Genomic DNA, 288,358 nt, shown 5'->3' on the forward strand with positions numbered 1-288,358 from the left:
CATACAGTAAAAGCTCGTTAATTCGACACTGATGGGACCGCGAAAAATTGTCGAATTATCCGAATGTCGAATTTTCGAATGAACAACAAAAAACAATGTTTGCCGCAACAGGACGTATACCTTTATTTGGCAAGGAAATCTGTAATCACCGTCTGCTTTTTCGAGCGAATTTGAGCGACTACGATAGCTCTAACAGCTGCCAGGTGCTCCGCGGCACACGCGCCGTCAGGGATTTGTTCACAGAAGTCCTCCCGCACAGACAAGGCTTCTGCGGCTCCTTTCACCGTGCACTTCGGCATTTGGGACAACTGCTCACAATCGTAAATCGTCGTCGTTGTCAGCGCCTGTCACTTTAATTATTTCATCCTCAGTCAGCTGACAGGACACAAAGGCGAGGCGCGCAGGCCCTGCGCGCTACCCACCCGAAAGCAGCGCGGGGAGGAGGTGGGGAGGAGGTGAAGGGAGCGCGGCTCCCCGCTTATCTGTTTTTTCAGCCAGCGTTCGCGGGGACGGCGTTGTTGCTGGGACGCGCGTCTTATCTTTTCTCTTTATCTTTCCTCTGATCTTTTAACTCTCCTCTATCTGCACATGGCAGCGGTGGTGGCTCGGCTGAGCCAGTAGGCAATCCCTTGCAATTTCCTTTCACCCTTCTCTCAGTCGCAACAAAACAGCAACAACAAGCAGCGCAGTAAACACGCTGACAAAGCGCGCATTTACCAAAAAAGGCGCCGTAAATAACCGCGATCGTAGCGACTGCTGCGACACAACAAAGCACAAAAAAAGACGCCAGCCGCTTCGGCCGCCGCTAACTCGCTTCCTCGGATGGATGGATGGATGATAATATGACCATACGGATGGCCTATCAGCCGTACAGTAGCGCCGCTCATGGCAGTTTTTTTTTTTCTTTTTGCTCTCGGCAAACCGGCTTGGCGGGCTGCGGAGTGAAGTCGAATTAACCGACGCACGGCAAAATTTGTTCGAATTAACGAGAGTTTCGCCCCATAGACTCCTATGTATAATTGTAGGGACCTCGCGCGCGCGTCGAATTATCCGATTTTCCGAATTAACGGGGGTCGAATTAACGAGCTTTCACTGTATACGCTTGGGAAACCGGCTTCGTTGCGGCCACCTTAAGGTGATTCTTACGCTCGTCATCGAGGCCATCGTCACCGCTCGTGACGCACTGGCTGAGAACTACAATTCGAGTGCGTGCTAAAACAAGCTGCTCGTATTTCGCGGAACAATCTGAACTCGAAAACACAGTTGCTTCTATCGGCTTCCATGTGGGCTCTTGCTCAATTGTGAAAGTACACGCGAGCAAGATGCGGCGAGTGCGAGCCGCTGTTGCATATCAGCTAAAGTGTGACGCAACTATCGGCGTAGTTTCGCAAAGCAGTTGATATCAAAGTTATCCGCTTGTACGGGTCACAGTTAAGCCCTCAGTTTCGTGTAAATCTCCGTCGAGCATGCCCGCGTCAGTCAAAGTAATGCATCGCAGCTGCTCTCAGTCCTACCGCTCACGTCCAACATATCCTTGATATGCACCAGCTTGAGGTACGGTGCATTTCTTTGCCCGTTTTGTCGCAATTAAGAGATTTTAGCTGGCAGCAAACGAAATTTCATTCCGTCAACAGCGTCGTCTGCGCCGTCGTCTGCTCCATCGTCTGCTAGAACATCCGGGGCACCCTGGGTGATGGGATCACAGGATCGCAGCTTCTACAAAAGTATTTAAAAGCGCTTTAATGTTCGCACTTAATAAAAAAATAAATTTAAAACAATTGAAATATTTTTCTTCTGAACATAATTCAAATATTAGTAGTAAAAAAGCGCATTTGAGTTGCAGTTTTTCAACGACGCAAAAACAAGGGCAAAGCCGCTGACGCCGGCGCCATGTCAGTGCGTGCGTTGCCTCACGTTTTGTGTTATTTGGATTTTCATGGCATTGTTTGAGTGCTTGTGCGGCGGACATGTGTGAAGAACAGAAGTGTGTTTTGGAAGCCAACGACGAGTATTACGCCCAGTCAACATCGGTGAGTTTGGACGGGCAAAGCCGTGAAGAAAGGCAGCGCTACGACGTCTTGTCATCTGGAAAGGCAATGAAGACGACGGCGCGGTTTTACTAAGCCTGGATGAGCTGCATGATTGGTGAGTACCGTCACCGCTTCTCTATTACTGATCTGTATTCACACGCGTTATTAGTGTGCGGCTATATAGGGATGGCAGTGGAGGCAGTCTGCGTGCGGTTGCCTCAGCTATAATGCGTTGCCTGAAAAGAACGGACGTATAGCCTGCGTGACAAGTCTTGCTTCATAGTCTGCGTTTAGTACTCAGGTGCCGTGGTAAATAAAAATGCCACCAGAGATCACAGCAGAGTTATGCGGTCGCTTGCTAGCGCTGCGAAAAACTACAATGTTTACTACATTCAACTGGCATGGATTTGTACTGCGTAGAAGACGACGATCAGTGCCGCGGGTGAGAGCGCTTTTGCGTGGACAGCTGAGAACAGGCGAGGGAACTGACAACGGGTGATTTTGCTCGCGGCTGGTACCCATCGGATGGATTTGTGCTATTTAGAAGATTATTATGAGCGGCAGTGCTGCGCGATGAAGCACTCGCGCTAGGCGAACTGCGAACAGACGACGGATGGTTTTGCTCGGTGTTGGTGCTCATCGGATCAGTGCTTACTTCTTAATATTCGTCATGCAAATTATTTTGAAGACAGTGATCGCATTTGGAAGGCTGGCGCATATGTACTAGTCATTTGTAAACTTTTTATCTGTGCTTCCCCATTGGAACAGAATTTGGCAATATTATGTCAGTTAGGTCGTTCTTGTGTCTTCCCTGAACTGTAGGCGTCCATGCTTCCTCTCCTTCAGGGCACTGAACTGTTGGGGATGCAACTGCACACTTATTTGGGATTTCAAGCTTTTTGCTGTATGCCTCGCTTATGCGGCCCGCTTTCAGGTCGTTCGCAATTGGTGATGGTTTGTTATTCATTTTCACTTTCTCTTATTTATTCTTGGTTGACTGCCGGCAGCAGTTCTCCGCGCTCGGAACTGTTCCCAGGCACGGAACCCTACCCACAGACCTCCCTGCACCTCACTCACCAGTGTTCTTCGGTATTTTTTTTTTGCTCTTGCCCCTACTTGCATTACCACTCGACAAATGTTTTGCTGTTTTTATTTGTGTGGAATTTGTTAAATGCACTACTAATTTTCGTATCATGCTCAGTTGTGACGTGAGATATCGGGCTCCTTGGTATTGAATGCATGTCTTTTGCATTTTCTCTTCTCATTTATGCAAGGTAAACTGGTCGACTGGGTGCTATGTTCAATTTAAGAATACATTAGACGCTGGTGCAAGGCACCCTAATAGTAATTAACTAAAGCCTGCGCATGCTATATTCGAATAGTTGGGCTCTTTTCATCATGCATAAGAATAAAGCGGTATTCCAGCCAGCTCATCTTTCAATGTGGTTATGACAGTCATGTAAATGTACTCAAAGAATGTGTATGGGTGTTTCACATACAATCTCCTTATTTATTTTGTCATGGGCCACCTCATTGCTTTTTGTGTTCCTATATTAATACCTCATTTTAGTTTCTGAAGCAGTCGACAGTTTGTTTTGTCGTCATTCATGACATTGTCACTGGCACTGACAGCTGTTGGTTGGGACGTATTTATCTGCAGTTGCCAGCTGCCAGCATCTGCTGGGCCATGCGTGCTTCCTGCCTTCAGCTGTGCCATCCCTCCAAGCCATTCATGGTAATTATCTTTTTCAGTTACGCATACCTTACCTGCCTGTTTTGAAAAATATTTTCAACATAGGCTCACTGCTGTGTTTAAAAATGCATGCAGAACTCTACATGCACTTTACAGCCGTACCTCAGCTTATTACATGAACTGCAAATTTGTACGAAATATAGCCGCACATGTAACTCTTGACACTGCGCTGTTATTATAAAGTTGAGCCTGCTTCAGGTGCAGTGACTATTCCACACCTGTTGCCTTTTATGCATGTGTGTCCTCTAAAAGGGCCAAAATGTTCGTTTATCTTTTAAAAACGTTGTGCTGTACAATAATACTTTAATGGTATTTAGTGCTTGTACATTGAAATGTCAGTCAGTAAAGTAACATTGTATGATGACACCAAATCTTGTGTGGCATAGCATCCTTGCAGCGTACTTGGCAAGCTCCTGTCAGCGCAGATGTATTGCTGGTTTATTGCTGTGGCATGTGGTTATACTGTACAGTTTGTACCTCTACGTTCTTGACAGTATCCTTGAAAAATTTTAAATTGGTTTTTGAGCCAAGGAAGTGACAGAGTAACTGTCTCACATCTTGATAGGCACCTGAACAATGATGCAAGGGAAGGGATAAAGGAGGGAGTTAAAGAAGAAAAGAGGTGCCGTAGCAGAGGGCTGCAGAATAATTTTGGCCACCTGGGGATCTTTATCCTGCACTGACATCAAACAGCATGCAGTTTAGCCTGTGTTCACTTGGGCCTGCATAAAAAAAAACGAGCAGACCTTCTTAGAACTAACATTTCATTGCACCAGCTACTTTGTAGCTTTGACTGCAGTGACCTGAAATCAACTGTTGTTTACTTTGCACAACCCACATACCCTGAACAAGATGTGATGATGCTAGACGAGGTGACCCTCTCTGCATAGCAGCAGGTTGGTTCAGGAAATGCGAAGACTCATGGAGAACCGCTCAGTTATATTTGATTTCATGTTATTGTAGTATTAATGGTGAGTTGTAGTATACGTGATGAATTCTTGCAAATGATTGAGGACATCAATACTCAGTGTGAAAATGAGAGCTAAATCAATACTTAATAATCAGGAAAGAGGCCTTTTTATGAAATGCAGTAAGGTACTGGAAGTCGAAACAGAATACACCTCGGCCAGGTCATGCACAGATATAGAGCATTTGAAAGAAATGGTTGGGAGAATAAGAAAGGGGTTTATTGCCTTAGGCATGCACTCAGAAGTTACGAGCAGCACCTTGCAGTATGCTCAAAAAGAAATTTTAAACTGCCTTGCCTTTGCTAAGCTGTCGGGAAAAGTGGGGTACTTTACAAAGGGCTTAAAATTGAGAACAGTGCGGTGAACCACTCAGGAAAATCATAGGGTTAATGATAAGAGATTGGGAGAGAACTGAGTTGGTTGGAAATAAATGCGAATTAAAATCTGAGCGGGAATCATAAATGGACATAGGCAGGACATACATTTTTTAAAGAAGCTGGCTATCCTTTTGGATAGTGGAGCGGTTACTCACAGCAGGAAATTGTGCTGTTCTTGCTTTCATTTTATGGACATATGCTTTGTGTCTTACATCTCTTGGCCTGCCATAGGCAGCATATGCTCATAATAAATTTTTACCTGTCTAATTATGTGGCACAGGGAGAATTGAACTATATAACCTCATCAATGCACACCCTCTCTGAAGTGAACTTTGTCAGCCCCGTCAGTCACCACATTGATGCATGTCACCCCAAATGGGAGCCGTCATGGTGGCTGAGTGGTTATTGTGCTTGGCTGCTGACCCGGAAGAGGCAGGTTCGATTCCAGCCAGTTTTGATTCCAGCTGTACTAGTCTCATTTCAATGGAGACGAAATGCTAGAGGCCCAGGTACCGTGTGATGTCAGCACACCTAAAGAATTTTCCAGTCCTCTACAATAGCGCCCTGTATAGCCTGCGCCGCTTTGTGGCATTAAACCCTTTAAAACCAAGTAAAGTAATGAATACATCATTTCCAAAAATTGTTTAAATTTATTATTTTCTAAACGTTAACAATTTTCTGCACCTGTTTTCCTTCGTCTTTCCCTCTTATTTCCTCCCTCATGCTGAGTAACAGGTCAGTGATTTTAAGTAAATATTTTGTTCATTTCATTAGCAAAGTTTCTCTGTCTCTCTCTATTGCTTTGCTTTTTGTATCTGCAGTATAGTATTATGCAGAAATATGTCAAGATTAGATCCAAGAGATATGGTCTAGATTTTAAGTTCTATAGTCAACCACACATTACTTATTACGCTATCAAGGCTTTTTTTTGGCATGTGCTACCTGGTACAGAACTGATGTGGCCTACAGCGGTAAATATTGTTTGAATGTGCATAAATTGAATAGGAAGGCAAATTTCCCATTTGACTATGTAAATAGATTGGGCAATCATGTGCTCACAAAGCTCATAAACTTTTCTGTTTCCAAAACTTTCTGTAAAAGGCACTGACTCACTGAAATACACTACAGTTACTTTTGCCTAATCCTGATATTATTTACTGAAGATTGGTTTGAGGGAAAGTCCACTGAGCTCGAATGAGTGCACGGCAGCTTGTCTTTGTCCAAAGTATTTGGAGAATAATGAATTTTGTTACCTGGCAGAGATAAAGCAAGGATGGCAGTGTTTTGTAATGTCCACAGGGCATTCTTCCAAAGCCCAGTATGCATGTAATTCCTTCATTTTGTGCAACATAAAATGTCTTCCCTTTACACTCATGGTTGAAACAAAATGCTATTTGAATACTTCACCACTCAAAAAATGAAGGCCATTGTGCTGCTCTACAAAATATCAGGCTGCAGCGGTTGTTGCGAGGCAAATTCACCAGGTTGTCATCATCATCAGTCTAACACCCAATGCAGGGCAGAGGCCTCTCCCATGTCTCTCCAATTAACCCTGTCCTTCGCCAGTTGTGGCCACCGTATCCCCACAAACTTCTTAATCTCATCCGCCCGCCTAACTTTCTGCTGCCCCCTGCTACGTTTGCCTTCTCTTGGAATCCACTCTATCACTCTTAAGGACCACTGGTTATCTTGCCTTTGCATTACATCTCCTGCCCAAGCCCATTTCTTCCAAATAACCCACGTTTTTTTCACACCTATTTGTCAGGCTCCGCGTTTTTTTCTCACCTATTCGTCAAGCTGCAAGCCACTTGCACGCTCTACAAACCTATTTAAAGTACATTATCCAGCATTGTTGGCATGGAGTGTGTAGTGCTAAAACAAAAAATAATACAATAGCTGATGATCTGCTAGAGCAACAGAATTCCAAGAGTTTGAGAAGGGCAGTGGGAGAACTAGCAAGGCGGGATAGCGAAATTCGACAAGCAGTGGACAGGGATCCTGCAACTTGTAGAGGACAGGCAAATTGGAGACTTGTGGAAGGGGCTGTAGTCTTGAGTGCGCCTAGCCGGCCTTGTGATGCATTGTATAGGGCCCTTTGTTTTTGAGTAAAACTGGTTTCTCCTGATTGTTGCATTCCAGAAAGATTCATCAAGATTGGGTTAAACCCAAGTTTCACGTGCAAATGTGCCTGTAAGAAAGTGTTAGATTGATAATGCATGAAGCTAAAGAACCACTGGAGAGTAGTGGATACGTCTCGTATTTCTTCGTAGCTATATTGTTTAAACAGTGCTGGCTATTTTAATTCCTTTTTAATGCTTATTGCTTGTCGAGTTGCATAAAATTTTAGGATAAATTGAAAACTGCAGGTAGGTTTAATTACAATAATTATACCCGTATTTCTGAAGCTCTGTTCGAAGAGAGGTCCACATTTTGTGTGCATGCTTTGAATTTGATTATTTTCACACTGCAAAATGGAGGACAGGTCTGCTGTGAGAGTTTTTTTGCAATGAAGCGAGAGCAAGTGGTGCGGAATGCTTGTTACTGTGTCGCCCTGCCAATATTTCTAGAACCCCTGGGACCACTGAGCTTGTGAGTATCTATGACTCAAAAGGTCGGAGCTGATTGCCCATTCCGTGGTTGTCTGTATTAACCGGTGCAAGGCCAAGGGCTCATAGCTAACAAGCATATGACACCATAGAACTAGATGCAGTCAGGCTGGGACTGTGCAGTATGTCAGTGTTAACGAGGTCGTGATAAACGAGGTTTACTCTGCGAAGCTAGTGTGAAATAATAATTGTTCTTATGGAAAATATCGTTTTTTCTTAGTCATTGCAGCAATACAAGCATATCAAATCTGATATCTCTCACTCATCCCTCTATGTTTCAGTTTCAAGGGACCAAGAGTTGCGTGGAAGTCGTGCAAGCCACAAAGTTGCGTGCGGCTTGAGCCAGCAATCAGGAGCAGGCTGGGAATTTGCGAATTGCCAGTGGTATTCGCTCAGTCAAGCAGGCTTTACTGTAAGTACAGTGTTTTCGCCATAGCATTTCTTTGAAAAGTACGCATTGAGCTTGAATAGGACAAGCTGTCGGTCTAGTTGGTCTGATCCTTTGTGGTTGACAGAGCTTAGAAACACAGACTGGGGTCAGAAAGAAAAAATGTGAGGGCACAGGTGCTGACTACAGATTTATTCAAGAATCACCGAAACACTGCATGTATAACCAAAACACAGGCGCCAACAGGTGGCAATTTTATGCACTCGTGGCAACAATAAGTGATATGGCCAATAGTGGGAAAACAACACAAACCAGAAACAGAAACCAAGACTATAGAGCAGGGAAGGATGAAACCATAACAAGGTTAAAGGAATAGTTTTAAGCAAGTCATTTTTAAGACCACCAGCACGTGAAACAGTGGAACGGTTTGACCAAAATTTTCAAGTACTGGTCTGATAACACGGAACTAAAACACTACACGCAAACACAGATCAAGGGCAGTGAAATAAAAGTAAAATGGCAAGAAAAAACATGCCGTGAAAAGAAAATGGTGATTGGGCAAGCAAACAAGAATTGGTCTACAAAGGTGAAGTGAGCTAAAAAACTGAAAGAATAAAAGGGGAATAAATGCACATGAGCAACAAAGGTGAAGCCAAGAATTAACATGGCTACAGGAGGAAGATGAGCTACTGTAAAAACGAGAGATAAAATATCAATAAATGAAATGAAATTTAAGCGCACACGAAAAACGCACACAAGAGGAGATACACACAGGACAGGCGCTAACTTCATCTGATTTATTCGCAGGTAAGAGAGCGAAAATATATACATAAAACGAGGCATGCGCAGTAAAGAAACAGATCGTCATATCACAATGCGTGCTCAAGGTATCTGTATTCTGCCTGCAAAAGATTAACTGATGTATCACTCACACAGTCATGCCCCCTCTTCCTGATGTGAAATGCTTCTAATAATTCACGTGCCGTCTTATCACCGCTCCTGCCAAGAATCTTCATCTCCTTCAGCTCTGCAGTTCGCACAATGGTCAGCCAAATGTGTCCCTCCACCCCTTAATGCCCGCAAATGTTCCCCCGCCCGGTCATTGACACACCGCCCAGTCTGGCCTATGTAAGCCCTACCGCAGGTCAAAGGTATCTCGTAAACGACACCGGAACAGCAGTCGACATACTTCTTTGAGTGCTTCTTCCTGCAGCCACTCTTCTTTTTCGTGCATGAAATGCGTGAGCAAAGGTAGGCAAGTTTCTTCGGTGCGGAGAACACCACAGGAACGCCGTGTCGGCTTGCCACCTTCTTCACATGATGGGCAACCTTGTGGATATACGGAACCACTACTGGTTTAAACGAGTTCCTTTCTAGTACGTTCGCTTTGGCGAACATGACCTGCTTGGTTTTTCGAAGAAGGGCCTCGGCCACAGAAACAATGACCGCGCAGGGGAACCCAGCCATAAGTAGCCGGCGTACTTGCTTATTAAAGCTACACTGCATAGCACGCGGGCACGACTTCGAGAGAGCAGACCCCAGGCATAGGCCGGCAATAGACCTCTTAACTGTTTTGGAATGAGCGGAATCAAAAGGTAAAAGCTCTTTCTGTGCCCTCGGAGCGTACTCCCAACAAACATGATCAACTCCTATAGTAAAATTGACATCTAAAAACTGCAACGAACCTTGTAAAGGGAGTTCGTGCGTAAATCTCAATCCCCTCCCGTTCTGCTGAAAGCTCTCCAGGATGCTGCCAACTGCTTCGGTGTAAGAAATGTTGTTTAGTTTTTTCAAAACAATAAGAAAATCGTCTACGTACCTAAAAACTTTCAGCACTCCCTTCCCATTAAAGCTTTGCTCAAGGGCGCGGTCAATAAAAGCTAAAAACAGGTTACAAAGCACAGGGGCTACGCAGGACCCAATGCAGATCCCTTGTCTCTGACGATAAAATTTATTCTCAAAAGAGATAAAAGTGACACCTAAATAAAACTCAAGAACGCGCATAAAATTGTCCACTGTAAGACCGCATGAGTTCTGGAACTCCACCTCTCCGCTTTCTTCTATCGCGCTCCTAACATCACCGAACAAAACATCGTGGGGCACAGAATAAAACAGATCTTCCACATCTACCGAGAACATATACCCAACTGCAGAATTACCCTCGAGAAACTGTACAACCTGCAGCGAGTTTTTTACAGTAAAGGGGTCATGGACCTGTAGAGAGCCTAGGTGTTTCTGCAGGTACCTACTGAGGACGTGCCTATGTACCTATGTCGGCGCGGTCATTGTTTCTGTGGCCGAGGCCCTTCTTCGAAAAACCAAGCAGGTCATGTTCGCCAAAGCGAACGTACTAGAAAGGAACTCGTTTAAACCAGTAGTGGTTCCGTATATCCACAAGGTTGCCCATCATGTGAAGAAGGTGGCAAGCCGACACGGCGTTCCTGTGGTGTTCTCCGCACCGAAGAAACTTGCCCACCTTTGCTCACGCATTTCGTGCACGGAAAAGAAGAGTGGCTGCAGGAAGAAGCACTCAAAGAAGTATGTCGACTGCTGTTCCGGTGTCGTTTACGAGATACCTTTGACCTGCGGTAGGGCTTACATAGGCCAGACTGGGCGGTGTGTCAATGACCGGGCGGGGGAACATTTGCGGGCATTAAGGGGTGGAGGGACACATTTGGCTGACCATTGTGCGAACTGCAGAGCCGAGCCGCAGCTGAAGGAGATAAAGATTCTTGGCAGGAGCGGTGATAAGACGGCACGTGAATTATTAGAAGCATTTCACATCAGGAAGAGGGGGCATGACTGTGTGAGTGATACATCAGTTAATCTTTTGCAGGCAGAATACAGATACCTTGAGCACGCATTGTGATATGACGATCTGTTTCTTTACTGCGCATGCCTCGTTTTATGTATACAGTCGACGACCGATTTTTCGGATTCTCTAGGGGCCGCGAAAACGACCGAAAAATCGGGCAGTCCGGAAAATCAAATTTCACCGAAAAAATCACGAACTTATTACCACTATGCCGGAGAAAGCGGCCAATTGTATTGCACACATTCTAAAGCTCCTCATGACTATATTTCGCCGCGCGAAATACCGTATAAACGCGTATAAGGGCCGCACTTTTTTTTTTCCAGATTCGAAGGCCAATTTTCGGGGTGCGGCCCATACACGCGATATGCGAAAAAAAAAATTTTTTTAAAGTAAAAGCACACCAACCAGGGAATGAGCGACATTTATTCTACGTTCAATCGTCACTCGCGAAGTATTTAGACTCCTGAGCTGGTGCTGCGCTCTGATGCACGCTCATGCCAAAAGAAGCCGCGCAGCATGTCCGCTGTCAACGCGTAGCCGTTGTTCCGAAATTCCATCACATAGAGGAGCAACTCTTCTTCCAGTTCAGGAAACTCGCACGGCTTGACTCGGAAAGCGCGCTTTTTGCAGCTTGTGTTTCTCTTTTGGTTGCACCATCATCGGACGCACTTCTCGGCCACGTCGAATTTCCCGCCCTTCGCACGCTTACCGACCGCGTTCGAGAGCTAACTCCCAGCCGTGTAGCTTAAGGTGCTTGCCCATCGCGCTAAAACTGTGAAGCTCGGCGGCAGCACGCGAAAGCCACTATCACGGCGAACGCGCTAACACGCATGCTGACACGCCACGAAAGGCTGGAGCTGGCGATACTGATGCCGATGTGAACAGCGGAAAATCGCGACCGAGAAAAATGTTGATGATAATGATCACGGCGCCATCCATAGACGGCACTTGGAAGCTCCGGTGCGCGCGCGTGGCCTCCGCGAACGGCGCAGCGCCGGAGCAGATCGCGGCCGCGATAAGATCCGGCGGCGCGATAAGATCCGGCGGCGCGCCGCGCGCTTCGATCGCGGAGGCCACGGCGTGCGCGTAGCCTCCGCGATCGTATTCGCGTTCCGTGTTCGGGACTAAAGACTCGGCATAGATGAGTTCCGTGAACTCAGACTACGGTTCAAGTTCGTGCGGCGGAAGACATTCAAGGACAGTACGAATTCGAAAACACGCGAGCGCAATGTGCCGACTCGCGCAGAATTTCAGCGTCGTAAGTTAAGAGGCTCCCTTTTAGCTTGAATTTCATTTTGTTTGATCAAGTTTTCGATCTCTCCTGCAGTTTGAATTAATGAGGTTCCACTGTACACATTATATGGCGGCTTGGGTACTGGCGGCGAGTGCGAACGAGGTCCGAAAAATCGAGTGGTCAGTTGCGGTGCGTCCGAAATTTCAAGCGCTCTTACACATTGGCTCTATGGGCCATGTCGCGGTGCCGCGAAAAAGTCCGAATAATCAAGCATGTCCGAAAAATCAGGCGTCCGAATTTTCGGTCGTCGACTGTATATTTTCGCTCTCTTACCTGCGAATAAATCAGATGAAGTTAGCGCCTGTCCTGTGTGTATCTCCTCTTGTGTGCGTTTTTCGTGTGCGCTTAAATTTCATTTCATTTATAGCTATGCACCATCTAGCCCAAACAGAAGTTTTGTTAAATTATAAAATATCAAAATGTGAAATTCAATTAGTATTAAAGATAAAAGCAAACAAAAACGCGAAAATAGAGGAGTTGGCAGAAAAGTCAAGGCATGCAAGATGTTTTTAAAACCAGGGGTAGGTCAAACATCCTGAAGAAAGGCAATCTTTTTTTCTGAGGGTGTTCTTGCCCATTAATCCTCGAGCCTCAGAATCCCGGCGGCTCCCACCAGTTCATGTCGGCTTATTCTGGTGCTTTTTTAACACAATGGCACTTTTTCGAACATGGGTGGCATGGCTTTTTTCGGTCACAGTTTTGGCAATGGACTTGCAGATTTAGGACGTGCTTGTAGGCCAGTTGGTTGGAAATCGTTAGAAAAACCGCAAAACAGAATGGGACAAAGGCAGGCAAAACACAAGGCGGTACGACAACTGAACATTTATTGAAGAAATGAGTGCTCATATGGATCAGTTGCGCATGTAATCTGCAAACAATCATTGCAAAAACAACCTAGGGAGGGAAACAAATTCCAATTCTTTCTGAAAAATGGACACAGAAGGCGTGCTATCCCACCTATCTGGCTTCGACCTCAGGATGGCAACAGCCTTGAGAATTTCTTTCCAACTGGCCCTTTATTCATCCAATAATAGTGTGCAGTTCAGTTTAGGTTAAGTCTTTACAACTGGGACAGTGGACAGGCAGGCAAGGTCGTCCGGGCCTACCCAAGGAATGCTAATACTCTTGCAAGGGAGTGTTTCACCATCTACCAATTTGGCCGGTATAAAATCGACCACAGCTGAGAGGAATCGTGTACACCACCCCCGTTGCACATGGCATGAGGCATTCAAAAAGTACCGCCAACGGGCATGTTGTACGAGATTCCCCTCACCTGTGGCCAGTTTTATATCGTCCAAAGTGGTAGATGTTTACACATTTGTTTGCAAGAGTATGCGTGTTCCTTGAGTAGACCCGGAGGCATTTGCCGTCCCACTCACTGTCTCATTGTAGACTGCTATCCCAAACTGAACTGCACACAGATTATTGGATGAAGAAAGAAGCAGTTGGAAAGAGAAATTGTCGAGGCTGTTGCCATCTTGAGGTCAGAGCCAGATAAGTGTGTCAGCACGCCTACTGTGTTCATTTTTCAGGAAAATTAGCGTTTCTGTCTGTGTTTCCCCCGGTTGTTTTTGTTTCGTTTTTGAGCAGGTGATTGTCATATTTGCTCAGCTCTATGGTTGCCATTGAATTTTTTTGCCTCTTTACGATTGTTTGCAGATTACACACGTGACTTGTCTATATAAGCACTGCTGTTCAATAAATTTTCAGTTGTCAGTACGGCCTTGTGTTGTCACCTGCCTCTGTGTGATAGTTTTGTGGTTTTGCTCTTTCCGACTGGCAGATTCCCGAGAAATGTACCCGATAAATCAATCTTATGCTCCCTTATCCTTTCATTGATGCCAATGTATACCTTGCCGCAAGACAAAAGGATTGATTAAATGCCCTCCGCGCATGGCGCTAAGGGTTTTCTGTGCTGCGTGGTGCAGCGTCTTTTTTTTTCATTTAGGATTCCGCAACTGCAATAGGTGCTAGGGGGTCAGAAAAGGCAATGTCTACTCCTGCTTTCTCTCCGATTTTCTTAAGGTTCTGTGAAATTTACCTTTAGAAAATTCGAGAGATAGAGTAGATGCTTTTTTTGCTGCCGCCCCCCCCCCCCCCATCACCTATCACACCTCTCTAGGATCGTCAATGAAAAAGAAAAAAGAAACAGGCTGCACTGCATTGCACAGAAACCCTTAGTGGCATGCACAAGAAGTGCTTTCTCAATCCCTTTTTCTTGCTGCAAGGTATACATTGGCATCAATGGAAGGCTAAGAGAGCATTACACTGATTTATCGGGTACATCTCTTAGGTACCTGCAAGTCCACTGCTGATAATGGGACGCAAAAAAGCCATGCTGCCCAAAGTTCGAGAAAGCCACTGTGTTAATAGAGCCCCGTAATAAGCTGACGCAATGCAATGGTGGAAGCCGCAGAGATTTTCAGGCTCCGGGGTGAATGTAAAGAACACGCTTGGTTTCACTCGGAGGATTGCCTTCTTTGTGGACGTACTTGATCTAGCCCTGGTTCTACATGTGTGTTACATGCCTTGCCTCTTCTGCCAACTTCCCTCTTTTGGTGTTTTTCCTTGATTTTTGCCTTCATACTGGTTATTGAATTTCACTTTTTTATATTTTATCTCTCGGCTTCACTGTACGTCATCTTCCACTTTTAACCATCTTAATTGTTGGCTTCACCTTTGTGGCTCATGCGCGTTTTTATTCCCCTTTTATCCTTTTAATTTTTAGCACACTTCACCTTCGCTTGTTGCTTAATTCTCGTTTGCTTACCCAATCGCCATTTTGCTTCTATTGCGTGTTTTTTCTTGCCATTTCTCCTTCATTTTTTTTTTTCACTGGGCTTGGTCTGTGTTTGTGTATAAGGTTTTTTAGTTCCATTTTATCAGACCAGTTCTTAAATATTCTTTCGGTCAAACCTATCCACTGTTGGCAGTCTTTTAAAAATGACTTGCTTATAAATTTTTCTCTCACCTTGTTCTGGTTTTATCCTGTGCTGTGTCCTCTGGTTTTTGCTTCTAGCTTTTGTTGTTTTTCCACTACTTCTCATACCACTTCTTGTTACCACGAGTGCATAAATCGCTGCGTGTTGGTGCCTGTGGTGTGGGTATTTATGCAGTATGTCGGCAGTTCTGGGAAAAGTTTTAAGTTCAGTGCCTGTGCCATCATCTTTTTTGTTTCTGTCCCTTGTCTGTATGTCTGAGTGCTGTCAACCACAATCGGTGCATTGAGCTGACTGCTCTGCAGCTACCCATGTGTATGCAATGAAGTGGCTTCAAGAATAATGTACACAAAAAAATTGATTCCTTAAAATTTCTGGCATGTTTTTTAGGAAAACATTTGGCATTTAAAGGGCTAAGAGTGCTCTGAAAATCTAAAAATTATGTGCTTCTTGGGGCCTTTCCTCAAATTTCACATCACCTTGTAGCGTGATGCAAGACGTTCAAGTTGTTACCCACAGTTTACTTTTTTGTTGCCCACTTATTGGCTGCCACCTTCTTTGGGAGGCAGTGTCATGGGGTTTGGGAGACAATCTGATTCCTGTGTGTTGGCTGAAGCTGTCTAAGCTTTTGGATGTGGGGAGCAGGTTCACGGTGCCAACTTTTGGCTGTAACTACAGTTTGGCCATGACTGTTAGTCCTTTTCTGTGATGCAGTGTCATTTATGTAATGCATAATTTGATGATGAAGCAGTCTCAGGGGTTGCGGTGCTCAGCTGTTGACTTCAAAGACACAGGATCGATCCTGGCCGCGGCAGTCGCATTCTGATGGAGACAAAATGCTGGAAGCTTGTGTACTGTGCGATGTCAGTGCACGTGAAAGAACCCCATGTGGATGAAATTATCAGAGCCCTTCACTATGGCATCCCTCATAGCCTGAGTCACTTGGGACATTAAACCCCATAAATCCAAACCCATTTTGGTACTTCTCAGCTTCGCCGCTGGCCTGCAGCCTCCCACAAGTTGACGAACGGCAGTTTTTACACCATTCGTAAATGCCTACATAGACGCTACATCATTGGTGGCAAAGGTTGCCAGATGTGCAAGCGTTTCCGGTAGTTTTTCTCTGTTGCTTTCGTCAGGCAGCTTGCAAAAGATGTTTTACTAGGCTAATAAACGGTGAGGTTCTTTGTGTTCTTAAGGTGGTGCAGCGTGATAAAACAGACACATAATAGCCATGCCATGCTTTTTTGTAGCCAAAGGCAATTTTTCGCCTTATTCTCATCATCATTTGCCTTTCATGCTTCCTCGAGGGACGGCAGTTGGAAGAAGGTCTCTAGAGCAGCTCCTTGTCTGAAGAAATGCCGAGTGGCATTCTTCAATCCTAACTGCCCATCAAATGGAAGAGCAGTTGTTTTCTCCACTCCACAGAGTGGAGACGGAGTATCGAGTTGAGGCGCACTTCTGAATTCGGCGGTTAGCCTTTCATAGGCAGCAGATATGCGCAATAAACTTTATTTGCTGTTAATCTTCCAGTTAAACACCAAATCCTCCTCATTCCTCATCAGTGCACACACTGTGTAAGGAACTTTGTCACTCCATTTGTCACCACTTTGATGTATGCCATCCCTAATTCAGGGGCTGTATAATTTTTGAAATTTTGTTGAAATTGCTTGAAAACCTTTGCAATTTCCTGCACCTCTCTTTTTCCCCCAAGTCCCAAACCTACGCAGAGTGCAAGTGGGTTTTTAAACTCCAGCTAAATTTTGTTATTCATCAAAGGGCTTTTCTCTCTACTGCTTTGCTGGATGTATCTGAAGTATAATATTATGCACCAGTGTGTGAAGCTTTGCTCCCAGAGCTATTAGCCCGAGGTAGTAATTTTAGAGCATTGCGTTGCGTTCTCAGCCTGGTTGCGTTTTGAGCCTGAGTTGTGCTGATTCCACGGATAGAACCCAAGTTGGCAGCCTCCAATGCAGCAGTGTATCCCAGTAGTTGCCATGGGAGCCGAGGTGGTTAGATAATGGAATAAAATAATAGCAGGTGGCAGTGTGATGCTCGAGCACCACAGCTCGAAACTAAACTATATCGATCAGTATATGTATATCTGTCTGGCAGGCATTAAAGTCTGGCTGCTTAGTCACGACATTCCTGTAAAATTAGTGGGTGAACCGTTTGGCATGAATGTGCCAGATGGTGTCATACGATTCAGCCTGTCGTGCAGCATAAACTTACTAGTTAAGTTAGAGCCTTTCTTGCAGCACGGATTCGAACTGACAACCTATGTTAGGTGTATTAATGCTCATTATTCGATCCTCTCATTTTTTATATTCAACCACACTAACATTACTTATTACCCCATCTGTGCAGATTCCTTCTGGCACTATTTGAAGTTGAAGGGTTGCTCGGCTGAGGATCTCCAAAAGTACCACAAGAAGGTGACGCGCTACCTGGCACAGAAGTGCTGTGGCCTGCGGCGGTAAATATCTGTTCAAGCCAATAGTCTCTTGTTATATGCATGAATAGATTGGGTAAGCTCATGTGCTTACAAAACTCGTAACTTGACTGTATTTCCTAACTGTCTGTATGGTACACTTAGGCACTGGAATAACCTGCAAATCGCACTGGAATTTGCCTACTATAGTGAGATACTGCTTTACCCAAGTTCTGCTTAAGGATAGTCTGCTACTGAGATGACGCACAGAAGATTATATTTATGAACCAGACTGTTAACAGCACTTATGGACCACATTAGCAGACTGTTCTGAGACCGCACACAGCCAGGCTTTTCAGCGTGGAAGAGGCGGCTTTAGACAAGGCAGGCGAGCGCTCTGTTGCTGCACATTAAGTAGCTGTCGGATGAATCTCGAAAAAATATGAACGACGCGCCAGGAATATGACTACTACAACCCTTCGGAGATGTGCAGTGCACAGTATACGGCCATGCCAGCGACATGTCTTTCTGTTCAAACTTTCTCTAAAACCGCTGTCACTACGCAGAAGCAGGTTGCAGTATCTGTACTAAGAATCTCTTAGTGAAGCAGCGCAACGGCACAAGGCCAAGGGAAGAAGGGGACAAAAACAGCGCTGAACTGACAACAAATGTTTATTCCGGATGCTAACAGCATATATATACTCTTTTGCACCTTAGAAAAAACAAAGAAACAGAGAGCAGCAGAAAGTATCAATCCCAGTCATTATGCGCATGCAGCTGTATCGCGTGTACATCGATCATTTGAAATCGGGAAGTTGTGCTCTTTCACCGAGATGGCAACGGAAGGAGTGCTGATACAATTCACACCCAGCTTCATGATCTCAGATGCCTCAATAATCTCTCGTGTAAGCTTATCCTTGTGTTTGGTAACAACTTGGCTGTTTTTGAATTCTGGGTAACATGAACAGTCACGACAGTGAGTACCTATGTGGCGGGCCGTGTTCTTGACATTGTTTGCGTGCTCTTTAAGTCTTTCATTAAGACACCGGCCAGTTTGGCCGATGTATGACCCACCACACTTCAACGGGACTGAGTACACCACGTTGTCTTGGCATAGCACATACTTCATCCTGTGGTTTTTCTTGCAATTATGACCAGATTCCGATCTTTTATCCGGGCGATTAACTCTCGCACACAAGCCACTCAGTCTGACAGGAGCCGAAAAAACAACATCTACTCCTGCCTTTTTGCCTATTCTCTTCAAATTGTGGGACACAACATGAACATAAGGTATTACTGCCAGATTTTTTTGCTTGGAATGGGGGACAGCTTTGCCCTCCTTCAGCTTTTTCAATATCCCTTCTGCTACTGATGCCAGAATATGAAGGGGGTATTTTGCGTCTGTTAGCCTATCAACCTGATTGGAGAAACTAAATTCAAACTTGTGTGGGCAGGATTTTTGCATGGCATTTTGAAAGCATGACGCCACAATGCCTCTTTTAACAAGCTTCGAATGGGCTGAGCTGTATGGAAGTAAGGGCTTTTTACCCCTAGGATCAAATGCCCAGCATACATGGAAATCAGTAAAATATAAGGTCAGATCAAGGAACTTAAAGCGATCATTCACAGCCACTTCATGCGTAATTTCCAGCGGCGAAAGCACTTCACAGAATATCGCGCACAGGTCATTCACTTCCGCAGCGAAGCTAGCCGGGTCACAATCTAGTAAAATTAGGTAATCATCTACATATCGGAACACTCTTGCAACTGTTGAGCTCATGAGTGATTGTTCGAGTGCCCTGTCAAGCTTAGCAAGGAACATGTCACTTAGCAATGGAGCGATGCAAGATCCTATGCAGATCCCATTCTTTTGAATAAAAACAGTTCAAAAGAATGGGATCTGCATAGGATCTTGCATCGCTCCATTGCTAAGTGACATGTTCCTTGCTAAGCTTGACAGGGCACTCGAACAATCACTCATGAGCTCAACACTTGCAAGAGTGTTCCGATATGTAGATGATTACCTAATTTTACTAGATTGTGACCCGGCTAGCTTCGCTGCGGAAGTGAATGACCTGTGCGCGATATTCTGTGAAGTGCTTTCGCCGCTGGAAATTACGCATGAAGTGGCTGTGAATGATCGCTTTAAGTTCCTTGATCTGACCTTATATTTTACTGATTTCCATGTATGCTGGGCATTTGATCCTAGGGGTAAAAAGCCCTTACTTCCATGCAGCTCAGCCCATTCGAAGCTTGTTAAAAGAGGCATTGTGGCGTCATGCTTTCAAAATGCCATGCAAAAATCCTGCCCACACAAGTTTGAATTTAGTTTCTCCAATCAGGTTGATAGGCTAACAGACGCAAAATACCCCCTTCATATTCTGGCATCAGTAGCAGAAGGGATATTGAAAAAGCTGAAGGAGGGCAAAGCTGTCCCCCATTCCAAGCAAAAAAATCTGGCAGTAATACCTTATGTTCATGTTGTGTCCCACAATTTGAAGAGAATAGGCAAAAAGGCAGGAGTAGATGTTGTTTTTTCGGCTCCTGTCAGACTGAGTGGCTTGTGTGCGAGAGTTAATCGCCCGGATAAAAGATCGGAATCTGGTCATAATTGCAAGAAAAACCACAGGATGAAGTATGTGCCATGCCAAGACAACGTGGTGTACTCAGTCCCGTTGAAGTGTGGTGGGTCATACATCGGCCAAACTGGCCGGTGTCTTAATGAAAAACTTGAAGAGCACGCAAACAATGTCAAGAACGCGGCCCGCCACATAGGTACTCACTGTCGTGACTGTTCATGTTACCCAGAATTCAAAAACAGCCAAGTTGTTACCAAACACAAGGATAAGCTTACACGAGAGATTATTGAGGCATCTGAGATCATGAAGCTGGGTGTGAATTGTATCAGCACTCCTTCCGTTGCCATCTCGGTGAAAGAGCACAACTTCCTGATTTCAAATGATCGATGTACACGCGATACAGCTGCATGCGCACAATGACTGGGATTGATACTTTCTGCTGCTCTCTGTTTCTTTGTTTTTTCTAAGGTGCAAAAGAGTATATATATGCTGTTAGCATCCGGAATAAACATTTGTTGTCAGTTCAGCGCTGTTTGTCCCCTTCTTCCCTTGGCCTTGTGCCGTTGCGCTGCTTCACTAAGACATGTCAGACCAACTCGCCCACCAGTTCATGTTGTACTAAGAATTCGTATCTTAAAGGAAAAAAGAAAGCGCAATGTCCACCTTTGGCACGATTTCTGCAGTGATGTGCGTTCTGCCGGCTGACAGTACACCGCTTGCTTGGTGTTGTAGGCCTAACATGTGCTTTACTCAAGGTGTAGCGAGAAGCGCTTTTGAACTAGCCACCAGCGATCACAGAAATGTCTACTCTTTTTACCGCCTCTACAATAACTTTATGGTGGTATGAACGTGCAGTTTTTATTCCCGCAACGTCTTCGTAAGTGAAGTGCGCGGAAAAACGGGCCAGGCGGACCGCCTCGCACTGATAGATGCGGGTTGCATGCACGGACTCATTCTGAGCCGTTGGCAGAACAGTCATTACAGGCCATGATGCACTTGGTCACACGTTGCATGCACGTCTGCATCTTGATTTCTATCTGGAAACAGCTTGGTTGACGTCACTTCTGTCAGTAAAGTGCTCTGCATGCCAATGTCTCTCCCATTCCGGACGGTTCCCGCCAGCCATCGTATGAAGCGGCGTGTGCATATTCTTCAGTTGTATAATTGAGGCTTTAATGCATTATTCCTATGGGTTTACGTCGGGCCCGTGCCAATTTGATGTTAAATGTGGATCGTTGCATGAAAGGGGAATGCATAATCAAGATTCCACTGTATGACTTTTGTAACATTTGCATGCATTTGTTGTGTATGCATACTATATATATCACTGTTCTTTTTCTTCACCTAGGACAGTCTGAACAAGAGAGACCTGCTGAAGAAAAATTCTGTATATATGTAAATAAATAGTCGATTTGCTCCAAGTGAGGCGTTTTTATACCTGGCTGTACTGCAGGAATGCATCGAATGTTCAGAGTCAGACTGCTGCTCTGTAGCTGCATATTAATTGACAAATAAAGCGTACTTGGTAATGACTACAGGAATACAACACACTACACAAATGCACTACAGAAGGCAGACTACAGAGATACGACACTACAGAATTACGTCACTACAGAAGACAGACTACAGAAATACTACACTACAGAAAGACTACAGAAATACTACACTACAGAAGACAGACTACAGAAATACTACACTACAGAAGACAGACTACAGAAGTACGACACTACAGACTACAGAGGACAGACTACAGAAATACTACATGCCCAAAATACGACAGACTACAGAAGTTTTCTGTCGTAAATTCCTGTAGTGCATTTTGACTGGGTTTGCGTCTGCTGTTTGTATTCATTCAAATTTGCGCCGTTGACCGGAAGTTTTGTTCAGCACGGACTTTCAATTCGTCTGTATTGTTTTTCTTTGACTTGCATTTTGATTGTGGTGCTGTCGCCGGTATGGACAACAGGCTACAAGTCGCATGGGCGTCCGGAAGGGGGGGGGGGGGGGGCGGTCCCCCCCCCCCCCCCCTGGAATTACGGATATTGTTTATGCACTAGTTTCTTTTTGGTGCTAACCTACCGCCGTCTCCATCCCCGGACTTCAGGTGTCCCCCCCCCCTGGATAAAGTTCTGCGGACGCCCTTGACAAGTGCTAAGAGTACGGCTAGTAAACTGAAATGACTTCTGTGTGGCGCTGCTATTTGTTCTTATATATGGGCAAGATGGGGTGACTTTTTGAATTAATATTTCCTTTGTGTGTAAAATGCTAGGACATTTCACAGTGCGGAACGGCCGAGCCAGCACGCATTCACACAAGTGGACAGGTGAATTACATCACCTGTAAAGTAAGTATGCGCCTAAAATTTGGCAAATATGTGCGCCTGCAGGCTGCATGAAAAAGGAGGAATAATTTTATTGAACCAGAGCCGAGAAATCGAGCATTAACCTTTTGGGGCTCTCCATGGGACGCACAACTTTTTGGACATCGCTAGTTGTGGGGACGTTTTTTGGATGTGTTCGGGAAAAATGAGCACCTCCTGGGGAGATTCCAAATGTCCCGATGGGTTATTTTTGGGAGATTTTGAGGAGGTTTTGTGTTTGTTGGGCGTGGATCATGAACAACGATTGAGTCACTGCTGTTGACGAAGCAGTCATCGGGTTTGGTCCGCAGAGTCGACACATCGTGGGAACCGATTATGCAGCTGTATGTCAACTGAATTTTATTGATGTCGCATATAGCAGCATGGACAGTGAAACTGCGTGATAGCGGTTTGCTTTCACGCGTTTACATAAATAATAAACCATTTTTGTGCAATTACCTACGATTGGAAGGTACATCGTGCATGCATTAAATTGCGTGCACTCTCTGTGCACAGACTGATACCTCTGTACTACGTGAATGTTATGCAGAAATGATCACACATGTATTGCGTGAATGATGCACGAAATGATGCACTGAAAATGTCAGCTGCGGCATTTAATATAACACCTCTGGTGACACACATTATCTGCATTGAACGGAATGCTGCAACTTAGACATATAGTGTATTTTGAGAAATATCTCTTTTAGACTGAAAGTATGTGTTTACTTAAGTAAGACATGATGTTGAGCTAGTCGGTTCATGGTTAGAACGAAACAAAACTGCGCGAAGACGACGGGACAAAAGAAAGGCACGAATACACACACGCAAAGCAATGCGCTTTGTGTGTGTGTATTCGTGCCTTTCTTTTGTCCCGTCGTCTTCGCGCAGTTTTGTTTCGCTCTAACCATATGTGTTTAATGGCGCATAAGCTGCTAAGGCTATCATGCGCCAAGAAAGTAACGGGAATGACATAGTGCCAATAAAACCATGAAAAATATGTTCTTTGTTTTCCATACATTGGCCCAGCCCATCGGTTAACCATTGGTGACCAGCAGAGCAGCCAACTTTAACATGCCACAGCAGCAAAGAGGGGCGCATGGCAGCACAAGTAAAGCGCGGCGCGCAGCAGGAGGACAACGATACATCCGCCCACCTCCCACAGCGGGCCCCATTTTGAACCAGTCCGCGCGTGAAGGAGATGCAATGCGAACACCCCCTGCACCCGCGTGTTTCTATCGTCCGTTGTCATGGGGACACCTCGTACACCATTCGCTATGACCGTAACTGCCAGCCTCGTCTGTTGCGTCTTCCAGTTGGTTTGAAGATGAAACGTAACTGAAGGACGAATTGGCGCTATCTGTGATTCGTGGCAGCTGGATGGTCAAGTCCCCCCCCCCCCTCACCCCCGCCGTGTGCGGTTGCGAGAAACTCAGAGGGCACTTTGGCTCTCTAAAGTGCTGCAAGGCGAAAGCTTTTCTTGGCGCACTGTTCGGTTTTTCTATTTATTTCTTATTTTATTTTTGTTTCTTTTAATATTTTTGTTTTGTATTTTATATTTTAAAATTTTTATTTCTTTATTCCTTTTATTTTATTTATGAGACCCATGCATTCACTATAAGATGCGCAGGTGCGCCTTTATTCATGCTCAAACCCTGAGCCTTCGTGGGCGGATTGGTAGCGTCTCCGCATCAAATGTCAAAGGCCCGGTTTCGATTCCCAACCTCAACGCAGTTTCTTTTTAAGTAGTGACGCCGAAACGCGGACAAATCTGCCGACAAATGCGAGTGTATGAATTGTGCGCCGTTTACCGGGCTCGCTCGCGCTGGCAGTCGCTTTCCCGGGCGAACAGTGGTGCGCGCGACCCGAAACTAAACTACCGAACTGTTTGCTGTTCGGCTTGCCGCCAGTCAGCCGGGCTGCACGTTGTTGTTGTGACTGAGAGAAGGATGAAAAGGAAATTGCACGGGCCTGCTACTGGCTCTAGACAAGCCACCACCGCTGCCACGTGCAGATAGAGGAGAGGTAAGAGATCAGAGGAAAGAGAAAAAGGCAAGAAAAGACGCGCGTCGCAGCAACAACTGCGTCCGCCGGAGCGGACGCTGCTAAAAAAATCAAATAAGCGGCCGAAGCCGCGCTCGCCGAAGCGAGGACAGATACTCAAGTCCGGGGTGCACGCGAGCGCGTCGTTTGGCCGCCTTTTAACTCCTTTCACTCACAACGCTGGCTTCGCGATTAATTGTATAAAGGCGAAAGCCTTTAATGGCTGATGCTCGCGGTGTCCGTCCGTGCGCTGGAATCCTGCCAACTCGCTAGGCCGACTGTCAGCTTGTTGGCTGAAAGGTAAAGCACGAACTGACAAGAGAGGTGCGTCAACGCGTCCGTCAGTGCATCTCCGTTGCTTTCGCCGCCCCGCGGTTGCTCGCGTAAGCCCGGGTACAGTGCTCTAGAATATTGGGTAGTGGGGTCAGGGAGCGGCTGCGGGTGAAGCGTCTCATGTCGATGACGAGAGGTGGCGCCACCAGAGCACGGGCTGTATGAAACGCGATGCGCTGTGTGTACTCGGCGTGGAATCGTCTGAGCCATCGACGAATAAACAAGGCTCTGTACGTTAATACATGTCCTAAAATTAGTTACTGCTGTACAGAGGGATAGCCGGGCAACTTAGGAGGCGTAAATGTGATCGCGGCCGGTGGAATCGCCTAGCAAATAGCATGCAATAGCGCGATGGTACGAATGCGCGGGCACGACAGAGTGCACTTCAAATGCTTCGCACGGCAGACTGTGCTCTATTGGCGCTACCACTCCGTGTTTTAACACGTGTACGCGAAATAATTATCGTCACACTAATGAAAGGCTATAGGTAGAGGGACAGGCATAAAAGTGCCATCGATCACGAGACTCTTACGGCAAACCTCAAGCAGCGGGAGAGCAAATGTCAGCCGCATTTATTACAGTTGCGGGCCAACAAGAAATCGCAATGAAGAGACGTTTCTATAAAAGTTCCGCTTGGAAATCGTTCTGCGGAAACTGTTTATCGTAAACTGAAAGCAAGCGTGACTATTGTAAGATTGGCAACTTTTGTAAACGACTGCTCTTTTTTAGTGCTCTCAGGCATGCATTTTTATCAAAACGAGCAGTCTTTTGCCGCCGATCTATTAACACGACTGAATACAAAACAAAAGAGTTTCCCCAAAACAAACCAGTTCTTTATTCGAACGCTGCATGCTGTTCAGCTCATCCTCGAATGTTTGACAGTTCTGTCATGCTTTTTTTGTAGATACAACTTGACACTACGCGCAGCGGCCAATCTTGGCATGAAGCTTCTTCTTTCTGCTTGCTTCTCGCGACTCATTCATACCCCTTACATAAAAGTGCAGCCTTGTCAGCACATAAAACTTCACGATGCTGGCTGTAAGCACATCAGAGTGCTGGCTGCACCCTACACCACATAAAAGCTGAGATTTGCTCAACAGCATAACATCAACTATGCTATTACTGCACAGCTTTTCCTGGCTGAAGAAAGTAGTAAATAAGTCCTCCAGCTTCCTTACTGTCAAAAAAAGCACACGGGACGGGTAGAGCAACCCTCCTTTGTCGCAAATGCCAGTGAACTCACTATCTTCGCTTCTCTCGTTTGGTGCCTGCAAAAGCAAGTTTTTGCACTCTATGCAGTCACTACGCGCAATAAATTTGCGCGCAACATAGCCTGCCATGTAATGAATCAGACGGTCATCACTCTTTTCAATCACATAACCGCTGTGCTCGGCAGAAATGCGACTTAGTTTGGCTTCTGCCAATGACAGGTTTCCAGACTCAATGTATTTGTCAAGGTCAGCCTCTGCAGTGTGAGCATCGCATGCATCCAGCAAGGAACTGACTGGATCGTTACTGTCGGCATTGCCTGAGCTCACTGTGTTTGCCAGATTATAAAACGAGAGGCAATTTACAACTATCAGAAACTGGGTGGGTGTCGGGTGATCATTAGATCCACAGGACTGCCTTACGATGCCAAAGAAGTTCTCCAGTGGATCTTGGCTTAAGCGAGACGTCATCAAATACCTAAAGCCTTGTGTGCTTAGGTAGTCTAACAGTGCGAGGGTGCCAGAAAGTGTGACCTTAAGGCCAACTGCCGTTGACAGACTCAGGAATCCTGCTCCATTTGCATGCGCTTCCCAGCGTGATAGGAGCTGAAGGAAGTCCTTAATTATCTGTGCACTGTTAGAGCCTCGACGCAGTGCTTGTGCAGTGAAACGGGATGTCATGGTCCTGATGAGGCAGTTGACAGTTCTGAAAAAATAAATAAATAAACTTTAGCACACAAATGCACAACGACCAAATTATGTTGCTGTTGCAATGCAGCATCAAAGGAGCAAGGGTGTGAAAAGTAAGAAGTGAACAGAGCAATTCAATATGTCACGCAGCTCTAAACAAAGGCTACTCCTATCGGTGCTATTTCTTAGTGCCCGTCAAGCTAATTATCGAGAAGTAGTTGCTTCTAAATGATGTTTGCCCTACCTGAAGAATGATATAGTAGCGTCAATGTTGCCCCAGGATGATTCCAACTTCTCCTTGTAGAAGTGAAGACCGTTGATCACACGATTCCCAAAAAGTTGGAAAGCAAATGTCACCCTCATTTTTTCAAACCCATTTGGCTGAAGGTGCGCCGATGTCAAGCCAGGCATTGCTTTCAGGGTGAGCTGGCTCGAGTCGAGCTTGAAGGCCTGCCTTACAGGCTGGATGGAAACCTGGAACAGTTAACAATGCGAAGTATATAGGTTGAGAAAGATGCTACAGCTAGAACACCGCTTTCATGAGGTTTGCTGCCACAGGTGCATTTCATGACCGCTGAGCACTTACCATGCCATCTGGGGTGTTCAGAGGACCTTTCAGAAGCGAGTTCCTCAGGCATTTCAATAAATGCGGAAAATCCGACAAGAAAAACAGCCGTCTAGAAGGGTCCACAGGGTGTTCTCGGCTGCACGTTATCTTCCCATTCTTGACGCCAATTCCTAAGATGTTCCACATACGTCGATTCCATGATGCACCGTCGCAAGTGATGAAATCGACGAGAAGTCCACTAGCTTCGGCGAGAATTGTGGCTTCTATAAGTATTTTCGCAAGCACTTCAGCCTTGGCATCGCCACTTGTAGCAAAGGTGCCAATAACCTGCGTCCACTTGGCAGCAAACGGGACAAACATTACCACCATCCCATGGTCACAGGGAACATTCTGCCCTTCAGCTGTAAAAGGGCCCAGGTCAACGAAGCCCTCAATACGGCCTGAAGATGTCACATTCAGGTGCTCGGACAATTTAATCTCGTCAACCAGAAGGCCGCCGCGCAGTTTGAAGCTACTGATGTGTCGCGTCTTTTTCTTCAGTTCACACAGTACTTTGTGGCTGAACCCAAATGAGGTTTTATATGCCCGCAAATAGCGCTTGAGCGTACTCTTGCTTGGTAGGCAAATAATGTTGTGCTTTCGGAGGTGTTCATATAATTTTGCACCCCTCATTTTCATTAAGATGCACTCCAGAATCCAAGCCTTTGTATACACGTTTCCCTTGCTGCTTTTGTTTTTCGCTGCCAAGAAACATTGCCGGACACATTCTTGTTGTTTTGGATTGAGTGCCGAGATCTCTGCCTCAAGTACTTCCATAGGCTTAGAAGCATTTTTTTCTTGCATCTTGCAAAGCTCATCCTTCAGGTTACTCAGTCGTGATGACAGCCTTCGGTTCTTTTGCCGTGCTGAACGCAGTTTCTGTGCTGTACTGAGCAGATTCTTTTCAACTGACCGCTTTACCCTTGCGCATCGAGTCAGCAGGGCCTTCCTGAGGTAGCGGCAGGACACGCATGCTTGTCCTGCAAAGAAGAGCAACACAAAGCAAAAATAAATTGCCACAGTGTCGGTGTCGTTAGCCAATCGTATAGTGCGCGCATAAGTTTGAATAAAATTGGCACAATAACAACATACGTGCAAGAAAACTACATACCTTCTGATGGCTCCTTTCCAGCACACCGTTTGCTAAAGTATGTGCCCTCGTGCACAGTCGACTGCGCTTCGAGTCCTTTCGTCAGGCTGCTTTTTGGCACGCTGCTAGTTGACAGTGCTCCTCTGCACAGGCGATATGAATCTACTTTTCGAAGTAGTTGATTTCCCTCCTCACAGCTGGCGATGCGTCCCGTTTCTATCAAGTGGCCGCAGAGATGCGCGCTGTACGCGACGCCGGGCCCATCGTCTCTTGAAAGCACCACAACCCTCTCCGACTCCACGGTTTGATTTTCTTTCATTCGTAGCTTGCAGTACACAGTCCCACTGTAATCAGGTATGCGATTGCAGCTCCAGTATTCTGAAGGCACATCCAGCCTCGTAAAATCGTCCGGTAAAGACGTCTCGCCGTTTTCACAAGTGTCTGGGTCGTTTGTTAACACGCTGCACGCAGTGCGAACGTCCGTACACCTCGCTTCCTCGTCATCTACGGAATGACAACCTGATCGCTTTTTCGCTTCATCGGGGCAGGCACTTGTGCTTTTCCGCTTCCTCGGGGGCCTCTGTAGCGGCGCTTTCTTCGAAAGGTAGCTGGGCGCGTTTGGAAGCAAAGTTGGCACCGCATTCGGTAACAATTCCGGCTTTCCTCGTGGGATGCGGACTTCTTTGCCATCAATGATATGAATATAGTCCCTCAGAATGCATGCTGGCTCGAAATGTAACTCACAGACGGAGCAGGTTTCGTCTAAAACCTTGTCCTTTCGATGCAGGTTCCGTTCCCATTGCTTCCGTCGGCTTTCATCCTTTGGCACTGCGAAAAGTGACGGCTGCTCGCCTTTTGTCCACTGGTATCCTGTTTTACACCCGGGAGCGAAGCAATGACGTTGACGCCGACGACCCGACATTGCCTCTTGATGCTGACGCGTCAAGACGCGTTGACGCCGACAGGCCTCCGAAAAAAAAAAAACGTCAGGTGCTTCCACGGAAAGTCAGGTCAGGGAGCACAGCAAAGCACGGCGACGCAGCAGCCGAGCAAAGCGAGGAAAGAAGCAGCCGAAAAGGGCGCGCCAGCCAAGCCGTACAGCCCACGCTACAACAGCGCCGCCGCATACATCCGGGACCTGTCGACATTCGCCGCCTCGCGGCACTGCGTGTAGCCCGCCGGCTCCTGAACCCACTACCCAATATTCTAGAGCACTGTAGCCCGGGATACATTCGCCGGGTGGCGCTGCTGCGCCTGATGTGCAGCGCCATCTATGGGAGAAAAGTAAAAACTGGGGCGCTGCTCGCTGCTCGCGCTGCTTTCACCACGCTTCTTTGCACGCGCGCTTTCTTGCACGTGCGCGCGCCCGCGCTGTCGCGATGTGTCGCCTGCATGAGCCACAATAAGATCGTTCAGATTGACGCGCAGTACTGCAATGCAAACTTAATGAAAAGGGGGAATGATTAGTCGCGTCTACTGTGTGGAGCAGACAGTCGACGATGAGGAGGCCCATTTGACTGTAAAATGCGTTTCTCGAGAGAGTATTAACGTCGTACTGTATGACATGTAACTAGAGGTAAGTCCACGGTATAATTATATGCTCGAAATATGCGAAGTACTATCAGCTCTGAGAAATAAAGCGAGACACTTGTTGATCGTAGTTGTCAGTTGTTGCATGCGATGCGCAGGGCGATCCACTTACGTGCGAGTCGAAAGGACATGCGACCAGGCAACAGTTCGTCAACATTCTACTCCACCTTGGGGGAACCCCCTAAACATTTGACCACCATTGTTCACACTTGCAAGTGCGACCTGCGGGTCGCCTTCTTGCTTGAAACGAAAGAGAGGATTCTGGTGTGGGCTAGTTGGTTCATTCTTAATAAACAGATTCACAACAGAGCTACGGAACGAGGACAGATCACAACAGCGCTACGGAACGAGGACAGATCACAACAGCGCTACGGAACGAGGACAGATCACAACAGCGCTACGGAACGAGGACAGAACTGTAGTTGTCGTAGGCTGTAGCTGGGTCATGCACATCTTTGTATCTGTTAGTCCCTTTATCATTAGCTTGGCAATGCTATATTTTGATAATGCATGCACGTTTTATGAGTTCTGTCGAGCTGTGTGATGACTCCCCAAACGTGTGAGGCGTTCCTTCGCTGTGTCCCGTGGCTGACAGCGCATCACGTGGTCCAGGAAATAGTATAAATCTGTGCTGGTTTTTTCACGCAATAAAGAGTTGGTCAGCGCCCGTCCTGTGTTTTTCGTGTTCCTTCTGTCCTCGTTCCGTAGCGCTGTTGTGAATCTGTTTATTGAAACGAAAACTCTCCGGAATAACATTGCTTGCGCGCTTTCGAGAATTTCGTCTGCTTTGACCGCGTCTCCTGCACTCGCGCTCGGTGCGATTCTCAATGCACTACGGTGACCAGGAGGATGTCGTGACGGTATTGATGTGCACCGCAGTCGTATAAGCGTCATGATGACAGCGACAGCGGCGCGCTTCTCAGGGCCGGCCTGCCGACCCGTTTGCCTGCCGCCGCCGTCAGAAAAATACGCTAATATTGTTTGTTCGCGTTCATACCAAACCTAGCTGGAGTAGAGCAACGTCAAAAATGAATCATTTTTGAGGATCGTTGGCCAATACCGAGCTGCTGGTAGAAGCGATAACTGCGATACAAGCATATTTCTTTTCCAAATCCGCTTTGCTGATGCCCAGTGCTGCTCGCCTGTTGTCACCTGGCTCCGCAGTTAAAGGCATCACGGAAATCGATCACGTCTTTGTTTTATTATGTGACGGTGAACATAGTAAAACGGTGACGCGAGTAGCACCTTTATTAAAGCGCTGGCCAGTTCCGAAGTGCCCTCAGCTGCAGCATCGATGCGAAATGATTAGGCTTAGCGACGACTACGGCAGCGAGGGAGCAGCGCAGCTCGTCGCCCGGCGTGGCCGCGGGCGACGTCGTTGCCGAAAGCTCTACTGTCCGCGGACGGCGTCATTGCCAAAAGCTCCACTGTCTCGCCGATTAGTTCAGCGGCTTGCGACTCGCAGTCGCAAGGCTGGAAAATCGAGCAGCGAGCGACTTGCCTGCGCGTCGTCTGCCACTTTTTTCGTGCATGGTAGGGACAGACTCACTGGCTCTCCGAAGAGCGCGGCCGCATACTCGCGTGTTCGCGGTAAGAGTGGATCACCGTGTACATACGCTTTGGTTTTTACATTACGGCCTTCGTACTACCTCCTTTTTGCTTCGCCGAGACCGCGTCTGTCAGCGCGAAGATTGCGCCTCGCGCGACTCTCCCGTCGCACGTGCACACAAAGCTAGCAGGGCGTCTGCTACGGCGCCGCCCCGTTTCCGCTGCTCGCCGCTGCGGCGCTGGCGTCGCGCTCCCAAACTTGAGCTTGGGTTCCCTATTCACGCGCCAGAAAATGTCGTGGCGGCATGACGCCCAGCTGGAGATACACGGAGCGAAGAAGCGGCGGCGCGCCGCCGCGTATCCCTCGACGCGAAAGCAATGGTGATCAACAAGTGGCAAATACCACTGTGCAATTAGATCTATGAGAGCAGCGACGCTGACTCTTCTATTAAAGTAACGAAAGTGTTCACTTCGACACCGAACTACTTGCTTTAGCACGCGTGCATAAGTACTATACAAGAATTTGCGTGCTCGAATGCATGGTGGCGTCGCGTATACCTTTGGACGTCCGCTCAGCCGCGTACACCAGCGGCTGCGGTTGTCTTCGACACATTCGCTTCAGGAAGGAAGCGCAGGCATTTTGATTTAAGATTCGGCCGTGTTCTCCAAAAAGGGCGACATTTCATGTCTGATGTAGCGTTTATTTTTACGACAATAACATTCCCGTGGCAAAATCCCTGCGTAGCTCGTCGGCCATATCGGTGACGGCAGGCCATGCGGCAGGCAGAGACAGCAGCTTCCGGTCTCACCGGAAGCCGCGTGTCAAATATCTGGCGTGTCCAGATCGGCGGCGGCGGGCGTTTTTTCTCGACGCCGGGCGTCAAGTGCGCGCCGTCGGGCGGAAATCCCCGACTTGCAGCCGTAATTAAAACGCTCCTTGTATTCCGCCGCCGACAGCTCGCGCGTCGGGACGCCGGGGAGCGAAGAGTCCGTTTCCTGGGGCAACAACAGCGTTGGCCAAAACGAAAGAGGGAAGAAGAAAGTGCAGCCGCGCTCTCCTCTAGCTCGGCCGCGGTGCCCCCGCCTCTCCTCACCCCATTCGCAGCGGCGTTACGCAAGCCGCGCTATCAGACATCGAATAATGGGGTTTCCTGTAAACATTCTCAAGGTGATTTCACCTACATTTATTTCTTATTTTCGTTTCCGTTCTGCAGTGCCCTTTCGGGTCTTCTCGCAAAAACTGCACGTAACGAAAAATCCAGGACTGTTTTCAGCTTCGTTATATCCAGGTTTAAATGTACATAAGCTTAGCTAGCCGAAGGATTTCACTATACTGCATTGTGATGCTTGTTGCGGATAAGTAACCGTCACACTTGGAAAAATTTGTTGATCTGCTTTAGCCGTCATGAACTTGATAACGTTCAAATAGCGCTAGAATGTAGGAGAAGAGGAACTGGGGCATGCAGCATGAACAGCAAGAACACTTCGACAGACAGCCGCTGCGGCGACTTCCCTGCAGTGCATTGGTGGAAGGGAGCAAAATATCCAAAAACGAGGAAAAAATCGCAGACACTTTCACCTTTGTCGTCAATGGACCAGACGTGTAGCAAGGTTAGGTTACTGCCAAGAACAACGTAAATGTGTACTACATTCTGGGAGCACTCAAAACGGAGCTGTTCAGACCTTGTGCCAAGGAATGCTAATCGTCATTTTTATGAGAAACTGACAACAAACACCTTTGTATCCCACTCAACAGATGTATTTTTCAAAATCAGGCAGCTTGCATTCCACGTATTCCTGGATAATACGTTTTTTCCTCGCATTTTTTAACAACACATATCAAGGACTCACTGTATATAAAGCTGTAACTTGTTAGCACGCACGAACTAGAGAAAAATAAAAATTGTTTATTAAAACTTGTTGCACTCCTCTCAGTTCTTCCATACACGTAGCAAACAGCACACCAAGCAAGGAGCCTATGGGGCCTTGGTTTCCTTCATCTACAGCAAAACAGTGCCGGATGTTTAAAAAAGGTGTCTTTCAAAAGCAAAGGCATAATGTAGTATCAACAACATTTTGATACTGCGGCACAGAGTTTCCCGCAATTACACATATATGAGCCACACTACACAATTTTCGTGAAAGACTTCTAGAACACTGTGGCTGATTCATCAGCAGCAGCCCAGATGAAACATCAGTCATGAACTCCACATACACGCAGATTTGTGCTTTTCATCTCCCTTTCGAGCACAATTAATTTCTCCCCACGACAAAAATGTGCGCTCAGTGATTGTTTCAAACAAATTAACCAACAAGATATTAAAAAGGATTACAGTACAGTTTCACTGCCGATCACAAAAACAACGGTTTCAGGAGCTGGATGATCGCTACTGAGGACAGGATACACATAAGTAAACGCTCATGGGGTAAAAACACAAACGACCTCTGTTAACATGATTTTCAAGACTGACAACACATACAGAAGTAAAAAACTACAAAGCAGTTCACTGATCAGCTTATAAATTGCAAAGGCACAGTCAGTAAAATAGGCTAAAGTTCTAAGAGCACTTGCTGCTGGGCTAGTTGGTTTTGGTTCATAATTAAATAGTTTTAAGGCGCAAAAACAGACAAGACACATAGGTAGGTGACAGCACGAAGCGCCAACTGATTTTACTGCATGCATGAAACGTACTTGCATAGCTTGTCGTCACATGCGCAGGTAGGTCACCTGAAGCTCAGGAACGACATGATAAGGCCAGGAATTTCTTTTCACTGTTATACAATACAATCGATGTGTCGCTTACGCACACGTTGCCTTTCTTTTTGATAAAAAACACTTCTAACAAAAAGAAAGGCCACTTGTGCGTAAGCAACACGTCAATTGTATTGTATAACAGTGAAAAGAAATTCCTGGAACGCGCCTTATCGTGTCGTTCCTGAGCTTTATTTAGGTGACCCACCTGCGCGTGTGACGACAAGCTATACAAGTACGTTTCATGCATGCATGAAAATCAGTTGGAAGTTGGTGCTTCGTCCTGTCACCTACCTATGTGTCTTGTCTGTTTTTTGCGCCTAAAAACTATTTAATTATGAAGCTAAAGTTCACTCGAAGCAAGTACTTTTGCCACCACGTGAAAAGCAGCGCGAGCGGCAGTTTCTCTTACTGTCCCCCCTCTGTGGAGCTCTGACAGTACTAAATGCAGGCTGTTGTTGCTGGAGTTGAGGATCATTCATCGACCATTCTCGTAGCCCGGGAACAGTGCTTGCAGCGCCCTCTGGAGGGACCTGTTGGCCACCAGGGTGAACTTCTGGCCCAGCTCCTGACGGCAGGTGGGGCAGCTGAACACCTCAGCCTTGAAGGACCGCTGCAGACAGCTCTGCAAAAGGGAAAAGCACGGATGGTTTTTTTGGGGGCTGCCACACTGTGAAACTTAAAGGTGCAGTGAAGAGGAATCTGAACTCGTCTTTTTGCTGTGGGAACTCCATCTACACGTTCCCAGCATTCTCAGAAACTTCGACTTATTGCCCTGTGTAGCCGATTTTCCTTTGAATTAACGTCCGGCTCCCACCTTTATTTTTTGAATTCTCCCCGTACGGTGGGCGGAGTCGACCAACGCGTGGAGTGCCTTTCAGGCAGCTCTGTGGAAGCTTTGCTTTCGCTTTATTTTGTTTTTTAGGTTTCCGTGAATAAATAGTTTCATTCGCAGATAACATAGCCGCAAATTAAGCCCGCAGGAATAAAAATACGCGCGGGCTATTTGCTACTACGGATTACTACGTATTACTCCGCCGATGGCAGAGCGGCAAGCCTCCACGGGACTGGGTGAAAGGCACTCCACGCGTTGGTCGACTCCGCCCACCATATGGGGAGAATTAAATAAAAAAAAAGGGCGGGAGCCGGACGTTAATCCCATTTAATTAGGGAAATCGGCCACACAGGGCAATAAATCGAAGTTTCTGAGAATGCTGGGAACGTGTAGATCGAGTTCCCGTGGTAAAAAGACGAGTTCAGATTCCTCTTCACTGCACCTTTAACAGCAGGGGCTTCCTAAATGGACTCCATCGAGTGTTTTACGGGCTTCCCAGGGAATCCACGCATGCGCAGACTCTTCCTTTTACCCACATTATTTAGGGACTAATCGTACCGTAATTACTTATGCAGACTGTTTCACTGTACACCTTGTCATTAATATTGAATTTAGGTATAGTATTTATTGAGTGGAAATGCACCTGCATGGCCCTTTTTGCGTGCGTACTTGGCAGGAGGAGACGGAGGCTAAGATATGCGGGGTCCCCCAGCACTTTTCAGAAACCTTTGGATTTCTCCGAGGCTGAAAAGATACTTGCTCTAAAGCAGAGCATCGAGGCTAACATAAAAGAGTACGATAAAATAGGCATTTCGAACCCTACGCTCAGTTTACACTGTTGCAACAACGAACCAGGCATTGACTAACTTTTTTGAGCAAAATAACTGATTCAACCACAACCTCAAATGACAACCGAGCAAACGGAACAAGGGTCACACAAGACACAAGCCTAACACACTCGAAATATTGTATCATTTGTTAGATGGAGCAGTTGACTGATAACCTCAGGCAGTTCAGCATTAGTGGTGCGGTTTTCCAACAGGACAAGCTGTCACACAGGTCCCAACTCTGCCGATGCCTGGTGTCACCTGGCGACAATTCACACAGCTGATGGCATAAATTTTTGACCTTGCGCTTTAATGGCAGCTTGCACTGTTTTACTTAACAGCTTGATGCATTGTCTTCAGTACAGCATCCGTAAAGGCTGCGTATCTCTCGTTCTACATACACGGTTAGACTTGTGATATTTCAAACTGAAAATTCACACTTTTGGTTCAAAGAGCCAAAGAGCCTTTGAAGTTTGGTTGGCCAGCTATATCTGCAATGCATTTTAAAGCCGCATAATTCGCGACACAGTTTTGATTACTTCTACTTCTTATTTAAGCTCCATGCTCCCACAGCACGACTAATTGAAAAAAGCGGAAAAAAAAACAAACAAACACATAGCTGTTGCCCTCCTCAGCTGATTTCGCAAGAAGAATGCACGCACCGATGCCTTTTTTCGGGCACAGATCTCAGAGGCTATACTACATCACCATTCACTTCAATCAGTGGCAGCCCGTTCTCTTCGTTAAGGACGTCATGAGTTCAAATCGACTAGAGGGAGGATATTTAAATCTCGTTTTCTTGGTGGTAAACATGTCTTTTACTGCCGGAAAAACGTCAGCATACCAGAGAATCAACTTCTAGAGCAGACCTCTTAGGCGACCGTTCCTGCATTCTGCGTCGTAGTCGGCGTAACATGCCACCTGACAGGTAGGAGCAAAGCGAAATGCCACCGGCTGCAGGAAGATCCTCCTAGAGGGTGGCTGGCCGTATAACATGCCACCTGCCAACCACGGCATGAAAATACGTAAAGCGCTATGCTCAAATTTCACATTACTGGCTACCGTAATCGTCTATCAATTCTTCTCCCGAGATAAATAATTGGATCGAGATATCCTCTGTGTGCCTTCAACTCTACATTTTGCGCCTGGAAGTCACAGCTTGTCTATCAGGGGTGCCGAAGTTAACCCATATGTGCTGAAACTTCAGGAATTTGAGAAATGTAAACTATTTTTGGATATAAAATGTTAATTTTCACTTCAGAATTCAGAGTCATCCTTCGATTGATGGAAGTACTTTTGTCAACACTGACTTTTGAGCCATCCTACAGTGTAGGCAAATTCACTGTGGCAAAGCTGTGCAAAAAAGTGCTATCCTACATGTAGGATGCTAGGCACATGTGGGTTAAAGGCTATGGATCAATCTCAAAGCTTCCATTTTGCCTCCTGCACAGCACAGCCACTGCAGCTGGCACTGAGGACTGTCATCAGGGTGTCACAGCCCCTTAAGAAGTCTAGGCTAGACAGAGAAGGCACCATTGGCATTATTACCTTGCACAGAGTGTGGCCGCAAGGTGTGGTCACTGGCTCACAAGCCAGCTCCTGGCAACAGACGCACGTGAAGACCTCCTGGACGCGGTCCAGGAATGCCACCCGGCCCTTGGGCACTGCCGCCAGGCACTCGCTCCAGAGGTGCTCGTTGCACTTGTCGGCCTCGATGGGCTCGCGCACCGACGGCTCCAGGGACCAGGAGGAGCCCGGGCGCCGCTTCTTGTTGGGGCTCACTGCACCATTGCCCAAGCTCGCTGCAAGGCCCAACAACCGTCACGATGAGGTCGACACAGATGGCAAGACAGCCACACTTCGTAGTATCGTGAACAGCACTAGCCATATTAGACTCGTTCCCTCATTTCGCAATGATGTCCATCACCACTGGCCTGTCCACACATTGCATTTTGCAGTGAAAAGATGGCCAACTATGAAATCTTTAACACTACCATCAAACAAATGGCGGCACAGCAGCCTATGACGAAGTGAGGCTGAAACGGGTGGTAAAACGCAGCTGGTCACAAAGAGCATGGCATCTGCTGCAAACTTCTGTTGCTCCACTTTTTCACAGACAAGAATGTTCATTAAACAGCACTAAAAAGAAAATAGCAAACTAAGGAATATGAATCATTTCTCAGAAATGTTGCAAACATCATTCTGGGCAGAAAGATGGCCACATTGCTGAAGAAGTCGCAAATTAAACTTCCAGAACCCTTCCGCACAAAATCCTTGCGACTTTCAGTCATACCTATGTTGTTTTTACGAGTATAATGTAGTTGAGTCTCCGGCTAGCCAGAGCAAGAATGCCAAGCCTGTATCACGTGACGTTTGTTGGCCACGCCTTGCTGCAGTGGCGATGGCAGGCTCAGCTGGGAACCCTCCAACTGAATTTTGGGCTGCATTTTACGCGACAGCGTAAGGGTTCCATTCTTCAGAAAAGGTGGCGTAAGCATTCCTGTTGTTACTGAAAAATCCGGATTGGTAGAAAAAGTGGCTCCCATATACGACACCAGCCACAACAGTGACGCAATGGATCTTCAGCCCCGGGGGGATCGGAGTCCCCGGCTCATGGGTTATTGGATGCCGTCTTCTACCTCACGCTAATATAAACATGCAGCAGAAGATGACTTACGTTACTACAGTAGGATACAATTTAAATCTGCAGGGAAGCTCTGCCCACATTCAGGACAGCTGCACAGAATTCGTACACGACAGAAACGTAGTGGGTTGCTAAAACATTTCTTGTTATCTAAACAAGAAGCTAATGACCAGACGAAATTGTAAGCTCAAGAATTCTAATGCCTCTGGCTTGTTTAACACAGTCAAACATTAAAAAGCTGATGGGTCAGCAGAGCAGACATAACTTCACCAGCGAAAGTACGAGACACCAGGAGAAGAACACAGCACAGCGTTGTCCTGTGTTCTTCTCCTCCTGGTGTCTCATACTTTCGCTGGTGAAGTTATGTCTGATGTACAGGGTCAATCACACTTAGAGAGAACACGGCTCTACGTGGCCACGTACCTGCAGAGTGGCATTGCATCTAACCCGTTCATAAATCTATGCAGAGTGGCGCACCAGGAGAGGAACCTCGACGTGGTGCTTCGTGTCATCTTCCCCTTTGCACGAGTTTGCCACCGGCTTGGTCGCAATAGTGCTCCGCGTGTGCGCAGCCACGCGGAGCACTATTGTGTTCCCTCTAAGTATGATTGACCTTGTACACCAACTAGCCCGCATGGGCACTTTGTCAGCAGAGCAACCCAGGACATCGCGGACCGTGGCCCAGTGTTACCAACGGCTGTATTTTTGGGTTTTATCCTACCACAGCGTCACCTCTCAAGTTGCTACCTTGTAGCCCCTGACCCTTGCGTTGCGAGTCAGACATGCTACCACAGGCCATGCAGACATGCTCGTGCGGCTTGGCTATAGCGGGGCTTTATATGCATGTTGTGCAGTCTTTTACATAAATACTGCGACTGTGGAAAAAGAAACAGTGTCTTCGTGGGCAAGAGGAACCGCTGTCGAGTCATATCCTTAAAGGCGGAGCTTACGTGTCCCCCAATTTATTGTTGCATGCTTAACTCATTTACAGTGGTTTTCCAAGGTGAGGTGTGATCCGCCAACAGTGTAGATTTCGTCATCGATGGATCCGTGCCCCGTGATGTCATCAGGCTGGGCTGGTCTTTTTGACAATGAAAATCGCATACCAAGCGAGCGGACTGATGTGGTGTACAGCAGAGCTTCGATTATACGACTTTCAGGGGACCGCGTGAAACAGTCGTATAATTGAAACACTGGCACAAGTGACGCACTCATGTAATTAACGGTTTTGCTACAGCTTTCAAAAAATAAAGTTCTTTCTCCCGCGCGTTACAAAAGTGCACGTTTTTGTTCTGCGAGAATTATACCTCAGAGTGCGCACAGCCAGGCTTTTCAGCGTTGAAGAGGTGGCTGTAGACGAGGCACGCTGGCACCCCCATGCCTGTGTATTAAGGGGGGAAGAGGGTCTTAAAAATAAATTTTTATTAATGAAGTCACAACTATGAAATCTTAAGAGAACAAGGATTTTTGCATGCTGATTCCAAATATGTAATTTCATTTTATGTACAAGTCCTTGTGCACTTATGCAATATGTTAGGTAACTTTTTCCGAGAGTTTGAACGAAATTCTACTGCAGGGAACTTGTTTGAATGCATGCCAATGGTTTCTCTTGATATCAACGTATGCAATAAGGGTGAAATTAACATCCTCCCTGTCATAAAAGTTGAGTTATAGGATTTTGAAATCATTAGTTTCTTCTCGTTTGTGAAGTGGCGAATTCAAAACCCTGTAACTGAATTTCTATGATAGATAGGATAATAATTTTGCCCTTATTGCACAGTTTGGTGTCAAAACAAGCCAATGGCGTGCGTCCTAGCAAGTTTCCTGCAGCAAAATTTATTCAAAGCTCTCGGCAAAAAAGTTGCATAACATATTATATAAGTGCACAAGGACTTGCCTTAAATAAAATTGATTTACATATTTGGAATCAGCACGCAAAAATGCATGTTTCCTGAAGATTCCATTATTGTGGCTTTATTAACAAAAAAAAGTTTTTTTCTAACACCAGCTTCCCCCTTAAGTAGGTGTCAGAAGTGCCTAGAAAACGATTTGGACGACATGCCAGGAATATAGCTCTCCAACTCTTCAGATGTTTTGTGGCGCGCAGTACAACCGTGTCAGCGTCATGTCTTTCCGTTCAGACTTCCCCTAGAACCGTTGTCATTCCGCAGCAGCAGGCAGCAGAGTGTACTAGGAATTCGTATCGTAAAGGAAGAAAGAAAGGTTCACCTGCGACACGAATGCGCTGCTGGTGTGCTTTCTACAGCAATGTGCGGCCCATTGGGTGACAGTGCACCTGGCTCGCCCGGCATCGCTAGGCCTAACGTGGGCCAGGCGAGCCACCTCCCATCAACAGCTGCGGGTCGCACGTGCAGAGTCCCGAGTCCGAGTTGTCACGCATAACTGTCATTACAGGTCACTGTGTGCTCGATCGCATCGTTGTTGGTTGGTTGGTGAACATTTATTAAAACAGTCAAGGGGCCGAAGGCCCAGATCTGGGGGTCGGCTGAGACTCCTTGGAATCTGGCAGTCTCTAGAGCGCTATGAGTCCCTATGAGCGCTCATTGGTCGCCCAGGGTAGAGCTGCATAGACGAGCCTCCCAGGTATGTTGTGTGGGTGTTGGCATGTGTTGTCGTGGACAAGTCCAGACCATATGAAGGAGGTCTGATGGGATGTTGCAGTGTTTACACATCGGCATATACCGTTCAGGAAATGTATTATGGAATCTTTTTGGGATTGGTGGAAAGTGTCCGTCAGGAGTTGGTGCCATACGACGGCCTCTGTCTTTGTAAGTTCTTGGTGCAGACCTGGATAGAGTTGGCGAGAAAGACGATAGTGCTGGAGCAGATCGCGTGAAGTGATTATGGTGTCCTTCCTGACCAAGGCGGGCATGTTGGGGGGCAGGGTGATAAGCTGCTCGGAAAGTGGGCCCTTGAGCTAGCTCATGTGCTCCCTCATTACCCTTGAGACGTTTGTGCACACATCTCAGTCTTGACTCCGATCTGGAACCAGCTTGGTTGACGTCACGACGTCAGTAAAGTGCTGGGTCAGCGTCTCTCATTCCGGATGGTTCTCACTAGCTGTCGTACGAAGTGCATATTCTTACGTTGCATAACCGAGACATTTAATGCATATTCCTGTGAGAGATTTGCCACGCCCGCGAAAAAAGTGTTTACCGCATGGCCGGGGGTTGCATAATGGGGATTTCACTGTACTGCTATTCCCATGTCAAGGGAAAGCACAGCAATACGTTCAGCATGAACATGTGGAAGCACACTTCTGCAGAATTTTCTTCACAGTCCAGAGCGACTTGCCGAACGGCGGTCGTTGTGATCGACGAATTAGTGCACTGTGACTCTTTGGATCTGCTCCCACTGCTGACAAATTTTTGGAAAATAAAACAATCAAGGTCTATCCTTTCCAATCTGCCAATGTTCTGGACCGATTTCACATCAACGAAGCTTCTGGTGAAATGTTTAGGAGAATCCTCCAAGGTGGAGTAGATTTGTAATAAGCGAGTAATTACACGTTGACACCAACCCAAGCGCAGCCATATGGCTACGAAGGAAAGCTATACAGCTTTCTCAGAAACTTCGTAGTTAAAGAAAAATTCATCCTGGTCCGGGGTTCGTACCAGGAACCACCGCTTCACCGGAGCAGTCGCTTTACCAATTGAGCTAACCGGGACGGCAAGCTTATGGTAGGGTGAGAGTGAATTGATCAATAACTCGTATAGCTTTCCTTTGTACCCGTATGGCTGAGCTTGGGTGGATGTCAATGAGTAATTACTCCCTTATAACGAAGTTTCTGTTTCGGCGAAATTTTTCGAAGGTCCTGTGAATTTTGTTGTGGTAGGATTCGACTGTATTAGGCTTAATTTTTGTATTTATTGAGAGGTGTGTACCCCACCGTAAGTAATATCCATATCAATTTTTTTTAATTCCGAAAGCCCAGCTACTCTTCGCGCTGTGACACAACAAATTTTGCCTACAGTGTGCCAAAATATATGCGCTTTTGAAAAGCTAGCAGGCAAAGCAACCCCTCCAGTGCACGCAACTTGTTGAAATAGCCCAAAATTGTTGGGCCACAGCACCAAGGCTAACTGTTCTTGAAATTCTAAAAACTAATATGGATATCACATATGATGAGCTACATGGCTCTCAATAAATAAAGAGCCAAACATAATAGTTCCACAGTTAACTACTCAATATTACTTAACCAGCCTATAATTAGCATGTCCTAGATGTATTCTGATGAACTACACCACTGACAATAGTATGCTGAAAATAAGCGCTCTTCTAATTCAAAACGCCTATGTTTTAAAAGAACTGCAGAACATCTTAAGTGGAAAACACTCAGCATATGCTCATTAAACTAGTGTTGTGTTCATCTTCCGTCACCTTCTTCAGAGCATACACTGCTTGCTTACACCATGAGAGTTGGCTGCATAAATTATGATGCTGCAAGTCAGGTTCTTGCATGGCTGAAACGCGGAGAGCAGGTTGCCGTACAGAAATGTGAGTTTGCGCTGACTTTACCTCTTGAGCGCTTGCCTTTCCCTTTGGCTGCTGTGGCGTCGTTTTCCGAGCCCGAACCGTTGGCTTCGCCATCTTGAGACTCTACGTAGCCTTCAGGGTACTGCGCACAAAGCAGAGACACCAAGAATGAGCTCTGAGGGCTGCAGACACAGAACAACTTGACACACAAATGCAAGCAGGCATCTCAACTGCCGCAAGTAGGCTGCGGCAAATATCATTCATAGCTGAACTCACCCAACATGCTGCAGAACATGCCGCAACCCTCAGTCTTAAAGTGGGAAGAGCCAGCTGATGTTTGCTCTCTCCACTCGAGGCACCCACAAAGTTCTATGGGATGCGCCTAACAGAGTGAGCCCTCCGAGTCACGGCAGCAGTTTGCACCTGGTGCAAGCATTTGCCACACTGCACCACCTGTCCGGAAGCTTTGCCGACTTGAAAGCATTGTTGCACAACAACAGTCAACAGAAAGTTTGGTTCATTGGTTTGGTTCATGGGGTTTTACGTCCCAAAGCGACTAAGGCTATGAGAGACGCCGTAGTGGAGGGCTCTGGAAATTTCGACCCCCTTGGGTTCCTTAATGTGCATTGACATCGCACAGTACACAGGCCTCTAGAATTCCGCCTCCATCGAAATTCGACCGCCGCGGCCGGGATCAAACCCGCGTCTTTCGGGTCAGCAGCCGAACGCCGTAACTACTGAGTCACCGCGGCAGCCAGTCGACAGAAGGTGCAGCCTTCCAAAAGCGTAATGCCACAAGTGAACCAAGCTTATGAGATTACACTGCTGCAGCCATTTTTACATTGTTTACATTCTGTTCTCCTTACACTACTCCACTCCAGGACGCAAAATAGATTTCTCATGCTCTTAGGGTTGTTGCTTCTCCAGAACAATTTATTACGCAAAGCTAATGAACGAGCTCATCTCAAAATTGTCACCCATAAACCTGGAAGAGCCTTGTTTTTGGCAAGGTCTATGTATTTTACATCCATAAAAGGTAATCTATTGATCTCAGTCCATTTTGTAATGGTGTTTACTGAACCTTTCATGTTTTTGAGCGTTTTATGTACACTTTCAGGATTTGAAAACTACTCAATTGAAAAACACTGCGAATCTAAATTTAACCTGAAACTCTGTTCCAAATCTGCACCTGCATGACTAGTGTGGCAAAATATCAGTACATAAGATTCTATTGGAGCTTCAATGGCAAACAGTTTGGTTTGGTTTATAGGGTTTAACGTCCCAAAGTTACTGAGGCTATGAGGGACACGTAGTGAAGGGCTCCGGAAATTTCGACCACCTGGGGTTCTTTCACGTGCACTGACATCGCAGAGCACACGGGCCTCTAGAATTTCGCCTCCATCGAAATAGGTATTCTTTTTATAATGAAGTTTGAGCGTAATTTAATGCGTATTCTTGATATGTGAAAAAACATACAACAGGCAGAGTGGACAGTATAAATGTATGCCCCACGTGAACATAAGAATTTGGTAAAAGGCCACTCCAACTTGCCAAGTATTGCACTGCATTAGGCTGTGAGCCATGGTTTGAACAACACACCAATCTTTTGTTCCAGAGCTATGACCAGGTAACATGTGAAATCAAAGGAGAAGAAATGGATAAAACAGCGCAACGGAAGATGAGACAAGAGGATAAGCACCAGTGCTGACTAACAACCAAATGGTTTATTGCTACAGGCGAGGCAGCATATAAATGAAATGGCGTGCCTATTCAGTGACGTGCCTATTTTCAGTCAGGTTGTGTGGTCGTGTGATATCTTTTTCTCATGCTTTTTCTTGTGTTTTTACTTGTGCCATTTCATTTATATGCTGCTTCGCCTGTAGCAATAAACCATTTGGTTGTTAGTCAACGCTAGTGTTTGTCCCTCTCTTGTGTCGTCTTCAGTTGCGCTGTTTTACCCAATTCTTCAAACTTGTACCAACCAGCCCGTATTTCACCTCTTCTGGAAATCAAAGGAGCTTGCCATATTTTCGAAAAATGCATCAACCCAGAAACTTCGAAGCAGGGAACATGTGATGGCTCGCCCGGCTTTCACTGGTTATTTGCCATTCTCCAATCTGGCACCAGTGCAGTGTTGGCGCTTTTTTTTTTTTGCTTTGGCAGTCACTGGCTTTGTGGCGCAAATGGGCTTGCCGGCGGCAAAACTTTCGGCACCATCTAAGAGTCCTGAAAAAATGCCTCTTGTGGGCGTGCACCTCTCCAGTGGAGAGGCTTTTTTGTCGGGGCTTGGCTCAGCTAGCCTGGCAGTGTGATCCTCGCCTTCAGTCGCCAGACGATATTAGAGAGGTAAAGTGAAACCTCGATAACTCGAACTCAACTGATTTGAAATCGTGGATAATTTGAAGAACATGATTTCTATTTCTGCGATGGCTCGTGTCACTTTTCCATTTTGCTTTTATACTTGTCTCAACTGCTGATGTGTTGATTTTGTTTTGCCCATCCCTAAAACCAAAAGGTACTGGCTCACTATTTTCTCTTTGATATCCGGATGTCTAGATTCACGGTCTAACAGAACATGTTTGATGTTTTCTAAACTGCTCTCGCATGCTGCTCGAATGTCATCAACTTGTTCACACTTGCTTCTTTTTTTAATGTGACCACATGCCTGCTAGCATAAGGTACAGTAGAACCCCGCTGTTACGTTCCTCACTGCTGCGTTTTCCCGGCTGTTACGTCGTTTTCTTCGGGTCCCGGCATAGCTTCCATAGGATCCAATGTATCGGGAACCCCGCTGTTACGTCGTAGCCGAGGAAACGATCCCGCACGATACGTCGCAACCGGGCTCCCCGAACCCAACCGGGCAATGCGCGCCAACCGGCATTTTGATTTTTGACGAGTCTTGGCCAGGCTTGGCTACGGAACTGGCTGCAAGAAGCCGCACGCGAGTTCGAGAGGCCGCCACTAGATGGCTATCTGCCTCGCGTGCCGAACGCCGCGATCTTTATCGTGGGAGGTGGTGAGGAGGAGGGGCGCGGCTGCAGTCGCTTATCAGCGCGTCTTTTCTTTCACTCTTTCTTTTTATCTTTTAACTCTCCTTTATCTGCAAGTGACAGCGGTGGTGGCTCAGCTGGAGCCAGTCGGCAGGGCCCGTGCAATTTCCTTTTAATCCTTCTCAGTCGCAACAACATCTTTATTGTGCTTTGATGGCGTGATAGCGTTGAGTAAGCCGAAGGGGCTTTCCCTTGAGGAAAAGCTGGACGTACTAAACGCAGTCGACAGGCAGCCAGGGCGGCTTACGCGGCGAGCAGCCTACGAATTTCAGTGCTTGACGCTGTGCACAACGTCGCTTCAGCGTGGACTGCAGTGAGCGCGTGAACTGCACAGCACTGCTGCGTGCGTGCGGTGTGGCCGCACCGCAAAGCGACGCTGACAGCAATGCGGCCTTTGCTATTGAGAAACGCGTTGTTCTTTCCAGCGAGCGAAAGAAACTGCAATCCACCATTCTCGATTTTTTAAAGTCCTAGGGTCAATTTGCGGAAATAAATTGTTTCTAGTCAAAGCTGCACTGTTTTCATTAATTTTTGGTGCATTCCTCACTGTTGCGTTTTCCCGGCTGTTACGTTTTTTTTTCCCGGTCCGGTGAAAAACGTATGAACGGGGTTCTACTGTATTAGCATTAACACACAGAAATGCATGCTGGACTCTCACTTTCCGCTTCTGTATTGCCAGGTTCTGATGCAACTTGATCTGGCCTCAAATATAGGGGCACTGTTTCCTGAATTCGCACACAGCGTTTCCTTTGGTACTTCACTCTTTCAAGCTCTGTATTCACGCGATGATTCCCTGTTCCCATCAGCGACAGATGTGCGCGTGCCTATCGGCCAGCAAGGAATCGAAATGCAAATGCAGGCTGATAATGGTGAGTGTGAGCTTGACTGTGAGCCCAGCAAAATGATGTTGGGGTCTGATGCTCGTGTTGCTGGCACAAGATGTCAGATAAATTAGCATATCAAAGTCGAGGAACCGTAAAAAAGCTTTAGCAAAATAGATAGCATGTCTGATCTACACGTGCCCACAAGAAGTGTACTGGAAAAGGTCGACCGGCCAGTTGTGGATGCTTGTGGAACCCAGTCCACACAAATGGCATGGATCTAGATGCTGGTGCCATTAGGGGGGGACACTGGTCTTAGACCTATTTTCCTTATTTTCAGTCCAATCCTAATGAAACTGTACCACCTTGCTCACTTTTTTGTACTGAATTCAAAAGTGAAATTACCTTCCTCATAAATTAGTCAGTTCCCAAGAAAATTAATTTAATTAGTCATTCATTAGTACTTTGGTCCAAAAGAACTGCTAAAAAAAATCATTTTTAAATTATGGCTACATAGTATGGTGAGTACAGAGTGCAATAATCAAAACCGTTTTTCCATTTTACCGTCATTAGTAATTTTACAGCACTTGGAATATCAATGTTCAAGGTGTGAATGTCATGCATTGATAAACTTTGCAAAATTATAAACTTTCGAAGTGCGATTGAACCAATCTGCTTCGATTATTGCACACACTGTGCCTTCAGCTTCCCTTTGCAAACAGTACGACATCTCTGTCTGTCCTAGATGTTGAGGTATCGACATACTAAGACAGCCAGATGTCCAAAATTTACCTGCGATTAAATTTTTTAATAAACAGCGCGAACGACAACAAGCACAAGAGACAGGAAACGGACGACACAGTGCTGTGTCATCCGTTTCCTTGTCTCTTGTGTTTGTCGTCGTTCGCGCTGTTTATTCAAGATACTTAACCAACTAGCCCGCCAAAACGTGTTAGCGATTAAATTGCCTGCTCCTGCATAAATTCAGCCCACATGATGATGTGAATTTAATATTATGGTCAAAATGCTGATTTCTTGGAAGGAAAAATTGGTACAGTTGGAAAATGACAGCTGTAGATTCCACAAATGTCATTTTTTTAAAACTGATTTTTTGGTCACTTTTTGGTCTCGAAGACCAGTGTGCCCCCTTAACAGCCATCACATTTTGTGCGCATGCTGAGGTCTAGCGTTCAGAGCAACCACACCAGACTCACCTGCATGCAGAGTCCCAACTTCTCGGCGGCCCGCTTCCCGGCTGCTGTCCAGGGTGCAGGGCTCTCGTCGTCCCTCCGCAGCAGGTAGCGCCACACAAGGAAGCCAGACTTGCCCTTCTCCGGCCAGTACTTGACCAGCTGCAAAAGGTGCAACACAGTCACAGCGGTCCTGCACGTAAGCATCACTGTGCAGACTGCCAAGTGCTGTTTCACTATGCACTTGCACTACCCTACACTACAGCAATTACCACCACTGCAATCATGCTGATCTGCACGTAAAAAAAAAAACCAAGCATAGTTATGAGGCCCATTGTTGCAAACTCTAATCGATTCAAAACCCTTCGGGCTTTGTGACCCCCAAGCAATTCATTTTAAAATCCAGTGCACTCACGAATGGCATTCAGAACTTTTACGCTTCTAAGGTACACAGAGCTAGCTTTCACCTTTTCTTCAAAGGCATTAGTACTTGATGCAGGGCTTGTTGGTTCATGCTACAAAATTTTAACGGCAGAAAAAGGCACCCACACAGGAAAAGACAGTGTAGGATGGGGTTGTGGCTGAGCAGAACCTAGGTCGCTTTGCAACGTTCAGCAAAGGTGCAGGCCAAGCGTTCGGGCTGCGAGCGAGCGTCACACCTCAGGATCGTCGTCTTCTTTCACTACTACAGTTCACCACAGTGAGCGAGCACGGCTGCTACACTACAATTACCCCCCGGCGAAAAAGGAGGCATCCTGCCGACTTAGGGCGCACAGATGGTAGGCGGATCGTAGTACGGCTTGAGACGGTCAACGTGCACTGTTTCACGGCCACGACGGCGCGCATCTTGCGGCGGCGAAAGCGGTTCAATGATGTAGTTGACTGGAGAGGTCTGGCAGACGACACGGTACGGGCCTTGGTACTTTGAGATGAGTTTTGTGGAGAGACCGGGACTGGTGGAGGGAACCCAAAGCCACACGATCAAGTCTGGGGTATAGGACGGAAGCGGACTGGTAGGGGCGCGAAGGTGCTTCTGGCGATTCTGATCTTGCGTTGTAAAAGAGCGGGCAAGCTGGCGGCATTCTTCAGCATAGGTCGCTGCTTGAGAAAGGGTAAGAGACTCGGAGATATCAGGGCGATACGGAAGCACGGTATCCATGGTACAGGAAGGCTCGCGGCCGTAAAGAAGAAAGAACGGAGAGAAGCCAGTTGTGCTCTGTGTGGCAGTGTTGTACGCATATGTCACAAATGGGAGAATGCGGTCCCAGTTTGAGTGGTCCGAGGCAACATACTTGGCGATCATGTCGGTCAATGTGCGATTGAAACGTTCAGTAACGCCGTTCGTTTGAGGGTGGTAGGCCGTAGTAGAGCGGTGAACAATGCGGCATTGGCGAAGTAGGGCTTCGACAGTGTCTGAGAGGAAGACACGGCCGCGGTCACTCAGAAGCTCCTTAGGAGAACCATGGCGTAGAACGAGATGATGCAGGATGAAAGACGCAACGTCGGGCGCAGACGCGGATGGCAAAGATGACGTTTCGACGTAGCGGGTAAGGTGATCGACTGCCACTATGACCCAGCGGTGTCCAGCCAGAGTTATGGGAAGGGGCCCGTAGAGATCGATGCCAACGCGGTCGAATGGGCGCATGGGGCAAGGCAAGGGCTGCATCGGAGCGATGGAACGGCGAGAAGGGGTTTTGTGGCGTTGGCATTCCGGGCAGGAGCGAACGTACTGTCGAATGAAACGGTACATTCCCCGCCAGTAGAAGCGGAGTCGAAGGCGCGTGTAGGTCTTCACCACACCGGCGTGAGCGCACTGGGGGTCGGCGTGAAAAGAGGCGCATATGTCGGAACGCAGGTGGCGAGGAATGACAAGGAGCCATTTGCGACCGTCGGGAAGCACCTCCACCAAATGTAGGATGGGGTTGTGGCTGAGCAGAACCTAGGTCGCTTTGCAACGTTCAGCAAAGGTGCAGGCCAAGCGTTCGGGCTGCGAGCGAGCGTCACACCTCAGGATCGTCGTCTTCTTTCACTACTACAGTTCACCACAGTGAGCGAGCACGGCTGCTACACTACAACAGAAACAAATGGACAACAGGAAAACAGCTGTTGTCTTGTTTGGTATATTGTACTGGCGTATAAAAGAAGCTGTTTTCCGCAATAAACTCTGTTGGTGGTTGACGCTCTTACTGTCCATTTCTTTCTGTCTTTTCCTGTGTGTGTGCCTTTTTGCGCCGTTAAAATTTTGTAGCTTCAAAGGCAGCCTAGACTACAGGGCCCAGAACAAATGACCGAGATCCGGCGTGATAAGCGCAGTGTGAGTCACACTTGCGTGCAGCACAATTCTGGCACCTGCTTCCCAGATTAGGCAGCTGCAACTCTCTGCCTTGGGAGTTCCTAACGTCGTGCTGAGTGAGTGTGCAGAGTGGCTGTGGCAACCTTGGTAGACAGCGAACCTATCCCGAAGCTGCAACTTCCTATGTATAAGTACACTAAAGCTCCAGTGTTCGAACTTCAATCACGTGAGTGCCCAGCAGGGAATAGCGAGGAGAGCATCGCCGATAATCATGCCATAATTCTTGTTCCCAAACAGGCCTACGTACAGTCTGCGTCACCCTTGTGTACAGTGCTCAAGCAGTGTGCTTCAAACAATAAGACCTAAAATTAGGAAGCAGCTCATGCTTTCTGAGCACAGTGTCCATGATCGCCTTGCTTGCAAGTCTATGGCGCTTTACTCATCCATAAGCGTTGCCTCTGAACCGTAGAAGCAGTGCTAAGGTGCCAGTTTTTATGAGGGAAAGTGCGCCGCTCAAGCACTCTACACAATGGTGACGCGGACTGCACATGCAAAGAAGGACGCTGTGTGCCCTCATTGGTTCCACCCACCCCTAAAACTGGCGCCGCAGGTACGAAAAGATGTTGCGTGCAACAGAAAATGGGTTCAGGAAATCCGCCAGCAGTACAGAGGACATCACTGATAGAGTCCTACCATTACTCGCAATGTCTCTTTAAAAAGGCCTATCTACACACTAAGGATGGCACAGTGTACCCTGGTTAGTTCTACCAGCATCTGTAAACAGATCCCACAGGCACAAACAATAATTGCCGGGTGTAGCAGAAAATGGCACACCAATGAGGTTAGGAAATTTGCTGGTATAGTAGAGAGCACCACATCACCGATAAAGTAACGCCATAACTCTAAACTTCTTCTCAAAGAGGCCTACGTACACATTAGAACAGTGTAGCGTGCCCTCATTATTTCTACTTGCACCTGTACGTTGTTCTACTCGGGCCGACACACTTGTTACCAGTGGGAGAAGTCCTTCTGCTGAAGCGGACTTCACTCAGTACAGCACATGCTGGTAGCAAGGACTTCAGTGTCATGAGCCAATCCTGTGCTAGCATGCTACAATACAGATCCCTTGCTGCCCATCACTCTCAGCGTGAGGCAAAGGACCTGTGGGAAGAAGCAAGCATCTCTCAATGACCCCCAACACTTTCCTCCATCCCATCCACACCATGGGTCGCAGCATCACCCGAGTCGTGGCAGACGCTGTCACTGTCCCGTTACCACTTGCCCAGCCTCCCATGCTCTTTTCAGGCCACTCAGATGGGAACGAAGAGCAAGCCATTAACTCGAGTGCCATTAACAATGAGGTCAGAAACTGCCTAGCCAGTCTAACCCGCCATTGACACTGCTTATGTTATTGTTTTTTATGTATACCCTCCTCCACTGTAATGCCACTTAGCACTGTGGGTAAATAGATAAACTGAGTCCACTTGAATTCAGAATGGCACCTTCCACAGTGGCAAAGAGTTGGCTGGTTGTGGAAGTGATGCTCACTCGCATCGATGGTAGGTAAAAAAATTTAGCTTCAGGGCTTCACCGAGTTTTGCTGGCATCTATTTTAGTCCGAAAAATCGACCTTTCAAGATTCCGCTCAGTATGAAATACTCGTGAATGCGCATATGTTCCCATGAGGTATATGAAGATTCCTCAATGAGGTCCGACAAATTGGTCAGCCACACACCTTGTAAATTCCGTCATAGCGGTAGCCATCTTCGGGGCAGTACTTGGAGTGCTTTCGGCCCTTGAAGCTCCGGATGACTCGCACCGGCTTGCCCTCTCGCCAATTCTTGGCCACAGCCCCTTCCTGGCTGTTCACCGGTGCTGCACAGTTGCGTGCCAGGGACCTGCACAGGACACCAACAAGGCTCGGCTTGGCACAGCTCTGAGGGCTTGCACTGGACACTTTGCAGCAGTCTTGCGGTCTCCACCCCTGGGCTGTGCCAGCAGAAGCCTTTGGAAGACTGCTCTCTAGATAGGACATGCAGTGAGCTTTAATGCTCCGCATTCAGAATGCACTCTTTTACTAATAAAAGGTTGGTTGGTTTATGGGGTTTAACGTCCCAGAGCGACTAAGGCTATGAGGGACGCCGTAGTGGAGGGCTCCGGAAATTTCAACCACCTGGGGTTCTTTAACGTGCACTGACATCGCACAGCACACGGGCCTCTAGAATTTCGCCTCCATCAAAATTGGACCTCCGGAGCCGGGATCGAACCCGCGTCTTTCGGGTCAGCAGCCGAGCACCATAACCACTGAGCCACCACGGCGGCACTAATAAAAGGATATCCTCCATTAAGCCTTCAACATCTTCAAACCACAGATGCCATTTATAGTCCCATAATCTTTCAACTGCCACAATATCGTTACAATAGTTATGCGCTAGTGGCGACATAACTTCTGTTGTGATTAGCCCAACAATGCATCAATGCCTTCCGTACCATGCGCATTCAAATTATCATTTCGATGAACGGTGCGAAACAGCTCGTTCAACACGTTTCCAGCCATTTCTGGATGTGTAACAATGTGCTGCGTATGGCTTAGAAACTACATTCTAATAATACATTCTTCTACTGAACGGCTTTCCTTTTCTTAAACTTTCCTTGAATGCTCTCATTGTGGTGTGACTGCATCAAGTAGCTTACCATTCTGTGCCAAATGCACTAAAAATGGCACTTACTTCGCGATTCCTGTGCACTGACCACTGGTTTCTTGAATGAAAACGACAGAAATGGGTCTGATGACAACATCCATTTAGCATTTTCTCGATGCAAATGCCCAAGCAGGTTAGCCTCAGTCGATAAGAGAAAATCCTAAGCACAAGCCTCATGGCAGAGAAACATCAAGGCTAAATCCTGAATGCTCACTCAAACTCACATTCACAGATGCCTGGGCTCACTCAAACTCATTAACTCAAATTTATTTAGGCTCACAACTCACTTGGGCTCACTCAGACTTACGTCATCCAGGGTCAACCACTCATAGCAACTCACGTCTCACTCGGACTCATGACTCATCTAGGCTCACTCACTCATTCCAACTCGCGACCCATTTGGACTAACTCATTTTGACTCATGACTCACCTGGACTCACTTACTCATTTTGACTCACTACTCATCTGGACTCGCTCATTCGTTCCCACTCACGACTCACCTGCGCTCACTCATTCGGGCTCACTCGCACAATTCAACTCATGACTCACCTAGGCTCACCTTAACTCAGGACCCTATAAGCTCACACATCTGACAGCTGAATCGTTTTTGCACCGACTGCCCCTAGTTACGTGCCTAAAATGTCAAAGACAAGATGCTAAAAACACAGTGGTGCGACAAGCTCTTAACTGCAGCTAGCCAGTAGACAGGCCTGACTGAGAGGCCTGTAGCTGCTACTCGCAGAACGTAAAGATCTAAGGCCACTGCATGTGTCCAGCGAGCAATTAAAAAACACCGAAAGAATTAGAGCAGCCACGATACAGCAGGCCACAACTAATATCCAACGAGACCAAGCGCGGCGACTAATCAACTTTCCTCGCCTTTTAGTAATGTTCTAGAGTGCTGCAACCTCAAAAATTACATACCACGAAACAATGAAATTGCCCTGCATCATCACGTTGATCAAAAGTGTATTCACTATTACGAGTAGATAGGAAACTAGAATTTTTAAATATGACAAACTTGCGCCCAATTGGCATCATGAATTCATTTGGAATCATCGGATTGTTCAATCTCACATCATGGAATTGTTTGATTTTATAGGCGGACATGCTACCGGACTGACCAGGACTTGAATCACAATCTGAATGTGAGCCCACTCTCATGACGATCAGATCATGATCTGAATATGAGTCTGGACTCACTCATGACTAGGATAATGATCTGAAGTGAGTCCGAGTGAGTCGACTCATGAGAAAGTCCGGCGACCTATGCTGTTTTCAAGTATTAGATAACCACTGGCTAACGTCGTCGCCTTGTAGCCAGGGCCCAAAGCTTTCCTGAAAGACTTTTCAACAAAGAAAGGTGAAATCATTCTGGCTTCCTTTTCTTTTGACTCACTCTGGATTATGCAAAATTTGGCAAAATGTTTTTTCCTTTTTTGAGAAATTCAGATGCTAAATCGGTCTGCCTTTTCTTTTTGTGACGATGGCAATTGTTCTGTGAAGGGGGAGGAGCCATAAAATACGTTTTGTTCGGCCATGGTGCCAGCCGCCCACCATGCAGCCCAACAAGGGGACGGGACAGGAACACTGAAGAATGTCCTGCCACCTAAGCTGTACACCGCCACTATAACCAAATATGATGTAACTTAGTCACCCACACAGGGTTAACCCTTGCCGCCTGGAAAAAGTCAATGAGAGAGGAGAGGACAAGACAGATGTGAGAGAGAAAAGAGAAAGGAAAGGACAGGAAAAGGTGACTGCCGATTTCCAGTGATGTGTTGCCTCCACCGAGGGGGCCTTAAGGGGGGAAACGGGTCTTAGGAAAAAAATTGTTGTTAATGAAGCCACAATAATGCAATCTTCAAGGAACATGTATTTTTGCGTGCTGATTCCAAATATGTAATTTAATTGTATGTAAAGCAAGGCCTTGCGCTCTTATGTAATATATTATGTAACTTTTCGCCAAGAGCTTTCAATAAATTTTGCTGCAGGAATAAGACGCATGCCATTGGCTTGTCTTGACATCAAACTATGCAACAAGGGCAAAATTATTATCCTGCCTATGATAGAAGTCGAGATACAGGGTTTTCGATTTGCTATTTCACAAACGAGAAGAAACTGATTTCAAAATCCTATAACTCACTCTCTATAAGAGGCAGGATGATAATTTCACCCTTATTGCATAGCTTGATGCCAAGAGAAACCAATGGCATGCAGTCTAACAAGTTCCCTGCAGTAGAATTTCGTTCAAACTCTCGGCAAAAGTTACCTAACATATTGCATAGGTGCAAGAGGAGTTGCTGTGCATAAAATTAAATGACACATTTGGAATCAGCATGCAAAAATGCATGTTCCCTGAAGATTTCACAGTTGTGACTTCATTAATACAAATTTATTTCTAAGACCCTCTTCCTTTCTTAAAGGTTGAAATGCTCAGCATCGGCTCAACCACCAGGATCCCCTTTTTCCCTGGACACAGAGCTACCATGCACGGCTAAGCGTGGGTGCTGGAGTCCATGGTGATGCTCTGTTCACCATCATCCCCCTGTGGGGATGTCCCAGCGGATGCTCGGGAACCCGTGGTGTCGCCAGCCACTAACATGTGCATGCTGCAGACACCCCCCTGTGGGGCAGGAGAGGTATGAGGACTCCCAGGGATCTATGAGTATAACGTTGAGAATGACCTCATGCAGATGGTTGCCGCTCACAAATGAAACCTGATGCGGCAGCTGATGGGGGAGGGCGGCACGGGCTGCAGGTGGCAACTGCCTTCACGAAGCTAGCGCGCAGATCAGAAGGGGTGCGGTGGCTATGCAGAGCCATTCCGAGGCAGAATTGCCAGCTGCGTGGCATCGGGTTCTCAAACGCAAGCAGTGTTAAGTGCATCTGCCGACCTTTTTTTTTGCATCTGTTGGTCTACATTCGTGGTTTAATTTTTTTTTTTTTTCACTGGGTAGCATGTAAAGTTGTCCCTCGCCTTCCTGTAAGTACGGTAGGTGTCACCAAAGGGGATGTTTCTGAAAGGAATGTAAGTTGGAGTACGAGCCCTTATGAGAGAGAGAGAGAGAGAGAGAAAAAAAAAAAGAGGAAAAACGACCAGGTGCCCAGCAACATTCATCGCGCAGATGACCTGCAAGTTTCCATGCAGAATTCTTTTTGCCAGAGGGTGGCCGAGCTCAGCTAGGAATAAAGAGGAGAAACGGACAAAGACAGCTTACAGGTTGTAGCGTGTCAGCTTCTGGTCACAGGACTGCTCGGCTGTGCGCTTGTTTCCCGACAGGTCACGGCCACCGCTTCCGGTGTAGAGGAACTCGTCGCCATCGTCCTGCGGGATCGCACAAGCACACCAGGTACTGAATACTGCAACTATTATTTTATTTATTCATCGATTACGGTTGGCTACTACAGCCGAGCCCACTCATAACGAACCTGACAGTCACGAAGATCACGTTCGTTGTATCCAAGGTTTGCAGTAGGTGGATCTGCTCCATTACGGCCCAAAAGCACACTTGCACAAAAGTGGCGTTTACTTATTTAACAAAAACATTGAACCAAGTTTACTTCTTCAAGACAGACTCTAACAAGCCGCTTTCTAAGCTCCGCACCATGGTCATTCATTCTCAAAACAGCGCAGATAAGACAAGGACGACTGAAAGAAGTGTACAACACAGCGCTCGTGTTGTACGCTTCTTTCAGTCATCCTTGTCTTGTCTTCACTGTTTTAGAATGAATACCTACCAACCTGCCCAGGCTTCTACTTTGGCACTTTCCACCGTGGTCTTATGCTGCCGGCCGAGACCATTGCTGCATACAAGAGTGACTGAAGCGTTCATGGCAAATGATTGCAGTAGGATTGCAGTAGGTGCTTCGTTGAATGATTAGACAGTGTTATATATTCTGGAAGTGCAGTGTACTAACCAAATTACGCTTTTCACTTGTTGCTCTGTGTTTAGAATTGTCCTTCAAGTATCTATAAGGGCGCTTGAGTTTTGTTTTTATTTTTGTGTGTCTGCGTGTGCCATATTGTGCTGCATGGATTACATACATGGCTGCTGTTCTGTGTATTCAGTGTTAATTGATGCGTGTAGCCGCACACTTTGCGCGTTACCTTTATTTGATTTGTTGGAATTGCTTTTTTTTCTTCTTTTGTTTGTGGTTTCCACTCCTGTAATGGCCCTTCACAGGGCTGACAGTATCAATAAAGAAGAAAGAAAGGTCGGCATCCTCGTCTTCTTTCCTCCACAAAATTGTAACGATGTAGAGACAGAGCTATCGTTACGCATGTGTGTGTACTGTCTGTAGACTGCTGCATGTGTCGGCGGTGCAGAAGTTTCATTTGCGCAGGCAACGCAGGCCACCTCCCCGGGTGGGCCAGGACGGGCCTTCCTCGATTGGTAGTCAAACGTCTAAAATCGCCGTCAATGGCGGGTCGCCGGCTGCGCGCAGTGGTTTCGCTTTCAATGCTGCCTTTGTGTTGTGCTTATCAGGCTTCTGTTTCCAGTTTAGATGCTTTACCCTGCCAACACGCATGCACACATGATGAGCCTGTCGGTGCGCGCTTGGCTGACAGTTAACTGCAACTTCAATGCCATCTTTTTTTATTGTTCTCTGGACGATCGACACTTTATGTGGAGGGCATCATGAAAGCTGGGAGACGCTCTTCGGTGTCTATGCTGATGGGAAGCATGCAATTTTGACAGTGGGGGTGAGTTTATGGCATCTCCTTGTTCGTTATAACCGAGCAGTGCGGGCACTGTTGTTCGTTTTATCTGACACGCAGTTCCATAGTCCTAATACATATTCTGACGGTAGCTCCAAACTCGTTCATAATAAGAGAAAGTACGTTATCACCATCATCATCATCAGCCTGACTACGCCCACTGCAGGGCAGAGGCCTCTCCCAGGTCTCTCCAACTAACCCTGTCCTTTGCCAGTTGCGGCCACCGTATCCCCGCAAACTTCTTAATCTCATCCCCTGCTACGCTTGCCTTCTCTTGGAATCCCTCCGTTACCCTTGAGGACCAGCGGCTATCTTGCCTTCGCATTACGTTCCCTGCCCAAGCCCACTTCTTCCTCTTGATTTCACCTAAGATGCCATTAACCCGTGTTTGTTTTCTCACCCACTCCGCCCGCGTAAGTTATAACTGCGGCCATTACAGGTAGGCTTGACTGTATTCACGATTGTGTACCATGAGTCTGTGCGACCTAGAGGGGATGCCTCGACTGTCCAACAAGAGCTGCATTTGAGTCAGCTGCTGTTCACTGCACTGCCCGCACCAGTTCATGGTGTGCTGCACTCGAGTCCTCGATTCATGGCGTCCCCAGCACCACCACTCTCGGCTGAGCTAGGTGCCACTGCTGTGGTGCACGGAGATCCAGATAACAAGGAGGTGCAAGAAAGTTGTGCAGGTGCAGAGGACGATGCTGCTAACATCCTGCACCACTGAACTGGGACTGCACCCCTTTTCAGTATTGGTGCCATGAGCCAGCACTGAATCAAATGCAGCCATGGCGATGCTACGGAGGCCTGCTTCTGGGGTCAGCCTCTGTAGAAGCACACTTGTTTTAGTATTTCATGATCAACTTGCACTTGTTCGTCAATACTGGCAGCCTGCTGTGAGCCAAACAGTCTTGTTGTTTCTCGGCCGTGTAGAGGAATAGACTAACAGATAAGGAAGGAATCGCCGTGTGGCATTCGAGACCACCCGGTGTGAAAGTAGAGCACTATACTCCGTTTCATACATAGCAGGCAACGCTGCAGAGGTTGCTGAAGTAGTGCCTCCGGGAAACTATATTACTCCGCCACGTATCATTCGTTCTTCTCGAAACTCCGGTCATTGTTTGGACGAATACAAAGAGCGGTATAAAAGGATGTGGCAGCATTGAAAGTCACGGTCGAAGCTGTGAGACACTCAGTGTTCGCTCTCTCTTGCCATGATTTTCACGGAGTGTGAACTGCTTTTTGGGCGTGGAATTAGGAGAAGCGATTAGCCCTACCAACCGCGTATCATGCCGCCACGTGTACTTTTTGCTTCTCAAAATCTCGACGAGTCCTGTTGTCCGTGTCTTTTTTGCGCTGTTTTAGAATGAACAACCACCAACTCGCACAAGCTTTCACCTTAGTGAATGTTTCTCATTGGCGCCACCAGGGTTTCTGCTCCGATGGTAGGATGCAGGGCTACTGGGTGTGAGTACCCCAGTTTTTCAAGGAGTGGGATCGTAGTGCTAATGCACAACAGAAATAAAAATAAACGCACCTGGTCATCTTCGTAGCCCCCCGAGAGGACAATGGAGTAGGCCCCATCTGACTCCCTCCCGTGGATGCCCCCGACGGGCGGCCGGTGGCAGCCAGACTCTGAGACCTGCACACAGGGGGAGGGGACAGCACAGCAGAGCACCAAGAGATGAGGAGACTTGTCTTTCAACTGACACCAGCACAGACGAATGAAGTTTGCAGCCACTGCTGTCTTTTTATGATCCATGCATAGCATCTGAGGTGCATTCAGAATTCTGCTTTCAGAGCAGAAATCATGTCTATCCTTATGATTCATGCCCTATCCTTCTTGTTGTTTTTGATGCCTTGAGTATATTTACCGATGTGTCAGAGCAATAAATTTTCAGTTGTTAGTCAGCGCCTGTGTCTCGTCACCCCTTTCTGCATCCTTTGTGAAGTTTGCGCTGCCTTCGTTGTGATGGAAAACCAACTAGCTCATGATGTGTTCTTCATGCTTTCAGAGGCACACAGTTGAATCTCATTACAGAGAACAGGCAAAAACATCATCAAATAGTTCAACACAGCCAGAACTTGCAACGTAAGATTCCATCAGAAACACATGCAACAGCAGTGCAGTTAATTCAGTCATGAGATGGTGACTCAGGCAACCGTTCCTATAGAGCACGCAGAATATATTTCTTGAAACACTTGAATGGCCTGTCCTTGTTTGGCGGGCGCTTTGTGGTGAGGTGACAAGAAAGGCTGGGTGGGTGGATTCATGGCGCTACTGGTGAAGTCTTTCCAGCAAATAATGCACTGAGGACTTCTCCCTGCTTTCTGTAAACTCGCACTGAATGCACCATAAAAATAGCAAATACCGCAAAAAAGCAAAAGCCAACTGCAATTCATCACAGTTTTTCAGAAACAAGCTACAGAATACGCATAAACAGACAGCAACCTAGCAGAGCCAGAAGCAGTGCATCACGATGTGCAACAACTAGAAGAAAATGTCATTTCGCAGTCAGACTGCAGGGTATCCTGAACTGGAAGCCAAAGTTGCAGAGTTTGACTGGGAGCTGTGTGCAAAATTGCTGCCCGTGACTTCCGAGAACAACCACACGAAAGCTGTTGAGATCGCACGTGCCTTTAGATTTACGGGGCAACAATTCAAAGGTGGCAATTTATGGGTATTTAAGGGGGGGACATGGGTCTTAGATCATTTTTTTTATTTACAGACCAAATGCAATGAAACTGCACAGACTTATTCAGTTTTTTCTGCTGGTTTCAAATATGCACTTTGTTTATTTCTAGGCCAATTAGTTCCTTAGGTATTATATATATCATGCCATTGTCTGCTGAAACAATAGAAAAGAAATGGGCCACCAGAAATTTAATTTTAATGTGTGGGTAGATACTAGAATGTGTGAGGAATGCAATGCTGGAAGCAGTTTTCAGTTTTTTGTCCATGTGGACAAATGGGCTTAATAGTTAGTTTCATGTGTGTCATGTTTTCTGGCACTGTATGTTTGGTCAACTCACTTGAAAACTAACTATTAAGCCCATTTGTCCACACAGACAAAAAACTGAAAACTGCTTCCAGCGTTGCATTCCTCACACATTGTAGTATCTACCCACACATTAAAATTAAATTTCTGGTGGCCCATTTCTTTTCTATTGTTTCAGCAGACAATGGCATGATATATATAATACCTAAGGAACTAATTGGCCTAGAACTAAACAAATTGCATATTTGAAATCAGCAGAAAAAACTGAATAAGTATGTGCAGTTTCATTGCATTTGGTCTGTAAATAAAAAAAAATGCTCTAAGACCCATGTCCCCCCTTAAGGGAGTGCTTACACATGTCTCTCCCTAAGAATTTATCTTTTCAGCTTCAATTATTAATCGCGTGGTCATGTCCCTACTTTTTGCGACAAAGTAGGGACATGACCACACGATTAATAATTGAAGCTGAAAGGATAAATTCTTAGGGAGAGACATGTGTAAGCACTCCCTCTATCTTTTTATGTGATAAAGAACTCTCTCTTCCCAGGCAACGTTACTGTTAGCACAAGTGATGACGCGTTTTTTGGTGTATAAATATCTTGCATGTGTGAAATAAAACTTGTTGGAAGTTAGCGCTCGTGTTTTCTTGTGTCCTGTCCTACTCTGCGCTATATTCTCTCGCTATGATCATGCACCAAGCTCACAAAGCTATGCTTTTGAACTAAATTTATGAGTGTGGCTTTGCTCTACGACGGCGAACTTCTGTGCACAAGACTCTCTAAAGAGTTTGAAAACAGGCTGGTTGAGTTTCAGTGACATGTGATCTAGCAATGCCACCAATGCGAGGAAACTCAGAAAGCCCTCCAATTATCCCAAGGGCTTCCCGAAGCCCAGTCTGGGAACCTTGTGGGGGGGCCCACGCACCTGCAGACGGAACTTCCAGAGGGAGCCAACGGGCACGTTGGGCAGGGGCCCAAAGTGGTGGGCTGGCACGAGGGTGCATTCGCGGGTGCGTCCCATGCAGGCCATGCCACGGCCCCAGTCCCGCTGGTTCTTGTTGACCACCGATGGCAGCCGCGACTTGCGACGCGACTCCTTCAGGGCTTCCCCGGGCTGCACCACCTCTGAAGGGTCGTGCTTGCAGTCGGGGCAGAACCTGCCCCCAGGCCAAAGAAAACTATTACTACAAAAGGGCAACTAGACAGAGCTAAAGAGAGGAGAAATCAGAAAAAAAAAAAATGCAGGAAAGGTAACAGAAAAAAATGTCAACATGTAAAAGAACCATCCTCTCTGCGTAGTATGATTGTTCATTTGGTTAAATGCTAATACATCAACCCGTTTTATGAATTGCTCTCCACCCTTTTTATTATTTGATGACTGGCCGTCTACTGTGCTGATACCCCTTTTTCGTTGCTGATACCCCCTTTTGATTTCTGTGTATTCTGTTCGGTTATAGACATTGCTTACATTGATGTTTTTATTCATCTGAGACTTAATCTTCAATTTAGTTCCTCGTTTTCTGTCACTGCCGTCTGAACAGGAGAGGAGAACTACGTCAAGCGAATAGCCGCTTTTTTTCTCCCCTCCTCCATCAAAATTGCATTTGATTTGGTGGAAATAAAGTATTATTATTATTATTATTATCCCAGCTGGACGCAAATTATAAGTCACAAGGAAGGCGCTGGCTGAACCTGCAAGAAGCACTGCCTTGTGCTTTGGCCTTTAAACTAAGGGTGCACCAATATTCAAAACTTCAAACAGTTTGTGAACTGTGTTTACTGCGTTCAATTCGATTCACATCACACTTTCACTACTCGAGCCTCCTAAACGTACAGAAATTACAAGTTCCTCGTTAAGCTGTACAAGCGGCAAAACATCACACCATTTGCGCGTAGCAGTATTTTGCGCTTTAGTTATCTCCCCATAAAATCTACAGGTAGCACGCGGTAAAAGCCCGCGCACGGTAATGCTAGGCCTTGCATAAAATCAATGTGCTGATGGTGATTGAGAACCACCACGGCAACACTTGCAGGTCAACAAACGAAGTGCACCACTATGTGGCATATTACTGCGCCTTGCCACAACAAAGTCAACAACTTGCTGTGAATCTTACTGGCAGCGATCCTCTCCTTTTAGATCACTATGATAAGAGATGTCACGGTATGCACAGAAGCACGCCTCCCTTGCAAGTCTGTAAGTCTACAGTGTCCAAGTGAACACAGGATGTTAAAAGCGGCATATGTGGGGCGCACAGGAATTCCCGAGAATCGAGGCAACATGACTGCGAACTGATGTGAAAATGCAAAGTTGGCCCTAGAGGTGACACTGCAAAGAGGAAAACCTGTTGCCGCTCAGCTAAAGTCACCAAATGCTGCTTAGGTGCTCCATGTTGTCTTCCCCTCAGTGATGCTGGCATTGCCAGCACTGGCAAGAAATAGCCAAGCAATGGGGGGTCAATCTGAGCAGTACCACTGCAATAACGGTTAAGAGATCGGAAGAGGGCGGAGTGGGTGAGGGAACATACGCAGGTTACTGACATCCTAGTCGAAATCAAGAGGAAGAAGTGGGTTGGGCAGGGCATGTAATGCGAAGGCAGGATAACCACTGGTCCTCAAGGGTAGCGGAGTGGATTCCAAGAGAGGGCAAGCGTAGCAGGGGGTGGCAGAAAATTAGGTGGGTGGATGAGATTAAGAAGTTTGCGGGGATACAGTGGCCGCAGCTGGCAAAGGACGTATTGAATTGGAGAGACATGGGAAAGGCCTTTGCCCTGCAGTGGGTGTAGTCAGGCTGATGATGATGATGATGACTGCAATAACTCAAGGTGGCAGGTGTGTCACACACTGGAAAGGTGGTGCACTAAGGTGTGAAACAAAGCGGGGGCAGGTGGGAATCAGCTGGAGCTAGAGAGCATTCTGAGTGAATTGCAGTTGTTTTTGTGGTGCTCGCGACAGTCTGGCTGTTCAGTCTGCGAATGAAGCACTTGCTGAGAGGCCCCCACAGAATGCCACGCACCAGTGCTCTTCCTCGGGCAGGGCCTCCAGGGGAGGATCCAGGCAGGCCAGGTGGAAGGCCCGGTCACACTCGTCACACAGCAGCTGCCGGTCGGGGTCCTTCTTGCTGCCACAGCGGCAGCACGCACAGTGGCGGCAACGCCGCTCCGGCCGGTCATTGCAGTGCGTGCAGTCGGGCTGCTGCCGGCCTGCAATACCACCACCAACAAAGACACACGTAAAGAATTTTGAAGATCTCTTCTTAGCCAGTTGATGCAAAGCATACCGACACAGCCTAAACACAGTAGAAGCAGGGTATGTGATACAGATACTCTTAGGTGCAGTACTGTAGTTTATTTTGAAACGAATTCAAGCGCACAACAACACGCACACAAGAGAGGAAAGACACAGGACAGGCGCTAACTTCATCTGATTTATATGCAGGTAAGAGAGCAGATTATATACATAAATGGAGACATGCGCAGTAAAGAAACACATCGTCGGGTTCACAATGCGTGCTCAAGATACCTGCACTCTGCGTGCAAAAGATTAACAGACGTGTCACTCACACAGTCATGCCCCCTCTTCCTGATGTGAAAGGCTTCTAATAGTTCACGTGCCGTCTTATCACCGCCTCTGCCAAGTATCTTTATCTCTTTTAGCCGCGGCTCGCACGCTCTGCAGTTTGCACAATGCTCTGCCAAATGTGTCCCTCCGCCCCTTAACGCCCGCAAATGTTCCCCCGCCCGGTCATTGACACACCGCCCGGTCTGGCCTATGTAAGCCTTCCTATGTAAGCCTATGTAAGCCTATGTAAGCCTATGTAGGCCAGACCGGGCGGTGTGTCAATGACCGGGCGGGGGAACATTTGCGGGCGTTAAGGGGCGGAGGGACACATTTGGCAGAGCATTGTGCAAACTGCAGAGTGTGCGAGCCGCGGCTAAAAAAGATAAAGATACTTGGCAGAGGCGGTGATAACACGGCACGTGAACTATTAGAAGCCTTTCACATCAGGAAGAGGGGGCATGACTGTGTGAGTGACACGTCTGTTAATCTTTTGCACGCAGAGTACAGGTATCTTGAGCACGCATTGTGAACCCGACGATGTGTTTCTTTACTGCGCATGTCTCCATTTATGTATATAATCTGCTCTCTTACCTGCAAATAAATCAGATGAAGTTAGCGCCTGTCCTGTGTCTTTCCTCTCTTGTGTGCGTGTTGTTGTGCGCTTGAATTCGTTTCAAAATAAGCTATGCACCATCTAGCCCAAACAGAAGTTTTGTTAAAGTACTGTAGTTATTGTAGTATTGTAGTGCGGGGCCGTGTGCCTGTATTTCAGGCAGGAAAGGATGGAGGCCAAGGCATGTATTGTTCCTCAGTGCCTTTTGAGAGTTGCTGAAGGTTCCCTAGGACGCATATGTGGGGTTCCGAACTTGCCCAGATTAGCAGCCAGCCTGGCATGCCTAGCAGTTATATCTGGCCAACAGAATGCATCTGCAGTCTCCGGTACTCACGCTTTGCTGGAGACTCTTCCGTGTTTTCTGCACCAGCAGCAGGATGCGGCTCAATTGCAAACAGCTCATCGCAGAACATCAGGCGGCAATTTTCCAACTTCGATGTCCTGCACCAATTCAAAAGGAGCACTCCCGTCACAACCACTGGCCAACAAACAAGACGGTATTTGTAGGGACTTGCCAGGCCCTGTTCTAACAATTCCTGGTAAACTATGGAATTCACTACAATGCTTAAGCCAGTCTGCTTCAAGAGCTAGAATAACAAACAAACAAACAAACAAACAAACAAACAAACAAAAAACCGATACCAGCGGTTATCCAGTAGCGCCCACCTATAATGAACCTGCGGGTCATGAGAATCATGTTTGTTGTATCGGAACTTTGTAATGAGCGGACTTCCCATATCACAGTGAAAAACGCCAAGTCAGTTAAAGGCGGCGTTATTTTTTTAAAAGGTCCGCTACGGATGTATGCTTCTTCATGCCTGAGCTGTAACAGCACTTTCCAAGCTCTACAGAGTGGTCATGTGCTTCTCACCAAAATCGTTTCTACCAACGAGCTGCTCTAGGAAAGCAGTAGTGTACTGTTAATGGTACTACTAACGTTGAAGGCAGTTGCTGGTTGGTCGGCTTCCATGCCTCTGATCCTCGACAAAATTTTACAGATGCAGGAAAGAAGCTAGAGCAACACAAGTGCAGAAAACATATGGTGTAATTCACTTATAATGATGCCAGATTAACGATATACAGCTTATAACAATCAAATTATTTAATTTATCAATTCTTCCAATGTAGTATAAGGATAAAATTATCATCGAAATAAAGGCTACATTGATAGCATTCTGGCCAGCCTGAAGGTATTTGCGAACGAAATGTCAGAAAGTTTGATAAAGAAAAGCCAAATACTTTGAGGCGAATGGCGTGAAAACTCTGCAAACAGGCCGGCATAGCTAAATCCGTGATGGGAACCAAACACTGTCATCGTAGCAATTGCCGGAGGGAGGATCGAAAAGCTTGCTTGACCGCCGCCGCGCAACGCTTTCTCTCTCAAACATTATTTCCGCTGTTTGTACGTTAATGAACAGGGTAAAAATGACGCCAACTAAGAGCAAGGTGATATTTCTGCTCCCTTCCCCTCCTTGAGAATTTACTTCTTTTTTTTTTAAAGCATTATCTTTTCTTAACATGTTCCCCCTCTGTGCTGTGCACGATAACATCACACCATGGCGTATTTGTCTTTAGATGGGAGCTCTGGCGAACTTGGCAGAGCGCCAAGAAGTTGTGCCTCCTTGACAGGAGCACTAATGGTGGTGGCTACATGCATGGGGGAACACTTGGGTGGGTTCTTTTTTTCTTTTTTTTTGCCGGTCCAGATATAACTATAATCGGCTGCAGCGATCTGGTTCTCTCAACATCGCTATAAGTGGATTGCACTGCCTGTTGTATCCACACTGCTTCCACCTGGCACCAGCGCAGAAGTTCGACAGCCGACTGAAGAGTGCACGCCACGTGACCAGTTGTGCCAGAAAAGCATACTACTTGACTGGTAGCCAAAGTTCTCAGATAACTGTAAATTGGTTTATCACTGACCGCATGCACTTGCTTCTCCCTCATGCGCACCACGCTTCTGCTTCAAATCGAGACCAACCGGCACATGTGCATGCGCCGATTGACATTCCAGCCTGTCAGTGCGGCCGCCTGGTCAGCAGTGTCAATGCTGACTTTTCATGGCATTTTTGGGAGGTTGCCATTGCTCTGACAAGGGGGCAGGGATGTCACGGAAGCTAGGAAGTGCTTTCAGGTCTTCATGCTGGCGGGAAGCACGTGTTTTCCGCTACAGGGCTGAATATACAGTAAGCAGGTTCACTTTAACCGAGCTGAGCTGCCACAGTTGTTTGTTGTATCTGGGATGCAGTGCCATTGCTCTCATAGATACTTCCATGGTACCCCCCCCCCCCCCCCATTCGTAATAAGTGAGTGTTCATCATAACTGTGGCGAATATTGACGGGGCTTGACAGTAGTACAGGATTTTTCATGCCTCACGTGATCTAAACACATCTTATGCATCACAGCCATTGTTTAGTGGTTGAAACCGAAAGTGACACAGTGTGAGAGGAAAAATTCAATTATAAATTATTTAGCAGTTGCAGAGGAATACCACAGGATGATCCACATAATGTCTAAAGCATCGTTCGAAATAAATTGCACAAGCAAAAATACGATGTCTACAATCCTTTCAGTGAAACCGCCGCAGTGACTCAGTGACTTTTGGCATTCAGCTGCTGATCTCAAGGTCACGGGATTACTTCCCTGCCGCAGCAGTCACTTTTGTATGGAGGCGTAGTAAAATAAAAATATGCCTGTGCGCTGTGCAATGCCAGGGCACATTAAAGAACCCGAGGTGATCTAGAGGTGGTCTCGCTTAAGGGGGGAGGCAGGTCTTGAAAAGAAAATTTTTATTAATGAAGTCATAGTTAAGAAATATTCAGGGCACATGTATTTTTGTACGCTGATTCGAGATATGTCATTTAATTTCATGTAAAACAATTCCTTGAGCACTTATGCAGTCTTTATGCAAGTATCTTGCGAAGAGTTTTGAAGAAAATTGCTGTGGGAAACTCGCTGAAATATATGCCCTTGGGTTCTCTTGATACCAGGGAATGCAATAAGGGTAAAATTATCACCCTGGCTATCATAGAACGTCAGTTATAGGGTACTGAAGCTGCCACTTTGGAAACAGGAATACACACTATTCGTCTCTCTTCTGAAGCGACAACTTCAAAACCCTATAACTTAAGTTCTATCATAGGCAGGAAGACAATTTTACCCTTATTGCATTCCTCGGTGTCAAGAGAACCCAATGCCTTACATTTCGGCAAGTTTCTCGCAAGAAATTTTTTTCAAAGCTCTACACAAAATACATGCATGAAAATTACACAAGTGCTCAAGGAATTGTTCTACAGGAAATTAAATGACATGTTTAGAATTGGCACACAAAAATACACATTCCCTGAAGATTTCTTAACTGTGGCTTCATTAGTAAAATTTTTTTTTCTCAAGACCAGGCTCCCCCCTTAAAGGCCTCCACTCCGGCATCCCTCAGAGCCCATTTGCTGCTCTGGGAGGTTAAACCCCAACAATTTACGATCCCACTGGAAGCAGGGAGTGGCCCCATGTACTCACCCCATGAACACGGTGGCCCACAGCTCCTGTTTGGTGCGGCCAGACTTCTTGCCGGTCACCTGGCAGTCGTACCAGAAGCCCAGCTGGGAGGGCTGCTCCACGTTGAAGTTGGCCATGAGGCGGTCCCCGACACGCACCTCCTCAAAGGGGACCACCTTGCGGGCACGGGGCCGCACGCAGCTCAGCCTCACCTCGACCACCTCGTCCTCATAGCTGCATGGAAGGGGCAAGTGAAGACTGGTGCACACACTTCCCGCTGGGCTTAAGGGGGGTCTTAAAACTGACCTTTTCCTTTGTGGCTAGAGTCTCGTGAAATTTTGAACACACATGTGTGTTTCTCTTTTGATTCCGAAAATGTAATCACAATTGAGCTGGTGGTCTTGGATCAAAAGTTATCTTGAATTCTAAGTGCCATTAGGTAATTTCTTATGCAGCTTTAATGAACTTTCTCATTGCATTTTGTTGCTTTTATTTACATGAATTGATAGCCAGAGAGTTCCCATACCCGGTGACATTCTCACTTTTTTTTGTTTAGGCTATGTATAAATAGCAATTTACAATTAGTTTAACGAGTTGCACTGCCAAATACTGTGATTCATACAGGTGAACAGCGCAAAAAGGCGGGACAACGACAAGACAAGTGCTGACTATCAACTGGGTTTATTGACTATCAACAGGTCATAACAACTCACCCAGATCTCAGCTTTACCAAATACTGCTACCTTTTCCTCTCGACATAGTATATCAGGATGACATGCCTTCAGAGAAAAACGAAGAATGTCACCGGGTATGGGAACTCTCTGGCTACCAGTTCATGTAAATAAAAGCAACAAAATGTAATGCGAAAGTTCATTAAAGCTGCATAAGATATTACCTAATTACATTCTAGACTTTGTAAGATCTAAGACCATCAGCTCAATTATGATTACATATTTGGAATCTGAAGAGAAAAAATGCATCTGTGAGCAAAATTTCACGAGATTCTAGCCATAAATAAAAAAGTTAGTTTTAAGACCCTCGTCCCCCCCTTAAGTGAAATGCTTCCTTCCATTCCAAGCGATGCCCAAACATCAGTGTTGTGTCCTCAGGCTATTTCAAATCCCCTCCCCATTATGCTTTCTCTTCATTACATCTTACTGTCTTCTAGCACAACAAATTCAGCACGAGAAAGCTGCTTCCACAGCGTGAAACACACAAGGCACTGTGTAACTGAAATTCATACATTAGAGGACATTCATGCTAAAATGATTTCTGTCAGGAGCTATCCACCAAAGTGTCATGCCCTTGCCTAGTTACTAAGACTGTTTTCTGGTCAATACAAATCAGTCCCAAAAAAATAGGGAAAATGTTTTTTTTTCAGCATTCTCTTTTCGAATGGTAATTTTGCACACGACAGTAACATAACACATGTGTAATTTTAGCTTGGGGTTTCACTTATTTCAAACCCAGTGTAATTTCCTTTCTGCTTAACACATATAGTTCTGTTAGTTGCAGTCCAGCTTGGCACAGCATCTGTTGTAGACGCAACAATGACAAAAAAGATGGCCGATTTGCATAGTTAGGCCAAATGCGAGTTAGGTGCGCTAGCAATTCGGCTTGCACTTCTGTTTCGGTGTTCAGATCCAGTGTTCACGAATGGCAGTCGTACGGATACTGATAATGGGTTCATGTCCATATTAGTCACTCTCTCTTTTACATTCACAGATCCCTGGGAGCCCTGGTGCAGTGGTCAAGCCATGCGCCACTGCCACCAAAAAACTTGGCGGAAATTCTTCGCCAAACACTTAAGCTCCTCCTTAAGGGTATGCCGCGATAGTGCTAAAAAGCATTTCTAAGTCTTGCCGAGAGGGAAAGCTGGCGCCACCATCAATGCGAGTTTCTTAAAGGGCACTTCATCCACCGTGGAATGCGGGGAGGACAGCGTGGGCATACTTGGCTTGAGCCCTAAAACTTAACTACGACTGCAGAAATACAATTTTTCCGAAAACATACCCCGCAAGGAAGCGTTGTTTTACAATCAATACGCTCTGTAATAAAGTATGCTTACTGTACATAGCAATAAATAAGCAGAAAAGCAGATAGGCCTAAACGAGCACCGAATTGGCTCATGGCGAGAGATGGATTTATCTACGTGCTGCTCAATGTCGCTAACCGTGGAAAATAATTTCTTTGTTTAACAGATACTGTTTAGAACAAATATTCTTGCAAAAAAGCTAGTGCTTAAAATACTACACTTTAGAAGCTTCCGTTTTCGCATCATGAAAAACAGAAACGTTTCAGTGGTGTAGTCTGCTATCGTAGGACGTGCCCTATGTCCGTGTCATGAGAAACTTATCTGAGCCCTCACTTTTTTATGAGAAATGACGTATAGTTTGCATGCAATAAATGCTGGCTCTCACGATGTCCTGATGCTATGCTTACAGACTTTGCCAAGAAAAAACACAAATTAGGAAGCGGAAACCAGTCCTACCCATAAGTGAAGGCCTTGTTCATGCTGACAAGTGCAACATGCAGGCATTTGCTGAATTAATTCATGAAGTCATTCCTGCATGCAATGCGCGGCCGCAAGTTTTCGAAATGAACCAAACGCAATCCTCTACGTGTACGGTTAATAAAAGTTGCACTTGTCGAAGTACTTCGCGCTTTTAAAAGGTAAGTGCTTCTGAGACTCCTAAGAGGAATGTGCACAGTGGTCATGCCAGCAGACTGCCGAGTTCAGAGTTCACAAAAAACTTTGTTCCCTCCTTTCACCTATCAATGCACAGGTTTCCACTGAGCAAACCCAGCCTGCTACATAAATGGCTCCCAGCGAGGGGGAAAACGGACTTCAGGCCTAGCAGGCACCAGACACTGTGCTAAGCTCACTTTGAGTCAAGTGCCCTCGGATGCTTTGGATCCCACACGAACTACGTGTGTAGCTGCATGGATAACTACACCGCCACAAAGCGCACAAAACACCAGTAAAGACTACAATGGTGAAAATAAAACTGAACAAGCAAAAAAATCCAATCCATGGCACAGTCAACAAATCACCAGTGTACAGAGGGCAAAACGCATGTCCAGCGAACCGTCTGTTCCGCACCTCCCAAAGGCACTGCGCGACCAGGAAGTCTAAAAATGACAACTAAATCCTATAAGTTTTACTGCACATGCTTACATCCAGACCATTTTTAACCAAATGTTATATATAGATATCGCGTGTTCAGCGCGAAAGACGCCCAGAATGTGTTCTAGACAAGTGTTTTACCCTCTGTACAGCAATGAGCCAATGGTTAAGCCTCGAGGTCATTGTGGTGAAACATGGAGCAACTGAATGGGTAGTCCCGGAATTACTACTCTGGAAATACTTTTGTGGCCCCTTTGGCTTCCATTTACGCCCCAAAAATTTATGACAGCCACCACAGCTAAAAGTGAAGTGCACAGATTCTTAACGGCTAAAGTGTTGTCAACTTTTAGAGGGACAAAAAGAACATCAATTTGTCTTATTTCCGCATGCTAATCCAATCTGCACAGTTTCTAGGTATACAAAAAGTACTCACTCGTCGTACCGGACGTGGTACAGCAAGCCATCGTCAGTGACAGCAGGCGTCTCCAACGAAGCACACGGTTCATCAGCCTCAGATTCAACTGGAGAAGGCTCCGACTCTCCGGTCTTGTCCGACCCTGAAGTTGCTGCGCCGTTCTCTTTGGCATGGCCGTTTACAATGCCGTTGCATGAAGGAGGGTTTGTGTATGTCGAACAGGTGTCGCCTGCCTTGGTAATCTTCACTACTTTGGCTTCAAACCAGGCGCCGTGCTTCAAATCTAGGGCGTCCACCACGTCACCCACCTGCATAGATGCATGTTGCCACTGGTGTTGAGTGAGCTCCAAGACTTGTAATTTTAAGGGGGGACCAGGGTCTAAAAACTAACCCTTTTATTTGTGGCTAGAATCTCATGGAATATTGCAAACGGAGGCATTTTTCTCTTCTCATTCCAAAAATGTAGTCATAATTGAGCTGGTGGTCGTAAGATCAAAAGTTATCTTGAATTCTAGAGTGTCATTAGGAGATTTCTTACACAGCTTTAATGCACTTTCTCATTGCATTTTGTTGCTTTTAATTACATGAATTGATAGCCAGCGAATTCCCATACCCGATGACATTCTTACTTTTTTGTTTAGGCCACGTATAAATAGCAATTTATAATTAGCTTAACGAGTTGCTATGTCACATACTGCGACCTTTTACTCTCGACATAGCATCTCAAGATGACATGCCTTTAGAGAAAAATGAAGAATGTCATCAGGTATGGGAACTCTCTGGCTATCAATTCATGTCATTAAAAGCAATGCAATGAGGAAGTTCATTAAAGCTGTGTAAGAAATTACCGAATTACATTCCTGACTTTGTAAGAGTTGAGACCACCAGCTGAATTATGATTACATATTTGGAATCGGGAGAGAAAAACGCATCTGTGTGCAGAATTTCATAAGATTCTAGCCACAAATAAAAAATTTAGTTTTAAGACCCTCGTCCCCCCTTAATGTGAAAGCATTTCTTGTCTCATGAGTAGTGTGTACAAGAACTGTCGGCAGAGCTTGACCGCACGAAAATGACCGTTCGAAAAAAGAAATTCGCCGGCACTGCAGTTCGAACCCATGCCCTCTGTGTGCCAGGCGGGCTTGCAACGCATACACCATGAAGGATCGTCGGTTCAAGCAGGTTAGAGGGGCGCAAATTGAATGCGCTCTGGTGTGTACGATGGTAAAGGGATGTCCATTGATGTTAGACAATGATGAGTCGCAAAAAAGAGTTGCTGATGTGACCCAAGGGCGATGTTATAAGTGTCATGTGACAAAAATGACTAAAAAAAAGAAAAGGTTGCCGATGTCATCCAAGGGCCACATGGTAAGTGTCACATGACAATGACTTGCAAAAAAAAGTTGCTGACATCATCCAAGGGTCATGTGACAAGTGTCACATGACAACGATGACTTGCAAAAAAAATTGCTGACATTCAATCGCATATGCTTTTGCATTTCTCCAATGCAGCAAACTGCAGTGATCTCCATTTTCTGCTAACTGTGCATATAAAAAATTGAAAATCAATCAAAGTATGCCTGAACAACAACAGCAACAACAAAGAAAAAGAGAGAGCTCAGATGTTACCACCATTCAAAGACGCATCTTCAATTTACCTGCCCAACACCTGGGCATGACAGCAGATCAACCTTTCTATAATATAATAAGTAACTGTCACATGAAGCTTGACATTCTCCCACTGAACATGCGCCTTTTTCCCTACCAAAGCTCACCAGAACTGTGACACACACTCAACTGAAGGGCTTAAGGTTGACTTTAAACACTTTGCGTCTTTCCATCATCACAATCAGCCAAATTACATCCACTGCAGGACAACAGCCCAGTCCCCATCCCCCCAGTCAGGCTCCATCAGTGGGAGGAAAACTTTTTAAATGCAATTTTCTCAGCAAAAGATGTGAATCGATGTTCACTGAGAACAAAGGCTGGATGGATCTGCCTCCAACATCCCTTACAAACTGATCTGCCCAACTGTGAGAAACCAGTAAGCACTGGAGAACTCTACATGTGAACTGTGTTGTGTTCAATGGCATATAAGCTGCTAAGGCTATCATGCACCAAGATCAAAGTAAAGGAAAATTTTCTTTTCTGCAGATTTTTGCTAGCATGTGAACAAGCATAGTTAGTTTGTTGGAAAAATTTTTATAAATGGCTACTAGTAAAAGCTTTAAAAAAGGCCAGGCAATCTCAGCAGCCGTCCTCCGCTAGGCAAGGATCTTGAGGTTCCCAACCAATCAAATAAAGACCTCAGCCTTCTTCTCAGGAATGAGAAAGTGGCTGAAGTGTGTCATATACTAAAGTGAAGCAGTGGATAAAAATTTACAGTTTCTCAAGAACAACTGCTTCTTTTAAAAAGCTAAAAACACAAGACGTGCTAACAATGACATTTTCATCTTCACCTAAAAGCAGCGCTGGGTGTAAAGTAATGCATTCATTACAAAACTTATAAAGTGCTTCTTTCTTAGTTCTCCCAGTTCTGAACAACAGAATAAAATATGGTTTATTGTGACCTCGACTCCACATCTTTCGCAAAGAGGTTTGTCTTGTTTTGTCAGTAAGAAATCATGTGTAATGTGTATATGTGCAATGCAGGGACGACATAGAATTACTTCTATAAATCGTTCCTGGTGCCTACAGGTCTTCCATTCACCCAGGACAGGCTTTACAAAGTGCAGCTTGTTGTTAACCTCATTGTCCCATGAAGCCTGCCATTTTGCTCTAAGTTTATTTTGAACTACCTTCAGGCAGTCCGTATGCCGTTATGTTTACTTGTTTTACTTTACCATTACGGGCAAGTGCGGCACATGCGTCAGTGCTACTCCTCATGTAAATGAGCATTCATAAACCCAATTTTTTTACCAAATAAAAAGGTTCAAGTACATGCTTTAAGACTGTTGCGGAACAGAATCTCTTCCCTAAAATATGTTTTAATCAAAGCATTTTGAGAAGGAGCTGAAAGACTAGTTTTATAGCTCCTAAAGTTGCTGTCACGTCGTGCTTTGGTGTTCTGTTTTATAAGTTTTCCTCATTTAATTGTGAAGCCCCTTCTGCATGGGCAAAAGCTATGCCTTGCAGTATGTACAAGTAAAAATTAAAAAAACCCACAGTGGTTTGCTGTTAGATTTCAGCCTCACCGAAGTGCCTTAAATTTTTGAGAATTAGATGACAGAGCAGTACCTGCATTCTTTACCGATAGTCCTTATGCAAACAGTGCCCCGGAAAAAAAAAAAGTGGTAACCAACTCAACACAGTAAGTCGCCCAGCAGCGGATAGCATCATGATTTCGCAACCATAGCCCTTTCAGGCGTTTTGTACACAATTGTGTAAGTGGCAAACTCGCAGCTTTTTCTGCGAAACTGGAGCACTTAACAGTGATTTCATTATTTCAGTGAAATAGAGCACCCTTCTTGTTGCAAATAACTTGCTTCTTTGTGCCATGTAGCGAATGCTGTAAATAATACTTCACTCAACAGTGAGCTAGGTAGCACTTTGTCCACCGTTTTTGTGCAGGCACATTTTGCCACGAGTGAAAACATCGATTGTTTTTGCTTAATTTCAAGCGTAATGTGAATCTTCGGAACACAAAGCAATTCCATGATCCCTAAGGTGTTTATCTGACATACAAGAACATTTCGATGTTATTATTTCAAACAAATCTGACACTTTGTATGGAATTCTGCACATCGTAAGAACTGACCTGCTGGTCTTTCATGTTCGAAAACTAGCAAACTCCCTTTCTTGAGGCCTGAATATACTACTTGAAGTTTGAAGTTTATTTCAGGCAGACGTGATACAAATGTACTGGTCTGTCTAAGAGGCTGACAAAAAGGCACAGATGCCTGACGAGTGTCAGCCTCTCAATACACACAGCACCTCAGCATACGGTGAAGGAAAAGAAAGGAAAATGTGGACATGAAAACGGTTGCAGGCACTGAATTATAGGTGAAAAAACGGAAAAAAAAAAATGCAGCGATACAAAACGTGATGCAAAGGTAAGAAACTAGCACTCAAAAAGCAAGAAATGTACGAAGTCAAGTCCTTTCTAACTATGACATTAAGTAGGCATTCAACTTCTTTTTGAAAACCCCTATGGACGGTGATTGATTTACAATTGTCATGATGGCTGGGTGACGATTTAACAAATCGGGTATAACAAAGGATTGCTTTTGCATGCCATAATTTGTGCGTATTTTACATATGTTGTAAGCTGTGCACCTTGTGTTGTAGCTGTGTTCTTTCAGCAGATATTTTCGGAAAAATTCAGTTTCATTAAGCTTGGCTGCGCGGAATATGGCAATTGCAGTTTTTCTGTTTCCAGGTTTTCGATAGTTAGCACAGTGTTCTTCTTGAAAAGTGGGGCAGAATGAGTCCTGTAAGGTGCATTTTCTATAATGCGTACTATTCGTTTCTGTAATGTATATAACCCATCTAGGTTGGTTTTTGTTGTAGTTCCCCAAACGGATAAACAGTATTGAAGGCGTGAATGCACTAGACTATAATACAGGTGAAGAAATAATAGGTGAAGAAATAATTAATTTCAGTCAAAACAAAAAATGGCGCCTGAAAGCATCTCCTGCAGGTCATGATGAAAAACAAAGAAGTGTGACAACAGGAGGACTTTCCCTCTCCTCTGCCCTGTGGCCGCACCCACCCAAGTTGCTCTCCTGCAAGCATGAGTAGCTGAGAAAAATGTGTTGGGAAGTAGAGCAAATTAATGCCCTGAAGCGGCTCAGGCTGAGAGAGACGTGCAGTGGAGGACTCAGGATAATTTCAACCACCTGTGGTTTTAACGTGCCCTATCACACAGCACATGGGCCTCCAGCATTTTGCCTCTGATTTTATAGGGTTTATCATTCCAAAGTTACTCAGGCTATGAGGGATGCCGTAGTGAGGGGCTCCGGAAATTTCGACCACCTAGGGTTCTTTTAACGTGCACTGACATCGCACAGCACACGGGCCTCTACAATTTTGCCTCCATCAAAATGAAACAGCCACCGCTGGGATCGAACCCGCGTCTTTCGGGTCATCAGCTCAGCACCATAACCACCGCAATGGGTAGTGCAGATGTATTCACCATGCTGCTTCATCAAAACGAACACTGTCTTCTCTTCCCCCCTTTCTTGCACCATCTCATGCACGGAAATTGTTCAGTATGGCACAACATTACATACTTTATCATGCAAGCAACTGCTAACAAGAGTGGTAAGGCGGGGAAAAAAATTCCCTCTTCAAGATTGCATCAGGTAGCCCATGCAGACACTTGATTTCTGCTTCAAAAAAAACAAAGGCAGTCACTGACCTTGTAATACTGGCTGTCGACAGCACATTCAGCAGGACTGCTCTGCTCCTAAAAACGCATTGAAAAGAAAGCCATCTGTCATGATTTTTTTCTGAACTGCGGTAAAGGCATGTTCAGAGTTGCTTCACCGAAATAGTCACCATGAAATGCTGGTCAAAAATAGGTTTTCAAGTAAACCCAATTAATAGAGCAGTATTCAAGAAACACTGCAGCAATCCAGACATAGTAACTCACATGCACCCTCTCCTACCTTTTTCTCGTTGAAAGAAGCTTTCTGCAAGACGGTCCCCACTTTCCATACATTACTAATAATCCCTGACAAGGGCCTCTAGCTAATGTCCAGATTTATTCACACAAATCTTGGCACGTTGGTAGAAATTCGCAGCACATGCGCACGCCTGCTAGATGATAACTCCTAGCAAGAATATCACCGTAAGTATACTTCGGCATTGAAGCACCATCATCATCAGCCTGACTACGCCCACTGCAGGGCAAAGGCCTCTCCCATGTCTCTCTAATTCGCCAGCTGTGGCCACCGCAAATTTCTTAATCTCATATCCGCCCACCTAATTTTCTGCCACCCCCTGCTACGTTTGCCTTCTCTTGGAATCCACTCCGTTACCCTTAAGGACCAGCGGTTATCTTGCCTTCGCATTACATGCCCTGCCCAAGCCCACTTCTTCCTCTTGATTTCGACTAGGATGTCATTGACCCGCTTTTGTTCTCTACCCACTCCGCCCGCTTCTGATCTCTTAACGCTACACCTATCATTTTTCTTTCCATAGATCGCTGCATTGTCCTTAACTTAAGATGAAACCTCTTTGTCAGCCTCCATGTTTCTGCCCCATAGGTGAGTATCGGTAAGATACAGCTGTTGTATACTTTTCTCTTCAGGGATATTGGCATACTGCCATTCATGATCTGAGATAACCTGCCATAAGCGCTCCACCCCGTTCTTATTCTTCCAGTTATTTCCCTCTCATGATCCGGATCAGCTGTCACTACCTGCCCTAAGTAGACATATTCTCTTACTACTTCCAGCACCACCCTATCAACTGTGAACTGCTGTTCTCTTCCTAGACTGTTGAATATTACTTTGGTTTTCTGCATGTAAATTTTTAGCCCCACCGTTCCGCACTGCCTGTCTAACTCATTGATCATGCTTTGAAGTTCTTGTCTTGAGTGACCTAGCAGTGCTATATTAAACTGCAAAGCTGTATAAATTAAGACAGAAATAGTGACATGGATAGGACCAGCACTGCCACCGTAGAGCTTTAAATTCAGCTTAAGCACTGGAGCCTCCCAGTGCCTTGTCTATCTGTTAGTCTGCACGCCCGCAGAATTTTTCTTTCAGATCTGTTTTTGCTTCTCAGAACTGCTGGATCAGTGTAGCAACTTTCTGTCAGATTTTTACCTGCATAAACCATCATGTTTGACCAAAGTTATTTAGAATATTCAAAACAACATTCAGAAGTAAATAATTTAAGATTCTATATGCACAATTTAGCTTTTAATGACCTAAACACAACTGAGGCAAATGCCTGCTTTATTCAGACTCGATATGAACTGCTAAAAATTCTACTATCCAAGTTTTACCGAAAAATTTATCCAATTGAAGATGTGGTCGCGTTCTCAAAATTTTAAGGCAAAAAAATATGGTTTAGGTTTATGGGGGTTTAACGTCCCAATGCGACTCAGGCTATGAGGGACGCCGTAGTGAAGGGCTCCGGAAATTTAGACCACCTGGGGTTCTTTAACGTGCACTGACACCGCACAGTACACGGGCCGCCGCGGCCGGGATCGAACCTGCGTCTTTCAGGACAGCAGCCGAGCGCCGTAACCACTGAGCCACCGCGGTGGCAGGCAGGCAAATGATATAGCGGAAGAAAGGAATGCAGGGCATTAATGAATGAAAGAAAAAAGATGAATGCGGTCACAGTCAATTATCTCTAAGTATTCTCTCTCTCACTTTTTTTCTTGTAATCTATGTGAAAACATAATAAATAAACAAGGGTAAATATTGTAGCTTGACTAACTGAAACAACCCAACATAGTTCAGTTTGATCAGTTAAAATTTAAACCCTGGCTACAGCCATATTATACTGCACCGGTATGCTGTGACCGTGTAGAAAGGTTCAAACACAAACGACTCACCTCTGGCCTCTTCTCAGAAGAAGTAGAACAGCTCGCAGAAGCTGTCGCAGTAGATTCCACCGGGGCAACTCTGACTAGCAGCTGGATAATATCGTTCAATCCAACATCATAATCAAACAACGTGTAGCCATCTTCTAGCTGAAACAAGGATGAACAAGACAACAATCAGCACTACCATCTGCTCTTTCGGGGTCTCTCGTTTATCTTGCTGTGGCCTTCACGCGAATGAAACACCTCCCTACACTCGTTTTATGCTCCGCGCTTCGCTTTCACATGCATACTATGGAACTCGGTTATTTTAGCACTGCTCCAAAATACGGTCCTAAACAAGAAAAAGGCTTTAACGACATAATGGGACGCATTACCACAGAAATATCAGCGCTTAGGTTCGCTTTCAAGGCTAATTTTCACATCGCCGGCATCCTTGTTATCGCACTGTAAGCCACCGGACATTCGCGGCAGAGCGCTACACATGAATGTCAGGCACGACCGCACAGCGACGGCGAAGACACCGCAGCGCATGCTAGGCAGCTTCGTGGAAGCTGGCTACCTACCTGTTTGCCGCGGTAGAAGAGTCTCTGCAACGCTGTCTCGACGTCGAACTCATCACGAATGCGAAGCCGCAGATCTTCCACCTTGGTGATCTTGGAGAGGCCATTGATGCGGACAGATTTGGAGCCGTCCATGGTTCGCACTTGGACCCACATCCTCGGAAGTACTACTGCTCTTCCGAGCGCGAGGCGTCAAAAGAGGCAAAAGGAGAGATAATGGATCCGTCCTCAAAGGAACAGTTCGCGCACAGCACAACACACAGCTAGCCCAGGAGCAAAATCATTCGGCGCCTGCGCTGTCTTTCGCGTTTTGGCGCGAATTTCTGGTCGCCGCTGCTATCAGGGTTACCAGATGCGTTCGAGGACTAACCGCCTGTGCAGCCGGTGTCCGGTAATCTGGTATTCATTATAATTAATAAAAATACAGAAAGGAAGCAGTTAGTATTATAAAAGTTTAATACAAATTTAACTTTGTAGTTGGTTTGCGAAGAAAAAAAAAAGATATTCAAACTGGGCGCTGCAGACAGCGTTCGTTTTGGGAGGAGTCTGCAAACACTGGTGGCAGTTGTCAACCGAATTTAAACTCTGTGCATCTGTCTGCTGCGGTATTATTGCTGTGGTTGTGTCTGCCTTCGCTACTGCTGAGCTCGTGGCATGCTGGTGGCCATCGCGGAGAATTTCCCGTTCTATTGCTTCTGACTGGGCGGCCTTTTCTTCTTCTTCTTGTGGTTGCCGGTGGTGTCGCCTCGGGAAAAGTGATTTGAGTAAGCCAAGCCATCATGGAAGACGACGACTGGGAACAGTCCAAGGAGAACATCCAGCCGTTGAGGCAGGGCCGTGCCATGTCTTCGCTGCACGCAGCGCTAGCCCCCCAGTGCCAGGACGACCTCAGGCGAAAGCGTCGGTGAGCGTCGGCTGTTAACGCTGGCGGCAATCGCCACGCGCCATGTTTTCGCGGGAAATGCCGTTGTATCACAGTATCAGTAGGCAGTGTCGGTGGGCAAGCGTAGCACGCGGTCCCACCTCGAGTTTGGGACTCTTTCCTCGTTGGCTGTTGTGTGCACCTTGTTTGATTTATTCGTAGCGGCGGCTTGGAATTTCTTACAATGTTTGCACTCCTTACTTTGCACCAGAGGGAAATAAATTTGTGTGCAGTTGACCTACTGCTTGCCACAGTCCTAGATGGAATGCACCCAGCTCTCAAAAAGTGTACAGAGAGAATAGTGATGCTGCATCTAGTTTGTTTCATTCCCGCTGCATTTGCTCAAAGCATAAATTAATTTCTTGCCTTTTCCCTCGAATGCCAAATACAACACTTATCCGGCAATTCGTGAACATGGTAACGTTTTCGCGGTATCAGTGCAAGTTCAACGCGGGGGAACCCAAGTCGCCGCTACGAATAATTCAAACAAGGTGCGCAGATCAGTGCAATAGAAACATCCAGTAAACAATCGTGAACGGGAAAATACGACGAATACACTCTCAGAGCGGAGGAGGAGGGGCGGCACTGCGAGGAGGGCTAATGCAACGCCAACGAGGAAAGAGCCGAGTTTGGCGCCTGCAGTGATTTCTTTACACACCCCCTTGTTTTTCTGAAGCACGCCCTTAGTTCGTAACGATTTTTTTTCTTTTAACGCATGACGGGAAATTCTGGTTAATAGCTTCAGAAGAAGTGCATGCACGCGAAGGGACACATGTGGTGGAAGAAAGCATCACTTTACACGAAAGAAAGTAGGCAAATACGACGACAGGGTACAGACTTCTACTTACGCACAGCTACGACCCTCGTCTCTGTTACACCCATTTCATTAGCCTAATTATGCCCGCTTCAGGACAAAGGCCTCTCGCATATCTGTCCAATTAACCCCTTACTGCACAAATTTTTATTTTCTGCTAAAAAATTGCATTGAGTTACATTTGCGGCGAAAGGACCCATGCCAACCTTAATATTCATAAAAACTATCCGGCTGCTGCATTTTAGCAAAATATTGTTGTGTTCAGGAGAGCAAGCTGCCGGGCTAGTTGGTTAAGAGGGCTCACCAGCTACAAGGCAACTCAGATTCGAACTTTTTCTGTCGATAGATGGCAGCACCGGAGTACCCCAAAAAGGAGGGAAGTTCTATTGCCCCTCCAGGTGTGTAAACTACACCGCGACCCTTGACCGCGACACGAAAGTATTCGTTCTTCCGCGTACAAAAAGTAGACCCAGAACTTTCTGTAGGTATGCGGCCAAGGTTCCGGGAACCGAAGCACAAAAAAGTTAACCCAACTCAAGCCATTGAGCACAGAAGGATGGGGGGGTCATACAATGGACCATTTCCCAGTAACCCACCAATTTAGCGTTTCCGGTTCGGGTTGCCTAAGCTTCCTTGAGTCTTTTCTGCGAAAATTCTTTTACAATGGTAGGGTGGGGTTTCTGGTTTCGCCCGAGCAGACAGGTGCGGTCAGTTAAAATGGCGGAAGAGAGGCTTGGTGCATCCGCAGGACATTACCCGGAAAAGGTTCCATTGTGTTGAACACCTATGTAGTCAGTCTCTAAATAAAAGGAAAGAAAGGAGCTCCTAGCACAAGGCCTTATGACTGGTTTTCTTCCCATTCCCGCGTAGCCTTCCTTACATAGCTACAGAAGCGTGTCCTCGGTTGTAGTGACAGCCTGTAGCTTACTTTGCCTAGTCACGAGTGTTCCCAGCGCCGAACACCCATCTTCCGCTTTCTCAGCACCAACAAGGCACCAAGCAAATCATAATTGGATGAAACTTAAAAGGACGAGAAGTGTGGTTTGCAAAAGCACCGAGAGCGTCCTGTAGCTATGCATGGTGACTGAACGCAAACTTTGGCATTGCATAAGCGAGTGCTTGCTTAGCTCTGTTTACATGAACCAGTAATGCCAGGTTGAGTCGGGGGTCGGGCTGAGGGAAGTCAACCCAACTCGACCGACGCGTATTTACATGAACTCGATTTTAGCTAGTCGAGACCGGTTCATAAGCAGTGACACCAAGCGTCGAGCACCGCATTGTGAGCGAGCAGTGGTAGCATCCAAGATTCAGTGTTGTCGGTAACGCGCGCGTTACAAGTAACGGCGTTACCGGTAACGCGCTACTTTTTTCGGTAACTTAGTAACGTACTAGTAATTACCATTTCTGAACTGTAACAGGTCACGTACTTAGGTTAACATTTTTCGGTAACGTGAGGCGCCACGTTACTAGTTGCTTTTTTATTTCAATTGTCCCCCTCCGCCCCTTTTTCAAAACAAAAAAACGCCGAAAATGATGTTGCAAATAAACAAAATGTACCGGTGTTCTCGACGACCATTGTTGCGGCTCGCAGAGAGAGAGAGAGAACAACTTTTATTTAGAAAGCCTGCAGAGTTGGTTAGGCTCCCTCCAAGCAGGGAGGACAAGCTTTTACCGCGACGCGGCCACTACGTCAATCTCGTGCGTTGTGCTCCTTGAGGTCTTGTTACGTCCCTCGCTACTTCCGCGGGTTCCCCCAGGAAGGGGGCGGCGGCCCCCTTCCTGGGGGTGCCGCCCCCCTCTCCTCGGTTTCGCTCGGTCGCTGCCTCTCGAGAGCTGCCGAGACCTGCTGGACGGCCTTGAGTTGTGTCTTATGATCACAGCTCCTCGTTGCAGCCTCTAGCTGCGGCGGGATCGTCGTATTCTCGCTGGCTTCGCGCGGATTTACGCTACAGTCCCAAAGGATGTGAGCCGCGGTGGCTCTCTCCCTCGCGCACAGTCTGCATATGTCGCTCGCGTGCACACTCGGACACACGTGCTTAGCTAGCACCGGGGTGAGCAGGGACCCCGTCTGTAACTGTCTATATAACACTGCCTCCTTCCGGGTAAGCCCCGGGTGAGGTGGCGGCATAGTCTGTCTGTTCAGTCTGTACCATTTCACTATTTCGTTGAAGGTGGTCATCTTGTCCTTGGCACTGCGTCGCGACCAGGACTCCGAGTCGGCCGTACTTTCAGCCGCGCGGTTGGTTAGTCCTCGCGCGGCCGAGTTGGCCGTCTCGTTGTGGTTCACGTTTCCGCGTACCGACACGTCACTGCCCATGTGGGCCGGAAACCACTTGATCACCACAGGACTGTTGCGTCCGATGTCTTCGGCCTTGCGCAGTATGCGCGCGGCCTCACTACATACCCTACCCTTGGCGTAGTTCTTCACTGCCGTTCTAGAGTCACACAACACTGTAGTACATCCGGGGTCGGAAACGGCCAAGGCTCGCATGCACGGCAAAAAACACCTGCCCTTGACGACGCACTCAACTAAAAAAAAAAGCACGAACACGCAGTCACACACTTGTCTTCACCCCCAAACCACTCACATCCACAACTCTCTAAAGAGTGGACGCATGCCGAGCCACCAATGGACCATTTGTAGAAATCTGTAAGTCAGTTTCTGTGTAAGCTTGTTTTCCAGCCAAAAGGTCTCGTTCCCACGCGACACACTCGCATTCCCTCTTCTGAGCAAACTCATGAATGTCCCCACTTTACTTCAAGATGGCCCCAAGAGAGCCGTCGAAAGAGTACAATGGTACAGCACAGAAAAGGGGATTGCAGTGAACCTGCTGTTTCTATCTGCAACTGCGGCTACGTTTCAGGTTATTGAGTTCCTAAGCGAGCGAAGCTGACATTGAACACCTTGACGTAAACACTCGCATTTTTGCGACAATTATGCAGGTTCAAGTAGAAAAAAAATTGTTTATGTGCGCTAATATATTTTTTTCCGGAACTATGACATGTAAGCATTTCTTTATTGCTACACAATTTCCGCGTAATTTCGTAAGCAGAAGCACACCAAAATTACTGTAAATTTGTTGAGTTCAGCTATGTTTTCTTTGTGAAGTTGGAATTAAATAAATTGTGAGCTTTATAAAATTGTTATCTTGAGTTCTTACAGCGAAGACGCACTCAATAAAATTTATTTCCATGGAGTAACGGCAAAGTAACGTGCGATACTTTTTTTCGGTAACGGTAACGCGTTACCTTCTTTTGTGGGTAACGTAGGGCGGTAACGCGTTCTTTTTTTTTCGTGTAACGAGTAACGTATTTAGTTACTTTTTTTCGGTAGCGCACACAACCGCGGCTTCAGAGGTGCGACTGCACAAGTGAAAAACAAGTTTGCAGTTATCCTCTCCCCTCCGTTTTTTCGGCCCGGCAGTGTTTACAAGCACATCGGGGCAGGGTGGAGTTGAGTCAACCTCCGATCCCTTGACTCTCGACTCGGCGCGTTTACGTGAACAAAGTAACCGGTTTTTGACCCGATAACTCGACTCACGTGTGCTTTACTGTGCACAATGCCTTACTGTGTGTGCTGCGGGAGGGGCGGGTGGGGGGTGAGGTGCTTTTGGGTGTGGCCTTGCATCCCGCTTCCTTTTCGCACCACAAGCTCGAGCAAAAAAGAAAAGCAGAATCCTTTCGGAATGCAGCCCAAGCAAGAAAAAAAGGGAAGAAAGAAATCAAGTTCGTCCAGGTTCTAAAAAAAAAAAGTGTGCGCACGAACACAGACAAGCAAGAAGTTGGTGGTAGAGTGTAGTAGTGACAAAATAATTTGTCGCCAGGTGGAGCCACGTCGCACTGGTAAAATTTTAGCGCGAAATTCAAATCCCCGCACAAAATACATACACAACTTTCAGAGCCTGTAAAATACAAACAATAGGTTTGATATGGATAAAAATTGCGGCTTAACAATCAAGAAAGAAAAAGGGAGGAAATGTTGCGGACGAAATTTTGATATTTGGCTTAGTTTTTTCCCAAGATGACATGAAAGTTCGACATATCTAAAAGCACCATTTTTCTGGAAATTTGCGTCTAACTGGTAAAAAAATGAAACTTAAACAATAAAATCTGTCCGCAACATTTCCTCTATTCACTAAAGACGAAAACGCTGCCACAAACCTCATGAAAATCGATCCATGTTTAGACACGGTATAGCTTCTGAAAGTTCCCATGTATTTCCTATGGACACTGCCACTGGTGAACCCTCTTAAGCATGTTATATAGGTTTGGTTTGGTTTATGGGGTTTAACGTCCCAAAGCGACTAAGGCTATGAGAGACGCCGTAGTGGAGGGCTCCGGAATTTTCGACCACCTGGGGTTCTTTAACGTGCACTGACATCGCACAGTACACGGGCCTCTAGAATTTCTCCTCCAAAGAAATTCTAGCCGCCGCGGCCGGGATCGAACCCGCGTCTTTTGGGTCAGCAGCCGAGCACCATAGCCGCTGAGCCACCGCGGCGGCGCATGTTATATAGAATTCAGCGCAAAAAAAAAAAATGGACAAGGGACGTAGTAAGGGACACAGAGACGTTTATGAGCGCTAACTACCAACTGTTTATTCATGCTGAAGTACAGGGGATATATAGGAAGGGAATGGAGAGCATGCGTGTAGAGAGGTACAGATAATACACATCCGTCACGCAAACAAGGTAATCAAAAAACGAATCCAAAAAAGCACATTCAGCAGGGTATATGTGTACAGACGTGTCACTGACACAACGTTCGGACAGCTTTCTGATATAAGATTCTAAAACGAGCCTTGCCTTATCATTGCCACTCTTGCCAAGAGTCGTGGTCTTCTCCAATCCTGCCCTACATTTACACGAAGCAAGGTGCCGCACAAGATTCACATTAATGTCGTTATTTTCTATGTTTTTGGCATGCTCCCGTAGCCGGTCATTAATACAGCAGCCAGTTTGGCCAACGTATGAAGCCCCACATGAGAGGGGAATGCAGTACATACACCGTATATTATACAGGTTTTCAGTTTTGGTAAGATAATAATTGTATGTAGTCTTTGATGTCTCGATGAATCAGATTAGCTATCAGAGTCGCTGTAGTGAAGGTCACACACACACACGCACACATATAGCAAACAAGGGAAGGGGAATGAGGGGCTCGTTATAAATATGAGAGAAGCCAACAGCCACAGAAACCAAGGGGCACAGGGGATTTTTAATTAATTTATTTATTTTGAGGTGTTGATCAATTGATAATATTACTGAATATGTTATCGCTTAAAGCTAATTGATTAGAAAAGTAGAAGAAAAAACAACCACATGCCGCTGGTGGGATCCGAACCTCCGAATTACGCGTCCGGTGCTCTACCTCTGAGCTACGGCGACGGCTGTCAAATCTTATGCTTTTGGGTGTATTTATGTTTACAAATAACCTAACCTTGGAAGTGTTCACCAGCGCCACCCACGTTCTTAAGCGGCTGACGTAGCACGTCCTGAGATACCGCTGATGTGACGTAGAACGTCATCGAACGGCGAGGGTGGAAGCTGTGTGAGAACCCTCTTATGCTTCCTATGGCGTCAAGGCTGCCAGAACTGAGGCCCTCGCTAAGCAATTAAGCAAACAAGGGAAGGGGAATGAGGGGCTCGTTATAAATATGAGAGAAGCCAACAGCCACAGAAACCAAGGGGCACAGGGGATTTTTAATTTATTTATTTTGTGGTGTTGTTGGCGCTGGTGAACACTCCCAAGGTTAGGTTGTTTGTAAGCATAAATACCCCTGAAAGCAGAAGATTTGACAGCCGTCGCCATAGCTCAGCGGTAGAGCACCGGACGCGTAATTCAGAGGTCGTGGGTTCGGATCCCACCAGCGGCATGTGGTTGTTTTTTCTTCTGCTTTTCTAATCAATAAGCTTTAAGCGATAACATATTCAGTAATATTTCAATTGATCTACACCACAAAATAAATAAATATAAATAGCCCCGCCGCGGTAGCTCAGTGGTTACGGCGCTCGGCTGCTGACCTGAAAGACGCGGGTTCGATCCCGGCCGCGGCGGCTGAACTTCTTGAAGGCGAAATTCTAGAGACCCGTGTGCTGTGCAATGTCAGTGCGCGTTAAAGAACCCCAGGTGGTCGAAATTTCCGGAGCCGTTCACTATGGCGTCTCTCATAGCCTCAGTTGCTTTGGGACGTTAAACCCTAATAAACCAAACAAAATATAAATAAAATACCCTGTGCCCCTTGGTTTCTGTGGCTGTTGGCTTCTATATATATATATATATATATATATATATGACCTCGCACTCTGTTCCATCATAAAATGTGCTGGTGTCCTATCACCTCTTTAATTAGAGGGAGTAGCTAGTTAAAAAGGGCACGTAACCTTCTAAATGCGAAAAAGCATGTAATACCACTCGGGAATTTATTTTCTGCACCTGAAATTGACTTCATCGAGTGACAAAATTACCCATAATTGCGTGCTGTATCATATGTGATCCTCAAGTAAATAGCCCTCTCACAACGCAGTCTGATAGATTATTCGGCTGAAGATGCTATAACAGGACAACAAAGAGCTATTTTGTGAGCTAATACTTTTTCAAAACATTAGTTTGAACCTCCAGCTAGAATGTAGAGAGTCTCTTTCGGCTTACCAAATTTCAAGAAATGTTCCGCACTACCTCCACTCACATTTGAGAAGAAAACCTGTAAAGAAATCCTCTGAAAGGTTGAGCTACTGTGGGCATGGGTCCCAGACTTAGGTCGGCACACTCACTCATGAGTGCACTCATGTCGCCTCGCTCATCATCATCATCATCATTTATTGACCCTTAAAGACCCCTGGGTGGTGGGGCATTACATAGGGGGAGGGGGGCGTTACATCACAAGAATACACCAGGTCGCAATCAGTGCCATATACATATACTGGCAGGATGCAAAGAGAAAATGTGCATGAACCCATCAGAGAGTGGCCAAACATATATGAAACGGTAGTTAAACACCAAGAGAAAAATAATCAACATCAGGTTTTTAAGTGTGACAGCAGCAATTGGCGGAACTTACACGGATCGCGTTCGATGACAATGCACTCTGGTAATGAATTCCATTCTTCGATGGCAACAGGTAGAAAAGACTTGTTAAATGCGTTAGTGGAGCCGTGCACGCGCAGAATGCTCATGGAGTTGAAGAGGCGGCGTGAAGTCTACTCACTCACACTCACGCCTTTGAGTGTGAGTGAGTGGACTTGAGTGATTAGTGGATGTGAGTCGATGTGACTGGACGTGAGTGGTGGGTGGACGCGACAGTGAAGTTTGCCACTTGCGTTTCGCGATGATGGTATCCGCTTAGCTATTTTCATGTTGTTGACAACTGAGCCAAGCAAATATTCACATCAGAGCGCTCTCGAGACTGCGTGTGACATCATGCCAGAGTGTTTGGATGCCCAAAGCAGAGGATTCCGCTGGCGCAGGAATAGCAACCTTTACTTGCTGTTTGCCTTACTAGTTCACCGTCGGCATGGGCCGAAGATCTTCCCTGGTTGTTGCCGCTTCAGGTTGTGTCAGATCCTTTGATCGAATTTCGCATTGCCACTGCTACAAAGGTAATGTCTCTTGAGTTTTAATACTTGCTGCTGAAAACATGACTGCCTGCTTCGAGGCCCGCCGCGGTGGCTCAGTGGTTATGGTGCTCGGCTGCTGACCTGAAAGACACGGGGAAAGATCCCGGCCGTGGCGGCCGAATTTCTTTGGGGGAGAAATTCTAGAGACCCGTATGCTGTGCGATGTCAGTGCACGTTAAAGAACCCCAGGTGGTCGAAATTTCCGGAGCCATTCTCTACGGCGTCTCTCATAGGCTTAGTTGCTTTGGGACGTTAAAATCGCAATAAACCAAACGAAAACCAGGTTGAAGTCAAGTAAGAAATCAGCATAGTTCAAATTTTTAGCGAAATGAAGAGATTGAAAGCTGTGAGGACCTGTTTCATTAAAAACAATGTTTTTGGGCTGCAATCGTTTATTCGACTAATTCGACAACGCACAATGTCTTCACTCCTGTACACTTAGTTTCTTCCATGCAGACCCAGCTGTGTGTGTCACGAACAATTCAGAGGATGCTTCTGTTGGCGACTTGGATAGCTGCCACGCTTGCCAAGATGGAATGCCATGGAAGGCGCGCACTGTCATCCACTCTTCCTTTTTTAACTTGAGGAAGGCAACAACTTCGTTCACTTCCAGATCTATGAGATGCACAGCTTTCAGTTTCTTTGATGAAACGCTTACAAAGTCTGCGGCGGCCCGAATTGCGCTTTCAGGGTTTGCTCTCAGGTTGTTCAGCATTGCTTGGTGCTTGACGGGTTCTCGAACACCATCGCACGCGTTCTTCCCTTGTCCGGTTGCTAAGGATATCCATTGGCTATTGAGAGAATCGCTATTTCCAAACTCAAAGCTGCTACCTATTTTTGAAATGTCTGGCGGCTCCATCACTGACATATGTCACCTTGGAGTACACTGGCAGGTTGTCGTCCACCTATTCTCTCTCACTTTCTTTAGAGCCTAGCAGGTGTGCGTGGAGTCGTGGCTCAAATCGTCACTAACAATCGCAAAACTGTTTGTAGATTTTCTAGTTGTGACCACACATGTCAATACTGACACTTATTACTTTTGCCAGTGGTATGCCTGAACCTCATCGGGAAGTTATCGTCAAAATCGAAGTGCAATACAATGCTGCCATGCTCTGTGCATTGCTTTTCCTTGTAGATCGCTTTATCTTGAGTCTTCCTAATGTGGTTGTGCACGATCCGTCTTGCCACTAAAACCCGAAGATGATTAAAGAGTGTCAGCATCCAAAGCCTTTTTCACAAGGTCACGTGACTTCTACTTCGCTAAAAATATTGCTTCGTCTTCTGGGATATGAAGTTCCTCTAATGTCAGAGACCTGCCTTTTACACACTGATTCGACTAAAAGGCACTACGTTGATGACGGAGTGCAAATAAATGCTGGGTGAATGTCATCGGCATCGAGTCTGTGGCCAGTGCCATTGTCAAGAGTGGCGAGACAAAGTTTACATTTGGCACAAATGACACATGCACACATATCATGCTGGGGATTACATTTTACCCATCGAGGTCTCAAGATGTAAAATTCTGATAGGCCAATGCCAGAATCAGGATGATCACCTTTGTATATGCGGAATGCCTCTCTAATTGATCTTGTCATGAAACGCTTTGATATGAATGTTTTTTTGGCCATCTGTCATAATCGGGAAGTAACTGCCCTCACCGAAGGCATTGCGGCAGCTTCACTTTGCATTCTTCTAACTTGACACTTGTCTGGTTTTAAACTTGCGGGGTGGTGGTGGAGGGAATCAGACAGCTCACTGTAGTAGGAAGTGCACCTCACACATAGGTAGGGAGATTTCATTTGTGATGACGGCAAAAATAGGAAAACAGTGACTAAGTGGCTAACGTCACCTGGTTCCCTTTGTGAATTAATTTGTGGCTCTGGCAGCCGTATTTCTCTGACGGAGGTGAAGCAGAAAAAATGCGCTGTGAAATTTCAGTGCATGCTGAGAAGCACCAGGCTGTTGAAATGAATCTGGGCCTCTTCATTCTGATGTGCCATGTAACTGCAGTGTGCTTTGGCATTTGTTGATCATTCAAACAAATTGATGGGGCTGGAACATTGAGGCTAACGAAAATGGTTCAGCTTAAGCTGAGGACAACGCAGCTAGCCATGGAAAGAAAAATGGTAGGCGTGACATTAAGAGATCGGAAGCGGGCAGAGTGGGTGAGAGAACAAATGCGGGTTAATGACATCCTAGTCGAAATGAAGAGGAAGAAGTGGCCTTGGGCAGGGCATGTGATGCGAAGGCAAGATAACCGCTGGTCCTTAAGGGTAACGGAGTGGATTCCAAGAGAAGGCAAGCGTAGCAGGGGGCGGCAGAAAGTTAGGCTAGGTTGCTGCAGCTGTCACAGGACAGGGTTAATTGGAGAGATATGGGAAAGGCCTTTGTCCTGCAGTGGGTGAAGTCTGGATGATGATATCCTGTCAGTTGAGCAGAAGTGGTGATGATTTGCTTGCGAGTATTTTGGTGCACTAGGAAAAATGAAGTTTCTCTTTATTTTTTGCCTCAATGTGCATGTGAAACTGGTTGTGGAACAGGTGGCTAAAGGAATGCCGCATGTGTTTTGCGCCCTGCAGGGAGTTTGAGGAGCTGCTTCGTACTACCTCCGGGGTCGATCTGTTGGACGTGTATCACAGGTAACGTGCTTTGCTTTTTGTCCGTCCGTTGCAGGTGGAGTGGTAAGTGCAAATGAGAGCTTGCTTGGTGAAGGGAGCAGTCTGATTGTTCAGGATTGGTAGGTTAGCAGGATGTCAAAGTGAGGCATTTGTCGCGATTGGACCATAGGTTCCCTTCTTTATCCAAGTGGATGATGCCATTTGTCTGTCTTGACAGTGTGTGCATGTGGCCACACAGTTAGTGCGTCACCGACCTAGCAGATGTGATTCTGCATTGCATTGGACGGTACTGTTGCGTTGGTTGCCATTACAAGCTATACCACAGGGTGATTCCACGTTGTGCCTTGGATGTGTTGTGGGTGAAAGAATTAAGAGTGGCTGGACACATTTGTGGGGTAGCCACTTTCTGAGACATTTGCGGATATCACTGGAGATGACCTTCTCCCACACACTGCACTGGCTGGGCTGCCCCGCTGGAGTCTCTTTGTGGGTGGTTCTGATTCCACTTGTGAGGGCTTTGAAGGATTGCATGGTCATTTGGCAAACCTAGTGGCCTAAAAACTAAAGGGCCATGGGTGCATGTTGCCAAAACTCATTGCTGCTGTGCTGCCATGGATTGTGAGCATGTCTAACTAATCATCAAGTCGGTAGCCAGGGCTTATAGAGTGCTGAAACCGGTGCACGAGAGGTAAGGGGGCTGTGTGTCTTCAAGAACACACTTGGGATGCTTTTGCGTAGTGCCAGGGGTAGGAAACATTTTATATTTGCCATTCTCCAGCCAATCCTGATGTCAGCATTAATTGCTCCCATAGCTGCTGAGAGAACGTGAACTGGAGCGTCCTTTGGTTGCCGTGGCAACGGTATCTAGAAAAAAACGGCATCTGAGTGGGGTTTGGAACCACCATTGGTGAAAACTGAGCACTTAGTTTATCGGTGTCATCACCACAACCTCTCTCGCTGCATGCATGTCCAGAAGTGATTCATGTTTGCACACTGGTTCTCATCCAGTCACCGGGTGCGCTGAACAAATGGAAACCAAAACTGAAGTCGTTTCTGGGCTGTTTTCAGGGAAAAGTTTTTGGCGTATAAATAAAAAGACCTTGGAGATACCAAATCAGGTGTTTTCAAAAATGGTTTATTTCTTTTTCCCAAGATTCAGTTTGATCCCAGTGTCTCTCCCTTTAAGCTGGAAGAGGCTTGGGCTTCCCAGTCGTGGTGCTGCTCTGCTTCCTTTTGTGTTCTGTCAGATTGTTTAGGGGTGTAACGTTAAGAGATTGGAAGCGGGCGGTGTAGGTGAGGGAACAAACGCGCGTTAATGATATCCTGGTTGAAATCAAGAGGAAGAAATGGGCTTGGGCAGGGCATGTAATGCGAAGGCAAGATAACCGCTGGTCCTTAAGGGTAACAGAGTGGATTCCAAGGGAAGGCAAGCGTAGCAGGGGGCGGCAGAAAGTTAGGTGGGCGGATGAGATTAAGAAGTTTGCAGGGATACGGTGGCCGCAGCTGGCGAAGGACAGGGTTGATTGGGGAGACATGGGAGAGGACTTTGCCCTTCAGTGGGCGTAGTCAGGCTGATGATGATGATGTTGAGGGTAGTAGCCTGCTGACAGGTGTCTTCATGTGTGGCAGGTACGTTGTCTGGGTGGAGCAGCACTTCCCAGCGGGCGGCCATGGCGTGAACCTGAGGCAGCTTCTGGAGCAAGCCATCACACAGTTCACCACGAGCGAGGACCTCTTCAACCATGAACACTATGTGGGCATCTGGCTTCGCTACGTGCGTGTCTCTTCTCTTCTCCCGTCTCTTTGCTCGGAGTTTTTAAGCAATCGCGTTAAGTGTCCCCTGCAGTTCTGGTGCAGAAGTGTACTACTGCTGATGTACTAACCCTGAGCAAGAATCTTGTCTTGTGCTCTGAATTAACCTGAGCTTGCCAGAGTTAGCTCGGAGGAGCATTGTGCCAGCTGCAGCGACGGGGGGGGGGGGAAGCTCTGTTAAGAGGCTGCTCGGGAAGAGCAACATCAATTGCACAATCCCTAGCGGTGGCTGTCATAGAAACAGCCACCTGCCAATGCAGTAGTGGTGCATTGCTTAACATCTGCACTGGTGGTGGTATGAGGATTTGCTGCGGTCTGTGAATGTTATGTAGAAAATGACCCATTCTGCATATTATGGGCATTAACCCAATAGAGCAATCACGTTATACTTCCCACTTTCACCGGTTAGAATATGTGCCGCTTGCTTCTCTCGTGCATGTTCATGCATTTTCAGCATGCACTGAAGTCTACATAATTTCACACTAGTACAGTGCACTCAGGACGTGAACTGCAGAGCATGATCAATGAATTAGACAGGCAGAGCAGAACGGTGGGGCTAAAAATTAACATGCAGAAAACCAGAGTAATATTCAACAGTCTACAAGCGAACAGCAGTTCGCAAATGGTAGCGAGATGCTTGAAATAGTAAGAGAATATGTTTATTTAGGGCAGGTAGTGACAGCTGATCTGGATCATGAGAGGGAAATAACTAGAATAAGAATGGGGTGGAGCGCATATGGCAGGTTCTCTCAGATCATGAATGGCAGTTTACCAATATCCCTGAAGAGAAAAGTATACAACAGCTGTATCTTACCGGCACTCACCTATGGGGCAGAAACATGGAGGCTAACAAAGAGGGTTCAGCTTAAGTTAAGGGCAACGCAGCGAGCTATGGAAAGGAAAATGATAGGTGTAACGTTAAGAGATCGGAAGCGGGCGGAGTGGGTGAGGGAACGTACGCGGGTTAATGACATTCTAGCTGAAATCAAGAGGAAGAAGTGGGCTTGGGCAGGGCATGTAATGCGAAGGCAAGATAACCGCTGGTCCTTAAGGGTAACGGAGTGGATTCCAAGAGAAGGCAAGTGTAGCAGGGGGCGGCACAAAGTTAGATGGGCAGATCAGATGAATTGCTTGTGGGGATACGGTGGCCGCAACTGGCCAAGGACAGGTTTAATTTGGAGAGACATGGGAGAGGCCTTTGCCCGCAGTGGGTATAGTCAGGCTGATGATGATGATTCATAATGAAGAGACTTACGGCACGCACAACACACATTGTGCCAAGCATCAGCTGCCAATTCTGCTCAAGCACTTCAGAAAGGCAGTGATATTTGCTGCCGCTGTCAGTGTGCTGCTGGTGTGGCTCTCTGGGATTCCGCGCAGAAGTTCAGTAGAGAAAGATGTCTTACGCTGGTGAAAGGAATAAGCCTGCTGTTTTGCAGTCTGTGTGCCTTTGGGATTTCTTGGCTTGAAGCCTAATTTTGAATTCCAAATGCAGTCAGGCTGATGATGATGATGAGTACAGTGCCGCTCATCACCTGCTGCTCCTCGGCTGCAATGTCGTCACACCGTGTTTTTCCTGCTGCCCCGCAATAGGTCTCCCTCTCGGCCGAGCCCCTGGCTGTCCTCAAGGCCATGTTTGAGTCTGGGGTTGGGGTGCAGTGCGCCCAGTTCTTCCTCACCTGGGCCTACCAGCTGGAGGCGGCCGGGGACAGCCGCAGGGCATCACGCGTCCTCCGGGCGGGCATCGATCGCCGGGCTGAGCCTACCAGCCAGCTCGAAGAAGCACTCAGGTACGCGCCTCGCTATTTGCTGGCAGGGGTCCAGTGATGATGCTGTAATGATGAGACCAGGCCAGTGATGTTGCTGTAGTGTATCTTACCTTAGAGGCATTTATCAACGTTTCTTAAATCGCCTTGCAAACTATCGAAAAATCGCCAGCTACACTGCTGCTGCAGCGTGCAGATATTCAGATGAAGTGGTAAGGACACATACGAAGGGTACGCATTCATTCTCGGTGTTCAGCCGTGGTTGTCATTGGCAAGCTGAGTGCAAGATACAACTGAACTGTGTCTCATCATCGCTGGCCATCGTCAGGCTAGTCAAGTGAAAATGTGCAGATAGATTTCGGGCCCAACTTCCGCAACTGGGTTCTCATGCGGGTTTCCGTCGCACATGTTGCCGGAGCATATGTGTGTGTTCCGCTGGTTGATCAGGACTGGGTGGCCCTGTGGCAGATTCGTTTGCTCTGGCACAGATGCAGCGTCCCGCTATGAATCGATCGGTGGAATCCGCCATAAGACATTGGGGATGCACGGGGGATGAGGCTGTGAACACGGAAAGAAGGCGGTGTGTGCCATTGAGAAAATGCTGAGAGTTGAGTGGAGTAAGGAATGGAAAGAATGGCACAATAGCACAGGACTGGGCTGCGTGAAACATGAAGCAGCAGCGGCACGGTGGTGATGCTGCTTGGAAGAATGCGTGCAGAATCGCGTCGGGGGCTTTGTTACGCGTAATAGCGTCACATGAACTTCCGAAGTGTTGCCTCACAGATAACACTGACGTGTTATTACCTCTATATTTTGGCGGGCTGTCTCTACTTTATAAGCCATTAAAGGCTCATCATTCCGTCCGTTCGTCCGTCCGTCGCACTATAGCCGTCAATCATCATGATGACATCGTCAGGGGTGTAATACGCCGTAACTGAGCCTCGCTGTGCATGGTGGTGGGCCTAGCCTCGTAGCCGGGCCCAACTATACTTCGACAATGACGGCATAAAAGAAGGCCAAATGGCGCAAGCAAAGAGATAGCGCTGTGCTCAGCTGGCAGAGGTGGCGAAGCAGAGGGCAAGCGACTAACAGAGGCATCAGATCGGTGCGGAAAGGCGTTTGTCTTGCGCACTTTAGATTGTCAAAGTGCCCCCCCTGATTTTTTTCCCGGCCCTTGTCTTAAAGGTAGCCTGAAAAGGCTGAGATCGCGTCATGAGTGTAATATTTGAAAAAAAAAAAAATTTGTGAGGTCTCAAACTCCCCTCTTGCGTTATATTTGTTTTTGTTATACAGTAGAACCCCGCTGTTATGTTCCTCACTGCTGCGTTTTCCCGGCTGTTACGTCGTTTTCTTTGGGTCCCGGCATAGCTTCCATAGGATTCAATGTATTGGGAACCCCGCTGTTACGTCGTAGCCGAGGAAACGATTCCGCATGATACGTCGCAACCGGGCTCCCCGAACCCGCCCGGGCAATGCGCGCCAACCGGCATTTTGATTTTTGACGAGTCTTGGCCAGGCTTGGCTACGGAACTGGCTACAAGAAGCCGCACGCGAGTTGGAGAGGCCGCCACTAGATGGCTATCTGCCTCGCGAACGCCGAATGCCGCGATCTTTATCGTGGGAGGTGGTGACGAGGAGGCGTGCGGCTGCGGTCGCTTATCTGTTTTTCTCAGCCAGCGTCCGCTTCGGTGGACGCAGTTGTTGCGACGCGCGTCTTTTCTTTTCTTTCACTCTTTCTTTTTATCTTTTAACTCTCCTCTATCTGCAAGTGACAGCGGTGGTGGCTCGGCTGGAGCCAGTCGGCAGGCCCGTGCAATTTCCTTTTCATCCTTCTCTCAGTCGCAACAACATCTTTATCGTGCTTTGATGGCGTGATAGCGTTGCGTAAGCGGAAGGCGCTTCCCCTTGAAAAAAAAAAACGCAGTCGACAGGCAGTCAGGGCTGCCTACGCGGGGCAGCGCGGCGAGCAGCCTACGAACATTTCAGTGCTTGACGCTGCGCACAACGTCGCTTCAGCGTGGACTGCAGTGAGCGCGTGAACTGCACAGCACTGCTGCGTGCGGTGTGGCCGCACCGCAAAGCGACGCTTACAGCAATGCGGCCTTTGCTATTGAGAAACGCGTTGTTCTTTCCAGCGAGCGAAAGAAACTGCAATCCACCATTCTCGATTTTTTAAAGTCCTAGTTTCAATTTGCGGAAATAAATTGTTTCTAGTCAAAGCTGCACTGTTTTCATTAATTTTCGGTGCTTTCCTCACTGTTGCGTTTTCCCGGCTGTTACGGTTTTTTTTCCCGGTCCGGTGAAAAACGCATGAATGGGGTTCTACTGTATACAGTAATCCCTTGTTATAACGAAATCGCTTTACTCGAAATATCGCTTTATTCGAAATTTCTTCCGGTCCTGACCCAAACGCATGCATTTTAAGCCGCATTACTCGAAGCACACGAAGAGCTTGACCCGCTTAGAGCGAAGTGGCGAGCGGAGGCGTCGCCGAGAGTAGGCATCGCCGCCGTGGCGGCGACCCTTTGCGCATGTAGTGCCAAATTAATACCGCCGACGAATTAGACTCATGCAGGCATAGAACAGGCCACAAAAGTACCAAACCCACGATCGATGACCTGCCTAGTAATGGGCACCAAGAGAGTGCCGAGTGTCCCCTGCTAAGCGGGGCAAAATTCCGTGGTGCAGCACGCCCGAACCGTTAATCTCGGTCGGAAGCGCATTCCTGGTGTTCCCCGTGACACACGAAAATAAAAGTTTTCCTCGCACTTTTGCGATGCCAGAAAACAGCGGTGTCTTGGTTGCGGAAAAGTGGCCGGTCATGCTCGATTCGCGCCATTCGACTAGACAAACGGTCTAAATGTGTGGTAGGGTCAGTGAATTTTGTTGTTACGGTGGGGACACATGTGCGAAAAGCGAGCGCAATTCACCGCGGCGCGACGTTGCGAACGGCGCCGCTCGCTCGCGCGCGTCGAGACCGGCCGTGGCCTGCCAGCCTTGATGCCGGCCGCCGGCATTTGAAAACGCGATAGTATTGTTTGTTCAAGTTCATAGCAAGCCTTGGAGGTAGAGGTGATGACTGCGATGCATTCCTGTTTCTGAAGTGGCAGCTTCAGTACCCGATAACTCAAGTTCTATGATAGCCAGCATGGTAATTTTACCCTTATTGCATTCCTTGGTGTCAAGAGAACCCAATGGCATACATTTCAGCAAGTTTCCCGCAAGAGATTTTCTTCAAAACTCTTTGCAAAATACTTGCATAAAAATTTCATAAGTGCTCAAGGAATTGTTTTACATGAAATTAAATGACATATCTCGAATCAGCTCACAAAAATACATGTGCCCTGAACATTTCATAAGTATGGCTAGATTAAAAATTACGAGGAACTTTAGCGGCTAAAGTGGTGAAAGGTGAAAGCCTGAGTGCTGCATTCTGCTACGCGAATGTTCACTTCACATTGTGTTGGTGCATTAATTAACTGCCAATTAATGACGCTTAATCTTTGCCTTTAGGAGTGGAACGCAACAGCGTGTTATATGGCTGCCAAGGAGTCCGCGCGTTGCCCTTGCCCTTGCTTTTTGAGGAAAGGAAATGGCGCAGTAATTCTGTCATCTCGGTGGACACCATACAGGAAGGGAGGAAGTGGAGTAGGTGGACAAATTTGCTAACATGACTTGGTCACGGCAGTATGAGCGGTTAAAGGCTTTCCCCTTAATAAAAATTTTCTTTTCAAGACCAGGCTCCCCCTTTAAATGGATATGATGTGTGTTTCATCTTCCGAGTTGATCAGTGCCTGTATGGCTGGCACTGGGGTGAGGCCCTGTGTGTCCCCACTCTCTCGTTTCACTTGTGTGATGTCTTGTTGCTGATGCAAGGTGTGTGCTGTGTGCAGGCACCTGGAAGCCCGTGTGAGCCAGCAGGTGGCCCGAGATGTCCTGGAGCACCATCAGTCCCAGGAGCCCCCCGTGGGGGGTGGGAAGGAGGATGTGCGGCCTGCCCTGGCCCCCCTCAAGGCACGGGGCAAACAGGGCACAGCGCCCGTCACCCGCACGGGGCCCCTGGCAAGGCCAGGTGAGGGAGCCTGCATGGAGGGCCCTCGGGAGAGGCACTGGGCTTCAGGGTGGCGACACTGTTGATGCCATTGGCCATCATTCTCGACTCCCACAAGCGCAGACCAAGGCCGTGTCAACACACCGAACTGCTTGAGGCGCCCATTTAGAAACTCTCTGCCCACACCTTGGGTCTGTGCCACGGAGCAAGAAAAGTTTAGGAGTGGAAACTCCACTGTTTGTGGCGACCAGAAAAGGTCACACGCCGGCGGAGCCACTATCATGCTGGCGGCCTGGAAAGAAATTACCGCTGTTTCGGTTGCCAAGGCCGAGCGTGTTGCTCCCGTTCCGCTGCGCGCGCCTGACTTCTATTGAGGGCACTCTCGCCGCGCTTCTTTACCAAATTCCGATGGAGGCCGTACTGTGCGTAGCAGCGCTGTTAGTATTACGGCCCTTGAACAGACACCGACAAGAACTGTTGCTGTTTGACTTAAGGGCGCACAAATACAACGTTACGGCGTGCCCACTGAAGCAAACACCCGTGTCGTCTGCTTCGAGTGCGCCGGAACCGCCTCCGGGTGCTGCATCTTTTTTTTTTTCGCTGCTGCTTCTACGACGTGCCGCATAGTGCCGCCACTGCATACGTCTCCGTCGGAGCATATAATTGTGATCTTATCTGGTCGCCTGTGCTCGCTCGTGCTGATGGGAGTTTCACCTCCTAAATGGTCTTGCTTCGTGGTCTATGCAGCCAGCCTCTGAACCATAATAGTACACTTTAAACTCAAATTAGCCTGTCCCCATCATCAACATCATCAGCCTGACTACGCTCACTACAGGGCAAAGACCTCTCCTATGTCTCTCTCCAATTAACCCTGTCCTTCGCCAGCTGCGGCCACCGTCTCCCTGCAAACTTTTTAAGGGGGGAAGAGGGTCTTAGAAGTTAAATTTTTACTAATGAAGTCACAACCATGAAATCTTCAGGGAACATGCACTTTTACATGCTGATTCCAAACATTTAGTTTAATTTTACGTACTACAAGTCCTTGAACACTTATGCACTATGTTGGGTAACTTTTGCCGAGATTTTGAAAGAAATTCTACTGCAGGGAACTTGTTAGATTGTATGCCATTGGTTTCTCTTGAGATCAAGACATGCAGTAAGGGTAAAATTATCATCCTAGCTGTTATAGAAGAAGAGTTATAGGATTCTGGAAATGATCAGTTTCTTCCCGTTTGTGAAGTGGCAAACTCAAAACCCTGTTACTCAGCTTCTATGATAGGTAGGATGACAATCTTGCCCTTATTGCATAGCTTGATGTCCAAGACAAGCTAATGGCATGCGTCCAGCAAGCTCTTGGAAAAAGTTGCATAACATATTACATAAGTACCGAAGGACTTGCTCTAAATAACATTAAATTGCATATTTGGAATCAGCACGCAAAAACACATGCTCCTTGGAGATTCCATTGTTGTGTCTTTATTAACAAAAATTTTTTTTCTGACACCAGCTTCCCCCCTTAATCTCTCATCCTCCCACCTAAACTTTCTGCCGCACTTCCCTTCCTTTGGAATCCACTCTGTTAGCCTGTATATGAGCTGTGTTCTTGTACACTCCATTTAAAGGCAGGGTATCCTGCCCAAGTGCTGAAGATTTCATAATTGCAACTTCACTGATGGAAATTTTTTTTTAAATTTTAATTTAATTTAATTTTAATTTTTTTTAAAGACCCTCTTCACCACTGCGCAAGGAGTGGTATGAGGATTCGCCATGATCTGTGAATGACCATTAGTAGAGAGGAGGAGGAGGAGGTAGAAGAGGAAAGGCAGGGAGGTTAACCGAAAGAATAATCGGTTTGCTACCCTACACGGGGGGAAGGGGATGAGGGGACCAGTAGTAGAGAATGAACAGTTCCGCATATGAGGCAGAACCCAGGAGACGGGGAAGGAGTAGTACTTGTGTGGGAGGGATTTCTGAGGCTATTATCATTGCACTCTAAGGGTAGGTTAATGGTGGGATGGTGAAAGAACGATCAGTGTCCAGGTCTGGGAAATGATATGCAAAGAGGACCCCGGGTGGAGCTCAAGGGTCCCCTCCAGTTTCTCTTTTTGTTTGCAAACTGCAAGTGTTTTTCCCTGCGTTTCAGCGGAGCAGCAGCAGGCAGGCCTGGCCCTGGTGCGTGCCGGCCAGGCGGCTGGCAACCGGGGCCACACCAAGGTGCGCGTGTGTGCTGACGAGAACGCCCCGCCCTGTGAGGATGCTTCCCTGCTGTGCGTGCCTGCTGCAGCCCCCCTGGCCCCCTGCACCATTGGCCAGGGCAAGGAGAACAGCCGTGCAGCTGGGCAGTGGGCGGGGGTCAAGGTCAGTCTGGCCTTTGTGGGGCCACTGCTCAGTCACTGCATCGTTCTCTCTATAACATAAGAGTAGCACAAAACCTGGACGACGGACAAAAGGGTAGAGAACACACACGCACAACACAGTACACCGTCCATTTCCTTGTCTAAATGAGAGCTGGCTTCCTTGGGTTCAGAAGATCCGTGATCTCCCATTTTTATCGCATCTTTTTTAGATTTATTTTTTCTCTTAGGTCAGCGCATGCGCTACTTTTGCTCAGGTTCCGTTCACTTGGTTGGTTGTGGCTTTCTTCGTCAGTCGGAAGTTAGCGCCTGTGTTGTGGGTGGGTGTGTGTTCTCTCCCCTTTTGTCCGTCATCCTGGTTTTGCGCTACTCTTATGTTATGGATCACTACCGACTTGCCCAAATTTCCACCCCGGTGAATCACTCTCTCATCATGAGCACCTGAAACAAGTAACACTTATGCACTCAGCAGAGTTCTTCAAGGTATTGGTGAGCGCTGTTAAGATATGGAAAAGGGACAAACACACAGGACGAAGCGCTTTCTAACAACTCTTTAATTTCTGAAGAAGCATGACTATATACATGTATTGACATTTCATACACAGAAGAGGGAGGAGTGCGCGACGCTGACAAGAATGAAGGAGAAGGAAAAAAAGGAAAGGGATCATATTTCCTGTTTCTTTTTTCCTGTTTTTTCTCCTTTTTCCCTGTTCCCCCCACCCCCCTTCCTTTTTTTTTTCCTTTTCCTTCGTTCTTGTCTACGCCGTGCGCTCCTCCCTCATCTGTGTATGATATGACGTCAATACATGTATGTAGTCATGCTTCTTCAGGGATTATACAGTTGTTAGAAAGCGCTTCATCCTGTGTGTTCGTCCCTTCTCCGTATTCTGATAGCAGTCGCCAATACCCTCAAGTATGTACTTCCAACTAGCCCCAGTAGTAGCTCTTTTGACACAGCAGAGAACCCACATGCGAAAGTTGGCAAGTCCTTTCCAGCGACCGTTTCAACCATTTCAAAGGCCCCCCCCCCCCCCCCCCCCCCCCCGCCGCCGCCGCCGCCGCCGGGACTTCCCGCGTTCATTGACAATGGGGCCAATGGAGGAGCACTAACCTTTGAGCATGCATGTGATGTGAGCAGAGGCGCAAAGATGCTGGCTACAGATAACTTGGCAAACACTAAGAGTCCCAAGGTCTAATTTGACCCCCAGCTACTAAAAAAAATTGATATTTGACGCCTCTGAAGCACCGAAGTGGCAGTTTCAGAGCAAAATGTGGCAGTAGGTTGTGTCCGTCAGAAGAGAACAGATGTGTGCACTCGAAGATGGCTTTATTCTAGTGGGGCATTGCTTTGATGCCCCCAGAAAACCGGTTGAGGGAAAGGGAGGGGAAAGGTGACAGTTGCCAAGTGCTGCGTGCACGCTGACGTCACGAATGGCAACACTAACTTCTGCAACCGTGTTCCCAGGTGGCGGTGGCCGCAACTTGCATCTTGTTGGAAAGTTGGAGCTGTCCCTTACATCCTGGTATTTACTCACCATTGTGGAAACCTCTTGTGACATCTGCATTCTGCTGTTTTCTAAGGCCTGTGCAATGACCTCCAAATGGCTCATTTGTGCAATTAAGATAAACTACTGCACGTTAATTTGGGCCTCGAGTACAAAAAAAAAATCCTTGTTAAATCTCGTTATAACGAAGTCAGCAGGACAACGAAAAAATTCATTATAAGGATAATTTGATAGAACGGACCGCTCGAAGAAAGCTAAAGCAGTCGAGATTTAATTGTGCCACAACTGCGAGGAAGTCAAAATAGGATGTATTCAGTGAAGCAAAGCTTTATTCAGGCGAAAAGAAGGCAGTGAGTTTTGCCTGTTTCATGTTCATACCGGGCGCGAGCAACCCCTGCCCTAACTTGCCCAAGCATTGCAAGATGCAGTGGTCGCCGCCCGTGCATTCAACCTTATTTTACTGGAGGCATAGGCACTCACATGGCTCTTCGTCCTCGTTGGGACCACCAGCAGTGTCAATTATATCTGCATCCATCGCTGGGGCAACCACAGGAGCAGCTGCGTCAAAACTGGCAGTGAGGGGGCGAGTGAGCGGAGCGACTTGTGTCCAAATGGCCAGCAGACCAAAGAGCGAAAGAGGAGGGAAGAGAAAGAGCATTGAGATGCCAGCTGCGGGAGGAAAGAGGAAGTGACAGGGACTTGCCTACTCAGTCTAGGGGGTGTTGGTCCGCTGGGGGCTGAGCCTCCCACTGCTCGCGTGTTGATAGAAAAGAAGCATGGGGAGGAAAGAGTACTGGAAGAGCAGACATAAATGCGCAGCTGCCTACGTACCTAGCTGTGTCCAGACACATTGAGGGGGGCAGGAGGGAAGGCAGTGACCACTTTTGTAAGGGGGGTGCGGTGCTCATGGAAGAAGACTTCAAGAGGATCGTGCGGAAAGTGCCAGAAATGTTGCTTGAGTTTGAGGTAGCGTTTGTTGCACTAAAGAAAATGATTACGCTGCGTAATCATGAAAAATGAACGGTCTTGCAGTAGGTGCTTTGCATGATCACTGGGCAATTTTTTCCTGAGCTGTGCAGCCTTGAGGTTTTCAAAAGTTTTTGGTGCACCGTTGTCGACGACACTGTGCTAATTCTATGGTTCGAGTGTCGGTGTTCACGTAGCGTCACGTCCGCGCTATTGACAAACTTCTAACAACACAATTCAATGACCCTACCACGCATTTAAACCACTTGTCTAGTCGGATGGCGCAAATCGAGCATCACCGGCCACTTCTCCACATCCAAGACACCGCCGCCGCGGTGGCTCAGTGGCTATGGTGCTCGGCTGCTGACCCAAAAGACGCGGGTTCGATCCCGGCCGCAGCGGCTAGAATTTCTTTGGAGGAGAAATTCTAGAGGCCCGTGTGCTGTGCGATGTGAGTGCATGTTAAAGAAACCCAGGTGGTCGAAATTTCCGGAGCCCTTCACTATGGCGTCCGTCATAGCCGAAGTCTCTTTGGGATGTTAAACCCCAATAAACCGAACCAAACCATCACTTGGTTACATTGCATTTCAACTGTGATGGTGTGGCCCTGCTCGCTGTGATGGCACCATCCAGTTGTGTCCCCTGTGTGGGTGAAAGCAGTCTCTGGTGTGTGTGTGTGTGTGTCCCAGGCTAAGCAGCGGCTCCTGGTTCCTGGCCAGCCCAGCTTCGAGATCCCCGAGGATGAAGGTGGACAGCCTGCCCCCTGGTGAGGAGGCTTCTCCACATTGTTTCTCCCACTTACCTTCATGCTCCTGATGCTAGGAAGTCGGAAAAGATATTGTTACTGGGGGCACCATCTGTTATCAAGAAAATGGCGGTGAATGAGCTACCATGGTCATGAGAAATACTGTATATTGGCGCGTATAAGTCGGCGTTTTTTTTTTAAAAATGTCCTTCCAAAGTTGGGGGGTCGACTTATAATCGGAGTCGACGTATATGCGGAGTCTTAAAGGGAGACTGAAGCACTTTTTTTGAAAATCCGGCTTTCAGCGGCGTCCTATAGTTCTTCATGCTGTATGCTCGAATATCGCATCCAAATAAGGCAGAAACAAGCGCGAATTGCCTTTTTTAGCAGAAATATGCGGCCTGTGCCGCGGAGCACGCCGCGCGGCGCGCCGCCGCCCGTGATTGGTCAAGAGAGGTCGTGACGTCACTTTGAGGACTGGAGAAGCTGCCGATGCGGATCCGGCGCTGCGCTGAGTGCAGATCGCAGCTTTCCGTGGCGTTGTAAAAGCGAATATGGCGACTATTTTTTTACTGACCTCCAAAGAAAAGGATACTACAGTTTGTTCATTCCACGTATCACCTGAAAGCAAAAAAGACAGGAGCAAAAAATTCTACGCCTAGCACAAGCATACGCTAGCGGGAAAGACACGTATGCAGATCATGCGTAAAAGGTGCCAGCACAACCTCGGCTGGTATTCTCGAAAAGGAAGGGGTGCGAACAATACTCAAGTCAATTACCACCACCGGACGCCTCCTGGCTCTCCCGAAACAGCGTCATCCTAAAGAAAAGGCTCAAAGCGCTGTGTAAAAAAAATCCTATTCTCACTACCCGGCGTAGGTTGGGGCAAGAAAGTATTTCAAGGAAACGATGAAGCAGCACAAAGCTGATGTCAAAATTAGCGAAGCGCAGTGGCCAAGCACTGCGAGGCATGTGACCACAGGGTATTGAAGGAATCATTGTGCGCTGGAAACTAAGCTAAATACGCGCACAAGGCTGCTGCTTCACTCGTGGCGTGTTCAGCAAATGCCAGAAAATATTAATCGCTGCCTCGGAAACGTTCGCCCTTCCTAGATTTGCAGTTTAGGTTCAGTGAAGTAGTGGCCAACTATATGTGTGTTTAAAAGCCAAGCTAGCTGCAACTCGTTCGCTGCCACAACTTGAAGAAGAAACCGACTAAGGTTGCGAGACATGGTGTTTTTTTGCAAAAAATTTGGTTGGCATTCATTTCTCTGTTAAATTTGCATCCGAAATCAGAACGTCGAACGCTTTCATTTTAATCGTTTAGATACGATTAAACGAGATGCCGCATATGAAAAGCTTCAATGCTTGCTTGCTTTGCTTTATTGTGTTTTGCTTTGCTTGCTTGCTTGGACACGTCGAACCGAGTATAAAATCACTAACCGAGCCTTGCTGAGCACGCCTCAGGTGGTCTGGCCGCACCTATAAGCTGAGAAGAGCAACACATGCTTGAGCCTCTATTAGGTTTCTGCAGGGGCATGTTTCTGGTGAGCATGTTTCTGCTTTTAGAAGAGGTGCTTCTTCGAAATGGTGACACGCCTCTCATGCGCGAGGAAATGAAAGGAGCTGCGTCATGGTTTAGCCGCGACCGAAATCTCCAGAGATTACATTAGGGACAAGCTCTGCATGTAGCCGGTCTCACGAAAGTGCTTCGAGCAGAGTACGCTTGCTTTGGTCTGCTTGAATTCTTCGTCAAAGCAGCGAGCGCTTGCGCTGCGAGCGTATGATCTTGCGGAAAACAGTGGAAGACGACACAGTCGCGGGCGTAGTTGTTCGTGGACACGAAAGCAGAGTAGTACCTCGTGTTGAATCTGGTTCTCAAGGTCGGCTGACACGCTTTGTATGTCACAACGCACGCAGTACGAGGAACAACGCATGCAGCACGAGAAACAACGCGCGCTGAAAGCTCTCTCGGGTGCGCCGAAGTATCCCCGGCTCCTCAACGTGACGTCACGTTGGCCGACATGGACGAGGTTTCCCTCTCCGCTGTTCTCCTCTCCTGCGGTCGCGCGCGGCGCGGGAGATTTAAACATCGCGTTTTTAATTGGTGATTGCGCCACTGTTTTGGCCAAAATCGAAAAAATAATTTCACAGACGTGATCAGCAATGACACTACTTCAAAACCCTAAAAAATTAGCTGATTCGAAAACCGCCTCAGTCTCCCTTTAAAGTCGGCCTATATGCGGGGTCAAAAGTAATTTCGACCAAGTCGCGGATAATATCATGCCCCGTGCACTTGTAATTCCATAATAGTTGTCAAACATGGTGCGAAAGTGGATCTGCTTAAAAAAAAACTCGAATTTAATTGAGATATGCACCAATGGTTTGTTTTAATACGAAAGCAACTTGTTATCGACAAACCAGCGGCAGCAGTGGTTCATAAGATGACGATCGCAGTTGTGTCTTCACAAGCGATGACGAGTCAGAGATGTCTTTTGAATGAATAAATGTTTTTTTATGACTTTCTGAAAAACTTTTTGGGCGAGCTAGGACTGCAGGGTGTGGTAGCATCGACCTAAATTCGTAGTCTAACTTTTTTTTGCCCAAAGGGGGCTGCGAGTTCGGGGGTCGACTTATAATCGGAGTCGACTTATAATCGGCAATATACGGTACATATGTATTTTTGCGCTAGTTGGTGTGAAAAAAACCCTTTTTACGATTTAAAGAACAGTTAATTCGTCTGAAACAAAGAAATCAGCGCCAGGCACTGCACACTTAGAGCAAAAGGTGAGCTTGCAATGTACAAAGTTTTCTACAAGGCACCTTACAGAGTGAAAGGTTAACTGCAATGTTTTTACGAACATTTTGAGTTGATAATCGCATTACATTCCTTAGTTCTCTCACTCTGCTACACAAAACTTCCTTTTTTTAATTTTTTTTTTTCAAAATATCGTGCAGAAATATTTTACAAGAACCAACAAGAATACTGAAACTGGGTTTCAGCCCAATGATGACATCATGGATCAATCACAAAACTTATTTGTACACATGATTGGCTGAACCGGCAACTGTGGCAGCTTTGGTCATTACCGTGTCAACTCATGTTTGATTATTGTTTACGATAAAAACGAATTCTCTGGCCATTTCTGTGTATGTTCATGGTTGTCCTGCTGCAAGGTAGCGAATTATTGCTGGGGAAATTGTGTTCATATCTTCCCACATTCAAACTTGTGATGTCTACCTTGTGTAAACGAAAGTGCCTAATGCCGTGGCACTCCTTGGCCAAAGTTACCCTTAGTAATTAAAGTTCATCAGTGCTAACTGCAGTGGTGGTCCAGCTGCTCCATTTGCTCCATTTTGATACATTTGCATTTTGCTGCACCAGTCTGCTCCAAAAGTGGCAAATTGATCAATATTGCGCCTTAGCTGCTCCAAAAAGAAGACACGGTCGCAGGAAAGCAACTATATTTAGAGCCATTCAGGATTTCGGTCGACAACCTACTAAAACGTTTTCGCAGTTGGCAACCAAGGGCGTTGGTGGGCTGCCTTGTGGTAGAATTTAGCAGCCAGTTAATATGGAGGAAGGAAGGAACTCGGGAGAGGCTGTTACTTCACATTTTTTGAAGCCGGCTCCTGTAGGGAAAAAAGCTGAGCAGGGAGCGTCCGGTGAAGCCTAGTCATAAAGACAATCGCCGGCCCCATTGAAGCGCGTGTATTTCAGACCTTCATGCAGTGAAGGTGTTGCGGGAGTTGACCTTGATGTAACGAACTGGCTACGCCCTTTATCTGTTAGTGCTGAGCCACTCAAAATTTGTTAGAACCACGCTAAAGTTCCGTGACGATAAAGCACAAACTGACATGAGAGGAACGCCGATCGCATCGAGCCGCTGCAGTTGGCGCATCTCCGGCTCTTTCTCTTTTGGAACGTTATACCACGTGGCGTTACAACTGTTCATGCTCAAAAGCAGCGAAAGATGATAGGGCATAGCAAAGACCCGAGCAGTGCGCGGCCATCACTGCCGCGTAGTTGCTCGCATGATTCCGGTGCCGATAACTTTGGCGTGTCAGGAGCGGGGACGGCAGAGATAGCCGGCGACGCAAGGTGAGGAGTCTGTTTCCTGGGGCTACAGCGAGGGAGCAGCGGGGAAGAACCTCCGCGGTTGGTCTACGGCAGCGGCACGGCCGCATGCGTTCCTCTCCAGCTCGGTCGCGGTGCCCCCGCCTTGCGCGGGTCGCAGCGGAGGTGGCGGCAGCTGCTGCTGCAGTCACACTATCAGCGTGATCGCAAAAAGTTTCTCCACGTTTATGACTTTCGAGTAACTCTGCTTTGTGTAAATGTTTTCAAGGTGATTGCACCTACTTTTATTTCTTATTTCGGTTCCCGTTCTGCAGTGTCCTTTTGACTCACTTCGCGAAACCTACATGTAACGGAAACCTGGATGTAAAGAAAAATCTCAGACTTTTTAAAAATTTCGTTACGACCAGGTTTAACTGTAGAGCCAACATGAAAAAAGAATGATTCTAGTAAACGTGTTCTCTGGACTTTTAGTCAAGCACGCTTGGTTGAACTTGCGTGCAAGGCAGTGTGAGCATTAATAAAATATTTTCTCTGTTTTTGTGATTGTTTTTTTCCTAGCTACGCATGGCTGAACCTTATCTCGTTAGGAACAAACTCTTTGTGACCCCTTTATTCCATTCATGCTGTTCCCATGTTGCTCCAGGGTTATCGTTCTGATACAAATGTGCTCCAGAATGGATATTTTTCTGCTCCAAAAATTGCTCCAGAACTTGAAATGGCTGGAGCACCACTGTAACTGTTTGCAGTTCACAGCTCATGACAGTCAGGGGGCGGGCATGCTTGTGGCAGCAGTCTTGTGACAGCAGTCTAGAAAACTGAGCAGGTGCTGAGCTATAATGACCTGCTGCAGTCTTGTGTGTGTGCCTTGGTGTGCTCGGACAGCTGTTGGCTCGTGCACGGTTTTTACTGTGAGCCCTAACCTTTCTGTGCACATGTCTTTACAGCACCCCGGTGCTGGTTCCAGGCTCTGGCACAGCACTCAGGTGAGCCCCTCAGACGTGTCTGTCGTCAATCATTTTTGCACCCCTGGATGGTGGGTTGGTGTGGTATAACAGTTTGCTCCCAAATTGATTTCTTTAATTCCCCCCCCCCCCCCCCCCCCCTCGCCACTGGCTGAAGTGGCTCCATGCCCTAGGCTTCAGTCAGTAGCCAAGAGCGAATGTGGGGCATGGTGTCGCTTTGCCCACTGAGGAAGGGCGGCAGATTCAAAAAATGGCATGGAATCTGTTTGGAATTTGATATAGTATATCATACAGTCGCCAACCGGCTTACAGTTCGGCCGCACCCTCATCACCCTCACCATCAGCCAGACTACGCCCACTGCAGGGCAAAGGCCTCTCCCATGTCTCTCCCATTAACCCTGTCTTTCGCCAGTTGCGGCCACCAAATATCCCCGCAAACTTCTTAATCTCATCCGCCCACCTGGAGGTCTAAAATGGCCGTGTTTCAATGGGGACATCGTTGGGGAATTGAGAAACATATAATATTGAGGAATTTGCTATATGGAGGTTCGTTTCATATAGGTCTAAATATATATGCAAAAATTCAGGGGGGAGGGGGGGGCACTTTGTTGGCCTAAAGTGCGGTGAGGCGAAAGCCTTTAGCACAGTATTTATGCTTGTGTCATTGAAATGTGGTTAGCGTGTTCTGTCGCCTTCTCTTGTCGTGTGTGTGTGTGAATTTCGCTAGTCAGTATGTGTGAGACCGACTACCAGCTAGCCCCACTTAAAGCATTAGCAGTTCATAGATCCCTGGGCGTTCTTGTACCACTCCTGGTGCAGCGGTTCAGTGATGTGCCACTGCCCTGGCAGGTGGATACAGCCATCATTGTGGAACCGGGGTTGCTCTACCCGAGCAGCCTCTTGCGGCTAATCATTGCTTCGACTGCCTCGTTGGCCGTGTTCGGTTGTGGTGCACCCCCTTCGGTGCACTGATGGGTGTGGTGGTGGCCCAGTGTGCGCAGGGATCCCCCCCTCCAGGAGGGTGGCCGGCTGGACGCCTGGGTGGTGCCCCTGATGCTGTACGAGCCCCCCGACCCCACCCGGCGGCCCATGTATGACAAGGCCAGCGTCTACCGGGGGGCCACCGAGTTCCAGTTTGAGGAGCTGCGGGTGGCTGTCATGCATGCACGGCAACGCCGGCTAGGTGTGTTGTGTCCCCGTTTCTCACCACAGTAGTGGAGCCTCCTTTGTTGCTGCACCTGCTCTCTCAGTGCGTGAACGGAGCATGACAGCACCTAGTTCCCGCCACTGGGCAGGGGCACAGCTATTTGTTTAGTACTTATTCCAAGGCACTCTCGGGTCCAGTAGGCATTGAAGAGGGGATCGGCTACAGCAGAATACAAAGAAAAGCTGGGGTGGGGGGGGGAGCCCTTTTAATCACAATCTCAAAGGAGAAAATTTGACAGCATTTAGGTTGTCTGCTGTGTTGTCTACAATGAGTGTCTAATGTTGTTCTTGTGATTTTCCTGCCAAACCTTTAGTTGGAACTGGTTCCATTGCCCATATATGGAATGCTTGAGTCATCACTTTCCAGAGTGTTCCATTACCTTCTATTGGATGATTGAATGGGATCACAGTGGAGACCACTTATAACGTAACCGCTTATAGTGCGGGACCGGATGTAATGTGGTTTTTGTCGGCCACCGGTCTGCCTCTGATAGAGCTCAATGGAAAGTCATACCGCTTATTATGCGGTTGCGCAAAGCGAAATACCGGTTAGAGTGCGGTTTTGAAATCCGCTCGGTGACGGCACGGAACAGCAAGTGCGCTTTTCTGCGCGGCACAGCACATCGCATCACGTGTTAAAGGGCGCAACACAAGTGCAAGCTCCGTGTGTGCGCGTTCGCTTCCTCCCTCAGCCTCCACGGTCTTGTGCAAGATTACATAACAAGTAGCTGTTCTTTTCCCTTCTTGTGCTTTCCTCCTTTCCATGCATCTGGGCGACTCTCACCATGTCCCCCTTTCCTTCACTTGCACTCACTTCGCTCTTTTCGTAAAAGAGTACTAAGCAGAAACGCTCGTTGTGGTTGTGTCTTTGTTCTTTGTCTGCAATAATTTCAGCGCATTGTTATCAATTCAGAGCGGTCAAACTGGCTAACAACCAGCCTTTGCACCTGTGGTAGTTGGCGTGATTGCAGCGGCTATCGCGACCACTTTTGCAGAACTGGGCATGCGCCGATCAGTGCATATGCAGTATCGTGGTGGCAGTCGCGGTAATTTTCAGGCTTGCACTACATGCCGGTATGCAAAAACTAGTATAAGTGTGCAGTGGTCTTAGTGGGTTGCTTTTTGTTCAGTGAATACAAAAACGTTTGTGAAAGCGAAGCTCCCCATGTAGCGAGTATTTTGACCTGGAAAGGATAATGTTTTGGTTATAGTGCGCTACCGCTTATAGTGCAGACTTTCGCAGTCCCTGTGACCTACGCTATGAGCGGTCTACACTGTACTAATTTGAGCCACTAATTCACTTTCAAGGGTGGCCCTACTTTCAAAATTTTGAGGGCCCCTTGGAATTCTTCAGGGCGGGCCAACTTCCAAATTTTGGGGGTCCTCAGGTTTTCCACAAGGTTGGTTCAGGTTTCGTCTGCCACTGTGTGTGCATGTTGCGATAATGTCACAAGCTTGCGGGGCCTCTCTCAGTCGGCGGAATTTCGTGACAGAGAAGTCGAAGATGTTTTGTGAGACAACCTAAATGCTGTTGCAGTAAAGATGCACTGAAGAGGAATCTGAACTCGTCTTTTTGCCATGGGAACTCGATCTACATGTTCCGAACATTCTTAGAAACTTTGATTTATTGCCCTGTGCGGCTGATTTCCCTAATTAAATCGGATTAACTTCCGGCTCCCGCCTTTTTTTTTTTTAATTCCCCACAAATGGTGGGAGGAGTCGACCAATGCATGGAGTGCCTTTCAGGGAATCGCGTGGCGAATTTGCTTTCGCTTTTATTTTGTTTCTTGTAGGTTTCCGTGAATAAATAGGTCCAGTCAGAGAGTACATAGCTGCAAATTAGGCCCACTGAAATAAAAATGCGCGTGGATTCTTTGCTTTCCGATCACCACGTATCACTCCGCCGACGGCACAATGGCTAGCTGGCACAGGACTGGTTGAAAGGTGGGTTGACTCCTCCCACCGTTTGCAGGGAATAAAAAAAAAAAAAAGGCGGGAGCCTGACGTTAATTGGATTTAAATAAGGGAAATTGGCCACACGGCAATAAGTCGAAGTTCTAAGAATGCTGGGAACGTGTACATGGAGTTCCAGCGGTAAAAATACGAGTTGAGATTCCTCTTCAGTGGACCTTTAAAATGCAGTGAGCGCAATGGTATAGAAAAAAACATTGCCCTAACTCCATTGGGGCTGGTTAGTGGGCTGAAAACGTGTGACCCCCTCGTTTCAGCGGAGGAGCGTCTGAAGCGGGAGCGGGAGCGAGCGGATCTGCTGGAGCTGGAGCAGCTGGCGGAGGTGGAGCGCCTGCGGGCTTTGCGGTGTGAGCGGGAGCTGGCCAGGATGCGCCGGGAAGAAGAGGAGCAGGCTCTTCCAGCGGGTGGCAGCGGCAGCGGCAGCCAGGAGTCCTCCTCCTCCCAGATTGAGCGGCTCCAGGGCGAGGTGCTGCGGCTGCACAAGGAGCTGCAGGAGATGCGGGCACTCCTCGCCAGCACCAGGTGGGGGGGCTGTGTGCGGGCTCTGCTTGTCTGGGGATCCCCACCACACAACCTGCCACAGGGGCTCTTAACTGGGCTTGTTGGGTACTGGATTCAGTCTGACTAACTGGTACGAAAAAGAAAGACACTGACAGTGGAGGTGCGAAAGCAGACACATGCTAGGCTATCGTATTTACACGATTTTACATCGAACTCCCCCTCCCATACCGCATTTCAGGAAAAAAAAATTTGGAGAACTCTTAAGCTTCGCCTGTAAGAGTAGAACGTGACAGTGCTATCGGGCCACTTCTTATCAGGAGACATACCTGCCAAATTTTACAATTTTATTGTAAAGTGCCTAATTTTCAGCGTTTTTTTACGAGTATCGTAATGTCCGCTTTATTTTTACGATTTTTGTTTATTTTTGTCGTTCAGCAGCTGCACATCGTACATTCCGCGCACTTACCACAATGGTGCCGCCCGCGAGCGCGGCAGACGACGATGCTCTGTACTCCCTAGTCGTCGCTAGGCCTAACTTGTTTCGTATCGAAGCCACAGTGGACGGCAGTTTTGAATTGACCAACGCTATAATGAATGGTCTACTTATGGTGCTGCCTTACTCACAACCTCATTGTTTCATATTAAAAGAAATATATACGATCGATTTCAGCTACGCCTTAGCAGCGGAACTGGCGTGCAAGCAGATCGAGTAAACCGCGCTGCAACGGCGGCAGCTGCTACGCGGCTGTGAACGTGAAACTAGCTTGTATTGCAGTTTTTACTCCGACCAGCAACTCGGTACAGGTCAGTGATCCTCAAGGAGGATTCATTTTTGACATTCCTGTACCCAGGGCTTATTATTTACGAGAACAAGAAAGTTTAGCCGGATCACCACGTCACTTCATTGCACCGCAACCCAGGGCGAGACTTGCGACAACGGCGAACCGTGATTCGAGATAACCGCAGTTAAGTTTGGTACCCGCTGTTAAGCATAACTGCGTTTAGACTGCCCGTGTGACCGCAGGTCAACCAACAGGCGGCCGCCACTGCAATGCTGAGAGAGCAAGATGTCATCTGCACGTGCCATCTGTCAGACAGATTGCAAGTACAATCCTCGTTGGCTAGACTCGACATTGTCGACAAATTGCAGCAGCAAGTTCGGGTTGCTATCATTACGCGGGGAATAAAAAAAATTGAATTTTACCAACAAAATTCAGGGGTGCGATCATTACGCGAGGAAATACGGTAACAGACAGTTGGCCTAGTGAGGTCAACCACCGCTAGGCGTTCGTTACATGGAGGTCTCAAGTTACACGCGCTTCAATGGGGTTGGCATTGGGAAATTGGAAAACTTTGTTATATCGAGGAATTCGCTATATGTTGGTTCGTTACATCCAGGTTTAACTGAACGACAAAATCCTCTAATCTAAGCCCACCTATAAACTTTCATATCATGTTTTCAAAAAAAAAAATTTTCGGCCTTGATTCGGACAAATATGCTGAGTAGCGACAAGTTCCTGTTCGCCCAGCCTCCTTTCTTGCGTGGCCCGCATTGTCCGCCATGCTCTTTCCTAATGCGCTTGGGCGATGGGGCTTCATGCATATGAGCAGTGCCCTGGGAGACCTTGCAGAGTGATGTCATGGAAGGTGAAAATTCTGCTAAATGAGCTAGGCACAGAAAAGAAGGGAAAAATTCCGCTATTGCACTCAGTATATGTGATGTTTTGGTGCAATGGTCAGGTGGTGAAAGTGCACGCAGCAGTTTCTGGCGCGCTGTATCCCATGTACACTGCTGTTGAAGCTATTTTCAGTGTCGTAGCTGCACGAAACGCTTCTGAATGGCAAGTAGCCTCGTGCGGCAAAGTAGTGGGCATTTGTAGCCACACAGGCTACATGTCTTAACAGTAAGCACAGAAAACAGGATGAGGGAAGAGACTACACAAGCTCTGCTAACAGCTGGAGGTTTATTGCAAGCAAAGCAATAAAAAGGAAGTGTTGAAAACACATTTCAAAAACAAAGGTGAAGATATCGGAACCAAATGCAGTTTGACTTCAGGTTGCTGTCATCTTGGCAGAGGACCGACATCCAGTCGCAACAAGGAATTTATGACAACTTTCCAGTCATAAGGGGTGTAGGACCAACGAACATAAAAAAAAAGAATGCTATCAAGTTATACGATTACCGTATTTACTCGCATAATAGGCGCACTTCTTTTCCAGAAAATCCGGCTCAAAGTTCGGGGTGCGCCTATTACGCGGGGTAAAATTTCCGGAAATTTTTCTACTCGCAAAATTGAACACACCGCGTAAACGCACTCATGTACGGGCCGCACCCCGTTTTCGCGAAGAAAATGTTAAAAAAAACAAAAGATCCGTGTAAGGGCCGCACCGAAACTTTCCACGACACACGCGGGAATAGCCTTCGGAATGCACGCGCCGAGGCCTCCGCGATCGGCTCCGGCTGCGCGCAACGGGCGCTTGGTCGCGGAGGCCACACACGCGCGCAGGAGCTTCCAGACGCCACCCACGGAGGGCGCCCAAGGCCAAGCTCATCATCATCATCGTTTTCCTCCGCCGCGAGCTTTCGCTATCTATATCGCCATCAGCATCTCCAGCTCGTTTTTTTTGTTTTGTTGTTGCTTTCAAGTGCCCGGATTTGCTGTAGCGCAATAGTTATCGTGGTTTATGGCTTTGCCGCGGAGCGTTGATGTTTTAGCTCGACGGCCAAGCACCTTAACAGCTAGACGGCTGGGAGTTTGCTCTCGAACGCGGCAAGCGTGCGGCAGGTCGGAAAATACGATGTGGCCGAGAAGTGCGGCAGTTGCGACTGCGGCGTCCCTAAATTTTCGTACGCGACTCCAAGTGCCGAGGTTTTCGTGGGCCTAAGTCGGGAACGTTTCCGGCTGGAGATGAAGGTTTCCAAACAGACGTTTAAAGTGAGCATCCCTGAAAACTGTGTGCGGCTGTTCTACGCGATGTCGTTGTACATGCTGTGGGTCCGCAGCAGCTGCGACGGCAGCAGCACTAGTAGGGACTAGTAGTCAGTTCAGCAAAAACTTTGTTAAAATAAAGATTGGGAAGCGGGGGGTGGCGAGACGTCGGCTTGCAATCGTGTAAATACAGTATTGATCACAGTGCCAAGTTCGGGGTGCGCCTATTATGCGCGGAAATAAAAAAATCTGATTTTTCGCGCCCTAACTAGGGGTGCGCCTATTATGCGAGTGCGCCTATTACGCGAGTAAATACAGTATAATGGTTTGACAAACCTGCCCTCAATAGTGACCGGTGCTTATTATAAGCTTTTTTTGCAGTGAGGACACATAAGGATGGTGGCCGTTAGGGTCGTCGTCTCACAACGAGGCACACGGCAGCAAAACCGTGAATAACGAGCTTGCTAGGTTATGCAAACAAGTCAACAGTTCTTATTACAAAAATGCTGCCCAAAGAAACAGGAAACTCGTGAACGATGCCAGGAGGGTGTAGTGTGTGACATTCCGCCCTCGTGCGATGCATTTCATGCAAGTCACCCCTTTTGTTTTCCAATAGGCTTAGTTGCAGCGCGAACAGAAATGTGTACGAAAGAACACACAACGAAAAAGGCACGTAAAAAAAAACCTCTTCTGTTTGAACCACAACACAACGACAGGGCGCACAACTACTTAATAGAATTAACGACGCCCTGCCGAGTTTCTAAAGGTCCAGAAGGTAAACTCTGGCTCAAAAAGGTTGCTTACACTAATGACTATGCAACTAATTAAATGCATGACAAGTAGTTCTTTTAGAAGGAAGGTAGATGTGTTTTTCAGGACCAGCATAGTAACTATCAGCCCTCTTTCACCGGAAGCATTAAGTTAACCATGAACAGCGTTTTAGTAATTGCCACTATGTTGTTTTTGCAGACATGCACATTGCGAGAAACGTTCAGAACACAAGCACAAAAATATCAGAGAGCAGCACCCGCCAGCTAGATTGTAAACAAACCTTTGACTGCCTGATATTAGCATAACTGGGGTGAGAAATAAACAAAAAACCAGCAAATATGAGTCAGTCTCAGTTGTCGTTTCTTACAGAGGAAAGCAAAAAATAACTCGCAAGTTTCACATTTCCCAATGCAACACATGGCATGAATATCTAGCGGAGCACATAGGGGAACATAGTGGATGCTGTCGCATCTCAATACGCATGTTGAAAAATATCCCAGGGTGATCTCGAAGCCACCAGCACTACACATAATCCAGGTACACTAACAGGGTATGCAATTCACACCCTGCTAAGTAGTCTATAAAGGAGAGTTGGAATCTGGGTTAGTTGGTACATATTTATGAAAAAACCAGCCAAAAAGATGGGGACAAAGGAGAGACTAGGCACACACAGCGACTGAGACTAGCAACTGTGCTTCATTGAAAAACAAGCAGTCTCCCAGGAAACCTAACAGAGCATGCGCAGCTCAACAGCAACGCAAAAAACCAGCACAAAAGACCGCGATGCTTGCGAGATAGTCAGGCTGCAGAGTCAATGGGACAGGTAACCTATTTCCTTCTGCATCAGCGTGATAGACGCCGTGCTATCTCCTTGATTACTTATGTGAAATGCTTCGAGGATTTCACGCTCAACCTTACCCTTGCCTCTACTGAGAAAAGTACCCTTGCCTCTACCGAGAAATCCTCCAAGCATATCTCATAAGTAATCAAGGAGATAACTATATTAGCACGGCGTCTATCAGGCTGATGCAGAAGGAAATAGGTTACCTGTCCTGTTCACACTACAGCCTGACTATCTCGCGAGCATCGCGGTCTTTTGTGTTTGTTTTTACCGTTGAGCTGCGCATGCTCTGTTAGGTTTCCTGGGAGACTGACTGTTTTTCAATAAAGCACAGTTGTTACTACAGTCATTGTGTGTGCCTCGTCTCTCCTTTGTCCCCGTCTTTCTGGCTGGCTTTTTCATAAAGAGTCCCTAAACTTTGTTTCCAGCATTCCTGGTGAGTTACGCGGCTGAGGCCAGCCGAGGCCAGTGGGCAGACACCAGCGCAGGCTGTCTCAATCTTTTGACTATCGAGTTCTTGTACTGCGTGGATATTGGTTGCCTGGATGGTGAGGTGCTTGTGTCCTTTACCAGAGAGGTGGGCAATGCACCAGAGCACATACAGTCGAACCCGGATATATCGAATTCAAAGGGGATTGGAAAATAGTTTGATATAGCGAAAATTCAATATACAGATACAGGCTTAAACTGCACTCTCCCGATCGTAACAAATCGTGGCTTACCGTTAGGAACACCCGCGAATCACATAGTATGGGCACGCAATGTGAAAGTGCTTTATTTCGCGGAAAAAAAGTCACTCGTTTTGGGCTGCCTTTTCCTCTGGGAAACGAAGTTCAAAACACTGGTCTCGATCTTCTCGAGACTGTCCAGGTGCGAGAGCCCAGTGCCTTTCATTTCGCCGCAACAGCGCCGAATCAGGCTGAACGCTGACACCAGTTCAGTGGCTGTGCACGGACGCGTTTCTTCGACAACACAGTTGCCCTCGTCGTCGCTGGAATCGGCGTCTAGAACGCCAGCTATTCCGGCCACAATGTCCTCATCAGCGAGGTCGGCTACCGCTTGAACTTCGCTGTTAGCGTTATCAACAGTCACTTCGGATGGAATGGCGCCGGGAAAATTGGACAAGTCGCGAAAGGCGTCGTCCAAGCACTCATCTTCATCTAAATCTTCCGGGCATTCATCTCCGGCCACTTCAAGGCCTGCCTTGCCAAAACAGTTGGCTACTGTGGCCTGATTCACGTCGCGCGTTGAAACACAGGCACACACAAGAAAAACACGCGAGGCGCAGATGGAGCGGTCCGAGCGAAGCCTACGCGAGCGGCAGTCAACGCGGCTGCGAAGGAACGACAGAGGGAAACGAAAGAGGAGGGAGAAAGATCAACGCTCTGGGCTTTGTTTTTTTTTTTTTTAGCTCTCTTCTCCCCAGACCCACGAGCGACCGTTTTCTCTCTCTCCCTTTCCCCAGGAAGCGTGGCTTGGAAATGTCGCCGCGCTTCTCCATGCCGCGCACTCTTCGCTGAGCTCCAATGACCTTGACCAAGCACACGCCGGCGGTGCGGGAGGAGGGGGAAAGCTCGCGCCGGTGGGGCGCAAAAACGGGGAACAACAACAAAAAAAAAGGCCCTGCGCCTGCTGACTGACTGCGGAAATGTTTTCCGCTGAGGCGGCTGAGGACCGGACAGGGATATCTTTGGGGAAAGCGCACCTTCCAGGGGCGCGGCGTGGCGTTCGATATATCCAATGTCCGGCGAAAACGGAATTCGATATACAACGCTACTGTCCTATACTTTTACATAGTACAGTCGACGACCGATTTTTCGGACTCTCTAGGGACCGCGAAAACGACCGAAAAATCGGGCAGTCCGGAAAATCAAATTTCACCGAAAAAATCACGAACTTATTACCACTATGCCGGAGAAAGCGGCCAGTTGTATTGCACACATTCTAAAGCTCCTCATGACTATATTTCGCCGCGCGAAATACCGTATAAACGCGTACCGTATTTACACGATTGTAAGTCGACTCGAATGTAAGTCGACCCCCCAAATCACAATTGTAAAAAAAAAAAAAACTTGAGGTCATTTAAACTTGGCCTTTATTAGTAGAACTAGAACGCGACAGTACTATCATGTGGCCTCCGCTGATCACCAGCCGCTATCGGCTGCCGCACGCGGGAGTGCCCGTGGGCACATTCCAAAACAATGTCTTAGTCACTGGGCTACTCGTCCACACTTGCGCCATCGTCCTCGCTAGTGCTGCCGTCGTCATGTCGTCATCGCTGCTGCAGTCCCACAGCTCGTCGTTCTAACATCGTCATGCAGTGAAATCCTGCACTTCGCAAAAAGCCACATCATGACATCGCGAGGAACAGCTGAAAATTTTGCCTCGTTGTAGCTGCCACTCCTGTATCACTCAGTGCGAAGGTCGAACTTGCGGCCCGGCGCGCAGTTCGTTTCTTCGGCATAAAGAATGACAGACATCTTGAATGTAGCCGCGAATGAGCGCCGGTCGCTTATCAGACCTGGAGCACAAATGACGAATGACGAAGCACTACATTAAAAACTTGTGAAGCGCGGCCGGCAGTAGTCGAATGCGTCAGAGCCAGAGAGAAATTACGCGCGAGTGGCGTCGGCTCTTCCGTCGGCTACCGACACTCCCTGGTGCCGCTGCGGTTCGGAGGGGGGTGCCGCCATGATTGGAACAGCAGCCCTTCCATCAACTACCGACGCTCCCTTCGGCGCCGAGTGCGCGGTTGAAAGTAAAAAAAAAAAAAAAAAGAGTAGACCGCGAAGGCGTTATCGGGCCGCCGCCGCTTATCAGCATAAGCAATCTGCGGCCACGTGTGGGGAGCGGGTTGGTGCTGGTTTGCTGCTTATCGACAGCCACCATCAGCGGGCCGCCTCGCGCGGGGGCGGGGATGCCGGTTCTGCGCGTTGACATATAGCTGCTCAAGGCAAGAACGATGCGACGGAGCCGCGCAGCAAAAAATGCAACCACGCTTGTCTCGTTTGTCTCGCCTTTATTTATAGTGTTATGCTTTGGTTTCGATTGTAAGTCGACCCCCCCACTTCGGATTTTCAAATTTTGAAAAATGGGTCGACTTACAATCGTGTAAATACGGTATAAGGGCCGCACTTTTTGTTCCCAGATTCGAGGGCCAATTTTCGGGGTGCGGCCCATACACGCGATATGCGAAAAAAAAAAATTTTTAAGTAAAAACACACCAACCAGAGAATGAGCGACATTTATTCTACGTTCAATCGTCACTCGCGAAGTATTTAGACTCCTGAGCTGCACGCTCATGCCAAAAGAAGCCGCGCAGCATGTCCGCTGTCAACGCGTAGCCGTTGTTCCGAAATTCCATCACATAGAGGAGCAGCTCTTCTTCCAGTTCAGGAAACTCGCACGGCTTGACTCGGAAAGCGCGCTTTTTGCAGCTTGTGTTTCTCTTTTGGTTGCACCATCATCGGACGCACTTCTCGGCCACGTCGAATTTCCCGCCCGTCGCACGCTTACCGACCGCGTTCGAGAGCTAACTCCCAGCCGTGTAGCTTAAGGTGCTTGCCCATCGCGCCAAAACTGTGAAGCTCGGCGGCAGCACGCGAAAGCCACTATCACGGCGAACGCGCTAACACGCATGCTAACACGCCACGAAAGGCTGGAGCTGACGATACTGATGCCGATGTGAACAGCGGAAAATCGTGACCGAGAAAAATGTTGATAATGATCACGGCGCCATCCATAGACGGCACTTGGAAGCTCCGGTGCGCGCGCGTGGCCTCCGCGAACGGCGCAGCGCCGGAGCAGATCGCGGCCGCGATAAGATCCGGCGGCGCGCCCGAAGCGCGCTTCGATCGCGGCGGCCACGGCGTGCGTGTAGCGCGTATTCGCGTTCCGTGTTCGGGACTAAAGACTCGGCACAGATGAGTTCCGTGAACTCAGACTACGGTTCAAGTTCGTGCGGCGGAAGACATTCAAGGACAGTACGAATTCGAGAACACGCGAGCGCAATGTGCCGACTCGCGCAGAATTTCAGCGTCTCAAGAGGCTCCCTTTAAGCTTGAATTTCGTTTTGTTTGATCAAGTTTTCGATATCTCCTGCAGTCTGAATTAATGAGGTTCCACTGTACACATTATATGGCGGCTTGGGTGCTGGCGGCGAGTGCGAACGAGGTCCAAAAAATCGAGTGGTCAGTTGCGGTGCGTCCGAAATTTCAAGCACTCTTACACATAGGCTCTATGGGCCATGTCGCGGTGCCGCGAAAAAGTCCGAATAATCAAGCATGTCCGAAAAATCAGGCGTCCGAATTTTCGGTCGTCGACTGTATTTTCAAGGGGGTAATCTGTGTGTTCGATATAGCCAATAATTCGAAATATACGGGTTCGATATATCCGGGTTTGACTGTATTCCACTTCATTTCTCCTCTTTCATAGCCGTTCACTTGCAGACAACACCCCACTCCTTCCCTCGGCAATAATGCCTGATCGCTTGCTGTGAGGAAATTCGAGTTGAAATTTTCACACAGGCGGCCTTCTAAGATGAACTGGACAATTATAAGTCGATGACAATACGCACAGTTTTGGTGGACTACATAAAAAGCTTAAAATATGAGAGCTTGCTTGCATGAAATGTCCAGGAGACTTTGAGCTGGACTGCCTCAGGAAAAACGTGGCAGATGGAAGCAGCTCCCGTAACAGAAGGTGGGCGCCGTCCAGTAGTGCGTGTCTGTGGTGCCGCAAACGTTTTCAGTACTTAGCAAATCTTATCTAGGGGCTTCAGGCCTAATGCGTTCCTCATTGAGCTGCAGCGAAGGCGCTTTGGCATAAGAGGTCTAGGGTTGTTACCTGTTACCTCTGACACACTTAACTTCACATTGAAATGAGCATGCAACTGATTTTCGTCCCTTTGCCAGTGAAGTAAGAAAAGCAGGCCAGCCACGAACTGTCTCGTGCCGACGGCCGTGGGTCTCAAGCACGGAGTCTGAGCCGTTGACAAAACCGTTGGAGGCAGTTGGGTGTGAGATTGCATTGCTATGCACACATGCCTGTGCTTTAACCCCTGCTCCACAAGGAATTTCAGTGTCAGCATTGAAAGTGAAAACTGTTTCAGTCACTGTTCTTGGTGAAACCCAACCACACTGCATATTTTGATGCGCAAAAGAAAGCAAAATATTCAAATAATACCCCTGTCAAGCAGGCAAGTTAAGTGCACTTAAGGAGAGTGTACTTCGCTGTAAGTACACTTCGCCACATCTAAACGATGCAAGTGGAGTGTCACTCGCAGAAGAGTGCACTCCGCTGAGAGTGCGTTCACGGACCACACTTTGCTGGTTGAGTGCGTAGCCTCGACGCCAGCGGTTCCAATGTACAAAATTTATAGTGCATAAAAAGTACTTACAACTTTATTTTACGTGCTTACTGCTTTCAGAAAAAAAGTTCCTTGGTTATAGCTACAAGCGAAGCAACAAAACAAGTAAACCTGATCAGATGCAACATTGCTGCCCGCCGCTATCTTGTTTGTTGTCAAAATTCTGGATAGTCTTGGCTGGTCTTTGCTTTTCTTCTATTTTCATTTTTTTCATCGCTAAAAACTGTTGAACCTCGTTTTATTTGCGCTATCACGTTAACCAATCAAATATTATGAGTCTTTTTTTCTTTTCCATCGTCCTGTTCAGAAATTCTGCTCATTTTCTGTCGCCATTTTTTTTTTACTATGAGTGCACTTTGCTTTCCCGTTTAGCACCGCGTAGCCCAAAGTGTCACTCGGGATGCCGAAGCGCACTCCCCGTAAGTGCACTGAACTTGCCCGCTTGACAGGGGTATAAGACTGCTACTAGCTTGCAAAAGCTTCATTGAAGCGGAACATTGCTCTGAAAATTGCTTGAAATAATTGCATTGCTTTATGGGGTTTGCTGATTGGGAACGTGAATACTTGGTTGTGGTAGTAGTTTCAGTGTAGCAGGATTGATCTGTAGTGTAGTTCCAGTTGTAGTTCTCCGTTGCTTTGCTCCTAGCGTTTAGGCTCGGCGAAGAAGGCAGTGTGCTTGTTCTGTTCTTGTTGCATCCTAATAAAAATGGACTGCTCGTAAATTAAAGCGTTTTTCTTTTTTTTGATGATTCACCTCCGTGCATAAAAGTACTGCAGAGGAGCCACTTTGGCATGAGGCTGCCGCTGCATTTTAACTTGTATCGCGAGCCCCATATTTGATCCGCTTGTGTGTTTACACATGTGCGGCTGGTCACTGAACATATTTATGACTAGTATTTGTAGGAATTTTAAACGTAGTAGTAGCCCAGAAATTGTGCTACCCGTGAACATATTAACGGGGGGAAAAATAGTGTACCTCTATGAGATGTATTTAATACAAGCAGTTTTGAGCGTATGAACCGGGAATGTATCAACGAGGCATTGCTTGTGGAGGTAATTTCGTTTTAGCAGAGTTCACCTGTGGTTCCACTTGATTGTGGAGGGACCGATGTGAACCTGCCTCTGCAGGAGTGGCACCCGAGACTACTCCCGGGTAGCTGACCGCATTGAGAACCTGGAGAGGACCATCATTGCCGCTGAGGAGTCCATGGTGGCTGGCCACGATGCCGGTGAGTGCCTTGCAAGGAGAGGCTTGGCGCAGTCAAAGTGGGAAAACTCGCTCCTGCATTGCCTTTCACTCAATTTGCGCAGATTCACTAATTCATTTCAAAATACTGCAGGACAGTGCTTGGCCCAAGCAGCAGTGGAATACAGTAAAACCTCATTGGTATGTTTAAAAAAAAAAATTGGGGGGAAAAGAACGTACTATCCGGGGAAACGTACGATCCAAACCAAGTAATTTTGAAAAGTGTGACTGCTGCATGAGGTACAAACACATTTACTGACAGTTTCACTTCATCACCATCATCATCAGCCTGACTACGCCCACTGCAGGGCAAAGGCCTCTCCCATGTCTCCCCAATTAACCCTGTCCTTCGCCAGTTGCGGCCACCGTATATCCCTGCAAATTTCTTAATCTCATTCGCCCACCTAACTTTCTGCTGCCCCCTGCTACGATTGCCGTCTCTTGAACAGATCTGAACATATTCTTTTCTATTGCTCGCAGAATTCAATCCATGCTTGCACTATCTTAAGCGCGAAAGGAATTTCATTATGCATCTGGTCCGTCGACAGCGATGATAAAGGTAACCAAAATCTGTTCCTCGTCACTTTGATGGTACTTCGCCCCTTTTTACGTAAATAATGCAGGGAAGCTGCGGCGACGGCTGACTTTCTAGCGTTTCTGCTTTTAAGCTGTGTTAAGCTGTAAACTCTGGGCTTGTCACATACCGTAAAAGCCGGAATATAGGTTGGACCGTAATACAGGTCGACCCCCCCAAACTAACCAAGTCTAAAAATTAAAAAAATCTTTTTCAGTGGCAAACGAAAAGACACCCTTACATTGAAACGAATGCGACTCAACCGGCTGCACAATGGTGACAGTATTTATTTTCATTTAGATGCTGCTCGTATGTAGTACACCCGGCCAATTCTTTAACAGTATCGCGCAACGATCGACCCGCTTGCTTGTCAGCGCCTTGTTAACGGCGCTGAGCGGCGAAGCAAGAGAGATATTCACATGTGTACACATGCGCTTACTCTCGCTTCTTTTGCCGCTCCATGCCGTGGTAAGGTGCTCACAAACACGCGGGTCGATGGTCGTGCGATAGTACTGTTAAAGAATTGGCCGGGTGTAGAGTACAGAGAAGGGAACGAAGTGCGCAAGCGTTACTCCGAGTCATCAGAATCGCCCGAACTCGAGTCGGATGACGGTTGCTTCTCGCTGCCCACGTCCCACAGAGCACCATCCTCTGTGCCGTCTAGCGCGTTGCTTATGCCATCAGCTTCCGCTCATTTTGAAACAAAAGTGAAAAAGCAGCCTTTAATCAAAAATAACGGAAACGCAAATGAGCGATGCCACAAGGATGCCACATCGCGCTGCTGCTGATGGCGATGGTGATGGAGGCAGTTGATTTCAGCCACCCATTGTTGCAAGACTTCCGTAGTTTTTCTGCCAGTGACCGGTATATAAGACGGGGGTCGACTTTTCGGCATGGTTTTCTGGAAAAAAAAGTTTGACCTATATTCCGGTTTTTACGGTACCTTGTTTGTGCAGTGAAGCCTCCTCGCACAGTGGTGCCGCTTATGATGGATGTGACGTGATAGCAGTCGCACCGTGATGGATGCAGGAGGCCCTTGTGATTGGGAACAGTTCTTCTTTTCTTGTGCTCCCAGCAGTGTTCGTGCAGTAAAACATTTATGGAAACATGAAAGAGTCATTTGCCGCGCTGCTGTCATGTCCATATTGGGCAGCCACTGTGCAGTCCTTGGCCAAATAAATTTACAGTGACGCAAGCGGGGTTATTCGGAAATTCAAATTAGCGGATTATTCAAACATATTTTCTGTCCTTTGAAGTTCGAATTAACAAGCTTTTACTGTATTATGTTGTCTGTGAACTTTAAATTTTGGTGGTAAAATTGGCTGCAGACCAAATCGTATTGAGTAGTTCAAATTAGGAGGGTGCATTATTGAAATTTTTTTAATATGAATCTAATACGAATATGAAGAAAAATGGCTTCGAATATTGAATCAAAGATATGTTCACCCTGAAAAAATTATTTCGGGCAATGGTATGTTGGCGAATCCTGTGTGCCAACTTACATTTTTCAAAACTGTGCATGTTCTTTGCAGCTGAAATAAACAAAACCCAAACTTACTCAGCACCGCATAAAGAAACAGGATGTGCACAGAAATGCTTTCTGCTTGATTAGACAGCATAACAGTATGCAACCTGTAATGTGATTGCACAAAATGAAATCCATAAAATGACAAATGATGTCAACTAAAAATGACATGATGGCTCGCTAAGCCTCATTAATTCGGGGTTCAAGCGACCAGAAGAAATGCCTGAATTACTTGCAGGTTGACTTTTAAGTTGCCGCGCACCCTCAAAAAAAAGTTGAACCCTTGTAGGAACCCAATCGCACAAACGCCAAAAAGCCAGTGTCGACTGCGCAGTTTCGGCGTGGTGGAAGAACAATGTGGTCTTAAGGAGGGACACTGGTCTTAGACCTATTTTTCTTATTTTTAGTCCAATCTTAATGAAACTGCACCACCTTGCTCAGTTTTTTATGCTGATTTCAACAATGAAGTTACCTTTCTGATAAATTAGTCAGTTAATGAATTTTGATTAGCCACTCATTAGTACCTCGGTGCAAAAAAAAACTGCTCAATAAAAAATCATTTCTAATCCATAGCTGCATAGTATGGTAAGTAAAGAGCGCAATGATCAAAACCATTCTTCTACCCTCATTAGTAATTTCACAACACTTGGAATATCAATGTTCAAGGTGTGAATGTAATGCACTTTGTGAAGTTGTAAATTTTTGAAGTGTGATTGAACAAATCTGCTTCAATTATTGCACACATTTTGCCTTCAGCTTCCCTTACCAAACAATATGACATCTCTATTTGTTCTAGATGTTGAGATATCGACATACTAAGACAGCCGTGTGTCCAAAATTTCCATGCCATGGAATTGTGTATTCCTGCATAAATTCACCCCACACGATGATCTGAATTTAATGTGATGGCCAAAATGCTGATTTTTTGAAGGAAAAAATTGGTACAGTTGGAAAATAATAGCTGTAGATTCGACAAATGTCGTGTCATAGATTCCCAAACTTGCAACTGAACAGTGCCAGAGCTGCTGTTGCGGTAGCAAGGTGGTAATGTTTGCACGAGAAGCGTGCCTGCGGTTGCCTACTTCTGCTGTCTCCTTGGCGTAGTGTGTCGTGTTTGTGCCATCTCAGACCCAATTGATTGATCTAGCCAAGTACCTCTGGTCAAGCATCCGTTGCATATAGCTTTATGCAGTCTGACTCAGTATATTGAACGCCTCACGAGTGCGACACATTGTGCACCATGCCTTGGCACCCAACACCTTGTACGCAGTCCTACACTTGCGCCCTCCTGTGGTAATTCTCACTATACTCCGTTTCATACATAGCAGGCAACGCTGCAGAGGTTGCTGAAGTAGTGCGTCCGGGAAACCATACTACTCCGCCACATATCATTCGTTCTTCTCGAAACTCCGGTCATTGTTTGGACGAATACAAAGAGCGGTATAAAACATGCGGTAGCATTGAAAATCACTGTTGAAGCTGTCAGGTGCTCAGTGTTTGGGCTCTCTGACCATAATTTTCAGTGTGTGAACTACTTTTTGGGCGCGGATTGAATAGGAGCAGTTCGCCCTACCAACCGTGTATCATACTGCTGCGTGTACTTTTAGAGTCTCGAAATCTCGATGAGTCGCAGGACGAAAGTGTGGCAAGAGGCAAGACGGAGTCCAGGATGGGCCAGTCATGGCACTTGAGATTTGTCGCTACGAAATATGCTTGAGTTCGCTTTGATTGCACGGTGGACTCAGCCGGTGCGAACAGGTGCCCTAACTTTAGCAGCGTTTCCTGCTATGTGTGAAATGGAGTGTAGTGCCAGATACTGGGCGCCCTCAACTGGGTGGGCTGTGGCAAACACCTTCGCCACTCCTGACGTGCGTACCACTGAAACTGACTGGTGAGTCGTCTTGCCTTGCAGCCGATGATGTGCAGCTGGGTGAAGAGACCCCGAGTGGCGTCCTGCCGGCGGCGGAGAGTGGCACCACGAGCCCCCCTGGCAGCGCCCAGAGCGGTGGGAGCCTGCGCACCGTGGATGTGTCGCGAGTGGTGCGGGGCCTCTGGAACTGCTCCCTGGCCCAGTCTCAGCTGGAACAGGCACCCCTGTCTCCCCAGCAGGCACCTGCAGGTGGGCTGCTTCTCAATACACCTTCAGTGGCTTGATGAGATGCATTGGTCAGTGACCAGTGCATCTCATCAAGCCATGGTTCCTGACCAGACGGTATGCCATCAAACCCTCGACTGCATCTACAGTGGCATTAGGTTTGGTTTGTAGGGTTTAACGTCCCAAAGCGACTCAGGCTATGAGAGACGCCGTAGTGAACGGCTCCGGAATAATTTCGACCACCTGGGGTTCCTTAACATGCACTGACATCGCACAGCACACGGGCCTCTAGAATTTCGTCTCCGTCGAAATTCGACCGTTGCAGCCGGGATCGAACCCACGTCTTTCGGGCCAGCAGCCGAGTGCCGTAACCACTGAGCCACCACGGCAGCATTCTAAAGTGGCATTACGAGCTCCAGTCGTGACAGCAGCAAAACACCGCTGGTGTGGTTCACACTTGGTAATTCAAACTCAAAGGTGACTGAAAACTGAATGATGCTGCTCTTGAACTGAGGGGAGCCGTTATAATTCGTCGCCACTGTGGCTCAGTGGTGATGGCGCTACGCTGCTGCCCCAAAAGACATGGGCTCGATCCCGGCCACGGCGATTGAGTTTTGATGGAGGCGAAATTCTAGAGGCGCATGTACGGCGTGATGTCAGTGCACGTTAAAGAACCCCAGGTAGGTCGAAATTTCCGGAGACTTTCACTACGGGGTCCCTCACAGCCTAAGTTGCTTTGGGACATTAAACCCCATACAGTAGCTGACCGATTTTTCTGACTCCAATAATTCGGACTAGCACAGATGTGTCGGACTTCGCTGAGGATCCGTCGCGCACCTCTTAGGAATGTGTACATTTTCACGACCGATGTTTCGGACTTTGCGGAGTCTAAAAGTTCGAATTATCGGACTAAAATAGACGCCAACAATATTGTGGTGATCATTTTTCAACCGAAAGCTCGTTATTTCGGCCTAATATACACGCGAGAGGGCATCGCTGTCACTACCAACCCGTTTGCCGCCACCGTGAAAGGTGCCATCTTGGATTTAAATTGAATCTGCTTGGCAGGTGCGATCGGACTGGCTTGGATAGGCTTGGCTATTTGTTCTCCATCATTGCGATTCGAGATAATGAGATGCTCTCCATTGCCATTCAGATGGTCTACAAAGGGCGCGCGATCTCATTGAAAACGGTACAGCGGGACAGCTGCAGCATCCATCGCGGCTTGGACGATGACCCTGCGGTGTGGGGCAGCAAGTGCGGTAGAGAGGGGGAGGGGGGACTGCATTTTGAGGGGTTTGCTTCCGCTCGCGTCTTCCTGTGGGTTACCCATGGGTGACCTCTCGGTCTTTGCGAACGTCATTGCCCCATGCAAACTGACAGTTCTTGCTTCGCGCAGCGAGTGCATTCATTTGCGGCATGACTGTGGCCGCCTCGCACTATCTGGTATCATGATGTGATTAGGTGTGGACATGAAGAAAGCGTGGCTACGACTCAAATAGCGTCTAATATGATCGCTTGTAGGCGGAACTTAGGGAGTGGCGATTTTCGTGATTTTGAAAGCCGGTTTTTTGCAGAAAAGTTTATTTTTTTAAGTTTATGGATTTTTCGGACTGTTCGGTTATTCGGACCGTTTTTCGGGTCCCGCTGATTCCGAAAAGTAATCCTTCTACTCTCAAGGGCACCCAAGTGCTGGCATGTTCACTCAAATGTTCAATCTGAGAGATTTGGTGGCTCAACCCCGATGTGCATCGTGATGATCGGGTAGTATTGGTTCATACTGCTGATGACGGTTGTGAACTTTTATGTCGCAAGGGTGTCTGTGGCCACAGAGCGCTGTGGCACAGGGTGTCTTTCGTCCTCTGAAGGTGGGGGTCAGAGACCCATTTCCCAAGCATTTCACCCTAAATGAGCCGAGCACCAGGCCAGGGGAAGAGAGCTGGTGCCCACTGTGTCACCGGTGGGTACCCGGTGGGGATTGAACCCTGCACCTCCTGCATTCGAGATGGATGCTCAAATCACTAGGGCACTGCTGCAGTATATTGGTTCATGCTAAGCAAGCGTTCATCATAGATGGAGTGTTTATAAGTTCACGTGAGTATTTATTTATCCCTCAGTGCCAGGGTGGTGAAAAAAAAATTGTAATGACATAATAATGGTGTGTTTGCTTACCTTCCTAATTTCGCTACTCTTTTGTAGTCTCCTGCTTGGAGTCTGTTGACAGCATATCAGTAAATCAATGAAATAAAGAAAAAAGTGTACAAAGCTCTAATGCTGTGCTAATTCCCATCATGTTGTATTTTGTGTTAGAACGGCTACTTGGGCTAGTTGGTACAGATTCATTGCTACGAGGCAGCGCACAGAGATGACGAACAAGAAGGCACAGGGTCTGATTGGCATAATGAGCCTATCAGACCCTGTACTCTCCTCTATAGCACACACACACAGCAACCTAACTATCAGCTAAATTTTATTCGGTTGATAGCCTTGCTTTGTTGTGTGTCTTTTCTTGTTCATCGTCTCTGTGCGCTGCCTTGTAGCAATGAATGTTGTATTTTATTACAGGAGAATCTCAGTGATATGAATCTCACGGGGTCGTGATAAAATTCTTATGCAGAAGCATAGAAAATGTATTCATGCAGATCTTTTTATTGCAGAATGGCTTCCAAGAGAAGGCAAGCGTAGCAGGGGGCAGCAGAAAGTTAGGTGGGCAGATGAGATTAAGAAGTTTGCGGGGATATGGTGGCTGCAACTGCCAAAGGACAGGGTTAAGTGGAGAGAGACATGGGGGAGGCCTTTGCCCTGCAGTGGGTGTAGTCAGGCTGCTGATGACGATGATGATGAACTTATCCATGGTCGTGTGGCCGCAGCTTGTTGCTCGCCGTGTGTTCACTGTGACTGGTGATTGCGACATTGACGATATACAGGCAGTGCTTGATACTTAAGATTGTAGTCATGGCTCATCATTTGTATCATCTGAAGTGGCGCAGGAGACTGGAAATATGGGGGGTCAGTCTTCCGCCCAGCACTTCCACTCCGCGGATGCAGCGTTCCCGCTCACTAGCCGCAGAGGGGTTCATGCTCGAGGGACGAAGCGAGGGACAACGAAGCGTGAACACTCATATGCTATTTATTACACTTGCAATGAATACATAGAGCGGTCCGGCTAGCTGCACAACATCAACGGGGCGTTCCTCGAAAATAGAAGGCTAATGTAAGAAGGGATTCCGACTTATCGAGTGGGGCAGGGGCGCTACTTCGGAGGTATCGGCGGCGAATGTTCGTACACGCCGCATTCTTTGGCGAAAAGCCATCCCCGAGCATTTGCTGGGGGAGGTGAGGAGAGCGCGCATCTGCTGCGCTCGCTCTGCTGCCTGGAACCAGAAGTCCAGCGGCAAGTCACGACGGATCTCCGTGCGCCTGCCGTGGAAGATGACGAGAGCGTGTGACTGCAGCCACTCGTGACGCTGGCCGGATCCTGAAGAGAGCCTCGGTGGCTCTGCGGAGCTCCACATAGCCTTCGAGGTGGTGCTCCCGTTGCTGCGTCTGCTTATCCCACGAGGGAGAACTTCCTTCCTCGCCCAGCCGGTGCTGTTATGACGCACGATGATGATGGTCGACGCAGGTGGGGAAACAGGTTTTCCATAAGACAGAGCGGAACATTCGCGGTTCTGCACATTGTGCACAATGCATTCCGGCCAGGGAATTTCACGGATTCCTATCATTGTGAAATTCATATCAGCTGTGTTCATATCACCGAGCTTCTCAATTTCGACTCTCTTCTCTCCGTAGAACCTAAGTTCCATGTACATGAAGGCCCAAATGACAAATGTCGCCATTGCGCAAGTTGTTTTGTCTGTGCTGCTTGCCCTGTCACTTGGTTCTGCATCCACCGGAAATTTTGCTCGTTGCTCTGAAGTGCATAATGAGCCAATCAGACCCTGTACTCTCCTCTAGGCTTCTGGTTTGTCTGCTTCCCCCTCGTGATCGGTCTTTGCCTTCGCAAGTCCACCAGCTCGGTTGTTGCCACATTAGCTGCCATGGAGAAATATTCTTTTTGCCTTGGATGTGAGGCAGGCCTGTAAAATTCAGCTGCATTTACGTGAGCTGTGATATGCGGGGCAGCCCATTTGTGGAGCTTTGCTTGAGGCTCCCTAAGAGGTGTGTCGAGGTGTCACAACAGGGCAGGCAATTGTGTAAAAATCCCGCCTTTTTGCGCAGTGCATTATAAGTCTCACACCTCTTAAAGGGGGGATGTGGTGTTTTTAATTTGTGTGGGGATCAGATTTTAATTCATGTGAGGATCAGATCGCAAAAAATCGTGAAAAAAGTCGATTTTTGAAAATTACACTTTTTTGGCATCTTCAACACCGTTTCTATGTTGTACTGAAATATTACGCCCAAAAATAAACTTTAAGCCGTCCAAATAAATATATTTGTCGGCATCTACACATAGGCAGTGTGTGCTAGCCTAGAACTTTCAGGCTTGTTTTTGTGAAGGTTTGTTTTGAGCTTAATACAGTAATCCCTCGTTATAACGAAATCGCTTTACTCGAAATATCGCTTTATTTGACATTTCTTCCGGCCCCGACCCAAATGCATGCATTTTAAGCCGCATTACTCGAAGTGCACGAAGAGCTTGACCCGCTTAGAGCGAAGTGGCGAGCGGAGGCATCGCCGCCGTTGCAGCGACCCTTTGCGCATGCAGTGTCAAATTAATACCGCGGACGAATTTGACTCATGCAGGCATAGAACAGGCCACAAAAGTACCAAACCCACGACCGATGGCTTGCCTAGTAACGGGTACCAAGCGAGTGCCCCTAGCTCAGCGGGGCCATATTCCTTGGTGCAGCGCGCCCGAACCGTTAATCTCGATGGGAAGCGCATTGCTGGTGCCCCCGGTGATAGAATCCACACGAAGATAAAGTTTTCCTCACGCTTTGTGATGCCAGAAAACCGCGGTGCCTCAAATGTGGAAAAGTGGCTGGTCATGCTCGATTCGCGCCATCTGACTAGACAAACTGTCTAAATGCGTGGTAGGCGTGGACGTGACGCTACACGAACACCAACAAACAGACCGTAGAATAAACTGCACAGCTGCACACCTCGGGAAAAAATTGCTCAGTGGTCATGCAAAGCCCCTACAGCAAAACCGTTCAGTTTTCATGCTCGCGCAGCGTAATTGTTTTCTGAGCGCAACAAACGCTACCTCAGACTCAAGCAACATTTTTCGGCGCTGTTGTTGTGATTGTAAGAAGGATGAAAGGGAAAGTGCACAGGCCTTCCCGCTGGCTCGGGCAGAGCCACACTCGCTGCCTCGTGCAGATAGAGGAGAGTTGAAAGATGTGAGGAAAGATTTTAAGGATAGACGCGCGTCGCAACCGCGTCCGCGACGCCGGTTATAACATACCCCAAGCCCCCGTCCTTTTCCGCGCTTTCCAGCGTGATACTCTTAGCCTGCTGTGACCCGCGCTCGCCCCTACAAAAGTGACCACTGCCTTCCCACCTCCCTCCCTCAATGTCACACTGCTAGGCAGGCAGCTGCGCATTTGTGTCCGCTCTCCCACTACTCTTTCCTCCCCCTTCTTTTCTATCAACACGCAGGCGGTGGGAGGCTCAGCCCCCAGTGGACCAACACCCCCTAGACTGAGTAGACAGGCCCCTGTCACTTCCCCTTCCCCTTCCTTCCTGCAACCCCAACTCTCTTTCTCTTCCCTCCTCCTTTGCTCTTCAGTCTGCTAGCCGTTTGGACACCAGTCCATCCTTTGGACGCAAGCGTGCGCTGGCAAGGAAAGCAAGGTGCCCTGACGACATTTTGAAGCTTCTGCGTCGCCCGCCACGTCTGTTTGGATCCGTGCTGCAGGCCGTGTGATAGCGGGTTATTCGGAGGGCTTCGTTAGGCCTGCCTCGCGTGTGCCTTTGTGGTATGCAGAGACAAATGGCTCCGTCAGTCTCTGGGCGAAAGTGGCCGACTTTTTGGAGCAGAAAGTTTTGCTGATAAAAGAAGCGGAGAAAGGCGGCCGGCAGAAAATCGACATTGCAAAGCAATTCGGCATACCGCCGTCTACTTTATCAACTGTGTTGAAAAACAAGGAAGCTGTGCTGGATGACTTTGAAAAGAGCTTCTCGGTGAAGAGAGTGCAAGTGGAAGGTGCACTTCTACAGTGGCTCAAGAACACCAGAAGTGCAAATCTCCCCGTACATGGGTCTGCACTTATTCCAAAAGCTGAAGCTCTCGCCCTTCTAATGGGCCATCAAGATTTCAAGTGCAGCAATGGCTGGCTGGAACGGTTCAAGAAACGACACGGCGTGACCTCGAAGTCGATCGTCGGCGAAAGCGCAGCCGTGAACACTGTAGACGTATGGCGCCAACATCGGCTCCAAGCTCTACTTGAAAAGTATGCAGACAAGGACGTCTACAACCCAGATGAGGAAGCATTTTTCTACAAGATCGCATGTTTACTGCCCCTGGCGCATCCTCATCCGGAGGAAAACAGAGCAAGGAGCGTGTCACAGTGCTCTTTGGTGGCAGTGCGACAGGGGACAAGCTTCCCTTGTTGATACTGGGGAAGGCAGAGAAGCTGCGGTGCTTCCGAAATGCAGCAATTCCCATGGACTGCATCTACAGGAGCAACAAGCAAGCTTGGATGACTGCAGCTATTTGCAAAGACTATGTGCGCCTTATGGATAGACGGTTCCGCGCAAAGAATCGGCGAGGGCTTTTCTTAATTGACAACTGTCCGAGCCACGGGAAGATTGACAACCTGACGGCAATCACTGTGGAATTTTTGCCAGAAAACACAACTGCGGTACTGCAACCAATGGATCAGGGCATCATTGAGACTGTCTGGAAGCTGTACCGCAAGTTCTTTTGCAGCACATGCTTACAGCATATGATGCCAGCAAGAGCTACAACATTGATTTGCTTGGTGCATTCCATTTGCTAAACTTATCATGGAAAGAACTCGCACCTTCGAAGGTCGCCAACTGCTTTGCGCATGCCAGCTTTTCCTGCGCCGTCGTCAGCGACTCGACGATGACCAGCCTGACGATGAACGGACTTGCGGCAATCTGTACAAGCCTGTTTATAATATTGCTGGCCAAGAGGTAGAAGGAGACTTCAAGTCATTCGCGTTGGATGACGCTGCTGCTCCCGTGGTTGCCCCAGCGACGGTTGCGGATAATTGACACTGTTGGTGGTCCGACGAGGACGAAGAGCCACGTGAAGTGCTAACTATGGTGCAGACGTGCGAGTATCTACGCCTCCTGCGAAATAAGGTTGAATGCACGGGCGGCGACCGCGGCTTCTTGCAATGCTTGGGCAAGTTAGAGCAGGGGTTGCTCGCGCCCAGAATGAGCATGAAGCAGGCAAAACTCGCTGCCTTCTTTTCACCTGAATAAAGCTTTGCTTCACTGAATACATTGTATTTTGACTTTCTTGCAGTTGTGGCGCAATTAAACCTCGACTGTATTAGTTTTTTTTCGAGCGGTCGCTTATATCGAATTATCGCTTATAATGAATTTTTTCGCCGTCCCGCTGACTTCGTTATAACGAGGGATTACTGTACCCTGTTCGTGGAAAGCGTAGCACAGCAATGGGTGCATGGATTTTTACCCCGTTTGTTTTGTTGTGATCACTGAAATGTGGTCTGCATCGAGACAGCCTCAGATTTACCATTTAGGCTCGCATGTTTTTATTACTTGGTAATTAGAGCATGATACATTCTAAACATAAAGAGAAGGTGCATATTGTGTCCTTAAAAAAAAAGCAAAGAAACTTAAAATAAATTAAGAGAGTCTTGATTTACGCCACACTTCTTAGTAAATATTAACAGCATTTACAGACCTGTAGCCTGTTTTTTCATCATGCTAGGCTTTCCACAAGCAAGCAACATGGGGACAACATATAAACAATGATAAAAGGGAACCTACTGAAGCTCTCATTGTGAAAATTTATATCTGATTGTTTGATGCTGTTTTAAGCCAGTCTACCAAATATCATCACTCTAAGTCAAAAAATAGAAAAGTCTCCTTCGATCGCCTCATCCCCCCTTAAATGCGCTCAGTGGCAGACGGGACGATGATAGTGGGGGGTCCCTGTCGCCGGCCAAAAAAAATAGCCTGGCCGTGTAGTTTCAGTTTGAGCTTTACTGCTGGTCCGTGTTTACAGCAGCTGTTGGCTGCGATCGTCTGAACCCAGCTCCGCAGTGTGTCGCTGGTGATATCATTTTTCCTTTTTAGAAGCAGTCTCGGCCTTCCGACACTTGAGGGCTTGACCTTGAGGGCTAACAACTCTTGGAGCTGGGGACAGGCACTGCTAGGCAAGATGCCGGGAGCATCATCGTGTGAATGTGCCAATGAGCGGCGAATAGCTTTGACAATAACTGCAGTAACAGTTACATCGAGAAAGGTGCGCGATCGTATTCTGCGTACATCAAAACTGGCACGACTGGATTCTCGAGTAGCTGGCAGTGACCACAATGAGTCTGAATGGCCCCCCACTGTAGCAGTCGGCAACGGTTGTGAGTGCAATGGTAGCTTTTGAACAATGCTTCTTTTTGTTCTGCTTTAGTTTTGGATAATTGAAAAACCTGCTTAACACAGATTTTTTATGCTGTCCATCAGGCTTTGAATTTGGAAGGTTATAATTCTGCTTTTGTCATCAAATATTTCATAGAAGAGTTTTGCAGTTTTAAATAATGAGGTTGCATTTGAACACATTATATGGCCGCTTAGGCATTGGTGGCGAGTGTGAATGAGGTCCAAAAAATCAGTCAGCTGCAGTGTGTCCAAAAATTCCAGGCAGTCTAATACATTGGCTCTATGGGCCATGTCATGGTGCCGCGAAAAAGTCAGAATAAATTGAGTATGTCCGAAAAATCAGGTGTCCGAATTTTTGATCGTCGACTGTCGTATGCTTAGTATGCTTGGTGTGCTTTCTAGAAGCTGTAGCTACGCGACCAACGTGTTCGGATTTGGTAGAACTGAAGTTAGAGCGAAAACACGACTTAGGCACGGCAGAGGCATAAAGAAACGAACACGCAGCGACATAATCGGCAGCAGTTAGAGATTTTGCATTACTGCACCTAAGCAGACTTATACCCCTGTCACATGGTATTTCTCGAAGGCCTTTCCAGCAAAGGCATCTCTTTTCACCAAAGGAGCAGAGACGCAGCTGCACGGTGCAATCCAAAGGTGAAGCAGTCATTGATGCTTAGCAGCCACTGCTGTGCGTGAGTTGGCTGAAGTGAGTGAGAGTTTTAGAATCAGAGTGGGATATTGTGATCATTCGCTGAGGTCAGGCATTTTTTTATTCTTATTGCTTCCTTTGAAGAACTGCAACAGGTACTCTCATCAGCAGCTGCAGTCTTGTGCATTGCCTTGGCGATCATTTTCTTTCGTTAAAATTTAAGCAGCGCTAACTTTTAGGACGAATACACAGAGGACATGACAGGACGGGTGCTGACTCCAACTATGTTTATTGAACACGTTTTCCATAGAACATACAAGAAAAGGCCATCAGGGGCAGTCGTTGTTGCTGCAGCGCTTCTACTGTCCTGAAAATTTGGGCACAAATTATAAACACCCGTACCGAATGCAAAGCAAGACACCGCTTTTGTATTTTTAAAGAATTTTTTCAGACACTCTTGGCTGCATCTATTTTTTTCATTGCTTTTACTTTTTGATGTTGGGCGGCACTGCGATCGCAGTTTCTCGAAGGCCGTGCCTTTGGGCTTCAAAGGTTTCGGATGGGTGCCTTTGCCTCCAAGGCCTTTGGCGCCAAAGATGTTACATTGGTGCCGTGTAGCTGTGCTCGCTCGTTACGCCTTTGGATATAAGGTCAAATGTTTAGGGGAATCCCCCAAGGTGGAGTAGATTTGTAATAAGGGAGCAATTACTCATTGACATCCACCCGAGCGCAGCCATACGGCTACAAAGGACAGCTACACAGCTTTCTCAGAAACTTCATAGTTAAAGAAAAGTTTGTCCTGGTCCGGGGTTTGAACCCGGGACCACCGCTTCACCAGAGCAGTCGTTCTACCAACTGGGCTAACTGGGACGACAAGCTCATGGCAGGGCGAGAGCGAATTGATCAATAACTCGAAATGGGAAATGTGTTGGTCAAATGTTTTAGGGGAATCCCCCAAGGGGGAGTTGATTTGTAATAAGGGGATATAATACTCCTGTCAAGAGGGCAAGTTAAGTGCACTTACGGAGAGTGTCACTCGCGGTAATCACACTTTGCCACATCTAAACGACGCAAGCAGAGTGTCACTCCCGGAAGAGTGTACTCCGCTAGGAGTGCGTTCACGGACCACACTTTGCTGGCCGAGTGTGTAGCCTCGCCAGCAGCGACCTCAAAGGCAAAACATGTATAGTGCATAAAAAGTACTTACTTTATTTTTACATGCTATAACACTGTTTTCAGAAAAAAATTTGTTCGTTATAGCTACAAGCGAAGGAACAAAACAAGGAAACGAGATCAGATGCAACATCACTGCCCGCCGCCATCTTGTTTGTTGTCAAAATTCTGGATAGTCTTGGCTGGTGTTGGCTATTCTTCTATTTCTATTTTTTTTCATCGCTAAAAACTGTTGAACCTCGTTTTATTTGCGCTATCACATTAAGCAATCAATTATTATGAGTCTTTTTTTCTTTTCCATCGACCTCTTCAGAAATTCGGCTCATTTTCTGACGCCATTTCTTTTTATTATGAGTGCACTTTGCTTTCCCGTTTAGCACCGCGTAGCCCAAAGTGTCACTCGGGATGCCGAAGCGCACTCCCCGCAAGTGCACTTAACTTGTGCGCTTGACAGGGGTATAAGACCTGATTCGCAAAGTTCCTTTGTGGTGGCTGTGTGACGGGGGTATTGAGTGCACCCCTGGAATGCTCTGCTTTCAGTTGGTGGGGTGGATCAAGTGCCAGCCGAGGCTGGACACGATGCCAGCGCAGCTGTTCCCCCCACGACCAGTGCTGCGGCAGCAGCCATGCCCTTTGAGGTATTCTGCGAGCCCACTCAGACGGGAGGGGCTCTGGCCTGCAACACTGGGCTGCCAATGGATGCACCGCCAGCCGATGATGGCAACGATGAGAACAGGTGAGTTCCACTGTGTGTGCATTGCACCTCCCCGTGGCTGTCTCTGTTCCTCTTGAGCCTGCATTATGGGGATGCTTTACCACAGTGCTTGCTGCACCCTCTTTATGGGGGAAGCCTGCTGTTGAAGAGAAAATTTTATTTATCTAGTCATGGTTATGAAGTTTTCAGTGCGCATGTATTTTTGTGCACTGATTCTAGATATGTCACTTAATTTCATGAAGAACAATTCCTTGAGCACTTAAGCAATTTTTATGCAAGTATTTTGCAAACAGTTCTGAAGAAAATTTGCTGCGGGAAACTCGCTGAATTTTATGCCGTTGGGTTCTCTTGACAACCAAGGAATGCATTGAGGGTAAAATTATCATCGTGGCTATCATAGAACTTAAGCTACAGGATACTGAAGCTGCCACTTCAGAAACAGGAGTACACACTTTTCTTCTCATTTCTGAAGCGACATCTTGAAAACCCTATAACTAAAGTTCTGTGATAGGCAGGAAGACAATTTTACGCTTATTGCATTCCTGGGTGTCAACAGAACCCAATGGCATATGTTTCAGCAAGTTTCCCCCAAGAAATTTTTTTTGATGCTCTTCACAAAATACATGCATAAAAAGGACATAAGCGCTCAAGGAATTGTTTTACATGTAATTAAAGGACACATTTAGAATTGGCACAGAAAAATACATATTCCCTGAAGATTTCTTAACTGTGACTTCATTAATAAATTTTTTTTTTTCAAGACCAGGCTCCCTCCTTAAATATGTGTTCACACTGGCGAGTCGCGAAGGCGATGCTACCTTCTCTGGTTGACTCGCCACGGGTGGCGAGTGGCAAAAAGTGTTCACACCGGCCCATCTAGTTTGGTACTCGCTTTGCGAGACGAACGAGAGTTGGTGGGGCAGGAGAGGTGTTGCTTGCATACCTCTCCCCCCTCCAGCTCGCAAATGACCGTGTGAGTGAAAGTAGTGACCGTGCTCAAGCGTAATGCAGCTTTGAAAGACCAGAAAGCCGTAGTGCACCAATGACGAAGCCGGAGGTGGCTTGTGTGTGCCCGAGCTTGCGGTAACGACAAACAGCCAGTCACGTGTGCACTGCAAATGGCACTACCAAAATAGTTTCCTCCTTCTAGCTACCATGACCTGTTCATTTCACCATGTAACATAGTGCCGCGTCTACAACAATAGCCGCTCGGTGGCTGTTCGGCACGCAGCTCGTGCGCCACGCTGTTCGCTGCTGAAGAAGACGAAACTGGACGTTCCATCCTGGCCGTCTCGGTGTGCTGTGGCATCTTCTCGGTGTTGGCGTTCCTCTGCCGTCTAGACGCGGCGCTACCTGTACCAACTGCTGCGTGACACTGGTGGAGGTGCGGGGTAGAGGTGGTGTCATGGGCAGCAAGGTACTCCTCTATTTCGTGGGGTCGCTCACCGAAATGGGGACAGGGAGCATTGCTGCCTTGCTGCCCCGCACCTCCACCAGTGTCACGTAGCAGTTGGTACAGGTAGCGCTGCGTCTAGACGGCAGAGGAACGCCAACACCGAGATGATGCCAGCGCACACCGAGACGACCAGGATGGAACGTCCAGTTTCGTCTTCTTCAGCAGCGAACAGCGTGGCGCACGAGCTGCGTGCCGAACAGCCACCGAGCGGCTATTGTTGCAGACGCGGCATTAGTGTACCTCATACCGTAGATTTGGAGAAAAGGCCAAAGGCACATATGCGTCACCTAACGATGCATAGTGAGAGTAACCTAGTCGTGAAAAAGCATATCGTTAATCATCAACCAGAAAATTGGTCGCAGTAATCATCCCGATGTCACGAAAGGCAGCATGCATGTATATGCACACATGAGCTATTTTCTGTTTAAATGTTCTAGACAGCTCTGATATCTCCACGTTTGTTTTTTCTTCTTTTTAGCGGCACATGAAATGAGGTGCTGCTTAATCATAAGAATGAAAGAAATATTTTAGAACGCTGTTGATTGACTCTGGTGAAAATTTCATGCCAGAGACTCGATCACCTTTCAGATATAGAATAAAAAAAAAAAGCAGCGTGTGCAGGAGATAGTGTAATTAGGCTGCTGAAGCATGTATGTTTGAACACAGATGCCTAGAACGAGCATGCTCGCAAGCGGCTGCCGAGCACTGTGGCTTGAATTCCCTGCCTTAGCAAGGACCCGGATATTGACATCGGATGAGGTGCTGTCATACCTTGCGATGACGACGCTGCTGATTGGTTGTGGAGTTCTGCGACTTGAGATTGCATTGCAAGAAATCAGTCAGTGAGCTACTGCCTCAAAAGGGTCGCTGGTGACTTTTTCGGGGTTCCTCTCTTTGACGAATCGGCTCAATTATGTCGCATGACCTCCGCAACTCTCCAGTGTGGTTGCGCCTGAAGGGCCAACTCAACGATTTTTCGATGCTCACAGATGTCAATAAATGTGTTTCAAGATACAATATTTTTAACGGCTCAAAAAGGCACACACACAGGAAAAGACAAAGAAACGGACAGTAAGAGTGCCAACTACCAACAGAGTTTATTGCGGAAAACAGCTTCTTTTATACGCCAGTACATTATCATGTCAGGAGCAAGACAACAGAAAAACAACATAGTCACAATTTATCTACAGGCCAGTTCATTATCACACCCAGCACAAGTCATAAAATTTCAGAACATGAAAAACCTAATATCCAATATGAAAATCTAGAAATGACCATCTAAAAAATCCAGTTCCCGGGCACTGAGCTTTACCAACTACCAACTCTGTTGGTAGTAAAGACAGAAAGAAACGGACAGTAAGAGCGCCAACTACCAACTCTGTTGGTAGTTGGCGCTCTTACTGTCCGTTTCTTTCTGTCTTTTCCTGTGTGTGTGCCTTTTTGTGCCGTTAAAAATATTGTAACATGAACTAACAAGCCCTGCATCAAGTACTTTTGTGTTTCAAGAGTTTCTTTCGATGTCTAGGTTGTGTGTGCCAACGGCATGCCTAAGAACAGTTTAGTTCTCCCACAAAAGGATTTTAAAACTAGCCTTCCTTCTTCCCAGAAGTGCACGTTGTCGAACAGACGATTTTTACGGCCACCTCTGTGTGCTTGATGACATCTGGCTTTCCACAGCCTGAAGTCACTGCCGGATGTTGCAGAAACTGGTGGCTCTGCCAGCATTGCTTAAGGGGGGAAGCCGGTCTTAGAGAAAGAAAAAAAATTTTGTTAATGAAGTCACAATAATGAAAACTTCGAGAAACAGGTATTTTTGCGTGCTGATTCCAAATATGTACTTTAGTTTTGTGTAAAGCAAGCCCTTGTGCACTTATGCAATATGTCATGCAACTTTTTCCATGAACCTTCAATAAATTTTGCTGCAGGAAACTTGCTAGGATGCATGCCATTGGCTTGTCTTGATGTCAAAGTACGCAGTAAGGGCAAAATTATTATCCTGCCCATCATAGGAGTTGAGTTACAGGGTTTTGAATTTGCCACTTCACAAATGCGAAGAATCTAATTTATTCAAAATGCTATAACTCACCTGCTATAATTTTACCCTTATTTCGTAGCTTGATGTCAAGGGAAACCAATGGCATGCAGTCTAACAAGTTCCCTGGAGTAGGATTTCTTTCAAACTCTCGGCAAAAGTTGCCTAACATATTGCATAAGTGCACAAGGACTTGTTGTACATAAGATTAAATGACATATTTGGAATCTGCATGCAAAAATGCATGTTCCCTGAAGATTTCATGGTTGTGTGACTTCATTATTTGTAAGACCCTCTTCCCCCCTTAATACACAGCACGTGCTAAGCTGCCTGTTTCTTGAGGGGCAGCAGTGAAGAGGAATAGGTTGGCAGTAAGCCTAACAGATTGTCCAGTGTCTTATTTTAATTAACTACCCCTCAGAGTGTAAGTACTGCACTGTACAGAGGGGTGTACCTCAAGGACCTGTGCTGACCTCAGTACTGTATAACATGGCACTTCTTCCATTGGCATGGAAACTGGCTGCCATTCCTTCCGGATATCAATTCCATTGTTCCAGTGTGTTGAAACTGCTCGCTCGGCACGTGGTGTTTATGTGGTGAAGCCTCTACACACGTGACAGTGCCACTTATGATGGGTGTGGAGTGGTAAAACTGCACTGTGTTACGCCTGAACGACGCGAAACGCTGTTGTGACTTTGGAGCAGTGTGATTTCGATGCTCCCGATAATAGGCATTGAATGAAGCACTAATGGAATCGTAAAAATAGTCATTGCTGCTCTGTTCTCATCTCAGAATCGGGCAACCATTGCCAAGTCTGACCAAATAAATTAGCAGTGATGCAAGCATTTCTCGAGTTTTTGCAGGGCCATTTCATAGTTCTAACTTAATTAAGATTTCACTGTGCTAGCTTTGATTTATGAGTGTTCAAGTATTACGATATTTCATATAAAAAAATGATTCTTGGCGGTCTTAGAACTTCGTTGTATCGAGACTTCACTGTACTGATGCGCGCTGCCATGCCGGCTATGGCGCGTGCACACTGTGGGTCATCATTATTGTCATCATCATCATCATCAGCCTGACTACGCCCACTGCAGGGCAAAGGCCTCTCCCATGTCTCTCCAATTAACCCTGTCCTGCGCCAGCCGCGGCCACTGTATCCCCGCAAACTTCTTAATCTCATCCGCCCACCTAACTTTCTGCCGCCCCCTGCTACGCTTGCCTTCTCTTGGAATCCACTCCGTTACCCTTAAGGACCAGCGGTTATCTTGTCTTCTCATTACATGCCCTGCCCAAGCCACCTTCTTCCATAGCTCGCTGCGTTGTCCTTAAAGGTGCACTGAAGAGGAATCTGAACTCGTCTTTTTGCCGCGGGAACTCAATCTGCATGTTCCGAGCATTCTTAGAAACTTCGATTTATTGCCCTGTGTGGCTGATTTGCCAAAAAAATCGAAATTAACGTCCGGCTCCCGCCTTTTTTTTTAATTCTCCCTTGTACGGTGGGCAGAGTCGACCAGCGCGTGGAGTGCCTTTCAGCCAGCTCCGTGGCGGCTCGCCGCTCTGCCATCGGCGGAGTAATACGTAGTAGTCCGTAGTAGCAAACAGTCCACGCGTATTTTTATTTCTGCGGGCTTATTTTGCGGCTATATTATCTGTGAATGAAACTATTTATTCACGGAAACCTAAAAAAACAAAATAAAGCGAAAGCAAAGCCTCCACGGAGCTGGCTGCAAGGCACTCCACGCGTTGGTTGACTCCGCCCACCGTACGAGGGAGAAATAAAAAATAAAGGCGGGAGCCGGACGTTAACTCGATTTAATTAGGAAAATCAGCCACACAGGGCAATAAATCGAAGTTTCTAAGAATGCTCGGAACGTGTAGATTGAGTTCCCGTGGCAAAAAGACGAGTTCAGATTCCTCTTCAGTGCACCTTTAACTTAAGCTGAACCCTCTTTGTTGGCCCCCACGTTTCCGCCCCATAGGTGAGTAGAGGTAAGATGCAGCTGTTGTACACTTTTCTCTTGAGGGATATTGGCAAACTGCCATTCATGATCACTGTGGGTAGCGAGGCTGCAAACACCTGGCAGCTACAGATTTGGGCGCAGCACTTCTACTTGCTCACGTCTGTTGCATGCTCAGACCAGCTCTGGTACACACGCAGGAGCGCAGTCACGCAACGCGGAGTCGGGGCTTCGGTCGCGAGCCCCGTGGTTCCATCGCAGAGAAGGTACGCTTAACCAAAACCACATACAGCAAGAGTTGCAGAAACATTATCCACTCAAGGTGAATACTTGGAGATTTGAAGCGTTATATATTGAGACCACGCCAAATACTTTACTGTTCGACTAAATATTCGAGATTATCGAATACTCGCACATGCCTAAAGCAACCCTAACATTTAGCAACATACGAGGCATATTTTGTTATGTGGTGCATAGTACACCAATAATGGCAAAGTTCACTGTGGTATGTAACTTCAGCTTGATTTGTGCGATTTTTAAGTGCCTGTTTAAAAATGTAAATGCTCATTTCATTGGTACTGAAAGGTCCGATGTTGCCTTTGCCTTTGTGTGGCGAGATGTTTTTAGTCAAATCCCGCGACAATGAAAGTCACGGGACCGCTGAAAAATTTTGTTGAAGCGAGAGCTTCGATGTTGTGAAATTGGCCGGAACAGTGACAGATTAATAAACGTTTATTTTCCAAAACAGTTAGCTTTTCTTGTCTTTCGCTGTTCCGAAATGTTTGCCGTGGCGCGATTTTCTTGGTACTCCTGAAATCTGACATGCGATGCGTGGCATGAACATAGTCACACTGCAGTGCCTGTACTCAGTGCTGGCGTTCACCTGACAGGATAAAAATTTAAGTGTTATCAGAATGCTTGCAACAACTTTAACAACTTTCAACGACGTGATGCCCACCAGCATGCTGGCCGACAGCGGATCATTGTGCACAGCTTGCTCGGCATCGCTAGGCCTAGCGTGCTCCTCAGTGAAGCCTTGGAGAAAGCGCTTTGGAACTCGGCTTATATGAAACATTTAACGGTTTCACTCATTTCCATTGGCACGATGGCATCGTACTGCATCATTAATGCAGAACTAATTTCTGCTGGGTGTTCGTCAGCAAAGCGCACGAAAAAGCAAAGAGCCGCCTTGCAGCAATGGCCGTGATTTGCAGTCGCGCAATCCGAGCTTTCAGCAACACCGTCGCAGACATTTGGGCACTGCCTTGCATCTCTGTGCACAGAAGCTTGCACATTGCTTCAGATTCAGTTGTGAATGTCAGCTGCGCTGTTGGAAGTGCAAACTATCTTCGGCAGCTGTTTTTGGTTGAGCCTGACGAGATACGGGCGGATGCGCGAAAAAACAAAATTGCGGGCTTACTTGGAAAAAATTTATTGAAGTGGAACCTCGCTCTGAAAATAGTTCGCCGTGGGAGGAAATAATTTCATTGCCGTGTATGACTCGCTGATGAGGAACCTGAGATACTTCAAAGGAATAGAAAAGCCAGCAAAACAGGACGCGTTCACACGGCAAAGAACTGTCCATGTGTTCCAGCACTGTCCATGTGTATTTCTTGGCCGAGTGAACGCGTCCTGTTTTGCTGGCTTTTCTATTCCTTTGTAACATGCACCAACTGGCCCAACAGGCTACGCCTCTTCAATAGTGAGGTACTTCGTTGTGGCGGAAATTTCACTGTAATGGCTGAGTGGGGTTTGGCTGCATTTCCAGCATAACCTTGCAACCTGTTGTGGTCAGCTGTTGGTCCCTCGATAACAAGGTCCTGCTGGGCTGTTCCTTTATCTGGGTCTGCGGCCACTACAGGCTTCTTCCCTTCAAAAGCAAAGGCCGATTGAAAGCTGGTGCCTGCCTTGTGTTGCCTCTGCCGTGTGCACTGAAGAGTTCGGTCATTCAGGTGGTGATGCAGCAGGGGAGTTGACTGAACTTAAAGGGAAACTGCATAGGTTTTAGAAATGAACGAGCTTCAGAGGGTCGAATGTGTGGAACTTGCAGGTAAAGCATGCTAAGTCTTTTTGGGCTGGCGTTTGAAATAGTGAAGTAGTCGCCGGTTAAAATCTGGATGCCCTTCAAGCTTCTCCGCAGCGCACAACGTCAAGTGGGGGGCGCATGGTGACTTCATCGAAGGTATCGGTATACATTTCCAACGTGCAGACGCCTGCTTTGAAGGAAGAAAACCACCGCCACCGAAGGCAAACCCTGCCGAGAGTTGTTTGGCAGCGTCTAACGAGTGAGGGCAGGGTGTGGCTGACGACAGCGGTAATTTGAAATCATACCTTGTGTGACGTCACGCTGAGTTTCCCTGCACTCCTCTGGTGCATGGACGAGAAGCGCAAAATTCAATCGTCGATTACGTCTCTATTTTGAATGCTAGTGCAAAAACACTAGGCATGCTTTACCTACAGCCTATTTAGATTTGAATCCTTGAATATCGCAAAATTCTCAAAAAAGTGCTGCAGCTGCCCTTTAATGCTAGGAGATGGCATCATGTCTGTAAACTGCACGCTGTGGAGAAGCCCTTAGAGAATTTCTAGCTGGAGGAATGGTCCGTGCCCACAATGATGCCATTGCTGTCTGTGTGTTCTGCAGGCCTCCCACCAACTATGGCCCGCCGGAGTTGCCGCTTCGAACGAAGCCGCCCCAGGAGAGGACGCCCTTTGCCGAACTGCAGCCTGAGGTGAGTTCTCCAGTCACCACCATCGCTGATTGGGCCCTTACTGGTGGGTATTGACTCAAGGGAGAGTGGAATAGGTGGCCGTAGGGGAAGCAGTAGGGGATGTTCAAAATTCCCCAAGTTCACTTCCCTGCATAGCAATGTTGCCCTAGACAAGATGGCTGACCGTGCGTTTCCAGCTGAAACAAAGCATGAAGGACTAGTTTTTGTGTTCTTTTTTTCTTCCAAAATGTGTTTCTTACATTCTGTCCACACCCTTAGCACCTGTCCCTTCCCGCTTGCTGTTTTTTTTATAGAGATGTCTGCCATCTTGCCTTTGGCAACATAGTTATGTGGGAAAGCGCACTTGTGGAATTTTTAATACCCCCTGTTAATAATCGATCAGAGGTGCCTAGCCAGCTGGCTACAGTTCAGATCAAAGGAAGAAGCTGCAACTAGGGGTGTGCGAATACTCTGGTAACTGAATGAGAATTGAACAGCAAGTTCTCAGATTACACTCGAGCCTCGATATAATGACTGTCAATGAAACGAACTTTGCGACGCAACAAACCTTTTTCTTTTGTTCCTGACTTCCATTGAAATGCATGTGTTTTTTTTCTTCGATTCAACATGGTAGTTTCACGCTACAGTTTAAGTACAACAGTCATTGCGAGCACAAAAAGAAAATTTGGGCAGATTCCATCACTTTGTAAAATTAAAAAATTTCTGCTTGTAGAAACAGGGAAGGTTGCTACTGCCACCAGCAAACAAGCAGCAGTAGCTCCACATAACGCCTATGCTCTTGAGCGAATGTCAATGCAAGAATAAGACTTTGTGAGCGCACCATGAAGTGGGTAGCCTTGGGCAAAGCTTGTGCAACAAAGGTAGCCAGTGTTTGCCATAACTCTCTCACATCTTGCTCCGCCATTTTCTTGTTTCTGTTAGAATGTATTTAGCATGATTTTCCCAAGACAGGGTCGTAAAGAAAAGATGACACTCAGGCATTAGAAATTCTTGACTATTTTAATACCTTTTCAGTTGATAGCTAGGTATATCTTGATGCGGAGGTATGCGATTGTTTTTGGCCTAAATATGACTGCCTTTGTTTTCTTTCATTTACCCTCATTGAGTTGACTCTCGACCATTCCTAAAGATGTCATCGTACTGTTGCATTGTTCTACAAGGTGATTAATATAGTTACTGTTATAGAGTTTTGGTGGGAAAATCACAGCAACATTGCACTCGTAGCAGGCAACCTAAAAGCTATCAGCTATCGCATACGGTGAAGGAGGCCGGCAAGTTATTTGCAACGATGACGAACGCACAGCACGAGGAGTGACACCAGATGAAGCACCTCGTCCGGTGTAGGTCATTGCTTGTGTGGAAATGTGAACACTGAGCCAGATTCTGTCCGTCTCTGCTCCTTCACCTGCTGCATTCCCTTGCCTCTTCTTCTTGTGGTCTCACTGCAGCAGGGCCCCGTGGATGTTGAGGAGGAGGAGGATGCGGAAGAGGACAATGTCCTGCAGGGCATTGAGCCCCTGGCAGATGACGAGAACTTCACCTATGCAGCCTCCAAGAGCTTCACCCGCAAGGTGAGTCTCACTGGGGCGTCGGGTGATAGGTTAAGGGGGGACGAGGGTCTTAAAACTGACCTTTGCATTTGTGGCCACAGTCTCATGAAATACTGCACACAGATGCGTTTCTCTCTCCTGATTCCGAAAATGTATTCACAATTGAGCTGGTGGTCTTGGATCAAAAGTTATCTTGAATTCTAGAGTGTAATTGGGTAATTTCTTACGCAGCTTTCATGAACTTTCTCATTTTCAATTTGTTGCTTTTAATTAGATTAATGAACTTTCTCATTGCATTTTGTTGCTTGTAATTACACGATTTGATAGCCAGCAAATTCTCATACCCAATGTGAGAGAAGCCAACAGCCACAGAAACCAAGGAGCATAGGGGATTTTTTTTAATTAATCAATTTTTTTGTGGTGTTGATCAAGTAAGAAAATTACTGAATATGTTGTCGCTTAAAGCTAATTGATTAGAAAAGCAGAAGAAAAAACAACCACATGCCGCCGGTGGGATCCGAACCCACGACCTCCGAATTACGCGTCCGGTGCTCTACCTCTGAGCTACGGCGACGGCTGTCAAACCTTCTGCTTTCGGGGGTATTTATAACTCAGGACGTTCCACGTCCGCCGCTTACGAACGTGGGTGGCGCTGATGAACACTCTCAAGGTTAGGTTATTTGTGAACATAAATACCCCCGAAAGCAGAATGTTTGACAGCCGTCGCCGTAGCTCAGAGGTAGAGCACCGGACGCGTAATTCGGAGGTCGTGGGTTCGGATCCCACCGGCGGCATGTGGTTGTTTTTTCTTCTGCTTTTCTAATCAATTAGCTTTAAGCGACAACATATTCAGTAATTTTCTTACTTGATCAACACCACAAAAAAATTGATTAATTAAAAAAAATCCCCTATGCTCCTTGGTTTCCGTGGCTGTTGGCTTCTCTCATATTTATAACGAGCCCCTCATTCCCCTTCCCTTGTTTGCTTAATTGCTTAGCGAGGGTCTCGGTTCTGGCAGCCTTGACGCCATAGGAAGCATAAGAGGGTTCTCACACAGCTTCCACCCTCGCCGTTCGATGGCGTTCTACGTCACACCAGCGGTAACTCAGGACGTTCCACGTCCGCCGCTTACGAACGTGGGTGGCGCTGATGAACACTCTCAAGGTTAGGTTATTTGTGAACATAAATACCCCCGAAAGCAGAAGGTTTGACAGCCGTCGCCGTAGCTCAGAGGTAGAGCACCGGACGCGTAATTCGGAGGTCGTGGGTTCGGATCCCACCGGTGGCATGTGGTTGTTTTTTCTTCTGCTTTTCTAATCAATTAGCTTTAAGCGACAACATATTCAGTAATTTTCTTACTTGATGAACACCACAAAAAAATTGATTAATTAAAAAAGATCCCCTATGCTCCTTTGTTTCCGTGGCTGTTGGCTTCTCTCATATTTATAACGAGCCCCTCATTCCCCTTCCCTTGTTTGCTTAATTACTCTCATACCCAATGACATTCTTACTTCTTTTGTTTAGGCCACATATTAATAGCAACTTACAATTAGCTTAACGAGTTGCAGTGTACAATACTGCGACCTTTTACTCTCGACACAGTATATCAGGATGACACACCTTTGGAGAAAAACGAAGAATGTCACCAGGTATGGGAACTCTCTGGCTATCAATTCATGTGATTAAAAGGAGCAAAATGCAGTGAGAAGCTGTGTAAGGAATTACCTGATTGCATTCCAGTCTTTCCAGTTCTGCATATTTCGAATCGGAAGAGGAAAACGCACCTGTGTGTAAAATTTCATGACATTCTAGCCATAAATAAAAAGGTAAGTTTTAAGATCCTCATCCCCCCTTAAAGGGGTCTGGAACCCTTTTTTGAGGATAGTACACTCTCAATCACTGAACACTGTGCTGTCGTGGATAGCTGAGCCACACAATGCCCCATGCGCAGTGGAGAATCCACAGTCATGCACGAAGGGCTTCCATGCTCACTTCCTTCTCCTTCTCCTGCGTACTGCTGTTCAGAGACGGCTGCTGTTAGATTCTGTCAAATATCGTGTAGCTACCATGGTTGCAGCTAGTTGGCTGCACTGCTCCGGTTTGGGGATTGTCCAGGATTGTGGACGAATATTTATTTATTTATTTAGCAAATACTGCCAGCCTGTGTTACAGGCCTTAGGCAGGAGTGGGGTACAGACGTATTGATAAAAATGACTAGTACAATGCAAAAGAAGCAGCTAGCAAACAGAGCAAAAACCAGAACATACAACATAAAATCGATTACAAAGGCAGAGTACATGTAATGGCATCGAACCTGGCAGCAAATGAAGGCATCGGACTTGGCCCAAAACAGGGATACATAAGAGCCCTATGCTTCAGTCAGAGCTTGTAAAATAAATTTACCTATTCGCAATTCACAATGTCTGCAGGTAAACTATTCCACTTAGTGATAGTATGGGGAAAGAACGAGTACTTAAAAAACATTTGTTTTATATGAAAACACGGCAACTTTTTTAGTATGGTAAGAGCGTGTAGGGCGTCGAGATGTGTGCTCAACTAAAATTCCTTCCTCTATTGTTAGTTTATTGTGATAATACAGGTAGAATAATTTTAATTTTTCACAATGACGATGCATGGCCACCTGTTCAAGTCTTGCGGTTTGCAGTAGGTCTGTTGAGGAAATATTCAAACTGCAACAATTAAAAATAAACCTAGCAGCTTTGCATTGGACATTTTCTATTTTAAGTGACGATTGCCTGCCGAGCACCTCGTATTGCCTGTCGAGCACAGGGGTCCATTAGAGTTAACCAATGTGAGCCCTACGGCGTCTGAATAAACGAGCTTCCGACGCCATAGACTTGCAAGGTGTCTGGTGGGACTTCGGCAGCAGTCCGAATTTCCGAATTAACGAAGGCCAATTAGACGAGGTTTTGCTGTAGCAGCACTGCCGCCCCTCCTACGTTTTTTTGGTTTTGGAATGGAGGGTGTTTTCCGGCCCGGCACTGGTTTTCGGAGGATGACAGTAGCGATGCATGTCTCGGGAACTGACTTCAGCTCCATTCCTGGCATGTCTTCACTCCAAATTAACCGTTGTGTGCTGCCATTGGCTTAGACCAAACTATCCAGTTTTCCAAATTAACAGGGGCAGAATTAACAAGATTGGACTGTGCATATTTGGAATCCGCACGCAATGGTACATATTAAGGTGAAAGCCTTTAATGCCTCATACTGTCGTTAGCAGCAGTGTCGGCAGCCGTGTCCACGTTTCGGTTACGTGCCTTATATGGGCATATGCCAGTCATTACTTAATCGATACTTAATGGTAATTGCATCATAACTAATGTTAATTGAGTAATAGTAGTTAACCAATTAGCCTAATTAACCTTTCTAGTCAGACCAGATAAATAAGTAAAACCGAGTAGGAAATTGGTGGAGTTGGGGAATTGAACCAGGGTCTCCAGAGTACACGACGAGCATATTAACCACTCCGCCATGCCAGCTCGATAGTTTGAAATGAACAAAGGCGCGTCTAGTGAATACGATGTCTTCGTTCACTCCCATCTTCCTCCCTTCCCCTTACATTACAGGAGGTTCAGGTGTCCACCGAGATATGCAAGACAGAAACATTTGCTTTCCTGAAATACCGATTTACCAACGAGCAACTGTGGCAGTGTTGCAAGACGCTGTCGCGTTCCACTCTTAGAGGCGAAGCTTAACATCTTAACCATGTATCAGTGACACAAGCAGCAACACTGCGCTTAAGGCTTCCTCCTCACTGCACTTTAGGTCAGCGAAGTGCCCCCCTGAATTTTTCCCTGATATTGTCATAAATGGGCTTCATTAATACCTTTTTTTTCTAAGACCAGCTTAAAGGGTCAAATGGCACTTGGTTGCTCTGCCTGTGGATCCTAGCTACCAGTAAGGAACCAGAGGAGGGGTTGTCTGCACGATGGGAACCAGAGGAGGGGTTGTGTGCGCAGGTGACCTCGACACCCTTTGCCAGTGAGAAGACACTGCCCGGGGTGGGTGAGCACTTCACCCTGGGTGGCCTCACAGCGCTGGTGCAGGGCATCACTCTGGAGGGGCAGGACAACCAGCTGATGCTGCCCCCCCCTCCGCCCTCCACGTCACCACCCAAGCAGCTGCCACCAGCGCAGCAGGTGCGTGTACTGTTCCTGCTTCTGGGATGTTCGGCGGTCAGTTGCTCTGCATGCGGCACTGCAGTCATCTGGGGCCTTCTAAGCAGCTGTTTCCAAATTAACGGGGCTGAATCAACAAGATTGGACTGTACATACTTGGAATCCGCACACAAGGATACATATTCCCCAATGTTTTCATAAATGGGGCATAGTCTTCCGCGGGGCAAGAAACTGCAGATTAGTCGAAAAGGTAGTGACGTCACACGTGAGTGGCAGAAAGTGCTTGTAACATCGCATAAATTGCGAATATAAGGTCTAAACATGGCTCAGCCGTCATTGGGGCATGTAAGAAAGTAAATTGATTGCACTGCAAAGAAAACTGGGGAGTGAGTGGAATCAAACCTCTGCAGCCTGGATAGTCAGACACTCTACCCCGAGGCCATTGAGGCACACTTGTTCGGCCTAGTTAAAGGAAGGTCTTCTGTATCGTGTCTGATAGTCAGTGCCTGTGAAGTGATATGCAAAGAGGGCCCTAGGCTGCTGAAGGATGAAATTGACACTGTCCTGTCATACCCTTCTTCATCATCGTTATCAGCCTGACTACGTCCACTGCAGGGCAAAGGCCTCTCCCATGTCTCGCCAATTAACCCTGTCCTTCGCCAGTTGCGGCCATCGTATCCCCACAAACTTCTTGATCTCATCCGCGCTGCCACGGTGGCTCAGTGGTCATGGTGCTCGGCTGCTGACCCAAAAGACGCGGGTTCGATCCCGGCCGCGGCGGCTGGAATTTCTTTGGAGGAGAAATTCTAGAGGCCCGTGTACTGTGTGATGTCAGTGCACGTTAGAGAACCCCAGGTGGTCGAAATTTCCGGAGCCCTTCACTACGACATCTCTCATAGCCTGAGTCGCTTTGGGACGTTAAACCCGATAAACTAAACCAAACCTAATCTCATCTGCCCACCTAACTTTCTGCCACCCCCTGCTACGCTTGCCTTCTCTTGGAATTCACTCCGTTACACTACACTTAAGGCGGAGCTTAAAGGACTGTAGGCATGGAATTTTTGCTTGTGTGTTTTCTTCTCTCAAACAATGTGTTGGACATTAGTGTACATGGAGCAGCCTGTGGTATTCATGTACGACCACTAAGTAATTTATAATTGAATTTCTTCTTGACGCTGTTCCGGTTTCATCAGTCGAACGATGACTGTGACACCTAGTTGGTGTTTAGGTCACATTAGGCATAAAAATTCAGCCATATAATTGCTGACAGGTCATTTTTTGTCATTCCAGGTCTTGGAAGAGGCTGGATTAAATGTCGCAGTGAAATAAAACTACATATCAGCGATTACCCTATGTTAATTTTTGTAGTGGATCACGTGACCAAAACATTAATTTGACTTCATGTTCGGTCGATGAAACTGAAACAGCATGAGAGAAGAAATTCAGTTATAAATTATTTAGTGGTTGCAAGCAAATACAGTCCGGTAATACATGTATTTTAGTGTCTGACGCATCTGTTTGACAGAAGAAAACACAGTAAAATTAGGTATCTATAGTCCTTTAAGTGTCCCCTGAATTTTTTGTTTATTTGATAGCGCGAATATTTTTGGTGACCCTGTGAGGTTCATGTCAGGTTTCTGCTGTACTGTGTGCAAATGCATCTGTGTGCAAAATTTCATGAGATTCTAGCCATAAATAGAAAGGTTAGTTTCAAGACCCTCGTCCCCCCTTAAATGCTCTTTTGTATTTTTTATTTCCCCGCACCTGCAGGTGGTGCAGCAGCAGCCTGGTAACGAGCCACAGGCGCCTGCTGCCCCGGATGCGGCCGTGGTTCCCCTGGCCAGGCGCCGGTTCTCCACCGCTGCAGACCTGAGGTAGTGTGTCCGCTGCTTCTGTGAGGGCTGGGCGTTGTCTTTCAGGCCTTGGAAAGAGGGATGCCAACAGGGAACCTCGCCTGGACCAGCCAAAGTTTTTCATTTATCAGTGCCTTCACTATATTACGGCTGCGCACGAGCGTTAGAAATTTCAAAGAGTATTCGTTGTTTGATTTGCAGTGTGAGTTTACGGGGTGAAAAGCTAAAACCTTCCGAAAAATCGAAAAGTAGGTCTATAAGCAATTTCATCTGGGCAAGTTGGTTCATGACGTCTACTTTTCAGGCATAAAATTGCGCGAAGGGATTGAAGAAGAAAACAAAAGATATGTGAGGACAGGACAGAGCGCAAATTGCAATCTGTCCTGTCCTCACATATCTTTCGTTTTCTTCTTCAATCCCTTTGCGCAATTTTATGCCTGAAAAGCAGATGTTTTCTCCTTTGTGTGAGCCTGCGGTGAAACTGCTGCGTTTCTAAATGGCCCCGACTAGTTATGGCATCTTGCACTTGTTACATCAGTTAACTTGCTCTTTTCTTGTGCAGCTGACTGGCAACACCTGTCAAGACCGCACACATGTTCGTGCTAGGGTTGCGTAATGCTTTGGTTGCTGTCGAGAGCCACTGTGTGGGAAAGAAAAGAATCTGTCTCCAGTGCTCCTGTCACTTTTGATCATTTGTGGTAAAAGACTGAAAGTGCAGAAACTGGGACTGTGGAGGTTAGATGAACCTTCAAGGCCACAGTTCGTGTTTGTTAGAAGAGTTTGAGAACTGCTTATTTTAAACCACAGACTCAGAAACAAGTGGACATTGTCCCGCCGCGGTGGCTCAGTGGTTACGGCGCTCGGCTGCTGACCCGAAAGATGTGGGTTCGATCCCGGCCTCGGCGGCCTAATTTCGATGGAGGCGAAATTCTAGAGGCCCATGTACTGTGCGATGTCAGTGCACGTTAAAGAACCCCAGGTGGTCGAAATTTGCGGAGCCCTTCACTACGGCGTCCCTCATAGCCTGAGTTGGTTTGGGACGTTAAACCACAATGAACAAAGAAACAAGTGAACAACTTGAGACAGCCCGGGCAACTGCATGTTGTTCAGCATGGGCCACATGGTGTCTCTGGCAGTTTAGTTTGTTATTGTGTATGTGTTTATTATTGTACATGTGTTCATTTGCAATATCCTTTGCCAAAAAAAAAGGAGGTCACAGCGTTTTGTGCTGATCAGAGGGTGGTAATAATCAGAGCCTCAAACCAATCACCTCTGCTGTAATAATGCAGCACTTAAAGTGGGAATGTGGGAGTAAGGTGCTGTAAAGGTGTACGGTTGAGATGAACAAATCTCTGGGGATAAAGCAGCTGGGACAGTGTTGAGGTGTACCTAGGTGGGTGATGAGTTTTGGTCCCGTGTGCAAGAAGCGGGCTTGGGCAGGGCATGTAATACGAAGGCAGGATAACCGCTGGTCCTCAAGGGCAACGGAGTGGATTCCAAGAGAAGGCAAGCATAGCAGGGGAGGCAGAAAGTTAGGTGGGCGGATGAGATCGAGAAGGCTCTGTGGATATGGTGGCCGCAACTGGCGAGGGACAGGGTTAAGTGGAGAGAGACATGGGAGAGGCCCTGCAGTGGGCGTAGTCAGGCTGATGATGATGATGATGTTGGCAGCACCATCCTGGAGTGCAGCAAGGAAGGCAAGTCGGGCAGCAGCAGCAGCAGTGGAGGAAGCAGCAGCTGCTCTTCCTCCTCGCACCACACGGTGGCCCCCCTCCTCAGCACCACTGCGGGGGGCAAGTCCGGCCTGCCAGCTGTGCGTGAGGAGGAGCCGGCCGACGACAGCCCAGTGTTTGCCACTGGAGCACCCCCCGAGCTGCCTCCCGCCCCAGTCCAGCTGGAGAACGAGTGTGTACATTCTGCTGTTTTTATTGCGCAAGCAATACTGCGCCAGGTTTCGAGCCGTCGCGTAGCTCCCGGCGGTGGCCACGGTCGACCTTTAGCCGCAGCGAGGTCAAGCAGATGGAGCGCTGTTGCCATAGCAACCGTTTCAGCCGCGCTCCACCAGGCAGCAGGACTGTCGCTGTGCCACCGCCGCTGCCGCGCGCGTAGTCGCGTGCTCTCTATGCATGTGTCGGAATGTGGAGAGAGGAAAGAGAGGAAGCGGGAGGAAAACGGGGAATACGCGCGTTCGCCTCGGGCAGAACAGTTGTTCCTTGCTTACGCAACTTGCCCGGTTTAACCACAGCTGAACTTCAGCTAACTTTTTTTTTGCTACCTGCAGCAGTACTGAGTGGGGAGGAGGAGATCGGGCATTTTGGTGGCATAAGCAGGTCGAGAGATTCGAAAGCAGGGTGCATTGCCAAGCCAGCACAACAGATTTGGAAACGCACCGTGCGCGAAGGCGTTGTGATGGAGGGATGAGATCTGGAGGGATGGCTACCAAGGCTGTGATGGGGAGATTCAGTCAAGCTTGATTGATGACGTGCACAGTTGAACGCAGGAAGTGAGTGTTCCTACAGCAGGTTTTGTGAAGGAGTCTCTTGCAATCGGTTTGTGACATACTAAATAGTGTCATTGTGTGGGTAGTCAGTCCTGGATATGTTCAACGTGGGGGGGGGGCTCAGGGAATGCTTTGATATGTTGCTAGTTTATTTATTTATTTATTTAGAGCATACTGCGGGCCCAGTGAAGGGCCCTGGCAGTAGGGGCACAATAAGCACAATACAGAAAGCACAAAACAAAAGTACAAGGCAAGTCATGAAACAAAAACAATTCAATGAACGGCCTGTTCTAAGGCATCAGTGTCAACTATTGATGACGATGGTGGTAGCTGATTCCACTCGGTAATGGTGCGGGGAAAAAAAGAAAATTTGAACATATTTGTTCGGGCAAAGTAAGGTTTTAACAATTCAGTGTGCCTGTTTCTTGTTGACCTGGCCGTTATCGGTTGGAGATACAAATCGGGAGCCTTTGACAGTTTGTTATTTTTCAATAGAAAGAGAAATCTTAACCTCAGTATTCTACGCCGAGCTTCAAGGGAGTGTATATTATGTTGAAGCAACAGAGGAGATGGTGTGTCAGTGGTGCGATATTTAGAAAATATAAAGCGAACAGCTTTGCGCTGAATTCTTTCAAGGGCATTAATGTTAGTGCTTGTGTTAGGATCCCAAACAGTGCATAGTGCATAGTGGCAGTCGATAGTGGCAACAGAATATCTTATAACACAGAAACAAACATGCACTGTACCCATTTTGGTGGTGAGCCGGCACAGTGGCTGTGCACTGCTCACTAAGCATTGCTGGGCCTAGCCTGCTTTGCATTGAAGCCATAGCCAGTGGTGCTTTGAGCCAGCCTTTAATAGAGCTGGCCTAATCCTGCTGCCAGTTCACTATAAGTAACATATGGTATGGTATATGGGGTTAACTCATGGGCTCCAGGTTAATTTAGATCACCTTGGGTTTCCTAACGAGCACTGGCAGCTCACAGCAAACGAGCGCCTTGCATTCTGCCTCCCTTGAAACGCAGCCGGCACATGCAGGGTTGAAACCGTGTCTTTGCTCAGCACTAAGCGTCACTTAGTGGGCCACTATAACCGGAGTAACCTCACTAAAGTCGTGTTACATTTGGTTTCCTCTATGGCTTCGGTCACTTAGGTCGGCTTCACCTCATGACAAGGTGTGCGTCAAACGCCTTCTTGTCAAACTCTTGCCAGCAATGTCACGCTGAAAACAAGTGAGACCGTACGCTACCCTCAAGCACACCCCATGTTCAACTTGCTGCACAATTTTACAGCGCTGGCACTGCCAGCAGGTGCCTAAGCCCATGCAGCCAACCCGGCTGTGCACGCCAAAAGCGGCCAGTAGCCTTGTTAGAATAGCCACTTCCAGGAGTGCAGTGAGCCGTTCAATCAGGCATAGGCAGTATCAAAGGTACATGTACCGTATTTTCTGGTGTATAAGACGCACCCTTGTATGAGACACACCCGCCATATATGCAGGCTGTCATTGAAAAATTTGGTATATAAGACGCACCCCTGTATACGACGCTCCCCAGTTTACCTAGTTACGGTAGTGAGCCTTAATAAACACACGCTTGCACAACCATCGTGAAATGCACATACCTGCGAGAAGTTCTTAAGGAAACGCTAAGTGATCGAAAAAGGCAACACTCACGCCATGCCCCGTTTTAGCAAAAAAGAAAGAAAAACGAAAGAGCTCTCCTTATGTCCATAGCAACATTTTATTTTCACTTAAAGCTTTCGAAGTCTTCATCTTCGGATGCACTATCAAAAAGTTCGCCCATGTCTGGCGGCAAAGCGGCTGAAACATTCTCTTCGCACTACGGACGTACTATGTATGCAGATTAAAGAAAGTTGCAAAGGGTGACCAAAAAAGAATGCCAGCTTGTCTTGGCTTGACTTGACAATGGCAAGAAGCGCGATTGTCGCCATCTTTTGACATTTCACATTACTTTTGCTTGGGGCCTCCGAAACTGCCGCGTGTTTATGGTCCGGGAAGTCGTTATCCCCACCGTTTCATGATAAAGAAAGAAGTTGTGCCCGGCGGTCTCGGTATTGAAGTATTAACCGTGTTACAACCCCGTTATTGGTAGTGATATTTTTTTGGTGAAAAAACCTTGAGCATGAACCTGAGTAATTTCTGAACTCTTCTGAATTAGTCATTCATTAGTACCTCGGTACAAAAAAAACTGCTCAATAAAAATTAACTTTTAATCCATGGCTGCATAGTATGGTGAGTAGAGAGTGCAATAATCAAAACCATTTTTTCATTTTACCCCCATTAGTAATTTTACAGCACTTGGAATATCAATATTCAAGGTGTGAATGTAATGCATCTATAAAGTTTGCGAAATTATAATTTTTTGAAGTGCGATTGAACAGTTGTGCTTCGATTATTGCACACACTGTGCCTTCAGCTTCCCTTAGTAAACAATGTGACATCTCTCTCTGTCCTAGGTGTTGAGATATCGACATACTAAGACAGCCAGGGGTCATCACCAGCAAGTCATCATCATTATTATTAGAGGTTTCAGTGGTGTATCAAAGTAGCCACGATACAGTATCAAGTGTCTGAATTAGATTCAGAAGTATATTTTGGTTTGGTATGTGTATTGGAAATACAATGTATGAGGGGATCTAATATCATTATCGAGGATACTTTTTTCAAGTATCGTGCCCATCCACGCAAACAGCGCTGCTATACATTTGCATGGGATTATCTAGGGGATGTTTCTGCTGATAAAAACAACAGTCTGGTATATTTGGTTCCATATACCTGGGCTCAGTTGTAGCAGGTTTATAGTGACATGGCTATTAGTGGAGTCATGAAGAGTGAGCAGAGTGCAGAAGACATGTGAATAGCTCTCGGCCATTTGAGCGTGCAACACTGTGGGTCCGCTCAAAGTAATTCATGACTGCGCCGAGTGTCACCCGTACGTTTTGAAGCCTCAGCGAGGATTTTAACAACAGCATGGCATGCTTGGAGTAGCAGGTCGTAGTTCTGTTTTTGAACCCTCTGGCTATAACTTTCTGTGGACGCAGACAGAGTGAACAGGAGTGCCAGCAGCCCTGTGTCATTTCTGAGGGGCAGGACAAAAACGTGGTGAGAGTCATAACGAAGTGCAGGACATTGCTAGTCATCATACCTGAGTTTGCGAAACGAGTGAAAAATGGTTGTCTGTAGTTTGGATGTACCAGAAAATCCGGCTCAAAGTTCGGGGTGCGCCTATTACGCGGGGTAAAATTTCCGGAAATTTTTCGACTCGCAAAATTGAACACACCACGTAAACGCACTCGTGTACAGCCGCACCCCGTTTTCGCGAAGAAAATGTTAAAAAAAAAAAGGTCCATGTAAGGGCCACACCGAAACTTTCGGAATGCACACACCGAGGCCTCCGCGATCGGCTCCGGCTGCGCGCAACGAGCGCTTAATCGCGGAGGCCACACACGCGCGCAGGAGCTTCCAGACGCCGCCCACGGAGAGCGCCCAAGGCCAAGCTCATCATCATCATCGTTTTCCTCCGCCGCGAGCTTTCGCTATCTATATCGCCATCAGCATCTCCAGCTCGTTTTTTTTTGTTGTTGTTGCTGTCAAGTGCCAGGATTTGCGGTAGCGCGATAGTTATCGTGGTTTATAGCTTTGCCGTGGAGTGTTGATGTTTTAGCTCGACGGGCAAGCACCTTAACAGCTACACGGCTGGGAGTTTGCTCTCGAACGCGGCAAGTGTGCGGCAGGTCGGAAAATACGACGTGGCCGAGAAGTGCGGCAGTTTCGTACGCGAATTTTCGTACGCGACTCCAAGCGCCGAGAATTTCGCGGGCCTAACTCGGGAACGTTTCCGGCTGGAGATGAAGCTTTCCAAACAGACGTTTAAAGTGAGCATCCCTGAAAACTGTGAGCGGCTGTTCCACGCGATGTCGTTGTATGTGCTGTGGGTCCGCAGCAGCTGCGACGGCAGCAGCACTAGTAGGGACTAGTAGTCAGCTCAGCAAAAACTTTGTTAAAATAAAGATTGGGAAGCGGGGGGTGGCGAGGCATCGGCTTGCAATCGTGTAAATACAGTATTGATCACAGTGCCAAGTTCGGGGTGCGCCTATTATGCGCGGAAATAAAAAAATTGATTTTTCGCGCCCTAACTAGGGGTGCGCCTATTATGCGAGTGCGCCTATTACACGAGTAAATACGGTATATGCCAAACTACTTTTTGGGCATGGACAGGGCCAGTGCAAAAGAGGTGCACTAGCTTTGGCAGTATTGGAATTGTTCTCCATGTCATGCATAGCATTCAACTCGGATCATTTTAAAAATTTATGTGGTTCCGTAATTTGATGTAAATATGACCGAATATTTCGAAGCAGCAGTGTGCACCAGCGTGGTCAATTCGAAGATATGAGGTGCCATGCGAGGATGATTTCACCGCAGGCCGATGTTGCGACGACCCCTCGGAGCCACGAGGGGGCGCTGTAGAGCAGTGACGATGTGCGAAGTGCCCTAGTACAGCACTTTAAGCCAAAAAGCCAATCTCTTACAGCTTGTGGACTACCGAAGCAGGCACCTGCAGATGAGGTGTGCTTCATTGCAACGCAGGCATGGATACCAGCTTCAAAGTAACATACTCTCGGCGCTGCATAATGGCAAAATCGGACTGGAGGCAGTGGTCAAAGCAGTGTGTAGCGGAGGTGCTGGCATTGAAGCACCCTTAGCAGTGTCAGTGCATGTCCCGCAAAGGGTTGGCTGCACACAGTGCCAGCCACCGCTTCTTTGAGCAGTGTTCCATGGTGAGATCGACCTTTCTCCAAAAGAAACTGCCATCCTAAAGTTCAGGGTCGACCTATACTCAGATTTGCGAGGTTTAAGGTAATTTTGGATGGGCGCCAAAAAGTCGTTGCTTCATATACAAGTCGGTTCCACTGAAGAAAATTCAAATTATGCGCCGTTTGCCCGGTTCGTTCACGCTGGCTTCCTCGGACAAGTGAGTGGCAGCAGGTAGCACAAGGGCACACTTCCAATTCTGATTATCTCCAAGGCATGCGTTGTGTCCAAATCCGAAACTACAGGTCCGTTCGCAGTTCATTCAGTTTGCTGCTAGTCAGTCGGGCCGCATACAAGTGTTGAGGCAGGGTGGAACGCCGCTTTGTCGCTTTTGGTCTCCACCAGCTTTGGGCTGCTGTTACTGACTGCATCATTATGCTTTGAGTTCACGCGTGCCGCGATGCCGTCCAGTGGGAAGCTACAAAACAGAATGCGGCGGTGCGACGAAGTCCACCAGGAGGTACGCATCGGCTTATATTCAAGGTGGAATTATTTTTAGTGCAACACGTAAGGGGAACAGGACTGGCACTAAGGACTGCATGGAAAGGGCCCACTATAGAAGAAAGGTATTTCAGCAGCATTTTCTTGGGACCTAGTTCATGTTTTCAAGGTGGAATTCTTTTTAGGGGAACACATAAAGGGGACAGGATAGCACCTGTCTTGTCCCCTTTATGTGTTGCGGTAGAAAAAATTTCGCCTTGAAAATGTGAACCAACTATCCCCCAAGCAAATGCTGCTGAAATGACTTGGACTCGAGCAAAATGGTGGTTTGAGCTAGTTGGTACATCTTCAAAATTTCACCAGCGCTGCGACTAGGAACGAGAACTAGGAACAAGAACAAGACTAGGAACTGACAACCCAAAGCGCCTGCGCTTCCCGCAAAAAGCACGCAAAAGAAAGTTAAGAATCTAGATACAAAATTTCACACTCATGTAAGTGTACAGATGGTGTGCTAATGCACGTGTCGCTGTTCTTGTGAATGTGATTGGCTTCACACAACTCCTTTAACTTTCTTTTGCGTGCTTTTTGCGGGAAGCGCAGGCGCTTTGGGTTGTCAGTTGTGTGCATATAATCTGTGTTTTTTCAAATAAACTTTCAGTTGTTAGTAGCGCTTGTCCTTGTCTTCCTTCTCTGTTCTTGTTCCTAGTCGCAGCGCTGGTGAAATTTTGAAATGACTTATGTTTAGAGTCACACTTCTTTTTGGCCAGCCAGGGCTATGAGCTGAACGGTCGACTTTCATGCTGCAATATGCGGTAATTGCAAAGTTTGTCCAGTTGGTGCGTTCTGTCAACAAAAATATTTGCTTGGGTCCATTTTTTTTTGTATGCTCTGTTAATTAGAATATTTTTTGCTGTCCCAGTGACTTCGGATTAACGACGTTTTACTGTATATGTGCGCATGTGTGTGTCCCACGTGTACCCACCGCAGTGGCTTAGTAACAGGCATTTTGCTGCTGAGCCAAGACTGTGGGATCAGATCCTGGCTGCAGCAGCAGTGTTTTGATGGCGGCAGAATGCAAAAAGACGCCCATGTGTTGTGTGATGTCAGTGCACGTTAACCCCCTAGCAGACTTGGACAAGCCAGGCCTTGTCATTTCTGGCTGCTGACAACTGGCACTCTGTGTCTGGTTCAAAGGGCTCGTTTAAAGCATTGTTTTTTTTTTTTGGTTTGCCGGCAGATGGGAGCATGGGTATTGAATAACCATTTTTGTTCCATTCTTGAAAAAAGTGTCTGTTCGGGAGGTTAAAAAAAAATCAGGGGGGCACTTTGTTGACCTAAAGTGCGGTGAAAGCCTTGAGCGTGGCGTTTCTGCTTGTGTCACTGATGTGTGGTTAAGATGTTAAGCTTCACCTCTAAGAGTGAAATGCGACACCGTTTTTCAACGCTGACAGGGAGTTCACAGAACGCCATTGCCCGCTCGGCTCTACGCCTTGTCTGTCTCGCATATCTCGGTGGACACCTGAACCTCGCTGTAAAATGGAGACAGCGCTGCCTTTGTTCATTCCAAACCATCGAGCTGGCATGGCGGAGTGGCTAGCATGCTTGTCTCGCACTCCGGAGACCCTGGTTCGATTCCCCAACTCGACCAATTTCCTACTCTGTTTTATTTGTTTATGTGGCCTGACTAGAGAGGTTAATTAGGCTAATTGGCTAAGTAAGCAATTAACTAAACTCAGTCCCGCTTACTTGGAGCATCACTACACCATCCCTTTAATTGGTTGCATGGATGGATACTAGCCAGAGTACAGTTGGCCCCGTTTGAAATTCCCGCACTGTGACTTCAACGACCGTTTCGACCAATTGAAACAAGGTAAGCGTAGCTACGGCGGCCCCCTGAGGTCTCGCTTTGGCTGTCGGAGTGTTGCTTTCGCAACAAAACTGGGTGGTCTGAATTATTCTGGAGCCCCCCACTGCGCTGTCCTCCATAGTGCACATCCAGCTTTGGGACGTTGAACCTCACAGATCGATGCCTTTCCGTGTTTTGCTTTTGTGTGCAAGACCTGTAGTGCAGCGCCACTTGTTTCCAGGACCGAGGGGGGCTGTGAGCTGGCCTGCCCTGACCCCTTCTCCCAGGAACTGCGCAACTCCATCCTCTCCTCGTGGCAGCCGTGTGAGAGCGACCAGCAGCTGCTGTTTGAGTTTGCCAAAAGCCGCCCCGTCCTCAAGGCAGACGCAGTGGTCAGCCTGGGTGAGTGACGGCACTCTGCCTGACCTGCTGTGCAGAAAGTATACCACAGTGCACAGGCATTGGACGTGGTACCTTGCACTGTGGCCTCTTTGGAGAAGGAAGTCGCTCATCTGTCTCTGTGATGCGTAGTCTCTGTGTGTAACCTGGATGTCGTATTACGGAACGATCAAATCACAAACTTGTCAAAAACGGATCACTTAGCCACGCTCCTATGGGTCAGCCATGGCTGGCGGCCATATTGCTTTTTTGCGTCGTGGCGAAAAAAAGTGGGTTCATTACGCAAATGTATGCGGTAATTGTTCACATTGCAATCCACTCTTATAACGATATTTAGGAAATTGAAAAATTTAATTGTTATAACCGCTTATTGTTGTGTCTGGACCGGCAAAAAAAAAAAAACTCAGGTTGCATAAATATTCTAATATTGCAAATATTGAAGCAAATCATGCGGTATTGACTTGGTCTTCAAAGTGAACAGCATGATTCAAAAACCACAAATATTTACAAAGTAGTTCCAAGTTTTAGAATTCAGCAAAATTAGCTGTTGGACGAAGCACTCGGTGGTCTCATGTACGCTCCAACGCTTAGGCAGAGAGGGAAACCTATTTCAGGGCAGGAAAAACACGGCGTGATGACATTGCAGCCGAGTAGCAGCAGGTGATGAGCAGCACTGTACTCATCATCATCAGCCTGTCTACACCCACTGCAGGGCAAAGACCTCTTCCGTTTAAAAGTCACACAAGGTGGCAGCTTTGTGCCATCAGCCGTGCATGCAAGCATGACAGTGCAGCGCGAGTGTTCACCCCCTGTCAACAGAAGTTCCACCTCTTTGGTGCTGCGTTCGCTGACCGTGATAGACTGGAGCATGTCGAACCATACTGGGGTCCCGTCAGCATTTGCGATCTGTCCCAGCATGTTGTGCTCCTCTCGAAGCCTAGTCACAAACTGCTGGAAGCTGACCAGCTTATCAACCAACTCTTCCGCCAGCTTGTGGCATATCGATGTGCACCGGCGGAGCGAAAATCCCTTGCGCCTTGTGAAATGGTGCTCCCATAATTCCAGTGCACTGAATTCTTCTTGGTGCAGTCCGGCTTCACATGCAAGCTCCAGAGCTTTGCAGCTAATTAAATGCAGAGTCACGGATAGTAAGCGCACACGAAGTTGGCACGCAAAGTCTACACGTGCATCCTCAAGTTATGGGTGCAGTGGACCACGTCCACGAAAGGACGTTTTACTTGGCTTGCACGTGAACAGGTTATCTTTTTGTCTGTGTCAATACTGCACTCTCTTTTCAGAAACTCCGAACTGGTGCTGGGCGGCCATGTTGCCGTTCGCTTCAGCAAGCTCTATAACTTTCTTCTTGAAAGCCGCTGTAAACTGCCTCCACGTGCTGCTCTTCACTGCTAACAAGGGATGGCGCATGAGGTCAAACGAAACAGCACACGCGAACGCAAACACAACAGTGAATGAAAAAACCAAAATGGAAGCAGTCACGTTTTGAAGTCGATATGGCTTTCGCACTCCCTTTTGCGAGGAGGCACGCCACATGCTGCCAGACTGTGATCCACATTCTGCTAAAAACGGCTATTTAAGAAGAGGGGCGACTTTTGCTTGCTTTTTCAAGAAAAAATCTGCTTAATTCCGGTTTATACGGTATTTGCTTCGAAACTATTCGAACAAATTAACTATTCTCTTCATATTCGCTTTGAAGTGAAACTTCACTATTCGCACATGCCTAGAAAAAACTCCAGAAGAATACCTGTCAAGGGCACACAGGGTCTCTGTGCTCTGCCAGGTTTGCCAAGCGCAACACCCCAGCAGTGCTCTCGGCAAAAGAAACATGTGGCGAGCATCTTGGCACGTTGTCATGATCTGCACTGCATGCCTATTTCATGAATGCACAAACAGGCGGAAACTATGTTTGCTTGAGGAAGCGGTGACGGCGGCCAAGCATGTGATTCGTTTCAAAGTGTTTTATTTTTTATCAAACTTTCAGGCAGATTTTTATAGTAAACACTTTTCCAGTGATAAGACTTCTACCTTTGTATCTGTTATTTCGCCAATGATTGTATCATTATATATAGTGTGTTTTTACCAAGGAGCAATGGAAGAATTGATTATAAGCGATGTATCGTCATGCCTGGTATCGTTATAAGTGGATTGCACCGTACATAACTGCAATTAAACACCAGAGCACTCTACAGCAACACAGTGCAAGCAGAAGTCACTCTTGTGGAGTATTAAAATGGCACTTTAAGGCAAAAGCCTTAAAGCTTAAAACATAAAGCAAAAGCCTTAAAACATAACTGCAATTGAACACCAGAGCACACTACAGCAACACAGTGCAAGCACAAGTCACTCTTGTGGAGTACAGTGAACTCTCACTTGAGTGAACTTCAAGGGACCGAAGGAAATAGTTCACTTAACTGAAAGTTCACTCAACTGAATATTCACTAGACTAACATAAGACATGGCATTCATAGTGTCAAAAGTGTGAAATGGAATTTATACGTAACTTATACAAGGTGCATAGCAGTTAAAACGCTGCCTTTCTCACTTTGAAAAAAAAATCAGTAATCTTCTTCTGCACTTGTGCATTTAAAGCACAAGAAGTTACAAAACTATCGAAAGAGTCAATGTTTTTGTAAACTACTACTGGCACAGCTTGCTGTTGAGACACAAAGTCTCTGAACTTTCCGATGCACCCTACAACCTCAGCTAGAGTTATATAGGGCTTGAAACTGGCTCTGCAGCTGCCTCCTCTTCATTGCACTCGTCTTCCTCTGGACAAACACTGGAAACAATCTCCAGTTCAGCCTATCCAGCACAGGTAATCAGTGCACTGTCACACAGTGCATAGTCTTCAAACGAAGTACTATTGCTATCGACCTCCAGCTGATGTCAGATCTCTGTCATGAGGGCGGGCATCGGTTGCGCCTGCAGTGGAGGGCTCAAAACTTCGTTGAACTGATCGGAAAAATAAGCCTGGGTCCTCTGAGCGAGTTCGTTAAACTGAAATATTCACTATTCCGAAATTCGTTTAAGTGAAACATATGCGCATAGAATCTATAAGAAAACTGCCGGGGCTTTTTAAAAAGTTCGTTATTCTGAAATATTCGATAAACCGGAGTTCGTACAACTGAGAGTTTACTGTATTAAAATGGCACTTTAATGCAAAAGCCTTATGTGGCCCATTATCAACGAGACTCGGTGTTGTCAGTGGCCAGGAAAGTGGTCCAGAAAAACCCCAATGACGCCACGTGCAAAGGGTAAATTTCTTGCGATGGTGCGGGGAATTGAGCCGGGGACCTGTTGCGATTCGAGCATGCAACCCACGGATTATTAAGCCGCGTTGCTTCTTGGCAAATAAAGGTGGACCTAATAAGGGTGTAATTACTCATTGGTGGACCTAAAGGTGGACCTAATGTATGCGCTGCCTTATGACTGTGTGCTAATGGGTAGCTGTGTCATTAGAAAGGAAGGCGAAAATTTGAATGAAAAAATTGATGCTTTCGTTTTCATAGTATACTTAAATATTAAGTGCCCTGTGTAATTTTTGGTGATACAGTCTAGCCCGGTTATAGCAAAGCCATTTACAGCGAAATAGTGGTTGTAACGACGGATCTCAACTTCCCGTTCCCATTTTTGCGTTTTTGATGTAATTTTGGTCCGGTTTTAACGAAGTCAATAAAAGTGCCTCAGCAGATATAGCAAAGAGGTTTTGTGGCAACCCAAAAATAGTCTGTCATTTGGAATGTTCTTCAGCCTTTAAGGGGGGATGAGGGGATCGAAGCCAACTTTTCTATTTTTCGACTTAGAGTGATGAAATTTAGCAGACTGGCTTAAATCAGCATCAAACAATCAGGTATAAAGTTTCACAATGACAGCTTCAGTAGGTTCCCTTTTATCATTGTCTATACGTTGTCCCCACGTTGCTTGCTTGTGGAAAGCCTACCATGACAAAAACACAGGCTACAGATATGTAAATCCTTTTAATATTTACTAAGAAGTGTGGTGTAAGTCAAGACTTGCTTATTTTTTTTTAAATTTCTCTGCTCTTTTTTTAAAAGGACACAATATGCACCTTCTCTTTATGTCTAGAATGTATCATGCTCTAATTACCATGTAATAAATACGTGTGAGCCTAAATGGTAAATCTGAGGCTGTCTTGACGCAGACCACACTTCAGTGATCACAACAAAACAAACGGGGTAAAAATCCATGCACCCATTGCTGTGCTACGCTTTCCACGAGCAAGGTTAATTAAGCTCGAAACAAACTTTCGCGAAAACAAGCCTGAAAGTTCTAAGCTAGCACACACTGTCTATGTGCAGATGCCGACAGATGTATTTATTTTGAAGCTCTTAAAGTTTATTTTTGGGTGAAATATTTCAGTATAACATAGAAACAGTGTTGGAGATGCCAAAAAGTATACTTTTCAAAAATCGACTTTTTTCATGATTTTCGTGATCTGATCCCCACACCCCCCCTTAAGGCAAATTTTCGGGTGAAAATACCACAGAACTCGGATGACGGCAACCATTGCCGTGGCGTCTGCTCTCCCGTGAAATGAAAAGTTGCTTCGCTACATCGCTTGGCTCGATGCCCAGTGGCGTGCCGTCCTGTGCGGAAGAAAAAAACCGTGTCATCTGTAATGTCACAGAGTGCGGACAGCGACCGAATGGGCCAATTGCGGTTCTTGAATTTCTCTCCAGTGGGTTCTCAGTGCTTGAAGCAGGGAGCGGAGAGCTGTGTGTGTTGGAAGCGCCGCTTTGATGGTCTTTGTATGACTTTGAGTAACTTGCCTTCTTGCCTTGTTCTGCTTCTTTCCTATTTTGTGACCAATGACTTTTCTGGTTAAGGTAATGGGCTTACTGTATTGTCGCCTCTGTCGGGACCGACTTGATTTCTCTGGCTATGTCGAGTCTTATGAGCCCCAGCACCTCTACGGGGAAGAGAAAGGCATTGTCTTTGAAGACTAAGTGTGCTATTCTGGATGAAGTGCGGCGAAAAGTCAAGAAGAGCAATATCACACGGAAGTATGAAATTGCGCAGTCCAGACTTTCAACAATAATCAAGTACAGTAGCAAGATCAAGGACGTCGGCAGCGGGGACCGAAAGAAGATCCGCTGCGCCACGTGCAGTTACGTAGAAGCTGTGCTTTACAAGTGGTTCCTGGATATGCGATCGAAGAACATTCCGCTCAGTGGACAGATTGTGCTGGCGAAGCCAAGAACTTGGGATTCGCTCTCGGTCATGAAGGCTTCCAGCCAGGAATTCGGTGGCTCCAGCAGTTCAAGAAGAGGCATGGCATCACATGTAAAAACATTGCCGGGGAGGCTGCGTCTGTTGACAAGGATTCACTCCAGCAGTGGATGGCCAAACACGGTGATCGCATTCTAGTGCATTCCGTCAAGGATATCTGCAACGCAGATGAAACCAGTCTGTTTTTCCAACTGCTGCCAACAGTCTCTCGCGGCAAAGGTGGACAAATGCGTGGGCAGAAAGGACAGCAAACATGGATGGTTCAAACAAGAGAGACTTGTTGGTCATTGGCAAATCCAAGAAACCGCGCGGCTTTGCTAAGATGCTGTCTATGCCAGAGACGTACATAAGCAGTAAGAAAGCATGAATGACGGGAGACACTTTTGGCAAGTGGCTGGCCAACTTTGACAAAGAGATGGTCCGGACGAAGTGCAAGGTGCTGATGTTGCTTGACAACTGCTGTGCACATCACGTCCACGCACACTTGAGTGCTGTCGTTGTTTTGTTCCTTCCCCCGCATACACTACAGTTGAACCTTGATATAACGAAGTCCTACTTGCAGCCGAAAATTTCGTTACATTGCGAATTTCGTTACGTCGAGGTTCCCATGTTTCAGCTGTCAAAATAAAGTATAACTGGTTCCTGGAACACTGCTTGTTGATGGGAACTTGTAAATCACTTATTGAGGAAATACGCAAGAAAATCGAGTAATAGTATCGCTAACAAGGGCACCGGATGTTTTTTTCTACATCAGAAGCATAATGAGTGATAGCAAACACCGCGACGGCATCATTTTTCTCCGTGTGCGCATAGCAAAGAACGAGCGCAGCGCCTAGTACTGAAAGCCGCCGCAAGATGTCGCTACTGGTATCATCATCATCAGCATTGAACATTTGCAGCCGGGGACGCATCAGAGAAAAATAAAGAAAAATGTTCGCATCGCTCACGCCGGCGCAGTGAACGCTTCTGTGACGGCTAAGTGAACGGTTTCTATCAGTGCTTGATTACGTCGCTTTTCCTGCTCTGCACTTTATTTTATTCGCTGTATGCGACCAGGGCACGTTTTTTTTTTTTCACCGCTCATCCGTTTTAAAGGTACGACCACATTATAGCTCCACCAGTTTGTCAACACTGAAGACTTTTTGTTGTTGTCTACGAGGACATCGCACGCAAAAAAAAAAAAAACGAACGGACGCTGCAAGAAAATTCGGCTTATTAACTCAATGGTCGTGTTATTCATGGAATTACGACACTGTTTCATGAATGCAAAAAATGTTTATTGGAACTTTGTGGAGTACGTGCAGTCGATCCAGTTCATGTGGCAGCAAAGAAGTCTGTCAACTTCATCTGCCGCTTTTTAATAAGCGTCGGCGTTATGAGGCGCTTGTATGTAGATAGGGCTACCAAGGCCTGCTCATGTGAATGCGCGCCCGCGTGCGCACGCAGGACATCCAGCTCATCCATCACTTGCGTCGGTGTAGACGCGCTGCTTTCCACATGGGCGTCTTGGTCAGAGTCGTCGTCCTCCATTCCCGTGTCTGTGACACTCTGAATTATTGCGGCATCATCTAGCTCTTCGGTTGTGAGAGCACAAGCGTCGCTGAAAACAAAGTCCTCGAGCGTCACGTCGCTGGGAGCACCACCCTGGTCGCAGAGCAGCTGCCACGAGTCACCGACGTCTGTGCTGGATATGGATGGCATGCTTTCGTTGTCATCGTCATTATCTTCGCAACCCAGTTCTTGGTTTGAGTTGCTATCCTTGAAGCCCGCCTTTTTAAAGCAGTTGGTCATAATCTCGCTGCTCGTCGACTCCCATGACCGCGATAACATCTCTAAGGCCATGAATACATCGATTTTGGTCTCTCTTTTGAGCTCAATGTTCAGCAGCAGCCTTTCAATCACCCGCTTACGGTACGAACACTTGACGCTGTTTATAATACCCTGGTCCAGTGGCTATGTCAGGGAGGTGCAGTTTGCGGGAAAATATTCCAGGTCGACGTTAGTGAGCGCACAGTCTTGCACATGATGCGCGGAGCAGTTGTCCACAAGTAGGCAGATGTTTCTTTCCTGCTTGCGCATTTCAGCATCCAAGTCCTTTAGCCATTTTGTGAACAAATCCCGCGTCATCCACGCCTTCGTGTTTGACGTGTATTTCATGGGCATTGTTTTCTTGCCGCTAAAGCAGCGCAGCTTCTCACTTGTTCCAATAACAAATGGCATGCGTTTATCACTGCCATTCATGTTGGCACAGAAAAGAACAGTTAAACGCTGCTTGCTATGTTTGCCAGCATGGCATTTTTCATGTCGCAGAGCCAACGTTTTCTTTGGCAACAGCCGATAGAAAAATGCCGTCTCGTCGGCATTGTAAACGTCGGCGACGTCGAAACCTGCCAAAATGCCCGGGACATGATCACGCAGCCAGTCAGCTGCTCCAATCTCGTTCGCCTCGGCCGACTCGCCGCTCGCCACCTTTCCAACAATGTTGTGCCTCTCCTTAAATCGTTGCAGCCACCCGCTGCTGGCCTTGAAGTCGTCGCACCCAAGAATGCAAGCGAAGTTCAGGGCCTTCTGTTGTAGAATGGCCCCGCTCAACGGCATGTTTTTGGCACGCATGTCCACGAACCATGTGAAGAGGGCCTTTTCTACGTCGACATAGCTTGCCTCCTTTAATCTTTTCCGCTGCAGGCCCGAGCCACCCGCACTAACGGCAGTCATAATGCTGTCTTTCAATTTAAGAATCGTAGACAGTGAACTCTGCGAAAGTCCATACCTTTCGGCAACAGTCTTCTTCTTTTCGCCATTCATTACTTCAGTGATGATCTTGGCTTTCATGTCCATGGACAAAACTTTTCTCTTGCGAGGAGCGCTCATCTTGAACACAAAACGCACTGCACGATGAGCGGAGCCAAGTCGAAGAAACGCTGCTGCTGTTCGTAGGCCTCAGTAAACCGAGCTCAACAACGCGACGTGCCTTGTCAAACCACGTGTCAAACGCACTGCACGATGAGCGGAGCCAAGTCGAAGAAACGCTGCTGCCGTTCGTAGGCCTCAGCAAAACGAGCTCGACAACGCGACGCACTTTGTTCGCCTCCTCAGGCCTCACGCACGCGTATTTCCGGTTTGCGCTTTCACGTTCAGAGTCTACAGCTCGCCAGTGGCGTCATGGCGCGGCGCGTCTTGAAACTTCCATGCCGCGGGCTTTGTATGCGCACGACAGATGGTGCGGCGGTACATTCTCGCAGATTCCCACGCTACTGGCGCGTAAAAGGGCAAATACAAACTGCGTTTCGTCTCGGCTAAACTTTTAGCTCTCATTCGATTGTCAAGGTAGCTCCTGGCACATGCATGCGATGCGCAAGGACTTCGTTACATCGAAAGTGCAGAGCAAAATTACTTCGTTAAATCGCGAAAAAAAATACATGGTTTTCAATGGGGAAGTGATTGGGAAATTAAAAAAATGCGTTACATCGCAAATTTCGTTACATTGAGGTTCGTTACATCGAGGTTCGACTGTACCACCAAGGTGCAGTCCGTGGATCAGGGGGTTATTGCCAACTTCAAGGTCCACTACCGGTGCCGAGTGATCGACGGCAGTTGACGTAGCTGCAACAGCTGATGGTGTCGCCTCCTTGGAGCAGCTCTGGGAGTCGCTAGCGGGTTGGACTTTGTGTCTTCGGGTCTGAGCCCCATGGACTTCGTTTTTGCTGACAACCTTGTTGCTACCATGGACTTGACGACTGACAATGTTGCCGGGAGCGTCATGGACAGGCCCATGGTGGACAGCGTCTCTGACAGCGATTGCGATGATGCCGGTTCTGCCCCTAAGCCAGTGACTTCCGGAGTGGCCATCGCAGCAGTTGACACTCTGCGCATGTTCCTCTGGAGTCCAGAGTTCGACCAGAACTTCGGTTCGCACTTGGACGGCATGGAGGCCGCGATCCTAAAGTCCACACTTGCAAAACGTGTTCAGGGAATGCTGGACCCGTTCTTCCAGCGGCAATAAATCGATTTGCCAATACAGTATTTGTATTGTTTCTTTCCGAGTCCAGATATAACAAAATAGTGGATATAGCGAAGCAATTTCCGATTCCCGCCGACTTCGTTATAACCGGGCTAGACTGTGTATGTTAAGTGCGTAACTGCTTCTGCAGCTCACTGATTCCCTTAGTTGTGCAATTTTCATCCTTTGCTTGATTCCCTTAATCACATTACAATAGCCATAAGAACCTCTCACAACTCTCTCCAGAGTTCTGGGGCTCTCTGTATTGGCTGCACTGTATCCGATTGCTTAGCAATGAAAAGTTATTTCATTGGAATATTCCAGTGGTGTCTTAGCAGCTGGAGTATGCCTCACATGCGGCAGGTGTAGTGTGCGGTCCACAGTGATGCACGGGGTCCTATCTACCACCTCGCCTGGTGCTCGGCTTCTCTGGGGCGAAATGCTTGTGGGAAACTGTCTCTGAACCCACACTGAGTAGACCAAGAAAACCTTGTGCCATGGTGCTCTTTGGCCAACCTTGTGCCATTAAATCCAGATCATCATTTGATTATGCAACAGTGGCCCTTTCATGTTGGGAAGAACATGTGGTGTGAGCTGTGTCGCCTGTGTTGCACCCCCAGGGGGCCAGGATGTGAAGGTGCTGCACCACTTGGCAACTGGCGCCTACGCACGTGTCTACGTGGCGGAGGTGCTCAACGCGGAGGAGACCTACCTGGACAACGACGACTCCTTTCAGGCAAGCATTGTCGCATTCCAACAAAGTGCTATGTCTGCGCATTTCACACTGCTAACTTGTACCTGTGGCCATGGCTAGATATTGTCACCGACAAACGGTTGAAGAAACAGACCAGGTTCTAAGTAGACGAGGTGGGCGTGCCAGCCAGCAGGCAGCTCGAGCGAGGAAGAAGACGTTCTTCGAACACCGCGAGGGCCCAAGGCTTGGCAAATCCCAGCTTAAACAGTTCGGCCGCGGTACGGCGCCACTGAATGGTTCGTACGGTGGCAATATTTTGGTTGCTCTTCCAGAGAGTACCACTTCAGAAGTCTCGAGCATTGCAGCAACGATTCCGTGTTGCAGTGACCTTGCGGAGCAGCCTCAGCTTCTCCGGAAGTAGAAACTTCTCTCGGTACCCTCAGCAATAGACTACTTGTCGGCAGCTCCACGTGCTGCTCAGCAGCTGTAAACTGTCCATCTAATGAATTTACCTAATCGACCCTGTTTTCCTTGGCACAGTCAACATCTGCTTTCCCAAATGAACTTATGCCCAACTGTGTGTCAGCTTTAACTGCGCACCCAGATTGTAGTGTCCCCCCCTTATGGTGCATTTCTGGCGGGCGTGTGCGAAGCAAGGCGCTGTACCTCGTTAACTCATTTCAGGGTGTTGGCTTTTCTGAGCTCCATCCTCGGTTCTGAGCCGTTGGCATTGGTGCTGTCTGCAGCCCAGACGTTTGCAGCGCGCCAAGGTGCTGTATGCCAGTAACAGCACCGCGTGTTCGTTTCGACGAGAGTGCCGGGGGCAGTGGCTCGGTGAACTTGGCAGTGTGCAAATACCGCTGCGGTTGACAGGATAGTGTGGAGGGGGCATGGTGCATAAGGTGACATGTGTTATGTGCACTCATGCACATGGTGATTGAAAGTGCGGGCTACACCACTGAGCTAGCCCACATCTCTCTCTCATTGCCCCCACGTAACATAAGTGCAATTCAGGCGTTATTTACACTCCGATCATTTTGAGGAAAGGAAGTACGCATAATGGCTCCCTGGGTCTGTGGACGCCTGAATCGTATGTGAGGTGATGAGAGAGAGATGTAGGTTGCGCGCTGCTTTCCAGAGGTGCGCCATGCGATGTCACTCGCTCCTTGGGTATGCGCAGTTTGGGCTCTCCGGGGCTCCACGATGATCGCTCACACCTAGCCTAGTGTTGTTTCCGCAACAAAATGTGTGTGCGTCTCGTCAGGGGTTTTTCTGGGCGATTCAATGGCGTTGGCGGTGCTGTGGCAAAGTTTTGCCACCAGCAAGCACATTTGCTTTGGAAAGCCAGTATCTGTTGAGGAGCGTCAGATAGCCAATGAAAGCCAGACAGGATGTCACCCGATTCTGTTTGCAGCCCGGCCAGCGTGGATAGTTTGCTTTGTGACTGTAGTTTTCTTAGTTCTTGTCTTGGGGTTAGAGGCCAGAGCATGAATGAGAGTTGGGTATTGAATGAAACTGGTTGCTGAAAGTAAGAATACAGATATGTATGAAAGTGAACAAAACAGCAAAATAGCACAAAGGGTCCATTCACAAGTAACATGGACAGATTTGGACATTTGTGACGAGAGAGTCTGGTGGGGATAGGGGAAGAGGTGTGGGGGGGCTTCCTCGGCATATGTTGAAGGCTGTTGGGCAAGTGTGCTAGCATATCTAAGTCTCATTTAGCTTAGCCAGGTAAATTGAGGGTCATTTTTTTTTTTTTTCAATTCTCTCTGAGCAACGCAACACTCAATTCGTGGGCTGTAAAGAAACAAAGATCTGCATTGGTAAGGCAGATGTATTTGGTCAATGTACCTAACTGACTGTGCCCGCTAAATTCAGTGGTGAAGGTCTTCACACACCTGTACGTGTTACCAGGCCAAGCATTACGGCCTTTGAGGGGCATCTGCTTCATGCAGATGTTGGTGAGTTGCAACACCACGGTTTCCCACGGACATCCCCGCAGGGGGATGATGGTGAGCAATGCATCACCGAGGGCCCGAGCACCCACGCTTAGCCGTGCGTGGCATCGCCGTGTCCGGGGAAAAGGGGATCCTGGTGGTTGAGCCCATGCCGAACGTTTGGACCCTTAAGGCCCCTCGGCGGAGGCAACACACTACTTTGGCCCCAGCTTCCTGTAGACGGCACCTGCGGCGTGACCTGACTGGAGGAAATCGGCAGTCGCAGGGGGCATGTAATCGGGGCTCTGCTGTAGTCAGCAATATTTTGCGGAAAAATGCTAATCCTGTGTAGTGGCCGCACCCTCTCAAAACTGTGGAAAAAAGGGCGGCCTCTATACTCCGTTTCATACATAGCAGGCAACGCTGCGGAGGTTGCTAAAGTAGTGCCTCCGCGAAACCATATTACTCCGCCACATATCATTCGTTCTTATCGAAACTGCGGTCAATGTTTGGACGAATACAAAGAGCAGTATAAAAAAAATCTCTGCCTCTCCCGTAAACGAGAGTAGAGTAAGCATGAAATGTTTACGGGCCTAATGTCATCTCGGTGGACACCCGAACCGCACCTTAATGGAAGGGAGGAACAATGGAGGAACCTTCCGCGATGCCTCTCCCTTTGGATGCCTCTCCCTTTGAACGCAGCAGCGCTTCTCCCCCGGATCACCCGGATCACGTATGGCAACGAAGTGTAACGTGGCATTTATGTGCTTTTTGCACGCGTTATTACAAATCGGAAATTATAATTCCGTGCATTATCAAATGCACAGCTCCACTGATATCTTGATAAACATTGAGAAGGCACTGGCAGCAGTTATTTTTTGTCTCGTTTGGAGACCAACCGGCGCTTGCATGCCGGTCGCGTAGGAGGGCTTAGAGAGTCTCGTTAAATCTCGTTAAGTCTCGTACGGTGCCCGGATGTTCTCATTTCAGTGCCCGGATGACTGGAATTCAGTGCCCGGATGAGTGGATTTCAGTGCCCGGATGACTGGAATTCAGTGCCCGGATGAGTGGATTTCAGTGCCCGGATGAGTGGATTTCAGTGCCCGGATGATGGCTCTCGGTCTCGGCGTGACGTCACCACACTGCCGACAACGGGAGCTAAAAGCATTTCATGCTTAAAAGATGTGGTAGCATTGAAATCACGGTCTAAGCTCTGAGGCACTCAGTGTTCGGGCTCTCTGGCCATAATTTTCAAGGAGTGTGAAGTACTTTTTGGGCGCGGATTTAGTAGAAGTGATTCGTCCTACCAACCGCGTATCATACCGCCACGTGTACTTTTTGCTTCTTGAAGTCTCGACAAGTCGCAGGACGAAAATGTGGCAAGAGGTAAAACGAATTCCTGGATGGGCCGGTCACGGCACTTAAGATTTGTCGCTATGAAATATGTTTGTGTTTGCTTTGGTTGTATGGCGAACTACTTTTTGCGTGCAGACTTAGCCTGCGCAAACAGGCGCGCTAGCTTTGACAGCGTTGCCTGCTACGTATGAAATGGAGTATACTCATGTATATGCAGCACTGTTCTCGGTTTGTGAGAGTTGTACCCAAGGCCACCTGTGGCTGTAGCAAAGAATTGGCCCCTTGGGTTCTGTTGTGACGAGGTGTGGTGTGTGTGCCCTCTATGCAGGCACCCGTCCATGACAAAGTGGTGCTGAAGGTGAGTGCAGACAGCAGCAACAGCTCGTGGGAGTGTTACATCTGCTGCGAGCTTCGCCGGCGCCTCGCCGAGGCATACTCGGGCGCACCTGTGAGTCTGTCTTCTGGGGGTTGTTGCCATGTGCTGCCCTCTGTGTGTGTGAATTCAAATTGTTTGGGTTCAAACCGGATTCAAACTGAGTGTTGTGAAACAGGGTCTCATGGTGCCTGACGGTAGCAGTATCAACACAGGGGCATGAATTACTGTGCTTAAATGAAGTACTAATATGTCTCGCTGACCCAAAAGATGCGGGTTCGATTCCAGCCACAGTGGTCTCATTTTTATGGAGGCGAAATGCTAGAGGCTCGAGTACTGTGCGATACCACTGCACGGTAAGAAGCTTAGGTGGTCAAAATTATCTGTAGCCCTCCACTAAGGCGTCCCTGATAGCCCGAGGCGCTTTACGGCATTGAATCCCATAAACCCAAACTGAAACCAAACAAGACTGCAAAAACTGCATGAGAAGAGGTAGGCACTCTACAGGTTTTCTTAGAGTCAAAGTACAGGCACCGCAAGGAGGGAAGGGATAGGACTAAAAAGCATAAGTAGGCTGCATAGGCAAGAGCAGGGAAGGGGAAGCTATTACAAGCATCGAAAAGAAGGTCCACGAAACTGCAGCTGCTAACCAGTACAAAAAAAAATGGGAACAAAACTATCATTGCTTTAATAAACAGTAGGAAAGAGCGAAATCTGGAAGGAAACACTGTGTGACAATTGAAAAGGCAGTACCCTTCTATTTAAGGCCAGATCAAGCTGCCTTAGGACCAGGCAATATAGGTGCAAGTATGAACAGAGATGATATCTGTGTGGCATGCGTGAGTAGTGAGAAACGCATGAGCAGTAGAGACGAGTATAGTACTGGTGGCTTTTGGAAGGGAAAAATTGCATGACAGTCTCCGAAATCAAAGTACGCCGAGTCCAAGAATGCCCGGAACAGCCACCCACAGTGGAGATCAAGAGCTAAAAAATGACGCTCCATCCTGTCTTCCATACTCTCGTGTGGCATACCGAACTGCAAAGAGTCCTGTAGGTTCGGAAGCCGGCACGATGCACGCTTTAAAGATCGCATGTTTGCTCTCGCGCTACTGATCGCTCGTCAAATAAGTGACTGCCAGTGCGAACAAACCAGGCAAACGACGCGCAATTTTAATTTCCTTTAGTAGAACCAATTTTTATACTAGTTAACAACTTTTTTTTTTTTGATGCCTGGAGCCCCATGCATTCTGCTGTAAACGGACGCCGGCATGGGGCGCGTACTACCGGGCGCTCATCCAAAACTACCCCCCAATATCGCATGGTTGTCTAAGAAAGGTCGACTTACACATGACTGTACTAGCTTGATCAGAGAAGCTGGTAACCCCCACACAACAAAAAAAAGAGCGCAGGCTGGGGTTATACGTAGTCAACCCACCGGGGGCACGGAGCAAGAAGTGTCGTGTTGCAAGACAATGTTAGGAGTGTTGGGGCTGGGGTGCTTGGCATATCAAACACAGGGTCCATGCGGGTCCTTGAAAACCTTGAAAACCCTTGAATTTTGAAGAAGTGTTTTCAAGGGCCTTGAGAGTCTGGGAATTTGTGTGGGGTCCTTGAAAACCCTTGAATTCTGGTGTGGTGAGGGAGCTGGCCGTGGGAAAACGCTACTATTCTTTAAATTGCCTTTTTTTTTCACAAATTATCTTGTTGGAGATAACTTTACCGGAACTCCACCTCTGCGGCTTTGATCGCCGTCCCTTCGGCAAGAGCTCTGTGTAAACGCAGACGAAGCCCCACTGTCTCCGCCCGACACCTTCTGACACCCCGTAACCTGCCACAAGAGCAAGGTTTGGGTGCGAAGCAAAAAGAGACACAGTGCGAACGTGACTCGAGGACAGAACCTGGTGCGCCTTAAGCGTAGGGAACCTACACAGTTGCGACGCAAGTGGTTCACTGGCACACAGCAAGCATGCTCGCGTTGCTCCGCTAACACAACGCAGGATTTACCTAAAGCCATTCTGTAAAATTTTCTGTCCACCATAAAAAAGCGAAGTTATAGGGACTTCAGCGTCGCCCACAGCTGTGCCGCCATGCAGGAAATTTTCCTTCATCCGGGTAACAGTGATTGAGCACCGCTTGGCTCGCTATACATACGTAAAGTTCACACCAGAAAAGTCGAAACAGCTTTGTTATTTGAATGATTTCGAGCAAAGGCTGAGCATGCTGGCTCAGGTGCCAATCTTTTCGAAATGACGCCACGCGCAGGCACGTCTGGCGACGGACTACGCTGCTGCTTGGCTGCCGTAGTCGTTGCTAGGCCTAGCCTGTTTCGCACCGAAACCGCAGCCGATGGTGCGTCTAAAGCGGCCAGAGCTGAATGAAAGGTCTGCTTTTCGTACGGCTAGATGGCAGATCCGTCAGCTTATAATAAAATAAAGATGTGGTCAAGTTCCACGACACTTTCAGCAGCGGAGCTTGCAGACGCAGGACAGATGCGAGGTGCAGCGGCGGGTAGAAACGGCAGAAATTTGTTGGTATCGCAGTTACCGCTCTTACTAGCAACTCTTTATTGGTAAACGGCCCTCAAGAGAGGTTTATTTTTTAAGTTTAAAGTCTCTTCTGCAATAAATGCTAGAAACGTGAGGTGTAAGAAATGTTTCTCTAATAAAATTCTCTGTTGCTAAGTCCTTGAAAAAAATAGTCGGGGGTCCTTGGAAGTCCTTGAATTTCATGGCTGAAAACCAGCATGAAGCCTGCAAACATCGGCATTGCTCTGCGGCTCCTAGGGGCCGTTGTATCTCCGGTTTGCAGCAAAATCTTGATCGGGGATTCCCACGTAGCACCCCCGATCTTCGAATGAGCTGGGCATGTGCAGGCCGCCACTGTTTTCATTGGGAAATACGGTACTGCAGAAATTCTTTGAATTATCTGGGATTTAACAAGGTTTTACTATTATTGCTCGTTTTCTGAACATTGCTCACGAATGCAGTCTCACAAAAGGTGGCATCCTCCTCCTCATGCTCTGTGACAGTCCTAGGATCTCTTCCATCCTCCATCTCGGGTCATTGAGGTGCATTTATGTCTCTTTTAGTTATCGCAAGTTAACGAACCCTGTTGGTGGTGCGTTAATTTTCTAAGACTTCACATATTGCCTGGTCTGAGCTCGTGGATGTACTGACTTAGCATAACATCACTGATGCGGAGCACATTAAGCAGTAGCTTGGGTTGACATTGTGGAGGCTACCATATTATACTGTTCACTGGTGAGTTCCTGATTGCGTCACTCTGCCGAAAACTTTGGCCACAGGATGGTGCACCCGGCTACCTGGCTCATTGCTCACTGCAAGGATGGTGTAGCCAGTGCCATCTGTGGAAGCTTTCTGTAACTGGACATGCTTAGAAAATTTGTTGTCATCAGAGAAACGTTTTGGCCACAATTATGTGGGGCTGAAAATTGGCAGTTATGGTAGGAATGTTCCATAACAAGTATTACAAATGTACTGTTTTCAGATAACATTGCAGCAGCAGTCTACAGGGTGTTTCACGTAACTTGAACCAAGGATTTAAAAAAAGCGGTAAACCACAGCCCCATGAAACCAACAATACATTATTCCCCATCATGTGGCGCTCCTCAGAATATTTTTTTATTGCGCTTAATTAGTTAATTAACTAAGATTAATTATGCAACTTTTCAAATATTCATTTTAGTGCCAAGATCGTTACGTTAGGTTGTAGAGCAGGTTTATAAACAACCGATCCAGTTAATTGTAGCATCGTATCTCCTACGGGGTCCTTTTTTTCCCGCATCTAAAGGAAGCCCGCGAAATGTGAAACACCACGTGACTACGCTCGTGCGCTACCAAATTGCAGCGCTCTCAACGGGGTTTCGATCAAACGGAGCGTTCCCGCTGACCGTGGCGGAGTGAACGGCCGCCGCGTACTGTGGCGTTGCAGTTGATGAGAGCTACGGTTGTTGTGCAGATGAAGTGTGTTGTGGACCTGCGGATGGGCTGCTTCTTCCCCAAGAGTGCCATCCTGGTGTTTCCGTACTGCCCCTACGGGACGCTGCTGGTGAGTCTCCCATGGGTCTCTGTCTGTTTTACCCCTAGGCCCTGGCACAGGTCGCTGAGCGTCACTTGCGGAGAGTGCCACTCGCAGTGAGCGCACTCTTGAAGAGCCAAACCACAGTGTCCTTCAGTACTCTTAAGGGCGGAGCCTGGTCTTGAAAAGAAAATTTTGTCAATCTAGTCATACTTATGAAATTTTCAAGGCACATGTATTTTTGTGCACTGACCCTAGATATGTCATTTAATTTAATGTAAAACAATTCCTTGGGCACTTATGCAATTTTTATGCAAGTATTTTGGGAAGAGCTTTGAAAAAGATTTTTTGTGGGAAACATGCTGAAATGTATGCCATTGGGCTCTCTTGGCACCAAGGAATGCAATAAGGGTAAAATTGTCTTCCTGCCTATCATAGGTCTTGAGGTCATTTGGCTACCACTGTGTTGTTGCCAGTTGTAGCAGTAACTATCGGAAGCGTGAAAAATATCCCCCAGAACAGTGCGAAGAGCATCGACAGCCGCGGCATGCGTGTGCACCCTGGCTGTTTCATCTGCACCGTTTCGCAGATGAGGGGCGTTTTTGGATTGGAAGCGTCAACCAAATGGGTTTCATCCTGTCGGTTGAGTCTCGTGCGTGCTCTGGGCACTTTATTGGTGAGAGCGGATGGCCAAGAACGCATACTTGCACGGAAGGTGCTATGGGCAGCAGAGGTTCATGGGAAGAGGGTGAGCGGAAAAAATTATTTTGGTTGCAGTCACATAAGTCAATCGCCTTGAATTTATGAAGGTATGAGAAAACATGCATGCTGCTCCCCTGGTAACATCGCAAGGCAACTTGGTCGCATGGCAGCGACAGAAGATTTTTTTTTTTTTTCCGAGAACACCTACCCCGTTCATTTCTGCTGCCGATAGTACGCGCGCACGTGGATATGTGAAAAAAAAAATAATTTGTTCGCACAAGGGAACTTGTCCGCATCAACTGCAGTAGAAAAATCAGTGTATGAAGGCAGCTGAAATTGAACGTGACGCAGTAGCACAATAAACCAAACTAGAGCACTGCACGAGCCCGGGCTTTTAAGTGTGATGTTTATACTCATTTTATTCAGGCAACGTCACAGACGCTTAATCGCAACGAGAAAAATCTTCACCCGATTTACGCACGATCCTTGCGGAGATTACTATAGCTTTCAAAGACGAGCCCTCTTTGGTGTGATTCCACTGTGAACAAGGCCCCCGTTCTGGGCGCCGAAACGTCAGTTTCAATTTTCATTTTACTGGTTGGCGTCTGTTTTTTGAAATATATCCTTCCGGCCAGACGGGATTCCGTCCCACTCTCGACATCACTACCGACAAGTGCACCTAGCTTGGGTGCTGGACGGGGTGTCGTTTCTGCCGGTGTCATGCATTTGGGAACTGAAATGGGAGTGTGGTGTGCCCTGGCAGGATGTGGTGGGCCGGTACCAGAAGCAGCAGGGCAAGCGGGGCATGCCTGAGTGCCTGGTGCTCTACTTTGCCCTCGAGCTGTTCATCAGCTTGGAACTGGTGCACTCGTGCGGCATCATCCACGCCGACGTCAAGCCGGACAACGTGCTCGTCACCGACTTGTGAGCAGCCCTGCTTATTCCCTCTACTATATTTTTATTTTTATTTATAGATACTGCGATCTTGTACAGATCATAGCAGGGTGGGACAAAACAAAATACGAGCATATAAACACAAATCCAATTCATACATTTGCCGGCACTTTTCAAACAGCAGTAAAGAATCATGATTAACAGTCTCGCTATTAAGTTTGTTCCAATCGGTAATTGTCCTCGGGGAAAAAAAAAGAACATTTAAAGCAGTCATTTCGCGTGTTCAAAGGGGTTATTGTTAGCGCATGCCTTTGCCTTATGTTATAACCTGAGGAGTAAAAAAAATAGTTACAAGTATCAACTTTATAATGTCCTTTTATAAGCTGGAAGAAAAATTTTAATCGACAAGCACGATTGCGCTCAACGACGGGGGGTAACCCACTTCACCTCACGAGCTTACTGACGGATGCATGGCCATATGAGTTAAAAACAGATCTAGCTACTTTATACTGTATTCGCTCTAATTTCTGAATGTTCGTTAATGTGCAAGGGTCCCAAATGATTATGGCATATTCTAATAACGGATGGATGAGGGAATTGTACGCCAATAGACGAACACTAGGTGGGGATGACTTTAGTGAGCGCCTCAAGAAAAAGAGTTTCCGCATGGAGTTTGCTACTACAGCGTCTGTGTTTTGACCACCAAAGGTTGTTAGTAATCCATAGGCCCAAATATTTATACTCTGTCACCTGTAATAATGATATGCTGTTGGTATCGTACACAAAATGGAGGCATTTTGTTGTGTGTAATGTTCATAAAGACGGTTTTTTCAAAATTAATGCACATCTGCCATTTGTTGCACCACGCAACCACCTTCGCTAGGTCATTATTTAGACGCACCTGGTCGTCTCGCTGCCAGGGCCCCACTTGAGTCGTGTATCGTTGTGCAGCCCGAGCGAGGCGGACTTCCTGCAGCGGTTCACGGAGCACAACACCAGCTGTGTGCAGCTGATCGACTTTGGGCGCTCCATCGACCTGTGGCAGCTGCCTCCCGGAACCACCTTCACCCAGGTGGTGGAGACGGACGGCTTTGCCTGCACAGAGATGCGGGACGGCCGCCCCTGGACATACCAGGTGTGTGGGGGCCATGGCTTACTGGGGTGTGGGAGTCTTGTGGCTCTTTGACCTTGACTTGACATTGCACTGTCGCAGTGTGGTGGACCACGGCTTACTGGGGTGGGAGTCTTGTGGCTCTTTGACCTTGACTTGACACTGCACTGTCACAGTGTGGTGGACCATGGCTTACTGGGGTAGGAGTCTTGTGGCTCTTTGACCTTGACTTGACACTGCACTGTCACAGTGTGGTGGACCATGGCTTACTGGGGTAGGAGTCTTGTGGCTCTTTGACCTTGACTTGACATTGCACTGTCACAGTGTGGTGGACCATGGCTTACTGGGGTAGGAGTCTTGTGGCTCTTTGAGCTTGACTTGACACTGCACTGTCACAGTGTGGTGGACCATGGCTTACTGGGGTAGGAGTCTTGTGGCTCTTTGACCTTGACTTGACATTGCACTGTCACAGTGTGGTGGACCATGGCTTACTGGGGTAGGAGTCTTGTGGCTCTTTGAGCTTGACTTGACATTGCACTGTCACAGTGTGGTGGACCATGGCTTACTGGGGTGGGAGTCTTGTGGCTCTTTGACCTTGACTTGACACTGCACTGTCACAGTGTGGTGGACCATGGCTTACTGGGGTAGGAGTCTTGTGGCTCTGAGCTTGACTTGACATTGCACTGTCACAGTGTGGTGGACCATGGCTTACTGGGGTGGGAGTCTTGTGGCTCTTTGACCTTGACTTGACACTGCACTGTCACAGTGTGGTGGACCATGGCTTACTGGGGTAGGAGTCTTGTGGCTGTTTGACCTTGACTTGACACTGCACTGTCACAGTGTGGTGGACCATGGCTTACTGGGGTAGGAGTCTTGTGGCTCTGAGCTTGACTTGACATTGCACTGTCACAGTGTGGTGGACCATGGCTTACTGGGGTGGGAGTCTTGTGGCTCTTTGACCTTGACTTGACACTGCACTGTCACAGTGTGGTGGACCATGGCTTACTGGGGTAGGAGTCTTGTGGCTGTTTGACCTTGACTTGACATTCAGGGAGGCCCAGAAAACGTGTGCGCTGTCACAGTGTGGTGCTGCTGACTGGCTGAAAGAAAGCATAACATGGTGTCTCAAGAGGGCTCTGTTTTAAAGGGGGAGCCTGGCCTTGAAAACAAAATTTTATTAATCTAGTCATAGTTATGAAATTTTCAGGGCACATGTATTTTTTCTGCGCTGATTCTAGATATGTCATTTAATTTCATGTAAAACAATTCCTTGAGCACTTATGCACTTCTCATGCAAGTATTTTGCAAAGCAAAGTATTTTCAAGAAAATTTGCTGCAGGAAACTGAAAATGAAATGTATCCCATTTGGTTCTCTTGACACCAAGGAATGCAATAAGGGTACAATTGTCATCGTGGCTATCACAGAACTTGAGTTATGGGGTACTGAAGCTGCCACTTCACAAACAGGAATACAGTGAAAGCTCGTTAATTCAAAACTCGATAATTCGAATTTTCGGATAATTCGAACTACACTACTTGGTCCGGCCAAGCTCCATAGAGATCTGTGTATAAAAAAGCCCGTTAATTCGAAAGCGAGTCGGTTCCGTTACGGATAATTCGAACTACGCGCCACCGCGTCTGGGCGGCTTGGCACACAGCATGTGGCCAAAAAAAAAAGAAAGCACCTCCTCCGCATAGTTAGAGGCTGCGTACGTCCTAAATGGGGACAGAAGATGGAACTAGATAAAACCTTGGAAGAGTGGGTAAAGCTTAAATGGCGCCATCACTGGCGCGGTGGCTGGTGGCACCGGAGGGAAGGGGGTTGGCGACCGACCACGCTGGTGGCTGCCTACCCTCTTTTCCGCGCAACCTCCGGAACTCGCAACTAAATGCTCGTTAATTCGAGCCCAGTTAATTCAAAAATACGGATAAGCACTGTCAGCGCGGTCCCAGCCAACGCCCATGAAGGCTATGACTTCGGACGGGCGCTACAATTTACGAGCGAAGAACTTTTTTTTTCTTTACGAGTGTCGTCCATGCTTCCACCCATCGGTCGATCGCCAATGGAAGCACGCGCTCAGCCGCGAACAAGACGCCAGCACAAGCGCTGGCACTCTGCCAAAGTTCGCTTCCCCCTTGCTGGAGCTAACGTCAAAAGTGATGTTATCGCTGTGTAGCATCATGGTGCGCCACCAAGAAATGCGTTGGGGGCCGGGACGGTGCTGAAAACGAGGCTTGCACAACCGAACAAGCGCTGGCACTCTGCCAAAGTTCCCTTACCCCTTGCTGGAGCTAACGTCAAAAGTGATGTTATCTCGGCGCAGCATCTTGGCGCGCCGCCAAGAAATGCGTTGTGGGCCGTGACGGTGCCAAACGGAGCGTTAACAACTGACGCTTTTTTTTTTTATTCTTAGGCAAAAAATCGGGGGTGGGTGGGTTCATTATGTGAGTAGGTTCCTTACGCAAGTAAATACCCTACGTACACCGTAATGCAAATGGTTCTTGTCGGTTTTTTCGGGGCCATTCGATAATTCAAACATCGGATAATTCGAACGTTTTTCCCGGTCCCGTGAAGTTCGAATTAACGAGCTTTTACTGTACACACTTTCCTTCTCATTTCTGAAGCGACAACTTCAAAACCCTATAACTTAGGTTCTGTGGTAGGCAGGAAGACAATTTTACCCTTATTGCATTCCTGGGTGTCAAGAGAACCCAATGGCATACATTTGAGCAAGTTTCCCGCAAGAAATTTTTTTCAAAGCTCTTCACAAAATACATGCATAAAAATGACATATCTAGAACCCTGAAGATTTCTTAACTGTGACTTCTCTAATATTTTTTTCAAGATCAGGCTCCCCCCTTATGCGAGAGCATTGGAGTCCACATTTCGCAAAAATGACAGCATATGTCACGAAATTTGCTGATTGGTTGGGGGTCATGTGACACTGTGACGTTATCACAACCTGCCCACCATCGCGGGTGAGAATTAAGTATTGGTGCAGAGTGGTTGCGTGACCTGGTGATGCCATCACATCCGGCCCACTGAAGGAGGAGGAGGAGAGAGATAAGCAAGAGAAAATGGCAGGAAAATGAGTTGGTACCAATTCTTGGCCTTGGCTTACCAAGAATGCCCTCTCTAATGCTATTGATTCCACTCTTAAGGTGTGTTAATTGTCCCCGAAGCTTTTCTTCCCCGTAGGGAGTCGTGTGTTAGTTTCAGTATAACATACAGAGGTTTATGCAGACCAGGGGAGGGGAATGAGGGGCTCGTTATAAATATGACAGAAGCCAACAGCCACAGAAACCAAGGGGCACAGGGGATTTTTTTTAATTAATTTATTTATTTTGTGGTGTTGATCAATTGATAATATTACTGAATATGTTGTCGCTTAATGCTAATTGATTAGAAAAGCAGAAGAAAAAACAACCACATGCCGCCGGTGGGATCCGAACCCATGACCTCCGAATTACGCGTCCGGTGCTCTACCGCTGAGCTACGGCGACGGCTGTCAAACCTTCTGCTTTCGGGGGTATTTATGTTTACAAATAACCTGAACTTGGGAGTGTTCATCAGCGCCACCCACGTTCGTAAGCGGTCAGGTTATTTGTAAACATAAATACCCCCGAAAAGCAGAAGATTTGACAGCCATCGCCGTAGCTCAGCGGTAGAGCACCGGACGCGTAATTCGGAGGTCGTGAATTCGGATCCCACCGGCGGCATGTGGTTGTTTTTTCTTCTGCTTTTCTAATCAATTAGCTTTAAGCGACAACATATTCAGTAATATTCTTACTTGATCAACACCAAGAAAAAATAAATAAATTAAAAAAAAATCCCCTGTGCTCCTTGGTTTCTGTGGCTGTTGGCTTCTCTCATACAGAGGTTTATGTAAAAGAACAGCATATGGTGCTTTGCAGTGTACTTGTGCCATATTCTAGTTTTGACTCATCTTCAGCGCGATATTTCACGGGATTATGGCAGTCTCTTGCGTATGCATACTAACAGCATTGCCAATTTCGTGACGCATTTGAGAGTAACGCCCCTTGCATCACCATGACTTTTGCTCGGCACTGTTTATGGGGCTGACCTGTGCCCTAAAATGGACTGAACCCGATGGCAGTGATAAGCAGGTTCGCTTGGTAGTCATCGAAAATCAGCTAGCTGCGCTCGGTTTAAGAGTAGCGAAGAAGTTTCGGAAAAATTCAGGGGGCACTTCACTGACCTAAAGTGCGGTGAGGCGAAAGCCTGAAGGGCAGTTTTGCTGCTTGTGTCTCTGCATGTGTGGTGAAGATGCTAAGCTTTGCCTCTAAGAGTGGAATGCGACAGCGTCTTGCAACGCTGCCAGGGAGTCCACAGAACGCCATCGCCGTTGGTAAATTGGATTTTGAGAAAAGGAACTGTTTCTCTCTCGCATATCTTGGTGGACACCTGTTAGGGAAGGGAGGAAGATGGGAGTGAACAAAGACATCGTATTCACTAGAGGAGCCTTTGTTCATTCCAAACTATCCATGCTGGCATGGCGGATGGCGGAGTGTGCACTCCGGAGACCCTGTTTTGATTCCCCAACTCGACCAATTTCCCGCTCTGTTTTATTCATGTTTCTGGTCTGTCTAGAAAGGTTAATTTGGCTAATTCGTTAATTAACTAATTAACTAAACCCAGTCCCTTTACTTGGAGCATCACTATGCCATCTCTTTAATTGGCTGCATGGTTACTAGCCTAAGTACAACTAGCCCCGTTTGAAATTCGCGCACTGCGACGTTACGACCGTTTCGACCAGTTGAAAAGCGTGACATTTCTGTCGACAGCTCCTGCTTACAACGATGAGGCATTAAAGGCTTCTGCCTTAACAAGCGCCACGGGCACCTACAGCAGTGTCAAACATTGCACATAGAGTTCCACGCGGCTGCAATCCTGCCAATGAATCTTGCTTCACCGAGGGATAAGGCCACGTGCTGGTGTCCTTTGGAGCAATATTGAGAAAACAGGTTGGCCTGTGCGTGCGGGTAAATGTGGTGAATGGAATAGGCTGCCGCTTCTGAAGCAGGCAAATGCCCCGTTTTTTTTTTTTTTTTTTTTCAGACGGACTGGTTCGGAGTGCTGGGCTGCCTCCATGTGCTGCTCTTCGGGGAGTACATGGAGCTGGAGAAGCTGCCCAACGGCACCTGGAGCATCCAGAACAAGTTCAAGAGGTGTGTGCATATCGGGGCCCCAAGATTATGATCTCCTGATCCTGAGGGTGCAGAATGAAACTGTGGCCGCGGCAGCCGTGTTTCATCGGAGGGGAAATGCAAAAAGTGATGCCCGTGCACTCTGCAATGTCGATGGACATTGAAAGAACCCCAGGTGGTCTGAATCATTATATGTGGTTAGTAAAGGCTGCACTTTCTTTTTTTTTTTTGCGATTTTGATGAGCTGGGGCTGTTCTGTGCAACTGGAATTTGTAAGTCAAATTTCACGAACTACTACAATGGAGCCCCTATTGCGTGACTCCCCCCCCCTTCCCATTTATTGAGAGACAGTCATTTTATGACTACAGTCAAACCCCGCTACAACGAATGCCACGACAGCGAAATTTACGCCACAACAAAGTATTTCAGATTCCCTGTCAGCATACCATACTAGGCAATCCAATTATTTTTCCCCCCCACAATGAATTTTTGGAGTGAGGTTCCGCTTCAACAAAATTTTTCCGAGTAAACGAGCGATTTTTTTTTTTTGCATGTCCACACACACCCGTATCTCATTAGGTTTCACTGAAGACAGTTTGCACTTTCAGTAGCGCACCTGACATTCCCTGGCACAGAATCGGATTTATTGTGGAATCATAGGTGCATAAAGATGCGATGCGGCGCACGACTGCCTGCGACGGTTTTGCCGACTGCTCGGAGTCCGTGCTTGCGAACCGTGGTTGTTGGTACAAGGCGGCTTTTGGCTTTTTCGCTCACTTCGCTACGAAGGCAGAACGGAAATTAGTTCTACAGAGTTGATTTCAGTGTGGAGCAATCGTGTCAACGGAAGTCAGTGAAAATGTTAAACGTGTGGTGCACTTGTGTGGTGTACTCTGGCACTGACCGAATACAGCTACTCCTAGTGTCAATGGTTCTTGGCCAATGTCTCAATAGAACGACACTTCGCCGGTATGTTTGTACTGCACGCCGACGTCTCCAAAGAATCGGATCAACCGCATTTCTGGCATGTCTGAAGATTGGATTTTGGGGTGCATATGACCACTAATCAACGCGCAGTGACGCGGGCGCACGCGCACATAGTCCATACTGAATTGCATACAGGCAGCCCAGTCTAAGTACGGGTTCTCGCATGGCAAAAGCAAGAGCGCGTTTAAAATGCATGTGAAAAAAAAAATCAGTTTTGATAGCAAGTGCAGCAGATGCATTTATTACGCGATTCTGAGATTTTTGGAGTGCCAAGAACGATGCTGATTTTGAAATAGCATAACACCAACACTGACAAATTTTTGTAAAATAAATGTTGTTCAACAACTAGCTGGTCCAATCTGTCAATGTACTGGCCCGATTTCACAACAACCAAGCTTCTGCCTCTGCAAGATTTTTCGTGGGTCCCATGACTTTCGTTGAAGCAGGATTCGACTGTAATAGTATGGAACCGGCAAACCATCATGGAGATAATAGATTAACGATGTTGCGACTTGCGGTTGTGCTCATAACTGGCCGGGGTTAACCTGTTTTTAGGTCTCACAGATCACTGTAATGGCAGACGTAATGTCATTTCAGGTTATTTCAAATAAAAGTTAAGGTGGAAAAATGCACAACGATAGGCATCTAGCACTTGTTTGATTGCAGCGGTGGTTTGGCTGACAGTTTTGAACGGCACTCCGCGCGTGCGCGTGTCCCTCGGCCATCGATGGGAGGTGGCTCATGCTTGGCCTACTTTTCCGTTCACTGCACTGCTGGAGCAGCGCAGCTTCATTTTAATTTGAAGGGATGCCAACAAAGGCACTCTATGTTTTCAAAGCACCTTCTGTTGTGGCTTCCTTGTAAAGCACACTATACTCCGTTTCATACATAGAAGACAACGCTGCCAAAGGTACGAAAGTAGTCCGCTGCAAAAAAAACAAGCAAAATGTATCCGCCGCCGCGGTGGCTCAGTGGTTATGGTGCTCGGCTGCTGACCCGAAAGACGCGGGTTCGATCCCGGCCGCGGCGGCTAGAATTTCTTTGGAGGAGAAATTCTAGAGGCCCGTGTACTGTGCGATGTCAGTGCACGTTAAAGAACCCCAGGTGGTCGAAATTTCCAGAGCCCTTCACTACGGCGTCTCTCATAGCCTTAGTCGCTTTGGGACGTTAAACCCCATAAAAAAAAAATGTATCTGTCTGCCTCGCGTCGTGGCTGAGTGGTACGAAGTGCGCGCCTGTCTTATTCTGTAAGGGCCCAGGTTCAGCTCCCAGCTTGGCTGGTTTTTTTTTTTCCCATTTATTTTTTACTTTTATTACAAGAATCATGGAAAATTGTTTGAAGTGCTTCTGTTCGTAGGCGTTTTGTATTGGATGTCGGATTCGGTGTGTATTTGTCAGCGCTCGCCGCATTATTAACGGCGCTGACAAGCACGTGGGTCGATGGTCGCACGATAGTGTTAAAGAATTGGCCGGGTGTACATACGATCAGCATCTAAATGAAAATACTGTCACCATTGTGCAGCCGGTTGAGTCGCATTTGTTTCAAGGTAAGGGTGTCTTTTGGAACTTTTGCCATTGAAAAAAGATTTTTTTCATTTTTAGAATTGGTTAGTTGGGGGTCGACCTATATTCCGTCTTACGGTATGCTTTCCCCATGTGCTGAGAAAAGCCCATTCGTTGCAGGTACTGGCAGCAGGACTTGTGGAGCCGCATCTTCTCAACCCTGCTCAACATCCCCAGCTGCACGGAACAGCCGGACGTGACCCCATTCGCCATTGAGATCCAGGCTCTGCTGCGGGACAACTCTCGGGCACACAACGTGGTCCTGGAGGCCCTGCGGGCCAAGAATTTTTAGACTTTTAATTTCTGATTTTATGGAGTGACAACTGTCATAAGCTGCGATTTTGTCATATCTTGTGCAGTTGCATGTAAGTGGGGCCATGGGAATGCCTGGTGACCTAGAAGTAACAGAAAAAGTGAAATTTCGAATTGTTAACTTCTTTGTTACTTTAGATCACCTTGCACGCCCTTGACCTTCATGGTCTGATTGAGATGTTCAAGGGGCCATGAATGCAGGTGAGTGTGTGCCAATGCACAGTCGGTGCATGTTGGAAACAAAATCCGAGGTGTTGGTGTAACTGCATGGTGCAGGCACCTCCAGCATGGTGGTTCACAGCTCAGTGGTCACCACCACCGGAGTAGAATGGCACACATCTCGATTCAGGCTGGATACGAGGCACTTATCAAGACAGTGTTGTGCTACTCACAATTACAAAACAAAATCGTTTTTATCCTAGTTTTGGTAGGTTTGGTGCATTGTCACTCTCACAGCTATCTGATGTCTGTATATTTTTAATGTGTTGTACATATATATCAGTGTGTACAGTTGCTATTTTTTACAGCTTTTACATCATATAGGTCCTCCTGTCAGCCAGAAGGAAAGCTAGCTTTGTACTCAGCTCTGAGCTGGCAAAGAGAACCGTGTATTGAGCCCATTCCCGAGGAGCGCATCTCTGTGAAGCAGTACCAGGTTGCCATTCATTGCTCAAGGGACGAATAAACAGCCTTACTGGCTCTGCTGTTGAGTAAACATCCTTGTACAAATGGTCACGAGTTGTGGCGTTTCACTCTTATCCCACAGAATAAAGGCTCTTGCTTTGAAGACGTGGTCTTACGCATTGAGCTGGAGTGGAACACGAAAAATTATAACTTAGCAAAGTCACTAATAAGCATATACCTCTTTGAGCACTTAACACTTTGCACAAAGCTCAGTGCATGACCTTTTGAAACTCATAACCAACTCCTCATACATACTGTATTTACACTCGCATACTGGTCAATGCTTCGTGCCTAGCAACCCCCTAACATTGGGAACTGGAAAAAGAAAAAAAAATTAGCTGCAGTTTATAACTACTGGTGAACCTGGTTAGAGAGCGAAAGGTGTGGTGTGTTGGGCAACTAGACATGGCTTGGGGTCTGTAATGTGGGCTGGATAGGCAGTGTGCCCACCCTGCCACCCAGGCGGGCAGCAGTTAAATTAATGGTTCTGTGGTGCCACATACCTCAAAGTGCAATTCAGGCGTCCACTGACCCCAGGGAGCCAGTTTGCACCCTTCCTTTCCCCAAAATCAGTGGAGTCTAGAAGGTTGTCACTGCCAATGACCGCTGATGGCCTGTAGCTTCAGTCGGTAGCTTCAGTGGGGGCGGGCGTTTCTGCCACAACATTGTCAGTGCAAATGCATGTAAGGCACTGTAGCTTCAGTCGGGCGGGCTTTTCTGCGACAACATTGTCAGTGCAAATGCATGTAAGGCACATCACTACCACCACATAGCTTAAGGGGGGACATGGGTCTTAGAGAAATGTTTTTATTTACAAACCAAATGCAATGAAACTGCACAGACTTATTCAGTTTTTTCTGATGATTTCAAATATGCAATTAGTTTATTTCTAGGCCAATTAGTTCCTGAGATATTAATATATATCATGCCATTGTCTGCTGAAACAATAGAAAAAAATGGCCCACCAGAAATTTAATTTTAATATGTGGGTAGACACTACATTGTGTGAGGAATGCAACGCTGAAAGCAGTTTTCAGTTTTTTGCACGTGTGGACAAATGGGCTTAGTAGTTAGTTTTCAAGTGAGTTAACCAGACATACAGTCCCAGAAAACCCACCACACGTGAAACTAACTATAAGCCCATTTGTCCACATGGACAAAAAACTGAAAACTGCTTCCAGCGTTGCATTCCTCACACATTGTAGTATCTATCCACGTATTAAAATTAAATTTCTGGTGGCCCATTTTTTTTCTATTGTTTCAGCAGACAATGGCATGATATTAATATCTCAGGAACTAATTGGCCTAGAAACATACAAATTGCATATTTGAAATCAGCAGAAAAACTGAATAAGTCTGTGCAGTTTCATTGCATGTGGTCTCTAAATAAAAAAAAATTTTCTAAGACCCATGTCCCCCCTTAAAGGGCCATGTGGAGGTGTCCACTGTCCCAGGGGGCCAGTTATGTGCCCTTCCTTTCCTCAAAATCAGCAGAGTCTAGTGTCAACACAATGGCCTATAGCTTCAGTGGGGCGTTTTTGTCACAACATTGTCAGTGCAAATGCATGTAAGGCACATCACTACCACCATGTAGCTTAAAGGGCCATGTGGAGGTGTCCACTGTCCCAGGGGCCAGTTATGAGCCCTTCCTTTCCTCAAAATCAGCAGAGTCTAGTGTCAACACCGATGGCCTATAGCTTTAGTGAGGCATTTCTGCCACAACATTGTCAGTGCAAATGCATGTAAGCTCACATGGAGGTGTCCACTGTCCCAGGGGGCCAGTTATGTGCCCTTCCTTTCCTCAAAATCAGGGGGGAGTCTAGTGTCAACACTGATGGCCTATAGCTTTAGTGGGGCGTTTCTGCCACAACATTGTCAGTGCAAATGCATGTAAGGCACATCACTACCACCATGTAGCTTAAAGGGCCATGTGGAGGTGTCCACTGTCTCAGGGGCCAGTTATGAGCCCTTCCTTTCCTCAAAATCAGCAGAGTCTAGTGTCAACACCGATGGCCTATAGCTTTAGTGGGGCATTTCTGCCACAACATTGTCAGTGCAAATGCATGTAAGCTCACATGGAGGTGTCCACTGTCCCAGGGGGCCAGTTATGTGCTCTTCCTTTCCTCAAAATCAGGGGGGAGTCTAGTGTCAACACTGATGGCCTATAGCTTTAGTGGGGCGTTTCTGCCACAACATTGTCAGTGCAAATGCATGTAAGGCACATCACTACCACCATGTAGCTTAAAGGGCCATGTGGAGGTGTCCACTGTCCCAGGGGCCAGTTATGAGCCCTCCTTTCCTCAAAATCAGCAGTCTAGTGTCAACACCGATGGCCTATAGCTTTAGTGGGGCATTTCTGCCACAACATTGTCAGTGCAAATGCATGTAAGCTCACATGGAGGTGTCCACTGTCCCAGGGGGCCAGTTATGTGCCCTTCCTTTCCTCAAAATCAGGGGGGAGTCTAGTGTCAACACTGATGGCCTATAGCTTTAGTGGGGCGTTTCTGCCACAACATTGTCAGTGCAAATGCATGTAAGGCACATCACTACCACCATGTAGCTTAAAGGGCCATGTGGAGGTGTCCACTGTCCCAGGGGCCAGTTATGAGCCCTTCCTTTCCTCAAAATCAGCAGTGTCTAGTGTCAACACCGATGGCCTATAGCTTTAGTGGGGCATTTCTGCCACAACATTGTCAGAGCAAATGCATGTAAGCTCACATGGAGGTGTCCACTGTCCCAGGGGGCCAGTTATGTGCCCTTCCTTTCCTCAAAATCAGGGGGGAGTCTAGTGTCAACACTGATGGCCCATAGCTTTAGTGGGGCGTTTCTGCCACAACATTGTCAGTGCAAATGCATGTAAGGCACATCACTACCACCATGTAGCTTAAAGGGCCATGTGGAGGTGTCCACTGTCCCAGGGGCCAGTTATGAGCCCTTCCTTTCCTCAAAATCAGCAGAGTCTAGTGTCAACACCGATGGCCTATAGCTTTAGTGGGGCATTTCTGCCACAGCATTGTCAGTGCAAATGCATGTAAGCTCACATGGAGGTGTCCACTGTCCCAGGGGGCCAGTTATGTGCTCTTCCTTTCCTCAAAATCAGGGGGGAGTCTAGTGTCAACACTGATGGCCTATAGCTTTAGTGGGGCGTTTCTGCCACAACCAGGGTGTCGAACCGGTATTTTTTCGGGTTCGGTTCCGGTTCGGGTTCACGCCTTTCGGGTTCAGTTCCGGGTTCGGCTCCAGAGGGCCATTCCGTTCCGGTTCGAACCGGTTCGGACCGTCTCGAACCGGTTCAAACGGGTTCAAACGGGTTCAGGACAAAAAATTTAGAACGCAGATGGGTTTCAGTGATATGCGTTATCTTTTTTCTTGCACATCGCTATATAAAATAAAAAAATGCAAAGATTTGTTTACGAGAACATAAAAGTGGGCTAGTTGGTAACGGTTGCTTAAGCAGCGCAGGAAACAGGACAAACGGAAGTCTGAAGACGACACAGACGCCGACTAACAACTGGTTATTACATTTTTTGAAAAGTATGTGAAGGCGCAGGACACAGTGAACAATCCAAAAAACAGAAGAGCAAATATTAAAACTAAAAAAACATACTGCGCATGCACATCGTAGTCGAGTCATGACATCTTTTTCAATGAAATTCGAAGACTATATTCCATAGCAGACAGCACTCCTCTATCTCCTTGACCTTATACAGTTGCCACGAAAGCCTGGCTCCTTATCTACGAAATTGATGTATGGTGAAGCAACACGCTCATCTGCATCAGTATAGTCAGAGTAGAAGCTTGGGCGAGTTGGTGATGGTGCTCTTGCCACATAGCGCTAAAAAGACACGGACACAAGAAAGACACAGGACGGGCGCTAGCGCCCGTCTTGTGTGATTTCTTGTGCGTCCGTGTATTTTTAGCACTATGTGGCAAGTGAATCATCTGCATCCTGCCTGATCATAAAGGCCTCCACCATCTCCCTAAAAATTCGATCAGAGTGATTAAACAGGAGACTTGTCTTTCTAAGTGGGGAAGCAGATGAGCGTGTTGCTACACCATCTATCAGTTTGGTAGTTAAGGGGTCAGGCTTTCTTGGCATTGCGTGAGGTCCAGGAGATATGGAAATGCCGTAGATACTCTTCTAATTTCGTTGAAAAAGACGTCACAACTCGACTGTGATGTGCATGCGCAGTATGGTTTTTAAGTTTTAGCCTTTGTTCTGTTTCTTTTTTTTTTGGGGGGGGGGGGGGTTGTTTCCTGTGCCCTGCGCCTTTATATACTTTTTCCCGAATAAAATAACCAGTTGTTAGTCAGCGCTCGTGTCATCTCCTTTCTTCCTTTTGTCGGGTTTACTGCGTTACTTGAGCACGAAAAAATTGTTTAATGCGAGATGTTCTCACTTTAGCCATTTTATTGATTGTCCGCAGAAAAAAGACGAATTTACGGTAAGAGCCGCAAAATAAAATGAACTCGAAATAAATGAAAATCGGCTGTGTATATACGCTATAATCCACCTTAGGAGGTGTAGGACGAAAAGCCGATACATTTTGCGTCTACAAGACCCTCCTGCTTGAGTAGTTTGAGAGACCCCCCAGCGCGAGTAATAGGTCTCGTACGCAGTGTACTTACGGGGCCCCAAAATTGCCGCCGCACGCGCCCGCTACGTTCCCGCGCACTACCGAGAAATGAAACTGTCATGTATTGGCACGTACCCATACAGACAGATACCTTTCCGTCACACCGAAACCGACTTGCCAGTCCCCCCTCCTTTACTGCATGGTAAGAAAATGTTCGAGAATCCCTCCACCGCCCATCCCCCACCCAACGAGAGCCTCGTGGGAGCACTGGCTCTCCCTAACATAAAGAACTTAGCATATTTTATTTAAATCACCTATTCGACATCGCCTTTGTGACTCACGTTATATATCCTGAGCCCCTACAGCTCAGTATCTTCAAAAACTCAGCTAATCGTGGCTTCTCATTATAGTAAAGTAAGAAATTTGTTCGTGATAGAATGTTTGGGACTCTTCCTGGGGCGATATCAAAGGCAACCTTTGCGTCCACAGAATTTTTTGCACCCTTGATAGAGTGATACAGAGGGGTTAATCTGGCGTGCACCATTTGTCCACCAACTTGTTTCAGGCATTTATTTCCAAAGCTACAAACAACCCCTTTCTGGCATCTATGCTTATTAGGTGAGTAAGTGCTTGCCTGTCTTTTCTGGACACGCTCGCGATTGCTGATTCATTCTGTTTTCTCACTCTTGGCTTTTACTTACCTGTACGGCCTCTCCACAAGGCAGATGACAAATGTTGCGATCGGTCATTACTTCCTCTACCCATACATCTACAGCCTTACCTAAACTTTTTTGATAGTAGTGTATTAAAGCAAAGTCAGCGGATGTAGAGTGGAGCCCACTTTAATGGCCAGAGATATAACGAACGCTCGCTTATTTCGAGTGGGTGTGGTGCTACCGTGAAAATATGCATAAGGGCAACGGAAATTCGTCGCAGATACAGCGAACAACTCTGGCCACACCACTCGGTTCTAGCGAACGAGGTGGCGTGGTGAACTACCCCGTGGTTGTAGAGGTCGTCCTTCCGCTAAGCACGCATATGAAATAGCGCCTCTCAACCGTCATTACACCTCCCCGGAAAGAACATGTCAACCCAGAAATGTAATTAAAAGGCGGCACTGCTGTGCGCAGCGCTAACCAGAAAGTCCGGTATCCGGTAACACAGTAAATGCTAATGTAAACACGGTAACGATATGCTATAATTCTCTATTGAAATAGTAAGTAACCGCCGGCCAAACTTGCGCCGATGGCCAACGAGGGCAATCATTGCCTACGCGTTCGCCGGCTCGGCAAAGCATCATGAGTAGAAGCGCGGGGCGCGTGAGACAGGGGCATCGTCAAAAGCGAAGCTACCGACCAATCTCGCGGATCAACTAAAAACAGCGATTAGATAATTTTTGAAATCCTTGCTGGCCATTCCAGTCACGTGGTATGCATAGCCTGCCCAGTCGTCTCAGTCTTTGGCGCCGCTGCAATGTGCAGGCATTGTCATATAGCTGACAGTGCAACGGATGCATTCTGCGCCACAAGCGCTGCACTACTTCATCGCTGCATCAGCCCAGTAACGACAGAAGAAGCTCGAAAACACGCGTGACCAGATGATCGCATATTTCTGGCAACGCTTCGTTGATCCATAGCCGACCGGATGTTTCCTCGGATAACTACGTTCCTGCGGACCACAAAATCGCAGAAGCGCCTGCTCTGACGGACACGTTGAACACCAAGTGCGAGCTCTTCCTACTGCCAGGAATCGCATTTACGTGGCCGACCTGCCACCAGTTGCCATGCACACTTCATCCATGATTAGTTATACCCCGTCCCTAAATTTGATAGTTGGCAGCAAGGTCTTGACGAGGATTAAATGACCGCCCTAGATAGCCTGGAAAGAGCCGCGGCAGGCTCTGCTTTGCACAAGTAGGCACGCATAACGCAGCTTTGTAAGAAATAATTCCCACTTTAAGTGTCCTTAGTATTTTTGGCTGTTGTAAGAAGAATCCACTTGCTACGAACATCAGATATAATGAATGGAACCTGTGGGACCGTCAGGTTCGCTATAAGTGGGCTCGACTTAGTTTTAATCGGCCACAAAAACTTTTTTCACCCTTCAGACATGGACCTTACATGTTTGTACGTACTACCTTCGCGCCAAAGGGGCGTTTGTGCCGTAGTCAGTGCATTTCAACCTGTGCGATCAACGAGAAACAATTTCAGCAATAAAATAATATTTTCGTCATGATGCTGTATTCTTTTAGAACATACTACTTAAGCAGTCTCTTAAAAACCCATTGACATCATACATTTCATTGTAACATGTATGTCTGCGATGAAAAACTCTTGAATTCCGTGCGAACTCTTCGTGTTCATAGGACGCAGAACCGCCGCGTTCCACGAGGTCACTGTTCAGACACAGTGCACTTTAACGCAGGAGGAATATGCTGCGCAAGTGCAACCTCCTTACTGGTTCCCCTTTCATGGCGTGTGCACCGTCTGGAATTTTCACGTGCGGGCGGACGCAGGGAGTTATGGTGACGTGAGGCCTTATGACGAGATCGCTGAATTCGACGCGGTCAAGTAAGGCATGAGGAGGGTCAGAGAGGTTCCAAATATTCCATGCAACAACCATAAAAAGAAGCCTGCAAGATAGCCGTATAGCCTAAAGCATCTGTAAACAGAGTTTTCTGTTGCGCCGCCATTAGTACGAATCCTAATCGGAGTCAGAGGTAAGACTATGCATACTCTTTTGGTTGTTCAAGGGCATTCACTGGTAAAAATGCACCTTCAAAAACTTTCACCCATCTCACCACCCCCCAATACCCACCTGTACACGATATAGCCGAGGCAGATTGTTGTGAAGGCTCAACGTATTCAATCGCCCAAGCATTCTAAGAAAAAAAAAACACTAACAATCATAAGCCTGTCGCGTCAGACACTAAGAACGGGACATATGACTGCGAAAGGTAGATATAAGTCGCCAGACAGAGAATTCAAGATCGAGCAGTGCGAGAACAGCGGATGGAGCCGCGCGCTGGCGACTGGCAGAATTTTTTTCTTAGAAGCAGAACAATTTCAGCGAATCGGCATAACGAAATCACTTCATTGTAGTTACATTGCATCGCAGTAGCATATTTTTGGGCGTAATCACTATCGCATGCCAGCGAGCACATGTATTTCCGCATTGCCCTTTTGTGTAATCGGTATTTAATTTTTTCCTTTTTACTACATCTCCACCGTTGCCAAGAACCCGCCTTTCGTTGCTTATTTCCGTCGCGGGCAAACAAGAATATGCGGATTCTAAAAAAAAAAAGAAGTTGCACCAATTTATACATCCTTCTTTTGATAATACTAGTAGTAATATCTCACGTTTAACGAGTCGAGTAGACATTGGGGCTATATGACAGACGGGGTAGTGGAGGGCTCCAGATTAACGGAGACCAGCTGGGGATTTTCGACGCGCGACAGAGCACGCTGGTTTTTGTATTTTTGGAATCAGCAGCCGAGCTCCACAGCCATTGAGCCATTTTTTTTCTTTATCGCCCTAGAGACTCATCGTGAGGGGTTTTATTTAGAACTTGCTGTCTAAGACAATGAGCGACTACAAAACTAAATGTTGCACTACCCACTGCGGTTGCTCAGTGGTTAGGGCGCTCGGTTACTTATTCGATGTACCCTGGTTCAAACTCGTCCTCGGCGGCCATGTTTCGATGGAGGCGAAACGCAAAAGGCACCGTATGCTGCGCGATGTCAGTGCAAGTTAAAGGGCAACTGCGCCAACTTCTGAGAATTTCGCGATACTCAATTATTCAAATCTATACAGGCTGTAGGTAAAGGATACTAAGTTTTTTGCACTACCATTTAAAATAGTGGCGTAATCGACTATTAAATTTTCCACTTCTCCTCAAAGCAACAAAGGAGCGCGGGGAAGTTCAGTGTGATGTCACGGAAGGTATGATTTTAAATTACTGCTGCCGTCAACCACGCCCTGCCGTGCCTCGTTGGACGCTTCCAAACAACGTTCGGCGGGCTTTGACTTCGGTTCCGTTGGTTTTTTCTCCTTCAAAGCAGGCGTTTATGAGTTGAAAATGTACGGATACGTTCGATGACGTCATCATGCGTCCCCCACTTAGCGTTGTGCGCTGCGGAGAAGTTTGAAGGCCGTCGCAATTTTAATTGGTGATTACGTCACCGTTTCAAATGCTAGGCCAAAAGGACTTCGCATACTTTTCTTGGAAGTCTCCTTTAAAATGACGCCATAGATATTAGAATACATGGATCACCGTGTGGTATTCGCCTACTGCCACTAAATAATTTAGAAAATAATTTTTTCTTCCATGCTGTGTCGGTTTCATCAACCGAATGATGGCTTTGACGTGAGTTCAACATTAGGTCACGTGAGGCACGGGAGAACTAATTCAAACGCTGATACGTTGTTTTGACTCACTGCAGCACTTATATCAGCCGACTTCAAGACCTATAATTACAACGAACGACATATCAGCAGTTATATTGCCGTTTATAGCACCTCACGCGACCTACTTTCCACTACACGTCACAGCCATCGTTATGTTGGTGAAACTGAAACATGATCAAGAAGAAATTCAAGCATAAATTATTTATTATGTGTTGGTGAATACCACGCGGTGCTCCATGTACACCAACGTCTAACGCATCGTTTGAAAGAAGAAAACACGCAAGAAAAAGTTTCGTGTCTATAGTACTTTACTGAGTTAGAGCAGTCCTAACACTTTGATTAAAGATTTACGCAAATATTAAAAGGGAGGAGTAATAACTCAAGATTTCACGTTAACCTGACGTACAAGTGTTTAGAATTGGCTGCAGTACATTACAGAAGCGTCAGTTAGGCTTCTTCCCAGGCACCAGACCTCCTGTAAGTTTGCTGTCGCATATACTGGGTACCATTTTCGCACTTCCCAGCGCAGACGGCTACGGGTGGGTAAGTCCATGCGATAGGTCATATAATTTTGTCGGAAAACAAGTCGTATGCCGGGATGCAAAAAAAGTGGGGCTGAACCGGGTCCCGAACCGGTTCGGAACGGTTCCTTTGAATCGTTCCGGTTCGGGTTCAGTTCCAAGATGGCGAAAAAAATATGGGTTCGGTTCGGTTCCGGTTCCGGGCGAAAATTCGGGTTCGGTTCCGGGTTCGGGTTCAGTTCCGGTTCGACACCCTGGCCACAACATTGTCAGTGCAAATGCATGTAAGGCACATCACTACCACCATGTAGCTTAAAGGGCCATGTGGAGGTGTCCACTGTCCCAGGGGCCAGTTATGAGCCCTTCCTTTCCTCAAAATCAGCAGAGTCTAGTGTCAACACCGATGGCCTATAGCTTTAGTAGGGCATTTCTGCCACAACATTGTCAGTGCAAATGCATGTAAGCTCACATGGAGGTGTCCACTGTCCCAGGGGGCCAGTTATGTGCCCTTCCTTTCCTCAAAATCAGGGGGGAGTCTAGTGTCAACACTGATGGCCTATAGCTTTAGTGGGGCGTTTCTGCCACAACATTGTCAGTGCAAATGCATGTCAGGCACATACTACCGCCATGGAGGTGTCCACTGTCCCAGGGGGCCAGTTATGTGCCCTCCCTTTCCTCAAAATCAGGGGGGAGTCTAGTGTCAACACTGATGGCCTATAGCTTTCTGCCACAACATTGTCAGTGCAAATGCATGTCAGGCACATCACTACCACCATGGAGGTGTCCACTGTCCCAGGGGGCCAGTTATGTGCCCTTTCCTCAAAATCAGGGGGGAGTCTAGTGTCAACACTGATGGCCTATAGCTTCAGTGGGGCGTTTCTGCGACAACATTGTTAGTGCAAATGCATGTAAGGCACATCACTACCACCATGTAGCTTAAAGGGCCACGAGGGGGTGTCCACTGTCCCAGGGGGCCAGTTATGTTCCCTTCCTTTCCTCAAAATCAGTCTAGTGTCAACACGGATGGCCTATAGCTTCAGTGGGGCGTTTCTGCCACAACATGTTTCTGCCACAACATTGTCAGTGCAAATGCATGTAAGGCACGTCACTACCCCCATGTAGCTTAAAGGGCCACGAGGGGGTGTCCACTGTCCCAGGGGGCCAGTTATGTTCCCTTCCTTTCCTCAAAATCAGCAGTCTAGTGTCAACACGGATGGCCTATAGCTTCAGTGGGGCGTTTCTGCCACAACATGTTTCTGCGACAACATTGTCAGTGCAAATGTATGTAAGGCACGTCACTACCCCCATGTAGCTTAAAGGGCCACGAGGGGGTGTCCACTGTCCCAGGGGGCCAGTTATGTTCCCTTCCTTTCCTCAAAATCAGCTGAGTCTAGTGTCAACACGGATGGCCTATAGCTTCAGTGGGGCGTTTCTGCCACAACATGTTTCTGCGACAACATTGTCAGTGCAAATGCATGTAAGGCAGGTCACTACCTCCATGTAGCTTAAAGGGCCACGAGGGGGTGTCCACTGTCCCAGGGGGCCAGTTATGTTCCCTTCCTTTCCTCAAAATCAGCAGTCTAGTGTCAACACGGATGGCCTATAGCTTCAGTGGGGCGTTTCTGCCACAACATGTTTCTGCGACAACATTGTCAGTGCAAATGCATGTAAGGCACGTCACTACCCCCATGTAGCTTAAAGGGCCACGAGGGGGTGTCCACTGTCCCAGGGGGCCAGTTATGTTCCCTTCCTTTCCTCAAAATCAGCAGAGTCTAGTGTCAACACGGATGGCCTATAGCTTCAGTGGGGCGTTTCTGCCACATGTTTCTGCGACAACATTGTCAGTGCAAATGCATGTAAGGCACGTCACTACCCCCATGTAGCTTAAAGGGCCACGAGGGGGTGTCCACTTTCCCAGGGGGCCAGTTATGTTCCCTTCCTTTCCTCAAAATCAGCAGAGTCTAGTGTCAACACGGATGGCCTATAGCTTCAGTGGGGCGTTTCTGCCACAACATGTTTCTGCCACAACATTGTCAGTGCAAATGCATGTAAGGCACGTCACTACCCCCATGTAGCTTAAAGGGCCATGAGGGGGTGTCCACTGTCCCAGGGGGCCAGTTATGTTCCCTTCCTTTCTTCAAAATCAGCAGAGTCTAGTGTCAACACCAATGGCCTATAGCTTCAGTGGGGCCTTCAGTGGGGTATTTCTGCCACAACATTGTCAGTGCAACTGCATGTAAGGCACTTCACTACCTATAGCTTCAGTGGGCCCTTCAGTGGGGTGTTTCTGCCACAACATTGTCAGTGCAACTGCATGTAAGGCACATCACTACCGCCATGTAGCTTAAAGGGCCACATGGAGGTGTCCGAGGTGTCCACCATCCCAGGGGGCCAGTTATGCGCCCTTCCTTTCCTCAAAATCAGCGGGAGTGCTGAGTCCAACTCTTTTCAACATTGCTCTCATCGGCCTGGTTGACTCATTGCCACAATCCGTTCAGATCCCAATATACACTGATGATATCTGTATTTGGGCATCAAGCGTGACCCGTCCCCAAGTTCGTGCGAGACTACTAAAGGCGGCAATGATACTGACGTTATACCCTCGTCAGCAGGGCCTATATATTGCGACCGAGAAATGTTCCCTCGTGGCGTTCATAGGAAAAAAAAAATTGACGTTACCCAATATATATTAATGGCAATGCCATTCCCTATGAGAAAAGCCACCGCTTCCTTGGCATTATTATCGATAGGAACCTCTCGTGGAGTCCCCATCTCTACCTCATGCGAAAGAGACTGACAGCAATTGTTCATGTTCTCTCCTTCCCCGGGGCAAAGTCCTGGGGTGCATCGATGCTTCAACTGTACAGTTCGCTGTTCCTGGGGTACATGCAGTATAGCTTTCCCATTTTAAACAATATTAGAAAGAAAAACCTTCAGACACTGCAAAGTGCTCAAGTGCAAGCTCTACGAATCTGCCTTGGACTACCCAAATGTGCCTCAATGGCAGCCACTATTTTTGTCGCTGGGAAGCATCCTGTTACTACATCCATTGCTGTTTAAATCGTGAGAACACACATTTGGCACCTCGCGGGAGTTCCGAGCAATCATCTTGCTGCTCTTCCCGTACTCAGACCACATACTGCATTTGCAAAAGTAATTCAAGCTCATCGTGCCTATCTTCCTTCGCAGTTCACCCATGCTTCAAGACTATGCTCACCCATATGGAGTCTTCATGAACCTCGGGTACACCTCTCTATTCTGGGAATTACTAAGAAATCTGATTTATCATTGCTTGCTCTCAAACAAATGACACTGCATCATCTGCATTTTACCCATAAACACCGCATACATGTCTACACAGATGGCTCAGTGACTTTAACAAGCTCTGCTGGGTCTGTGGTGATACCGGCCAGGTCTATTTTAATGAAGGTGAGGACTACCTATCTCACCTCTTCAACTGGTGCAGAACTAGCTGCCCTACGGGCTGCAGTTCAATTCACCAGTCAGGAATCTGCACATGACTGGGCAGTTTTCACCGACTCTAAAGTAGCCTTTCAAGGCCTGCAAGCTGCACTATGTCACAGGTCACACAAATAACTCGTTGCAGAAATCCGCAAGCTGTACCATGACGCCACATTGAAAGGACATCACAATTTTCCTGTGGCTGCCGGGCCACTGCGGTATTCATGGCAATCACCAGGCAGACGAAGCTGCCTGTTCTGCCCACAATGACGTCGTGAAGCAACACTACTGTGTCATCTATGGCTCGGTGTCACCTTCAGAAATCTATATGCTTTCCGGATCGCGATGGCCGACAGCCCTTGTGTAAACTGTGCCTGTGATGAGACAGTCGCTCATCTCTTGTGTGAGTGCCCTGTCTTTTGAACGAAAGACGTAAGCTACTTTGTGCTCTGGACCGCCTTGATCCTCGCCCTTTCACAGAGGCCAAGATCCTCGGTCCGTGGCCACAACAGTCGACTGCCAACAAGGCTTACAAGGCACTGTTTTGTTTTTTGAGAGAGACTGCCTTGATTGACAGATTGTGACTGTGTTTCCCGTTCGTTCTCTCTTCCCTCTTTTTAATTCCCCCCATTCCCTTCCCCTGTGCAGGGTAGCCAACCGGGAACCTTTCTGGTTAACATCCCTGCCTTTCCCCTCTCTCTGTATCTACCTCTGTCTCTTTCGCTTTAAAAAGAAAATCGCAATGTCATTTAGTGCGACTAAAGAAAGCGAAGGGCTTCCAATGTGCAGCCAACTGGCACAGCGCGCCGACTGTGGCAGTAGAGAACTTTAGAGGACCCAAGCTTAGGGGCAATAATTCGTGCAGTGTTGGGTAGCCTTGTGGTAGGTCCTATCGGAGACCCTTAGAACAGGGGACCAGCCACACCTAGATTACGTTATTCGCTTGCAGCTCCACTTTGGCTGCGAAGTGATCCGTAATTCTAAACATTGCCAATTTTATTTGCGTCAGTGTTATCAAAAAATTTAAAAAATGCACAATCTATGGTCAAACCCTATCATAATGAACCCGGGTAGAACGAATTACGGTATATATTGAATGCCCGAAGCTGTTTCATCAGTAATTCGTGTGAAACATACTTTCTACAACGAACTGCACATTCGATATATCTAACTCGGCGCGTGCTGTCGACAAAGTTTCCGCTCGTTCATTACTTCCTTTAGTCATATATCTGCAAACATACTTAGCCTATCCAGCCACCACGGTGGCTCTGTGGCCATGGCGCTCGGCTGCTGATTCCAAAGACATGGGTTCAACCCTGGCCACGGAGGCCGCTTTTCGATGGTGGCGAAATGCTATAGGCCCGTTTACTGCGTGATGTCAGTGCAGAAATTATCCGGAGCCTGCCACTACGCTAGCCCTAGTAGCCTTGGGACGTTAAACTACATAAAACCAGAACAAAAACTAGCATTTCCTAACACCAGTGTATTAAATTGAGTTGAGTAGATGTAGATTCAACAGGCCGACAAAGAAACAACTGCATGCACGCTTCCACTGCGTGTGCGCTAGGCGCGGTTCTGATTGGTAGCGCCCAGTCTCAGTACTGGGTGAGTGAAACGGGCAAGTAAACGCGTTTTCGTCTGATCTTTTCGCTCTGAATTTTGAAAGTGGAATAACTTTCGTTTGCATGCTCCAATTTCAATAATTCTTTTTGCACTGGTATCTGGAACGCATGATGAATCTATTCAAAGCTATTAATCGGCACTGAGGAAATCATCGCGGTGCACGGTAAAGAACCCCAGTTGGTCGAAATTTCCGGAGCCCTCCACTACGGCGTCCCTCATAGCCTGAGTCGCTTTGGGACGTTAAACCCCATAAACCAAACCAAACCCCTGTGTAAGAACTTTGCATTTTTTTTTCTGTTAAGTATCCCTATCGCTGCCACAAGCTCGTCTTTCCTTGCGTATTTCCGTCGTGTGCGACAAAGAATATTTGGACTCTGAAAGAAAAAAAGCTACCAATAATATCTCCGGTTTGACATGTCGAAGCAAGTGGACTGCAGATTAACTGTTGTGTCGCCATTCCATCCTCGTCACCAAGAAAGCTGTTGTCATGGAAGTCGAACCACACCGCAGCCGTGGTGGTAACAAAAACTCGGGTTGTTTATTGTCATCCGGCCAACAGACAGCGCATCCCGCTGGTCGACTGCGCGCAAACAGACCGTCAGGCACTTATATCAAGACGCAGTGAGAAGGAAGGGGGCGCACCTGGAAATGAGTTAGTAAAATTGTAAATTGGTTTTTGAGGAAAGGAAATGGCGCGATGGACACCTGAACTGCGTGGTAAGGGAAGGGAGGAAGGTGGGATTGAAAGAAAGAGGAGCCATAGTGGAGGTCTTGGGAATAATTTCGACCCCCTGGGGATCTTTAACGTGCACTGACATTGCACAGCGCACGGGCGCCTTTTTGCGTATCGCCTCCATCGAAACGCGGCCCCCACGGTGGGGTTCGAACCCTCGTACTTCGACTCAGTATCTGAGCGCCCTGACGACTGAGCCACCGCGACGGGTGGAAATGAGTTAGCTATTTGCTTATCGGAACACCAGCACTACATTGATGTAGACCAGCTGGCAGGGCTGGATTAAAGGGGGGGGGGGGTCTAAGTGGGCTGCAGCCCAGGGCCTCACCTGCGACAGCAGGAGAAGGGGCCTATTTATTCTGACCTGCTTACTGTATGGAACCACGGGCCATGAGACTGAGCGACATCTATGAAGCGAGAAAACCAGAGCGAGGAGATGGGCCCCCACCTAATATAACTTCGTTTAGCCAAATCAGTTGGGGAGAGCTTGTCGAGCTGCTAAAACAGGAATCCCCCGCCACCCCGAGGGGCCCCCTTCCTTATGGAGCGATTTGCGTTCGCTTACGAATTGCGGGAGGGTTTTCGTGGTTTCCTGTCAATACCTCCGTCCAGTGGCGTCTGAAGGTGTACTGTTGAAGGTGGATGGATGGATGGAAACAACTTTATTACACAAAAAAAAAAAAATCTTCCAGGGTGGTCCCCTACTGGTCCAGGAGTCCACGGGCTTGCGCTTCACGTAAAGCCCGATCCACTAGCCATTTCTGGCCGGCGGGCTGAGCGGTCCGTAAAGCAGCCTCCCAGGAAGAATGAGTGGGATTGGGGATGGGGGATACTGCCTTTGGGGAAGGACATTCCCAAAGGTAATGGAAAAGTGTGTAGTGTGTTTGGGAATCCTGGCGTCGGCATAACCCGCTTTTACAGCGCAGCGAGGCGGAACATTCTGCTGGAAATGCTTTCATAATCCGCTAAAAATCCACAAATTAATTTTTAAAACCACAAATATATCCGCTAATATGCAATGCGGTGCTCAGTGTAAAAAATACTTGCATTGCGCCTTCCGCATGGCTTACAAATGTAAGGAAGTGCAACGCTCGAGTGTCACAGCAGGGTATAGCAAACCGAAGCCAGAATGCGCTGCGGCGTTTGAAACTTCGTCTACTTCAGCATATCATGTACAGACAGTTGAGGAAATAAACGCGCGCAGTAGAATGTTTCTCTCAGCTACACCGGTGGATTGTTCGAGTTCAAGATTCGCACCGATATAGCATTTGGTTGTCAGAATTGTTTATACAAGGCCGGGTTTTACAGCGCAGCTCTTCGGCGTTCGTTTCGCGGCGTCGCCGTTGTACAGTTCACTGTAGCCATTGTCTGTTGTAGCGGGAACTCGGAAAGGAGGTAGTAAAAGAGCAACCTCCTCCCCTCCTTAGCAACCGGCGTGCCAGGGGGGGGGGGCGCAGCTGTGCATAGCAACCATGACGTCACACAGTAGCGGTAGGGCCAGCAACGACGTCTCGTTGCAGTCGAGTGAGGGAGACGCATGGCTCCGAAGGAATCGAACCAGGGTCTCCGGAGTGCGAGGCGAGCACGGTAACCACTCCGCCATGCCAAAGCGGTGCAGTGATTTCGCGCCAAGCGGTTCGGGGAAGCGGCTGTGGGTTGACCACAAGGCTTTACGATCGCCAAGCACACTTCAGAATTTCCAAAGTGCACCTTCGGTATTTTTTTTTTGAGGAAAGGAAATGCGCAGTATCTGTCTCCCACAGCTGCGAAACCAATAGAGCGGGGGGCTTGGAAAGCAGAGTAAAATTTGTAATTTGGTTTTTGAGGAGAGGGTATGCGCAGTATCTGTCTCGCACATCTAGGTGGACACCTGAACCAGAGGGAAGGCGCATAAATGCCCTCTTGGAACAGTAGGCCCCTCAATCGTGCAAGCTATGTGGCAGTAGTGACAGATGTGCGCTGCATGCTTTGGCATTGACGACGTTAATTGTGCCAGAAAGGCTGCCACCTGCCAGGGTGGCAGGGTGGGTGGGGACTTTAATGTAGATATAAAGACAAGCGGGAATTTATTACCACTTATGCGGCAGAACATCCCGTTCCTCTCACTCGTAACGGCTTCCACAGCTGTGACAGATTTAACCTTGCGAAATACTTGTGAGAGAGAGAGAGAAAAAACTTTATTGCACAAGGAATTCGGGGCACGCCCCAGGGTCCCCGAACGACCCCACTGCACTCAAGTGTTTATGTTCCTGAGGTCCATAACACTGGCAGCCCGGCCGGTTGCGATGGTCTGTACGGCCGGGTCCTCCGAGCGCAGCAGGGTCTCCCAGTCCTCCCAGGTCTTAAGGTTCTCTAGGTCCCGCGGGGGAGGGTCCGCCGGGCAGAGGGAAAGGATGTGGAGGGAAGAGGCGAAGGGTTCTGGGCATAGGGCGCATGCTGGAGTGGGGAAGGAGGGATGATAGTGGGCTAGGGTAAGGGGTGAGGGAAGAGAGTGTGTCTGTAGTCTGCGCCAGAGCGTTGCGTGTTTGTTATCTAGGGAGGGGTGGGTCGGGGGGTAGAGCTGGCGTGAGGCTCTGTAGGCTTGCGTCAGCTCGTTGAATGAGTGCATGCGCTCCTTCGTGAATCCCAGATCCGAGGGCACCTGAGCCCGGTTTAAAGAACCTCGGGCTAAAAGGTTGGCGGCCTCGTTTCCGGGATTCCCGGAGTGCGCGGGCACCCATATCAGCTCCACTTGGCGGGGCGGGGGTGCATCGGGCGAGTCTAGTATGCCAAAAGCAGGGACATGGACTCGGCCTCGAGCAAAATTTAGAATCGCAGTTTTAGAATCACTTAAAATGTACCGGGCTTCCGTGCGGGTGATCGCAAGTGCAATGGGGCCTTCCTCTGCAGCTTTTGGGGAGGTGTCTGGAGGGAGAGGTAGTGTGAGAAGGGCGGATAAAGAGGAGTCCACTACAGCTGCTGTCGCTTCATCACCCGTGCAGGCAGCGTCCACCCATACGGCGTCCGGCTCAGGGCCGTACGCTCGATGGAGTGCCTTCGCACGGGCTCTGCGGCGCTGCTCATGGTGGGACGGGTGCATATTCCTCGGGAGCGGCCTGATGAGGAGCTCCTGGTGAAGGGGTCGTGGGATGGCGAGGAGGGTTGGGTCGTTGGTCGGTATTCTGATTAGTCCAGGATATACCGACCTGTGGAGGTTTGTGTGAGCCTGATGTATTGGGCCTGTCGGTGGGCCTCCACCAGTTCCCCGATCGTGTTGTGGAGGCCCAGGCCTAGTAATCTGTCTGTGGGTGTGTTGAGGGGAAGATGAAGTGCTACTTTGAATGCCTTGCGAATCAAAGCATCCAAAGCATTTATGTCATGTTTGGATAGTTGTAAGTATGGGGTAGTGTACAGCACACGGCTGAGAACAAAGGCATGAATGAGGCGACATAGGTCGCGCTCCTTCATGCCTCTGTGATGTCCCGAAACCCTTAGGATGAGGTGCGATATCGCGCCTACAACCTGCTTGAGTTTCTTGAGGGTGGTGGTGTTTTTGCCATCGTTCTAGATGTGCAGGCCCAATACACGGAGGGTGCCAACCTCAGGTACCGGGTCACCATTCAGTTCAATGACAATGGGGGAGCGGGGACAGCGGTGGTTCTTAGGACGGATGACGAGCAAATACTTGTGCAGACCTCGTCTTCGAGAACCAGGCATTGGTACAGCAAGTCGAGCATATATTCATCTATTTCTCCGTCCACAAAGCTTCCTTCATGACAATCAAGAACTGTTAGCGGAATGTTTCTTGGAGAAGGAATATGTGTGAAATATAACAAGTTGTCTGTAATTGTACGTATACATGTCTCGCTCGAATTCTGAATCTATAGAAAAGCTGTAACAGCTGATGAACTGCGCTGAAATTTAGCATTAGGAAGTAACGTAATCATCTGCACTTTTTGTTTCTTGTTTTCAAACTTGCGCCGAATTTTGTGACACTGCCCCTTCCTTTCAGAATATTGTGTAACAAAATTGTGCAATTTGTTACAAATTTTGTTACAAAATTGTGTAACAAAATTCCAGTGCACATACATGCGCTCACGAACTCAATGGCGAATGCCAAAACACATACACCAATACAATGATGTTTTCATATACATAGCACAATGCAATGCTCACAATGCACTTAAAAACGCCGCAATTCGGCAGTACGTTAACACAACAGGAAGCGCACAAGTAGGAGGCATACTTTCGCCTATAGAACGCTCGCTCCATGCCGCCGGAGCAGACGTGTTCACATCGGCTCTGTCACTGCTAACCAATTACGCAGTGCTAATTACCTCGAAACAAAGTTTTCCTTGCACCAATGTGTCCGTTAAGGCGAGCGGCATCGACCGATACCAGCTGACCCTAGAGGTGCGTTTTTCTTTGCCAAATTTTGTGACTTTTTCTACCGCCGCCGTGTGAAGGAGTGCTAGGCCTAAGCTTGTCCCGCGGACGCTAGGCCCAGCACCGTCGCACCGGTCGCCGCCTGCCGTACTCCTCGGCGGCGGCCGAGATGGAGGCGTCCGTTACGACGAGGGAGGCGTCCGCTACGTCTACAATGATCGTGGACAACCAAATGTGCGTTCAAGTTCAAGGAAAAAGAGATATCACCAGAGGAATACCACAACGACGCCGGATGGACGCTCGCGGGGGAACGCATGTCGAGGCTTTTTTGGCAGCGGCGGCAGCACCCTGCGAGCATCACCACTTACACTGCTATCGAAACTGTGCAGATACGACGGAGAGCAGTCTTTTCCCGGATCGTTTAACGCTGCTCGGCTCCATCGGACGCGGCGGGCTGCCTGGATTTTCCTGCCACTCGTCACCTTGCCCTACCGCACTACCGGCTTCGCACGAAATCACTGCTGCTATCACCGCTGCAAGCAACAAGTGCGCGTGCGCGCCTAACGGAGCCATCGACCGGATATAAATCAGAAGCAGCTGGCGAAGCGGTCATTTGGCAGCGGCGGCAGCACCCTGCGAGCATCACCACTTACACTGCTATCGAAACTGTGCAGGTTAGTTTGTACTCATATTCTTCTATTTTATGGTGCTTGTGCTGCGGTCGCTGCCAAAGACCTGTAGTGTAGTGTTTTTTCCTGTGTTGGTTCTGGCGACATCTTGTCGCAGGGAAAGCCATGTCTGACGTCTGCTGCACTTGCAATGTGGTCCTTCTTGAGAGCGAGGGACGCGTGGCTTGTTCAGAGTGCGCACGGGAGTACCATTTCGGAAAATGTGCTGGGATAGCGGAAAAGTCTTTCAAGGGAAAATCTGACGCTGCTAAGAAAGCGTGGCGATGCCAAGATTGTCGGAGTTCGACGTCACATGGTAGCTGCAGTGATGAAAGTAAGACCGATGGAGATATAAGGGCTATCCTTACATCTATTAATCTGAAGCTTGAAAGCCTACCAGCCCTCGTAACTCGAGTGGAAGCCATAGAGGAATCTGTCACGCACATGTCTGCCATTTTTGAAGATTTGAAAAAAACAATCGGTGTGCAAGACCATGAGATAAAAGTGCTTAGAAAGAAGGTGCAAGAACTGGAGGAAAGGGAAGAAAACAACCTATTAGCTCAGGTTCAGCTTCAACGAGAAGTAAATGAGCTTGAGTTTAGAAATAGGCAACTTAATCTTGAAGTTCATGGTGTTCCTTTTCGGAAAGATGAAAATTTGCTCACCATATTGAATGAGGTTGCAGATAAGCTCGACACGCCTCATCTCGTCGAACAAGACATTGTCTCGGCACACAGGCTGCCCGCTCAGAAAGATAAGACACCCGGCATAATCGTGCGCTTCACACGACAGGCGATCAGGGAATCGTGGTTGAGTAAGAAGAGCAACCTAAAAGACAGTAAGCCAAAAATCTTCATCCAAGAAAACCTAACCAGGCACAACCGCGAACTGCTTCTAGCAACAAAAAATTGGGCGAAAGAGGCTGAGTTCAAATATGTATGGTACACCCATGGAAAGGTTCTTGTGCGGATGATGGATGGGGCAAACGCAATTCATATTAAATGCCTCAAGGATCTTGATCGCCTTAAGCCAGAATGAAGTATGCACTGAATGCTATACTTAAGTGAAAAGGGCAAAGATGTATGAGCACAACTTTTACTCGGCAGATGAGCTGAACATTACGGTTTCTAATTTTAGGTCTTCCACACTGAAATGTGTACACCTAAATGCAAGATCTGTCCGCAACAAAACTTTTTCTTTAGAAGAATTCTTCAGTAAATTTTCTTTTAGTTTTTCTGTTATTATGTTCAGCGAAACATGGAGCACGAACGAGAGTGACGTTTTCAGAATGAAGGGCTACAATACGTACTATGTCAACCGCCCTTGTGGTCGCGGAGGTGGCATTGCAATCCTCACTTTGGAACAAATGGACTGTGAACTGCTTGATTCATTTAGCATAGTGACTCCAGACTATGAAGTGTTAACTTTAATTGCAGATAAGGTAATATATTCGGTCTGTTATCGACCACCAAATGGTCATATTTCATCATTTTTTGATTTTTATGAAGGCTTTCTTTCATTTGTTGTAGAGAACAAGTATAAGCTGATCGCCGCGGGTGATTATAATATTGATATGGGCGTTAACACTCCTATTAGTACAAATTTTAGCAACCTTCTCATTTCATATGGGTTTGACAACGTTATTAATGTACCCACCAGAATAACAACTGAATGTGAGTCAGTGCTAGACATATTTATAACAAACCTTTCATCGCAAGATATAAAAGCTGGTGCCCTATCGTGTTCCATCAGTGATCATCTTCCCGTGTTCCTTTGTTTACGAGTTGCCCGCACTCTAAACTGTTCGTCGGCTGACAGTCTTTACCAGCCAGTAACTGATTCGGCTCTCAATGCGTTTAGAAGTGAGCTGCTGCAAATAGACTGGCGCGAAGTTCTGAATATACATGATGCTAACAACGCCTACAATGTTTTTTTAGATACCTTCAAAAGATTGTACAATGCTCATTTTCCTGTTAAGCGACGCAAAAAGAGTAGAAAAATTCGAAAGCCATGGGTTACACATGAACTGTACCAAGAAATGAGAGCAAAAGATAAGCTCTACAGACAGTTTTTAAACACCCGCAACGCTGATGATTTGACCGTCTTTAAAAGGTATCGGAACCAGCTAACGAAAAAGCTGCGCACTGCACGTAAAGAGTACTTCTCGCGTTTTTTGGACGACAAAAATGTGCCGAGTGAGTTGCTGTGGGACAAATTAAACATGCTACTGCGTCGCGATAACCAACGTAGCTGCATTTCTAAACTAACAATTAATGGCAAAGTTTTGCATGAGGAGGAACTGGCTGATGCTTTCAATAAATTTCTTACAAGTATGAGTACTCCACGCAGTTCCTCAAATGCATGTCGGTATATCAGCACGCGGAATGAAAAATCAATATTTCTACAGCCAGTGAACGAACAGGAAGTAATTTCAACAATAAAAAATTTAAAAAACAGCACCAGTAGGGATATCAACGAAATTCAAATAAAACCAGTAAAGTATGTCGCAGATGTCATAGCACCAGTTCTAACGCATATCTTTAATAAATGTCTGACGACATCGACATTTCCGGTGAAAATGCAAACTGCAAAAGTAGTAATGCTTTTTAAAAAGGGAAGCCGAAATGAATTGGGCAATTACCGTCCGGTGTCTATCTTACCTATATTTTCTAAGCCTCTTGAAAAAATAATTCACTGTAGGCTTGTAAGTTTTGCTGACCACTGCGAATTAATAACAAAACACCAGTTTGGGTTTAGGAAGAATATGTCTACTGAATTAGCTCTGCTTCACCAGAAAGAGTATATTTTAACGCAGTTTGAAAGCAAGGCAATAGTAGTCGGCCTATTTGTCGATTTTTCCAAGGCATTCGACTTGGTGAACCATGATGTTCTGCTGCAGAAGTTGGACTTTTATGGTATACGAGGGTGTGGATTACAGTTATTACAATCATATTTATCCCATCGATGTCAAGTAGTCCAAATAAACAACTCGCGATCACCAGTCCTGCCACTGCTTTGTGGTGTCCCACAGGGCAGCATATTGGGCCCCTTGCTATTTAACCTGTATATTAATGACATTGTGAACATTAACCGGAACGCCAAATTTATTATATATGCAGATGATACTAGCATATTTTTTTCTGGTAATCACATCGATAAACTCATCACTGATTGTAACGACACCATAGTCCAACTGCAGCAATGGTCCTCATCCAATTACATGAAGATTAACGAAAATAAAACAAAAGCAGTTGTCTTCCGGCCGAAAAATAAACCTGTTCCTCCTCATGCTGATATTGTTTTAAATTCTCATCCTGTTGACATTGTTGACCATTTCAAATGTCTTGGTGTGATATTCACTGCCAATATGTCCTGGGAATCTCATGTGAATTTTGTATTAGTGAAACTTGCTCGAATAACCGGTGTAGTTGGTCGTCTCCGATATATGCTTTCTACTAAAACAAAAATATTGGTCTATAATTCTCTTTTCTGTTCACACGTCAACTACTGCCAGCTTGTGTGGGGCACAACTACATTCTCTAACACACAAAAAATATTCCATATGCAAAAACGGTATCTACGTCACGTGTACAATGCTGGCTACAATGCAACTACTGCAGAATTTTTTCACAGTGCTCATGTTATCACAGCCCACAAGCTATACCGTTACCGTTTGAGTGCTCGGTTTAAATATGAAGTGAAAAAAAATATTCACAGCCTGGATGCCTTGGCACATTTACAAGGAAATGCTAAATGTTATCAGACTAGACATGGAGAAAACTGGAAGGTTGCTGTACCACGCTTGAATTCTGGTATGGAGCGATTGTGTTATTCTTTGCCATCTCTGTTAAACTACTATCAGTCACTGAATTTTGATTTATTTAGTTGTTCCACTCTTAAACTTAGAGACATGTTTGCCGATTGACTAACCTGATTTTATCTATTCTGATATTTGTTTTACCTAGCTCAGGACTTTTTTCTTTTGTTCTGCACTGATGAAGTGTCTTGATTTGTTTATTGTTTTTTCATTATCTGGTGCTGTCTACACGCTGCCTTATATTTGGGGCTGCGGACTCGTCAAGTTGCCAAGTGGCAGCTTTTTTTCCGTAGCCCTCCATCTGTAGCACCGATGGAAATAAAGATTTGATTTGATAAAGGCTGCGCCAGCGGACCCCCGACGGCGGCAAGCCTGACGGACCCGGCGGGAGTCAAACAAGCCCGAAATCGAAATTCCACCCAAGCAACCACCGATATCCTTCGGACGGCCGACAGAGGTCTGTTTCGGATGTTCTGTACGTCCGCTGAACATCCGCAAACAGCCGGTAGACGTCCGTCGGCCGTCCGAAAGGTGGCCAAAGGTATACGGTTCGCCCGCCGACGGACGTCCAGTTGAGTACGTCCATTGGCGGATCTTTCTCGAATATTCGCATATATGGTGCATGCGTGCTTTTTTCACTGCGCGCGATGCAATAAAGCCAAAAACAATTTGATGCATAGCAGGCATATTTTATTGTGGTTGATGATACATCAGCAGAGCAATGGGTTATATTCGGAAAATTACTTAAATGTGACTCTTCAAATGTGGCAAGCTTGGGACACACATCCGTAATCTTCCCACCCACAGGATTTCTGAAATAAAAAGAACGCGGCAAATATCAGTCATGTGAAACAAATGGCACAATTCAGCAGCCTTAAGTAAAAGCATTGGAACGAATTAATAGAAGTGTTTAATGCTGCAAGTATAACATACAATGCACTTTAACAAACACCTCAATAAGTATAAGGCAATAACAGCTCTCACTTCTCCACACCATATTTGACAATGTATCTGTTCTTTATTTATTCTCATGGGCCTTAAGGCACTAACCTGCGCAGCACTGTACGCGACTGTGCACAGAAAGCCGCAAAGCTTCCGTTGCGAACCACTGCGAACTACACGTGCTTCCTATGGTCTGCCTTTCGCGCGTTGTCACTCTTTATATAGGAACAGTGAACCTAGCGATGCCTTAAAAATTAACAAGATGCGAAAATACTCCGTCCCGCAACTTTGAAGAGGAGTGGGAATTAGCCGCGCGAGTTGAGGGCTCCCGCAGCTGTGTGATGTAGGCTCCCGAAAGTGTGAGAACAGCACACACTTGGGGAAGCCATCTCCTCGCACTTACTGCTCCCACTGTCCTGTGAACGAATGTTATATGAGCATGCTGCATTGTCCTAGAAGCAAGTTCCAAGAAGTGTACTGGATACATACCTTCGTAGGCAATCACATGTGCACTAAGCCTTCTTTAAACGAAGGTCGACGCAGTACGGGATTCCGGTGTTCCAGAAGAGCTTCAGGCGCTTCCCGTATCTTTTGAATTGCTTAAGTTACATACTAATTTCGTCCACAGACCGAACAACGCCACACATAATAAGAACAGAGCTATAAAGCTCTGCGCGACAACACTACGCGACAAATCAACAACAGCGCTACGGAGCCGTACTGATGGATTGGATTGGACTGACCGCGAACTGACATCTATGATGATGGTGATAGCAGAATGCACGGGAGTTTTGATACTTACGAATGGTTTCAATGGCAAGTTTAGCTAGCAAAACGCTGGACATGTCGCACAACTCCACTAATTTGGAGAAGTTTTATAAATATAAAACTAGTCATTGAGTTCTTGTAAAATTCTGCAACACCTGCTTATCCTCTTAGATAAATTTAGCTCGTTGGCGGCTCTTGCACTGCAGGAAGGAGTGGAATCCCACCAATTTACAAACATCTTCGCGTCAAACCCTCCAACTGATGCAAATAAAACAGTATACATACACGAAAGACGCGAATTTTCTGTGAAATAAAAACGACCATATACTCATGGCCTTGGAAAATACTCGGCCTTACATCCTTCGGACGTACACTTCGTCTCTCATGCGGATATACAAAAGTGGATGTACGAATACGGATATCCGAAATCGGATTGTGTTCGTACGTCCGATGGACGTCGGATCTCGGCAAAGGACGTTCGGATCTAGCTCGTACGTCCGACGGATATCTGTGGTTGCTTGGGGAACGTCAGAGCCTCGGCCATCAAGGCAGCACGCATGCCAGCCAGGCCACTGGAAGAGAGCAAGATAGTCGTCAGACCCAGAGGGGGACTGGACATCGTCAAGACCGGCACCACCACCGTCGCTGCGGCCATACTCGCCGCGGCCAAGATCACGAGCGAGGAAAGCGCCGCGGACACCATCTGCCCCAACACGCTACAGAACATCATGGTCGTCAGTACACCGAACGAAGACAACGCGGCTAGGTACGCTAAAATCTAGGAAATCTACATTCAAGACAACTCCTACGAAGTCAGCGCATATGGCATGGTTCCTCACGACACCGTAAAGGGCGTGATCAGAGGCATCCACATCGACGCGAGCACCGACGAGATAGATAGGAACATCGTCAACGAGAGAAACCCGCTAGCAGTGGGCGCAAAGAGGATCGGCAGCGCGACCACCGCGATCGTGGTGTTCCAGGGACCCAGGGTACCGAACTTCGTCCGATACGGAGTCACCCTGATATCGTGCCGCCTCTACAGGAAACAGATCGACGTTTGCAAGCAGTGGGGCCGAGTGGGACACCGAAAAGACGTGTGCCCGACCCCCAAAATCAAGACGTGCCTGGCCTGCGGACTCGCCAACCCCAAAGAAGACCATCGATGTACCCCTAAATGTAAGCTGTGCGGGGACGAACACCCGACCGGAGACCGAACGTGCAAGGCGAAATACAAGATCCCCTACGTAGTGCGCAAGCGACAATGGGAGCGCCGACAGGCCGAACGCCAGCTGCTGTCGGAGAGCGATTTCCCGCCACTCGACAAGCCGCCAGCTGCGGGAAAGTCAAGGACTCCATCAGAGAACCGCGCGCCAAATTCCAGAGACAGGAGCTGCAAGAGAAGCCTCAGTAGGGAAAGGTCACCATCACGTGAGCGAGTCAGCTGGGCTGACGCAGCTAAAGGGAACAATATAAGGAACGCGCATAAAATCACCGAAGCCACGAAGAAAGACGATATAAACAAGACGCGAGAAGCCAACGAGACATTAAGGCAAGAGAACGCGGCGCTGCGCACGACCATCAACAGCCTCACGAGAGAGATCGCCGAGATCCGTAAGTTGCTGCTATGCAACAACGAGCCTCCACAGAGACTCACGCCAAGCACAAGCACGACCGACGAAACAACCATGAACACCCAGGAGACAGCCGTAGAGGAACCGGCACCTAAGAAGCGAGCCGTCGAGGCCACGCGCAAGCAAACAGAGAACAATCGAATCGACAACCCCGAGGCCAAATTCGAAGCGAGGTTCACCAAACTCGAACAATTAATCACGGCGAACATCGCAGCAGTGACAGCAATGAAACAAACAATGGAGACCTACCAAGCCGAGAACACGAACAGATTCGCCTACATCGAAAGGACCCTAGAGCCGATAGTGAGCCACCCGACGTTTGCGCCCCTCTTCGCGCAACATTCACCCAACCAGGGAACCGCGTACACACCAACGCAACAACAGCAGCAGCCGTAACAGCGTGGCAGTGGAACTGTCGCGGCCTCGCAAGGAAGAAGGCAGTCATTCAGCAGCACATCGCACATGCCGCGCGCAAACCAGACGTGATCCTATTACAAGAAACACTCGCCGACGCACCGTCCCTGCCCGGCTACAGAGTGCACAAGGGCCAGCCCGACGTGAGAGGCCTGTGCACCCTGGTAAGGAAGGGACTCACGTTCGTTGAGCACGAGCTGCAAAGCAATATCAAGATCGATCGAGCACACACTCACCGAAATCATCCCGGGCAAGAAGAGAAAAGGAAGCATTTTTCTGCTCAACATAAACAGCAACCCATCGCAGAGAAAACAGAGATTCAAAGCAATACTACACAGAGCCAGCACCGCGGCAGGCCGCAACACGCTAATCGTCTGCGGCGACTTCAACGCGATGAACCCAGCCTGGGGCTACAACAAGTACACAGCAAAGGGCCGCGACCTGTACCAAGACGCCATGGAACTCGACTTCACCCTCATCACGGACCCGGCGCATCCGACGAGAATCGGTAACTCTGTGTCCCGGGACACCACTCCGGACCTCACGTTCGCCAAGAACGACGCCCGGGGCGCGATCATCTGGCGAAACACGGGAACCGACCTCGGCAGCGACCACACCATCGTGGAAATCAGCATACCGGAACACAACGACACCAGCATCAAAACACACAGATGGGTAGACTGGGATGCCTTCCGAGACGCCAGAAGCCAGAAGACAGACTCTGACGGCGAGATCGAAGACATAGAGACGTGGACGGCCCACCAAGAGCGTACGCGACGCGACCAAAGAAATTGAAACGGACGCTGCGATTGATAAAGTAGACAGCCGGCTAGCGCATCTCATCGAAGCCAAACAGTCAATACTCAGTCGCTGGAAGAACCAACGGCTCAACCGCAGACTCAGAAAGAAGGTGGCGGAGGTCAACCGAGCGATCGAGGAGCTCTGCCGCGCTCTATGCACGCAACAGTGGATCGAGATCTGCAACGCGGCAGACGGGCAAATGCATAGCGGGAAGACGTGGAACCTGCTGCGGCACCTGCTCGACGAAACCAAGACCAGGTCGCACCAAAGGGACAGACTCGCCAAGCTCATACATCGGGCGGTCTCGGTACACGGCACCGATGAAGTCACCAGGCGCATCAATGACAAATACCTGCCCACTACACCCACCGAACAACACGCGCCGTACGGCGGCCTACCCAACGCGAAGCTCGATCGTGACATCGACGTCGAGGAGGTCCGCGCGGCCCTGCACGCCCTCAACAGCCGGTCGGCAGCTGGCCCGGACCTCGTCACGAACAAGGCGCTCAAGAACCTCGACGACGGCTTGATTGAGAACCTCGCAAAATACTTGAACAGGTGCTGGAGAGTGGCCTCGCTACCAAAGCAGTGGAAGACAGCCAAGACTATCCTGATACCCAAGCCGGGGAAGCCACCGGACACGGACAACCTTCGGCCCATCTCGCTCACGTCCTGCGTGGGCAAGGTGCTGGAGCACGTCCTGCTCAACAGGTGGCAAGACTACCTGGAACGAGAAGGGCTGTATCCGGCCACGGTGATCGGCTTCAGACAGCACCTCAGCACGCAGGACGCGATGCTGCAGCTCAAATACCAAATCATAGACAATGGCGGCAGCGCCCGCGACAACAAGGCAATCCTGGGTCTCGACCTGAAGAGCGCCTTTGATAATGTGAAACACTCGGCGATTCTGTCCCAAGTCTCTAAGCTCAACATGGGCGAAAGATCCTACAACTACATCAAGGACTTCCTCACGGACAGGACCACCGAGCTACGAGCAGGCGACCTACAAACGCAAGAGAAGCTCGGGAGCACCGGCACACCGCAGGAATCGGTCATTTCGCCGATGCTGTTCAACCTGGTAATGATCGGATCCAGTGGCCGAGAAGCTCGCGGACATCGAAGACGTCAGGCACACCATCTACGCGGACGATATCACACTGTGGGTGACCGGCGGCAGCGACGCCCACATCGAGGGCGCTCTACAAGCCGCCGTCGACGCGATAGAACACCACCTAGAAGGCACCGGCTTGAGATGTTCGCCGAGCAAATCGGAGCTCCTCATGCTCCCACCTACCAACAATGGCCGATGCAAGACCAGACAACGCGAATGCGAAAAAATCAGAATCGTAACCAAATCCGGCAACTTGATCCCCGAGGTCAGCAAAATCAGGATCCTAGGCATGTCCATCGAAAAGCATGGAAGAAACGGCGAAACCATCGCCCGTCTCGCGGCAAAAGCGGCCAACGCTATGCGACTCCTCAAACGAGTCACTTCCCGGAAGGCTGGAATGAGAGAGGAGAGTCTAATCAGGCTCGTCCAATTCTTCATCATCAGCCACGTCGCGTACGTTGCAGCCTACCACAGATGGCTGCAACACGAACGCAACAAAATTAATGTAATCATCAGGAGGGCGTACAAGGCGGCGCTGGGCCTGTTCGAGTCCACGAGCACGACCAGCCTCTTACAACTGGGGATGCACAACACGCTCGATGAAATAGCCGAAGCGCAACGGACCTCTCAACTGGAGCGGCTGTCCACGACCAAAGCCGGGAGGAAGATACTGGACGACCTGGGAATAGGACACTCGAACGAGGCGGAGACGGAGCTCCCCGTCCCCGAAGAGGTCCGACGCCAGACCAGAATCGACCCCATACCCAAGAACATGAACCCCGAGTATAACAAGGGAAGAAGAGCGGCGAGGGCCAAGGCTCTCATCGACCTGCACGCCTACGACGAGCACGCGCGGTGCGTGGACGCGGCTGAATACCAACGGAATGCCTTCGCAGCGGTCGTCATAGAGGCGTCGAGCGGCGCAACGAGGACGGCAGCGAGCATGAGAAGCGCCGGAGCAGAACAAGCGGAGGAGGTGGCCATCGCCCTGGCCATCGCCGACGCAGACTGCTACACGGTGCTGAGTGACTCGATCCAGACAGGCGGTGCGAAACTTCGCCAAAGGCCAAGTCTGCAGGGAGGCCGAGCGCGTACTACGAGCGACTAAACTGCAAGACAGAAGAGTAAGAATTAAGTGGTTTCCGGCGCACGCGGGCGACGCGTCGGAACGCAGTGCGAACCACAATGAGACGGCACACGCAGCGGCGCGAGCGCTAACCAACCGCGCCCCGGCAACACACCGTCCGACGTGGTTCGGAGCCAAGGACCGCATGACCGACTACAGCGAAATCACGAAGGCCTACCGCCTGGCTCGCAGGACTCTCCCACCCCCGCACCCGAGGCTGAGTCGAGCGGAGGCGGTACTACTGAGACAGCTCCAGACCGGATCGCTACCGAGCCCGGGACTGATGCAACGCATGTACCCCGAGACCTACCCGACCGATACGTGTAGAGTCTGCCGGAGGGAGCCGGCAGATCACACGCACATCTTGTGGGACTGCATCAGAAATCCAAAGGAAGCAAGGTCAGGAACAATCCCGCCGCGGCTGGAGGCAGCCGCGAAGAGCAACGACCATGACCAACAGCTATGGGCCGTCCAGCAGGTCCTCGGGGCGCTCGAAAGGCAGGGACCCAGCGAGCCGGCAACGGCGAGCGGAGACCCGCGCCGAGTAACGGCAGCCTCGTAGACGACGTAGGCCCTCGTCGGGGCGCGCGAGCGCCCAACTGCAGGCAAAAATAAAGTTTGCTCCAATCCAATTCAAATTTCGCCTATACTTCCAAGTTTGGCCTACACAGCGGGCTCGGAACAGGATTGTTTCGCTCAAGCTTTCAGCCGCGCTTTTAATCCTCTTTCGCAAGAGACTGCGGCTTTTCTTCCTGTCACGGGTTTTGACTCTTTTTCCTGCCTCTACAGAGGTTTCTCTTCTTTACGCGGTTTTGGATCCGCTTCCTATTCGTACTCCTCTCTGTGTTTCTGCTCAGGCTTCCAGCCCTTCCTCTTTTACTGCGGCCAGCGCGTCTGTTGCGAACAAACTTAACGCCAGTTCGCTCACGACGGCTCCGCTTCTTACTCGTGTCTTCTTTCTTTTCGGTGTGCGCTTTTCTGTTTGCGCATTCGTCTCCAGTCGGAGTCCTTACGGAACGCTGGGCTCGTTCGTCTCAGCTTCTTTCTCGCTTTTGCTGTGACGTTCGTGCAGCTCACTTGCATTCGACTCAGCTGTCTTCAGCTTAGTTCTCTTTCGTTCCATTCTCTTGCTGGCCTTTCTCTTAGGCTCGTCCGGTTCGATTCCACCTTTGTCGGCGGTGCTCGATCGCCTCTCTTTTTTCCTTCTTCCAAACTTTTCCACCGGTCACGCCCGGCTCATTATCAGTTGCATCATCCGAGATGTGTTCCCGCGATGAAGCCCGAGGTTCGACCCCTTTCAGTTTTTCGCGGGCTCAACTTCTTCTTCTCCACATGAAAATGGCACATACCCACGCGGGGGATTGGCCAAGGTGCGGTGGTGATGCCAAGGATGCGGTGGTGAATGCGCGGGGAAAAAAAAAAAGCTAAGTAGAATAGTAGAATGATTGAAATGAGAAAATATATAAATTGTTAAAATTTTTCAATAAATACACAGATAAGGTACAGCAGGAATAAAATAAAATTCGCCTTTGGACATTCGGTGGAATTTTATATGGAGTTAACAAGGCAAGCGACCAGTTGCAATGATGTAATCATGAAGGTAGCCGCAAATAGTGCTTAACGAGAATCCCGTGGCGCTCGCGCCAAACGAGAGCAGAACTGGTAGAGACAAAGGGAGTCCTAACCTCGAAAGAGGGACCTCCAAATACTGTTTTCTCTGAAGTGCGAACCGCCGGCACGACAGGAGAAAATGGTCTATTGTTTCAACTTCTCCGCATGTGTTACGAAGGTTTGTCTTAGCGAACCCGCATCTGCATAAGTACAAGTTGAGGTGGGGGATTCTGCATCGCAAATGTTTCACGGGCACTTCACACAGCCTTGACTTACATGATCGGACATTCCATGGAAACTTTAAATGTTGAAAATCCACGGTATTCAGCAACGGATCACCCAAGCTGGCTGATATATGTTGGAACCGCTGGGAACGGGAGGTGTCCAACAGTATGAGGTGAGGTACGGAATAGATTACAGGAGCAGTGAGAGCTGACCTCGCCAATAAATCAGCCACCTCGTTCAAATAGATACCCGAATGACCAGGTACCCAGACAAAGCGGACCTCCCTTACTGTGCGCGGAACAAAAAACCTAAGGGAACGCATCAATAGAGAGGTGCCGGAAGTTTGGAGAGAGACTAAAACTGAAAGGCAGTCTGCAAGGATAAGTACCCGTGCTACATGCCTCAGAATTTTAAGAAGGGCCAAACCAAGAGCCAGAAACTCTGCAAAAAATACAGGAGTGCAATAAGTGATACGAATGGAATAGCTGAAAGCCAGATCTTGTGAATATATCCCAATCGCCGCCTTCTCACAGCTCCCGGAAGCATCAGTGGAGAGAACAGCATGATGAGGAAAATGCTGTAAGCGCTCAGCAAGAAGACCACTGAGAATATTTTCGGGCAAGTGTTTTGGATGGGACGGAAAGATATGGTTGTAACAGAAGACGGGATCAGCCTGCGTGTCAGCAAGTCGTTGCAAGTAGGTCAGATCGACCTGAAGCGGGGCCAACGGGTTCTGCGTGAACCTAACTTGCGGAAGCTGATAACGTGGCCAATGAGTAGAGAAAAACAGGTGTGGGTCGGATAGAAAAATGGGAGTATTAACACCGGGGGCCGGGTAAAAGGACCTGAGGAAAGTACGCACCGTGAGTAGTTGGAAGCGGGAATATAGATCGGGAATACGGGCTTCCAGATAAAGGAGATCATTTGAAGCTGATTTTGGGAGCCCTATAGGCATAGCCGTAGGGCACGCCTTTCCACTAAGGCTAAGGGCTGCAGTTTGTAGTTTGTGCTACCATAGAACAAGACACAGCCGAATTCCAGAATTGGTCTCATATAAGCTGGTTGGTTTATGGTTGGTTTATGGGGTTTAACGTCCCAAAGCGACTAAGGCTAGTATAAGCCTTATAGAGGAAGAGTAAGGTGTCGCGACGCATGCCAAACTTTTCATTGCCTACCCGTGTCAGCCGGCCTAGAGCACGTTCGCCTTTAATAACATTATTCTTAATATCCTGGCGCCAATCCAAACCTGGGTCGTAAGTAACACCTAGGTATTTAACCAACTCCACCTGCGGAATCGGGGTGGAACGGTAAGCTAGCGAGATGTACAAAGGGGTGTCTGGAGGAAATACCAACACGCCACACTTGCTGACATTAAGTGATAAATTAATTTGGTGCAACCAATCTTCAAGAGCAGTCAGGTAAGCCTGCAAAGACTGGTAAATAGCATGGATATTCTTTTCTGAGGTGAAAAAAAGCTGTATCGTCTGCGTATACAAAAAATCTCTGCCTCTCCCGTAACCGAGAGTAGAGTAAGCATGAAATGTTTACGGGCCTAATGTCATCTCGGTGGACACCCGAACCGCACCGTACAGGAAGGGAGGAACGCCACCACCCGTTCAGCGCGATGCCTTGTCACAAGGTTTTTTGAGGAAAGGAAATGGCGCAGTAATTCTCTGCCATCTCGGTGGACACCCGAACCGCACCGTAAAGGAAGGGAGGAACGCCACCACCCGTTCGGCACGATGCCTTGCCCTTTGAACGCAGCGCTTCTCCCCCGGATCACGTACGACAACGAAGTGCAACATGCAATTTATGTGGTTTTTGCACGCGTTATTAGAAATCGGAAATTATAATTCCGTGCGTTATCAAACCCACAGCTCCACTGATATCTTGATAAACATTGAGAAGGCACTGGCAGCAGTTATTTTTTGTCTCGTTTGGAGACCAACCAGCGCTTGCATGCCGGTCGCGTAGGAGGGCTTACGGAGTCTCGTTAAATCTCGCTAAGTCTCGTACGGTGCCCGGATGTTCTCGTTTCAGAGCCCGGATGACTGGAATTCAGTGCCCGGATGAGTGGATTTCAGTGCCCGGATGACTGGAATTCAGTGCCCGGATGACTGGATTTCAGTGCCCGGATGACTGGATTTCAGTGCCCGCATATCTGGATTTCAGTGCCCGGATGACTGGATTTCAGTGCCCGGATGATGGCTCTCGGTCTCGGCGTGACGTCACCACACTGCCGACAACGGGGGCTAAAAGCATTTCATGCTTAAAACTGTAATGTTGGGATGAATGGGGATGTCTCGAACAAATATGTTAAAAAGCAGCGGTGACAGAACAGATCCTTGCGGCACACCTCTGGATTGGACATAGGTATTAGAATAGAAAGATCCGTCTGTACAGAAGAACACTCTGTCTTTTAAGAATTCACAAATTCATGCATAAATGTAATGCGGTGGCTGTAGCTGTGCAAGTTTGTTAAGAAGGACAGTGTGTTCCACGCTGTCATAAACCTTAGCAACATCAAGTGTCACCAAGGCCGAAACTACCCTCCTGCGCATTGAAAGTCTGATTCGTCTTTCTAGATCCACATGCGTGGTCCATATGGAACAACCGCGACGAAAGCCAATCTGCGCAGTATAGATGCGTTAACGATATCTAGAAGGTGAGTGGTGAAGTCTTGCGCTAAAATCTTCAACATACCCACAGTAACCCCACCAGATCCCGGGGCGGCACACTGCATTGAAGAAACAATTGGCAGGCGCTCCGACACATCAACCTCAGTGTAGTCTGAGCTTGGGGCGAGTCTGAGTAAAGGTTCTGTTTCCTGCATCTGGAAACGCAAAGCCAGCCCCTGAGCGATACGTTCAAGGTTTTGCTTAGCCTCCTGAGGAGACAACACTATTGACTTAGTGCGGGTGGCGGCCAGAGAGTTCTTATTGTGCGCCATGAACCTATACAGAGCCTTCCTATTCTGGGGACTTGAGAGAGACGTATTTAAATTTTGATTATATTCCTCTTTGGCTTTTTTGACAGTTCGTTTGAAAGATGCAGAGAAGAACTTATAATTTATCCAATTAGCTGGGCTCTGATTATAGGAAAGGCTTTTCCAGGAAGCTTTGCGACGACGATAAGCTCTCTCACACTCCTCCGTCCACCATGGAGACGGCTGTCTGTCAGGGGCTGAAGGGCACACGGAGAATGCAGAATGCTCAGTAGCATCTTGCAGAAAAGAAATGGTCAGCTGAGCTCTTTCTGCTCGACTCGAGCTAACTATAGAGGGAAGTGAGGCAGACATTAATTTCTTGTACGAAATGTGATTTACAAATTTCATTGTCGCCCCGCCTTTTCTGAGGGGAAATGATAGAATGTTAAAAGTTATTGGAAAGTGGTCACTAGATGTACCCGAGTCCTCTGTTGACCATGCAGATACCCCAACCCCACCAGTAACTAATGTTAAATCTATTACTGAGCGATAAGCTTCTAGCATAAAGGAATTGCAGCAGCGCACTGCATGCGTGGCCATCCATGACCAAAGAAGCTGACCGCAGGAGTCTGAACTACTACCCCCAGGTACTGTGGTGCGAATTAAAATCTCCTGCGATGACTATACTGTTTGCGTTGCTCAGTAAGCTATCCAAAATGCCTGTCCTGTGAACGCCTACAGGGGAGTAGACGTTTGCAATAGTAACTTTGGCGCACTGTGGAAGTGAGATGTCGACCGCCAACAGTTCACAGTCACGGAGCATAATTTTCTGCGAAATAGAGGACCGGTGACACATTTTTGTAGAGACCATAGTTACTAGCCCGCCGGCCTTGCCGGCAACGTGATCAACTCTGAAAACACGAAAGTTTTTCATTGAAAATGATTTAACTGGAGAGAGCCACGTTTCTTGCAAAAGCGCTATATCTGGATTATGTTTGCGAAGTAGTTCAAGATCTGGAAGGGAAGAAAGTAGAGAGCGGCAATTCCACTGAACAACTTTTAGACCCGCCGTGATTATCGACTGATGAAAGAGGCAGCAACAGCCTCTTTCAGCACATCAGACTGGGGGATTACTTTTGAAGGTCCTTTCTTTGCTTTGGGTTGCGGAGCAACTGTCTTCGAGGGTGAGGAAGGAGCTCGACGCTTCTGGGTAGGGCACAGCATTTCAACGTCCGTGGTGCAGATATCTACGCTAGAAACACTGCCTGGAGCGCTGGTGGGAGGCGTGACTTGGGATGCGTCAGGAGGCGACATGGAGTGCCTAGTACTAGCAGCACAGGTTGGGAGAGATGCAGACGTCGTCGCCTGAACAGATGATTGAGGAAGCACAGATTGGCCTGCAACAAGTTGAGATAAAGCCTCAGAAAAAGTGCTCAGCATTCGCTCGACGACCACAGAAAGAGCCCGTTCCACTGTGGACACTATAGAAGCAGTCACAGTTGACTCGATTTCTCCAACAGAAGATCGCGCACGGCTAGCGTATGAGTTATTTTTCCGGTCCAGAAGTGCATAAGCATCTGCTCTCGAGCATCGCTTGACCTGGATTATCTCCAACAGGCTTTGTTCGTCAGCGCGTTTTTGGAGTTGCAGAGGCAACACAGGGGCTTATCAGAGGCGCAGTTGTCAGTTGAATGACCTTGACCACAAAGACAGCAGCGCGTCGCTGGTTCTCCTAGGATTCGAGCGGGCGCGCTTCTCTGAAGCTTAAACGGCGGCTCCGACTAGACTACAGCGGTCAACGCCCTTCTTATATAGGCTTGTTCCACGTCTGTCTGTTTTTTGGCGCCAAGGAAGGCGCACATATATATATACACTCTAAAAAAAAAAGGTGTGATCTTAGTCTTTTTGGGGGGTAAAACACTTGTCGCTGAGCTGACACCTTTTTGGGGGTAAGGTTACGCTGTTTCTTGGAGACTAAGTATTTATGCTCTCGCACATAGAGTAATGTTACGCTCTAATAGCCTAAACTTGCACTGACATAAGAAGAGTAACTTTAAACCAGTTAGGTATAACATTACACCTTTCTAAAAGGGGTAAATGTTAGCCTGAGGAAAGCATAAACATATCCTAGCATGCAAGGTGCAAGTTTGCACCTTTAGTAGGTAAATTTATGCTATGTATAGAAGTGCAAAGTTACTTTGTCAAAGACTAAACTTATACCGTCATAAACAGAGCAAAGTTTGCACCCCTGTGGTGCATGCTTATACCCTTACATGGTGGATAAAGTTACCCTTCTAGTGGTACAAAGTAATGCCCTACTGCAAAGGGTATCTATGCACTACTCGGTGGTGTATTTATACTGTCCACACGAGAGCATTATTACCCTTCTGTAGCGTAAACCTGCCCACTGAATGCAGAACTAAAGTTGACCCATATGGTAGAAGCCCGAGTCTTTCTGGAAGTGCAGGCAGTGTCAAAATGTTGTGACGAATCTTTCATGTGAGATGGTCTGTGTCATTGTGTGTTCAGGTGCAGGTACTACTGCAGAATGTACACAAAGGATTCATAAACGAATTGGAGAAAGAAACATACCGTCATATTTATTTTGTCACATGCTACACCATATTACAGCAATGACCCTGGCAGTCTTCTTCATACAGGTGGAGGCAGTATGTACCATGTATTTGACCTGCACAGAGAAGAAAACATATAATGAATTTTGCAACCACAAAGCTCAGACGACGTGACCATGGGCTTAGTTAATTCAGGTCTAAAAGTGTAAACCACACAAAAGGCAGGGATAAAGGGCGATGCATGAAAACAATGCCACAAGTGCAGGCTTCTGTTTATTAATGAGAACCAAAATCAGAAAAGATATGCAGGAAAAACAAAACATGTCCTAAATGGCAGCTACTTAATCACTCACATATGCTGACATTATCACAAGCACACTGGCTTCTCAGGAAAATCCAGAATATTGTGCCCAGCTGCACGGTCAGGCTGTAGGCATCCCGGATGCCAGACTAAGAAGAGGGTCATATCAAGAAACAGAAAAACATGTGCATGAAATGGAAGCTACTAAAAGGTGATAAAATGAAATGCCGTTTAACAAACCCTTCCCTCCATTCTCGTGTTTTTATTTCTCTGTATCTAGAGTGGTTAAGGTTTCATGCAGCCCTTGCTAACAATATGTCTCTGGTCTCTGATGCCATTATATGTTTTGTTGCCCATACAGTGAATTTTCTTCCTAAAAGGGAAGTGTAGGTGATTATCTGAGCATCAATGAGTGATACTTCCAATTGTAATTTTCCCTGCATATATTACCTGTGAATTCATTTCCGATTAGCAAACAGCAGGAAGCTTGTGCCTGTGATGGCATTTCTGGGTGCATTGCATTGTCACAGCCTTTCGATACAGTTTAAATACCTGGTGAAAGGCCTATGCACAAAGGCTATGCACTATAAATCTTAGTCTACCACTCCTGGAAAACAAGGAAAAGCTTTCGGCTAAATGTGAAATAATAGCAAGGGCAACTTACACATCTAAAGAGTTATCTCCATGCATGAGGTAACATCATACCAAAAAAATTATTTGGACCACATTATAATAAAGATACTTTTTGTTCACGTTCATAGCCTGTTTCATACTACACCTCTACATTATGCCTGTGCAAAAAGCTTTGGTTATGGACAGGCCTTCACTGACAGACTACATTAACTACACAAGCAGCATAGAACAGTCTCCTTCTAAAGCACTATTTTTGCTTGAGGAAATTACAAAGCTCGTCTTTTTATTTAGACAGTGCTGCTTCATCCAATGCTTGCAGCATATGCAGCAGCAGTAATTCTCATGAATTACATTTTGCTGGCACAACAGAATGTTGTGTTACCTTTACACATCTTTTCAGATGCTTAGCATAATGAAATTGCAAACACTGACTGACAGCATGCAAGAATGGCTATTAAACCAGTTGCCTTCCATATCTGCTTTCACATGCAGGGCACGTGAGCTTAGTTAAATTTTAAGTTCACTCCAATGTGAAATAGAACAAATATGGGTTCACGTGAGTTATTGGAAATTATTCACATCAGTGAACAGCACCTTCCTACTCAAAAAGAAAGTGTGAACAGTGCAAAGAAGATGAACAGCCTCACATAGCTTCATATCACATTAAGCTCTACATGCATAAACGACGGTGCTAGTCATATTAGCTTGGTAGCATGCCACCCTGCCAAGCATTACCATAACTCTGCCTCATTTTTTTCTGACTTCTCCAGCAACATGAATTGTAGGCAGCGCCTCTCAAACTAATTCAATATGAAATGTTTGCTGAAGTCCAGCCTACTATTGCAGAAAAAAAACTGGATTTATACTTCATGCCATAAAAAGTGGTCACAATTATTCAAACCATTATTCAGAAATTCTTTCGGAACTAAGTCCTCGAAAACATTGAAAAGCTCTAAAATCTCTGTAATAGAATGGCTGCAGCTGCGCAACATAGCATACTATGTTCACGGATGGACATCAAGTGATGATGAACTTGCAACAATGTCCCAATTACATAAAAACATACATACCACACACGTCTAGTCCCGGCCACTCGTACGGTTTTGAAGAATCCAGGCTGAACTTCGGTGCTAGGAGTGACAATGGTTGTGCACCTTTGCATCCCTCCTTCTCCCAGGTGCACTGCAATAGAGATGTCATTTATAGCGTTAGTGTAATGGTTAGTGATAACTTATATGTTCATTAAACCACGTAATGGCAGCACACATGCTCAAAAAACGACAGGAATAGTTTGAAAACGAGAAACAACTTTTTATTCTAAACTTTATCTATTACAGCACTTGCCACATATTTATCACAGGCATAATTGACGCAGTGCACTGGCATAATAAGCCTAGACAAACTTCTACAGCACAATGGCCTATTACCAGTGAATTGTCACTAAGTGCCTAACATAATTAACATATCTTCTAACAGCCACTGCAGAAAAAAGAAAGAACTATACTGTTACTGCTTACGAGATTGACAGTATTCATTACAGAATTTTTTTTTCGTTGACAGATTACCGCAGTGCAACCAAAATCCTTATTGTTCTAAACAGAAAAGCTTAGATACTAGCGTATTCTTCTATTCAACCTCTTAGAGCAACATCAAGCCTAAAGTTTCACTCTTTCATAAGAGAATACAAGAGCACAAAAAGAGGTGACATAGACTGTACGCTTTTGTGAGCTAATGTTTGGCCACCAACTAGCCCTGACCCTGACTTTTTCACTAATAAAAAGAACTAAACAAGTTCACTTTTCTCTATTAGTTCTCAGCCTGAGTGAAGAGCCAGTTACATATCAACTTAACACCATTAGCAAGCGCATCTTGCCATTCGAATGCAGTAAAACTGCTGGCATGATAAGTCACATTCTGGGTTAGCAAAAATATTGCAAGGTGTAAGCGAAAACGGCCGCATGCCTGGAAGCGCAGAGCACAAATGAGCTGCTAATTTCTTGCCTATGAATAAATAAATTTCACGTTTACTGTTTTATCGTTTGCTTGCTACTCCGTGGTAAAGAAAAAAAAAATTGACGCCGTCCATTCGCAAAAAAAAAAAAAAGCGGCCTGGCAGAAGGAGTTGCCTTGCAGCGCTAAAATTATAAAGGGATTATTGTGCAATAAGAATCACATACAGTGCTGCAGTAGATGTGAGCACTGCGCGCAGTACGTGCCACAGAAGCGCGCACACTAATTTACTCGCCCCTTTCTGAACGGAGACTGCGGTTTGGACTTACCTTACTGAATGGTCGTGAGCAGGGACAAATACTTGGCGTTGAAGAGACGACCGGCAATGTTCTTTCGCACGGCAGACGAAGGATCAGAGCCTGCAGCGAAAGAAAGCATGAGAAAGACGCCTGCAGATTGCGCCGCTGCGATCGTGTGTTGCACACGATAGGCTCCCTCCGGCCGCACGCGACCGGCTCAAAACAAGAAATAGCAACAAGCAGCGGCTCGCGCACACAATCCATGATAAAAAATCTGTATTGAACACACCATAACTTGATGGCAGGAAACAACCCGTATGACCAAACGAAAATGTCACTTACTTGTACGGTTGAAATTGGGCGCAAAGAATCCGTACGATGAGGGCGCCGCGACGATCTGGCGTGCGCTGTTTCTTTCAGACGTTGACTCTTTCGCGAAGATGTCGCCCACTGCAGCATCACACATCGATGAAGCTTGCACGATGAAGTAATCGCTGAACAGGACCTAAACGCACAGAGGCCCGTACTAAAAGATGAAAAGAGGAATGCGCGTCGCGACTTGCACGCACGGCACCCAGGCCCGGTAAACAGCGGCTTCGTCTTCGACTCTACGCGAGCGGCCAATCCAAATAGACAGGCACGTGACCTGAAGAGGGAGAAGGGAGAAACTACAACCCATCGCCAGCCATCGCTTCCAAAGCTTGCTTAGAGGAATTACAGAGGAGGTTTTCCTTCCTCCATGCTTCGTGCCTTTCTTTCGTTCCGCCGGACCCCGCGCTTCCCCTCTTTTCCTTTTCTCCGCTGACTAAAAGAACGTCTGCGTTCCCAGTAGTGTCCCCAAGGTCAAGCTGCCCGCGTGCGGGGCAACAACCTTTGGTCTTTGCAATGTGCTGGTAGTTTATTATTTTTGCATGCGCCTCTCTGCCCTTGTGGCACGTATTTTTCCGCGCTTTCGGCGTGCGCACAACTCTTCGTTTATCGGAGACAACGAGCGCGGCGAGACTCGTCTTGTCAGTGCTTGCTTTTTTGAAGCTTGAAGCTTTTTACGCAGCCAGCTATTACGCAGTATGAATTACGCAGATGCTGCCGTAAATGTGTGGCGTATGCAACAGAATAGTTTTCAGAGCAGCTGCAGCTTAAAGTTAGGAGCATCATTCGGAAGTTCTCGTACTACCGCGTACAGGAGCTACTGCGAAATATATATCAATAAACTGCCCTTCCTGTACTTCTAAAACCGATGTAAATGCTGCAGCATTATTGATTCAATGTCATTCTGTCGTAGGCTACAACAACAACAACAATGTCAGGTACAGTAACAGTTTTAAATACTGATATTGCCGCGTGATATTGCTGCGAGAAATTTCAACTTTCTTTTGTGGGGCCGCACGTGTGAGGAGAATCCGAAGAAAGCAAAAAAAAAGACCGCTCTGTTCAAAAATAGTTTAACTCAATCGAAATAGATACAGCTGTAGAGATATGGATTTAATAAAGCCGCATCGAGTGATCAGAAGCGTCAGGCAAACAAAGGGGATTCACAACATTTGAACATTTGAGGAAGATGGCGCAGAAGAGGGCTTCAAACGACAGTCGACCACTGCTGATGCAGCAGTTCTCACCTCTCATCGTTCCAGTGTTCGCGAAGTTCTCAAAATATTTTCAAAATGGGTCAACAGAGCAGAAATGGAACACTGCCAGCGCTATGCCAGCAAGCATCCGTTAAGACGCTTCAACCGACTGGTTATTCGGGCGATTCCGTCTATTTACGCGCTTTCATTTTATTCTATATAGGCAGTTGCCACCGCTGAATTTATGCTTTTGTTAAAGATTGGTTCGTCAGTGCGATACAATGTGTCCTTTAGCTCAGTTTTATTTGTGCATACAAGACAAAAGTCTCAGACATCCGAAGCAACTTACGATGATGAAGGAAAACCTGCCGGTTTATACGCCCTAGTTTCATTTATTTTCGAGCTTGGGTCTTCGGGCTGCGTCTATCTAGTGCAATGTACTGTTTAGTGCTTATCATTAGCCTCTAAAAGAAAGAGTTATTTCCTGACGCATGAACCATTCCATAAGAATTCACAATGCACTGCCGCAATATAAGCGCCTTGATTACTGTTTCCTCTGGCTCCCGGTTTGTTGCGGAATTCGATGCTTCCATAGCGCTACAGTTCGAAAAAAAAAAATGGAGGCAGTCAACTTCATTTCTGACTATCAGTACTATTTGACTGCATTAAAGCTGCGCGGAACAACCTAAAAGCTAACAGTTACGTACACGTACACTGAGTTTAAGCTAATTTCTGCTCTTGTAGGCGTGCAGCACAATTTCATACGCAAGAGAAGTTCGAATAGACTTAAATCGCTTTGGTCGCCTCGCTCCCTGTTTATCAATTTAAAATAAGCTGAAATTGAATTGCTTCTATGTGAAACACTTGTATGCGCCAAAACATGATCAGGAAATGCAGCTATCTCGAAAACTGATTACTATGGGCTTCGCTATCTTGTGCCGAGAGAAAGGATCCGTACACTTGTTGGAAAGGAAACGTAGAAATGTCTTTTACGCTGCGTTGAGGAGTTTCAGAGCAGATGTACAGGGTCCGTCAAAAGTTCCAAGGCCACAGGGTTTGCTTTTCAGCAGCATAGTCGGGCTGTTGAGATACCCTCGAAGCTCAACATATCTGTAGAGAATAGAAGAAGGATCGTTCTACCACCTTAGAACCTCGATAGCTCTATCGGAATCTTAAGTGCCAGGATATACCGATGAAAAGCGGACCATGTGGCCTGGGAACTTTTGACGGACCCTGTACAAATGCTGGTGATCTCATAGTAGACCAGCAAAAGTGCGACTCTGAGGCCTGGCTCGTGTCTTGGTAAAAGTGCTCTAAACAAAAAGTACCTATATATATGGAATGGTCAGGCCACGTTCACAACTCAGTTCAGATGCAGAATTATTCCTTCCCTAGTTTCTTTCATTTTGGTTTTTCAGCGTTGTCAGTATTAGTGGTGAAGATCACGCGGTTATCAGCGAGTAGGGCTCTTTTTTGTTGTTGAAATGGAGCAGAAATATGAGAGTGCAATTTATTCGGGATTTGCGTGACATTGCATCTTCAGCTAACATAAAATTACTGCGTCAACAATCTCGCTCGTTCGTCTGATTTTGATTTAATAACTTGTATGCATGTTAACCTGAACCCTTTCTGTTATTCGTCTGTTATTTGCTCAGGAACATGTGCCACAACGAGGGGTTATTCGAAAAGTGGTGCACGTTATTCGAAATTGTACGGAGGGAATTAACCGCCCTGGTATTTATCGTACGCTATTAGAAAATGAAGAACAGCGCTGACTAATAGAGCTTACGTTGGCTGTGAAGCAAAACTGTTCCTTTTAAAGCTTTTATTACCGCTTTAATAAAAGCGTAACCACAAGCCGAAATTATAAGCGCAATAATTTTTATGCCTCTGGTGTGTTGAAGCGCTAAACTGTTGATTTCGTTCAGAGCTGCGATTGGTCAGAGGAGTAACACAGCACCGATCATGCCGTCTGTCTTTGCTGACTTACTTCTTTTTAAAATGATATCCAATCATGAGTATGAAAGCACATGCACCGAATATTAGTGATTATTTTAGGTCGTTAGCAACCAAGAGCATGTTTGCATGCGTGATGGTTGTCGTGGCTGATCGCGGCCAATGCACCTTTTTTCAGTAACGTTCTGTGCATCCGCCAAGCCGCCTCCAGGCGGAGATGGGCAGAAGATCGCTGTACGTGTTCTTCCAAGAAATAGCTTCTGGTCCCTTGAAGAAGCGAGGAGGCGCGGTCAGTGTCGCCAGCGCGGGTGAAAGGATCAATGCAGTGGGGGAGCGTGAGCCAGCGTAGCTTTTAACTATTGTCCTCAAAATAACCCCGCCACCCCGCTTTCGGGAGAGGGCCATCTTCGAGAGGGAGGGGAGGCGGTGAGGGCTGCATACTTTGCTGTACAGCGTCTTCGCGCAGAGGGAACACAGCTGGTTTGAAGAGTAAAAAAGGGGGTAAGTTTTCTGAAAGAGACTAACGGCCTCCACCACCTCGACACGGGTGTAATGATGCACTCTGCAAAGTGCATCGTTAGTCCATGCGCCTTCAGATAGCATAAGTCGTGAAGATACACCCTTCTTACACCCTTTTTTCTTAGAGTGATATATACACACAGTATCGGTCGTGCAGTCTCCTTCTCCTTTTCGCGCTGAGCGCGCGTCCCCATTGGTCAAAGGCTGGGCGTGGCTTCGAGGAGCATCTTGAACTTTCCGCCGAAGCACCGCCGCCGATGCGCGAGTGAAGAGGAGGAAGGAATGTCTTAGCACACGGAAGGCTACGCCCTCTCCGCCAGTTTCGAGTAGAAGCATCTCGGACATTCTAGGACAATCGGCCGCTATCACCCGCGCGCCGCGTCGGCGAGCGGTGGTGGAGGGGGCAGCCACTTTCACAAGGCTAGTCGCTCACCGGGGTTTCCTTCTCCCCGTTTTACGAAGCGCGCCGGCGAGAGGCGTCCGCACGGCGCTGTTTTTTAGAGCGCAGCTCTTAAAGCCCATCTCCATGGGCCCATCCGAGGCGCACGACCGCAGCGCCTACCCGAACCAGCATATGCCGGAGCCGGTCTGCGCATGCGCGAGGTGCAGGCGCGAGCTGGCGCTGGTGCTATTCTAGGCACTATACTGGTGCTTGGCAAATATCTGTCCATGTCATATATTCGCGCCTCGCTCGCGCCGCGCTTGCGCCGGCTCCGGAAGTGCCTCACTAGTTTGCGGTCGGTGTAACCAATCAGAGAACGCAGTTCTCTCGGCATCCAGTACGCCCCCTCGGGCCGTTTTCTTCGCTGAGCTGAGCGCGTGTACCAGCGACAGGAGGCGACAGGCCATCGAGTTGCGCATGTTTTTCGACGCTTGTCGCGGCGCGGCGCTGGGCGCGTAGGCGCTGCGCTCGTGCGCCTCGGATGTGTCCATGGAGAATGGGCTATAGGCGCCCGTTTCTGCGTTTCGCGGCGTCGCCGTCGTCCCTTGAAGCCTGCAGTGGACACCCTTTAATATGCGAACGCATTGGAGCGGGAGCTTGGAAAGGAGAAAGTAAAAGCTCTACCTCCTCCCCACCTTAGCAACCGGCGCGCCAGTGGGGGGCGCAGCCGTGCATAGCAACCGTGACGTCACAGAGCAGCGGTAGTGGGAGCACTTGCTGGCCAGCGAGGACGAGGAAGCGCAACGATTCCTTGTGCGCCGAGCCACGATGGCAGCAGTCCAGTGCGGCATCCTCGACCAAGGATCGACCATGGCGCCCAGTGACCCGTAAGGGTCACGAACACCAATTTATTTACAATAAAGTTTTTTCCATCCATCCATCCTAGAACGAGCTCGCGCGCGTCGGCGGTGGCAGCTATACTGCCGCTCCTTCGCCAGACGTCTCTTTGCAGTCGAGGGAGTGAGACGCATGGCTCCGAGGCGACCTAATGATTCGGCACCGAGCGGTTTGGGGAAGCGGCAGTGGGTTGACCACAAGGCTTCCGCTAAGTACACTTTAGAATTTACCAAGGGTCTTCGGCATTTTTTCTGAGTAAAGGAAATGCGCAGTATCTGTCTCCCACAGCTGCGAAACCAATAGAGCGGGGGCTTCGAAAGCAGAGGGTAAAATTTGTAAATTGGTTTTTGAGGAAAGAAAATGCCTGTCTTACACATCTCGGTGGACACCTGAACCAGAGGGAAGGCGCATAGCTGCCATCTTGAAACAGTGGACACCTCAATCGCGCTTCAAGCTATGTGGCGGTAGTGACAGATATATCGTCGGCGTTGAGGGCCTTTGTACAAATATGGTTTTTGAGGACCGGAAAGACGCAGTAACCGTCTCAGTTCTCAGTGGACACCTCAACAGCGCCATTAGGGAGGAGAGGAAGGCGGGAGTAAAAGGGAAAGAGAGAAAGAGGTTCCGTAGTGGAGGGCTTCAGAATATTTTCTACTTGGCAATCTTTAACGTGCACTGACATCGAACAACATCACGGGTGTCTTTAGTGTTTCGCATCTTTTACCGTTTAGCGTTTCGTTGGGCGGCCGCCCCGCTCTGGTTACAACCCGGGTACTCTGGCTCGGTAGGCCAGCGCGCTAACCACTGAGCCACTGCGGCGGGTGTCCTTTGTAAGCGTAGGGTGGTTACGAGTGGTTACCATGGGAGGAGGAGGAGGATCACAGGGCAAGAAGGAAGTATGGCGCCCGCCAGCCGGCAGTCAACTAACGACGACGAGAAAGCAACGTGCACGGTCTCTCTTACGCTCACGCCGACTCACAGGCCACGTACCCAGCTTACAAAAGCCTTCGGGTCCCAACGGAAGCTATCCGCATACTGGGCATACGCTTCAACGTAACTGTCATTACCTACGTTCCCGGCCACGACGGCCTGTCTGGAAACATCAGGGCTGATACCCTAGCTCGCGACAATATGTAAAGAGCGGGGCTTCCTCACCCACAGCTCAGCCCCCTATCTACCCACTATGCCACATGCCAAGAAACCTTGTGGCTCAACCAGCGCCTACATCCTCCACCCCCAACAAACACTTTTCCCCGGATTACTCTCCTCCTTCTCCAGCGAGTTCAGGCTCTCACATGTCATAATCTTCACCAGTGGCACAAATCGCAGTGGCACAGGGGGGACCTGACCCCCCCCCCCCCCCGGTCCTTAGGGGGGCACAGCATTCAAGCGTCCCCCCCCCCCCCTGCCCCTATCGTCCCTGGTCTATTCGGTTGGGATGGAATGATACGAGCAGCACACGCAACATGGTGAAGACGTCGGAGCGTGTTAAAAAAATATAAAGTTCAGAAAACAGAGCTGTCATGATTACAATCGGCCAGAAATCAAAGGACATGCCATGACTGCGTCTGCTTTTCTGGAATCGAATCAATTTGTGATAGTGACAGAGATGTTAAAGGGCAGTCCTGCACGTTCGAGAGTCGCCACCGCGCAAACCCTCGAAGCTTTCTTCGGGCTCTTTCTCTTGTTCAGACCATGCGAACGTCGTCCTTATTTAAAAAGGGAAATAAGTAAAACACGCGAAAATATTTTTGCAGGCTAGTTGGTGCATACTTAAAGGGGTTTACAGCTATCACAAAAATCTGTGCAAGTCTGAAAAAAAAAAGAAACAAAAAATTGCCGATGATTACGTTACTTCCTGATGCGAAATTTGAGCGCAGCTCATCAGGTGTTTCAGCTTTTCGATAGTTAAACGGTGGATTGGTGAGCTAGTTGGTTCATGATCGTATAATTGAGCAGCAGAAAGTGAACAAGGACGTTGAAGAAGCATACAGACTAGGACGATGCTTAAGACAAAGATTGAGGCAAAGAATTCGAGCAAGACATGTATGTACAGTCTTTGTCAAAAGTAACCGGGCTGTATGGTCTGCTTCTAGCTTGTATAGTGGAGTTCTTGTGGGCTTCCTAAAGACAAAAATTGGTGGAAGGTAAGAAGACCCCCATTCCTTACCTTCAACGACCATTTCAGCTTCAGAGAAGCTGTAAGGGCTCCACTGTACGAGCTAGAAGCACAACATGCAGCCTGGTTACTTTTGACAAAGACTGTACAATTACACACAACTTGATATTGTTCACACATGTTCCTTCTTCAAGAAACACTCCACTAACAGTTCTCCATTGTCATGAAGGAAGCTTTGTGGACGCAGAAATAGATGGATATATGCTCGACTTGCTGCACCAATGCCTGGTTCTCAAAGACGAGTTCTGCGCAAGTCTTTCGCGATGTTGTCACAGCTGCGGAGGCCGGTACAGGCGAGAGGAACAGGGTGTTAACTCCCGCATAAGTGGTCAGAAATTCCCGCTTGTCTTTGTATCTGCATTAAAGTCCTCATCCTCCCTGCCACCCTGGGCAGTGGCAGCGTTTCTGGCACAACGTTGTCAATGCCAAAGCATGCAGCGCATACCCAGGCAGCAAAACAACATTGGCCGAACGTCTGGAAACTGTTGGCAAAAATTGGCACGAACATCGGTCCTACACTGGAATTCGGGCCGAGCGCTGCCACTTTACACATTGGCCCTACTTTCATGCCAGTTTTGGGCCAACGTTCGGCCGATCAAGCGGCCAATGCAGTCCCGATGTTCGTTCTGCAGCATGGGCCAGCAAAGGTCTCATACTGGCATCCAACTTTCAAACATTGGTAGCCAGCTTATGAATAATGGTTTCCAGCTTTCGAATAATGGCATCCAGCTTTCGAACGCTGGCATATACAATTAACCGACTCACCAATGACCGGCACTATGGATAGATGTACAGGCGCGGCCATAAGTAAACGGAGCACGCTATTTCGTTCGAAGTGCAATCACGCTTTCTCCATTGGTAATGAAGAAGCGTTGTTTGTCTACAAGAAAGCCCACCAACCTCCGCTACCAGCATGCGCGCACCACTCCTGGAAATTTCAATTACGTGACACGTGAAAAATATTCGAAGTCAATTGTGTGCTCCGTTTACTTTTGTCCGCGCCTGTACTTACCATTCTACCTAGAAAATATTCATAATAGAGGGTGCGAAAGAATTCCAGAAAAAAGACCCGTTTATTGCTTTGAGTTACAATTGGATTGGATTGGAGCAAACTTTATTTTTGCCTACAGTTGGGCGCTCGCGCGCCCCGACGAGGGCCTACGTCGTCTACGAGGCTGCCGTTACTCGGCACGGGTCTCCGCTCGCCGTTGCCGGCTCGCTGGGTCCCTGCCTTTCGAGCGCCCCGAGGACCTGCTGGACGGCCCATAGCTGTTGGTCATGGTCGTTGCTCTTCGCGGCTGCCTCCAGCCGCGGCGGGATTGTTCCTGATCTTGCTTCCTTTGGATTTCTGATGCAGTCCCACAAGATGTGCGTGTGATCTGCCGGCTCCCTCCGGCAGACTCTACACGTATCGGTCGGGTAGGTCTCGGGGTACATGCGATGCATCAGTCCCGGGCTCGGTAGCGATCCGGTCTGGAGCTGTCTCAGTAGTACCGCCTCCGCTCGACTCAGCCTCGGGTGCGGGGGTGGGAGAGTCCTGCGAGCCAGGCGGTAGGCCTTCGTGATTTCGCTGTAGTCGGTCCTTGGCTCCGAACCACGTCGGACGGTGTGTTGCCGGGGCGCGGTTGGAAGAATCACGCTTCTAGCGCACACAGGATGGTTTGCGCTACCACCATCCACCCTGGGGAGTAAAGAAAGGGGGCCCAAGAGCATGGTGGCAGAGGCTGTGGGAAAACAATTTATTTTCAAGTTTGGTGCGTGCCGATCAGGTTGGACAAAGCATCTCGGCAAGCTGCTGCGGCATGGCTAAGGCATCCATAAAGTGCTCAACGGAGCTGTCCTCCAGTGAACTGATCAGTCATATCCGAAGTAATCGTTGCACTCCACTTGCAAGAGGGCTGCTGGACTGCATTCAAACAAATTCCTCGTCCAGCTCTTGCACGATGGCCTCACGAAGCGCCAAGCCTGCAACGATCGAGAGGCATGATGTCATGGTAAGTTGAATTATGGCCACCAGAGAACAAAAACAAAAATGATTAAATAACACCGAATTTTGTGAAACACAGTGCGTGAAGACACTAGCAACATATTTTACAGGATAATTTTTAATTTATTCTTAAGAACCAGCACCCCATTAGTTGCACAAAATGGAATTTAATTTACTAAACTTCCCTTATACCAAATGGTTTAATTTACGAGAGTGTTAGTTTGAACTTTTGGGATGATTTGTGCTTCTTTCGTGTTGAGTGACGGACGAGGTTGGGGTAAAATTGTGCCGTTTTCCTTGGTGTTCTTGTGGTGTTCAGCTATTTGCTCTTCGTATGTTGCTGCGTCTTCTGCTGGTGTTTGATTTGGCTAGGGGATCGAGGGCTTTCGGAAGCTAATTTAACGGGCCCCTCAATGAACCGACTGATTTCCCTCAATCCCAGCATGGGCATTTGTGGAGCGCAGGCTAATTTTTAATGTTTGTATTGTGGTTATAGGATTCTATTACTAAGTTATGAAGGTAAGTTTCAATAGTTCGAGATCTGGTGCTCGGACTGGGCGTGGATGGCGAGCAGATAGTTTTGTCTGAGCGTGCCGTGAGGCCATGTGCTCGTGGATGAAAGGTAGTTGCACTTGGATGGCTTGTTTCGCTGTAATGCAGGATGGCTCCCATAAGTTTCGCTGTCAGTGCGATTCCCCTCTCCATGATTGCTCATCGGATGGTAGCACACTCGGCTTCCTCAGTGTATCATGTAGATAAGCCGAATGCACTCTGTGCCTGCGTTCAGTATCTTTGGCGCATGCTCGCCACTTGTGTGCCCTTTCTCGTAACGAGTATTAAACGAGCGCGAATAAATGCTGGAGCGTCTTCGTTTGCTCGGTAGTGATCCTGGCCGTCGACAGCACCAAAGATTCACTCGACTGGCCACTATTTTCTCAGTGATTCAAAATCTGTCAACCGAAATTTCACTAAACGTGATGAAATAACAGCGCAAGGAACGGGACGAAAACACGAAGGAAGAAGACACAGACACGGGCGCTGACTAACAACTGAAATTTTATTTCGAAGCAGGACACATATATAAAGTACAAAGAGGGGGGTGTGTCCAAGGCGATCCTGCACAATCACCGAAACAGTGTAGTCACGTCCAAGGGTAAAAACGATAAAAAGGTGAAAAAGCCGAAAGAAAGACAAAAAGCGATAAAACCACGGTGTAAGAGGCCGGGACGGAAGTAAAAGCGATGAAAACGGATATCCACATAGCCAAAAGGCAAAAAAACAGCGTTAAACTAACGGTGAAAAACGGGACTAAAATCGCGGCACAAGGTGATTAACGAAAAAGGCAGAGAGGGGCATTTAAGAACAAGATTAAACATTTACCCTGCCCCTAAGAAAGTCCAATTCTTTTTGCGACAGGCACAGGGAGGGTGCATTCACACATTGTTCTTTTGCGTTGTGGATTTCGAATGCTTCTACGATTTCCCTGGATATCCTATCCCGTCCTCTGGCAAGAACTGTGCAGCGATTGAAATCTGGGTAACAGGTTTCGTCCGGATCATTACGTTTGCACTTTTTGCAGTGCTTGGCAAGGTGCCCAGAAATTGCAATATTGTCTACATTATTCCTGTGCTCTTGAAGCCTAATGTTGAGGCACCTGCCTGTTTGGCCAATGTATCTCTTCCCACAGGATACGGGCAGAGAGTAGACGACGCCGGTTTTGCAGGGGACGAGTTGTTCCGAATGAGTGTGCCCACACCCACGGGCGATCAGAGGTTTGTTCACCTTCGGGCATAGGGCGGAAAGCTTGTTTGGCGCTGAAAAGACAACGTCAACCCCTGAACGTTTCGCGACCTTTTTGAGGCGGTGGCTGACCTCATGAATGTAGGGCATTACGACCACTCTTCTATTTTCCCTGTTGGACGCCTCCTGCGCGTCATGTCGTCCTTGTTTCTTGGCGACGGACCCGGCCACGGACACCAGAACGTTCAGGGGATATCCGGCGGTTGACAGGCGATCGACCTGGTTGCTGAAACTATCCTGGAAATGATGTTCACAGGACTTCTGAAGCGCATTTTGAAAGCAAAGTCTTACTATCCCTCTCTTAACGAGTTTTGTATGGGCAGACATAAAAGGCAGAATAGCTTTTTTACCCCTGGGCTGATAGGACCAGCAGGTATGCTGGTTAGAGAAATGCAGTCGCAAGTCCAGAAATCTGATTGAGCATTCATGCGGTGTTTCATGCGTCAAAGCCAGAGGAATACATTGGCCAAACATAGAAAGAATTTCGGATACCATAGGGTTAAATGCTTCGTGGCTGCAATTCAAAAGGACGAGATAGTCATCCACGTAACGAAAAATTTTTGCTACGCACGTATCAGCGATCCTGTCATTCAACATCCTATCGTATCTAGCAAGGAAGAGTTCGCTTAGGATAGGTGCTACGCAAGAGCCTATGCAGACACCTTGTTTTTGTATATATGCATGTTCACCTGACGTAACATAGGAAGAATTCAGATAAAATTTCACAAGTCGTAGAAAATCACCGATGGACAGGCCTACTTCGTTCTGAAAATTCACGGCTCCGAAGGTGTCGATAGCTTCTTCAATGCAAGACAGCAGTTCTCTGTGCGGTAAAGAATAATATAAATCTTTGATGTCGACCGAGAAGGCGTTTAGGTTGCGGTCATGTTTAATACTTAAAAAATCTATAACCTTTTTTGAGCCATCGATCACAAATGGGTCATCGACGGTTAGCAATTTTAACTTGTCTCTAAGAAAAATCGCGAGAAATTTCTGCCATGACTCTCTTTCAGATGCGATTACACGGAAAGGTATTCCAGGATAGTAAGACTTTGCTTTCAAAATGCGCTTCAGAAGTCCTGTGAACATCATTTCCAGGATAGTTTCAGCAACCAGGTCGATCGCCTGTCAACCGCCGGATATCCCCTGAACGTTCTGGTGTCCGTGGCCGGGTCCGTCGCCAAGAAACAAGGACGACATGACGCGCAGGAGGCGTCCAACAGGGAAAATAGAAGAGTGGTCGTAATGCCCTACATTCATGAGGTCAGCCACCGCCTCAAAAAGGTCGCGAAACGTTCAGGGGTTGACGTTGTCTTTTCAGCGCCAAACAAGCTTTCCGCCCTATGCCCGAAGGTGAACAAACCTCTGATCGCCCGTGGGTGTGGGCACACTCATTCGGAACAACTCGTCCCCTGCAAAACCGGCGTCGTCTACTCTCTGCCCGTATCCTGTGGGAAGAGATACATTGGCCAAACAGGCAGGTGCCTCAACATTAGGCTTCAAGAGCACAGGAATAATGTAGACAATATTGCAATTTCTGGGCACCTTGCCAAGCACTGCAAAAAGTGCAAACGTAATGATCCGGACGAAACCTGTTACCCAGATTTCAATCGCTGCACAGTTCTTGCCAGAGGACGGGATAGGATATCCAGGGAAATCGTAGAAGCATTCGAAATCCACAACGCAAAAGAACAATGTGTGAGTGCACCCTCCCTGTGCCTGTCGCAAAAAGAATTGGACTTTCTTAGGGGCAGGGTAAATGTTTAATCTTGTTCTTAAATGCCCCTCTCTGTCTTTTTTGTTAATCACCTTGTGCCGCGATTTTAGTCCCGTTTTTCACCGTTAGTTTAACGCTGTTTTTTTTTTTGCCTTTTGGCTATGTGGATATCCGTTTTCATCGTTTTCATCGCTTTTACTTCCGTCCCGGCCTCTTACACCGTGGTTTTATCGCTTTTTGTCTTTCTTTCGGCTTTTTCACCTTTTTATCGTTTTTACCCTTGGACGTGACTACACTGTTTCGGTGATTGTGCAGGATCGCCTTGGACACACCCCCCTCTTTGTACTTTATATATGTGTCCTGCTTCGAAATAAAATTTCAGTTGTTAGTCAGCGCCCGTGTCTGTGTCTTCTTCCTTCGTGTTTTCGTCCCGTTCCTTGCGCTGTTATTTCATCATGGATTACCAACTAGCCCGGCATCTTGCACTTCTGAACTTCACTAAACGACGGGTTATGCGTAAACATTACTTGGCTTATGCGTGGCGCCCACAGAAAGTTTATTGCGACAGCCACCGTCTCTACCCGGCACCTGCCAAGGGGCTGAGTAAGGCGGAGGAGCGAACTCTGTGTCGCCTGCAGACAGGAATCCTTCTCTGTCCTGCCATAGCAAAACACTTCGATCCGAACACAGATGGGCGCTGCCCGCATTGTGGAGAGATCTGCGATATCTTTCACATGGTGTGGGCATGTACTCAGAATCCTCACCTTCCCCCCTCCCCCACCCCCACCCGAGAGGCATGGGAGACTGCCCTCCTAAACTGCTCCACACTGGAGTCTCAAAGGGCTCTAGTAAAGCGGGCGCGAGACGGGGCCTCGTCGTGCGGTGTCCCGGACTAAGGATACCGACCATGTAGCAGGGTTTTTTAACCCTCAAACTGTCTTTGATTAAAGTTTTTCACCACCACCACAGAAAGTTTGTACAGAAAGTGTGGAGACTTACCGGAGCTTACCCGAGTTATTCGGTTACTCGGTAGTAACTCCGGAAAGTTCCCAGAAGCGCCACGCAAGCTACAGCCTGTGGGAGGAAGCTCGGGCAAGCTCGGGTAATTTCGTTGGAGCGTGGCGCGAGAAGTTTCTCGGGAAGAGCAAGATAGGGAAGAGCAGCAACCTGTCCGTAAGTGGCCCATGGCTTAACCGCCGCCCCACTGCGCTGGCAGTGATATCAGGATTCATCGCGATCTATGAATAAATAAAGATTGACCATTTCTACTTATATGGACATTGACCCTCGGAGCTCTGAATGGTGTGCGGCTTTGTGACCAACGCGAACTAAGTTACACAAACGCACAAACTGCAAACGCACGAACAGAAACAGCAGTATTGCACCATGCTTTCGCATTCACCGCGCGTAAGCAGGTAAGCCCCCCGGTAATTCTTGTTTTTTTAATTCATCCTCCTTGCAGTTGCGCCCCGTCCAACCTATAAGGGCGCCTGCACACCCCTGCCTTTCTCGGCATGAAGCGGTCTACTATTAAGGCGGAAGCCTTTAATGTCTCATCGTTGTAAGCAGCGGTTGTCGACAGAAATGTCACGCTTTTCAATTGGTCGAAATGGTCGTGACGTCACAGTGCGCGAATTTGGCGTTTGGCTAGTAACCATGCAACCAATTGAAGGGATCGTATAGTGATGCTCGAAGTAAGTGGGACTGAGCTTAGTTAATTGTTTAATTACCCAATTAGCCTAATTAACTTTTCTAGTCAGGCCATATAAATTAATAAAATCGAGTAGGAAATTGGTCCAGCTCGGGAATCTAACCCCGGTCTTCGGCGTGCGAGACGAGCATGCTATCCACTCCGCCATGCCAGCTTTTTTTTTCTTTATTGCCTGGCTTTGGCTCATGACATTGCACAACAAAAATACACATAACGCTATATACATACGACACTGTCGTGGTCAGCCAGCACGAGACTGGCTTCGTCAGCTTAAAATTCCCGCAACATACACAACGGCTCTAGTCTTGAGAGCCACTCGGGAGGCTCCGCAGCTGCTTTTTGGATTGCAAGAAACCAGTCCATGCTTTCCCGAAAATAAATTCGGGCCGGTCGTGCGTCTTTGTCACAATGGTAGCCTGCCATTCTGGAGCGCCATATACAGTGGAGGCCCAAGAGCATTATGAGATCAAAAGGTGCCCCATCCTCATTATCAGTGCTTAAATAGCGAATTCCGTGCGCGTCAAGTGGTAGCTCTTTCTTTATGGTCCTTTGTAACACGTCCCAAAAATAAACCCCTTCCCAGCAATGCAAAAAAACATGGTCTATTGTTTCAGGCTGTTTACAAATTAAGCAGTTCGATCCCCACGGTAAAAAGAAATCCTTTCCCTCTAGAACCTTTTTAACTGGTAACGTCCCGGTGTGTAACTTCAGAAAGAAAGTCTTTACTCCTGGTGGCACCTGCATTTTCTTCACCCTTTTTAAAACATCCCCTCCCGGGCCTCCACTGTACAAGGCGCTGTACATGGGCTCTGGGAAAACAATATCACAAAGATCATTGTACAACTTTTTCCTTTTACTTTTCCACAAATAATCGGTGGAAAAACGTGCCGAAAGAAACCGAACGCTTGCTACAATCTCTTTGTAGTAACCAAAAGTTCCACCAGAGAGCTCTTCTGTGGGTACCACAAACTCCGGCAGCAATCGCCGCAGCTTCACTTGGCACACGGTGCGCAAGAACGGGTCTGTGACGTCGCGAAAAAACAAAAAACGGTTCACGAGCTGCCTTAAAAAGGTGCCCTAGCCCTAGCCCCCCGTCTTTTACCCGCCGGAACAGGTTCGTTCTGCTACAACGTTCCCATTCGGACGCCCATATGAAAACTGCAAAAATCATGTGTAGCTTCTGAACGTTCACACTCGAGCAATGCAAAACCTGCATCACATACCAGAGTTTGCTAATAAAAAAAAGATTGCAGACTGTAGCTCTGGCGAAAATTGAAAGGCTGGTGCCTTTCCATTTCCCAGCTCGGTCACGTGCGTCTTTAGTTTGCTCTTTCCAATACTCCTCGCTATCGCGATAAGCATCGAGCGGAACGCCCAAATACTTGCCCGGGGTCGTCGCCCACGGTACGTTGGCGAAATGGTCCGGGTGGGTTGGCCACCATCCATGCCAGAGCCCAAGGCACTTGGACCAGTTAACCCCGATACCTGTGACTTCGCTGAACGCGCGTACACACCCGACAGCTTCACTTATGCTCCCCCCCAAGCAACCACAGATATCCGTCGGACGTACGAGCTAGATCCGAACGTCCTTTGCCGAGATCGGACGTCCATCGGACGTACGAACACAATCCGATTTCGGATATCCGTATTCGTACATCCGCCGGACGTACGGACAGTGTCCACTTTTGTATATCCGCATGAGAGACGAGGTGTACGTCCGAAGGATGTAAGGTCGAGTATTTTCCCAGGCCATGAGTATGGACGTTTTTTATTTCACAGAAAATTCGAGTCTTTCGTGTATGTATACTGTTTTATCTGCATCAGTTGGAGGGTTTGACGCGAAGACGTTTGTAAATTGGTACGATTCCACTCCTACCTGCAGTGCAAGAGCCGCCAAAGAGAAATTTATCTAAGTGGAGAAGCAGGTGTTGCAGAATTTTGCAAGAACTCAAGGACTAGTTTTATATTTATAAAACTTCTCCAAATTAGAGGAGTTGCGCGACATGTCCACTGTTTTGCTAGCTAAACTTGCCATTGAAACCATTTGTAAGCATCAAAACTCCTTTGCATTCTGCTATCACCATCATCATAGATGTCAGTTCGCGGTCAGACCAATCCAATCCATCAGTACGGCTCCGTAGCGCTGTTGTTGATATGTCGCGTTGTGTTGTCGCGCAGATCTTCATAGCTCTGTTATTATAAAATGTGGCTTTGTTCGGTCTGTGGACGAAAGTTGTATGTAACTTAAGCAATTCGAAAGATACGAGAAGCGCCTGAAGCTCTTCTGGAACACCGGAATCCCGTACTGCGTCGACCTTGGTGTAAAGAAGGCTTAGTGCACATGTGATTGCCTACGAAGGTATGTATCCAGTACACATCTTGGAACTTTGCTTCTAGGACAATGCAGCATGCTCATATAACATTTGTTCACAGGACAGTGGGAGCAGTAAGCGCGAGGAGATGGCTTCCCCAAGTGTGTGCTGTTCTCACACTTTCGGGAGCCTACATCACACAGCTGCGGGAGCCCTCAACTCGCGCGACTAATTCCCACTCCTCTTCAAAGTTGCGGGACGGAGTGTTTTCGCATCTTGTTAATTTTTAAGGCATCGCTATGTTCACTGTGCCTATATAAAGAGTGACAACGCGCGAAAGGCAGACCATAGGAAGCACGTGAGGTCGCAGTGGTTCGCAACGGAAGCTTTGCGGCTTTCTGTGCACAGTCGCGTACAGTGCTGCGCAGGTTAGTGCCCTAAGGCCCATGAAAATAAATAAAGAACAGATACATTGTCAAATATGGTGTGGAAAAGTGAAAGCTGTTATTGCCTTATATTTATTGAGGTGTTTGTTAAAGTGCATTGTCTGTTATACTTGCAGCATTAAACACTTCTATTAATTGGTTCCAATGTTTTTACTTGGGCTGCTGCATTGTGCCATTTGTTTCACATGACTGATGTTTGCCGCGTTCTTTTTTATTTCAGAAATCCTGTGGGTGGGAAGATTACGGATGCCACATTTGAAGAGTCACATTTAAGAAATTTTCCGAATGTAACCCATTGCTCTGCTGCTGTATCATCAACCACAATAAAATATGCGTGCTATGCATCAAATTGTTTTTTGTTTTATTGCATTGCGCGGAGTGAAAAAAGCACGCATGCACCATATATGCGAATATTCGAGAAAGATCCGCCAATGGACGTACTCAACTGGACGTCCGTCGGCGGGCGAACCGTATACCTTTGGCCACCTTTCGGACGGCCGACGGACGTCTACCGGCTGTTTGCGGATGTTCAGCGGACGTACAGAACATCCGAAATAGACCTCTGTCGGCCGTGCGAAGGATATCGGTGGTTGTTTGGGCCTGATCAACCGTAAATACTGCAACGTCATCTGCATAGGCCAGCAGCTTAACTTCAGCTGCTTGTAACCTAAAGTCATTAATACTATTGTTTTCTATGATTTTCATGCACAGCGTTTCGATGTAAATACAAAACAAGAGTGGGCTGAGGGGGCAGCCCTGACGCACCGAACGCTGCACGCTAATGGGGGCCCCCAGACTCTTGTTAACAATCAGTCTCGTCGTGCAGTTTCGATACGCCAGGGCTACACCCTTACGGATAACTGAACCGACGTTCACATGGTCTTAAACGGTAAACAAAATTTAATGGGAAACACAATCAAATGCCTTTTCGAGATCAATCTGAAGCATCGCTACTCGCCCATTGATGTCGTCACAGCTTTCAAGCACACTGCGCGCTTTGTGAATGTTGGAAAAAATTGAGCGCCCTTTGATTCCACATGTCTGGTGGGGTCCAACAATATCCGATATCACTGTCTGCAGTCTACGCGCCAATACCTTCATAAAAATTTTGTAGACCACATTAGTGAGTGCTATGGGTCGATACGCTGTAACCAATTGTAATTTCTCTATATCATCCGTTTTATGTATGAGCACTGTATGTGAGATCCCAAAAGACGGAGGCAATACGTTTATTTCATAGGTTTCATTGAAAATTGTACACAGCACTGGGACAATTTCGTGCTTAAATTCGTTATAAAATGCCGCACTGAATCCATCTGGTCCTGGTGATTTGCCTAGGTTTAACTGATCTATCGCGTGCTCTACCTCGCTGTGAGTTATTGCTAGTTCCATTTTCTTTTTGCTTTCTTCGTCAAGCCGTGGCATTGCACCAAGAAACTGATGCGTAAAGGCTACTGCGTCTACAGGAGTCGATGAAAAAAGCCTCTGGTAGTATCCATTAAAGGCTTCTTTGATGTGGTCAGTGTCTGCCGATAAGATACCCCCCCCCCCCCCCATTCTATTTTATGGATGTGATTTCTTTCAGCGCGCGCTTTTTCTAGACCAAGAGCACGTTTCGACGGCGCTTCGCCAGCAGCTGTGTCTTCCGCCCTTGCCCTCACTAGTGCTCCGCGATAACGCCGTTCTTCCATAAGCTCTATCTTTTGTTTTGTTTTCCTGACATCTTCTATCCATTTCCCAGGCTCTTTGCATTCCTGCTTCATCAGCGTTTGAAGCAGTGCCCTTAGCTCAGCTTCGTCTTGTTTTTCCTTATAACGGATACATGTCGCCCTTTCTATTGCTTTGATTTTTAAAGATTCTTTACTTAGCTCCCACTGTTGCCAAATCTTCAGGTTCGTGCGCGGGTTTATTTTCCCTATTTCATCCTTTACTGCTCTGCAGTAGATTTCGTCTTGAAGAAGCGTGTTGTTTAGCTTCCACATTTCCCACGAAAATGCCTTGCTTCGGTTCACACTTCCCAGGCAGCACTCAACTAAACAGTGGTCTGAGAAGGAGACTCCCACAACTTCATAATGGTTGCAAACAGGGGCAAGGTCGACTGATGCGTAAATGCGGTCCAGCCGTGCATGGCTTGAGCCCTGGAAATGAGTGAACTGCACTGTCCGCGCACCCTCAATAAGTTCATCAATATCCTCAAGGTTTCCGTTCTCGATCATTCGCATCAACACTTCAGTGCTCCTGTCTCGAAACCCCCCGATGCTTGACCTATAGCGCGCATTAAGAACACAATTGAAGTCGCCTAATACAATGAGCCGCCTCTCCGTACAAAGGCGCTCTTGGAGGCTTTGGAAAAAGGTAACCCTTTCCTCAACCACATTCGGCGCGTACACAGTAACAATGCGCCACTCATTGCCGTTCAGACAAAAATCAAGCACAATACACCGGCCATACACACACGAAAAATAAGCCTGCACCTCTAGCCCCGGCATCTTCTGTACAAAAAGCACGCAGCCAGCCGATGTTCCCACTGCTTGACTGACGACAGCATAAAATCTAGTCGTGAAACGTCGCACCATGCTGTCGGTTCCTTCTTTGCCGTCCACTTTCGTCTCCTGCACGGCCAATACATCTATCTCGCGCTCCGTAATAAGTCGGTACACCTGACCTTGTTTTTTCCTTGCCGCCAGGCCCCTCACATTCAATGTAGCGGCTCTAAAGGCGGAGGCGGGAGCCATTTTTACGCAAGAGGAAGGAACCAACAGCATGGTGCTTACCTTCCACGTCTAGTGCGCCGCTAGACGCCACTGTTGCCGCCGGTATCATCCGGCGCAAGAACATCAGTCTTCTCGAGTAGTACCTTGCCTGCGGAGGAGTACCGTTTGTCAGCCGCATGGTTTGGGCGTGGCCGTAACGACGAACGCCGGGCTTGAGTCGTCTTTGCAGGGGCTCCTAGACGCCGGGTGCTACCACTTTGTCCCCTTCAGGGCTGGCCTGGTCATGGGAGCGCTTCGCAGGGGTGTTAAGGAGGGGGGGCGTGACGCTTGTTGTGCGGGCGCCGGTATTCTCGTGGTGGTCCTCGTTCAGGTCCTTTGGTTGGTTGGTTGGTTTATGGGGTTTAACGTCCCAAAGCGACTTAGGCTATGAGAGGCGCCGTAGTGGAGGGCTCCGGAAATTTCGACCACCTGGGGTTCTTTAACGTGCACTGACATCGCACAGTACACGGGCCTCTAGAATTTCTCCTCCAAAGAAATTCAGCCGCCGCAGCCGGGATCGAACCCGCGTCTTTCGGGTCAGCAGCCGAACACCTTTCCCTCGACGACTACGGGCTCTGATGGGCACGCCCCGTTCTCTGACGCCTCGTTAGAGACGCCGAGGGAGCCTCCCGTCGGCTGTTGGCTCTCTGGTTCGTCGGCCGCTTTGGTGTCGTCACTGGGAGTCCCAGACGTCGCAAGTGTGGAAGCCGACTTGGCCGCCTCGTCCGTACCAGAGGCTGCTTCCTCCGCCTCGGCGATGTCCATGAGTTCCGCAGTGTCGTTCGCCTTTCCGAGCCCGGTAGCTGACGCGTAGGTACGGACGCAGTCCGCGTCCACGTGTCCGTAGCGCCTGCACAGGGAACACCTGGGCACCTTGCAGTCGCGGCGAACGTGACCCGTGCCGTGGCAACGCAGGCACTGCATCGGTCTCCCAAGGACAACAACGAGGGCCAGCTCACCGGCTACTCGGACCTGGTGTGGCAAATCATCCACCTTAATTCCCGGCTTCAACTTCAGTAGCACGGTCCTGGTGGTCGAGCCTTTCTCCTTCAAGCCTTGGACACGCCAACGCTCCCGCGTCACCTCCGTCACGTTGCCGAACGCCGCGAAAGCAGTCCGGATGTCGTCGTCCGCCACACCGTGCAGCATGCAATGCAGGCGCAGCTTTACCTGCTGATCTTCAGGGTCGAAAATAATGCACCGGCGCCCTTTCACTTGTAGCTCTTTGCAGGCAGCAAGTTTCTTCGCAGCTTCTGAGGTGCTCATCGTCACCGCCCGCACGTGGTTAATCTGATACGCCCCCAACGCCACGACGTCGGGGAGCGCACCAGCGTTGGCCAGGGCATCCCGAAAATCTTCCACCCTGTAGGGGCTCGCTCTCACGTCTCCGTGAAGAAACACCGTGTTAAGAACAACACGTCCTGTAGGCAAGGTAGGCAAAACAATTTCGTATTCCTGATCTGCGTCGGCAGCTAACCTGTTTCCGCGGCCAGCAAGTGCCGCTATCGCCGCTCCGCCGGAGCTCATGATCCTGCGTCCGTCACGCTCGGTGGCCAAGCCAGCTCGATGGTTTGGAATGAACAAAGGCGCGTCTAGAGAATACAGGGTCTAGGTGTCCACCGAGGTATGTGAGACAGTTACTGCGTAATTTCCTTTCCTTCTTCTTCCTCTTCTTCCTCTTCCTCTTCTTCTTCTTCTTCTTCTTCTTCTTCTTCTTCTTCTTCTTCTTCTTCTTCTTCTTCTTCTTCTTCTTCTTCTTCTTCTTCTTCTCCTCCTCCTCCTCCTTCTTCTTCTTCTTCTTCTTCTTCTTCTTCTTCTTCTTCTTCTTCTTCTTCTTCTTCTTCTTCTTCTTCTTCTTCATCTCTTTATAATGGCACATACCCACGTGGGGGGATTGGCCAAGGTATAGTGGTATACATAAGGAAATTTTCATAGGATTACGAGAAAATATCGGAGCCAAACGTGAATTTTGAAAAATGTATTCATGGAAAACGACAGAAGAATATTTGAAGTGAAATAACAAAGAACATTTTGGCGAGAATAATAATTAAAAAAAAGAAAAAAAAAACTCCGAGACTTTTAAAGGCGTTAGCAAATCAACCTACCGGTTGCAATTATGTAATCATGGAGATTCCCACTAATTGAACTCAATGCAAAACCTTTGGCGCTCGCTCCGAACGATAACAACACTGGCAGAGATAACGGGAGCCCTAACCTGGAGAGAGGGACCTCCAGGCAATTCTTTCTCTGAAGTGCGAACTTTGGACAGTAGAGCAGGAAATGGTCCACAGATTCAACGTCCCCGCATGAGTCACGTAGGTTTGTCGGAAACCACCCACATCTGCATAGGTATAAATTTAAACTAGGAATCCTGCACCGCAGTCGCGTCATTGCTACCTCACACTGCCTGGTTTTACACGAACGGACGTTCCATTTATACGCGAAGTTCTGATAATCAGTAGTATTTAGTAAGGGATTGCGTAACCTGGCTGATATGTGTTGGAACCGCTGAAACCTGGAGATCGCCAGCAGACTGAAATTCGGGACGAGATGCGTTACTGACCCGTCAAGAGCTGACCTTGCTAAATAATCAGCCACCTCGTTGGAATGAATGCCTGCATGACCAGGAACCCAGACAAAACGGACCTCCTTTAAAGTGGACGGGACAAAAATTCGCAGGAAGCGGCACAAAAAATCTTTTTGGGAAGTTTCAAGGGAGACTAAAACTGACAAACAGTCAGCAAGGATGATAACGTGAGATACATGATACGGAATTTTGTGCAGGGCCATTCCAAGAGCCAAAAATTCCGCAAAGAATATGGGGATATAATCTGGGATGCGGACAGAATAGCTCCATGCCAAATCTTGCGAAAAGATGCCAACTGCAGCTTTTTGGCAGCTGACGGAGGCGTCAGTAGAAAGCACCACATGATGGGGGAATTCCGCTATATGACCAGAAAGAATGCCGTTTAAAATGTTTCTGGGCATGTGTTTCGCATGAGATGGGAAGATGGAATTCCACTGCTGCCGGCGTGTCCTCAACCCACTGCAAAGAACTGAGATCAACACCAATCGGTGTTAAAAGTTTCTGCGTTAAGGAAATTTGTGGCATTTGATATCGTGGCCAATGATGGTAAAAAAATAACGCCTGCTGAGACACAAAAATAGGAGTACTGACATTAGTCATCGGGTCCAACGACCTGAGGAAAGTTCGCACTGTGAGTATTTGAAAGCGGGAAATTAAATCGGGCATCAAATACAATTTTCATTTTCTTCATTACAGCCCTCTTTGTCTTCTTTCACTCCCACTTCCTCCCTTCCTCTACGGTGTGGTTCAGGTGTCCACCGAGATGACAGAGAATTACTGCGCCATTTCCTTTCCTCAAAAAACGTTGCGTTCAAAGGGCAAGGCTTCGCGCCGAACGGGTGGTGGCGTTCCGTGGACTCCCTGGCAGCGCTACAACACGCTGCCGCGTTCCACTCCTAAAGGCGAAGCTTAAGCGTCATTAATTAGCAGTTAATTAGTATTCAGGCACTAATCAGTAATTAACCATTAATTACTGATTTGTCATCCCTTAGTAATTAGTACTCAATTATATGTGACGCCACCAGTGCCACAGAAGCAGCGAAAGTGGTGCTGAAAACGCTTTCGCCTCTATGCACTTTAGACAGTCAAAGTGCCCCCTGAATTTTTTCTACAATAGAATAGAGAATAACATAGTGTCTGCTTCCTCCAAGATGGAATCAATGACAACCAATTGGAGACAACCAATGACCTGTGATAAGTCGAACTTAAGGCAACTAACATGGGCGCTCCACGACAGATCACTGCTAAACCATACACCCAATAATTTTTTAGCCGGAGGTTTGGTCGAGCGGGCAGTGAACCAGCCCTCCCCGAGGACAGTGAGGGATGCTATATGGTTTCCCACCATTAAATCACTGATAATTATCGCCTTGCAACTCTATATATACCCCGGACTAAAACCGCTTAGTAAACCCCAAAAGGTAACCTGGAGGCAACTCCTAACAAACTAATTCCTCAACACGATGCTTTGTGCATTCTCGTACCCCGCTATCTACTCCCCCTGTGTAAGTGTTTTGGTCAAGGCGCCGCTCGGTCACATATTCTCTAGGCGCGCCTTTAAGGTCCCTCACCGCAAGGACTGCAACTTTCTAATTGCGAGCAGTGGAAGGTTGGGTTGCTCAGATGAAACCCGGATAACTTCGTGGCCATTGAACGAGCCACAGAGGTCCTGAGAACCAAAGTCATCTTGGCCACCAAATAGGACTCTGCCCCCCCCCCCCCCCTTTCATCTAAATGTGCTTCGAAGCACATTTAGAGGAATGGGGGGGGGGGGGGGGGCTCCTTTTTCACAGTGATGATTCCTTCATGGACACTGTGTCGCAAAAACTGCTAGTTGAGCAGTGCTACCGCGGGGAAGGGCTTTGGCTGCAGCGTATCGTGTCAAATAGTCGGTTACCAGAACTGTCAACCTGTTGCCGGGTTTCAATGTTGGAAAGGGCCCCGTAAGTCCAAGCCACTCTGCTACAAAGGGCAATGGAGTGGATTACAAGAGAACCTAAATCTAGCAATGGGTGGCAGGATTTCAGGTGGGCGAATGGGACAAGGAAATGTGCAGCGTTGAGGTGGTCGCAGCTGGCGCAAGATAGGGCTAATTGCAGGTTTATGGATCATGCCTTTGTCCTGGTATGGAAAGAAAAATGATAGGTGTAACGTTAAGAGACCGGCAGGGAACAAACATAGAATGATGGCTTAGCCAGGGCATGTAATGCGAAGGCAAGGCAACCACTGGTCCTCAAGGGTAACTGAGTGGATTCCAAAAGAAGGCAAGCGTAGCGGGGGCGGCAGAAAGTTAGGTGGGCTGATGAGATTAACAAGTTTGCGGGGACACGGTGGCCGCAACCGGCAAAGGACAGGGTTAAGTGAAGATACATGGGAGAGGTCTTTGCCCTGCAGGGGGCGTAGTCAGGCTGATGATGATGATGACGACGACATCCAGTTAGGCTGATTATGATGGCAATGGTGAATCCGCTGGAAAATCTTGTTGGCGTTTACCTTGGTTGGAGAAATCCTTCAGACCTTACTGGTGGTGTTGTCCATCTACGGCAGGCGCGATAGGTCGTCACATAGCGTGCGAAATCTACTAACAGTCGACGTCAGTGATACTTGCCTTGAATTCTGAATAGCATATATGTTAACCCCAGGTGACCCGCATAAATTTCATAGGGAAATGCAAGCAAAATTTCGGCCCGAAGGTTCGAAGTACAACACGTTGGAAAGTGCCCTTGCTGCACTGCACTGGACTGGTGGGAACGCGGCGCCAATTGGGCCAACCTGCGCCATTGCATTAAACCTGCTAAATGCTATAAAAATTGCTGTTTCTTTAATAAAATTAAGCCAAGGTTGCGCCAAAATACTCCTCCAGCACCCAATAGCGGCGGCGAATGTGTATAGGCTGTGGCCACCGCCTAATGCACAGCGACATGGTACTGGGTCCTTTCCCTATGTGGGACGAGAAAGATGACCGACGGAATATAATCCCGCCCCGATTCGCTTTCCAGTCAATTGCCGTCTACTATTCGTGCACGATGTGCGCCCGTTTTGCGGACGTGTTTCGGCGTCGCTGCGTATACACTGTCCCAGCGAACACGGCCATTGGAAATGCAACGAAAACGAAAAAATTGCTATTAAGAGCCACAAAGGCGAAAAATTTGGGTCCTGCTAGATTTATACGGCTTTTGTGGAGCACCTTTCCGTGTCCTACAAGCTGAGTGCAAGAACGTAACCAAGGTTTTGGACACACTCCAGCGGACACATCGTTATGCATCTTATTCGCGTTCGCGACAACAGCATGGTGAACATCCGAGCATCCGATTTGTTTGTGCAGTAGTATCACATCAATTCGAACTTTTAATGTAGAAAGTTGGTTCGTATACAAACTAGTTCTAACTAAATAGAGCCACTCCCAATGACGGGGGGTGTTTCTTCGTGTGTTGGCATACGGTTATCGCATAGTTCACGCATGATCTCGAGCTTGTGTCGTGGCGGGACGTCGTCCGCCGCACGAACTTAATTTGTAGTTTCGATGCGAGGAAGTCTGAACCGAGTCTGTGTGATTATGGTGCTCGCCTGCTGACCCGAAAGACGCGGGATCGATCCGGGCCGCGGCGATCGCATTTCGATGGAGGCGAAATTCTAGATGCCCCTGTACTGTGCGGTGTCAGTGCACGTTGAAGGGCTACGGGCACGAAACTGTAAACGCAAGCAAATGATATGCTTTGTTTCATGGGCGTAAGGAGCAAATTTCAGTCGGAGGAGTTGAGTACCGCATAATTTAGTGCGTTTTCTAATGCTGTTTGAGTAGACGCTCACAATGTACACCGACACTGAGTGACGTCAAGGTGCACTTGCTCCAATTATTGTGACGTCACTGAACACAGTGGCTGTTCAGAGGAACAACCAGTGTTTGCTGGCGACGCCAATGTCATCAGAATGCTGTTGTTCAGGTTTGCTGGTCTACTGTGACATCAAGGATCATTTCAGCGCTGGCGCCGACAGACACCGAAACTGCCGGTGCAAAATCGTTCGTAAATGATTATTAACGCTGCGCACCGGTGTTCGAGCTCATTTTCGTGATCACTAGTCCACTACTTATGCGTTAAGAGACAAAGATAGCAATGTCATTAGCAACATGGATAAGATAGCTATACTAACCGAACAGTTCTACACAAACCTATACAGTAGGCTACGAAATCAGAACTTTAATGAGAAAGACAGTAGCGCACAGCTATGGGACATCCGGCCACTAACGAAAGAAGAAATAAAGAAAGCCTTAGGAGCAATGAAAGAGGGGAAAGCAGCTGGTGAGGATCAGGTAACAGCAGATAGGTTGATGGACGGAGGGGAGATTGTGTCAGAAAAACTATCCATCCTGCCTACGCAATCACTTATGACCTCGAGCGCAACAGAAGCTTCGAAGAACGCTAATAACACATTAATCTATAAGGAAGGAGGCGTCAAGTACTTGAAAAATTATACCGATCAGCTTAGTGTCCGTAGCCTATAAAGTATTTACTAAGATAGTACCTATAGAGTCAGGATAAGCTTAGACCTCAATCAACCAAATGGTCAGGAAGGCTTTCGTAAAGAGTACTCGACGATAGACCATATTTGCACTATCAATCACGTGATAGAGAAATGCGCAGATTATAACCAGCCACTAGAAGTCGAAACCTCAGGAGACATGCAGGCATCGCGGAATCTTGGTGTAGAAGAGCCTCATGTAAAAATACTGGGAGATATCTATAACAGCTGCACAGCTACCCTGATCATCATCATGAATCTGCCTACGCCCACTGCAGGGCAAATGTGTCTCCCAGGTCCCTCCAATTAACCCTGTCATTTGCCAGCTGCGGCCACCGTGTCCCAGCAAATTGCCCTAGTCCTCCATAAGGTCAGCAATAAAATTCCATTAAGAAAGTTTGTCAGGCAGAGGACGTGATCTTGCCAATGCTATTCACCGCCATTTTACAGGCGGTATTCAGAGGACCTGGATTGGGAACAGTTGGGGATTATAGTTAACGGAGAATACCTTAGTAATCTGCGATCCACTGATGACATTGCCTTGCTAAGTCACTGAGGAGATGAACTGCAAAGCATGATCAATGAGTTAGACAGGCAGAGCAGAACGGTGGGGCTAAAAATTAACATGCAGAAAACCATAGTAATGTTCAACAGTCTCGGAATGGCAAAGCAGTTTACAATTGGTAAGGGAATACGTCTACTTAGGGCAGGTAGTGCCCGCAGATCAGACTGGGGTAAAGCGCATTTGGCAGGTTACCTCAGATCATGAATGACACCCCAAGAAACCACCGATATCCTTCGGACGGCCGACAGAGGTCTGTTTCGGATATTCTGTACGTCCGCTGAACATCCGCAAACAGCCGGTAGACGTCCGTCGGCCGTCCGAAAGGTGGCCAAAGGTATACGGTTCGCCTGCCGACGGACGTCCACTTCAGGACGTCCATTGGCGGATCTTTCTCGAATATTCGCATATATGGTGCATGCGTGCTTTTTTCACTCCGCGCGATGCAATAAAACCAAAAACAATTTGATGCATAGCACGCATATTTTATTGTGGTTGACGATACATCAGCAGAGCAATGGGTTATATTCGGAAAATTTCTTAAATGTGACTCTTCAAATGTGGCAAGCTTGGGACACACATCCGTAATCTTCCCACCCACAGGATTTCTGAAATAAAAAGAACGCGGCAAACATCAGTCATGTGAAACAAATGGCACAATGCACACTGAACCTAGCGATGCCTTAAAAATTAACAAGATGCGAAAATACTCCGTCCCGCAACTTTGAAGAGGAGTGGGAATTAGTCGTGCGAGTTGAGGGCTCTCGCAGCTGTGTGATGTAGGCTCCCGAAAGTGTGAGAACAGCACACACTCGTGGAAACCATCTCCTCGCGCTTACTGCTCCCACTGTCCTGTGAACGAATGTTATATGAGCATGCTGCATTGTCCTAGAAGCAAGTTCCAAGAAGTGTACTGGATACATACCTTCGTAGGCAATCACATGTGCACTAAGCCTTCTTTAAACCAAGGACGACGCAGTACGGGATTCCGGTGTTCCAGAAGAGCTTCAGGCGCTTCCCGTATCTTTCGAATTGCTTAAGTTACATACTACTTTCGTCCACAGACCGAACAAAGCCACACATTATAATAACAGAGCTATAAAGCTCTGCGCGACAACACTACGCGACAAAACAACAGCGCTACGGAGCCGTACTGATGGATTGGATTGGACTGACCACGAAGTGACATCTATGATGATGGTGATAGCAGAATGCACGGGAGTTTTGATTCTTACGAATGGTTTCAATGGCAAGTTTAGCTAGCAAAACGGTGGACATGTCGCAGAACTTCACTAATTTGGAGAAGTTTTATAATTATAAAACTAGGCATTGAGTTCTTGCAAAATTCTGCAACACCTGCTTCTCCTCTTAGATAAATTTAGCTCGTTGGCGGCTCTTGCACTGCAGGTAGGAGTGGAATCGCACCAATTTACAAACATCTTCGCGTCAAACCCTCCAACTGATGCAAATAAAACAGTATACATACACGAAAGACGCGAATATTCTGTGAAATAAAAAACGTCCATACTCATGGCCTGGGAAAATACTCGGCCGTACATCCTTCGGACGCACACCTCGTCTCTCATGCGGATATACAAAAGTGGACACTGTCCGTACGTCCGGCGGATGTACGAGTACGGATATCCGAAATCGGATTGTGTTCGTACGTCCGATGGACGTCCGATCTCGGCAAAGGACGTTCGGATCTAGCTCGTACGTCCGACGGATATCTGTGGTTGCTTGGGACTTTATCAGTATCCCTCAAGATAAAAGTATACAACAGCGGTGACTTATCGAAATGTAGCAGAAACGTGAAGGCTAACGAAGAGGGGTTCAGCTTAGGTTAAGGACAACGCAGCGAGCTATGGAAAGGAAAATGATAGGTTTAACGTTGCAAGCGAGCAGAGTGGGTGAGGGAACAAGTGCGGGCTAATGACATTCTAATCGAAATCAAGATGAGGAAATCTGCTCGGCCAGAGCATGTAATCCAAAGGCAAGATAACCGATGGTCGTTATAGGAAACATACTGGATTCCAATAGAATGCAAGCCTAGCACATGGCGGCAGAAAGTTGGGTGGGCGGATGAGATTAAGAAATTTGCGAGGATAGGGCGGCCGCAACTGGCACAGGACAGGGTTAATTGGTGAGAGGACTTTATCCTGAAACTATGACGACAGAAGAGTGCCCAGGACGCCAAACAACCTGCATCATCATTCCTTAAGTCAAAGGCACAAGTGGAACGGTGGCCCGCATGTTTAGTAAGCAGAAAACGCGGGTGTATCACAAACCGTCGTCAAGCATCGGGCGCTTCGGCCGAAGGATCATTCACTCAAGGAAACGGCATCGTTTATAGGATGCCCTCTGGTGACTGTTCCGCCAGGTATACCGGTGAAAGGAAGAATTTTCCGCACAGACTCCGTCAGCACAAGAACGGTGCCCGGAATTTCGAAACACAGTCGCGGAGAATTCTGAGCACTAGGACCATGACGTCGACTTTGAGCATGCTAGCGCCAGCTCAAAGAATCCTGGCACATACAGAACACATCGAGGTGTAAACCACTTTCAAGGCTCCCTTCCACCAGTGTATCTATATGGCATAACTTCACCAGCGAAAGTATGAGACACCAGGAGGAGAAGAACACAGGACAACGCTGGACTAACAACTGAAGTTTAATCGAGAAACGGCCAGCCTGGGCCACCAGAAGACGCATGCATATCAGACACACTAAAAAAAACAAATATATAAGTGGCAAATCACCAAGAAGTGGATACACGCTCCATAGCTGGCAAACAACAAAAGACAGATATTTTGCCTATCAATATCTCTCTTTTGTTGTTTGCCAGTGTTGGAACGTATATCCACTCCTTGGTTATGATTATTTGCCACTTATGTATTTGTTTTTTTTAGTGTGTTTCTTAAGCATGTATCTTCTTGTGACCTAGGGTGGCCGTTTCTCGATTAAACTTCAGTTGTTAGTCCAGCGTTGTCCTGTGTTGTTGTTCTTCTGGTGTCTCGTACTTTCACTGGTGAAGTTATGTCTGATGTACTAGCCCACATGGGTACCTTGTTATCTATACGGCCTTTGTGACGTTGCAAGGCCCCTCCCTGCCAACCAGCGACGACCAATTGGCAGCCCCAACTGATGTGACTCACACGGCGGAACCCTGCGATCTCATGGCGACACATTGTGGCTCACACAGCGGCGAACCACAGTGGCAGTGGTTGTAAAAAAAAACGCATCTCTCGCTTCCACCCAGTCAACCTTGAAGAAGGTGTGGTGTTGGCACCGAATACTAGCTTCTCCCATGAGAATTCGGTCGGAGTATTTCAGTTTTCTCTCTAATTCGCCTTCCGGCCAGGCAGATTTCTTCCGAAATGTTGCTCTCACTTTAGACAAGAGACCGCGAGACTTTCAAAGCGTTACGTCGCCTGCCTCCGCAGAGTAGCAACGTTACGGACTCGCCCGGAATTTAGCAACACGTTGGGATACCTCCACATCGTCCCGTAAATTATGCATTTTCATCCAATTTTACCCACGATCCTGTAGGCGACATGCCTGACTTTCATTATTTTGATTACCCACCTATGCCTGACATACGTTTCGACTAGGGGTGTGCGAATATCAAAATTTTCGAATACGAATCGAATACGAATACTTGATTCCGAATATCGAATCGAATATCGAATAATCAAGGACAGACGCATTTAACCACTACAAAACATTTATTTGACCACCCAAGAACATCACAGTTCAACTATCGATGATAAATTAACACAAAAGGTGTGTGTGGCTGCACAAAAAGTATCAAAGTGTCGAAAATTATTCTTAGAAGAGTGGAAATATCCGAGAGGACGGCTAGTACCCAGCATTGATTAAGGCTATAGCTTTCAATCAGCACAAAAGCGCGTTGCTGGGATGAATATAAAAGGTTGTCGTGAAGGGAAACCAGCTGCTCCACATGGTCAGGCAGAAGTAGTTCCTTTCTAGGTGAAACGACTCCTCCAGTCACAGAAAATGCCCTCTCACTTGGCACTGACCTGGAACGTATTGCGAGGTACTTCGTGCACAGCTCTGGCCATAGCAGCTTCGCAGGTATAGCGACAAAAAAGCTCACCAGCGCAGCCAGCTACGGCATGGCCCTTGAAAGAAGGAAAAATTTTTCTTCCTCGAAGGAAAAATTCGAAGGAAAATTTTTCCTTCATCCATGCGCATTGCTCTGGGCGCTGCCTTGTTATGTCTCTGTTGATAGGGCTTGCGGACCGAAATGAACGCCGGTGCTCACAATGAATATTCGGCTGGATACGAATATTCGCGTCGGGTCGAATATTCGAAATAACACGAATACCTGGATTTCGAATCGAATACGAATACTAAAAATATAATATTCGAAATATATTCGAAAATTTCGAATATTCGCACACCCCTAGTTTCGACCCTAACGGAATAATCGAGTTGATCGATTCCATGAAAACTAACTTCATCTGATGGTATAGATGAAATTAACACAAAAGTTCTCAAGAATACTAGAACGTTGTAGCTGTTATTTGTCGTATCTTCCAGCAATCACTCGAGTCCGGTATTGTATCCCACGACTGCAAAGTGGGAAAAATCATCCAAGTGCACAAAAAAGGCCCCCATCGTCTAGTAAAAACTACCGTCCCGTCTCCCTCACTAGTGTTCACTCTAAATTAGCGGAGCACGTAATTTACTCACAAATCATGGCCTTCTTGCAGTCTGTCTACTTTTTTGACCCTTCTCAACACGGATTCCTGAAAAGCTATCCTGCTCTACCCAACTGGCCCTCTTTACTCACGACATCAGTTCTAGTATGGACACGAACACACTCGTGGATGCTCTTTTCTTAGTCTTTGAAAAAGCTTTCGACAAAGTTTCTCATCACCGCCTCTTATTTAAGCTTTCGCGCCTAAACCTCCACCCACTAGTATATGATTGGCTCCGGATTTTTTTGACTAACCGCCAACACTGGTGGGGTTTTAAATAGGGGGAGATAAATACGTTCTCCCTGTTTAACCGCGGCTGACACAGTTCAAAACCGCGCGGACCCTACCCCGTGGTCGCAAGCGCTACCGAGCGCACACCGACCACGGCGGGCCTTGCTCTGCGGGAACAAAGGAACGACACACTGGCTGACACAAACAAGGCATTTATTGCTATAACAACAATAACGCCAGCTAGCAACAAAATACACTGAGGAATCGAGGATGTCCGACTCACCAGCATGGTTACGAGCGAACGTTCGCCCACGCTAGGGCACAGGGATAAGCTCCGAGGCCGGACGGGACGGGGTAGCGGGAGCAAGTTCCGACCACGAGGCACCCGCGGCGAAGAGCGGAGCGGCTAGCGAAACGTCCGCGAGCTTCCCGGTCCCAAGGAGAAGAGAGCCCGCCGCTCCCCGCGAGCGCGCAGCAAAACGCCATCCGTGGTGCTGGTGTCGCTGCGACGCGAGCGCCCTCCCCTGTTAGTTAAAGTAACCAAACTGATAAGAGTGCGTTTCGGGGGAGCTAACTACAGTTGGAGTGCATTGCGGGAAAGCGAACCACGGGGAGGCGAGTGCATCCCCACACAGTTTGTATGGGCTAACCATCACGCATCACGCATCTTCCATCTTTTCTGTTATCTCCGGCGTACCACAAGACACGGTTTTAGGGCCTATATTATTTTTAATTTATATCAACGACCTCCCAAGTAACCTACTTCCACCCTTTGTTTGTTCGCCGACGACTGCGTGATCTACCGGAGCATCACTTGTAACAGAGACACTTTTCATCTGCAGTGCGACATAAAACTTGTGGAAGAGTGGTGCGACAACTGGCTAATGTTTTTAAACGTTAATAAAACAACCCTAGTATCATTTCATCGTCGATTAATCGTATCCTACTCCTAACAACATCCTTCGCGGTTCCATGATATCACACGCATCTTCATATAAATATTTAGGTATTCGCCTAACACAGGATTTCTCTTGGACCACCCACATAATGAACATAACCAACGAAGTACGCCGTGTTCTTGGTTATCTAAAGCGTAACTTGCGTTTGGCTCCTGCTTCCGTAAAATTGTCCGCCTATTAAATTCTTCTCTGTCCTAAACTTGAATATTAATGCTCAATCTGGGACCTCCAACAAATTAACCTAGCCAAAACCCTTGAGTCCGTCCAGAGCCGTGCGATAAGATTCGTATATTCTGAATATTCATATCATACGAGCGTAACAGTATTGAAAACAAAAGCTAACCTCCCCAGCCTTGAATCCCGTCGAAAAATAGCCAGACTCTGCCTTTTCCACAGGTTTTATCATTCCCCTTTGAGTCATTCCGTTATCACCCCTGCACACCGCCTTTCACTTCGCATCAGTCATCCGAAAGCTGTTCATACACCTCGAGCATCCACTTCTGGGCATCTGAAATGATTCTTTGCCCAGACCGCAAGAGATTGGAACGACCTGCCCGCTGAAGCTTTTATCTATCTTGGCTTGGAATCCTTCAAATCATTCATCACTGATTTATTTAAATGATATGTATGCCCACCGCTCATGTAATGCCCCTAGTGGGCCTTTGAGGTACTAATAAATGAATGAATGAATGAATGAATGAATGAATAAATGAATAAATAAATAAATAAATAAATAAATATATAAATAAATACCTGCGGTTGAAACGCCTTGCTAAAACTTTAGAAGGTAACAAGATTCAGTTTAATTCAATTCTTTATTTGTTCCAAAAATTATGCGTCCTGAAAAGGTCAAGGGCTGAAAGCTGTGTTTACAGCTTGACTAGGCCCATTACCTCTTGTACAAGGCAGTCGTAGTTTTGCAGCAATAGGTATTGCTCATATTAGTTGACATCAAGCATGCGAAAAACAGTAAATTGTACATTAGCACTGGTACTCGGAAATTAATAAATAAACAACATATCATAATACCGGCACTAATATTTGTAGACACATCACAATACCAACTAAGCAGATAACTTGAAATTTAACACTCTTCAAAAGCTCCTTCAGAATGCTCTTGGCAACTGCCACCACTGCGTATGTTCTCCAATGGCTTTCATCAGGCACCGGTTCCAGCAGGAGCAGCTCAAACTCCCTTCGTTTCCGAGCTTAACACTCCATTGAGCGCCGCTGTCTGCTTGTTGCAGGCGCCTTGAATGTGTGTCCCTCGCTTCTTCCACGTTCAAGCTCGTACACACCATTATTTGCACGGCTGTATTTCTCCTAAAGGTTGCTCTTCGCATTCTACGGATCCTCAGACTTAAGCCTACACCTCACTCCAAGGAGAGTCGGCTGAGTCGGGCTGGTTGGTTCATGTTGAATGGTACGGCACAACAGCGCTGACGGACGGGACGGAAGTAGAAGATACAGACACATGCGCTGTCTGTTGCCTGTGTCTTTCACTTCTTCCTCCGTCCCGTCCGTCAGCGCTGTTTTGTCGTACCAGTCTTCACCTCACTACAGGCCCTGAACGTTCAACTTGCCCCTCATCCATGTGGCCTCTTTTCGCAGTGCCTTTCCTCTTCTCACCGCGCAACGTTTTAGGTCTGCCCGTCAGCCGCTGACCGGTCCAAGCCGGCCGGGTGCGGCAGTGTTTTATTTCGAAAGCACTGATACGCCCACCAAAATCGACCAAGAATCTTGTCATATTTGGATCTTGTGCCGTTGCCTAGGAAGAGTAAAAAAAATCAAATTCACATCCACGACTGGAAGTCGAACCCGCAGCGGCGTGAACAGATCAGCTTCGCTGGCCGCAGCGCGAGAGCACTGGGCTACCGCCGCATTTTTGTTTCTTTATTGCATGGAAATAGTGCCGAAAAAGAAAATCTCAGTATGCTTATGCCACAAGACCTCGGGCTATGTAATAGGAGCCCTCCATACCGCTGCACGTCCCAACCTTCCCAATCATCAAAATCCCGGGAGGCACACACATGCATATATATAGGAGAGCCAGCTAGGCGGCTCTTCCAGAGCAGCATATACTTGCCGCACCCGAGCGCACTGCTTACGGAACAAAGATTCATCGTATACGGTTCTTCCAGAGACTAAATAGTCCCATCAGCATAAATAGATCACGTGGAACTACAGAGTTTCTCAACAGGCAAAAAAACCGGTACTGTAGGGTGTGATTCAATGTCATTCTTATGTGTTCGGTGCAATATATCTCAGATGAACATCACTGCACAGGATAAAACAATAGTAAATAGTATCTAGCGCATTGCACAGGCGGCAATTCAGCGTTCATGGCCCAAACATATGCTTAGAATGAGAGGCAGTGCCGAAGTGTACCGTTGACAGAGGAACTTTTTGTAGCAAATGGAATGCACACCCCCTGAACAGGTTTTAAAGCAGTAGTGTCAAAAAAATTCCTGAAAAGGTTGCCGATACAGCGGTATAGGAAATAAATATTCTGTAAGTACCTGATTGGTTTATGGTCTGGTTTATGGGGTTTAACGTCCCAAACAACTCAGGCTATGAGAGACGCCGTAGTGAAGGGCTCCGGAAATTCCGACCACCAGGGGTTCTTTAACGTGCGCTGATATCGCACAGTACACGGGCCTCTAGAATTTCGCCTCCATCGAAGTTCGACCAACGCGGCCGGGATCGAACCCGCGTATTTGGAGTCAGCAGTCGAGCGCCATAACCACTGAGCCACAGCAGCGGCAATCATTTGCCTTCTGGAGAGGCTATACAGGCAAGCTATAGAAAAACGCACAGTGAGGAAATTGAAGGTGCCCACAACTTGCTTAAGGAATCCCTATAAAGGCCCCTCACGAGAGTGTCCAGTCGATGCGAATAGGAAAAGCAAATAAGCACTAAGGTGCGTAATAGCATAGCTAATAAAAAGGGGCGGTTAGCAGATTTAAAAAAGAAAAAATGTGAAACAAGCTGCTGCACGAATCCGTGAACAAAGCCTATTGTACCAGACTCTAGGGAAAGAAGCAGGTTGCCCCGACGCATGGGTTCCCACTGGGAGCTCCATACCAAGGTTGCAAATATTCTGTTCGTCACCTGCACTTTCTTCCTCGCACACTGGAGAACCTGGTGGATATAAGCAAGTTTTGAAAATAAAGAAAATGCTGCAGACTTGAACCCGAGCAAACGTTGACAGTTCCCTACCATCCAAGCCTGGGTTTTTCGCCTCATGGACATTATCTGTGAATAGCCACATTCGAGCACACCGCTTGTTCAACTGCAGCATTGCACATCGTCTTCGCCGTTCATTAATACTGCTATGAAACTAGTGTTAACGCCTTTAGCTCCGTGGCGGTAGTGACAGAGAGAAGTGTGCTGCTCGCCCTTACAAAAAAAGTTTTAGACAGTCTATAGAGTAACTATAGACTTCTATTATGTCTATAGATTGTCTATAGACAAATCTTAGACAACAGCCTATAGGCACTACAAATGCCATAGACAGTCAATCGACAATCGATAGATTTATGGCCATACACCTTTAGTAGACTTTTCCCTATAGACAGTCTATAGACTATGAATAGACAAAAAGCAATAGGAAGTCAATAGAGTCAATAAGAAGTCTATAGACTGTCTATAGACCATTTTTATAAGGGCAGGTAAGCGTGGACATTGTTGTGGCAAAAACATGCCCCTGGAACGATACGCGTTGGCGTTCATAAAATCGCCGCAGAAACGTGCACGGTGAGCATAAGCCGCCGGCGTACTTTAGGCATTAACACTGACGTTGATCAAGTTGAGGATTCGCCCGCACTTTCGCACTACAATCGGTTTAACCAAGTTAAAACCCCTACACCTTTTTCATCAAGTGTTTCTCGGAGTGCAGCGCACTTCGGGAGACCTTAATGCACCCGTTCACGCCTTGCGTGCTGTGCGATGTCTGTGGATGTTAAATATAACCACAGGTAGTTGAGGTTAACTCGAAGCCCTCCAACACAGCGTCTGTCATAAGTCCAAGTGTGCGAGGTACGTGGGCGCTGCGTGCAAAACCCCACATACCAGCCGACTATACCCCTAAAGCCCCCTCATAAAAATGGTCTATGGAGAGCCTGTAGACTTCTTATAGACTATTGGCTTCTTGTAGATATTTATTTTTGTCTATTCATAGTCTATAGACAAGCCCTATAGAGAGCAGTCTATAGCCAATAGAAGCCCTATAGACAGTCTATAGACAATCTATAGATAGATGGCCATACACTTTTAGTAGACTTTTGTCTATAGACAGTCTATACACTTCTTATAGACTGTTGCCTTATAGATATTTCTTTTTGTCTTTTCATAGCCTGTAGACTGTCTGTGGACAAAAGTGTACTAAAAGTTTAGGGCCATCAATCTATAGATTGTCTACAGACTCTCTTAGGGTTTGCATTTCCTATAGACTGTTCGCTAGGGTTTGTCTATAGAGGGTCTATAGACAGTCTACGGCTGTCTAAAGAAATTTTTGTAAGGGTATTGGCGTCGAGAAATCAGTGTGCGCGAAAGCATTGTGCGTACGCTTATCACCGGCGAGCGTTGTGCGACGCTGTAGCTGGCAAAGCGCGCGGGACGCTGAACCAGGCTCGCCTGAAGAGGTTCAGCCCACGCGGCGCTGTGGCGCCTTAACTGTGACGCTTCCGTTACACGAGTGCGGCCAGGCTTTTAAGCATGTGCGAGACACCAGAGTGCACTGTGCAGCGAGGGCGCACCACTCGACGAGGCTTTCAGGAGGCAGCCGGAAGCACACTTGACGGCGGCACCTGCGCGGATCGATGCCCGCTCGGCGCGCCGCTTAAAAAGGGCACCGCCGGCGGCCGGGGGCACACAGCGACCGACGCGAGCACGCCGCAGCACCCGTCCCGCCATGGCACAGGTGAGCAGTTGGAGAATACATCTCCTCAGCACCGTTGCTCTCTAGGAACGCACTTCCGCGTAGCGAGGAGGCGCTGAATGTTTGCATTTCAGTAATGTACAGCCTTTGTCAAAAGTTTAGAGCCCAGGGGGTTTGCTTCTGAGCACTATTGAGGGCGCTCCTGTAGGACTCATGGAAGTCCTACGCATCGGAGGGAGCAGGACCAAAAATCTTACCTTCAGGAGATTTGACACGCTCAGGACGCATTACGAGCAAAGCAGTGTGCCCCAGAAGCAAACCACTTGGGCTCCAAACTTTTGACAAAGGCTGTACTTTACTGGGTTGACTGGTGCTGCATGATTAAGTTCCATGAGATGCAACAGAGTCGAGGCATACGACCAGACGACGATCCCAACTGTCACCTCGACGGGCACTAGTGCCATGACGCTTATGGTCGTTGCGATGATGCTCGGTTTGGTTTGGTTTGGATTATGGGGTTTAACGTCCCAAAGCGACTAAGGCTATGAGAGACGCCGTAGTGGAGGGCTCCGGAAATTTCGACCACCTGGGGTTCTTTAACGTGCACTGACATCGCACAGTACACGGGCCTCGAATTTCTCCTCCAAAGGAATTCAGCCGCCGCGGCCGGGATCTAACCCGCGTCTTGTCTACGCTGTGCCTTCGTCTTTCTTTTACCTTTCAAGCCTGACAACGGATTTGCAAAATCATTCAGCAATTTTTCTTGTATTCAGTTCTCTAATCTTTAGGCCCGTTTATTTTTTCCCAATCCGTTTTTTTCATTATTTTTTAAATCTATAATTCCATTTTAATTCCTCGGAATTCTGACCCAAAGTTAAATAGTTAGCTTGGCAATTAAATTTAAACCATTAGATTAGCTCCACTTTACCTTCTGTTGGCTCTCCTCACTGAACCCTGGCCAATCCCACGTCGTGGATGGTGGTGGTGAAAAACATTTATGGGCAATTAAATTTTTTACAGAAAGGTGATTGGGGTAGGACCCTATTGGCCCTTTCCCCTCACAGTACAAGGTGGAGCCCCTATTCCGGGGCCCCATTGGCAAGCAACGCCGCCCGCGTCCGTTGAACCAAGGCCTTTTGGCTCTTTAGGTCTTGACAGCCGAGCAGGGCCGCCTCCCAGTCCTCTCTGTTGGGGTTGGGGTTGGGGGGGATAGATGGGTTAGATTGACACGCCCAAACCATGTGGAAGGTGTCAGACACCTCCCCACAGAACTGGCACGTGCCATCAAAGGATGTATTGAAATGTTTAAGCACCGCCGGGCACAGTACAGTGTTAGTGAGAATTTTGATGAGGAGGCGCTCGTCAGCGCGATCCAGACCCTTACAAGGGGCCGGGTAGCGCCGGTGCTCCTCCTTGTAGTAATCGGTGATTTGTTTGAATGTAATGGCCAGATTGTCTGATTGGGAGTACGTACCTTCCAAGGACAGGGAGATAGCCCGGGGAGAGAGTGCGCGGGCGGCCTTATCGGCCTGTTCGTTTCCCTGGAGTTCCTGGTATGTGCCATGCCACCAAGGCAACAACAACAACCACAGCGGAGAAGGCGGCGCATCGTCTCGTCAATGAGTACAAATATCTGACAACAACAGCGCGGTCGGAACACGGACAACAAAGAATGACACAAAACACAGGCGCTGACTGACAACACGGTTTATTGCCATGAACTGGTTGATATAGGCCCAGTCCCATGATAAAACAGGAAAACAACAATCACTTCCCGTGGCACAGTTATCCCGTAGGTCCGTAATCTTCCCTCCAGTCATTTGCATGCTCGTGGGCGCTTAGAAAGATCAGATCTTTTTTGGTAAGGTGTACGGATTACTTGCTGACACATTTATAAGAGAATCTTGATATTGCTTGAGCTTCTACTATCACCCTTGTTGTGGTGTCGCGGCACTTCTTTCAAAGGCAGGTGTGCAGTTTGTACATTGGCTGCAGTGTTTACTTAGCTCAACCGAGTTAACATCTTTTACAAATATCCGGCGAAAACATGGGGAACAGTTTTCCAAGTTGCACCACCACGCGGACTGCGAGTGTACAGAATCCGCCCGCGAGACGTGCGCATAATGAGGCATGAACTGCGTGTGGTCGAGAAAGTGCTTTGGTCAGTGGATGAAGCGTGCCTTTTATCTGAACAGCGAGGCATAACAACGATCGAGCCGTGGGACGGCTCCACTCTGCGATATGCTGGAGTGTGCACATCCTCAGTTGGGAGACTCCTCGGCGCCCGCCGCCGGTGGCTCAGTGGTAAGGCGCCCGTCTACCGAGCCGGAGTATCCGGGGTCGAACCCGACCCCGGCGGCCGCGTTTCGGTGGAGGCGAAACGCAATAGGCGCCCGTCGTGTGCTGTGCGATGTCAGGGCACGTTAAAGATCCCCAGGTGGTCGAAATTATTCCGGAGACCTCCACTACGGCACCTCTTTCTCTCTTTCTTCTTTCACTCCCACCTTACTCCCTTCCCTTACGGCGCGGTTCAGGTGTCCGCCGAGATATGTGAGACAGATACTGCGCCATTTCCTTTCCTCAAAAACCTTTTTTTTTACTCCTTGGCAGTCGTGGTTGCAAAAGGTAAAGTGAAGGGCGGACATCTGTTCAGACACGGCGCTGGGATCGTCCCTTGAACGAGTGCTGTGTGTGTGTGGAAAATGGCAATTTTTTAAACCTAGTTAACGCACCGGAAGAGAACAGATTGGAGGAACTGTTTTCGAAGCGGTGGTGAGACAGTGGCCTGGAAGTGGTGGTAATAAGCTCAGCTGCCTAGTCTGGGACGCCATGTTACTTGTGAGAATTCATAGCGCTTAAGAACGCAAGTGAGTGGAAATAAGAAGACACCACACGAACGTGGAAGCTATTCAACTATTCCAGTGGAACTTATCCCACTAAGTTATTCAAGTAAAAGCTTTATTAGCTTTATTTGGCGCGCACATTACTTATAAAGGAACAGCATGGGGGAGAGGAGAAACATCGTCATAAATGTTGCCACTCGCATAAACTTTTAATTCGGAAACTGCAGAAGCAAACAAAATGGAAACAAAACCAAAGTTCAAACACGTTGCATATGTTAGAGCGCCGCTCTTAATTCAAGTAGGCCATTTCTTTTCTCGACAGTGTTATGGATGGAGTGCTGACACATATTTCCGTTCAGAAAAGAAATGCGGATGTCATGGCTGGGATGTATGGAACCCAGGGCGAGGTACGGACGCCGTAGCCACTAGGCCGACGCGGCGGGGGCTGCTTAAATATGGATGACTCTACTTGTCTCCTTTCTCAGAAAGCGATTTGATTTGATCAGCGGAGATTAATAGTGGTCCGTAGCTCATCCTGTATCGCGGAACCGATTTTACAAGTTTCAGACGGCGAGTTCGATTTTGCACCACGCATGGTTCGTAGTTCGTATCTGTCGTTCACTTGTAAAGCGGCTGGACCGTGGGCTTATTATGCTCGGATTTAGTTCAGAAGTATTTCAAGCCCATGGCAAATTGCGCATTCGGGGGTGTCAGAATAGTAGGGTTGTCTCAAGTTGCATAGTTTACTTAGCAAGACGTTCAACTGGGCTAGTTGGTAAAGATTCATGGTGACAACACATCGCAAAAGACGAGGAACCAGAGTAAGAAAGGCACAGGACAGGCGCTGACTCGCAACTAAAGGCTTTATTTGCTAACACCTTCTTATATGAAGGAAACAGGCAGAAAGATACACCACAAAACACGCAAAAACCAAAACTAAAAACTAAAAACACCCTTGAAAATGCGCACGACAGTCAAGCGTTATGAAAAAAATCCATCTCCTTATCAATTAAGGAAACTGATGGCTTGCTGACGCAATTTTACTTGTCATTTTCAATGTGGAAAGCCCCAACCAAAATTGCGTCAGCAAAACATCAGTTTCCTTAATTGATAAGGAGATTGGTTTTCTTCATAGCGCTTGACTGTCGTGCGCATTTTCAAGGGTGTTTCTAGTTTTTAGTTTTGCTTTTTGTGTTTTGTGGTGTATCTTTCTGCCTCTTTCCTTCATATAAGAAGGTGTTAGCAAATAAAGCCTTTAGTTGCAAGTCAGCGCCCTGTCCCGTGTCTTTCTTACTCTGGTTCCTCGTCTTTTGCGCTGTGTTGTCACTGCCTAAATTACTGCATACATGTACCCGTTGACGCCCCTTAACACGGGTCGACAGCGACCGCGCAACCAGGGATGAATCACGGCACTCGGCTGCGTCACGAGCCTTCATGCTCAGGTGGTTGCACCGTGCCAAGGATTGTGGCAGCAACCTGTCCGGAAAACTCGCTGCCGAGTGGCGTGAGCCACAGCGCGCCGGTGCCAGCCCTTATAAAAATGGTCTATAAACAGACTATAGACTTCTTATTGACTCTATTGACTTCCTATAGATATTGCTTTTTGTCTGTTCATAGTCTACAGAACGGTCTACAGACAAAATTCTACTAAAAGTGTATGGCCATAAATCTATAGATTGCCTATAGACTGTCTGTGGCATTTGTATTGCCTATAGACTTTTGTGTATAGACAGTCTATCGACTTTATAGACAGAACTCTATAGACTGTCAAACTTTTTTTGTAAGGGAAGACCCCGATGGAGTAATGAAACAGCTGCAGCAAAGCGCCCCATAGGGTGACTGCCTGGGGTTGCGAAGGGGACGGCATTACACAGAACAGGGGACACATTCGCACGCGCAATCGCTGGATGCGACTGCACATCATCATCGTAGTGCCGGCTACGTCTGCTGCAGGGCAATAGTGTCCCCCACTGACCATCAGTTAACATAGCGCTACGGCGGCTGCGACCCGTGTAAACTTCCTGATCTCATGCACGCACGTCAATCACTCTGCCGCCCCTCGCTGCGTTGCACATATTGCGCGTCAAATGAGTATACGCCAAATTTTTTAATGACATGTTTTCTTCTTCCAAGTGCTTCATTAGGCATTAGCATACATGAATCACCGCGTGGTATTCCCCTGCGGTATTCCCCTGCGGCCGAAAATAACTTATGATCGATTTTCTTCCGTCACACTGCTTAGGTTTCACAAAGCGACCGATGGCTGCGACGTGTACTGTGTTCAGGAGCGCATGCTACCGGGCGAGTTGGTGCTGCACGGTGCGAAAAAAAAAAACAGCGCAAACGACAAAAGGGACGTGGGAAGGAAGAACACAGCCTCTCGTCGTCGTCGTCGTGTGTGTTCTTCCTTCCTACTTGCTTTTTGTCGTTTTCGCTGGTTTTTTCACAACGAGCAATGTGTGTTTAGATTATTCAAAGCACGAAAAAGAACTACAATATAATCGCTGACACATTACTTTCAGTTCAATACAATGCTTATGTTAGCCGGCTTCAAGAGCTTCAGAGACAACAAACGACTTATCAGGAGTTATACTGGAGCTTTTAATGCCTCACGTGACCTAAATATTTCTCAGAGGCGACAGCCACCGTCCGGTTGACAAAACCAAAATCGAAAAAGCAGGAAAGGACAAAGACTATTCTAAATGATTTTTCGCTCGCAGGAAAATACAACGTGGTGATCCACGTATTCTAATGTCTTCTGCACCACTACAGAGAAGAAAAAAATAACTAAAATTAGGTGTTTATAGTGCTTAACAAAACCTAGCCAACTAAGTGGCGGAAGCCAAGCGGTTAAGTGTCAACAAAAGGGCAAAGAGGTACACAAAGGATATATTCTGCACAAGTAAGATTGGGCAGTTTTTACTCTTGCAGCGCAGTCGAAGCTGCGCTACACAGATTTCGCGCAGCAAAGTGACGCACGACCGTGGCTTCGTCCCTGTCATTTGGGCGCCAGCGGTCGCCTACCTTACAAAAAAGTTTTCGACAGTCTATAGAGTGTCTATAGACTTCTGCCTATAAAGTCTATAGACAAATCATACAGAACAGGCTATAGGCAATACAAATGCACCAGACAGTCTATAGACAATCTATAGATTTATGGCCATAGACTTTTAGTAGACTTTTTGTCCATAGACAGTAGTCTATGGACAGTAGTTTTGATATAGACAGTAGTTTTGACAACCATGTTCAAAGACTTAAAGAAGCAGGCTTTCCTGGCGATGTTCTTGTGGCTGTCGCAGAAACTCTAAAGAAAAAGTTACACAAAGAAAGAGAACACATCCAGTTATCTAAGATAAATGTACCGGGACAACCGAAAAGGAAGTTATGCCCTATGTAAACAGGCTCTCGCACAACTTGAACAGAGTGGCAGCATAATTTGGTATTGATGTGGTATTTTCAGCTCCCCTCAAGCTTGCAAAGCTCTGCGCTCTGGCAGATCATGAGAGCGTCAAGAATGCAGGGTGTAGCACAAAACACAAGAAGCCGCACGTCTCATGCGCCACAGATATTGTTTATCAGATCCCTCTCCGCTGCGGGGGTGTGTACATAGGGCAGACGGGCTGATGCCTAAACGTGAGGCTGAGTGAACATGCATCTTCGCTTCGTCAGCAAACTGATGCGCACTTTCCAAAGCATTGCAAGAGCTGCACAGGTTGCTTTCCCTCTTTGAACCGCACGAAGATCTTAGGAAGGGGTAAAGATCAATTGGCGAGGGAAATCTTGGAAGCTCATGATATATCACAAAGCAGTGCTGACACGTGCACACCATCTATTTACCTAATGGAAAAAGAAAGTTTCTAAGACGCACTTAATGTTTGTACAACAGTCTTCGTGAGCGGAGGCTATCCTCCCCTTTTCGCCTCTTTTTCTTTTTTTCTTTTTTTTTACCAAATTTTTCTAGATTATCACAGTTTTGCCATTCTTTCAAATTTGCGCATGCGTATCTTTGCTCGAGAAGGGATGTGTCTTTCGTTGATCGATTTCATTCAGTTGTAAGTTGTAGCCCCGTCCTGTCCTCATCTTTCTGTGTCCTGTTTAAACGCTACGTTTTTTCGTTCAGACAGTCTATAGACTATGAATAGACGAAAAGCAATATCTATAGGAAGTCAATAGAGTCAATAAAGAGTCTATAGACTGTCTATAGGCCATTTTTATAAGGGTCTGTGCCCTCTGTGCCACCTGGCCCGGCTTTCTTTCGGCGACGCTAGACAAAGCTGTCGGAACAAAGACAGCACTGCAGCCGTCAGACATCGACCAGGCTCGTTTACCGAACGGCGCCGTTAGTGAGAAGCACTCAGGGTGGCGGGCTGTACAAGAAGGGAGATGCGCGCGTGTAGGGACAGGAAGTCCGTAAATGAGCCAGGCGCAGTCGGCGAACACGCGCACTGTGCGAAGCCAGAAAGGCGAGAACAGCAGGGTGCTCTCGGCTGGACAGCGAGTGAACATGGAGGATTCGCGACCTGGCCGGAGCCGGTGCAGGTGGGTAAACACGGCGCGCGCTCACGCTGCGTCAACAACAGACACGACGCTGTTTTCTTTGCGCGGTGCTGATTTTCGCAGTGGCCAGTGGGGGGCCTAAAAGATGGGATCAATGTTGTTCCTTGTCGTGGAGTGCTTGACAGAAACCGTCTGGTGAGGGGAAACATGCCAGCGATGGAAAGCGGATACTCGCCAAAGAAATGAAGAATACTGGTATAAAACAGCGCAAAAGACACGGACACGCAAGTAGACGATATGAGCGCTGATGTATATAAGTCATCGTCATCAGCCTCGCTACGCCCACTGCAGGGCAAAGGCCTCTCCCATGTCTCTCCAATTAACCCTGTCCTTCGCCAGCTGCGGCCACCCTATCCATGTAAGCTTCTTAATCTCATTCGCCCACCTAACGTTCTGCCACCGCATGCTACGTTTTTCTTCTCTTGAAATCCACTCCGTTACCCTTAAGGACCAGCGGTTATCTTGCGTTCGCAATACGTGCCCTGCCCAAGCCCATTTCTTCCTCTTGATTTCAACTAGGATGCCATCAACCCGCGTTTCTTCTCTCAGCCACTCCGCCCTCTTCCGATCTCCTAACGTTACACCTATCATTTTCCTTTCCATAGCTCGCTGCGTTGCCCTTAACTTAAGCTGAACCCTCTTTGTTAGCCTCCACGTTTCTGCCCCATAGGTGACTACCTTTAAGATACAGATGTTGTTTACTTTTCTCTCGAGGGTTATTGGTAAACTGCCATTCGTGATCTGAGAGAACCTGCCATGTGCGCTCCACCCCATTCTTATTGGTCACTACCTACCCTAAGTAGACGTGTAGCGCACAGCGACTCTGTAAAGCGGCGGCGCTAAGATCTGCCGTCCTTGCCCCTGCAGTATACCTTCAACGCCTGCGCCCAGTCCCGACTCCATCATCCGACCATCAGGCCTTTGTGCACCCAAACCTTGCGTCCTCGACGCATGTTTTTCTCATTCGAGACGCTGTAAAGGCGCCTCTTACCCCCTGACACGATGGCCCGTACCGCGTCCTCAACAGGACGACAAAGACGGCGGCTATCCTGCTGGACGGTCGTGAAGAGGTAGTCTCCTTTTGGATCGCCTCAAACCTGCGTACATGGAGACACCTCCCAAGGAGCTCCCCTCGTACGTTGCTCGCTTAACCGCTGACCTGCCTGCCGCCGAGGCACCCTCATTCCTGCCCCGTCGACGCGTCCATTTCGTCGTTCCGTCTGGGCGGGGGGCCCTGTAGCGCACAGCGACGCGGTAAAGCGGAGGCGCTAAGATCGGCGTTCCCAGCCGACGAAAGAAAATGCAGTTGGACGGCGCGTGCTCGGTGCCCAAGCGCGGCACTGGCTGTTCGGCTCGAGAAGCCTGCCACGCTGGACCCCTTTTTCAGGTGCTCCGCTGCGACCCCGTAAATTCTCCACAGACGTATTCCCTTACTACTCTCAGCCCTTCGCTACCAATTGACTACTGCTGTTCGCTTGCGAGTGTGTTGAACATTAATTTGGTTTTCTGCATGTTAATTTTAAGGCCTACCGTTCTGCTCTGCCTGTCTAACTTATTCATCATGCTGACTTCGTTATAGATATATTCCAGTATTTTCACAGAATTCTCTTCTACACCCTGATTCCGCGATTCCTGCATGACTGTTACAGTTTACACTGAGTCAAATGCTTTCTCTTGACTACTGAAGGCAATATATAAGCGTTGGTTATATTCTGCGCAATTTCTCTGTCATCCGATTGATAGTGTGAATATCGTCTATTGCGAGTATCTGTTACGAAAGCCTCCCTGATTATTTGGTTGACTGAAGTATAAGGTTTGGCAAACTCTATTAGCGATTACATTAGTAAATAACTTATGGGCAACTGATAGTAATCTTATAGGTCTATAATTTTTCAAGCACATGTAAAATTACTAGCCTACACCACATTAATGCCCTAAAATTAAAATATGGAGCCGCCATGTGGAACTCACATGAGGAATACCTTTCTGAGAGCATAGAAACTATCAAAATCATGCCATTAGATTTGTTCATTCCGATTGTTCCTTCTACACAAGTGTAACCGATCTGAAGAACCGATCCAGCTTGCCATTATTAAAGCACCGTCGAAAACTAGCCAGAATAGCCCTTTTTCGTCGTTTCTACAATTCATTTCCGTTAAGCATCTACGTCACAAAACATTCCCTCTTTGAAAGCTCGTCACAAAAACAGTCAGCAGATGTCATACCCTTGCGCAAAAACACAAACATTTGCACAGTCTTTCCTCATGAGAACAGCAAAAGATTGGAACGGCCTTCCCAATGCCGCTCTAATAATAGAAGACACGCTTGCATTCAGAGATAAGCTTAAAGCTTTAGACACATTTTAGGTTTTCGCGTACCTTTCCCCTCTAACGTTGACCTGTTGCACTTTGTTTTTTACTACGCGGTTTTTACTGTTCTCTAATCCGTTATTGAATTCTTACCCACCGTTCAGCGTTCTTCCTGTCTTTTATTCTTGTCTTGTTTTTCTTTAGTATTCGAAAGGATTTGAGCGTTGTGCATTTTGATTTTCTGTGCTGTTTGCCTGTTTGATTGCATTTTGAACCTTATTGTTGGCAGTGTAGAGAATATATTCTTTTTTTGTTGATATTTCTGTACTACCTACCCCTCAAGTAATGCTTCTTGTTTGGGGTCTTCGAGGTGCTAAAATAAATAAATAAATAAATAAACAAACCTGTAGAACGTAGAATTGTGTGAAATAAAGCAGCGGCTAACACGGTGAACGTACAAAGTATCGGGAAAATGTGCAAAGGCTTTTAAAAGGGCCACCGCCCCCCCCCCCCCCTCAGGACCGCCACTGATTGCAAGTGGTGTGGATAGAATGAGGAAGGCAGTGGGGAAGCAGATTGTAGCTCCCTTTTTGACTACCGTAGTGGGATGTTATTTCATCAAGAGCTCGGAAAGGGGTGAGAGTCCATTTTCTTAGCCGCTGTGGCTACGAAATATGCGCCGAAGGCTCTGAATCCTCGGGACTTGGTTAAGGCGGTCGTAGGTACAGCTTAAGGGCTCGACCAGAACTTTGAGAACATACTCGCGTACAAGCTTAAAGATGTGCATGAATTTCATCAAAAAAGAATGATGGTTACAGTGCGAGTGGTACCACTGATCCGCACCTTCCTAAAGAGTGGACAAATGTGTGTGCGCAGAGTCGACTGAGTAGTGTCATCTCCACCCGAGGGAACTAGCTGTTGTGAATATTTAAGGGGTAAGAAGTTGCCCACCACGTAAGCGACACAGAGTCGCAATCCACATCCGTCTCTAGCTCGTTGTTTGTAATCACAGCCTCGCCGTAGTTGTGCATGACCACCCCCTGTAGCTCTGGGCACCGCTACTGCCGCTACCTGATTTCCACACCACATGCACCGGTCTACTCCTGCACTTTCGGCAAAACGCATTCTTTAGCTTCAGCGTGCTCTGGTGTGAGTGTAGCACCACAAACGCAATGCAGATGCATGACGGAAAAGTATAAATACTATAAAAGGCACCGACCAAAAAGAAATATGAAGTGACGTACCGGTTCCCACACTGGAGGGAGCCTTGTTCACTACGAAGGCGAAGCGGAAAATCGTTTATTTTTAAATATGGCCCAAGCCAGAGCCCAGAAATCTAGCGTATACTTAGGGTACGTCGCAATCACAGCGGTTCAGCGTATCTGTTGTCGTCTGGGTAATGAGTAACTCGAAACACAGCCGCGATGTTCGGTTGTTTTCTTCTGCAAGGACACGTGCCTGTTCCCAGCCAGTGTTGTGGCCAGTATATACCGAGTGTTCGGCAAGTGAGTTTGAAGCCAGCCGTCAATTCTTAACATCATTCTTGTGGCCTCGAAATCTTCGTGTGAAATCCTCGGACTCACCGATGTCACACTCCTCTATCGTGCCACTGGACACTGCAATAGGCAGAAGCACTTCTCCCCAAGCCAGCCGTTGAAGAGAGTCGCGTGAGCACAAGGGTAAACGCCTAAATGTCCGGTGAAGTTTCCCGCGATCTCGACGGGAAGTGGTCTTCTCTCACCTGAGCGTCCTCCGCGACTTTGGGCTTCATCGATTTACCGAACTCTGATAGTCCTCGGGCAGGCCACGCTTTCCTGTCAAGCAGGCTAGGCTACGTCATGATCACGTGCGAGCAGTGCTGGTCGGCAGTCCTCGGGCAGTCAGCGTGAAGCGAAGAGTGCAAGCTACCAACTAGCCCGGTAGCTTGCTCTCCTGAACTCCTCCTCCCTTGTTCATTTTGTGTTTCCTTGGGTACCTAGTAGGCCGTTGAGGGTACGTTAGTTCGACTTGCTTAAAAGGAGACTTTGTGTGTGTCTTGTGGTATACCACGGGGTCTAGTATGCCTACTGATATATGTTTGATGGATGTGTGTAATTAGAAAGAGAAAGTAATTAAGAAAAAAAGCGGATAACCATTAACGCTGTAGAGTAATACTTTAGGCCGGAGCTTAAGTGCCCCCGGATTCTACTGTGCAATACCAGACAACAGTTAACAACAGGGTTCGCGTCCCGTCGCTACACAACACTGCTGCATCATCTGCCCTGCTGTCGAAATTCTTGTGGACCACCACCGCCGGGAAAGACGACAACAAGATCCCGCGTCCAGGTGCGCCCCGGCCCCACTCGGGCAGTGGATCGTCTTGGCTGCTGGTGGAAGTGCACGGACTCATGTACCCACCTGCTGCCCACGTGTGGACGCACGGACAAAAGGATTTATTCAGCTCTAAAAAAGTTCTTGTGGTTGTCAGCGGTTGTCTGTCTCGTCTTCAGTCTTGTCAGCTGTCGGGGAAAATAATGAGCACAGTTCTTGAGACAGACCACCGACGCACACACGCGCGCGCGTATGACGACACCCGGAACGCTGCAGACCAACGGTTGCAGCATAATTTTGATAAGGAAAGTGGTTTTTGAAGAAAGGATATGGTGCAGTAAGTGCCTCAAATCTTGGTGGACACCTCAACCACGCCTTAAGGGAATAGGTAAAGAGTGTGGGAAGGTGGACATGTAGTCGATTAGGATTCCTGTCAATAGTTGGATGCAACGACAAATCGTACGGCACCACCAGGAAAGGAACAAGTAATGCTTTCGCATTAAAAAAGAAGCTGCGCTTTGATTTACGTAGAGGTGCTGAAGTGGTGGCGCGTGCCCTGTGTCTCAAGGAATGGAATCGTTGCAAGAAACGACTGAGCTTAACAGACGGCCTTCCCGAGCTTTCTAGGTCAGAAAGAAAGACCGGCACCCACGCTACATAAAGGAAGCATTAGTCGCTTTGGGACGTTAAACCCCATAAACCAAACCAAACCAAACCAAACCGAAGAAAACTAAAGTAAGATTTCTTTGTTGAAAGTGCACGTTCTA

General features: G+C 47.5%; 6 protein-coding genes and 1 long non-coding RNA gene across 12 annotated transcripts in view; 3 read left to right on the plus strand and 4 right to left on the minus strand.

The window, feature by feature from the left end:
- The first annotated feature begins 1,778 nt into the window (after positions 1-1,778).
- On the plus strand, positions 1,779-21,601 carry LOC149327501 (uncharacterized). Of its 3 annotated transcripts, none has more exons than XM_089562434.1 (6): positions 1,779-2,145; positions 3,038-3,119; positions 3,691-3,765; positions 8,016-8,146; positions 17,538-17,646; positions 21,534-21,601. In XM_089562434.1, exons 1-6 carry the CDS (start codon positions 2,130-2,132, stop codon positions 21,577-21,579), a joined length of 459 nt encoding a protein of 152 aa, XP_089418560.1. In that variant the 5' UTR covers positions 1,779-2,129; the 3' UTR covers positions 21,580-21,601. The 3 variants fall into 3 exon arrangements, with proteins under 3 accessions (XP_089418560.1, XP_089418561.1, XP_089418562.1); XM_089562435.1 differs by having other exon boundaries at positions 1,781-2,145; positions 3,041-3,119; XM_089562436.1 differs by having other exon boundaries at positions 1,782-2,145; positions 21,529-21,601.
- A 5,452-nt stretch (positions 21,602-27,053) lies between these two features.
- On the minus strand, positions 27,054-29,581 carry LOC149327502 (uncharacterized). The gene is made up of 3 exons (XM_089562652.1): positions 28,532-29,581; positions 27,400-28,400; positions 27,054-27,287 (listed from the first exon to the last, which is right to left on the minus strand). The coding sequence occupies exons 1-3, from the start codon at positions 29,430-29,432 to the stop codon at positions 27,054-27,056; spliced, it is 2,136 nt and encodes a 711-aa protein (XP_089418778.1). The 5' UTR covers positions 29,433-29,581.
- Positions 29,582-34,681: 5,100 nt separating this feature from the next.
- On the minus strand, positions 34,682-81,285 carry LOC149327503 (E3 ubiquitin-protein ligase UHRF1-like). The gene is made up of 15 exons (XM_089565055.1): positions 80,257-81,285; positions 79,703-79,840; positions 77,549-77,596; positions 72,208-72,497; positions 68,669-68,881; positions 65,486-65,592; positions 63,994-64,180; positions 61,906-62,137; positions 59,520-59,624; positions 56,481-56,587; positions 52,293-52,455; positions 48,289-48,426; positions 43,246-43,345; positions 37,611-37,864; positions 34,682-35,025 (listed from the first exon to the last, which is right to left on the minus strand). Exons 1-15 carry the CDS (start codon positions 80,407-80,409, stop codon positions 34,879-34,881), a joined length of 2,382 nt encoding a protein of 793 aa, XP_089421181.1. The 5' UTR covers positions 80,410-81,285; the 3' UTR covers positions 34,682-34,878.
- Positions 80,814-195,502, plus strand: LOC149327504 (uncharacterized). 4 transcript variants are annotated; one of them, XM_089565051.1, is made up of 27 exons: positions 80,814-81,157; positions 92,185-92,244; positions 93,853-93,997; positions 95,629-95,825; positions 99,695-99,873; positions 101,996-102,210; positions 105,367-105,443; positions 110,445-110,483; positions 111,455-111,645; positions 113,897-114,161; positions 125,179-125,279; positions 129,308-129,514; positions 140,394-140,589; positions 146,218-146,283; positions 148,662-148,749; positions 150,198-150,320; positions 154,280-154,459; positions 156,209-156,312; positions 157,963-158,196; positions 166,151-166,311; positions 176,197-176,312; positions 179,895-180,014; positions 183,918-184,007; positions 185,443-185,603; positions 186,525-186,708; positions 191,765-191,874; positions 194,524-195,502. In XM_089565051.1, the coding sequence occupies exons 1-27, from the start codon at positions 81,033-81,035 to the stop codon at positions 194,693-194,695; spliced, it is 3,906 nt and encodes a 1,301-aa protein (XP_089421177.1). In that variant the 5' UTR covers positions 80,814-81,032; the 3' UTR covers positions 194,696-195,502. The 4 variants fall into 4 exon arrangements, with proteins under 4 accessions (XP_089421177.1, XP_089421178.1, XP_089421179.1 ...); XM_089565052.1 differs by having other exon boundaries at positions 150,201-150,320; XM_089565053.1 differs by lacking the exon at positions 146,218-146,283.
- A 38,202-nt stretch (positions 195,503-233,704) lies between these two features.
- On the minus strand, positions 233,705-237,458 carry LOC149327505 (uncharacterized). The gene is made up of 4 exons (XM_089562443.1): positions 237,229-237,458; positions 236,917-237,006; positions 235,708-235,819; positions 233,705-233,819 (listed from the first exon to the last, which is right to left on the minus strand). The coding sequence occupies exons 1-4, from the start codon at positions 237,343-237,345 to the stop codon at positions 233,746-233,748; spliced, it is 393 nt and encodes a 130-aa protein (XP_089418569.1). The 5' UTR covers positions 237,346-237,458; the 3' UTR covers positions 233,705-233,745.
- Positions 237,459-265,244: 27,786 nt separating this feature from the next.
- On the minus strand, positions 265,245-266,319 carry LOC149327506 (uncharacterized). Its single transcript, XR_016286249.1, has 2 exons — positions 265,706-266,319; positions 265,245-265,388 (listed from the first exon to the last, which is right to left on the minus strand). It is a non-coding gene; the product is annotated as an uncharacterized LOC149327506 (long non-coding RNA).
- A 9,219-nt stretch (positions 266,320-275,538) lies between these two features.
- LOC149327507 (uncharacterized) overlaps positions 275,539-288,358 on the plus strand; it is a 14,624-nt gene continuing 1,804 nt past the window's right edge. The window contains exon 1 of the mRNA XM_089562521.1: positions 275,539-275,614. Coding sequence (XP_089418647.1) covers positions 275,606-275,614 — 9 coding nt within the window. The 5' untranslated portion in view covers positions 275,539-275,605. The remainder of the gene's footprint in view (positions 275,615-288,358) is intronic.

The sequence above is a fragment of the Amblyomma mixtum genome, chromosome 10, assembly GCF_055824585.1.
Source record: "Amblyomma mixtum isolate Tamu chromosome 10, ASM5582458v1, whole genome shotgun sequence".
Lineage (NCBI taxonomy): Eukaryota > Metazoa > Arthropoda > Arachnida > Ixodida > Ixodidae > Amblyomma > Amblyomma mixtum.

Bases quoted from the DNA above. Each gene is read 5' to 3' on its own strand.
- LOC149327501 (XM_089562434.1), top strand. The intron at 3,766-8,015 runs GTAATTATCTTT...TCTATGTTTCAG, and splicing joins ATCCCTCCAAGCCATTCATG to TTTCAAGGGACCAAGAGTTG. The intron at 17,647-21,533 runs GTAAATATCTGT...CACCTAGGACAG, and splicing joins AAGTGCTGTGGCCTGCGGCG to TCTGAACAAGAGAGACCTGC.
- LOC149327502 (XM_089562652.1), bottom strand. From the start codon at position 29,432: ATGTCGGGTCGTCGGCGTCAACGTCATTGCTTCGCTCCCGGGTGTAAA. The intron at 28,401-28,531 runs GTATGTAGTTTT...TCTTCTTTGCAG, and splicing joins TGGAAAGGAGCCATCAGAAG to GACAAGCATGCGTGTCCTGC. The intron at 27,288-27,399 runs GTAAGTGCTCAG...TAACTGTTCCAG, and splicing joins TGAACACCCCAGATGGCATG to GTTTCCATCCAGCCTGTAAG.
- LOC149327503 (XM_089565055.1), bottom strand. From the start codon at position 80,409: ATGTGGGTCCAAGTGCGAACCATGGACGGCTCCAAATCTGTCCGCATC. The intron at 79,841-80,256 runs GTAGGTAGCCAG...TCCTTGTTTCAG, and splicing joins TCTTCTACCGCGGCAAACAG to CTAGAAGATGGCTACACGTT. The intron at 48,427-52,292 runs GTGTGTGGCTGA...CACCTTTTGCAG, and splicing joins GCTATGACGGAATTTACAAG to CTGGTCAAGTACTGGCCGGA.
- LOC149327504 (XM_089565051.1), top strand. From the start codon at position 81,033: ATGGAAGACGACGACTGGGAACAGTCCAAGGAGAACATCCAGCCGTTG. The intron at 105,444-110,444 runs GTGAGGAGGCTT...ATGTCTTTACAG, and splicing joins GGTGGACAGCCTGCCCCCTG to CACCCCGGTGCTGGTTCCAG. The intron at 185,604-186,524 runs GTGAGCAGCCCT...ATCGTTGTGCAG, and splicing joins AACGTGCTCGTCACCGACTT to CCCGAGCGAGGCGGACTTCC.
- LOC149327505 (XM_089562443.1), bottom strand. From the start codon at position 237,345: ATGCTGCAGTGGGCGACATCTTCGCGAAAGAGTCAACGTCTGAAAGAA. The intron at 237,007-237,228 runs GTAAGTGACATT...CTTTCGCTGCAG, and splicing joins GCCCAATTTCAACCGTACAA to GCTCTGATCCTTCGTCTGCC. The intron at 233,820-235,707 runs GTATGTATGTTT...TTCTCTGTGCAG, and splicing joins GCCGGGACTAGACGTGTGTG to GTCAAATACATGGTACATAC.